Source organism: Dreissena polymorpha, chromosome 1 (assembly GCF_020536995.1).
Source record: "Dreissena polymorpha isolate Duluth1 chromosome 1, UMN_Dpol_1.0, whole genome shotgun sequence".
Classification (NCBI taxonomy): Eukaryota; Metazoa; Mollusca; class Bivalvia; order Myida; family Dreissenidae; genus Dreissena; species Dreissena polymorpha.
The window spans coordinates 200,680,780-200,946,172 of NC_068355.1; the positions used below are offsets into that span (position 1 = coordinate 200,680,780).

General features: G+C 36.3%; 5 protein-coding genes, 1 long non-coding RNA gene and 1 pseudogene across 8 annotated transcripts; 2 read left to right on the plus strand and 5 right to left on the minus strand.

Annotated features, from left to right (window-relative positions):
- Positions 1 to 536: 536 nt before the first annotated feature.
- On the minus strand, positions 537 to 25,476 carry LOC127864617 (uncharacterized). The gene is made up of 10 exons (XM_052404423.1): positions 25,316 to 25,476; positions 16,751 to 16,881; positions 15,030 to 15,154; positions 13,586 to 13,827; positions 12,376 to 12,591; positions 11,580 to 11,633; positions 7,174 to 7,312; positions 5,246 to 5,361; positions 4,436 to 4,508; positions 537 to 3,241 (listed from the first exon to the last, which is right to left on the minus strand). Exons 1-10 carry the CDS (start codon positions 25,343 to 25,345, stop codon positions 2,649 to 2,651), a joined length of 1,719 nt encoding a protein of 572 aa, XP_052260383.1. The 5' UTR covers positions 25,346 to 25,476; the 3' UTR covers positions 537 to 2,648.
- Positions 25,477 to 28,270: 2,794 nt separating this feature from the next.
- LOC127865798 (uncharacterized) lies at positions 28,271 to 29,158 on the plus strand (annotated as a pseudogene).
- An 8,288-nt stretch (positions 29,159 to 37,446) lies between these two features.
- On the minus strand, positions 37,447 to 52,096 carry LOC127864606 (toll-like receptor 6). The gene is made up of 3 exons (XM_052404370.1): positions 48,399 to 52,096; positions 46,560 to 47,647; positions 37,447 to 43,406 (listed from the first exon to the last, which is right to left on the minus strand). The coding sequence occupies exon 3, from the start codon at positions 43,361 to 43,363 to the stop codon at positions 40,745 to 40,747; it is 2,619 nt and encodes an 872-aa protein (XP_052260330.1). The 5' UTR covers positions 43,364 to 43,406; positions 46,560 to 47,647; positions 48,399 to 52,096; the 3' UTR covers positions 37,447 to 40,744.
- An 8,445-nt stretch (positions 52,097 to 60,541) lies between these two features.
- LOC127865801 (zinc finger protein 836-like) lies at positions 60,542 to 108,850 on the minus strand. Its single transcript, XM_052405818.1, has 14 exons — positions 108,817 to 108,850; positions 107,667 to 107,768; positions 99,963 to 100,091; positions 97,465 to 97,572; positions 96,260 to 96,382; positions 90,833 to 90,964; positions 86,567 to 86,686; positions 82,741 to 82,884; positions 81,218 to 81,316; positions 71,494 to 71,607; positions 69,746 to 69,900; positions 64,458 to 64,629; positions 62,319 to 62,396; positions 60,542 to 60,732 (listed from the first exon to the last, which is right to left on the minus strand). The coding sequence occupies exons 1-14, from the start codon at positions 108,848 to 108,850 to the stop codon at positions 60,542 to 60,544; spliced, it is 1,701 nt and encodes a 566-aa protein (XP_052261778.1).
- A 14,288-nt stretch (positions 108,851 to 123,138) lies between these two features.
- LOC127865810 (zinc finger protein 226-like) lies at positions 123,139 to 190,207 on the minus strand. The gene is made up of 12 exons (XM_052405830.1): positions 190,072 to 190,207; positions 161,391 to 161,591; positions 157,609 to 157,765; positions 156,629 to 157,294; positions 140,524 to 140,714; positions 137,562 to 137,694; positions 131,770 to 131,950; positions 130,902 to 130,920; positions 130,483 to 130,591; positions 127,440 to 127,627; positions 126,793 to 126,862; positions 123,139 to 124,009 (listed from the first exon to the last, which is right to left on the minus strand). The coding sequence occupies exons 2-12, from the start codon at positions 161,478 to 161,480 to the stop codon at positions 123,831 to 123,833; spliced, it is 1,983 nt and encodes a 660-aa protein (XP_052261790.1). The 5' UTR covers positions 161,481 to 161,591; positions 190,072 to 190,207; the 3' UTR covers positions 123,139 to 123,830.
- Positions 190,208 to 195,088: 4,881 nt separating this feature from the next.
- Positions 195,089 to 240,795, plus strand: LOC127865820 (uncharacterized). The gene is made up of 10 exons (XM_052405839.1): positions 195,089 to 195,178; positions 197,437 to 197,593; positions 197,859 to 198,527; positions 202,446 to 202,522; positions 204,104 to 204,172; positions 216,817 to 216,868; positions 217,558 to 217,730; positions 219,308 to 219,456; positions 220,521 to 220,783; positions 239,899 to 240,795. The coding sequence occupies exons 1-10, from the start codon at positions 195,089 to 195,091 to the stop codon at positions 240,048 to 240,050; spliced, it is 1,851 nt and encodes a 616-aa protein (XP_052261799.1). The 3' UTR covers positions 240,051 to 240,795.
- A 21,884-nt stretch (positions 240,796 to 262,679) lies between these two features.
- LOC127864648 (uncharacterized) lies at positions 262,680 to 264,117 on the minus strand. Of its 3 annotated transcripts, none has more exons than XR_008042175.1 (4): positions 264,019 to 264,117; positions 263,471 to 263,575; positions 263,100 to 263,282; positions 262,680 to 263,008 (listed from the first exon to the last, which is right to left on the minus strand). It is a non-coding gene; the product is annotated as an uncharacterized LOC127864648 (long non-coding RNA). The 3 variants fall into 3 exon arrangements; XR_008042176.1 differs by having other exon boundaries at positions 263,100 to 263,309; XR_008042177.1 differs by lacking the exon at positions 264,019 to 264,117 and adding an exon at positions 263,878 to 264,013 and having other exon boundaries at positions 263,100 to 263,309.
- Between the last annotated feature and the right edge of the window lie 1,276 nt (positions 264,118 to 265,393).

The following is a 265,393-nucleotide window of genomic DNA, read 5'->3' on the forward strand; positions in this document are numbered from 1 at the left end:
GTTAGAAGATGTCTCCATCGTACTGGCATATGCCTGCCTTTAAACCTAAAACGTTCTGTGAAATAGAAACTTTCTGCATGCGCCAACACAGCCTATGCCTGGAGAGAAATGTTCCGCTGATAGAGGAGTCGGCTGGAGACGTGATGGATCCGGATGTTGCAAACAGCAGTACAGGAAGCAGTACAGGGAGCAGCCAATACGAGGAATCCACTATTTGTACTGTTTCGTTACAAATGTTACAAAGTGATGTTTATTAGACGCGAATTAACACGCTTAGCAACGCATTATCGCGCCGAAAATATTACTATGCCTGACGCCGTGAAATATATGGCTAGTTGTGTTGCTTCGGAGTATTTAGAACAAAAGATAGAAGGACATGATTGAAATCACGAGAGTTTCAATTAAGCTAGACAATTATATTCGCAATCTCCAGCGCCTGGTATCATTGGTAACTACATGCGTTACGCTACCTTCCTTATCTGCAATACAGATTATGATGAAACTTGGAAATACTTGGACTTGATAGGAAACAAAACAGATAACAGAGCTTGGAAATACTTGGACTTGATAGGAAATAAAACAGATAACAGAAGATAACAATTTCAACCGTATTTACCAGGCTTGTGTGTCCACATTAAGGTCAATAGCATTGCAGATAGCAATACAATCATGTGAACAATCTTGCAAACAAAGACAGTCTGTCTGATTGGTTTTAAAGTCAGCATAGGCGGTGTGTGCTCCTGAATTTTCGTGGCACGAAATGTACCGTGGTCATTGTCATTGTCACTCTTTACTTTAATTATCAACATGTGTTCATGGTCAAATAGCTTAATATTTCTGTAGTAATTGTATTAATATAAGATACTGGACGTATATTCCATGGAATCGGACTTCCATAATAAGAAATGCTTCAAGCTTGGGCAGATTTGCGTCTTCTACCGAGACCCTTGCTGCGCGCACGACACGGAGTGCGGATCAAACGGACCTCTTTGCTGCATCAGGCTTTCCGGCGGCGGGAATTTCCTCCTGAGTGACCGTCACGGGTACTGCGTGCCGAGGTACGACTCCTACACGTGCGACGAGATGCAGAGTATGTACAACCTTTGGCAGCGTTAAGCGGCCGTTGCACCGGAAGTGACGAAATTTATACGTATAGGCGACTGCTAGCGCGAAATGTTGCGTTTATTTCGCAAAATCTCTTGACAACACTTGAAGCGTTGTTCTTCACATACGCTAGTTTGTGCGGGGGTATTTTAAGAAGAATACTGTATATGATTTGTGCTCACGTACAATTTAATGTTACACGCTCATTCTGATTTTTTTTTATTATTAGTAAAGGAGTGCCTAAGTAATTACCTAACTACACATACGCAGGGTACATTTTTTTACTTGTTTGCATAAATAGGTTCTGCACGATCGTGATTATTCGTGTGACATCGTGATTCCTCGTGTGACATCGTGATAACTCGTGTGACATCGTAATTATTCGAGTGACATCGTGATTATTCGTGTGGCATTATAATTATTCTTGTGACATCGTGATTATTCGTGCGACATCGTGATTATTTGTGTTACATCGTGATTATGTGTGCGACATCGTGACTATTCGTGTGGCATCGTAATTATTCGTATGACATCGTCATTACTCTGTGACATCATGATTATTCGTGTGACATCGAGATTATTCGTAAGACATCGTGATTATTCGTGTGGCATCGTGATATTCGTGTGATATTGTGATTATTCCTGTTACATTGTCATTATTCGTGTGACATCGTCATTATAATGTGACATGAATTTCGTGGGTTAAGCGGTTCACAAATTAAAATCGCAACGAACAATTAGTTGTTTTATTCTTTGTTTTGTTTTTGTTTTATTTGTTTGTTGTTGTTGTTTTTAACGGGGGGGGGGGATTCAACGAATTTGCGTTACCACGAACTTGTAATTTTTCATGCACAACATTTTATTCCAACGAATATTAATGATTTTACAGTATTTGCTCGTTGGTGAAAAGTACGAGCGTTTTGTGGATATTCCTAAAGTTTTACTTTACCATTGACGTTAACGTTTGACCAGTTTGAACGGCGACTAAAGCAGAGTTCAATGGGTGTCCACCAGACAACCGAAGGTAATTTGTATTTAATAGCAGGCCCCTGTCTAATAAAATATCTTACGACAAGAACAAGTTACGACTAAATTTTAAAGAATCAACAAATGCGCCGCGCTCTTGGAAAACAGGCCTGAATGCATGTGCATAAAGAGCCGGATCAGATTAGCCTGTGCAGTCCGCAAATGCTTATCATGAACGACAGTTTACGCTTAGACCGTATTAGACCGTATTTAGACCGTATTTTCTTAAAGAAGTGACTTTCTTTAAACGAAAAATTCCATAAAAGCGGAAAGTGTCGTACCTGATTAGCCTGTGCGAACGTGTCGTAAATAAAATGAGTTATTAAGTTTATGTGTCGTCAAGTGAATTTGTCGAACCATGTTTTATAATACGGGCTCCAAACCGAAACAAGCGTGTAATGTTTTAAATGAAACATAGACCAGTGTGATCCTAGAGTTGTCACGTTGTCAGCACAACTCGTGATAGCACGTGGTAACGTCACTGAGCACTGATTCGAATAATTCACCGATATAATCATTTACACATTGTCAAATTTTACCGGATGTGTGGGGTCAGGTACATTATTGTCATTTTGTGTTTCTACATTCTCGACCGCGTCGGTGTATTCCGAACACACGGATGTCTGATGAGTCAAGAGTGGTCGAATTTCCATGTGGTCAAACGACACGCGCTTTTGAGCAGCAAAACTTCCTTTCGGAAGGTTCAGAACTCCGTGACCCGGATCCGATTGGATGGATTGTCGTGGCGTCTTGTAGAAATTATTGCCGTTGACGCTCAAATTCAAGCCACTTCCGGTAACTGATTCCTGGAAATCTACCGAGTCTTCATCATCGGAGTTGACGCTTTCGTCAATAATATCAAGATTAATTACTGGCACAGAAGGGTTTTTATTGATCCTGATTGGCTTTAAGCCGGCGGTGGCCGAAACGAGAGCTTTAATCGTGGCGTTATTTGTCTTCGGTGCGTCATTCTTTGCATGCGCGTTCGCATTCTGTTCAAAAATGCGGTTGAACATTTTTTTGTCGGCCGGGCCCATGATGATTCCCGGAAGCATGCCACATAGTGCCAGGGACGCCATTGTGGTAATTGTCGACTGCTTCCTGCCCAGAGCTAAAAAGAACCAAAACCAACATTGCGTGTGGTAATGTTGTTATCTTTCAATAAGAAAGATATGTCATTATTTACCAGATATATATTTAATATATTTTCGTGTTTACAGATTTCGGATAACGTTACTACTACTACTACTACTACTACTACTACTACTACTATTACTACTACTACTACTACTACTACTACTACTACTACTACTACTACTACTACTACTACTACTACAACAACAACAACTACTACTACTACTACTACTTCTACTACTACTACTACTACTACTACTACTACTACTACTACTACAACTACTACTACTTCTACTACTACTGCTACTACTACTGCTACTGCTATTACTACTACTACTACTACTACTACTACAGCAACTACTACTAATCTACTGCTACTACTACTACTATTTCTGTACTACTTCTACTACTGCTACTACTAACTTCACCACCACCACTGCTACTACTACTACTACTACTACTACAACTACTACTACTACTACTACTACTACTACTACTACTATTACTACTACTACTACTACTACTACTACTACTACTACTACTACTACTACTACTACTTCTACTACAACTGTTCAAAAAGGAACACACCAGCGAAATACGTATACAATTAGTCAATAATGATACACTTTTGATAAGCCAATTGAATGTTGGTATTAACCGAACTTTTTTTAACTATTGGCACACAGAAAAATATTATTTCAATAAATTTCGTCATGGAAAAAATCCTTAATGCATATGCTTAAAGTGTCATCGCAGATTAGCATTGCAGTCCGCAAAGTCAAATTAGGGCCGACTTTTTCCATTGCAGTCCTCAAAGTCAAATTAGGGCCGACTCTTTCCATTGCAGTCCTCAAAGTCAAATTAGGGCCGACTCTTTCCATTGCAGTCCTCAAAGTCAAATTAGGGCCGACTCTTTCCATTGCAGTCCTCAAAGTCAAATTAGGGCCGACTCTTTCCATTGCAGTCCTCAAAGTCAAATTAGGGCCGACTTTTTCCGCCAAAACTGGATTTTTGCTAAGAAGATACTGCCTTACATAAGAGCGGAAATGTTCGTCCCTGAGTAACCTGCGCGGACTGCAGAGGCTAATCGTGTATACCACTTTACGCACATGCATTTATCCCCATTTTCCCAGAGCGTTTCTCCATTTAAACCCTATTTCCGTGCGCTCACCAGTATGTTGGCGGATCTTCCACTTCGGGATGCCCTCGCTCTCGCAAAACGATTCAATCTTCTGAAGGTGAAACTAAAAATAACAACAACCACAGTACGGTATTGTGTGTAGGTACGGTCATACTTCACTCGTTTATTGTTTACCCCATTTATGCCTAATGGATTCTCCCATTCTTCTAAATTGGATCAATTTATTTCCAAAATTAGGGATGTCTGGTATATTTATTTCTATATGTAGAATATTTCTTACAGAAAATCCTTTAAGCAAACAGCGCAGATCCTGATGAGACGCCGCATCATGCGGCGTCTCATCTGGGTCTATGCTGTTTGCCAAGGCCTTTTTTCTAGACGCTAGGCATAAATAGGTTAAATGCCAACATAAGGTTATGTCAGTAATCCAGCCAAAGTACTAGATGTATTTTCCCGATGTTGTCGCTCATTTTTATCTTTTATCTTTTCGCGAAAAAACTATTATATGCATTTAGAGTAAAGTTTCGACTTTAGACACAATGTATATGGTACAACAAACGTATGTGGCAAGATATCAAATCGTGCGAGTCGAGACTATCGAATAATTAAATACCTTAGTAAAATAATTAGTGGTAATTGGATGATTGTTTCAATCTTAAGTAAAAACAAACAAAGTGTATTAGAAAAATGGGGCTCTAGCAAGTTGTTTCACGGCTTCAATGGTTTATTTCGACATTCATGCTCCAAAAATACTTAAATCCTGCTTGCATTTTAAAGATAAAATATTATCCGAATTGCTACAGGGATTGTATGGAAACAACACCAATAACTTCTCCTTACGTCCCATCGCTTTTCTGTTTCCTCCAGCCTTTCAAGTTGCGCTGAAATCATCTTCTTCTCCTTGTACAGCATCTTCAGCCGGAAGTGCTCGTGATCCAGCACGGCCACTATCAGACCTACAAGCGTACGACAGGCGAATGTACGGTAGAATATCCGAGTTTGTGTCTTTTGATATTTACATTTTCGAAATCCAAAGGCTTATTGAAACGCTCGCGTGTCCTTTTCCTGGATAGAAGAAGTAAGTGGCGTCTTTGTGGGAGATCTAAAGAACGAACCCGCTATGAGAATCGAACCAGCTTTCTACATGCAAGCGGACATAGTTAGGTCGCCGTGGCGTTGTGGATATGGTGTCCGCCTTACGGCCAAGAGGTATGGGTTCAATCACTGTGTGGGCAATCTTAAGATCTCCCATCAAGACATAAGCCGTAGCCTCCCGATACACTCGAGATAACATAAATGTTTAACTAAGCGGACACTGGGCTAATATATGGGGAAAATGTTTGGGTGTTTGTCGTCCACGAAATTGTTGACCGCCGTATATACATGATTCTACAGTATTTGCTCGTTGGTGAAAAGTACGAGTGCTCTGTGGATATTTTTAAAGTTTTGCTTTACCATTGGAGTTAACATTTTGACCAGTTTGAACGGCGACTAAAGCATAGTTCAATGTGTGTCCACCAGAAAACCGGAGGCAATTTGTATTTAATGGCAGGTTCCTGTCTAATAAAATATCTAACGACAAGAACAAGTTACGACCAAAATTTAAAGAATCAACAAATGGGCCGCGCTCTGAGAAAACAAGGCTGAATGAATGAGCATTATTTATAGGTTCTTTCGCACCGAGGCTGCATTATGTCAGGGCCCCGGAGTGTTTCCCAGCACTCATAACTTATGATCATACTAGATTCACTGTTAGGTAAAAATGTTAATTATATGAGTCGCGTTCTGGGAAAACTGGGCATAATGCTTGTGCGTAAAGTGTCGTCCCTGATTAGCCTGTGCAGTCCGCACAAGATAGTCAGGGACGACGCTTGTCGCTTGTATGGTATTTTTCGTTTAAAAGAAGTCTTTTGAACTTTTTTCTACACGAAAATCAAGTTAAGGCGGAAAGTGTCGTCCCTGATTAGCCTGTGCGGACTGCACAGGCTAATCTGGGACGACACTTCACGCACATGCATTAAGTCCAGTTTTCTCAGAACGCTGCTCATATATATAATTTTGACATTTGGTGTTTTCATGAAAAGATAGAAAATTTTGGTTCGGTCTTTAGCGTGTACAAACTTCTGCGTTAACCGGATAGCCAGACAGACTGTCCGAGCATGCAACGCACGCACGCAAACCAACACACGCGCACATTATACCCACTTTCGCGCAACAAACAATAGAAATAACAGCAATATGTTATAGTTGCGCCTCAGATATGTATGTGCTTACGGAACGAATAACAAGTTAGTGAGCTTAAAAGGATATGTTCATAACAAAAATAAATGGTTCCCGTGAAGCTAATTTAAACAACTGAACAGTAATGTGTTTGTATGCAACTGAATGCAATTAAACAAATATGAGCCGTGTTTTGAAAAAATGTGGCGTAATGCATGTGCGTTAAATGTGACGTAATGCATGTGCGTTAAATGTCGTCCCAGATTTGCCTTTGCAGTCCAGACAGGCATATCAGGGACGATACATTCCGCTCTAATGTAATGTCTACGTCTCTCTTCTGAAGGACAAATATGTTTGCGTCAAAAGTGCCGTCCCCGATTAGCCAGTGCGGACTGCACAAGCTAATCAGGGACGACAATTTCCGCACATTTATACCCCCCCCCCATTGACCCAGAGCTAGGCTGAATATTTCTTAATATAGGTACACGATGCTGTATATTTTATGACCGGAAGGGGCGGCTGAACAAACTCTCAGGAAGTGTACGTACTGTTGACGACTCGGATGACTCTCCATGGCAACAGGAATGAAAGGATGAGGAGAGCGTCCTGCACCTTGTAGTGTGTGAGGCCCCTTAGAAGCACCACGTCTACCACGAACGAAACGATCACCACAATCGTATCGAATACCTGTAAAAATCACCTCAATTGCGTCGAATACCTTTTACAATCACCACATTCGTATCAAACACCTTTAACGATCACCACACTCGTATCAAATACCTGTAACAATCACCACACTCGTATCAAACACCTGTAACGATCACCACACTCGTATCAAACACCTGTAACAATCCCCGCAATCGTATCGAATACATGTAACAATCACCACACTCGTATCAAACACCTGTAACGATCACCTCAATCGTATCAAATACCTATATCAATCACCACACTCGTATCAAACACCTGTAACAATCACCACACTCGTATCAAACACCTGTAACGATCACCTCAATCGTATCAAATACCTGTAACAATCACCACACTCGTATCAAACACCTGTAACGATCACCTCACTCGTATCGGATACCAGTCAAAATCACCACTTTCGTATCGAATACCTGTAACAATCACGACACTCGTATCAAACACCTGTAACGATTACCACACTCGTATCGGATACCAGTAAAAATCCCCACATTCGTATCGAATACCTGTAACAATCACCGCAATCGTATCGAATACCTGCAACAATCACTTCATTCATATCAAATACCTGTTTCAATCACCTAAATCGTATAGAATACCTGCAACAATCACTCCTATTGTATCGAATACATGTAACAATCACCACAAAAGTATCGTATTGCCAATCAGCACACTTGTATCTAATACATGTAACAGTCATCATTATTTTATCAAATACCTGTAACAATCACCACAATCGTATCAAATGCTTGAAAAAATCACCACAATCGTATCGAATACTTGTTACAATCTCCACAATCGTATCGATTACCTGTTACAATATTTTCACAATCGTATCATATACCTGTAACAATCACATCAATTATTACAATCGTGTCGGAAACATGTAACACACGATTACGATTACCAAAGTCGTATCGAACACCATTGACAATCACCACAATTGTATAAAATACCTGTCATGATAACCACAATCGTATCAAACACATGTGACAATCACCGCAATCGTATCGAAAACCTGTAACACACGAATACAATAAGGCGAATTCGTCGCAGTGTTAACAATCGTTTGAGTGTAAATTGCATGCTACGATCCGAAGCAGTCATATCTCATCGAGGTGTCTGACTTTATTGACTTTCTTAGTATAACCTTCGGTGGCATAAATACCAGATTGTGCATGCGCCCAATAACGTTTGACTATGTGCGTTTATTATTGTTCCTCATCTGGATGCTGCGTAAGTGCATGACTAAGTTTTTCAAATGTATATTAAAATAACTTAGGTGAATAGTCTACTTTAATAGAATGTTTCGTCCCGTGAAGATCGGGCAATAGCAACTTTGACATAAACGCGAGGTAGCAGGAACCAGCATAGCGACAAAGTCAATGTACTTCATGCTGATCGTAAACACGTGTTTCTAACTGGACTGTGTGGTCAATGCACCCCGAACACGAGTTCGTTCACTGTGAAAAATAAATACGATGTCATATCAGCGAAGTAACATTAATAAACATGCTTACTCTGTTATCGCTGTTAACACCAAGTCTAAATTAATTATTTTGTTTTGTATAGCTGTTAAGATAAGCAGATAAGCATTATTCTCCAAATGAAGCTGATTGGTCGATGTACTTTAACGCTGTCCTACCGCCGGAATGCGTATGGCTATAGCAATAGTTGAAAAAATTCCGTCCTTGCGTTCGTGCAAGCGCACTTCCGGTGGTCGTGAAGGCGCCTGTGCGCAACTCCTCACACTCTTTGCATGCAATTTATGTCATATGTATGTACAAGATAAGTATTGATGCAAAGCATCAAAGGGCGTCGGGAATTTCAGTGTAAAAGGCACTCAATGAAGTTACATGGAACGATCAACTGTAAATATTAATATATTGACCGATTATTTTAAACAAAATAGAAACAGATACTGTTATAACCATTATCTATAATTTTGTGTTATAACCCCCAAATAACCATTATATTATGATGTTGTGTTATAACCCCCTGATAACCATTATCTATGATTTTGTGTTGTAACCCCCAAATATAACATAGTTCATTTTATTTACATTGGTTTCCTATTTTTACTGGCATCCGTGTGCAGTTTTCATTAATGGAACAGAACTGTATAACTTTAAAAATCTGCTTCATCTTGTAAGCGTAATTTCATATTTTTCTCAACTTCAAGGGGAGATGATTCTGAACTTATTCTTACGTTGCTCATTTATGATAGTGATTGAGTACTAATTGATATGAAAACACTGTAAAAGTTTGGAAAAAAAATTGAACGAAAACTGTAAATTGCATAAAGAAGCTGCATTTCGAAATTCAGTAAAAGATCATAATAGATTTATTGCTCCGATATTTATCATTTTCAATAGGGTTCGAGTAATACTGATATAAAAACACTTAACAAGTTTGGAAAGATTCAGACGAAAGTTGTGAAATCTTTTAAACAAGTGGAAATTGTTTATTTTGTCAAATTTAATAGAAAAAAATTCTGGACTTATTGTCCCGATGTTTCTCATTTTTAATGAGGTAAAAATGCTCATTGGTATGAAGACACTGTTAGTTTGGAAAGAATCTGATGAAAAATGTTGACATAATCACCTAACCAAGCCGTTTTTCACTTTTATTTTTAAATACAAAGAGAAATAATTCTGGATTTATGTTCCGATATTGCTCATATAGACAGTTTGGGTTGGGTCCTCATTGATAAAAAAAACCTGTGCAAGTTTGGGTACAATCGGGTGAAAATTTTGGACTTCGAACAACGATTTCAAAATTTCTCAAATTCTAAGGAAGATAACTATGTACATAATGGTCGGAAAATGCTATAGGGCCCATACCACCTGGATAGTAATACGTGTCGCGCTTCGCGCTCTTATTGTGGTTCTTAAAAAAAATCCGAGGAGTGCTTGACTCTAGGAAAACGGGTTGCTGGGACACAGCTCCTCTTTGATAAGCGGCTGCTTCCTTTATCGCAACTCATTGTTACAATCAATTATACGTGTCGCGCTTCGCGCTCTCTATGTGGTAGGGTTGTACTTAGGGCCTTTGATAGACAACAATAAAAATACATGGATAATAGATGTGTTGTTTGCATTTATTTGTTAATATAAAAACACGTGTATTTTTTATAAGATATTTAAGTGATGTAAGAAATGTTAATTAACGTTGTCACCACGCGGCATCCATTAATTTTAATAAAAATGTATAATTGTAGTAAAATGGAAATGTCTACATAAAATAAAGCTTTATTATATTTATTAACCTGAGTGAACAAAATTGTCAGCCGCCGAACTGTTCCGTTCGTGCCGGAACCCGGGATTGAACCGGGGGCCTTTAGATGATTGTTGTGTAAACAACTTCAGTCTAACGCTCTCCCAACTGAGCTGTTCCGGCTGACATCATTTATGTACTGCTATTTGGTGAAGTTGTGTATAGCGATCATTATTATATGTCTATTAATAAACTAATACATTGTACGTTTTCGTACCACTACGCCTTCCAATAAACTTGCTTGCGCGATAGGTCGTCAAATATCGTACTACATTGATTCTCCACTAAATAAGCAAATTAGAAAAACCACAAAATAAATATATTTTGATTATGCTTTGTTTTTATAAAAAACCAGAAATTTTCGCGCATTTGCCCAGTCCCTGTGATCTTTCCCCTGTGATCAGTTGTGGATTAGTTATTAATTAAAACAATTAGCTTTACATTATTGGCAATAAATGTTGTACTAAAAGTAATAGGCAAAAATGCAGTACTTATTTACTCTAATTTACACAAAAAATCACCACTATGCAAGATATTCTTAAAACAAAAAAATATATACATTGATCCGTAAAATAACCTCCTCCCATAAGCGAAAAAAAAATTGCTTACAGCGCTTACTGTCAAGCATTTACGATTGCTTTTTTGAGGATTTATAGCCCGTTGTTTAAATTTACATATGCAAGATTCCACGCGAAACTTATCATATATTTTCAAATCCATTTGTTTCAAATTTGTACGAAATAAATATCCCCAAGTGCTTCAACGAATATTATCAAGGTTTCGCATTTTTTTGCACTATTTTAAGGAATTATTACCTTAATTTAGAATAAAATATATAAGATTCTGGGAGCAATTGCACATTATAACGTACTAAACGCATTCGAAAACAATGCCCACGTGTACCAAACAGAAACACAGAATCAATGCTTGCTTTAAAAAAACACAAACATTGAAAAACGTAAAAACTTACCTCCAATTTCTTGGACAAGAATTCTTTCCCCATGCAAATAATCTTTAGGATGCTCTGCAATGATATATATTACTCATCCATCATAAGTCATTATGGCAGGTGCGTCATTGAAACTATGACCGCGTAAGTTGTTTTTTGGTGTTATTCTTGTTGTTTTTTGTTTAAGACTTGATAAATTTAATGTCATAACACGAGCAGCCGTGTGTCAAGCGTGAAACCCAAATATGAGACAACGTTGTACGTCGTCAAGCGAAGGCCACAATAAACAAACATGTTGTCTGACTTAAAAGCCCATACTTGAAATCATGACACATGTATAATGGACGAATGCATGTAAGAAACAGTTTCATACATATTGCTCCAAGGTTTTTCGCCCCACCGCGCCTGAGTCTGCATTTTGTAACGAGTTTATATTGAAGTTATCGCTCATTTGCTTCAAATAAAATACTGCCGGAGGTTAACAAGAACTAAACTCCTGCAAGTGTCTCTGGAGTGTTAATTTCTTATATTCAACATGTCCACCTATATAGCTTCAGTTATTCAAAGGGCTTATTGTATATGCGGAAAGTGTCGTCCCAGATAAGCCTGTGCAGTCCTCACAGTGTCGTCCCAGATAAGCCTGTGCAGTCCTTACAGGCTAATCAGAGACGGCAATTCCCGCCTGTATGATAGTTTTCGTTTAAAGGAAGTCCCTTCTTACCAAAAAAAGCGCTACTCTAGGACGGCACTTTACGCACATGGAATTAGCCCAATGTCCCGTGGTCGAGCCTCCAAAATTTAGATACACTATGCTTACCTCAAAGAACAGGATTCCGAGGATGGTGATGCTAGCCTTGTGAAGACCATGCGCCACGTCCTCCCACACCGAGTGACCCGCAGTACCGTGGGAACCGCCGTGAGTGCCGTGGGACTCGAGGCTGGGTTGCCGGGTTTCGTACACCGTTTCCGGTATAGTACGAAGGATGTTGCTGGCTGTAGGGTGTGGTGGGAGCGTCGGGTGATCAGCACTTTTCTGTGATTGAAGTTGTGATTGCATACATTACTAGTGTACTCGGATCCACTTGAAAAACACGATGGCGACGTCCATGCAGAGACAGGTATTTTCGCCGTTGTATACTCTTTATACCATGTATTAATTGTTTAAATTCCGCTAATTTTCCAGGCCGCATATCAGCAATAAATTGATAGGCGTGTATTTCGTATTAATATTCGTTCTTTATCTCGACACTTATCGCTGTTATTTTTCTTAGCGGGTGCTGTTATTTTGTGATTTGCTATACAATTTCGCAGCGAGTAGAGTCGATTTATAGAACGAATATTAATACGATATTAACGTTTGTCACCCTCTTGTCGATGTGCTTGAAAAGTGAGCGTTATTTAAACAACTAATAAAAGTAAAAAAGGGTATCCAATGGCGAAAAATACCTGTCTCGGCATGGACATCGCCATCTTGTTTGTCACGTGATTACCCCCTCTGCGTATTGTTACAGTCCGGGTATTACTACTAGTCCAACAATAGTATATATTTATAAAACAATAAATGCATTTGTGTCTTGTTGTGTACACGATGGTATACATGTTGTTTATATAAAATTATATCAGATAAACAAGGCAGCTTCAAATTATATTTGAACGTGAATACATTTGTATATACAAGTAAATCTGGCGTTTAAGAGTTTAAATACATGGCGTAAGCGATGCACCAATACAGGTTTGTACATATGAGCCGCACTCCGGAAAACGGGGCCTAATGCATGTGCGTAAGGTTTTTTCCAGATAAGTATGTGCAGTCTGCATAGGCTTGTAAGGGACGACACTTTCCAACTAGACTTGATTTTAATTCAGAATACACTTGTTTTTATCATAAAAGCGGAAAGTGTATTGCCTGATTATCCTGTGCGGACTGCAAAGACTAATCTGAGACGACACTTTACGCCCAAGCATTAAGTCCCATTTTCTTAGAGCAAGACTCATATATAATAACGAGTGCAAACATGTGTACTTGCCCTCAATCGCGACGCGTTACCAGCGCCAACGTCAGGCTGAAACGTGCCGTTAATTAACGTGATGTTATCCCCAGGCATATACATAACGTCAACGCGCGGAGTCCAACGGCAGTCGGCCGTGTACAGGTGCGCATAGAGATCGTCCAAGTTGTCCGTCGAGAAGTCGCTCAGATCATCCGGGTAACGTTTGACCATCGTGTCGACGAACTTTTGTGACCGCTCTTCTGTTTTGTCGCGAAGTCCTGCGAATTCAATTGTAATCAATTTTGTTACGTGAAGTAACATGTTAAATGTATTTTCCTTTATTGTGTAGGCAATCGGCCACTTGGCTTAAATACAATACGTGCAATTAAATTCAAGCATTTCTGTCCCGGGCCCACACTCACCAAACAGTTCTTAAACTTAGGTCTAAAAATTACGAATATTATTTAAACATTTTTTTTCAAGAATCGCTCTAATTTACAATTAAAATTTGGAATTAACCTCCTCTATGTACACCATTCTTCATTAAGCTTAATCTTTTGTAATGGCATAATAAACAGTTGCAGCGGATGGGGGGTCTAAGTCTTTTATTTATTAGATCAATAAGATTGTATTGGTGGATACGGGCCCTTATAACGTTTCTGGGGTTTCATAATTGCTTTATTTAAGGCAAAACATATTAAGCCAAATACAAAATAAAATCAAACTATTATACCTGTAATATCTTTAGACTCGAACGCTCGAAAACTTTTGGCAAATACATCATAGCCTCGCTTGGGAAAACCGGGCTTGATGCATGCGTGTAAAGTGTTTTCCAGATTAGTCTGTGCCGTCCACACAGGCTAATCAGGAACGACATTTTCAATGTAAACTGGATTTTCCGTAAGCAGAGGCTTCTTTTATATGGGACGACACTTTACGCACATGCATTAAACCCTATTTTCCCAAATCATTTCTCATCTATACATATACAGGTAGAAAGAGATACACGTATACGGACACACACGAGACAACATACACAACATGGCCTCGCACAATAAAATAGCAACACAATACTCATAACTAATCATTTAATCATTAAATGTATAGCGGTCGTTCATATAACGGTCGTGAGAGTTCCATGGCATATAATTAAACAGCTTTTTAAGAATGAATGCGGATGAGTACATCTTTGATTATTTTATATAGTAACACATTTAACACCCGAGTTTTATGGCGAATTAATACATGCCCGAACATTTCATATATTAAATAATCCACCATATCCTTTTTATGGCAGATGAATGCATTTAAAAATCTTGTTTGTGCCGGTATATAAAATGACAACAAAAAAGTTTGTGGTTGTTGAAGGTTGACTATAGTGAAAAATTAAACTCATATATTTAATGGAGAACCTTTTATGTATTTAAAAATACAACACGTACGTTTCAAGGCGGATTAATAGTTTAATACATTTCCGAACCTTTTATATAGTGGATATCGAGAATAAGCTCTCCGAGAACGAGGCAACAATCCACTAAATTTAACACCACGATCAGCATCAGCACTTGCTTACTGTGAAGGACTAGCTCCCCGTCATGGCGCAATCTGTGAAACAAAACACGAATACTGCTAAATCGTTTAGGCTGAGGTCTGTGCACAGGGGTTTAATGCAAGTGTCGTCCCAGATTAGTCAGTGCAAGTGTCGTCCCAGATTAATCAGTGCAGTCCGCAGTGTCGTCCCAGATTAGTCAGTACAGTCCGCAGTGTCGTCCCAGATTAGTCAGTGCAGTCCGCAGTGTCGTCCCAGATTAGTCAGTGCAGTCCGCAGAAGCTACTCAGGGATGACACTTTCCGCTTAAATGATATTTTTCGTTTAAATAAAGTCTGCAGTTTAGGCGGAAAGTGTCGTCCCTGATTAGCCTTTGCGGACAGCACAGACTTATTTGGGACGGCACTTTACGCACATGCATTAAACCCCATTTTCACAGAGCGCGGATCTTTTGCATTCGTCGGCATGAACATTTCGTGAGTTGTTTTTAATAAAAAGATACTTTTTCATGGACACGTAAATTCCTTGATATATGATTTTGGAAAAAATAATCTTCTTCAGTCATTTTCCGACGTGATTTTGTTAAATTCGCGAAACGGTCAACCCAAAACAATCAAAAATAAATGCCCCACAATTTCAATAATTGTACAGCAGTACCTCCTCTGTTATAAATGCCCCACAATTTCAATAATTGTACAGCAGTACCTCCTCTGTTATAAATGTCCCGCACATGTTAATAATTTTAAAGTAGTACCTCCTTTATTATAAATGTCCCAAAAATGTTAATTATTTTACAGCAGTACCGCGATTGTTATAAATGTTCCACAAATGTTAATAATTTTACAGTAGTACCTCCTCTACTATTTCTTTGTTGCGGTGAATTGAACTGCTGTGCGTTTAGTCTTTATTAACGAATGAGTGTTGCTCGATTAATTTTGAGTAAAGCGTGATTTCTGGAAAGCAATTAAAACAATAACCATTACTTATTTGGGAAGTTCCCAGTTACGTACCTCGCCATATTATTTTCTCCAGTGTACAGCCACGTACCCCACCCTATTATTCTCTCAAGTGCCCAGTTTCGTACCCGACCCTATTATTCTCTCAAGTGCCCAGTTACGTACCTCGCCATATTATTATCTAAAGTGCCCAGTCACTTGCCTCACCATATGATTCCCTCATGTACCCAGTCACGTACATCACCGTTTTATTATCTCAAGTGCCCAGTTACGTACCTCCCCATAATATTATTTTAGTGCCCAGTTACGTATCTCAAAATCTTAGCATCCCAAGTGGCCAGTAACGTACTATAAAATCGTCTTACCAAATGCGCAGTAACGCGTCTAAGAATTGTATTATCCCAAATGACTAGAACTGTAGCTCACAATTTTATTTTCCCAAGTGCCAAGTAATGCATCTCACAATGTTATTTTTCTAAAGTGCCCAGTTAAGTATATCGCCCTGTCGTAATGGTAATGGTGTCCGCCTAGAGACCGAGAGGTCACGGGTTCGATCCCCATTGTGCGAGCGTTCTTTCGATCTCCCCAAAAGACACCAAGTATTGGTTCTCTTTGCAAAAACATCTTATCAAAAAGCCTTAGGCCTTCGATGCAAATCGATCTAAAATAAATACTAGTAGGTTTCAACTTACGTACCTCGCAATCTTATTCTTCCGCGGTGGGACGAAGCTTTCCCTGCGTATTTCCTTCTCCAAGCCTTGCTCGGTGCGCTCGAGCAGAGAACCGGTATAGTTAAGAGTTAATCCTAACTGCCTAGACAGGAGACTCTGCAAGTATATGTCATATTTCATCATGTAGTCAGTCGACGCATGGGTTTCTTTGTAATTATGATTAACAATGTATCTGTAATTTAGCCTCGTTCAGTAAACATTTCTGAAGATCCATGTGCGGTAAGTGCTATGATCAGCCGATACGACATTCCGGTCCTTCATTAAATTAATGGTTATGCTGCACACAAGGTGAAAATTTGGCACCGATTTAAGACGTATTCAATGATTTATTCTAAAATCTCTAGATATCGATACAAAATGCACGAAAAATTGTATTTTCGTACACCAAAGATTTTCACAAAATGTTTTTTAAAAACTTGAGATCTTTGCAAAGATAAAGTTCTCAAAGGTGTGTTTACATTCAGTCCAGCCCGTGCGTAAACCCCTGTGATCCCCGTTGATTTTGCACCCTGGAATGGTGTCTATCGAAGTCACCTTGCGGTGTATATTGTTACAAAAATAAAACAGAACCTAAGTTTATTTACGACTTGTACAATATGTACATAATCATTACATAATTACAAACTAATATAAAGTCACAGTGGGGAAAAGAAGCACATTCAATTTAACAATTAAATAACTATACGAGGATGAAGTGATTTTTAATTATAAGTAATAGCAGTTCTGTGAGACAGTGCTAATTTAATATAAAGAGCTTGGTTTTTCAGAACATTCTTACAATTAGTATTTAACAATTCAATGAATTTAATAACACTTGGATTATCGTAATATTATCGTTCAATATATTGTTGTCTAATAGCATTATATCTAAGACATATAAGTATAAAATGATATTCGTCTTCCAAATCATGCATATCACAATATGTACAATAACGTTCATTTCTTTCAACTCTATTTACACCATATCTACCAGTATGAATACGCAATGGATGAGAACACATTCTTATTTTGCTTATAAAGAATCTTAGGTTACTAGGCAATATATCTAAATATGATTCATACTCAAAGTTTACTTTAAGATTTGCATACAAAGTTAACACACCATTATTATACTTTTCGACATGCTATAATTGTATGAAAGTATCAATCACTCTCTGTTTAAACACTGGTATAAATTATTTACTTTTGACACAAAATGGATCATTCCAAACATAATCAAAACCGTACTGAAATAACACATTTTTAACCTTAGTTAACCAATTGCTTTTACCATTATTACAATCATTTAGGCACATATTATACACTTCTTTGAGAATAATATTATTAGTTTGAAGTAAACGAAACCAATATTTATTTATCTTAACATATCTGACAATATACAATGGATAACGTGCCAATTCACCATATACAGCAGCATTTGAAGTTCTGATATTTACATTTAGTATCCTTTTACAAAATTTTAGGTGAACCCTTTCAATAACCTTCGATTCACTGTGGCCCCAAATCTCTACTGCATAACGTAAGGTAGATCCAAAAAAGGAGTCAAACAATTGACAAAGTAGTTTTGGCTTCAATTTATATCTGTTACAATTAGTCAATAAAACATTCAAAGCTTTAAGAGCTTTACCAACTAGTTGTTCTTTGTTCAATGCAAAAAAACAGTACAATTGAAAACTGTTCCTAAATAGTAAAAATCATTTACCACTTCCAGTGGGGAACCATTATATACAAAATTATCTGATTGCAACAGACCGCCTCTTTTTCTGAAAAACATAACTTTCGTTTTATCTTCATTAACATCTAGACTCCATTTAGTACAATAACTATGTAATAAAAGTAAACTTTTGTTAATCTCTTTTGGCGAATTACCATATCGCCAGCAAATAGCAACAATATCAAGATAATATCATTCAATTCTAAACCACAATTTATATCTTGTTGTAAAAATAACTCGAGGTCATCTATAAACAGGGAAAATAAAATCGGCGAGATTACCTCCCTATGACGTAAGCCTACAGCATATTTAAATCAAAGTACTGACAGTACTGGTGTGACGATGCTTTTGAGAGGATGGATATAAAAGCATCAAGTTAAGTTTATTTACATCACCACAATCACCACAATTGTGTATGTTGGTACGAAAAAAAAAATTGGTACAAAAATTTTGCGAAAAAAATTTGGGTATGAAAACAAATTTGGGTACAAAAAAGTATTTGGGAACAAAAAAATGGGACCAAAAAAAATTTGGGTACGAACAATAAATTGGGGATGAAAAAAAAATTTGGTACGAAAAAAAAATTGGGTACGAAAAAATATTGGGTACGAAAAATTTTAGGTGCGGAAAAAAAATTGGGGGAACGGGAAAGTAGTACCTGTGGGGAACTTGACCCACACTCGCACATTTTCGGCCCTTTCCGTCAAACATCAGATAAGTTCCTCGAAGGCAATAGTATGAATACACATTTCAGAAGCGGTAATGCGGTCCTACCTACGCGCGTCAAAATGTAAGCGAAATATGTACAAAAGTCTGTCAGGAATGATTGAATTAACGAAGAAAATCGTGTATTGATGTAAGTTTTTTGAAGAAATGTGCAGAAAATATATTAAACAAGAGCTGTGTTTGTGAAACACAATGCCGCCTGCTGCGCAGCTTTGAAGCCATATATTTTACCTTTGACCTTGAAGGATGACCTTGACCTTTCACCACTCAAAATGTGCAGCTCCATGACATACACATGCATGCCGAATATGGAGTTGCTATCTTCAATTTTGCAAAATTTGACCTTTGACCTTGACCTTGAAGGATGACCTTGACCTTTTACCAATCAATATGTGCAGCTCTATGAGATACGCATGCACACCAATATTGAAAAAGTTATGGCCAATGTTTTCGGACAGACAGACAGACGCTTTATATTTGACATTTGACCTTGAAGGATGACCTTCACATTCACCTTTCACAACTGAAAATGTGCAGCTCCATGAGATGCACATGTATGCCAAATATCAAGTTGCTATGTTTAATATTAAAAAAGTTATGACCATTAAAGTTTTCGGACGAACGGACAGACTAACACACTGACTGACTGACTGACTGACTGACTGACTGACTGACTGACTGACTGACTGACTGGCTGACTGACTGACTGACTGACTGACTGACTGACTGACTGACTGACTGACTGACTGACTGACTGACTGACTGACAGTTCGACTGATATAGGCCACCCTACCGGGGGCATAAAAAGCAATGGCGATATTTTTCTCAGCCACATAATTGTTAATAGTTTGATATCACAAAATGAAAGTGAAAGTAGAACTGTCAAAAATGACAACCTGTCAACGTGTTGTTTTTGCTGGCACGAGAGGGCGATTACACTCAATGTGTTCACATTTTGACCATAGTCTTTGTCAATGACCTTTATAGTATGGGTAGCTTTGATATTATTTATTGCTATCATGTAACTGCATGATTGTGTATATGTTTACAATACACAAAGCATAAATAATGATATAAATATACTGATTGAGCTTATAATAATCAAAGAACTATAGCCAGGTCAATTAAGGACTTAAAATACAATTTTGTGTCCTGATTTCATGAAGAAATGACCATGCATGTCCTAGATTTCAAATTCAAGGCCCTGGTGTGACACATTGGTAGCATTACCGTAAAACTGTTACCAGGCTTATGAAATTAGTTTTTATTGACCTATCTAAGGATATCTAAATCAGGCACTGATTTTTCTTGTTTTAATACAGTCATAGATCAGTTGTGGTCTCTGGGTAATGACCAATTTTTGCTTACTTGTCACACCCTTAAAACTTCCCACACGTCTATAATAGCAAATCTGGATTTAGGTGATCTTCAATGGTAAATTTAAACTTTAGCTCTGTTACAAGAGTGCTGGTAAAGTCCAGTCACATATTTAAATCTAGGCCATGTCAAAATCAAAGTGTCAAAGACAAATGAAAGATGCGTTCATTAATTATTGTCCAGTTGTTTACTACTGCTGTAAGTTTATATATAATATGACTGATGAACATCATGTGAGAGAAAATTCAAATTTTCATTGTATATCAGGTTCAGCAGCCTTTTAGATAACAAAGTATGCTAGTTTCGATGTCGTTTCTGGGGATCAAACCCGTAGGGCTTTTAGGAAGATTCTGAAATTTTCGATCCCTCGAGAGCAACCAAACCAAACATTAAGTCAAATATTGCCGACTCGGTTTTTGGAGTCGGTTGATGAGGGATAATGTAGCTTGATTGGTCATTGTCGGCTCTGGTACTACTTACATGTACCATGGGTACTCTTAAGTATACTTACATGTACCCTGGGTACTCTAAGTATACTTACATGTACCCCAGGTACGGTAAATAAACACAATTGTACTCGGTCCATATTAGACTGTACCCGAGTTGTATTCGCGCCCAAAATCCGATGTCGTAAAACGCGCAACCGATTATCTTAAACACACTTCTCTTCAAAAAACACTGCATCAACATGATTTTTTGAGTATGTGTTCCGATAATATAGAGGCCATTCTACAGAAAATTGACATAAATGTGTACATATAATTATTACAAAATAGTTGACAACGACTGATTTAGGGTTAAATTTCCCGGGTATATTTTAGTATATTTATCGTACCCGGGATACATGTAAGTATACTTAAGAGTACCCGGGGTACATGTACCCGAGCCGACAATGAACAATCGAGCGATACTGGAAGGTGCAACATCTCTCACGCCCCCTAGCATCGCCTTTAGCAGTATTCAATTCTCAACAGGAAAGTGCTGGAGTCATTGATCCCGAGGGACAAGAAAAATAATTGATTAATGTTCGAAATAAATAATTTGATTAATGACAATTCTATTATTTGAGGCAGGTCACAGGAAAAGCGCAGTCAAATCAGTATCCAATTAAATTATTTGTTATTGTCAGAAAAACGCTTTTAAGCAAACAGCTTTCAAGCGACTGCAGGCTGATCTAGATCCAAACTGGCCACAATCGCCTTAATGTCTCTTTTACTGTGACACAGTTCATTTAACTTTAAAATGATAAAAAGTACTAACACTAAGAAATAGTACAAACCAGTAAAGAGTTTGAAATCAATGTTGAATTTCAGGACAGCTTGGTGATCTGCAAATCCCCGATGAAATGTTGATATCGGGTATCATAGTCATTCAATAAGTCGCAAAATGCTCGAATACAATTTATAAAGCACAATGTGACTTATATTGATAACTAAAAATATCAGTATGCCAGTTTTGCCGTGTCAAGCTGTTACGATCCAGAAAGTCCTTCATTCACATCGAGTATATATCCTTCGAATTCCAACTATTGTTGTCATAAGCGGAGATTTAGTGAATAAATAATTCATATATCCTAAATGACAGCTTCTAAATAGTGAAACAAGCCAATTTATGCAGTAAGAAAGTTTTGAATCGAGACTCTCACGGGGGCGGCCATTGTTGAATGTTGAAACACGAACGTCAACTCTGCTATGAGACTGTTATCAATGACGAGCAATCTCCTACGCAGTGGCGAATGCAAAAGGGAAGTAACCTAAAAAATCGAGTTATCTCAATCGGACTGGCTCGGTCTTTTACATAGGTCGCCATTGTGATTTTTTTTAGATGGTTATCAAACCTTGGACGATGCTGTTCCAGCATCGTCAAAAAAGGAATAATTATTACATAGCTTAATGCATGATTTAACTTTATTATACATACCGGTATCTTTAACAATGCGCAATAGTTTACCTCTTATACACTTTTTATATAATTTAAGCCACAGGCAATTTCTGTAAACGCTATCAAAGGCTTTTTTAAAATCCACAAATACACAAACGTGTATTATCATCAATATATTTCTGTACTATAAACGATAAAACAAATAAAGCATCAATAGTAGATTTACCTTTTCTAAATCCAAATTGGGCATCAGATAAAATACAATTTTCCTCACAATAGGTCTTAATTCGTTTATTTAATATAGCTGTGAATATTTTTTATAAGCAACTAACTAAAGTTATACCACGATAGTTGTTAACATTATTTTTTATCTCCCTTTTTATGCAGAGGTATAATAACACCCTCATCCCAATTACTTGGGAAAAAAATCCGCTTTCTAATGTTTTATTAAATATGTCTCATAAGTGAGAGGACAAAGTATCCATCGATTCAATAGAATACTCATTTAGCAGAAAATCATTCCCATAGGCTTGCCCTCGCTTCAGTGATTTTACAGCTTCTAAAATTTCATTTACAGATATTGATTGATCCAAACTATCATCAGTATCATCACAACAATCAAATTGACGCAAAATCCTCAGACTCGGTATTACCATTTCGACATATCTCGTTTCCTAGTTCGGAAAAGTATTTAAAAAAGAGTCTAAAGACAATTTATGATTAACAACATTTTTGCTTTTAAAATATTTCCAAAACTCTTTTGGTTTAGACAATCTCAACTTTTCAATTTCCTTAATTTGTTGTAATTCATAGCAGTTTCGCTTTTTCTTAACTATAAGCTTATATCTTTTTAAAAAAAACAACATAATTGCTCTCTATGTGCAGATGATTTATAACGATTGAAATTACACAATGCATCAACATACAACTGCCTTGAGCATTTACAATCTAGGTAAAGTAATGGCTTATCATCTACTTTTTTTGTTTGGTTAAACGAGACATTTTTTGTAATTGTAACATCCTTACGAAATAAAGGATCTGTTACATCATGTATAATTGATGTTAACTCAGTCAACATATTATCTATTGCTGATCTGTTATTCAAATCTACGTTACTTGTAACATTATTCAAAGCAGGTATTTTTTTAATACGACAAGATCTGAAATTATTTTCAGTTCTGCCGACCATTTATGAATAACAAAGCTTTCGCCATCATCTGTACAATTTTCAATAACAGTGTTACAATGAAAACTAAAAGAAATAGGACAGTGATCACTCCACACATTAAACTCATGAACCATAAAGTCGCTAGTCGCTCAGCTTTATAAAATTACAAGGTTTAGTTAATAAATAATCTATTACGGACGACCCTAGCCTCGAGAAAAAGGTATTATTACCAATCATATGATCGCGATATTAACGACCGTTAGCTATACATAATGTGTTGACTCAAGTAAATATATAAATACGATGCAGTCGACAGCAATCTACGTTATTTAATGGAAATGTCAACATAATTAAGATTAATGATGATTTTTTTTATAATAAGTGACACGGATGTTGAAATATGTTTTTGATAATACTATTTTGTAAAGGAAATTTAAAAGGAAATATTTTTGGAATGTAAAAAAGGTTTTATACCATATCCGTATACATTAACCCATTTATGCCTAGCGTCTAGAAAAAAAGGCCTTTGTAAACGGCGAAGACCCAGATGAGACGCCGCATCATGCGGCGTCTCATCATGGTCTGCGCTGTTTGCTTAAAGTAATGTCTGTAAGAAATATTCTAAATATAGAAATACATATACTAGACATCCCTTATTTTGGAAATAAATTGATCTTATTTAAAAGGATGGGAGAGTCCACTAGGCGTAAATGGGTTAAGGGGATTAAAACAACAAGACATTTTACGTGACACGGTAACGCCTCGTGGATCACCATTGTTACACAGTCTTGTATTGGGACAAAAACTAAATCTTCTTGTATTACGTCTTGCTCGAGGCTAGTTTTATCAGTTGTCTATTTAATTTAAAACATGCCGATTAATATAACATTATTTTGTCGTAGACATTATAAATAATTGTTTATTGCATAAATTTTCGTTTGAAAGTAAGTATATTTTCTTAAAGTAATCTTATAAAATTACATTATTTGACAGGCGCTTTCTGGTACAAAACCGATATGCAGTGAAAATTTACCTGTTGCAAACGTGGCGCCATGGATACGGTGTCCGTCTAGCGACCGATACGTCGTGGGTTCGATCCCCACTGTGGGAGCGTTGTCTCCCCAAACGACACCAAGCGGTGGTTATACCCAGGAGGCGGACTCAAAAGCGTTTGGATAAGCCTCAGGCTTGTGTTGCAATCGAGCATTAATAAATACGTTTTTAACTTAACATGTTATTAAACCTCGCTTGAATGGCTTCATAAATCAAATCAAACACTTTTGATAAAAAGCTACGAAGGTGAACACAGAAGTGTTATATATAAGTCGCGCTCTGGGAATACCGGGCTTAATGCACGTACGCTAAATGTCGTCCCAGATTGGCTTGTGTAGTCCAACCATACTTAAAAGGGACGACACTTTCCTTATATGTATTTGTTTTGTTCATCGGAAGTCTTAAACAAAATCAAGTCAAGGCGAAAAGTGTCGACATCGATAAGCCTGTGCGGACTCCACAGGCTAATCTGATACGATACTTTACACACATGCATAAAGCCCGTATTTTTTCTATGTAACCGCATATAACATCCGACCTATAATTACAGGTGTCAGGTGATACAAAATGTATTTTATACATAAATAACTTTATCCAAAAAATATACTTACAGCGTTCGACATCCGTTTAAGGTGCGACATAGTTGTTCTAATCTATAAGTCACATTAACGTTAAATAAACCACGTACACTCAACACCCGTACAAGAACCTTAAAACCTCAATGCTTTAAAGTAAAGTATTTCGGCTGTTTTCCAAGGCACGAAAACATAAGTGTAAGCGCTTTGTTACTTAACTTAGTTAACATTAGATTTTTTTACATGAGTATTTTGACACCGTTTTAAACCACAGCGGCCTTTTAAAGGTAGTGCATCTAAAAGGATGAACAGACACAATGTGATTTTCAAATGTATATAATGAAGTTGTTTAGCTTTTGGAAAGGTGGCGTAGTCAATTATGTTAGGTTTATATGACAACAAACAAAGTTCGTTTTTTTTATGTGACGTAGTCTTTGAACCTCTTCTACTACTACTACTACTACTTTTACTACTACTAGTACTACAATAATTCTGTCCTACCTACGACTACGACACTACACTACGACTTCGAGACGAGACGACGACGACGACGAGACGACAACAACTACACGGACGATACGAAGACGAAGGAGACGACGACGCCGACGACGACGACTCTACGACGACGACGACGAGAAGAACGACGACACGATACCTACGAGACGACGACTACGACACGACGACTATCGACTACGACTATACACGACTACGACTAGACGACTAGACGACGAGGACGACGACGACGACACTACGACGAGACTACATCGATACTACGACTAACGGCACGACTACGACTATCTACTACTACTACTCTACTAGACGACGACGACGATACGACTAACGACGACACACTACGACGACGACGACGACTACGACTACTACCACGACGACACTACAACAATAAGACACGACAATACTACTACTACGACGACTACGACTACTACTACGACGACTACTACTACTACTACTACTACTACTACTACTACTACTACTACTACACACACAACAACAACAACTACTACTACTACTACTACTTCTACTATTACGACTACTACTACTGCAACTACTAAACTACTACTGCTCCTGCTACTACTACTACTACTACTACTACTACTACTACTACTACTACTTCTACTACGACGGCTATTACTACGGCTACGACTGCTCCTACGACGAGGACTACGACTACTACGACGACTACTACGACGACGACGACGACACGACGACTACGACGACGACGACTACGACGACGACTACTACGGCGACGGCTACTACGGCGACGACGCCTTCGACGCCGGCGGCGGCTTCGACTCTACGACGACTACGACGACTACGACGACTACTACTACGACGACTACGACGACTACTACTACTACTACGACGACGACGACTTCGACGACTACTACGACGACTACTACTACTACTACTACTACTACTACTACTTCTACTACCACTACTAACACTACTACCACTACTACCACTACTACTACTACTACTACTACTACTACTACTACTACTACTACTACTACTACTACTACTACTACTACTACTACTACTACTACTACTACTACTACTACTACTACAACTACTACTACTACTACTACTACTACTACTTCTACTTCTACTACTACTACTACTACTGCAACTACTTAACTACTACTGCTCCTGCTGCTACTACTACTACTACTACTACTTCTACTACTACTTCTATTACTACTTCTACTACTCCTACTACTACTACTACTACTACTATTACTACTACTACTACTTCTACTACTACTACTACTACAAATGTTGCCACTGCTGCTGCTGCTACTACTACTTCTACTACTACTACTACTACTACTACTACTACTACTACTACTACTACTACTACTGCTACTTCTACTACTACTACTACTACTACTACTACTACTACAACTACTACTATTCCTACTACTATTACTATTACTACTACTACTACTACTACTACTACTACTACTACTACTACTACTACTACTACTACTACTACTACTACTACTACTACTACTATAAAAACAACAACTACTACTACTACAAACAAGACGACGACGACCGACGATGACGACGACGAAGAAGAAGGAGATGATGATGATGATGATGATGATGATGATGATGATGATGATGATGATGATGATGATGATGATGATGATGATGATGATGATGATGTGTGCCGTGGGAAAAAAGGCTTAATGTGCGTTAAGTGTCGTCCAAGATTAGCCAGTGCAATCCGCATACTAGGTTGATCATTTTGGCTTTTGTTTACATGAAGTTTCTTCTTAAAGACAATCCTGCCAAGGCGGAAAGTGTCGTCCCTGATTAGCCTGTGTGCAGAGCCGCGTTTTACCAGAGCGAGGTTCGTATTATGTTAACAGGTTTTGCGATTCAAAGCCTGGGTAACATTCTTTAATCATTTAAGGCCTCGTTACCGCTTACGCTTGTTTAAATAGGTTACTGCAATCGTTCATGTTGATAAATTGTTTAACGGCGTTTATAAGACATCTTGATCACTCAGATTATTAATTTCTTGCTGTGTCCATGAGTATTCTTTTACATACTTTGACTTTATAAAATGATGTCTGTTGTGTCATGTTTTATTATTTGTGAAATTTAATGCATATTATTGTACTGTATTATATTGTATTATTGTACAACTAGATTGCATTCAAAACCATGAAGAAGAAACCGCATTTTAAGGGTATTTTTAAGGGAACTATTAATACTAGTTGTTAGCATAGAGGTTATATAGAGTTCAAATAAGGTAACACGAGTAGAGTTCACGTACGAAAACAACAGAGGGATGTAGGTAATATTGAATGATTTTAACATTGATGAGTATATTCGGGTTGAAACTAGATTGTAACTAGAGATGGATGTGAAAACTATATGTGACAAAATGTTCAAACATTTCAAGTATGACCAGCAAGGATAGCCGAAAACAAAGCTAGTGATATTTAGAACAAAGAGATTGATATGTACACCACAGAGATTGATATGTACACCACAGAGATTGATATGTACACCACAGAGATTGATATGTACACCACAGAGATTGATATGTAAACCACAGAGATTGATATGTACACCACAGAGATTGATATGTACACCACAGAGATTGATATGTACACCACAGAGATTGATATGTACACCACAGAGATTGATATGTACATCACAGAGATTGATATGTACACCACAGAGATTGATATGTACATCACAGAGATTGATATGTACACCACCGAGATTGATATGTACACCACAGAGATTGATATGTACACCACAGAGATTGATATGTACACCACAGAGATTGATATGTACACCACAGAGATTGATATGTACACCACAGAGATTGATATGTACACCACAGAGATTGATATATACATCACAGAGATTGATATGTACACCACAGAGATTGATATGTACACCACAGAAATTGATATGTACACCACAGAGATTGATATGTACATCACAGAGATTGATATGTACACCACAGAGATTGATATGTACATCACAGAGATTGATATGTACACCACAGAGATTGATATTTACACCACAGAGATTGATATGTACATCACAGAGATTGACATGTACATAACAGAGATTGATATGTACATAACAGAGATTGATATGTACACCACAGAGATTGATATGTACACCACAGAGATTGATATGTACATCACAGAGATTGATATGTACACCACAGTGATTGATATGTACACCACAGAGATTGATATGTACACCACAGAGATTGATATGTACACCACAGAGATTGATATGTACACCACAGAGATTGATATGTACACCACAGAGATTGATATGTACACCACAGAGATAATTTTGTTGGAAACAAATATTGATATGTGAAAATACAAAAATTAATACTTGGAACAAAGAGATTTATTTGTAGAACACATATATTTGTGGACGCTCTACAACGACGTCGTATTATATGCGTAATAGAGCTTGGTTGCCAACACACACGTGATAACTCCGCATTATAATTAAAACGTGCATTTTAAAAAGACATATTCACATATTTCTTGGGTTATTAGTTATGTATGACATAACATTGTTTAACGTGACAAATGGGTCGCCCTGGAAAAACGAAGCTTATCCATGTGCATAAAGTGTCGTCATAGATTAGCCGAGGCACCGCAAAGGCTAATCAGGGACAACACTTTCATCTTTTATGGATGTTAAGTTTGTTAAAAGGACGTCTTTTCTAAGCGAAAATTCAGATTAGGCGGAAAAAGCTGTTCCCGATAAGCCTTTGCGGACTGCACCGCCTAATCTGGGATGACACTTTACGCACATGTCCGTATTTTTCCAGATCGACACTCACTTGTGTAATTGAACTTGGTTGCCAACAAACTGGTTAAAAAAAATCCGTTTTAAAGTAAAAACTAGTTCGTTTTTAAATAGACATATTCACAAGTTGCTTATGTTATTATTTATGTATGCCATTAAATCTCTTTATTCCTCAGACAACCAGGTATCTTTGAAAATATCGAAGTGACAAAAAGTTAGAAAGTCTCAAATCGTCAGACCTTGAACCGTACCTTTACAAACTGAACTACCTTCATAATAAAATAGATTTATAGTTGACGGCCATAAACGCACGTATAAAATTACAATGAAGCCATGATATACGTGTACACACAACAAAATGTTTGCCACAGGCAGAGAATATTATAATTCATAAAACGGTCAAAAAATAAGCACAAGTTATACGAAAATAACGAATTGTTGTTACATGACAAGAATACGTAACATCAGAGTATACATTTGTAGTATACTTTATATGAAAGTGCACTTTGTTAAAATATTCGACACGCATTCCTTCAATAAAGCGGCCAGGCTTATTCAATTTAGGCTTTTTAGCGTCATTTAGAAATTGTCGTATTTTTAAATTACAGAGCACGTTTGTTGAAATAAGCGATACATACTGCTTAAAAACGCCAAGGCTTTCTCAATTTACGCCTTACAAAACATCACTGACAAATAGTTGTTATTCAAGCATGCTTTATGCATTCATCGAATCAAACACGTGTAGGAAGATTTCTAAATGTACTCTCGCACTATTTTTTGTCTCGGTCGCACTTTGTAAGACTGACGTTAACATGCTCTGTGTGTGACGCTGACGTTAATATTTATTGAGCGGAACATGCATTTTCTGTATCACTTCATATGTATAAAAGTGTTAAAATGCACACGCACTAAAATACTGGTTTGTCACCCGTTCAATTGGTCAAATAATAACATTTCAGTGATTTTTGCATACAATGCCTACACGAAAAAACTTTGAAGCGTAAACACCTCAACTACACATCAATAGGATTAAATGAGTCGCGTTCTGAGAAAACTGGGCTTAATGCATGTGCGTAAAGTGTTTCCCAGATTAGCCTGTGCAGTCCGCACAGGCTAATCAGGGACGACACTTTCCGCTTTATGGTATGTTTTAGTTTCAAGGAAGTCCCTCCTTACCGAAAATCAAGTTGAGGCGGAAAGTTTCGTCCCTGATTAGCCTGTGCGGACTGCATAGGCTAATCTTGGATGACACTTTACGCAAATGCATTAAACCCAGTTTTCTCAGAACAAGGCTCAAATCATCCCGATTTGAAGCCCTTGGGACCAACGAACACACTTTTTCTTGTTTTGTGTATGCGCGCGTGTGTTTGTATTTTGGAGTTTATAAGGTCCTTCCGCGCCTGGGTCTGCATTATGTGTGGACCCAGACTGTTAAATTGTCCGGTAACCAAAAAGTCCATAATACTAATTTTGATGCTCACACGACAAAGTGTTGTGCAGATATCCTTCGAAAACTCAATGGTTTATGAGGAAACCGGCTTTCTTGGTTCATGACACACTGACCTCAATGTTGACAGGCGCCTTCCTCTCCTATGGATAAACCGGTATTCATGTTTCAAGCCTCAGTGACCTTAACATTTGATCTGTTGAACTCAATGTTAACAGGCGTCTTCTTCTCATTCAAAATAATCACGACACCAATTTAGATCTACTAATTCAAAGCGGTCTCTATCTCTATATATCGTACTGCAGAAACTGTGTAAGTCATAAGCCCCTTTGACCTACACGATCGGATTGTTCACATCAAAGCTTTCAAGTAACCAGCATGCCGATTGGAATGATCTGTGGTCAAAGTATTCTCTAGATTATGTGCGGTTATAAATTTATAAATAACAAGACCCACCATTTTCAGCAATATTTCTAGTCTATGTGTTGCCATAGCAACCAGAATTATTGACGTAGGAACACACTGAAATGACGTGTATAATTTTCAAGTTTCATGAAAAAATATGAATAACGTTTAAAGTTATCGCAGGATCCACCATTTTCAGCAATATTTCTATTCTATTTGTTGCTGTTTATAGTTTATTTATTGTCATAGCAACCATAATTCTTGACGTAGGAACAAAATGAAATGACGTGCATAATCTCCATATTGCCATCTGACCATGTTTCAAGTTTCATGAAAAAAAGAAGAACTTTTAAAGTTTTTAAAGTTATCGCAGGATCCAGAAAAGTGTGACAGACTGACGCATAGAGCGCAAACCATAAGTCCCCTCCGGTTTCACCAGTAGGGGACTAATTAATATGTTTCAACTTTTAGGCTGGGTTATACATTATCTCCCTTATTCACAATGTATTCAGATTATGATTACGTCCATTGAATGTACGTTTTTTAAAAGGTTCACATCTACTAGTTAGTAATTATTTGCTATACCGTTTTCATCTAAATTTTAAAGAGATGTAAATGTGGTTTGACTATAAAAAGTGTTCCTAAGTATTGAAACACCTTTAAGAAACCTGGCGCCAGTGTTTAAGAAAGATATTTTAAAAGGGCCTTTTCACAGATTTTGGCATGGTTTGAAGTTTGTCATTAAATGCTTTATATTGATAAATGTAAACATTGGTTCTAAAAAGCTCCAGTAAAAAATCAATAATAAAATTTAAAAAAATAAAACACAGGTAACCCTCAACAGGACTCGAACCACTGACCCCTGGTGTTCTGGAGTAAAAAGTCTGCGCATTAGACCCCTCGGCCATCCTTCCGTATACCATTATAGGTGTATTTTATACTTCATATAACCGATCCTCGTAGTTTCACAAAATATAACGAAAACAACAGAACTCTCCAAATTATTAATTCGTTTCGCGTTGCAACGCTTTATAATTTTCAGGTTTTTAAATCGTCAAAAGATGCATATAAAGGCTATTTTAGAGCATGGTAAATGTTCAGTATTACGGTTTCCTCACATATCATAACTAAAAAAAAAAATTGGCGAATATGAAACAACTTTATTCAATTTTGTCAATTTACCAAAACGTGAAAAGGGCCCTTTAAAAAGCCTTGCCGTTTACTGATTATATGCAAATACATTTGTTTAATTCGAAAGAGCCTCATACAACAACTCTTTCATTTAAATAACAATTAAGTATGTAAAGGTATTGCAGTCTTACATATAATTTTAAACACTCATCCTCGTCTACATGAATGATTTATATGATTGAACCTCGCTCTTGGAAACCGGACTTAATGCATGCGCATTCAGTGCCGTCCCAGAGTAGACTGTGTTATTGGCACAGGCTAATCAATGATGACACTTTCCTCCTTTATAGGATTTACACTAAGAATATACTGTCTTTAAACTAAAATTCATAAAACCGAAAAGTGTCGTCTCTGATATACATGTGTGGACTGCACAGGGTCATATGGGACGACACTTTACGCACATGTATTAGACCTCATTTTCCCAGATCGAGGCTCAATTTTTGAAGTGACAAAACCAAGCACGATTCACCAACAGTCATAATATGGTAATTTGAGTTAAGATTTCCGTTTAATTGCCCTGTTCGATTTTAACTGTTTTCTTTAACCCATTCATGCCTAGTTGACTCTCCTATCCTTCTAAATTGGATCAATTTATTTCCAAAATCAGGGATTTCTAGTACATTTATTTCTATATTTAGAATATTTTTTACAGAATTTCCTTTAAGCAAACAGCGCAGACCCAGATGAGACGCCGCATCATGCTAAATCTAAAATGGGGCTTAATGCATGTGCGTAAAGTGTCGTCCCGCTTGAGCCTGTGTCTTGCGAGTGGATGAGACGTGTCGCCTTAACTGGATTTTCAGCTAGGAAAAGATGTCTTTGAAACAAAAAAGTTCCACTAAAACGGAAAGTGTCGTCCCTGATTAGTCTGTGCGAACTGCACATGTTAGTAATGAAAAGCACACGCCTTTAGTCCCGTTTTCCAAGAGCGATGCTAACTTATCTTTTATCAGATTGTATTACGTATAATGCGACAACGAGAAATAAGGTCATCAGTTTGGCGATGGAACCAACGGACGCCGACAAGTCGTTGTGTCGCCAATGAATTTTAGAATTTCTGTGGGCGAAAATGATAATGTATGTGCACATATTGTACGACAACATAGTATAATTAACAAAATATTTACACATAATTTGAGTTGTTATTAATGTAGTAGGGGACTCATGGTATGACATCACTATCGTGTTTAATTTTGTTCTAATTATAATCTACCATTAATAATTCATTGCTTTTGAACATTTTTGGAACATTTACCGTGTAATCAAATAGTTAATTATATTTTTATCATGCCACCCTCGGGGTAAAAACATGTTCGCCATCCGCCATGACTTCGTATGAGAAAGATGCACAAATCCTGTTAAATTTTTTTTATGACATATTTGGCACTTTTAGACAGTTTTGACAGCATCTATAAGCACAACAATTCTGCAATATTTATAAACACCGTGTAAAGACAATTAAGTACAATAAACAGAAGCTCATTTAAAATCAGGGACACATCTAACCAAGATTAATATGTCTGTCCAACTTTCAAAGTCAGAAATGGGCCTGTTGATAACAATTATAGTGTGTTGTAGCCTACCAAAATTATGAACATAAATATATGATAACAATACCAAACAAACATTAACTGTTACCGTCATATAACATACATGCGAAAGAATACAGGCTTGGATTTTAAAAAATCATTAAAATTGCCCGCCAAATATTATCATAAGTACATATACCAAAACATTACCTTACACTTGAGATATATGGATCGGTTATATATGTATAAATATACATAAATTATGTTTTAAGAGAAAAAATATGAATAAATATCCTAAATGCTGTAAGTATTAATAAGAATTAGAGTAGTTTGAAAACAGCTTTCGGAAAATCTATTGAGCAAAAATGGCAACATACAAGACCAGTGCCATCTAATAATAGGATAAATAAGCATACCATATTTAAACGTAGTTTTAAGCTAATTAACATGACATTATTATTAGGCGAATAATACAATTACTTAATAAAATCATTCCACAATAGTTGTTGACAATTAAAGGTGCCGTTCTCCTTAAATTGTTGAAGCTGCATTATTTGTTAATATAGAATACATTGACATTATGTTCAATTCAATTCAGTTCTATTATTGTTATATTCATACTTTGTAAACAATAACACATTACTGTATGCTTGCTATGTACTTACTATAATTATTATTTATATATTAAATTAACAACGTGATTATGTTTAGTACCATCATATGCAAACTTTTAGAGACATTTCTATATCGTTTTTTTTTCATCACTTAAAAATCGCAAAACAAGCCGGTCGTGCCAGTTAGCGGCATTGTTTGTACCAAACTGAAGCAACGATTGTTCATAGTTATGTACCGCCCCTTCATAGCCTCCTTCCATTTCATAGCAAGTTCAGTGAAGTCTCTGTGTGATACGCGTTTAGCTTATTTCTTTTATCACACATGTACGACTCCAAGATTCTCAATGCATGAAGCTGTTTGTCACGTTCACCGAGTCCTCCATACGTGAGATATCGCAGAGAATGTAGGAAAAGCCGAGTATCCACCTCAGGACTGTCCATCCATTGTTTCTCATAGTAAGGTATCTGTGCAACTTCCTTTTCAGTGATATTAAGTTTCATTAAACAAAAAATATGAAAGGAATACAATACGATTTTTGCTTAAAAAACCTGTCACAGAATGCGAATGGAGGTTCGTTGAATGGGCTTTCACTGTAACCCGATATCATATTAGCAAACGCCAAGAGATCACGCGCTCCTTCTATGTGTCTACATCCACACACAGCCTTCACCTTACTGTGATACCTTCTCTCTACATCCTCCAACACTCGAACTGCCGCTTGAAGATGACCACTACAGTACAATGTCGAAGCCAACTTTAAACGATTAGAAGCTACATCAGTGTTTAAGGAATACTGAGAACGACCCTATAACTTTACTGTTAACAACATTGTGTTGTCGCAAACAATAAGATGATTGTGTTGAATTTTGGAACGCATACAAGTGTTTCATAAATTCTAAAGTAGCAATTTTCAATATGAATTTCGTGAAGTATTCAAAAACATTGTGTGTTACATATTGTATGTATTGCTCCAACTTTGTATTAGTACTGAGTAAGTAATGTTTTACTGATCTTAACCCAAAAATTGCTTACAAACACTCAAACTTTAGCAGTATGCTAATGCTGTAACTTAAGTAAACACCTCTAATTTCTCGAGTATGATTCGCCGTATATTACACGCTTGTAACCGACATCCAATTTGATATATATCTACATATAAACTACATCTTGTAAGATGTTCCTTTTCATGGAGTCTATATACACTAAAAGGCGTCTCTGCTGCACCTTAGAGAGTTTCCCATTAAACAAGTTCACTCCGTCTATGATATAATGCGGGAACCTTCCCAATCGGAGCCATTTCCTTTATTCCATAGAAATAACACATCCTTCCCTGTGGATCGAACTTATGTTCCTACTTTGGCTATGTTTACACGACTGTTTAAGTTGACATATGTTGAGTTTATCGAATTTTAAGTTAATTTAAAACACCGCGATAAAAAAGGCTCAAACGAAGAGCGTCAAAATGTGTGTAAACAATTGAATGAAACAAGTACTTCAATCAAGATCATTTATTTAATGAATTAACAATCAAAATGGGAAGTATATATTACTGCTTATTCTGATAATCTCATCTTTTGTTGACAATATCATTACGTCGCAGAATGTTCAAAAGAGTGAAAGGTTGAAATCAGCTGCGGCGTTGCCTGGAACTATTAGAAATGGATACACGTTCAGCCTTGCTCTGGAATTTTGCGAGTCACGTGACTTCGCCCTCTTATCAATTTTGGCTAATTGTGAAAAGGGTCAAATGGAAGAAATATAATTGTTAACGAACGGAATTTGTTTTCTTTTCTAAACATGGTCTTAGAAAAATTCACTTACAAGGGTTTAGAGACATTCTCAGAAGGAAATTTTTACCTGTATCTTGCAAATAGTCTTTCAACGCCATCGGCGCTCTCGTTCTACATTAAGTTTAAGTGTTTACGTTCAGTTGTACGGACATGGTCATCATAATGTTCATTGATGTGCAGCATCACACTCGTATCTGAGGTTTAAAAACGCACTTATTGGAAAACTAAATTTCAAGAGGGACAAACATTATGGAGGATAACAACAATTAACGATCTACATCTAAATAAGCTTTTGCAACGTTTTCCTCCATGCACTGTGCTGAATAGCTGCCAATAGTCGCAAAAACGTGATTAACGGTCGGGGCCGCAAGGTTTGGGAGCAGGGTTGGATAAGGTAGTTTCGCATTCATGAATGAATGCATGCTATGCTTTAGACAAAGTAAGCCCACGCATAGACAAACATTAATGAATAAAACAAAATTACATTCTACATAAACTGCCAAAAGTATCAATTGTTCATTTGATTGCAATAAAAAGGGAATATATAGATATATATATATATAATATATATATAAGGGAATATATTTTAAAATGATTAATAAACTATCGTGGATTATCACAGTCGTTAACAGAAAACAGCGTCTACCAACCTAATAAGTCATGTGGACTAACTTAGTATAGAAATTTGAAAAGTTGAATCTATTCCATAAAATAACCAAATGTACCTCAAACGGCATATAAAACAACAACACATTATAGCACCATCTTCTGTTGTAAAGTATAAAAGAACTACATTAATAAATCAGCATTATTATTATTTCCAATTATTAATATCCATTGATATATTATTTTGCAGTATTCGTACTAAACGTAATATAATACTGTTAAACGAATGAACAAACCAACTTAAGGGGGTAAGAGAGCTTTATTACTAAATCAAAAACTAACTACAGCTCCGTAAAACTTATGCTGAAAAGCGCGCCTGGTATGAATATACAACCAAAAACAATAATAAGCGTAATTAAATATGTGCAAAAAAGCGCGCAATGCAAATTAACAACATGGGAAATTAAGGAAAAAACCCCATAAAATTGGCGCATTTGAATTACATAGGTACACAAAGCATTAATTTACATAAAAGATATATGCCAACCAATGTTATATATAACAGCGAATCTAAGAAACCATCACGATGAGGCGCCCAAAGCCAATAGATAATTTCAATACAAAAGAACCTTATCGTTGCACTTAAAAGAAATGTTTCATAGCCACCTCTGAAGCAATTAAAAAAATGCATGCCTCAAGGGCCCGGCTGGAAGGGAAGGTTGGTAAACAAATCTTGCGTTTAGCACAGACGCGCATTGATTAATGACCTGTGGGCAAAGGCGGGCTGATAAGCCGGAAACCACGTGACCCAGACAGGGGTCCAGAAGGGGCAGCGCGGTATTGCTCATTCGTCTTAATACAATTAAGAAGCTTAATTACACTTTAATTTCAATTAACGATGCTTTTAAAAGATCTACAAGCAAGTCATAATAACAAATATCTTTTCTGTAATCGTTTTTGTGTGTGTGCTAAAATGACTTTTATGTTGTCAGTTCTATACGTCGACGCAAACCTGCTATGCATTAATGCAATCATACGCATTTTAAAACTTGTGTATATAAAAATGCAAATATATTCTAATAAAGGACTCAATTATCTTTGAGCTAAAGCTATACTATTGACCTTTTACAGCCTTTCAAAACTGTGTTCCATGCTACGCTGATGACGAAAGGTCAAACTCAATATTGGGCAACAAAAACCAACGGAAAATATAACCTCACAATGCACATTATATAAATAAATGTTTTGCATGGATTATAACGTTTTTCTGTTAGCTTAAATAACTTTTTGGAAAAATCAAGCTACAACGGAATATACTCAAAGTGTTTTAAAGCTTTAAATGGTGTGTATATTTTTTTCAATAAGAACACTTATCATTTGTACTTTAAATAAATGATAATGTGAATATGCCTTAAAGAGATAACCACAAACAAGGAATCATAATCAGTTCGATAAAAAATACATTTTTTTACACAAATAAACCAATACAAATCACACATATTAGGTAAACATAACTGTTAGACTGTTTAATACAGGAGTGGTAAGTACTTTGGCTAAATCTTTTAAACACTGCTTATCAATTGAAGTAAAATGCCGCTGCATTAAAAAAAGAAAATGTCCCATAGCACCATGTGCTGCTTTTAATAGTTTTATTGGAACTAGTCAATAGGGAACTCTTAAAAATAAAATCCCGAACACATTCGACAACATTAACAAATTAACGAGGGGCCTAGATTATGTGTTTTAGTTTTATTTCAGCTATATTTTACAGTGTTGTCTTCATAAAAAACACTTGGTGTCAAGCGAACACTTGTATTTTGGTGGGAAAAGTAACCAATAAAGGCAGGCGGGTGCTTGTGTAGAAAACAGGAGCTCGGGAAATCAACATAACTTTTCAATTAAACAATTTTTTTTCCACAAATAACATCAATATAAAACCCAATATTAAGTTAACATATACCATTTAGACAATTTAAATCAGAAAGTATGTACAATTTAAACTACGCTGCCGCTGAATTGCTACTACATACAATCAAAGAAACTTAACATATTTGAAAGCACCAAACGCTGCATGAACATTTCAGTATTCGAAATACATTACAATATTATGCTGGTTACTGTTTGTTTGTGCATGACTTTCATTTCACAATAACTTCACAGTCAGCATACAGGACGTTGGTTTCGAAAGAACACGCATATTTTAATTTTACTGTAGCAATTTGTTAATATTTAAATACATTATTTGTATCATAGAGTTCACAATTATGACGAGAATCTTAAAACTAAATTATGAAAGTGCTTTACCCATTTATGCCTAGTGGACTCTCCCACCCTTCTAAATTGGAGAAATTTATTTGCAAAATTAGGGATGTCTAGTATATTTATTTCTATATTTAGAATATTTCTTATAGAAATTCATTAATGCAAAAAGCGTAGACCCGGATGAGACGCCGCATCATGTCAAGGCCTTTTTTCTAGACGCTAGGCATAAATGGGTTAATTTGCAACTATGTTGAATATATATCGCCTGTCTTAGTTACAAAATGCACGGGCGTAAGTACAAGAGTCTGGATAGAGGTAGGGAACACAATTAGTCACTACAATACTACACAACCTTTCTGATTATTTTTCAGCTTATACACTTAAATTAAAAGACAACAATAAATAATCTAGGATTTTTAAATGATTTTAGCACAAGGTAGCACCAGCAGCTTTCTCTTTAAACGTACACCAAATACTAATATAAACCAAAAATCTTATAGTGTGTGTCATACTTCCGGTTTGATATATTTAGATACGGTGTAATGTGCTAATTTTAGTAACTGTCAGTCTGGTAAAAAAGAAGAAGAAAGGAAACGACGACTTTCTTGTAACTCTGAAGTTTGTACTTATTAATAAAACAATATAATATCTTTCGATTAAAACTATATCAAATGTAGACAAAGATAAATTAAAAAGTTTTGCACCTACCGCTTTCTTTGTACACACTAAAGTTTCTATATTTTGGCAGCGCATTTGGGCGAGTGTGCATAAGGGCGAGGAAATTATTTTGTATTTTTCAAGAGATCTGTTTTAAATTGGACAAATGTTAATTGCTAAATTTAACATATGCATTAAGAATTGTTCAAACAAAACTATTTGCAAAAATAATGCTTCTGGAAGAAAACGCAAAACTCGCCTTAGTATTTTAAAATTAAGTACATCGCCCAAACGCCGTAGACGAATATAAAAAAATGAAAAATAAATAAATAAATAAATATATATATATATAAACATACTATTAATAATATATATATACATAATATTAATAATATATACATATAAACTAGCCTATGACTACGTACGCCTAACACTAATGCATACCTTTATTTGTGTAAAACCAAGCCGTTTTAGTGACGCGCACTATACATGTTAGTGTACATCCGTCTCGTCACACACTATGTAGTGCATCCTCCTACAAAGTTGTCCTCAGTTGATGCCGAGGTTGTTCGTCCTGGGGTCTACATTCGTCCTCAGTTGATGGCGAGGTTGTTCGTCCTGGAGTCAACATTCGTCTTCAATTGATAGTACTTTTGTTCGTCCTGGAGTCTACAGAAGACTGTTGTGAGGGCATATTCATTGGGCTTCCAAGTAAGGAGGTAATTTCTTCCACGAGCAACCTCTGTCTGATGCTGTTTTCACCGTCGCTCCATTTCGCAACAGTCTTTTTCGTCAAGAGAATGCACCAGGATTTCTTCGCACTGTCCATGTTCGTGTCGTTCAAAATGATAAAAAATAACTTCCTTTCACCTCCGGATTCTACCCTGTTGACCAGAGCGATGTCGACCTGAAATTCACACCACGGGTCCTTCATAAGACTGTTGGAGAAAACCACAATGACACATCTTGATGCATGAATCACATCAAAGTAGTTATCTGCTTTGGATCCTCCTATGGCGCCATCTTTATTCGACGTGTGAAGTTTGTAACCGAGTTTTTCTTGAACCAGCGGAACCAACTGATGATCAACAAAGTGACCGTTAGCGTCACTGTTGATGACGTATGCGTCGAAACTAATGTTTCGTTCTCGTCTGCTCACGAGTGGCTCACGCTCGGGATCGTTTTCTGTTGTTTTGGTCTTAAAACGTTTCTTAAAACGATAACAATAGTATTGGAGATACCACCTGTTCCAAAATGCGACAAACACAAGAACGATTATCACAAACGATGCACATCCCGTGGCTATATAACCTGGTAGTAACGGATTTGGGGGTCGGCATTCTATCTCCGTCACGTGGTAATCTTTCAGTAGCCGAAGATGCATGTTAGGGGGAGTAATGCAAAGGTACTTGCTAGGCCAGTTTTGAAGATGGGCATTTTTCAAGCTACCAGAAGCGTTTATCTGGTCTCTAAACCAACGTGATACATCGTTGCAACTACAGTCAATCAGGTTATCGGAAATATCTAATTTTATCAGCGATTTCATAATACTCGATGTCAATATGTGTGTGTCATTAATTGTTATTTTGTTTGAGGATGCTGATATGTGGCTTAGTCGTGTTGCGAAATTATAATCTAAAGGTATATGCAACGACCGTAATTGATTTTTGTCAATTTTCAAATGCGTCAGATTTGCAAGGTTTCTGACGACATCGATCGGGAATTCCCTCAGTCCGAACCTTTTCATGGAAAGAATTTCGAGACTGCTCAAAGGCTCCAATATTTTAGCAAGAACGCTTTCATTTATTGCACCAATATAGTTATCTAAAATGTTCAACAATTTCATATTTTTGCACCACTGAAATAGTTCCCGCAAATCGCTGCGATCGAAACTTAAGAAGTTAGCCTTGATGTCGAGCAACTCCAGTTGGGGAAGTTGAAGGGCGAACGGCTCAAACTTGTGTATACCCTGCAGCTGGGAATCTATGTGAAGACATTTCAAATTACCAAACACTTCAAAAACGCCATTAGAAAAGGTGCTGATAGAGTTTTTGCTAAATATTAGCTCACTAAGATTTGGAAAGCAAAACAAACTGTGGTTTTTTAAGGTTTGTATGTGATTGTAACTAAGATCAATCCGTCTGACCGATGTGAAATTCTCTTTACTAGTGTTGGAACACATTGACGGCGGGAAAGTAAGGAACTGATTTCGACTTAAATCAATTTCCTGAAGATTTCCGGGATATCGTTCAAATTGAATAAAATTTAATGAAGTCAACCAGTTGCCTTTCAATTTCAACACTTGTAGTGAACGTAATCGTCCAATGTATGAGACATTGAAAACGAGAATGTTATTAAAACTAAGGTCGAGACATTTTAACGTTTCCAAACAATTCAAGTTCGTGTCGTCTAAATATCTAATATTATTTTCACGAAGATTTAATGAAGCAAGATTGGGAAAGTAGTTCGTTCCATTTGGACATACACCTGGATTGTACAACCTATTGCGAGTTAGATCCATAAACATTATAGTTGGCAGAACTGCTAAATTCACAAACGATCGGATTAAATTGTCTGTAACTTTCAAAGTTTTCAAATTCGAAAATAATTGTAACCATGTCAAGTCTAGTTCATTTAGTTCGTTTCGACATAATTCCAGTTTCATTATTTTGTCCAGATTCCAACCGATCAATTCTGCGTCTTGGATTTTGCCTACTCGCATTCCTTGCAATGCCACTGTCATACCCTGTGTGCGCTGTGACAATGCTACGCCGATAGCATCAAACAGCTCAGTTGTGTTCTTTATCTCATTATCAGAGAAAGACACCTTTCCTAAATCTCTCCTGCTTTCAAACAAGTTGGGGTCAATATAGATAATTTCATTGTCTTTAAAATGCACCTTTGTGAAATTTAAATTGCTAGGAACGATCTCAGACGACAGATTATTGAATAAGAATTTCTCTAGGTGTAATTCTTCAATGCGCATAGGCAGGAGTTCATGAAAGATTGATTGCCGAATATTGTTTCCGTTACAAAACACACTGGGTGGGTTTGTGTTGTCATGTGAGCAGTAGCAGATCTCTGATCCTTTACAGAGGTTCAATGTGTGTTTCGCGTTTGAAAAACGACCGATGCTTAAGAGTACCAAAACAAAAAGCAAGCTGTGCTCGATGACATGCTTTGCCATGTTGGACGTCATGATCACGAAATGTGTTAACACAACAAATATTATTTTGACGTTAATACCAGTTTTCATTCAGTTGTATGGTAATGATATTCTTGAATGCTAGCCAATCGCTCTGGAAAAAAAAGAAATGGATTACTTATCTGTAATGTTATAATAAAAGCAAGCCAATAGGTTTAAGTACATGGAAGTGAATGTCTAGTAAAATGAGATTATATTATTCTTATCTTTAGTTGTCCGTTTGAAGAAGTCATACATGCGAAAGATTTCATATATCCAGAGCAGGATTGGTAGATGTTCATTGTAATGGATGATATAGTGGTAACTTTCGATACAAATAAACCTTTTGAAGGTTATGGATTCACATATCTATCTTTCTAACGTTCCGAAAATGTCAATAGACAAATATATTTAAGTTGTGTACACGAAAGCTCTCAACAAATATTTTTCTTTGTTTTCTCCTCATAACAAATTCCACGAATTAGTTTTCAGAGGCATGTTAATAGCAGTTGTTTTATTGCAAGACAAAATTGTTAATAATTCAACCACCGTTCCAAGTTCAAACCAAAAACGCTTTTTACTTATGGTCGATGCTTAAATTTATATCATTTTTTTTACAAAAGCTTTGATAAGTGTAATAATCATTTAACATTTTAAACTCCCCCAAAATTAATAAACGCTTTCATGTTTCGGTCTTACAGAAAATGTATGTGTCTGAACAACAAACATTTCGTCTTATTATTCCTAAAGCTTCTGCGTCACAGATGATAAAACATATACGAATGCGACCAGCAATCTAGTTTGTAATATTACGATATTATTCAGTTTCCTGATCATCCTTGAAATGACTTTCCAGTGTGTTTAGAACTTTAATTATGTTAATTTAATAATGTTAATTATGTGAATGTTTATGAAAATGTTAATTAAGGTACTTATATATATGTGTGTGTATATTGTTTTCATGAGTTTTAATATATATTTTTTCACTTTTTGTCATTCTCCCAATCTACGACGTAGCAGCTTAACCAGTTAGTTGCCTTTTCTTGGTCTATTTTCAATTTCCTTAATAAACGCATGATAAGCAGCTGAAGTGTTTTAGGAAAGTGTTTCTACTGAAACAATACTCATGTCTTACGTGATGTTGAAAGTCATTTACAACCAATCTATTTTGTAGGCTTATTCCATGCCATGTGTTAATAGTTGTGAAGAAAATCTGCGATTTCTATTCACACACATTCCATCCGTGTAGCTTGTATGCCTTTAATATCTGAGATGTCTGAAGGATTAATAATTTATATTGCTGCTGACATTGACATAAACGGTGTAGTTTTTGTTAACGCATTTTTATTTGGTATTTACTTTCAGGTCCAAGTAGACGATAGAATGCTTATATAGACAGGGTTTAGTGAAGCCAAAATACAGTATAATAGCAAACTCATCGGAACCCGAATGGCGACCGGTATAATATATTAAAGATTTTGATTAACGATGTTCACAAATAATCACTTTAAATTTCATAAATTTGTTTAAATTACACAGTACGTTTCCCAATTTTCCGTTAAGGTAAATGAAAGCAATATGGTCCATCTTTTAATTAATGACAGCATTAAGGTACATTAGTTAATTATACATTAAGTAAGTGTATTTATATTTATTTTCAGAAATGAAATTGCTTCAGAGTGCATTATTTGCTATATTGGAAGCATATCGTTTTCAGTCTTTTATGAAGATTGTATTTGTCGATTTCAGTGTATTATATTATCATTTAATGAGTAGTTATATATATTATATATATATATTATTTTTATATGACCAGGAATAAAAAAACGATCTTACACTGAATATAAACAAATTATATGTTTACGAAATTCTGCGACAGAAAATAAACACATATTAGAGATTCATTTTCGGAATTTTTGTCGCTATATTTAATATTGTATTGAATTGTGTTATCTTTTTTTGTTGAACAGGCCGATGTTTACTCGTGAAATGTTATCAGTTATAAAATAAAAAGAAGTACAATATAACCGTGTGTTAAATTATCGCACCTTTACTTGACACTTAATTTATTTGCGTGTTGTTGTCACCGGTTGTGCATAGTGTTATTTCTTAAAATTTGACCCAGCATTTGTAAAAATATTGCAAGATATGTACATTGTCAGAAAGTGAATTCATTTCTGCGTTGAATAAGACCGAGTTCGTGAAAATCGCTGAACAATTGTTTAAGTAATGGCTGTTCGAAGCGATGCACCCGGTTTTCGGGTCATTTCGAGTTGAATACCTTATTATATATATATATATATATATATATATATATATATATATATATATATATATATATATATATATATATATATATTAAGTAGTGATTTTTTTCCAGCGAAGTTGATTTTTCGTTATTATTTGATTATTGTTCATTAAAATTGATGGTTTCACATTTTAATATCAGAGCCACGCGCTAACCACCTGTGGTCGTCATTCGGTGGTATTCTCCGCCCATCATTCACATTGCGTGAAAGACATCTATTTCAGAAGCTTGTAGAGTTCACGTTCAACTAGTGCCTGTTTGACCTCAATAGCCGATTAAAAATAATTCAGTCTAACGTATTTTATCGGTTACATGCATTAAAAAAACTTACTTCATGGTTTCATTCAAACGAAAACCAGAGGGGGGTAATCACGTGACAAACAAGATGGCGACGTCCATGCCGAGGCAGGTATTTTTCGTTGTTTTATACCCTTTATTACTTTTATTATTTTTTTATTCCGCTTACTTTCCAGCCATATAAGAAGAAAGTTACTGGCTTTACTCGGTGCGAAATTTCTTAGCGGGATGACCTAATTAGGGCTCCACTAAGAAAATTTGCGGGGAGTAAAGTCGAGATATAAAGCGAATTTAAATACGAAATAAACGCTAATCACCTTTTTACTGATGTGGCTGGAAAGTAAGCGTCATTTAAAAAATACACAAGAGTAATAAAGGGTATAAAACGGCGAAAAATAACTGTCTCGGTATGGACGTCGCCATCTTGACTATAACGTGATTGCCCACTCTGATAACTATGAAATTGCTGAGCAGAAAAGACACTCGAATCATGTTTATAATGTAACAAAAAGTTTTCCAAGTTTAACATCATCTTATTTATTTATTAGAAATACTTTATCCTATAACGGCAAACTATTCGGCTTAACAAATATTTATTATACAGTAACTGTCGAAAACCCTTTTTTTGCAGTTAAATTCTGATACAATCTTTTAATGACGTACCTTAAAACTAATCCGAATAGAACTCATGTCATCCACATCCGGCTAGATGTGTTTTATCTGTTTAAATGAAAGTGGAATTTTAAAAGATAAGTTTACGTTTGTTTTAATCTTCCGCATTTTCAATAGCGCGCTTGTTTTAATCTTTCGCGTTAACAATAGTGCGCTATCAGCTAAAACGGAAGCCGCTATTAAAGGGACTTGTGCACGGCTTGGTCGTATGACAATTTTTGAGAAAAAATGTATTTTGTTATAATAAGAAAAAAACGCAACATTCCTAAATAAGAGAGGTGCAAAGAATATGGGTTCATTAAAGGATAATCGTCGATAATTAAACTAAGAAAGCGTTTTATAACGCTTTTTATCGCTCATTAAAAAATACATGTATTACTAACACGGTGTTTTCAAAAGCCTCAGTGGTGCAGTGGTTATTCGTTAGATGTTTTTGTTTTACATAGCCGGATTCGAATCCTTTTGTATTTATTTATTTTTTTCATTTGTAAAAATAATTTAAAACTATAACAATCAATAAAGTTGTGTTCGTTAATACATTCCATGGTAACAAACATATGCGACCAAGTCCCTTTAATTCACGTAATTACATGAAAAGTACCTTGTTTTTTTTTCAAGAGTTTTTTTTATGTATGCATGTAGTTTAAAGTCCAATATTTATAAGAGATCATTGAACACGTATTGTATATTCAGACCGCTTGTGTTGCTGTAACGATACGGTTGTTAAGAGTTACATATTGGGTAAACTGTCAACTATTATGATTTTTGTCAGTATTCACGGATTTATGTGAAGTCCTCACGTGTCGAGAAAGGTTTGTTTTGTGTTTGTACGTCTTGAAACACTCCTCACACCTGTAACACTTGTCCGGCAGGTGGGTCTTGACGTGCTCTTTGAGGTCACTCGCACTCCTCACTTCCAACCCACACTGGTCACATTTAACAAATCCCTGTTTTCTTTCGCTTTTCTCGTGAGCCGCGAGTAGGTATTTGGCCGCAAAGCTTCTTCCGCACTGTACACACACGTGACGTTTGGGCCCTTCATGCTTTGAAGCCCTATGCCTTCTAAGATGGTAGGCATCCTGAGCAAAAAAAGGAAACATATTAATGAGTCGTGTTCTGAGAAAACTGGGATTAATGCTTGTGCGTAAATTGTCATCCCAGATAAGCATATGCAGTCCGCAAAGGCTTATCAGGGACGACACTTTTCGCCTAAACTTGATTTTCGGTAAGGTCGGACTTCCTTGAAACTAAAAATACCATAAAAGCGGAAAGTGTCGTCCCTGATAAGCCTGTGCGGACTGCACAGGCTAATCTGGGACGACACTTTACGCACATGCATTAAGCCCAATTTTCTCAGAACAAGACACATTTTATTCACATGACGTTTCAATGCGTAAACACGCTATTTAAAACATAATAGTATCTGAGGACACGCGTTCGTTATTTTTTAATTACCAATGATTATTATTAACATATTGCAAAATATATGATAACCTGATAAATGAGATATATTGTATATGTGTGTTGTTTCAAGAAAATCCGTTCATCTCTTTGTCAGTATAACTGCATAAAACTATAACTATTTTTAAGGTATTTAATCCATTTATGCCTAGCGTCTAGTAAAAAGTCCTTGGCAAACAGCGTAGACCCAGATGAGACATCGCATGATGCGGCGTCTCATTAGGGTCTGCGCTGTTTGCTTAAAGGAATTTCTGTAAGAAATATTCTAAATATAGAAATTAATATACTAGACATACCTAATTTTGGAAATAAATTGATCCAATTTAGAAGGATGGGAGAGTCCACTCGGCATAAATGGGTTAATCTTACCTGAAACGCTTTCCCACAGCAGTAATAGTTTCCAGAGTTAGCGTGTTTCCGTGTGTGGCGCAATAACGCAGCTCGGGTCTTTAACATCTTGCCGCATTCGAAGCATAGAAACATAACTAAAAGCAAAAATAATATTGAAAATAATATACGATACATTTCTTCACGTGACAGTAGTGATTTGCGCCAAAATAACAATGAAATTTAATCCAATAACATAAAGTGTACACTTATTTTAGGTAAATATGAAATTGTCATCGATTTTAGATGCTCCAGCGTAAGACTTTAATATGATAATGGAGATTGTATAGCATGCATGTATATGTATTAGTTCAACAAGCGGTGCAAGCGTAGTGTATAGCCATGATGTGTAATACATGCTATCGCATTTAAAAATCCATTATCAAATACATTGTTGACTAGCATTTGTTTAAACAACTAAATAGAACTGAAAAACTGAAAAACAGTATACCACACAAATCTTTCTTAAACGTATACATCACAGATCATATTACTGTAAGAATATTTGTCTTGACCTGTTTTTCGTAAATATACAACAGAAATCTGAAAATGAATGCAAAATGATATATTGTAAGCTCCACCCATAAAGTTTCTTGCTTAATTTCACCAGAGGTGATGTTTCTGTGTCAAAATAAAATAATGTCCCCACACTGATCCTACATTTTTCTAACCGTTCAAACGCGCGGTTGCACTTTGCTGACAAAACACTTATTTGTTATATAAAATCATGATACCTCATACATGAGCGGGCTCTCCACTTTATCACATTAAATGGTGAAATATTTAAAAAGTAAAATCATTGAAAATGTTACCTGCGTCGCGCCTTTGTTGATCTTTTAACTCCCCACACAGATCTTAAAAAGTCACGTGATATAGGCACCTTGATTTGTCTACGATCAAATATTATTGTAACTGCTTAATTGCCGTATTAAGATTATTGTTCCGAACTAGTATAAAGTACACGTAAATGTAAATAGTTCTGAAAGGGACATATAGACGGCTAATACGGAATAATACTTACTCAAACTATACAAAATATATATAGAATGGCTGCCAAAAACATAGGCCTTTATACAAACAAAAAGTAATATAGTTTACCAAAAGCGCGGAAAACGATCATATAAATAGTTGTTGTATGATTGCTAATTTATGGTTAATGTATCCGGGCCAGGATGTGTGCGTTGTTGATGTTAAGAATTCGAATCCTTCGACAAAGTTAAATCGTTCAATTAAAAATCGCATCAATGTGCCGTTGCTTCTACACATTTATCTGAAAAAGGGTGCGCATTCTTTAAAATATGGATGTTGAAACGGGGAAATGTGGTCGATTTTCACTTGTGCACAATTAAATATTGTTTATATATTTGCTCAATTGAACGTGAGACTTACGTCGCTCCAGGCGTCGTTAACGGTACGAATGAGGAATAGGAGGTTGAGTGAAACAAGCTGACAGACATGATATGCCAGTGTAACTATATAAGAACTAAGTTGAGATAGACGTGACCGTGTAACTATATAGGAACTAAGTTGATATAGACCTGATCGTGTAACTATATAAGAACTAAGTTGATATAGACGTCACCGTGTAACTATATAGGAACTAAGCTGATATAGACCTGATCGTGTAAATATTGGAACAAAGTTGATAAAGACGTCACCATGTAACTATATAAGAACTAAGTTGATAAAGTCGTGGCTACGTAACCATATATAGGAACTAAGTTGATATAGACGTGACCGTGTAACTAAATAGGAACTAAGTTGATAAAGACGGGCCATGTATTTATATAGGACCTAAGTTGATATAGACATGACCGTACAACTATATAGCGGCTAAGTTGATATAGACGTGACCGTGTAACTATATAGGAACTAAGTTGATATAGACGTGGCCATGTGACTATATAGGAACTAAGTTGATGTAGACGTGACCGTGTAACTATATAGAAACTAAGTTGATATAAACGTGACCGTGTAACTATATCGGAACTAAGTTGATACGTGTATAGACGTGGCCATGTGACTATATAGGAACTAAGTTGACACAGACATTACGGTGTAACTATATAGAAACTAAGTTGATATAAACGTGACCTTGTAACTATATACGAACTAAGTTGATATACACTTGATCGTGTAACTATCGGAAGAAAGTTGATAAAGACGTCACCGTGTAACTATATAAGAACTAAGTTGATAAAGTCGTGGCTTTGTAACCATATATAGGAACTAAGTTGAAATATAGTTGATTAATATATAGAAACTAAATTGCCATAGACTTGACCGTGTAACTGTATAGAAACTACGTTAACAAAGACCTGACCGAATAACAATATAGGAGACATAGACGTGAACATGTAACTTTATAAAACCTGAGTTGACATAGACGTGGCAGTTTAACTATATAAAAACAAAGTTGATAAAGACGTGGCAATGCAACTATATAGGAACTAAGTTGACATACACGTGGCCGTGTACCTATATAAGCATTAAGCTGATAAAGACGTGGTCATGTAATTATATAAGAACTAAGTTGGTATAGACGTGGCCATGTAACTACATTTATATAAGAACTAAGTTGGTAAAGACGTGGCCTTGTTACTATATAAGAACTAAGTTGTTTAGACCTGACCGTGTAACTATAAGTTGATTTAGACGTGGTCATGTAACTATACAGGAACTAAGTTGATATAGACGTGGCTATGTAACTTTATAGGAACTAAGTTGATATAGACGAGACCGCGCAACTATAGAAGAACTAAGTGGATAACGAAATGGCGGTGTAACAATATAAGAACTAAGTTGATATATACCTGACCTTGCAACTACATATAAACTACCGGTAGGTTGACAAAGTCATGTCCGTATAACTATATAGGAACTAATGAGACATAGACGTGGCTGTATAACTATTTATGAACTCTGCAGACATAGACGTGGCCATGTATATACATGTTCATGTTGGAAATAATGTGACATAGACCTGTGTAACTGTATAGGAACTTAGTTATATAGACGTGACCGTCTTACTTTACAGGCGTTACATTTTTTCTCAAATTCACATCTAATACGAGTTTTAGGATAACAATCTTCCTCAACGTCACAAATTTTATGGTTTGAATAAGATCACAATGTTTCTCAATGTCATTTTTCCATATATGGTTTAGTTAAGATCATAATTTTATTGAATATAACATCTTTTATGGTTTGGATCAGATCACAATGTTATTCAATGAAACATCTTATATGGTTTGGTTAATAACACAACATTCCTCTTCGTCACAAATGATATGGTTTGGATAAGATCACAATGTTTATCAATGTCACATCTCCATATATGGATAGGTTTAAATCACATTCTTCCTCACCGTAACAGCTTATATGGTTTGGTTTAGATTACATTCTTCCTCAACGTCACATCTTATATGGTTTGGTTCAAATCACATTCTTCCTCAACGTCACAGCTTATATGGTTTGGTTTAGATCATTCTTCCTCAATGTCAAACCTCCATATATGGTTTGGTTTGGACCACATTCTTCCTCTACGCCGCATCTTATATGGTTTGGTTCAAATCACATTCTTCCTCAACGTGATATATTTTATTGTTTGTATAAGATCACACTGTTCTTCACTGTCACACCTTTTACGGTTTAGTTAAGATAAAAAAATATCCTGCTAACGTACACTACTCGGCCATGTGTGTCATATAGTGCGCCTTAAGGTTCCCTTTCCGGTTGAACCTCTTGTGGCACACGGAGCACTCATACGGCCTCTCGCCCGTGTGGACGATCTCGTGAATCTCAAGCCTCGACTTGAACATGAACGTCCTACTGCAGTAACGGCACGCAAACGAGCCTTCCTCTGAAAGAAAATACAGTGCACACATATTTACATATTGCAATTTTCGAATAACTGAAGGAGGATGTTGATACATTTTTACGCGTTAAATCGTCTACAAGTCTAATTGCATTTAACCTTAAATCGAAAGTGCAAAACCAGAAAAGTAGTCCACTTGTTATATGAAGTAGCAGTGAGTGCAAGACCTGAAAAGTAGTCCGCTTGTTCTATGAAGTAGCAGTGAGTGCAATACCAGAAAAGTAGCCCGCTTGTTCTATGAAGTAGCAGTGAGTGCAATACCAGAAAAGTAGTCCGCTTTTTATATGAAGTAGCAGTGAGTGCAAAACCAGAAAAGTAGTCCGCTTGTGATATGAAGTAGCAGTGTGAAGGCTGGTACGCATGTAAAGCACAAGTTTACACGACACCCAGAGTTTCCTTCTATAAAATCATTTATGAATTGTCCTTGGTGGTAATGGAAAGGTCATAGACTCATATGTCGTGAAGGAAAGAACAAACACAATTTTGTTGATTGAAAACGGAGCATTTATTATAAAATGCCATACAGTAGATAAGAATAGAACAGATTCTTTCCAGACTGGCATTATGGGCGGTAAAAACACGTCCCTAGATTCAAGAAACATAATTGTATATAATAAAACTGATTCACTAATATCAATATTTACAATCTGATCTGTACTAACAAGTTTAATTGATACTTATGGAATCACATTAATATTTCATGCAAAATGTCATGCTCTGACAAAATCTGCAGTTAATATACCGTAAATATATGAATGGTTCAATACTAAAAAAAAATGCTATTAATAAATGAACCACTTACGCTAAAAACAATAAACTTAAGATTGCTACAGATTTTAACATATATTCTTCACTACAACGGTTGCCGCCCACGAACAACTCCAATTACTTTTTTCTGGTGGGAATACCTGACCAAGGACGAGACATGTGACCAGCGTGAACAATGCACTTGTGTCTATTCTTCAAAATATATATATGACGGACTTTTTTCCGAGCATGCTCGGAACATCCTCCAGGAAATGCATAGAATTTTCATATACAGATGTATTCACATACAAAACATTAATTTGAATGTGATGTTACTAACCCGGATGACAAAATGGGTGGTAAAAACACAGCCACAAGAAGTATACAAAACAAAAGAAAAATCTTAGATGCGTTATAACAATTAAATAAGATAAAAAATGCGTTCTACTAACACATATAAACACGGAATGTACGGGAGTCAAACCCTTTTGCGGAGAAAGGGTGGGGTGTATGTTAATTTTGACCACACTGGGTGTCACAGTCTTTAAAGAACAAAGGGCAACAATGGTCCTGACCTAATTTGATTGGTCAAAAGGGGCCATGTGACCCTACACTTAGGTTTAATACAAGTAATAAAATATAATGTTTAAAACAAGTATAATAGTAACAGCAAATTACTAATAAAAAAGGCGTGCAATGACACACAAAAGAATGATTGCATGAAATATTATTTAGCTGTAGGATACCTAATATATTTGTTGCCTTTAATGAGTGATCAAAATGTACTAAACGAGTGGTTATAGAACAAAGTATACTATTTAGCCATGACCATGATTGGACTGAATATACGATTACTGTTCACCGTGAAAAACACATGTTAACATTATGCTAAAGGACAAAAGAATTGGCGTTTGCAAAACATGTATTGATGCCGAAATAAATGGCACATGGTTTACTTCGTCCAAGTAGACATCGGTTAGCATACAAAGTAATACAAGGATAATGAAATTGACTGGAGCTAAATTTTTGTAAATATCGTGTCAAAAAGTATGACATGTTTTATTTTACAGACATGTTTGCAAAAATTATACTTTTGAATTAAAAAATACATCCAACACTTTTTGACCGATGACTTCCCTTTCATTCTGCTTGATTTTTACATTTTGTTTACTAATATCGATTTGTTTAAAAAATAACACTTGCTTCCTTCTTTTGCTGGTTAATATTGAATTTGCATTGTTTTAATATTTTTTAGTACAAAATAAATATAGTTTAAAAACCTGCAGATACAAATACGGCTATATCTATAATTAGCTTTAAATAACATTTCAGTCTATAAAAGATAATTCGTAAATCTTTGATTATACCGACAATATGTTTGACTGTGAAAGTAAATAGCTATTAACAGAAATAATTGGGGTAGATATTTGTATAATAATATTGAATAGTGTTTCAAATGTAAAAGCTGTAAAATAATATATATATATTTGTTGACAAAAGTAATATAACTTTAGTAATACATTGTATCAGCGAAACCACAACATTTGTATGTGTATTATCCCTTCGGAATCGATTCGTCATGGCTCTTTTCATCACGCGTATATGACCAATGTACCAACCGGATTATCGCAAATAGCGGATACGTGGTCTTGTGGTTACACACTCTCGGCAGACCTCCAGCGTCGCAGGTTCTTCCTTTCAACAGTTCTTATTCGTCTTTTGCATGAGACGTTAAACCGATGTGCAATGTACTTAGCGCGTCCCACGGGCTACTTAAAAGCCCTAGGGTTGTCTCTGGAACAGGGATATCAAATGTATCTCGCACTCTCACCCACGGCCCATATGCGATGGTCATATGGGAAATTCCCGTTACACTCGATACAAATAAGCACGCTCATCACTTCTATCATGGATTAGAATTAAGATTTAAATACTTAAAATGTATGCTTTTTTATACAAACCCAATAAAATAAATCTTAGAAGAAATGTAGATAAATGAATACCGTCTGCATTTTCACGTACTTCCGCAATCAAAAGAACTTGAACCACAGTATTTACATTCACTTAGTTACTCAGAACACCAGTTAACTTAACGCACAATCTCGAATTAGGTGGGTATTCCCCTTCATGTTAGTTTGCTATTTATATCAGCCTCGCTCCTGTGAATACGAGGCTTCATGCATGTGTGTAAAGTGTTGACCCAGTTTAGCCTATGCAGTCCGCACACACTTATCATGGACGACACTTTTCGCTTTTATCGATTTTCTTCGTTTCTTCGGAAGTCCTTTCTAAACGAAAATCAAGTAAGAGCGCAAAGTGTCGTGCAAATCATTACTGTATAACTTCAGTTTAATTTAAAATTCGGATAAAAGCCCACGCAAACCATTTCAGAACAACTTAATTTTAAGATAAAAGCATCTGTAAATTGCTTTTTGACAGTTCTAATTTACACGCATTTAAGTTTCAGTATCTATTCAAGCACCAGCCAATAACTTAAGTTTACCTTGTTCTTACAGTTAAACTTTTGATTGTGGCATTTACATATTTTTTAATTGGACTTCTGCCAAAAGCTACTACAGGCTAGTTTTTAATTAAAAAACCCCAAAGCATTCTGTGAGATTTTTTAGTTAAGCCTCGATCTGTGGAAACTGGGCTTAATGCATACACGTAAAGTGACGTACCATATTCGCGTGTGCAGTCCCCACAGGCTAATCAGGGACGACACTTTCCGCTTTTAAGGTATTTTTTTGTTTAAAGGAAGCATCTTATTAGCAAAAATTCATGAAAAATTACCATTAACGTACTAACAATTTCTCGATATTTTCTACTTCAAGTGTACAAGCATATGTCGGTCCATGTTTCCTTTGGTCGAGAACCGCCTGTTGCATACAGCGCATGGGAAGGGTTTCTCTCCGGTATGCGCGCGCATATGCCTCTCAAGGTGAACTGGGGCATAGAAGGCCTTCTTGCAAAACACACAGGAGTAGTATTTTTCTGAAAAAAAGTAACTCGAGATTTAATGTGCCGCGTTTGGATAATTAGTTTAAAGAATTAGTTTAAAGAAAGTATAAATATATTGCAAAACAAAATCAAATCTATGCGGATATTGTCGTACCAGATAAGCCTGTGCTCAAATAATTTGCAATAACTAAACAATTAAATTGTCGCCAGAATATCGGTTTTCTATTAAAGTATGCACGAAACGCAAAAAAACAACAACTGATTACAAAACATGGGTTAATATACGATAACATAAAATGAGATTATTCTTAAAAAGACATAGCATTTGGTTGCAGGTTATCCAAAAAAAAGATCCTGCCCAATCTATTTCTCTTTATCCTCCCCCTTTCTCATCATCATCATCATCATCATCAGCAGCAGCAGCATCATCATCAACATCATCATCGTCCTCCTCCTCCTCATCATCGTCGTCGTCCTCATCATCGTCGTCGTCCTCCTCCTCCTCCTCATCGTCCTCATCATCGTCGTCCTCCTTCTCATCATCATCATAATCATCCTCATCATTAGCATCATGATAAACACAGTTTCACCATCACAGTATCGTCGTATTCATTATAGCCAGTACGACATGTCTGAACATATCCATCAAAACTTCTAGGATGGTCTGATGATGCGGGGAAGATAAATGGTCATGATTCTAGTGACGGTGACAATGATATAAAATGACGACGACAATGAATAACGATGACGATGAATGTGATGATGATGATTATGATAATTCAACAGCACATGCTCGATTGCGTTGAACACTAACGCTTTAACCAAATTACACGCTTCAACATGTGAACATCAAAACGGCCAAACCAAATGACTCTGATTGTGTAAATTGACGGCTTTCTTCGATTGCATGCATTCTATATATTCTATTATAATGCATACACACTTTAATCAACCGAATTCGCTGTAAAAGTGGAATAAAAAGAAGTTACTATAAGATTTAATTGTTATTACCTCTACTCGCTCTATGAGTCATTGCAAAATAACGTTTACATTTAATGCAAGTTATACGAATCAAAATAAGCTACCAATGTTACTCCTTGAATTTCAGTAAACACAAGCACAAACTGTACGGCGAAAAACAATGGCGATATTTTGAGAGGAGTGATCGAGATTTGTTAAAAATGTGGATAGCTAAAATATTTCTGCCATTTATACGCATTTTAAATGCCAGAAGTTTTCTTGCGGTTTATTTTCGTCTTGGTAGGTTTCATTTGTCTATATCAAGTTCTCCGAACATTTCATTAAAAAAAACGATACATAATATAATAAACAAGACTATTGCCAAGCAATATATGTCCCCTACCGGCTCCACCATTGTCAGAATTTGTTTTTATATTTGTTGCCATAGCAACCAGAATTCTTGACGTGGGAACAAAATGAAAAGACGTGCATAATCTCTCCATATTGCCATTTGACTATGTTTCAAGTTTCATAAAAAAATATGAAGAACTTTTAAAGTTATCGAGGGTCCAGAAAAGTGTGACAGACAGACAACACAGACAGACAGGCAGACAGAAAGACAGACAGACAGACAGACAGACAGACAAACAGACAGACAGAAAGACGCACAGAGCGCAAACCATAAGTCCCCTGCGGTGAAACCGGTAGCGGACAATAACGCTAATGAAAAAGTTACTTTAGTACGTAGATTAAACACCTTGATTCGTAGCAGGAACCACGGAGCGTATATTATAGAGTCCGTGCAGGAACCTATACAAACAAACATATAGGTCCCTGATCGCGACAGAAAACGCCTGCGGTCTTGAAAACACTGTTAAAACATAAGTTATTCGCAAGCGAACAACTAAAAAAAAATAACAACGATAAAATGCACACCGCATACATAGATCATCCATGCTTTCGCAAATCTGTTTCTGGTAAACATCCTTGTAAACGTGACGTGACCTAGGTGGATCCATTTCGTATAACAACAATTTTGTAAACACACGAATGGTTTATCCCTCTAATAGTTTTCTGAATCTAGTATATTACGCCCGTCTCGTGTCAATAGCAGGCAGAAAGAATGTGCCATTTCACCCAATACACATTTAACAACAAAACACAATAAGCAAGTGCCACCAGAATATTGTTCAGAAGTCGTATGCATCAGCCAAGATACTTGACAGCACATAAGTCTTGTTCTGGAAAAAACTGGGCTTATGCATAATTATGTGTAAAGTGTCGTCCCTGATAAGCCTGTGCGGCTTGCACAGGCTATTCAACAAGGATACACTTTCCGCATTAATGGTTGTTTTTGCTTACAGGAAGTATTTTTCTAGTAAACGCAAATTCACTTGCAGCGGCAAGTGTCGTCCCTGATTAGCCTGTGCAGACTACACAGGCTAATCTGGGTCGACAATTGACGCACATGCATTAAGCACAGTTTTCCAAGAACAAGGCTCATATAATGAAGTTCAAGAGGGGTATATTGGAGTAACTCGGTCGACCAATCGGTCAGTCTGAATACAACGTTTGTGAAGCGATTACTTCAACATTTCTTAAGCGAATACATTGAAAATTTAAATATGTCATCCGCATGAAATGAATACACTTTTTAATGCCAGATGATCCGCAGATCCATAAGTTATTTGCCCTTGACAATATCTGACTAAGGGATGCCGTATTATTCCCGTGTGTGATTAAGCTCTAGCCCCTAATTAACATTGAATGGAAACGACTGTATATACGCACAGGTGGTTAGCGTGTGGCTATGATATTAATTAGTGAAAACATCATTTTGAATGATAAATAATCATATTATAACGAAAATTAAATTTTATGAAAAAAAAAATCACTATCAAATATATATATAACAAGGTATGCAACTCAAAATCACCCCAAAACGGGGTGCATCGCCTTGAACAGCCATATCTTCATCAATTGTGCAGCGATTTTCACGGTCTCGGTCTTATTCAACGCAGAAATGAATTTCCTTTCTGGAAATGTATATGTCTTGCAATAATTTTACAAATGCTGGGTCAACTGTTAAGAAATAACACGATACACAACTCGCCCCGTTTTGGGGTGATTTTGAGTTGCACACCTTGTTACAATATATATATTTGATAGTGATTTTTTTTCCATAAAATTAAATTTTTCGTTATAATATGATTATTTATCATTCAAAATGATGTTTTTACTAATTAATATCATAGCAACACGCTAATCACCTGTGTATATACGTAGAAGTAGAATTAGCATTTCATTTCAAAGTGATATGGTTACAAGTACAATTTCAGTATTTATGTCACACATAAGCTGCATAACGATCTACACATAGAGAACGTTGCTATTATTAACAGACGAGTAATGTGCTTTTCCGACAAGCCGGGTATTCGTGCCGTGTAACCGTCGAATACATCGACTTCTTATGCAACGCTGTGTATCATATAGTGACAAATCTTACTGTTTCAATATACATGTATTCACATTAAAAATATAAGCCACGCTATGTGAAAATGGACTTAATGTATGTGCGTAAAGTGTGGTCACAGAATAGCCTGTGCAGTCCGCACATTCTTCCTAAACTGCAATTTTTAAAGAAGAGACTTCCTTTGAACCAATCACGCAGAGTTGACGTTCCTTACTCTCACATACATGAATACGTGAATGTAATGTAACCGTCGTGCAAGAGATTGCCTTTGAACAAGCATGTCCAAGCTTTACTGTGGCAACACTTTACACACATGCATTAGCCCGCTTTTTGCACTAGTAAGGCTCAGCCTCATATGCATTGAACACGAACTCATACAATTTTTCTCTACTCGATGCAAAAGCCAGTGTAAAAGTTATTATTGATTGTATCGCACAGCTAGTTATACAAATAAAAAATTCCACAACACTTAACACACACAAATAAGTAATTTCAACAATGAATTGGTGCACAGAAAAGTTTAGCGATTTATGAAACGTATTTTTATAACTAACATCCATGTACAATGCAGAATAAAACAAAGTACACGTACTGAAAATAATTACCCAAATCAGTCAAAAGCCCAAATCACTATGATTGGTGATGTATCAATGACCATACATATAATGCTGAATATGTCTTAATACGCATCGTTATCGGAAAAATGGGCTTAATGCAATAGCGTAGTGTCGTCCTAGATTAGCCTGTGCAGTGCGCACAGCTTAATAAGGAAAGACTCTTTTCCCATAACCTGGATTTTCGGTAAGAAGTGACGTCCTTTAAACAACAAATTCCATAAAAGCGGAAATTTTCGTCCCTAATTAACTTATGCGGACAGCACAGGCTAATCTGGGACGACGCTTTACGCGCATGCGTTAAGCCTAGTTTTCGAAGAACAAGGCTTAAATGAACTCTGAATGGGTTGAGTCGAATGCTCGATCATATGTGACCTCAAATTAACTTTCTTAGAATAAGTAATCAAATAAGTCCAATGCGCATTTCAAAATTACTATTATTGCAACCAAATAAATGTCCATAAAAATCGCGCTGATTCTGTCTTTATGTCGTCTACAAGGGGGGTGCCATGTGCGTGAGCATGTGTGCCCTCATGTTCCCCTTCTGGTTGAACTGCCGCCCACACACCGTGCACGCGAAAGGTTTCTCCCCCGTGTGTACGCGCAAGTGCAGCTCGAGGTTGGACTGGGCCTTGAACGCCTTCCCGCACAAGGGGCATCGGACTCCCCCTGCAATATGGGGAACTGATCAGTAAGGAGCTTACATGTATCTTATAATAAAATACGTTTATCGTATCAGTGTAACGTATATCGTATATTGAAATACGGCAAACTGATGTTAAGTTATGTGCATAAGTATCATGCCATTAAAAAACGGTCAACCTACAGTCAAGTGAATAATAAATCGTACATTGCAACGAGATCAACTAATCAGACAAGTGCATAATTATTCATACATTTAAAAAAGGTCAACTAATCGGTCAAGTACATATCTTAGTTTGAAATTCGATTATCTGATTAGTCAAGTTCATATATTACATTGAAATTCTGTAGACTGACCACTCATGTGCGTCTCTTGAATTGAAATACGGTAAAACCAGTAAGTCAATAACTTTTCAGTTACCAGCATGACGTTAGCTTATAATGATATTTGATAAACTTATCATTAACTGGCATATATTTTATTGGCATAGGGTAAACATCAGTCCAAAGCATGTAGCAAACGATAAACAATATATAAGGGTTTGCCATGCTTGGAAGTTGTAAGTCAGGTTTTGGTTTATTTACTAGTTAGGATTTCATTAAGGTTTATCCGACATATTCATTACGATTGGTTGTCCTCAACGTGTATCACTTATTTATATACGCTCCGTTTAACTTTATGCTGCGATGTCTTTCACGATTTAATCTATGGAAATCATGAAACGGGCCAAAACCGCAATAAAACTATAGCCTTTATACACAAATAACTCCATCTAGTATTGAGATCAAAATATATCGTAATATAACGTGTGCTTCTATTCTTTTATATCAATATTATATTATTGCATATAAGAACGAGTGCGACCACAACGGTGTTGTAGTAACAGTAAACAATAATATTAAGTAAGTTGATATATGCAAACTGTATGAACAACGACCAAGAGTTCTTCTCAGTGTAATACAAATCTTTACTCAGAGAAAAAAAGAGTATAAAAATTGGCATAACTCAATTAAAATAAGAGATGTGTTTGTCAGAAACACAATGCCCCCTATTGCGCCGCTTTGAAATAAAATTTCAATATATCATTTGGCAGATTTAGAAATTACTTCCCTTGGATTGTATTTTTTTACTTTTGACCTTGAAGGATGACCTTGACATTTCACCACTCAAAATGTGCAGCTCCGTGATACACATGCATGCCAAATATCAAGTTGATATCTTCAATATTGTAAAAGTTATGGCCAATGTTAAAGTTTTCGGACGGACTGACGGACGTAAGGACAGACAGTTCAAATGCTATATGCCACCCTACCGGGGGCATAAAAACACTAATTATCGTCTCATTTTCTAAACCACTATCAGTATCAACATGTATGCCAAATTCCTACGAGGGATCTCCGTCACAAAAATACCAAAGAAATCACCCAACCCCTTATGGCATCACACGATTCTTAACTGAATATAGCGCTCGTTTGAACAAAAAAAGCAAAATCATGTTTTAGCAGTCACTGGAATCATTTGAAGACGAGATTATTTGCGATCGGCACATGCACTAGCATGTGTCTCCTCACGTGCGCCTCCTGCGTAAAGCGCTTGTCACACACGGAACATGCGAACGGTTTTTCACCGGTGTGGACCCGGATATGCCTCTCCAGGTCCGTTCTGCTGGCAAACTGCTTACCGCACGTGTTACAACGTCTTTGATCTGGAGTGAGATAAAATAGTGCTGGATTAAGAAATGCCTTATTATTAAGCCGAAAACCAAATAGACTCACAAAAGACGCCATAACGTCAGATGGAAGAGACAATGGCGCAGATTGAATTGAGTGTGTACTTTTCGTACCTCGAAATGACTGCCTCGTAACCGCTGTACACATTTAAAAGATGGCTTATATTGGACGTTGGCCTTCAAAGCCAGGTGGCCGTTAAAATAAATATAGAATGTGTTTCGTCGGGATGATTCTAGAGTAATCGCTGCATGCTGATGGCCGCTGTTCTCAAGTGACCGCTTAGTCAGGTTGGGCTGTCTTAGTAATTTTAAATAGATTACAATTGAACTAAAGCTGCGTCTTTTAAACGATCGATTCATAAAAGTCCAAAGTCATTAGAATTCAAGTGGTTTACTCACTAGCCCAGAAAGAGAAACTGAAAGAGTGAAAATGACAAGGGCAATGTCATTCAAAGCAGTTTGTTTTCATTGTGCTAGCAAAGTAAAAGAATCCTAGTGACACAGAAAGTGTATACGCTGTTTATAAACTTTTGATTTTTTATTGGAAAATGCAGGTACAAAAAATAAAAATAAATCATAACTGTTTTTATAACGTTGCCGGACTTTGGCTTATTCTTTCACGATATTGTTAACAAGGAGAGTCTTATGAAACACGTCTAAATGACCATTGTCGAATGACATCGACGTGCATTGTGTTTCGCAGTATTGTGTTTAATAGACCGACCCCGAAGCACATGTACAAAGAGCGATGCGTTAATAGACCGGCCTCAATGCGCACGTCCCGAGAGCCATGTGACGGGTGAGATTGCTTTTCACGTTAAATCTCCGCTGACACACGGGGCACGGGAAGGCTTTCTCGCCCGTGTGAACTGGAAGGTGCCTCCTTAGAAGGCTTTGACTCGCGAACACCTTTGTGCAGTGCGGACATCTGGGGTATACTGAAAAAGAAAACATCATTTGGGCCGTGCTCTGTGAAAAGGGGGTTTAAGGCATGTGCGTAAAGTGTCGCCCCAGATTAGCCTGTGCAGTTCGCATAGTCTTATAAGAGACGACACTTTCCGCGTTAATGATATTTTTTCGTTTTAATCAAGTGTCTTCTTAGCAAAAATCCAGGTTAGGCGGAAAGTGTCGTCCCTAATCTTGGACGACACTTAACGAACATGCATTAAACCCCCTTCTCTCAGACCGAGGCTCATTTACTTTCGTATGAGGTTTATACGCCATTAGGTATTCATATTTCGAAGGTAAAGCGATTTTCAAGTATAGTGAATTAAATACCGAGTACTCAACACGGATTTTGTATCCGCAGTTTATTTTATTCTAATGTACATTTATTGTATTAGAAACGGATCAAATCAGTGGATAATTAATACAGGTTTTTAATTAACCGTTCGTATAAAAAGCTAAATAGGTAAACACATCCGTCAGGTACAATCTGCAATCAAAATAATTGCATCAAAATAAACTGTCAATCGATACACACAACTATTAATGTTTTGTATAACACATAACGGTTATAACAGTAAATGTGTATTTATGTTCAACGTTTTGTTGAACTGAGTTATGCTGCGCACAAAATGCGAAACAGACTGGCAGACGGAAGGAAGGACTAACGTTGCGGTTTCAATATGCCTCAAATCGTGGACATATTTAAGGACATCAACGTTTGTATAAAAAACAACACTCATCGGCGATTGTTGTCAAAATTAGAACATTGTCGTTATTTTCTGATAATGATGGATTGCGATGTGTCGTATTGACAAGCAACCTTCCGTATGCTCTTTCTGCATAAGACTCTTTCCACATAAGGGACATTTGCGACTTGTCTCTATTTCATTGGTACTGATGTATTGCCATGCAACGTTTGTAATGCTCCTTCTAAATAAGCCTCTTTCCACATAAGGGACATTTGAGACTTGTCTTTATTTCATTGGTACTGATGTTTAACAATGTGACGTTTTGTATCCTGCTGTTTAAAACCAACAACACTGGGCTAAAGTTGTCAATGTTCAAACATTGTCGCTATTTTATTGATACTGGTGTACTGCCATGTGCCGTTTGGTATGCTCCTTCTGACTAAACCTCTTTCCACACACGGGACATTGGAACGGCCTCTCCCCGGTATGACTGCGCATGTGCCGCGCCAACGCGGTGTTGCTGGGGCACACTTTCCCACACTGCTGACACACGTGCTTACTGTACAGAAAACCTGCAATGCAAAAGTCCAATATGTCACAAAATGTCACGGTTAAAAATGCAAAAGTCCAACATGTCACACAATATCACGGTTAAACATGCAAACGTCCAATGTGTAACAAAATATCACGGTTAAGAATGAACAAGTCCAACATGTCACACAATATCACGGTTAAACATGCAAACGTCCAATATGTAACAAAATATCACGGTTAAGAATGAAAAAGTCCAATATGTCACAAAATATCATGGTTAAAAAGCAAAAGTCCAATATGTCACAAAATATCCCGGTAAAAAATGCAACAGTAAATAATAACAAAAAGATTAATACGTATCAGAGAAAAACGAAAAAGTTGAAAAGTTGTGTGTTTATTTAAACATTTTGAATAAACACAAATACGTATATTATTGACTTATTAGAAAGCAGACGAGAGACGGTTTGCATGAAAGCACGCGAGCTTTATTGTAATGAAAAAGTCCAAATGAGCAAGAATTCTAAACAGTCGAAGTTTTGCATATCTCATGTTTATTAAAAAAAATACACACGAGGCTAACTGCATGTGATATTTTTCGGTTTTATATGTCCAAACAACACCAATACATTACATCGAAAAAAAAGGATATATTGCATTTGTTCGTTCGCTTTTGCAATCTGTCAAACTAACTAACGAGAATAACGCCTACGCCAAGGTGCTGACAGCTAAGTGTTCAAATAAACAAATAGTTCAAAACAATTATGAAACTTAGTTGTATAGCCCTACTTTATGAGGGGGGGGGGGGGGGGGGGCTTGGGCATAGAGATTTGTCCTTGGCCGTCCGTACGTCTGTCCCACTTTTTGGGCAATTTAAAACTGCAGCTGTTATGGGGGCTGACAATTTACAAACATATAAACCAGGATTTTAACTTGCGTACCTTAATATTTTGGTTCGACACAACTGGTAAGGCCTATTTTTATACAAAATTAAAAACAAATCACTTGTGTCACTCGTAACTCACACAGTATTGCTGCTAGAGGGCAGATACTTCACAAACATTTTAAACAACATGTACAGTTGCGCACCTCAATATTTTGGTTCGGATCTCTTTGTCACGACCAGAGTTGTCGCCCCTATTTAATTAAAAAAATCATTTTTAACATTTTTGACTTGTCCGTTGCTGAACTACACTTGTCCGTTAATGTTTATTTAAATTATAAACGAATGTATTGTTATACCTACACGTGTACCATTCTAATCAGACCCTATGGTGTACACCTCCACGATAAAATCGTGGCCAGTTACTTAGAAAACTGATGATGGCAACGGTGTAATCATCGTTGAAATTGTGCATTTCATGCGTAATATTGTCAAAACATTTTTTCATCACTTTAAGCGTCTAACAAAGACTCGTTGAATTAATAACACACAATTGAAAACGTTTTGTTTTATTCTCAAATGAGTTTAAGTAAATGTGTAATCCGAAAAACACTTCAAAATTTTAACGACAGCCATTGCCATATGCAACGTAACTATCTGGCCATGCTCGAACTTGTATGAAGTAAAACATGAGAAAAAAATGATGCTAGAATTTAGCGAACATTTGGAATTAATACATTTTTAAATTAAAGAAGAACGTTCAAAATTTAGATACGGAATGAATGCGTACACCAGCCTGTACACTGTCTAACAGTCTGGCCCAAGGCCCTCAATCCATTTTAGGGGAAGCGGGTCGCTACCCATATCAGGGGGAATTTTCGTGGCGTTTCCCTTATTGGGGGAATTTTTATTTACTCTCTAATTATTACATTTGTACATGTTTGCACTATATTCATTGCTTTTTACATAATTAAGTATGTTTGACAAGATTAAATTAAAATAGAATTGGGATATAATAATCATGAGACACATCTATTAACAAATATATATATATTTTTTTTGGGGGGGGGGGAATTTTTCCCCCCAAAGGGGGAAAAAGTATACTTTTCTGGTGGGGGAATGCGGCCGAATTTCGGCCGTGGATTTGACAGATTGAGGGCCCTGTGGCCGAATGTTGAAAATGCGGCATACTCCCGGTCTCTTATAAAATAAGATAGATCACTGCGCAGGAGAGTGCTCGTATTTTAGCTTGATTGCTCCGCAAATAGCACTGACAATGTAATCGCGTGTCAACATCCGGTTTTGCAAAACTTAATTACGGCTTTAATACATGTATTTTTTTATTCCTCGACCCGACTGGTTGTCCACGGACAACTTAATTGAAACAAATCAGTTGCCCAGACAAGCAAATGTATGACTCGGGCAACTCGGACATTTGATTTCGCCACCCCTGAAACGTATCACTGCTATAGAGTTGAAACTTAACAAATGTAGCACCTGATTAACAAAACATCTATCGTTTTTAACGTGTATCGCGTATTAATAAATAAATGAACCGTGTTCTGTAAAAAGGGGGTTAAATGCATGTGCGTAAAGTGTCGCCCAAGATGATCATGTGCAGTCCGCACAGGCTAATCAAGGACGACACTTTCCGCCTAAACTGGATTTTCGCTAAGAAGAGACTTTCTGTAAATGGAAAATACCATAACATCGGAGAGTGTCGTCCCTGATCAGCCTGTGCGGACAGCACAGGCTACTATAGGACGACACTTTACACACATGCATTTAACCCCTTTTCACAGAGCATGGTCCATTTGTATTGTTGCTAGTGGGCTAAACAATTACAAACATCTTAATCAGCGTTTGAACTTTCACTCCTCCATATTTTGGTTCGATTTTCAAACTTAATAAGAGTTTTCAGACAAAAGCCTAATATTAAAGGGTATCTTTTTCTGACAAAGTCATTTATTGTTTAAACTATGTTTGTCAATAAAGCCATGCTTTAAACGTAGAGAGTAATAATAATTTAATTTACTCACGCAAAACTTGTAAATATATATATATAAAGTGTTTCGGGAAATTTCAATTTATTTATCGGAAGCAACCACGTTTTGTATGATGAAAACACTGTTATTAGAAATTACATTCAGGCCATTATAGCAGTCATTGTGAAGTAAACTGGGTATAAGGACGGCGGCCTTCTAGCAAAACCAGACAAATATACTACAAGTTCAAATAAACCAGCATTTGCCAAAAAATACGCTACAAGTTCAAATGAACCAGAATTTGCCAGAAAAATACGCTACAAGCTCAAATGAATCAGCATTTGCCAGCAAAATACGCTACAATCTCAAATGAACCAGCATATGTCTGTGCATTTTATTTTTCCTGGTTGAACTGTTTGCCAGCAAAATACGCAGCAAGCTCAAATGGACCAGCATATGTATGTGCATCTTATTTTTCTAGTTAAACTGTTTACCAGCAACAAACGCTACAAGCTCAAATGAACAAGGATATGTCTTTGCATGTAATTTTTCTAGTTTAACTGTTTGCCAGAAAAATACGTTACAAAATCAAATGAACCAGCATATGTCTGTGCATGTTATCTTTTCTGGTGGAACTGATTGCCACAATGGCGGCGTTCGCTACAGGCTAAAATGCACCATCACATGTCGTTGCATGTTGTTTTTCTGGTTAAACTGTTTGCCGCAATGTGGGCGTTCGCTACAGGCTAAAATGCACCATCACATGTCGTTGCATGTTGTTTTTCTGGTTGAACTGTTTGCCGCAATGGGGGCGTTCGCTACAGGCTAAAATGCACCATCACATGTCGTTGCATGTAATTTTTCTGGTTGAACAGTTTGCCGCACTGTTCGCTACAGGCTAAAATGCGCTATCACATGTCGTTGCGTGTAATTTTTCTGCTTGAATTGTTTGCCGCACTGTTCGCTACAGGCTAAAATGCACCATCACATGTCGTTGCATGTTATTTTTCTGGTTGAACTGTTTGCCGCACTGGAAGCGGTCGCTACAAGCTAAAATGCACCATCACATGTCGTTGCATGTTATTTTTCTGGTTGAACTGTTTGCCGCACTGTTCACTACAGGCTAAAATGCACCATCACATGTCGTTGCATGTTATTTTTCTGGTTGAACTGTTTGCCGCACTGTTCGTTACAGGCTAAAATGCACCATCACATAACGCTGCATGTTATTTTTCTGGTTGAACTGTTTGCCGCACTGTTCGCTACATGCTAAAATGCACTATCACATGTCGTTGCATGTTGTATTTCTGGTTGAACAGTTTGCCGCACTGTTCGCTACAAGCTAAAATGCACCATCACATGTCGTTGCATGCTATTTTTCTGGTTGAACTGTTTGCCGTACTGTTCGCTACAGGCTAAAATGCACCATCACATGTCGTTGCATGTTGTATTTCTGGTTGAACTGTTTGCCGCACTGTTCGCTACAGGCTAAAATGCATCATCACATGTCGTTGCATATTGTTTTTCTGGTTGAACTATTTGCTGCATTGGGGGCGTTCGCTACAAGCTAAAATGGACCATCACATGTCGTTGCATGTTATTTTTCTGGTTGAACTGTTTGCCGCACTAGTGGCGTTCGCTACAGGCTAAAATGCACCATCACATGTCGTTGCATGTTATTTTTCTGGTTGAAATGTTTGCGCAATGGGGGCGTTCGCTACAGGCTAAAATGCACCATCACATGTCGTTGCATGTTGTTTTTTCTGGTTGAACTGTTTGCCGCACTGGTGGCGTTCGCTACAAGCTAAAATGGACCATCACATGTCGTTGCATGTTATTTTTCTGGTTGAACTGTTTGCCGCACTAGTGGCGTTCGCTACAGGCTAAAATGCACAATCACATGTCGTTGCATGTTATTTTTCTGGTTGAACTGTTTGTCGCACAGGGGCCGTTTGCTACAAGCTAAAATGCACCATCACATGTCGTTGCATGTTGTTTTTCTGGTTGAACTGTTTGCCGCACAGGGGGCGTTTGCTACAAGCTAAAATGCACCATCACATGTCGTTGCATTTTGTTTTTCTGGTTGAACTGTTTGCCGCACTAGTGGCATTTGCTACAAGATAAAATGCACCATCACATGTCGTTGCATGTTGTTTTTCTGGTTGAACTGTTTGCCGCACAGTGGGCGTTTGCTACAAGCTAAAATGCACCATCACATGTCGTTGCATGCTATTTTTCTGGTTGAACTGTTTGCCGCACTGGGGGAGTTCGCTACAGGCTAAAATGCACCATCACATGTCGTTGCATGTTATTTTTCTGGTTGAACTGTTTGCCGCACTGGGGACATTCGTACGGCTTCTCCCCTGTGTGTACTCGAGCATGTCGCCGCAAGGTGGCATTGTTCACGAACGACTTGCCGCACTTGTTACAGACGGCCCTTGGCACTGAAAGAAAAGGATGGTTATAGATAAGACGCGTTATATATAATACGCGTTATAGTTAAACGCGTTATAGATTACACACGCGTCATAGATCAGACGCGTTATAGATTAGACGATTTCCGATAAACTGCAATAACATTTGTTTAGCCAAAACAATCAAACTTTACAACGAACACAAGTACTTGCACAAACAGTAAAACAGTCAATGGAAAGAATACATTTTATTGCAAATTTTGTTTAAACAAATTCTTGGACGAGCAAACACATTTTAGTGTTTAACACTAACATAAAGGGCATGACATGAAGTATGTGACAAACAATTAACAAACACATACGATGAATATCTGCAAAAACCGAGATTGTAATAAGACATGTTCACATGGGGCACGGATGACCCAACATTCCCATTGTGTCTCATAACTCCACACCAAATTCGTATTTTGAAATCTCAGTATGCCCTTAACGTTTGATGTAGGGAAACGAGTGGCACATGTAACACTCCGAGTCCTCGTTATGGGCGTAAGGCCATTTATTTTATAATTGCATTATAAATTTAAAAAACAACACAATCCGGACTTTTTTTATGACAAATTTGCTCTTTGATTATGATCTTGACCTTGCAGGTAGGAAACACGTGGTGCTCGCAGACGTGGTCTTATGCTGGTCTACATTTGTGCAAGGTTACTTCAAAATCCATCAATCCATATCAGAGTAATGGCTGAGCCAGGAATATTCGGACGGATATTCGACACTCGTACAGACGGACCGTGCGAATGCTATGTGTCACCGACACTCGTATAGACGGACCGTGCGAATGCTATGTGTCACCGACACTCGTATAGACGGACCGTGCGAATGCTATACCACTCGTACAGATGGACTGTGTGACTGCTACGTGTCACCACTCGTACAGACGGACCGTACGACTGCTATGTGTCAACACTCGTACAGACGGACCGTGCGAATGCTTTGTGTCACCACTCGTTAAGACGGACCGTGCGAATGCTATACCACTCGTACAGACGGACCGTGTGACTGCTGTTATCCTCTTCAATGTAGAATGAAACTGAAGTCCTAAAGTACACAGTAACATCAAAATGGCTGGTTTGAAAGTTAATTGGTTTAATGATAAGACAGCCAGTAAATTCTTCGTGGCCAAGGTGTCGCTTCTTCATATCGTAGAGCTACTAGAGGTAAATGACCTTGTCAACCAACGGAGTAGACAGACATGATAATATTTTATAAGAAAATGACACACTGATATTATGCTTGTTTTAAGTATATATATATTTATTATAACTTTAATCAAATATATATACATTTAATAAAACATAGATGAAATAACATTCATTGCTGTTTTCTTTCTTTTTGCCTTCAGTACCGTTATGCGGAAAAGTCCGCGTCTGTTTTGGCTATTATTTTTTTCGAAAAAAATGTATGGCTATTATTTTCTGAAGGCCAGTTTGAGCACTGGTAGAGGTAAATGACTTTGTCAACCAACGGAGTAGACAGACAGAGAGACAACGCACTAGAACATGTTTCCCATATGAACGAGCATATGTCTCTTCATGTTGCTATTCTGGCTGAACTGCTTGCCACATTTCGGACACTCAAACGGTTTCTCGCCCGTATGGACCCGGATATGTCTTCGCAAGGTGGCGCTGTCAATGAACGATTTGCCGCAGACGTGGCACGTTTTAGTGCCAGATACTGAAAACACACAAACATACTCATTATTTAATATGAAAACACTCAGCTTAATTAACCCAGATACTGAAAACACACGCATACACAAAACATTATTTATGACAGTCTTCAAAAATAAAAAGCGGTAAATATTGCCATACAACACTCACTAAGGTATGGTCATTTAGACAACAGTTTTAGGGCAATGTGTGGGTTTTCCATCAATACTTTATAAGCTACGTGGTCTTAGGGTGGCCAGTTTTAGGGGAAAATTCGAAATCGAACTACAAATATGGCTCCTGGAGCTCACAAAGAAACTGAAACGAAAAGTTGTCAATGGAGTTTTTGTTATCAAAAACTACGTGATCATTTAATAAACAGGAGGATACAATCAACAGATACGTTATTCCAAAATTATGAACGATTTGATTGCTACTAATGTTTTCAAACACATTTCAACAGTTTCTTGTGTGATTTTATTTTAAATCAACACTACAATTAAATTTATAACTATTTTACAACTTCAACAAAATAAGCCCGAACATATGTTAATTTCAAAATGATTTATTTGTTTTTCTAAACATTTGAAATTCATCTATACAAGTTTGTTCATTTTTTTAATATTAAGATTATTTTCTAAAAATTCCAATAAAAATGTTGGGTTATCTTCTATCCAAAAAACAGGAAAACACGTAATAACTATGAACCATCAAAACGTTTGAGTAGGATGGCATCAGTTCAGTTTCCTCCATAGTTAAAAAGCAGATAACTTATACTACTATGCAAAACGCACCCTCGCATGTTTCTTCTAGCTACTACAAGTTGGAGACAACCTTGTGACTAATCCCTCTTCACGACCCTGTGCACTGCAATGGTATGAATTCGGTGTGATTAATCCTTCTTCAGGACCCTGTGTACAGGAATGGTATGAATTCGATGTGATTAATCCTTCTTCACGAACCTGTGCACTGGAATGGCATGAATTCGATGTAATTAATCTTTCTTCACGAACCTGTGCACTGGAATGGCATGAATTCGATGTGATAAATCCTTCTTCAGGACCCTGTGTACAGGAATGTTATAAATTCCGTGTAATTAATCTTTCTTCACGAACCTGTGCACTGGAATGGCATGAATTCGGTGTGATTAATCTTTCTTCACGACCCTGTGCACTGGAATGGTATGAATTCGGTGTGATTAATCTTTCTTCACGACTCTGTGCACTGAAATGGTATGAATTCGTTGTGATTTATCCTTCTTCACGACCCTGTGCACTGAAATGGTATGAATTCGTTGTGATTTATCTTTCTTCACGACCCTGTGCACTGGAATGGTATGAATTCGGTGTGATTAATCTTTCTTCACGACCCTGTGCACTGGAATGGTATGAATTCGATGTGATTTATCCTTCTTCACGACCCTGTGCACAGGAATGGTATGAATTCGTTGTGATTTATCCTTCTTCACGACCCTGTGCACTGGAATGGCATGTATTCGGATGTGATGCACAAGCTCTTCATCTGATGGAAACGCTTTACTGCAAAATGTACAGCCGTGCATCTTATCTGAAAGAATTAAAAACAAGGTTCTCCGGTAAAATACTAGTTATTGCTTCTTCTATCCAGAGTGGCGGTTATGAAAATATTATCACAGTCCTAAATTTATTAACAGTTCACTACATACTGCATGTCTAGGCAGTATGCTAAAATCAACAATATTTTCTCTCTTTTTTATAATTACGCAACACATGAATCATACAATATCATAGACTGTCATGCTGGTATGAACAACATTAGGATAACAACGACAGTATATTTTATTAAAATTATAGTTCTTATACATTTAATTAATAACACTACACTAAAATGTTTCTTGACACGAAGCAGTTTGTTTGAAAAGTAGGAGACGCTGTTTGGAATTTACCGATACACTATTGCATGGTCATGCGTTATATGTAGGCTTATAAGTTTGTACAATTTCATTGCAGGATGTCCGGTTAGCGAAGTGGTCGGTAAAAGCGCTTCTAATATCACCATACCGAACAGGTGGGGTTTCCTTCGCCTCCGGGAGTCGATTCCCCCACAACACAAGACCACACCGAAATTAAAATATCTTTCAGTAAAAAACAAACGGCTGGATATCGAAGATATAATTCAAAATTCGTCCCAACTTTCGTGAGTCAAATACTTAGGAGTAAAAGGACCCATTCCGGTTCCAAACATAATGCAGCCTCAGGCGCGGAAGGACCTACTACACTTACAACTAAACACACTGTTTCATTTCTTGTTTACATGGAAACCCTTGTGGTGATACAAGGAGTCGCTGCAAGGGAACCGCTTCTGGCACACGGTACACTGGTTCGACCTCTCCCCGGGTACGAGTCCGAATATGGTACACTGGTTCGACCTCTCCCCGGGTACGAGTCCGAATATGCCGTACCAGCATGTACTTATACGGGAACACTTAACTACAGAATGTGCACTCAAAAATCGTCACTGAACATGGATACAAATACAGCGTTAGTGTTCGTTTTCTTAATACGAGGAAAAAAGTGTCGGAAACAAGAACCATTTGACAGTAAACAACAAGTATCAAAACATAAATGTCATTTATTGATTATAACAGCGCCATTAATTATAATGGATACAGTGACGCATGTGGGGTTTTGAGAACGCAAACTTTGTATTTGAGCAATACAAAAAAGGGAATAATAAACGATGTAAAAGATCTATGGCCGGCGACAAACCTTCAATAAACAAGAGAGGATTGATGGCTCTTAAACGTTCATATGAGCTACTTGACACAAATTGTTGAATACTTGGATAATGATAGGCACGAACTTAGTAAGAGAACAATCTGATAGTCCTTAGGAAACAAGACATGTGTATATAAGGCATCGATGCCCCCACTTGCCACTTTTGTCACAAAACTCGTTTGATGTCAAACACATGTTCTTAATGGCTAAATTTAACTTTTGACCTCTAGCATTGACCTCTGAGTTAGCATGTCTATCAGTAGTATCGACCCTCCTAATGAATACATACGAATTTTGGAAGTGAACAAATACAAAAACACGCATGTGTTATATGCCAAGGCATAGTTAAATGTGTATTCATGGACATAACAACGAAACTTCATTTAAATCAACATTGTTTTGACAAAATACGGGCTGGCCTTAGCTCCCTTTATTACATGTAATCAATATCATATACAATGTTTCTCATAACATCGGCCCTTCTTATTGATTGCTAGGATTTGTTACTATGCGCATCGGCTTGTTCTACAAAAATTATCTTATTGGAAAAACGAAAATCTTTCTCATGTTGTTCTGAGTTTTTTACATTGTATTCACAAATTAGCGGGATTTAAAACCTTTGATAAAACTATTAGTAATCCATAAACAAACTTACATAATTGTGTTTTACGTAATTTCAAAATCATAGCATCAGCCTGGAATAAACATGATCTACTCTCCAATTAACACCGGGAATGTTGAGAATGATCGTCGTAATAGTCATGGATAACCATGAAATAAATTAAAACTTCTAAAACTTGAGAAAAAAACACACACTAATGTTCCATCACTTCTTGAGGGTTTTTCGTTAAAGTCACGATACTATATGGAGGGCCAATACTATGAGAATAAGGGATAATGAGAGGGGTGACACTAAGTCGCCTAATGGGAGCCATTTGAGGTATAAATCGTCTTCAAATTGAATAATGAATGAATCAATTACAGCCTGAACAATCTGTGTTATAGCTAGCGTTGACCTTTGAACTCTTAAGAGCGACCATGGCCTCTGATGTAGGGGGACACGACAGTTTTATACATGAAATGCCTCGTCCGTTTGGTTGTCGTAAGTTATCTTAAAACATGATACATGACAAAGTTACAGTCTAAACAAGCTGGAGGTTTGCCTAATTTGATCTTTAAATTGAGATCTTGACCTTTGATAGAAGAAGACCAGGGTAATTCACGATACATGCATGTAGTCTTGTGATTTGTTCCAAGTTATTTATAAATCCATCAATATATGGTTAAGCTATGATTGAGACATTAATTTCCAAGCTTTTGTATGACCTACTTTGATTCTTGACCTCTAAATGTTAACTTGATCTTTGAGGAAGTGAGACGCTTGTTACACACGGAATGCGTGTCCTCATGGTTATTATACGTGGTAAATTACCTTTAAATAACATTATGAATGAAAAAGTTTCAGTCTGAAAAAGCTGTTTAACCCATGTATACCTAGTGGACTCTCCCATCCTTCTAAATGGGATCAATTTATTTCCAACATTAGGGATGTCTAGTATATTTATTTCTATATTTAGAATATACAATGTATCTTACAGAAATTCCTTTAAGCAAACAGCGCAGACCCTGATGAGACGCCGCATCATGCGGCGTCTCATCTGGGTCTACGCTGTTTGTCAAGGCTTTTTTTCTAGACGCTAGGCGTAAATGGGTTAATGGCACGATTTGATCTTTGAACTCTTACGTATGAACATGACCTTTGAGGTAGGGAGACAAATTTAAATATTGTCTTGCATGGATTGCATTTGTTCCAAGTTGTTACAAAATCCAATTATATATGGCGGAGACAGGAATTTTCAAACTGTTGTAAGGCCAAATTGTCAATGACCTCTACGCGTGACTTTGACCTTTGATGTAGGGAAATGGTCTTGATAAGCGATACGTCGTCTTACGATTTCTTACTTATGTGAAGAGTTATTTCATAATCCCTCTATATATGACCATGTTATGGCCGAGACAGAAACTTGTTGTTTATGGTCAAATTTGACGTTTAGCAACCATGTGACCTTCGAGGTAGGCAACTGATCTTCACAACTTTTCTCATATTGGTGGACATTTGTGCAAAGTTATTTAATAAATAATTCATACATGGCTAGTTTCTGGCTGAGACAGGACATTTTTCACAGACTGCTATTTGCCCATTTTTTCGAATGAGGACACAACATTAGTTGAACCTTGAATACCAATAACACACACATTACACACACACACGTAAACTAAACTATAGTGAATAACATTGCTTCAAAAGGGCAGTAACTTGCACCAATATTAATAAGAGTTGTCAAACATGTAACATAAGCTTCATTCATAACTATAATGGTAGTTAAATAAGTTATTCTCGGATTTGACCTGGTGACCAAGTTTTCAAACGCACTTGATTTAGTTTCGAACTCGGCCTTGATACTGTAAAAATAAACATTCTCAATGGCATCTAGAAGGGTTAAATTGTTTTGATAAGATTTGACCTGGTGACCTAGTTTACGGACACGCGTTACCCACATTTGAACGCAGCCTTGAAATGTCAAGAAAACAATTTTAATCTCCATGCGACACATGCAAGTTAGCCTTGGTTATCCTCCGTGATGTTCATGGTCCAGTTGGTTTCCTTCTCATGGCAAACCATGTGACATTTCAAGTGGTCGCTCCGGCGGAACCGCTTCAGGCACACGTTGCATTCATACGGTCTCTCCCCGGTATGAGTGCGCATGTGACGAACCAAATCGCAGTGAAAACGAAACGATTTTCCACATAAACAGCACGTGGTCTCCTTACCTGAAAAAAATAAAATAAGCCGCGCTCTGAGAAAACGGGGCTAAATGCATGAGCATTCCACACAGGCTAATCAGGGGCTATACAATCCGTCTTTAAAAGAATTTTCCTTGACGGCACTGTAGGCACATGTATGCATTAAACCCCTTTTTATCAGAGCGAGGTTAAACGAGTTTCGCGGATGAAGTATACAATGGAAAGCCTGGTCAAACTAAGCTTTTATATGCTTTAATAATGATTCATCGACAAGTTTTTTTTTCTCAATTTAAAAATAGCCTTGGAAATCTTTTATGGTTAACGCATTCGCATACTGTCTATGTGTTTTTATCGGAGTATGCACACACAAGGCGAAATTTTATCAACTATATTTCGTATCGTGATCATGATTAATCTCACATCCAAACGAGTGTATCCCAATGTGACACATCAAAGTTATCTGCATGTGACACATCCACGTTATCTCCATGTGGCACATTCACGTTAGCTTCATCTGACACATGGTTTATCTACGTGATGTTCATGGTCCAGTTGGTTTCCTTTTCATGGCAAACCATGTGACATTTCAGGTGGTCGCTCCGGCGGAACCGCTTTAGGCACACGCTGCATTGATACGGCCTCTCCCCTGTATGCGTGCGCATGTGACGAACTAAATCGCAGTGAAAACGGAACACTTTACCACACAAACAGCACGTGGTCTCCTTACCTGAAAAAAAGAGATACGATCTTGGGAAAACGTGGCTAAATATATGAGCGTAAAGATAAGCATGCGCAGTCCACACAACCTTATCTGGCACGACATTTCCCACAAAAATACTGGATTATCGCTTAAAAGAGGATTCCTTAAAACGGAAACACGACTAAAGCGGAAAATGTATTACCTGATAAGCATATGCGGACCAATCTGACACTAGCATTAAACCCAGTTTTCCCAAAACGGGCCCCGAATAAAACCTACACATAATTTTATTCACCAAGTTGTTTATTGTAATTTCATACCACTATCCAGTCCATAAATTACAAACGTAGCGCCTCGTTTCTATTTAAATGTGTCTTGTTCTGAGAAAACTGGGCTTAATGCATGTGCGTTAAGTGTCGTACCAGATTAGCCTGTGCAGTCCGCACAGGCCAATCAGGGACGACACTTTCCGCCTAAATTGGATTTTTGCTAAGAAGAGACTTAATTTGAACAAAAAATGTCAAAAAAGCGGAAAGTGTCGTCCCTGATTAGCCTGTGCGGACTGCTAAGGCTAATCTGGGACGACACTTTACGCACATGCATTATGCCCAGTTTTCTCAGAACACGACTCAAATGTACATCTTTTTTGTATGGACGACCATGTGAGAGTTCAGATGGGCCTTTTGGGTAAACCGTTTAAGGCACACGGTGCATTGGTACGGCCTCTCTCCGGTATGCGTGCGCGTGTGACGAACCAACTCGTAGTGATAACGGAACACTTTACCACAAAAACAGCACCGGGCCTCCTTACCTGAAAAATAAAATGAGATCTAGTCTGGGAAAAATAATGCTCAATGTTTGTGCGTAAACAATTGCCCCAGATTAACCTGTGCATCGGATAATCAGGAACGGCAGTTTCCGCCTTAACTGGATTTTAACTATGAAAACACTTCCGTTAAACGAAAAAACAACAACATAAAAGCGGAAAGTGTCGTCTCTTTTAGCCTGTGCGGATTGCAAAGGATAATCTGGAACGACACTTTTCGAGCATGCATTAAACCCAGTGTTCACACAGCGAGGATCAAATAGTTTCGCAGATGATTTTCTACATAACACATACATCGTACTCATCTACCTAACATATAATTATGTACCGTAATAAAATGGAAAACCGAGTCAAATAAAGCTTTCACATTTTTCTTTTGCAACAAAACTGTTTTGTTATTCGTCGACATCGTTTTGAAGTCACTGTAAAATAGCCTATCGATTTAAAACTAATACGGAATTCCTAGAAAATATTACCAATTATACCTCATTCGGTGTAGAGCATATTCCAACGAAATTATATATTTAAATATACAAATTTGGTTATTATAATATCGGGTTTTAAGAAGGTAAACAAGAGCTGTTAGAGGACAGCGCGCTCGACTATTCGAGTGCTTGACAGTATAACATAAGCCATCATGGGGACATTGTTCATATTCAATAATTTATTAGACGATCTTTCAAAAATATAAAAGGATTTTTTTTTTGGGGGGGGGGGGATGAGAGGGGGGTATACCGTGGGGTGGGGTAATTTGTAAAAAAAAAAATTATTTTGGGGGGGGGGGGGGGGTAGGGGGTGGTAGGGGTGGGGGGTGGGGGTGAGCGGGGGTTATAATGTGGGGTGGGGTAATTTATTACATGATGTTTAAAAAAATGGGGGGGGGGGGGGGGGTTGGTGGGGGGGGGGGGGCGAGGGATTCTAGGTAGGGGCGTGGGGTATTGTTTGGGTGGAATCCATTGTGGTATTCAGGTAAGTGTTGTTTTGTCAAAGTAATACTAAAATGTGATCATAAATAAAGAAGTTATGGCAATTGAAACAAAATGTTCAATTATCTAAGTGTCAAAGGGGCCATAATTATGTCAAAATGCTTGATACAGTGGTCTGCTCTTGTTTATAGGTTGGGGTCATGTTGGTAAACAGGTATGCACCATATAAAAGCATTATGTCAAAGGATATAGGAAATATTTGGGGTAGTACGCAAACTTTAACATAGATTTATCAATATAAATATGCATATTCTAAGTATAAAAGGGGCAATAATTATGACAAAATGCTTGATAGAGTTGTCTGCTCCTGTTTATAGGTTGGGGTGATGTTGGTAAAAATGTATGCAAAATATGAAAGCAATATGTCATGGAACAATGAAAATAAATGGGGTAGTACGAAAACTTTAACATTTGCTTCATATTCTAAGTGGAAAAGGGGCCATAATTATTAAAAAATGCTTGATAGAGTTGTCTGCTATTGTTTATATGTTGGGGTCATGTTGGTAAACAAGTATGCAAAATATGAAAGCAATATGTCAAGGGACAAAGAAAATATTTGGGGTAGTACGAAAACTTTAACATTTGCACGCTAACGCAGACGCTAACGCAGACGCTCACGCCGGGGTGAGTAGGATAGCTCCACTATATATATTTCATATATTAAAGTCGAGCTAAAAAAGAAAGTCTGATATAATAGCCTCGTTTATTATCATACTTGTGTATTTTCAGTAAAATATGAATACAAAATGTCCCCTAACAATCAGACATTGTATAATGGACCCGCATGTGAAGTTTCACCTCACCCTTAAGGTTTAAGCGTTTTGGGCAACGTAGGGCATTTCTGCGGGAATGATCCAAATGAGCCGTCGCTTGGAAAACGAGACTTGATGCATGTGCGAAAAGTGTCGTCACAGATTAGCCTGTGTAGTCAGAACATTTTTATCAGATACGACATTTTCCGCATCAAATTGATTTTCGCTAAGAAGAGACTTTAAACGAAATATACATGTACCATAAAAGCGTTAAGTGTCGTCCTTGATTAGCCGGTGCGAAGTTCACAGGATAATCTGTGAAAGACTTTTCGCATTTGCATTTTGCACCGTTTACTCAGAGCGGGACGCATTTGTGTGAAGAAGTACACGCTGTTTGCATTACAAATAGAATAACGCAAATAATCACTACTTACATTATAAAACAACTATAATGCCTCGATTAAACTTCGAGTTATGAAAGGCGCTTTAATGTGTCAATTTACACGACTTAACTTGAAACACTGGTACGAAAATCGTAGTTTGTCTTTTTCGAAGCAACGCAATCCAAATGGTCGGCAGTATCATGTACGACGTCACTCTGGATCTGCAGACGATTTATTCATAAATCAGCCTCTCTTACGGAGGATTCCGGAGATAGTCGATGTATCACGATTTTTATGACGTAACTCCATGACATATTTCCATGAACATTTTTCAGACTAATAACAGAACTTTATTGCATTTTGAAATGGACGCGCATGTGACGAGTAACGTGGTTCTTCTGGTTAAACCATTTCTGACACACTGTACACTGATACGGTTTCTCCCCGGTGTGAACCCGGATGTGACGTGTCAACAGGTATTTGGTCGGGAACTGTTTGCCGCAAAACGTACAGTAGCAGGTCTTAACTGCAAAATAAATATTCATTTGATGAAGCAAGTTTATTATTTGTATAGCTGGGTTCACAAATCACTGTATATTGTTACCCACCTACAGAAAAGTAAGCGTGTGTAAAAAAAGGGATTGACAAAATATGGTTTATGCACAGTTCCGGTATTAATCAGGAAGCTATGTTCGGTTCGGCCCCATTTAAAAAATGCAAGCGTTCAATAAAACACATGTTATGGGACACTGCAAATATGGTGAAACGTTTTTAAAGTGAATGAGATACCATCAATGACTATACAATCGCACATTAATTAATAACACTGCCATTATCTGAGTGCAAAAAAGACGATTTTTTTTAATGCGGCATCATTCTTTACTTTATTCTACGAAACAATAGTCACAGTAAACTGTGCATGCTAGTCTAACACATGATTTAATTGAACAAAACGCCCTCGTTAATACATTCATTTGCATTCAAATACGCATACGCACGGTTGACCATGTTTAACTTAAAATACAGTTTCCTTGTTTCCCATCGTCGTACCGTTATCAAGCCTATATATTATTTCATTGTTTAATTGTGTATATGTCTACATACAATTTACCATTTTGCCGTGCATTGTCTTATCTTTCGGTTGAAGCGTTTATGGCACTGTATGTCTTTTCTGCGGTAAGGATCCGAATGAGCCGTTTGCTTGGAAAACGATACTCCATGCATGTGCGTAAAGTGTCGTCCCAGATAAGTCTGTGAAGTCCGCGCATTTTTATCAGGGACGAAACGTTTCGCCTCAAATTGATTTCGCTAAGACGAGACATTAAACTAAATATACCATAAAAGCGAAGCGTCGTCCTTGATTAGCCGGTGAGAACTTCACAGGCTAATATGGAAACACTTTTCGCATTTGCATTAAGCCCCGTTTACTCAGATCGAGTCGCATTTGTGTGAAGAAGTACACGCTGTTTGCATTACAAATAGAATAATGCAAATAAATCACTACTAACATTATCAAAGAATTGTAATGCTTTGAGTAAACTTTGAATTATGGAAGGCGCTTTAATATGTCAGTTTACACGAGTTAACTTTAAACACCGGTACGAAAATCGCAGTTTGTCTTTTACGAAGCAACTCAATCCAAATGGCAAGTCGGCAGTATCATGTACGACGTCACTCTGGATCAGCAGCCGATTTATTTCATACATCAATCTCTCTTACGGAGGATTCCGGAGATAGTCGATGTATCACGATTGTCATGACGTAATTCCAAGAAATATTCCCATGAACATTCTTCAGACTAATCACAGAAGGGTTAAACGCTCCATAATCGTGACATAGTGTGCTTTTTAGTATGCAGTCAATTATTTAATTTTAATTATTTTAAATTTAAATTTACAAACATCGAGTATCTATAGCTTTATTGCATTTTGAAATGGACGCGCATATGACGAGTCACGTTCTCCTTCTGGTTGAACCATTTCTGACACACTGAACACTGATACGGTTTCTCCCCGGTGTGAACCCGGGTGTGACGTGTCAACAGGTAGTTGGTCGGGAACAGTTTGCCGCAAAACGAACAGTAGCAGGTCTTAACTGCAAAATAAATATTCATTTGATGGAGCGAGTTTATTATTTTTAAAACGGGTTATCTAAAATCACTGTATGTTCTCCACCTACACAGAATGGCCCTAGAAGTAGCGTGTATGACAAGGGATTGAAAAGCAAAGATGGATTATGCACAGTTCCGGTATTTATCAGTAGGCCATGTTCGGACCCATTAAAAAAGCAAGCGTTCAACAAGATAGGTTTGTGAAGCACTATGTCCCCATATATTTGACCTTTGACCTTGAAGGATGACTTTGACCTTTCACCACTCAAAATGTGCAGCTCCATGAGATACACGCGCATACCAAATATCAAGTTGTAATCTTCAATATTGCAAACGTGTATATTAAATCAGCGATTTTGACCCATATATTTGACCTTTGACCTTGAAGGATGATCTTAACCTTTCACCACTCAAAATGTGCAGCTCCATGAGATACACATGCATGCCAAATATAAAGTTGCTATTTTCAATATGACAAATGTTAAACGTTGACCAAACAAACAAAGCAACAGACAGGTCAAAAACAATATGCCCCCCACTATAGTGGTGGAGGACATAATAAAACATGTAATGAAAAACGGCAAATATGATGACGTGATCAAAGTGGACGGGATATCTCAAATTACTATACAATCACACATTGATTAATGACACTGCAAAAATCTGAGTGCAAAAAAGACCATTTCATTTTTTAATGCGGCATCATGTCATTACATGATTCTACGACACAAAAGTCACAGAAAACTGTGCATGCCTGTCGAGCACAGGATTTAATTGAACATAACGTACTCGTCAATACATTCATTGGCGTTCAAATACGCATACACAACGTTGAACATGTTTAGCCCATTTATGCCGAGTGGACTCTCCCATTCTTCTAAATTGGATCAATTTATTTCCAAAATTAGGGATGTCTAGTATACTTATTTATATTTTTAGAATTTTTCTTACAGAAATTCCTTTAAACAAACAGCGCAGACCCTGATGAGACGCCGCATCATGCGGCGTCTCATCTGGGTCCACGCTGTTTGCCAATGCTTTTTTTCTAGACGCTAAGCACAGATGGGTTAACACAAAGTCTCCTCGTGTCCCATCGTCGTAACGTTGTCATGCCTACATGCTATTCCATTGTTTAATTGTGGTCATGTCTGCATACAACTTACCAGTTTGCCATTCATTGTCTTATCTCGTACACATACAGTTTCCATATGTCTTTATCGTGGACATCCCTACATAATGTTTTACGTTTTTTCACTGTTTTTCATAAACGTACCTACCGGTATACAATGTTCCCTAGTTTTCACTTTTTTTATTAACGAATCTATACAATGTTTAATAGTTGTTCACTGTTTTTCATGAACGAACCTATACAATGTTTCCTAGTTTTCCACTGACTTTTCATGGACGCGCATGTGGAGTTTCAGGTTCCCTTTCTGGTTGAATCGTCTCTGGCACACTGCGCACTCGAACGGTTTCTCCCCGGTGTGGATCCGCATGTGGCGATCCAGATTCCACGGCGCAGAGAACAGTTTACCACAAAATGTGCAATCGTACGTCTTAACTGCAAATTAAAGATTGCTGTGTTAGTTTACGGTATTCACTTCTACTTTTAGTGTACAAAATATGGCTGAAAACGTTACTTAACTTACAATTTATGTTTGACATCAATTATCTTGATTGAAGTTTGGTCTCATCAGCGAGTAAATATTAAGGCGTTAAATGACTTTTTTTGAAAGCGCATGTTGGAGGTTTTATTTAAAAAAATGAGATTTTAGTTATTTCGAATGACTAGAACGAGTGGACGTCAATTGAATTTTGTCAAGTACTCTTGTGTGATACTCGGCGTAGACACACTTCTGGTACGTGTTTTCCGATAACAATCCGCGCATTAAACACCGACAGATAGCTTTAAGGAGAGCTCCGGCTTGAGCTCAGAACGTGCAGTTGTACGTCTTTACTGAAAAAACAACATTTGTGTAAAGCACAATCCAAATGAAAATCGTTCTTAAAAAAGGGGGCTTAATGCATGTCCGTTCTGTGTCGTCCCACATAGCCTGTGCATTAAACACAGACAAATCAAGTATTTTACTTTTCGACTAGATTTTCGTATAGAAGTGAAGTCTTTTAAACGAAAAATTCCATAAAAGCGGAAAGTATCGTCCCAGATTAGCCTGTACGGCATGCACATGCTAATCTGGGACGACACTATATAACCATTCAGTAATCACAGTTTTGACAGAACGAGGCTCATTCTTTGCAACAACAACGGCTCTCGAAAAGATGATGACAGAGTTTAGTTAATTATTCAGTGGAGTTAATGAAGACCCCCATTTCATTTTCTTCACCGAATCGTTTAATGCAATTGTGTACACTTCACCATACACAACAAAAGTAGCGCCTAGTTTCTTTTTAAATGTACTTCTTTTTTGCGTGGACATCCATGTGATAGTTCAGATGGGCCTTTTGGGTAAACCGTCTACGACACACGGTACACTGGTACGGTTTCTCCCCAGTGTGGATCCGGATATGGCGCACCAGCTGATTGTTAAACGGGAACTCTTTACCGCAAAATGTACAGCCGTGCAGTTCTGAAAAATGCAGTCAGATAAGAACATTTAATAAGTATCAAATTAATAACCAGCTGAAATGTGAAATTTTGAACAACCATCGTCGAAGCTAAGTGCTTTTATTGCATACCAATACACTGGTTTGATTCTTAATGATACTAATTTTATTGGTCTCTTTAAATATATGTACATAAATAACTGCATTCAAGTTACACACGTAGGCGATATCTTTCACCATCTACAAAAGTCCAACGCTCGATGTTGATCGTTACGTGTCTGATGCTGTTTTTCGCACAATGTGTTGTGCTATTGTAAAATGAAGTAGCAAATATAAGATGAGTGTTTTTTCCTGTACAAGTACTGGCGTGTTATAGTACTTTTTAGCCATTTTACGCCAAATGACGACTTGGATTCGCGTTTCCACCAAAATTTTAGAATAGTGTTGGGCAAAATCAAGTGTGTATGAAGTATATATGTTATGACATATAACAATATTTTTTTCTCTTTTTTTCTTAATCTACATCCTATACACATCAGCTGGTCCACTTTATCGATCATTGCAACATTCACGTGGCCTATAAACAAAATCCTAGCAATTGAGAAAAAATATACACAGTCACGTGTTATTTGTTGTTACATTTAGTCCCGGCTGACCAGGGCATAATCTGTCACTTGAATGGCATTTCCTAATGCATAACGATTCGAACAATGTAGATCATATGTCAATAAGAAACTAATGAAAACGAGGTTCTTGTTATCGTTTAATTAAACATCTTGCCTATGTCGATTTGGGGAAACGGGTCTTAATTCATGTTCGTAAAGTATCGTCCAAGATTAGCACGTGCAGATGATTCTTTCTGCCTAAATTGGATTGTGGTTAGGAAGAGACGTTCTTTTAACGAAAAATAACATAAAAAGAGCAAAGTGTCGCCCCGTATTAACCTGTGCGGACTGCCCAATAAACAAGGAATTTAACCCCTATTAAAACAGTTCCATTATGGACGCAGATGCACCGCCATATACGTTTCAATCTCTATAAAACAGCTCCATTACGGACGGAGATGGACCGCCATATGCGCCTGTAGGTGCCCCTTCTGACTGCACCTCTTGCCGCACAGAGGACATCCGAATGGCCTCTCCCCCGTGTGAATCCGCAAGTGGCGCTGGAGCTCGGCGTTCACGCGAAATGCCTTCCCACAAAACGTGCACGCGTTCTTTTCTGAAAAACAAAGAACGGAAATAAGTTGCATAAAGCACGTGTATCAAAATGTGATGTCAAATATGTGTGCAAGCGTACACATATAACTCGCAACATTAAGCTTGCAGTGTATACAGAATTTAATCAAGATTGGGTCAGATATCTTTATTTTATTATACAGAAGCGTTCTATTTCTTCTCTGAATACGTCAATATGTTAAACGATCGCACAAAAGTGTGTTTGATATAAAGTTCAAACTGGTATGGCAGATAACAACCACACATTAATCAATCGAGATTATTGAATGTAGCAACGTTCCTCTCACAACCCACAATGCCAACATTGGGTGTGTTTAATCCTTACAAATAAAGCCTTGTGGACACCATGAGTAAGATTAACGAGTCTCCTACAGTCCTACTGAGCCTTCATTGTTTCTTTACTTGCCAAGACTTTCAGTCCGACGGGACACTTGAAAAGCCGTCCAATGAGGTCAATCGTCTGAGCGTTATGCCAGAACGAGACATACTGCCAAACAAATGTTAACATAGTTTTCTTTTATCAAAATAATACAATCAAAAATGGTTGTTCACATACTAGTATGATATTTAGGCAAAACATGCTAGGTGAAATAACGCCGGTTTCTAGATGCGGCATGTGTGATATGAATAACTAACAAAAGACAAAGGAAACACAATGCTGATGTAATGATTTGTAAATTAATTAGCAAAACATAAATTGATGTTTGTTCGGAATCTTTGTCGTATTCAGCAGTATTTCAGTCATATAACGGCAACTAAGCGAACGGTAATTGAGGATTTGTTTCATGCTAATAATCAGATTGTATAACATTTACTATAAATTCTTAGAAAAAGATCAGAACATAACGCAATACGTGTACTCGATCGTTTATGAAAAAGAACGAATGTGTATCCCGTTCAGAATTCAGGAATGATAAATGACCTTTGTTATGGAAAAGGGGGTTTAATGCAGTACGTTAAGTTTCGTCCCAGTTGACTGCACAGGCTAATCAGGGGCTACACTTTGCACTATGAATTTTGTTGTTAAAAGAAATTATGTCTACCGAAAACCCAGTTTAGGCGGAAGCGTCGTCCCTGAAACTGGGACGTCACGTTACGCACATGCACAAAGCCCAGTTTTCCCATAGCGCGGCTCAACTATAAGTATTGCTTTGTCGTGAAAGATTCATCTTAAGCTGTGTCTTAAGATGTGTCGCCATGTGAGATTTAACGCTGGCCTTCTGGTTGAAGCGTCTGTGACAGACGGTACATTCGAATGGCTTCTCTCCGGTATGGACCAGAACGTGCCGCGTCAAATGTGCGTTCGAATGGAACCCTTTACCGCAAAATGTACACTTGAAAGTCCTGCCTAAAATATAAAGAGAAAACAATAATGTTAGATTCAAAACGTATGCGAATCGGGAATGGGTTTTCCCGGGTAGGACCAACATGTTTTCAATCCATCTTATTGTTGCAAACGAAGCAGTTAGTCGTACTTTTTGGACACGCTAAAAAAGAATGGCTGCCATTAAAAATTCAAAAGAAGTTATAAAGAATGTGCGTATACCGAAAATTGCGTATGGTTTTTGCGCTCTGTCAAATGAAATGTCAATGTTTAACCTACTTCAACAGGCCCGCCCAATTCAGTTGCCAAAACGCTTGATTGCCAGGAGTTGGATTCCCAATAAGGCACCATAATTTCATGTGAATTCTTTATATAAAATCGTTTCTATGGTAATTGGAAGTTCTACATCTGAACAAAGTAGGGCAGATGTTAGCTATTGGCAAAGGCATGAGCAGTATTATATTACAGCACAGTTCGACCCAAGACCTTTCGTATTTCCCTAACTAATAGTAATTTCAGAACTTGAGAAGGCATTTTCAAAATCCATGATTAATTCGCCTTCATAATGCACGTCATATTAAACTCTTTCTTGAATGGAATTTGCGGGGGGTCCAATATAATATGGTTCCTGTCTCCAGTGTTCTGTCAAACCGAAAATTGCCGGTGCGAAAAAAACATAATTTCAAGAATATAACATGAAGTTAAATGGCATAGAACAAAATATCGATAGAAGTATTACGCCAAAATAATATCATTTTAAAATCGGATTTGTTGTAAGAAGTTTGCAACTATGACAAATGATCCCAGCATGGAAATACACACACAGTTCGAGGCGTACCGAATTATTTATTGATCACCAAGCAAAAAACATGAAGTCAAGATTGGTCAAGATAAATCTTCTTCCAACAATACAAACAGCTTAACATCTGACCGAAACTTAAGAAAGATATGAACCTTGCTCTGGGAAAACGGGTCTTAATGCATGACCGTAAAGTGTCGTCCCTGATTAGACGGCGCAGTCAACACATGCTATTAAGGGACGACTCTTTCCGCCTTAACTGAAATTTTCGCTGAAACGAGACATCCTTTAAACAAAGATACCATACAAACGGTCAGTGTCGTCCCTGATTAGCCTGTACGGACTGCACGAGCTACTCTGGAATGACACTTTGCACACATGAATTATGTCCTGTTATGCCAATATGCGGCTCAAATATTCAACGATGTCCTTGTTTGGGATTAAAATTACGGACAAATTTCAGACGAACATAATAGCATGGTTTGTTATTCAAAACTTGATATTGATATCGAGATGGACCGCCATGTGGGCTTTCAAGTTTTCCTTCTGGCTGAACCATTTCTGACACACTGTACACTGGTATGGTTTTTCCCCGGTGTGGACCCGGATGTGACGATTCAACAGGTAGTTGGTCGGGAACAGTTTGCCGCAAAAGGTACATTCGTTCCTCTTACCTGAAAAAAGATACTGTCATTTTAGTTTGCACCAACATAAGAAACGCGATCAGAGTTTGCCGTATTGGATACCCCTGGACATGTCCGTTCGATGAATTCTGTCTTATTCATTTGAGAACTTAAGCACACACACACACACATACACACCCAATATCGAAAGGCGCTGTTCTAAATGAGATTTGAGAGTGCCCAGAATGTCGCATAGGAGGCTGTCAAATAAAACGTCAGGGTGTTGATTCTGCTTAAACGTACATGCATAGCTCGGCTCGGTTAGCGCTGGGCTGTCGAACCAGATTTCTAGAGTTTGAACCCCTAGCCCGGCCATAAAACGTGTGTGGAATTTGGTTATCAGAAGGTTAATTCTGCCATTCTCACCTATATGCGTAATTCACGTAGGACATGACTGTGTCAGTTGTTAGCATATTAACATGTGCAGTATAAAACTGTACATTTAAATCCGCATTAAATCCATTTTTACATGATTTCATACCTATATGAGACTTTGCCAGAAAGCATTTAAACAGTTAACGTGTTTAGGTAAGAAGCTTCCGTTATTTCGATCCTATTCGGATAGATGGGACACTTGGGAATCGCTCCATGGTGCAATGTTCGACAGTCTCGAGCTTTCTGTCTGACCGAAACCATATGCCGCAGAACGGTAGCATATTTCCTTCAATTATGAAAAAAATCCCTATTACGCGATTTTAGTTAATACAACTGTTGACACTACACAATATGAGAAACAACCGCGGTTTATAAAACTTGTTGTTTGGAAATTGAAAACAAGGCAAATAACCTACATAAAATTAACAACATTTTGAGCCTTTACGTATTGATTTATTAATGTACAGGAAAAGCATTGAATCAAGAAAATACAACAGACATTTATTAAATATAGCCGTAAGATGAACATCCGCGAGTGCATTCACAACATAATTATTCGACGTTAACGATCCACTATCGTGCGCTAAATATTACGCGCACAGCTCATGAAGTTTTAGTGGTGGCTTGATTTGTATTCAAACGTGGCGTGTTCTGAGAAAACTGGGCATAATACATGTGCGCAAAGTGTCGTCCCAGATTAGCCTCTTCAGTCCGCACAGGCTAATCAGGGACGACAACTTTCCGCCTAAACTAGATTTTTGCTAAGAAGATACTTTTTTTAAACAGAAAATATCATAAAAGCGGAAAGTGTCGTCCCTGATTAGCCTGTACGGACTGCACAGGCTAATCTGGGACGACACTTAACGCACATGCATTAAGCCCCGTTTTCTCAGAACACGATTCAAACGTTGTCGTTCAGATGCGTGGTCATATGAAGTTTCACGTTGCCTTTCTGATTGAAGCGTCTGTGGCACACGGTGCACTCGTAAGGCTTCTCGCCTGTGTGGATCCGCACGTGACGCTTTAGAAGGTAGTTGGAAGGGAAATCTTTACCGCAAAATATACACTGGTAATTCCTTCCTGAAAATATATAGATTAACACGTTATTTTATTTCATGTTTCAGCGGTGTAATTTTGGAAACCCCTTGGGGTCTTCTTACATTATTTCTAAATCTTTTCAAAATTGGAACGCCAAATGGTTTTCCCCGAGTGCACAAGCATGAAATGCAGGTTTCTAACCATCGTTGCAAAAGAAGCCGGAAGTCTTATTTCATGCAATAAGCTCACCAAAAGGAGCTGAAAGAATGCCTTCAAATGACGTTATAAACCTTTGAGTGCATCGAAAATGGCTTACAGTATACGGCACTGGCAGGGTGTCAGCCGCCGGCTTGTTCTTTTGGCAGGATGTTACGGGTATGATGTCATAGAATGTAAAAATAAATAAAACGTATGATAATATATATCGCACATGTACAACTTCATATAACGAGAAAAACTGCTCGCAAGTTTGAATTTTGTACGTTGAAAAGTGTAACTGAACGTCATCAGAAAGACGCCCATGATGGTTCAGGTATACACCCAAACCTAAACTTCGTATCGAGGTTATAATAACTGTTACTTACTTTATCTCTGTATAGAAAATACAAGTAGATGTGATATATTAGTTTGTAGAATTTGTTGAATGTAGTTTGTCGCTAAAAAAAAATAACCAGGCAATTACTTACCGTTTTCGTTGTACTTTATCTATTTGTTAATTAACTAGCATAAAATGACATCATTAATTTTCAAGATAAAGCCTCTCCAGAAATAGCATATTTGTTACCATCTACACTATAATAGTTTATAACAAAATAATCATTAGAAAAAGAACATATACTAAATAGTAAACGAAGTCAATGTACCGGGTCCTTGCGTCGGCAGAATAGTGCGGTTTCAGATAAGACATAAATACAATCATGGCTTTGTATTCAAATGTTCATCTTGAAATGTGTCGCCATGTGTGCCTTCACGCTTGATTTCTGGTTGAAGCGTCTATGACACATCGTACACTCGTATGGTTTTTCGCCGGTGTGGATCAGAACGTGTCGCGTCAAATGATAATTAAATGGGAACTCTTTGCCGCAAAATGTGCACTTGTGAGGACCACTAGTCCTGCCTGAAACAAAGATAGACGATCATGTAAGTTATCATCAACACGTATCAGAAAGGAAATTCCACCCTGGACTTGCAAACGCTCCTCTGACTCCAGCAGGGAAGTTGTTAGTTATTGGCAACAGTAGGTGAAGGATAAGTAAAATCACTTTGTTCGACCAAGACCGGGTCGTTGTTTGCTTACGATATTCAGGAGCGTGATTGTGCAAACCCCGACCAAGGCCGGGTCGTCGTTTGCTTACTGATATTCAGTGGCGTCATTGTGTAAACCCCGACCGAAACCGGGTCGTTGTTTGCTTATTGATATTCAGTGGCGTTATTGTGTAAACCCCGACCAAGGCCGGGTCGTTGTTTGCTTACTGATATTCAGTGGCGTCATTGTGTAAACCCCGACCGAAACCGGGTCGTTGTTTGCTTATTGATATTCAGTGGCGTCATTGTGTAAACCCCGACCAAGACCGGGTCGTTGTTTGCTTATTGATATTCAGGGTCGTGATGTGTAAACCCCGGTTAATACCGGGTGGTTGTTTTCTTACTGATATTCAATGGCGTCATTGTGTTAACCCCGAACAAGACCGGGTCTTTGTTTGCATATTGATATTCAAGGGCGTGATTGTGTAAACCCCGGTCAATACCGGGTGGTTGTTTGCTTACTGATATTCAGGAGCGTGATTGTGTAAAACCCGCAGGGTACCAAACTACCCAACCGTGTTTCACCAAAACTGTCAAAAACTGTGTGTCTAGCAACGTTTGCATGCAAAAGCAAGAGGCGCACAAAGGAGAAGAAATCACAAGTCTGAAACTTTCAGCACTTGAAAATACTGTAATTAGATTAACGATACCCAAAATAAGTTTACATTATTTCAATATTGTCAACGGCTTTCTGACAGATAGGAAACTTGAAATGTTTCCAATGCGCTTTGTTTGTTTTTTAACTGTCCCCGGTTTTTTATATGCCGCCACGGATAGTGCAGATCGAAATGTCATAAAAAACAAAACGAAACACGAATTATAATATTGTGCCGGTTAACATAAGTACTATTAAAAGATAAATCATGGCATACAATTAGATAATGAATCGGCGGTTTATAGGATTTGTTGTTTGCAGTTTACAAAAAAAAAGATAAATGAGCTGACTGCGAACTGATTAATGAGTCAAATACAAAATCATAATTGCAAGAATATTCCAAATATTCCTTTTCAAACGATGCGGAATGGTTAGCATAAACACTGAAATAACGAATAGTATATTAAACACCAGGAAAAAAACATGACTGGATATCCAGAAATTCAATTGTATAGGGTGAATATAACGGTAACAATTCAGTAAAAAATAAATGCGCCTTCCTCTGGGATAACGAGGTTTAATGCATGTGCGTAAAATATCGTCCCCGAGTATTCCGTGGAATCCGCACAGGCTAATCAGAAACGAAACTTTCCGCTTTTATGGTATTTTTCGTTCACAGGAAGTCTTTTCTTATCGAACATTCAGTTTAGGCGTAATCTAAGACGACATGTTCATGAGGTCCATGTTGTCACAGAGCGAGGCCCGAAAGCGGATTAGAGTCAAACAAGGTGCTGATGGGCTTTATCAATCGCCTTTAATCGGGTGTCCATTGCCCAGGTTCACAAATAAATCGGTTGCCATTTGTCCTGGTCGACCAATTAATGGGTTGCCGATTGTCCGGGAATGCAAAAAAAAAAAACAAAACACAGAGTGCCGTTTGTCCGGATACCAACGGTAACACTGCAGTCAAAAATAAATAAACGTGCATGGCTTGGTATTCAAATGTTCATTTTCATATGGGTGACCATGTGCGACTTTACACTAGCCTTCTGGTTGAAGCGTCTATGGCACACGAAGCATTCATAAGGCTTTTCTCCAGTGTGGATCAGAACGTGGCGTACAAGTTGGTTGTTATACGGGAACACTTTACCGCAAAATGTACACTTGTTCGCTGTACCTGAAAATATGCAAATTAGCATTTTAGTTAGTTTAAACCTATTTAACTCGGTTGCATCTTCAGCCTTAGGGTTATTGAAACAGCTCTCGAGTTCGTCTCCTATGCAGAACCAGTATCTGTTGTATTTAGAGGAGTTCGAAGGAACGCTCTCACAGTTGGGATAAAACCCGTGGCCCCACAGTCGATTGGTGAAAACAATATCAACTACGCTACGGCAACCTCATATTTAAGTTGGCATGTGTAAGTATGCGAAACGCGCTTGTGGTTTCCCGGAGTCCATGTTCATGCCAGTGATTTTCAAACCATTCGTTGCAAAGCGAGCATGAATAAAGTCTCAGTCTAAAGTGTAAACCAAAGACGATTGGAGGAATGTTAATGTTTTATTGTACCGAAAATGTATTATATAATGTTAATGTGAAACATGTTTAAAACATACATGGCAAGCTCAGATGGCAGTTCACCGGACCGTGCACTACCGATTTCAAACCCCAGCCTGACCAAACGACTTGTATGGCGATTGATTATATGAAATTTGTTCTAAGAAAACTGGGCTAAATGCATGTGCGTAAAGTGTCATCCCAGATTAGCCTGTGCAGTGTGCACAGGCTAATCAGAGACGACACTTTCCGCCTAAACTTGATTTTCGGTAAGGAGAGACTTCCTTGAAACTAAAAATACCAATAAAGCGGAAAGTGTCGTCCCCTGATTAGCCTGTGCAGGCTAAAGTGGGACGACACTTTACGCACAACAATTATGCCCAGTTTTCTCAGAACGCGACTCATATAATTGTTTCTACGGCTATGCCCCCCTCCTTCCACCCCACCCCTACTTCTGATACAAGTAGAGCAGTTGTCAGAAACAGAAATTTTCATAAGGTTTGAGCAACATTCGCAAACAAATCAGTTCGGCTAACAATCGGTTAAAAGTTTTCTACTATTAGATAATTTGTTGATGTAACCGCAGAGGCAAATAGATGTGGGTCCAAATAAGCTTTAAGTAATTCTATTGGGGTGTTTTTGCAAGATAGGAAACTTGAAACTCCAGTACTTCGACTTTTCTTATAGATCGAAACAGGTTCCCTTAAAACGTAAAATTCACTTTTCTTTCATTACAAAATCAACAACACACTGATGAATAAAGAAAATAAGTATAGGCAAGGCTAGTGCATTCGTAGATGGAACTTAAAAAGTTGTTTAGATAATTATGAGTTTGCAGTTTGCTACTAAGAACAAATTATGAATCATATGACGAATGATCCAGGTCGTTTTACATGTACATGTACAATATTGATAAATTTATCAACAAGCAAAACGTGGAGTCAATATTACCAGACTTCCCTTCTATGAATACGTGTATCATCATCTGGAATCAAATATGAATACTACAGAGGACATCCGAATGCACATTTACTAAATATATGGCATTTTGATGTGTGTAATCATGTGAGTTTTCAAGTTTTCCTTTCGATTGAAGCATCTTTTACACACGCTACATTCGAATGGTTTTTCCCCAGTGTGGATCCGAGTGTGGCGAATCAAATTGGCGTTCGATGGGAACTCTTTACCACAATATGTACACTTGTAAGCTCTGTCTGAAAATAGAAAGAATGCGGTGTTAGATTCAACACGTGTCTTAACCCCGAAGGATTTTATCGGATTGGATATTCAAGCAAGTGTATTTCCAACCCTTCGTTGCTAACCGAACATGAAGTCTTAATTCATACCAAAGGTAAACAGGAAAGGTTGGATCCCTACGTATATATAGTTTAAAGTAAAGCAAATATGATAGACGAATATCGAGGAAGCAGAGTTATTCGACAGGCCTAAGATGCATGTCAGATCGAGACATATTCCCGTAAAACATGAATGACAAACGCACAACATAATACATGATTTTTATTCTTCATTCGTTAAAGGTCGAAATATATTTACACACGCAAAAATTACCTTTTCGTTTCAACAAACGAAATGTTTAAATGAATCATTTAACCATGCACATTCCAAGAAGCATATATTGAAATAAAATTAAAGCGAATAAAAACTAGTCACTCGTCGCCAATAAATGTATCGTGATCCTTCACTCATCGACAATAAATGTAGCGTGATACTTCACTCATCGCCAATAAATGTATCGTGATACTTCACTCATCGCCAATAAAAAGTATCGTGATACGTCACTCAACGCCAATAAAAGTATCGTGATACTTAAATGTTAAGTTTGACATGCGTCATCATGTGGGCCTTCAAGTTCCCCCTCTGACTGAAGCTTTTGTGGCACACCTGACATTCGTAGGGTTTCTCGCCCGTGTGAATGCGCGTATGACGCTCTAAGTCATGGTGGCGCTTGAACTCCCTGCCGCACACTTCGCACGCGTTCTTGGAATCTGAAAAAAAAACTTGTTAGTTAATGCAACGAGCTTGATTCAAACTTTTTTTATTAATAATTTACGTGTTCCCATTTAATACACAAAACGAAAAAAAACAAGGTACTAGAACCAACGATATTGTACAATATCCTCAATATCAATAGAAGTAACTGAGAGCGACCAGTGTTTAATGTTAAAGAACTAGAAACACACAATTAATGAAAAAAGGTTTAATACACTTTCTTGAAACCGGGTATTTAGCCGAGAATTATGTCTTAATACGCAAAATGGCATTATAGATAACGTTACTACGCCTGATACATTATCACATTTTTCAGGATGGTATTCGTACCTATACCGGTAAGCATTATGTATTCATATGTAAACCATATACATGTATGCATAGTTGTAATATGTCATATAAAAACACTTTATTGAATACATGCTTATTATAAATTTTATCACACGAAACGCAATAGTTTAATACACTGCTTTTCACAGTATCGTGTAAAATGTTTCTGAACTATCTTCACTAATCATTTTGTGAAAGTCATAGGAGAACTAATTCAACCATTTTCGGATTTACACATTGAAGCGTGGGTCATATATCATCATGTGAGACTTTAGCAGATTTATTTCACCGTTTTCGTAATCATGTGTTCAAGCATGTACATATGTTGGTATGTGTTGCATGTGTCAGCATGTGAGATTCCAGGTTAACCTTCCGGTTGAATCGTTACTCTACACGGATTTATATGTTGAAACGTGCGGCATGTGTCAGCATGTGAGATTTCAAATGTTAAAATATGTGACTGAGTCAGCATGTGAGGCTCCAGGTTTCCCTTCTGCCTTTCTGGTTGAAGCATTTCTCACACACGGATTTAATTGAAATTTAAATGAGACATTTCACTTGAAGCTTGTGGGATGAATCATCATCTGAGACTTTAAATATTAAAGCGCGCGGCTAATGTCAGCATGTGAGACTTTTAACGTTGAAGCTTGTGGCATGAATCATCACCAGAGACTTTAAATGTTGAAGTGCGCGGCATGGGTCAGCATGTGAGACTTAAGGTTTCCCTTTTGGTTAAAGCGTTTCTCACACACGGAACAGGCGAAGGGTTTCTCCCCGGAGTGCACACGCATGTGTCGCTCCACCTCGGCCCTGTAGCGGAACATCTTGCCGCAAACTGGGCACACATTCTTCGGTCCTAGAATCAGAGAAGGAATGGATATTCAAATGAAATATACCTTATAAAAAGTTGCTATTGATTATTTCAATTTATTTCTAAACATGTTTCGGCCATAGCCATCATCATTATTATCACTTTTAACATAAACTAGTGAAGTGACGTAAATGTCATATTATATAAAAACGTCATTTGGCAGAAAATATATACATGTACAATGCATATACATAAGAGTTGATACAAATGCCTATTTTTAGAAAGAACCAGTTGACATATGTGCGATTGATCCGCCCACTTAACATTTTAACACGAAACGTGTGTTCCTTTAACCCACCCTCTTTGTTAGTTTGATAATGTTGTGGCGATATATGGGATCTGATTAGGTGACCCGTACGTTTGATTGACACCTGAGGAGCGAGTCAATTACCACTGGAGCCGTTTAACAGTTATATCTCCTATAAATGAACTAATCATTTAATTAAGTTTGGGCCATTTCGGTAGGTGCTTAATTTTAAAAAGGAAAGACAAGGGCTTTAAAAACGATTTTGTAGATATTTTATTGAACAAATATTAAACTTGATTGCGTAAACTACATTATCAACCATATACCTGATGAAATGTGTGTACACCTCGATTTTGTAAACTACATAATCAACCAATCATTGAATATCGGATGAAAACTAGTCTAATGTTGCAAAATTTTATTTTAATAAAATACCACAACAACGCCAATATTGAAGCAATTTCACGTATTATTAAACTCCACATAGTTTAGTATGTCCACAAAGATATTAATAAACATGGGACAAAATTGTCACAAAACCAGGTTTTCAATTTGAAAAAAAAAGTCTGATAAAGGAAGACAAGTCAAACTGAACTGATTGTTTAAAATTAACCCCCTTTGTTTCAAAATAAATCAATTTTTAGTCGTGGCGACCTTGACCTTGAAGATATTGACGTAATTCTTTTGTGCGACACACCGTCCAATGATGGTGAACAAATGTGCCAAATGATTTTAAAATATCACAATGAACGACAAAGTTATGGCCCGGACAAGCTTGTTCCGCCCGCCCGCCAGCCCACCCGCCGACATTTGACAATCTAATAACCAGTTTTTTTCCTTCGGAAAACCTGGTTAAATATTGAAAATAAAACTGCTAGGCTTGACAGAGAATGGTATGCTACTTTCATTGAGCGGTGAGGGGTGTCCAATAATTTTTATTAATTTTGACCAATAGTAATGTCGTTTTGTGTCGCAATGCCAGAGTTAATGCTGGACTAATATATTGGCTTCCTCATTAGTGGTGTTTTACTGCCAACAAATGTCTATTACATGAAACTAGAAACTGGCATGTTCAGTTAAACACAAGAAATTAACAACAAATATTATGAGCAAGAGCAAAGCACATTTCAAATAATCATAAAAATGTAACTAGTCGTAGAACAACAAATACGACTAAACAGTGTAAACACATGTTATCAAGTGGAAAACATTTATTTCGATACCTAGCCAGGAGCACTGTCCACGAATACCGTAAACAAAATGCAGCGTTATTTTTGGAACATTTTTGTTACCAAAGTTTAAAGGAAATGTCCAAAAGTTTTTGCCTTTGGAGCAGATATATGAACTATGAAATACATTAATATTACGTAATACTAGGGGTTTGATGAATGCGTGTATGAATGACTGGCGCAGGTAAATTAACTGAGTCACATTTTGAAAACACTGGGCTTAATGCATGTGTGTTAAGTGTCGTCCAAGATTAGCCTGTGCAGTCTGCGCAGGCTAATCAGGGACGATACTTTCCGCTTAAATTGGATTTTTGCTAAGAAGATACTTCATTTAAATGAAAAATGTCATAAAAGCGGAAAGTGTCGTCCCAGATTAGCCTGTGCAGTCTGCACATGCCTTAAGCCCAGTTTTTTCAGAACAAGGCTCATATTATGTAGCTATTATCTACGCTATTCTAGGAGTACCACTGTATATTAATGTTGTATTGTTGGAATCAAACAATAAAGTAATTACAGAATCCGCCATAAGGCATGCTGAATGACAATCTTGTTGGTATTGATTATTGTATATAACCATTGAGGAATTCAAACGGATCTTAATTTTTTATTTTACAGCGCTTGTTCCAAATGCAAATCGGGCACCATATTTACTTCGGAAAATGCGTCATCATATGATGCGATAGAAGAAGGCATACCAAGTGCATTTTTCACATAAACGTATGCAAGATTCAGTTCCTCCAATGTACTAAGAGCATTTGTCACAATGTGGCACCAAATGCAAGTTCAGATTGCTCTAATGTGCCCACCTACGTCAGTATACAGTTGATCACATGCAGATAACACATTCTTGTGTGCCCATTAAGTCAGTATGTGGGTGACCATATGCGAATTCAGGTTGCTTTTCTGAGAGAAGCGCTTGTTGCAGACGGTACAAGCGAAGGGTTTCTCGCCCGTGTGTATCCGAATGTGCCGTATGAGCTCGGCATTCACTCGAAACGTCTTCCCACAAAACACGCAGACGTTCTTGCCTGAAAGATGAAAAGAGCAGGTGATGAATATTGAACTTATTTGTTTGTTAAATAACAAGATTAAACAACATATCAATAAAATTCAAGCAAAATGTGTTTGTGAAGGGAATCATTTATTTGACATAATGAAATATTATTATTATATTGCACTTCAAAAATAAAAGAAAGATAACTAAATGTTTTTGCACTATCATTTATTTACAAATTTAATACAATGATTATATGTTTGAACACTGGGTTCATCGCTGGACAGACAAATAATACATATACATAAAAAGTCGTTTCTCTGGTCTGAAAACATACGATGGTTTGCCATAATATTGCAAAAATAATTGCAATATACATGTATAACCATTGATCGTTTGCACAATAATTTGTCAAAAATTAAACAATCGTGTACTTTCATAGACGATGTCATCTTTATTGGATTGATATAAAGTATAAGCCACCAATCACATAATAATCATGAATTACAAGAGGGCCTGAAAGGCCCAAAGTCGCTCACTTGAGATAAAAAGAAATGACCTGTTCTTTGCAGCCCAAGATATCAATGGAACAAATGTTCTAACCAAGTATCATGAAGAATGAACAACAAATGGCCCCTTGGTGGCCATGTTTTTTTAACAGACCTGAACCATTTTTTAACTCTTCCAAAATATGTCCAAATGTCATGAAGATTGGGAAAAAAAATGTGTCTTCTAGACTGTTCACATGTTGTCACTATATACATATAAAGAAAACTGCCCCACTCCCTGGCGGCCATGTTTTTTCACTGATCACGACCATTTTCAAACTCGTCCGAGACATCCACATAACTAATGTTTTGACAAAATTTCATGATGATAAGGCAAAACATGTGACTTCTAGAGTGTTCACAAGCTTTTTTACTATATAAATATAAGGAAAAAGACCCCCCCTGGCGGCCATGCTTTTTACCGATCCAAACTATTTTCGAACTCAACTGTCCTATAAAGGTGTGGTTGTGCGGTCTCCTTCGCTTACGCAAATGAACCGGTCACAGGACGGTTACAAGTTATGTAACTTTGTAAGCATTTATGTAATGCGGAAATATTTATTTGACAAGCTCTTATTTCCAGCAGGATGAATATACTGACTGGTTGTTATTGAATTAACTAAAGGCGTTCAGTCAGGGACGCCTAAATACACTCAAAGAATTTATTTATAAGTGAAAACCAAGGCAGCTTTAACAAAAATAACTAATTTTATTCCAAGAACTCGGAAAATGAAGAACAATGACAGAAAATTAAGAACAGGTACAAGCCAAGTCTAAAGAATCTAAGTATCGTTACAAAAATGAACAACATACAGCAAATACATGTACCTTGGCAGCCATGTTTTTCAAGCAAACGTAACCATTTTCGAACTCATCCAAGATATCATTGAAACCAATCTTCTGACCAAATTTCATGAAGATTGGACAATTAATGTGGCCTCTAGAGAGTGAACAAGGCAAATGTTGACGTCGCACAACGCACGACGGACAAAAGGCGATCACAAAATCTCACCATGAGCACGTTGTGCTCAGGTGAGCTAAAAATGTATCTAACAAAACAAAGTGCACCAGATCATAGAATACTAAAACACTAGAACGAGATATATAAAACGTCTCCATACCATCAAATATTCACATTAAAACGCCTTATATTGTTCACATTTTATTAACAGCGCTACATGTACATAACATATTCACAGTGTTGTTACGTTGGTAGTAGCCCTTTGCAGCTTACTTATAAAAGTATACGGAAAAATTTGGATACTGGATACGGTTATCCGGATACCTATTTTGATTACGATTCCAATCCCTACATTTTCAAAATAGCCCTAGCAAGACTATCCATGGACAATCATGTGGGACTTAAAATTTCTTCACGTGGAAGTGATTCTTACAGATATTGCACTGGAAAACGTTTTGTATTGAATGTGTGTAAAGTGTCATTCCAGATCAGCCAGTGCAGTCTGCCAAAATAATCAGGGATTCACACTTTCCTCTTTTATGGAAATTTTTGTGTAAAGGAGTCTCTTCTAAACGAAAAAAAGGTTAAACCGAAATTGTCATCCCTGATTAGCCTGTGCAAACTACACAGGCTTCTATAGAACTACACTTTACGCTCATGCATCAAGCCCAGTTTTCCAACAACAGGGCTCATATTATACGACTGCAAATTATCACATTTGACAAAAAAGCCATAGTGACGTCGCTATGGACACCAATATCTGACTTCATATTGCTCTTCCTGTCAAAGCGTTTCTTACAGATATGAGCCGAGCTCGGAGTAAACAGGACTAACTGTATAAGCGTAAAGTGTCATCTCAGATTAGCCTATGCAGTCCACACAGCTAATCAGGGACAACACTTAGTTTGGAATTTTTCGTTTAAAAGAAGTCTTTAAAAAAAATCCAAATCAGTCGAAAATAGTCGTCTTTGATTAGACTGTGCTGATTGGGCAGGCTAGTTTGGGACGACACTTCACGCACATACACTAAGTTCACAATTATGGAATGTTAACATTTTACAAAAAAAATCCATAGTGGCACAGCTATGGAAAACCATGTGGGACTTCAAATTGCTCTTCCTATTAAAATGTTTCTCGCATAGAGCACACTGGAACATTTCAGAAGATAGCCATAGCGAGGTCACTAAAGACAACCATTTGAGACTTCAAATTGCTCTTCCGATTAAACCATTCCTTGTGTTAAAGCGCACTGGAACAATTCAGAAGATAGCCATAGTGAGGTCACTATGGACTACCATATGGGACTTCAGGTTGCTCTTCCTGTTAAACCGTTTCTTGCAGATATCGCACTGGAACGGTTTCTCACCGGTGTGGATAAGGACGTGTCGGGAAAGCTCCGCGTTGGAACGAAACAGTCGCCCGCACACTTGACACATTTTGTTCACTGCAAGAAGGAAAGTCATTTCACTTAGTAAAATGTGCGGCAAATAAGAATAAGAGCGTATCAAGTTACAGAATTGGGATGGTTGAGATAATGTGGGGCAACATGTCATTGGGAAGATCCTTCAAACTCAGTAAATGTGTGTTAACCATTTATTCACAAAGTTATTGCAGATACAAAGCAATAGCGAGTTCATAAGATTACCACCTAGTCAGTGTAAAGCCATGAGTTTCTTGTTTTAACATGGTCCATAACTTAATTTATCTTAAAGATTAAAGTATATTATAAGAATAAAAAGTGCTATAAATACAAGTTTACATGTGAGACACAACGAATGTTTCACTTTGTTAAAAAAAAAAATCAGTAAGTATACTTACATTAACACATCAATACAGTTATTCCACAACAAAAAAAACGACTGTATTTGTTTTTCAATAGTTAGGCAAGTAAGCTATACTAGTATTTGAAATAATCATAGCAGAACTTTTAAGCTGAAAATACATCAGTCTCTAATTGGTGGGTTTAATGAGAGAATACATCAAACGCGATATAATTTTAACACAATTAGCGTTTCAAAATGGTTCAGTTGTTCAGTTCTCATATGATTTGAGCCTCAATATCATGTAGAAGCCTGTGTCTCTTCATGTGTCCTTTCTGCTTGAACCTTTTGCCGCACACCCCACACTCGTATGGTTTCTCCCCCGTGTGAACTCGCATGTGAATCATCAGATGAGCTCTGGATTGGAACATCTTGCTGCACAGTTCACACGTGGTCCAGCCTGGAATAGTGGGAAAAAAACATGCTAAATGCATGTGCGTAAAAAGCATGTGCGTAAAGTGCATATGTGTAAAGTGCATATGCGTAAAGTGCATGTGCGTAAAGTGCATGTGCGTAAAGTGCATGTGCGTAAAGTGCATATGCGTAAAGTGCATGTGCATAAAGTGCATGTGCGTGAAGTGCATGTGTGTAAAGTGCATGTGCGTGAAGTGCATGTGCATAAAGTGCATGTGCATAAAGTGCATGTGCGTAAAGTGCATGTGCGTAAAGTGCATGTGTGTAAAGTGCATGTGTGTAAAGTGCATGTGCGTAAAGTGCATGTGCGTGAAGTGCATATGCGTAAAGTGCATGTGCGTAAAGTGTCGTCCCAGATGAGCCTGTGCAGTCTGCACAGGCTCATCTGGGACGACACTTTCCGCTTGCATGAAATTTTTGTTTTAAAGAAAGTCCCTTCTAAACGAAAATCCAGTCTTAGTGGAAAGTGTTGATTGATTAGCCTGTGCTGACTGCACATACTTGAAATAGTGGGCAATAACTGTAAAGCAATATTTGCAGCAAAATAGTTGAACCAACGTCAAAAATAAATAGAGACAATTTATATTTTGGCAAATAACATAAACATGTTTATACATTATTGAAAAGGACAAAACACAAATATTGTTGATTAATGGTTACAATAAAGGCAGATCAAACAACAACTATGTACATGTTATGTATAAATGCTTAAACAGGGACAAACAACCTAAGAAACAGGATATATAGTTTCTGGCATATGTATCAATTTAGTGCTTAAGCTTTTCTCAAAGCTCAGTTAAACAATGTTTACTTAAACATATTTTACAAATATTTAAATCAAACAACACAATGAACATTAAAAATATGAACCGTGCCATACATGAGAAAATGTTTTACACATAGTTCTACCTATTACAATGTAGGTGTTCATTGTCCAATATTTCCAGTTTGAACCTAATTACAAACAAATACACAAGCAATGAAAAGTAGTAATATAAAATGAACAACTGAAACGTGTATTTACATAATAATTTTACAATGAAGTATCCTGTGCATGTTTAACTAAAAAACAAGAGATGTGAATGTCAGAAACACAATGCCCCCTATTGCACCGCTTTGAAATAAAATTTCAATATTTCATTTGGCAGGTTTACAAATTATCTCCCTTTTGAACTTATTACTTCCCTTGGATTGTATTTTTTTACTTTTGACCTTTAAGGATGACTTTGACCTTTCACCACTCAAAATGTGCAGCTCCACGAGATACGCATGCATGCCAAATATGAAGTTGCTGTGTTCAATATTAAACAAGAGCTGTCACCATAGGATGACTTATGCCCCCTATAAACGCTTGATAGAAGTTATGAGCTTTTTTCGAAACCTAAACGCAGATTTCGAAACCTAAATGCGGACCCTTAGTTTAAGGTCAAGGTCACAGGGGTCAAAATTTGTGTGCGTATGAAAAGGCCTTGTCTGTATATACATGCATACCAAATATGAAGGTTATATCTCAAGGGACATAGAAGTTATGAGCATTTTTCGAAACCTAAATGCAGATTTCAAAACCTTAACGCGGACCCTAACTTCAAGGTCAAGGTCACAGGGGTAAAATTGTTTGTGCATATGGAAAGGCTTTGTCCGTATACACATGCATACCAAATATGAAGGTTATATCTCAAGGGACATAGAAGTTATGAGCATTTTTCGAAACATAAGCGCAGATTTCGAAACCTAAACGAGGACCCTAAGTTCAAGGTCATGGTAACAGGGGTAAACAATTTTGTTCGTATGTAAAGGCCTTGTCCATATACACATGCATACCAAACATGAAGGTTATATCTCAAGGGACATAGAAGTTATGAGCAATTTTCGAAACCTAAACGCAGATTTCGAAACCTACACGAGGACCCCAAGTTCAAGGTCAAGGTCAAAGGGGTAAAAAAAAATTGTGCGTATGGAAAGGCCTTGTCCATATACACATGCATACCAAATATGAAGGCTATATCTCAAGGGACATAGAATTTATGAGCACTTTTCGAAACCTAATCGCAAAGTGTGACGGAAAGACGGACAGACAGAAGGACAGACAGACAGATGGACAGACAGTCTGATCACTATATGCCCCCTTTTCTTCGAAAGGGGGCATAAAAAGTTATGATAAAAAACTTTAAGGAAGGTTAAAGTTTTAGGAAAGAAAAATACAATGATATTTGACCTTTGACCTTGAAGGATTACATTGACCTTGACTTTTCACCACTCAAAATGTGCAGCTCCATGAGACACATGTGCATGGTAAATATTAAGATGCTATCCTCAATATTGCAAAAGTTTTCAAACTTTAACCAAAGTTAAGTTCTGGGACAGAATGACAGACAGACAGGACAAAAACAATATACCCCCGATCTTTCGATCCGGGGTCATAAAAAAATGCACTGCTCAATGCTACAACACAGTATAACCACATTTTACAGTTATGTAACAGTGACTTAAAATCATCATTTATTTTTACGGGTGACAATGGAGTGCCGTTTAATCTGTTTACCTAGATTCACATCTACAGTGTTGTATCTTCAGTAAACTCACTTTTAATAAGGCAAAAATGTGTGAATATCAAAACCACTACTTCAGTTGTGATAGACCTTTAAGTGCCCTCTCATATTATTATATGTTAACAAAGCATAAATTTGTTTATAGTAGACAATTGCGTACTCCACTGTAATTTCACATTATGTGCCCTGTTCTTTAACTATCTGGACTCGGTTGTTTCACTGTCAGGGCCCAGTTGTTTCACTTTCTGGGCCCGGTTGTTTCACTTTCTGGGCCCGGTTGTTTCGCTTTCTGGGCCAAGTTGTTTCACTTGATGTGCCCAGTTGTTTCACTATCTGTGCCTGCTTGCTTCACTTTCTAGACCCTCTAGTTTCGCATTTTGTGCCCACTAGTTACACTTTCTGTGCCTGGTAGTTTCACTTTATGTGCCCAGTTTTTTTCACATTCCAATCCCTGTTATTTCAATTTGTCCGCCCGGTTGCTTAAAACTTAAACAGCATTTTAAGCCGTCATTAAATTATGGATAAACCTTTTTTTAAGTAAAAATGAGACCCTATAATATTCAGAGTTTATTTAGTTATAATTCACATTGTTAATCTAAAGATACTTGAGAATGTTTAATAAATATGTCACAAGTGGTATTACATTTATTAACAGCTGAACTTAGCCTTATTGACACTTAATTTTGAGCACCCTATTTATTCATCTTGGTGAAGTGCACTATACCATCTGTTTTAATAGAATTTAGCTACAACATGTATACTTGTACAGTTTCACAGGAAGAAAAAACAGTCACAGTGAAGCTTCTTCCGTTTCTAATGGATCATGAAGTGCACTTCACCAGAATTTTTGCTTTTCATACTGCATTATAACTTCGAGTAGTTGACAATGGCGAACATGTGACAACAAGTTGACTCTCTGGTAGGAGAGAATGCTGTTTTTCGCCTTGGTGTAGACACTTCAGTTAAGCCCTACAATGGACTATAGCAAATAGGCGACTATAGCCTATAGTGGACTGTAGCCTATAATGCACTGTATCCTGTAGTGGAATGTATCCTATAGTGGACTGTAGCCTACAATTGACTGTAGTGGGCATATTGTTAGATGTAGCCTATAATGGACTGAAGCCTTTAATGGACTGTAGCCAATAATGAACTGTAGTCTATAGTAAAATGTGGCCTATATTGGACTGTAACCTGTAGTGGACTGCAGCCTAAGGTGGACTGTAGCCTATTGTGGACTGTAGCCTAGAGTTGACTGCGACCTAAAGTGGACTGTGGAGTGTGATCTGAGATGGCCCTTCTGGCGGAAGCTCTTGCCACACACAGGACACTGGAAGGGTTTCTCTCCGGTGTGAGTGCGCATGTGAACCTCTAGCTTAGCAGGGGACGGGAATATCTTGGCACAGAGACCACACTTTCCTGTGAAAGGATAGAAAAGAGTTCTGTCAAACATGGATCTAAATTGGCTTGTTTTTATTTTTATTTTGTTATATCGGAAAAAAATGAAATTTAAAAGTAAAAAATACCCTACACATTCTACAGAGAACAATACTTCACAACACCATTAAACTATAGTGTAAACAAGGCAAATGTTGACGCTGCAAAATGCGCGACTGATAAAAGGCGATCATAAAAGCTCACCATGAGCACATTGTGCTCAGGTGAGCTAAAAAGGCAATATAATACTTGTCATAATACAGATAAATACAATTTATTCAACACAAATAAATGACGATAGTTTTATCAAATTGCAATAAAGATACATGCTTCAAATCAACAAAAATGCACCAAAATTATAGTTATTATTTCTTATTAGTAAGTTTACATGCACCTAAAAGCATTAACATTCTATGAATATATTACAAAAAGACATTGTGCAGTTTGGTTTCATTCTTAAATTGCACAAACATCCGTATTTGTTAATTAATCAAAAGACATGCCAGTGTCATATGCATTTGTAAATCTTCCGTTCACACTGTTCACACTGTATGAACTTCTACAAAGTTCAAATGAGTCGCGTTCTGGGAATACTGGGCTTATTGCATGTGCATAAAGTGTCATCCCACAATAGCCAGTGCAGTCTGCACAGGCTTATCAGGGACAACACTTTCCACTTTTGTATAATTTTAGTTTACAAGTTTTTTCTAATAGAAAAAATCCAAATAAGGCGGAAAGTGTCATCCCTGATTAGCTTGTACAATCTTCACAGGCTAATCTGGGACGACACTTCACACGAATGCACTAAGCTCCATTTTCCCAAAACAAGGCTCAACAGCCATAACTGTCCCATTTTTCAAGTTTTACATTATGTAAAGTACCAAGGGTGAGGTTTACTTTTTATCACATTCCTGAACCAACCTCACATGTATGCATTTATGTCCAAGTGCTTGATCAAACATTAAACTGCATCACTGTGACTAGGCATGGTTACAGTGGGTGTTCCTGTTCAGTATTTAAAACAATGTACCTTCCACGACCCAGTTGTTAAAAAATATCACCATGGTTTAAAGATACCATTATTAATTTGAAAGCATGAATTGGTTTAAGAATTCTCTGTCAATTTGCCAGTAATCAGCACAAATCATTATCAATCTGCTCTGATTTATGGTAACAAAAGAGATATCTTTCCGATCGCGATAGTTTAATGTAAATGATTCTTTGAAGTTTTACTGACTGGGTCATGGGGTATCAAAATCAATGCCGTTGTCATAACATTCAGATTACACCTATTTGTTTTATCTTGATTGCACAAAAAGCTTAAGGTTTATTGTAATGCTCTCGAGTCCGTTTTTTGAGTAGAATCAGCACTTAGTGTCTTTGTGGAAGATCTAAAAAATTCTCCCACAGTGGAACAGTTGAACCACTATTCAAACTGTAACAGTTCAGGTTTGTGCAGCAGGGCATGCGCCTTCATGTGTCCTTTCTGAGTGAACCTGCGCCCGCAAACCGGGCACTGGTACGGGCGCTCGCCTGTGTGCGTCCTCAGATGTCGGTTCAGGTGCCAAGCGCTGGCTCGCGGGAACAACTTGCCACAGAAGGGGCACGCGCCTGGAAGATTAGGACATAGTATTGTTAATAAAGAGCCTACCGCTGAAACTAAGTTAGTGATGGAAATTAGTTGCAAAAAAACATGTAATTTAGAAATAGTGTGAAAATTTCAAATTTTCTTTTTAAAACGTTTTCAGAAAATGTAGCTGCTTACAGATTTAAGTAGCTGCTTACTTATTTAAGTAGCCACGTAGATTTAAGTAGCTAGTATGAGATTTAAGAAGACAATTTGAGATTTAAGTTGAGAATTTCAGATTAAAGAAGCCACAATAGGGATTTTAGTAGCCATGATTGAGTCATTAATGAGGCCTCTACTATAGAGTCGTAACTAGGGTTTCTAAGATTTGATCAGGTGACTTATTGTTTGGATGCATGCGACGCAGATTCAAACTGTGCGTACATTTTGTCCAAATGAAAATTCTGACCAAGTCTACAAAAATTGGATTAAAAATATGGCCTCTAGATTGATAACGGTCTAAAAGTTGATGACATAAACTGCAAACTGGACAAATCGCAACGCCGTACATAGGGTAATCACCATAGCTCACCTTGAACCGATGGTGCTCAGGTGTACTTAAATAACATATGCTGTTGGTGTTCATATTATCATAATTTCAATTAAGATGAACAACAAACTCCAATTCGTTCTAAAAAGAGAGTGGAATTTCACTAGAAGATATATTTAATGAAATAAATGATTACACAATATATGACAAAACATACAAATATTCCGATACTGAGTGCAATTAGGTATTAAAAAAGCTTTATTTGGATGCTAATACAGTCAGGTTCCTCCCATTTTAAACTATTTAAATAAGAATATACTAATACAAATGATTACATTTTGAATACTCAAAAGAATAATACCGTTGTGATGATACAATCAAATATTCTTTTAACGCATGCATTTACAATGTTAACAACCTCAAAATGTCCTTAATGACCCATCAAAACCAAGGGAAGGTAACCAAAGCATAAAACTTCATCTTTTACAGTCGAACATTTGTCACAGAAAACAAACAGAATTTGTTATTCACCATGCAAGTCAAGAAAACAAATATCTGAAAACATTTGAGATGCGTTCTAGGAAAATTGGGCTTAATGCATGTGCATAAAGGTGTCATTCCAGACTTGTTCTTTAAAGGAATTCTCTTATAAACGAACATCCAGTTTAGACGTAAAGTGTGGTCCCAGATTAGCCTTTGCAGACTTCACGCTTTCAACATATGCATTAAGCCCAGTTTTCCCAGGGTCATTTAAACAAACCTGTTCATGTCTATGAATGAACACAGCAACTAAAGATTAACTGAACTGCCATATTTGTTTTAACAAAAACTAAAGTATAACCCACTATAACTTCAGTAAGATTGTCTGTTTTCATTCTATCACTAACAATAACGTCCATGAATCCCTGCAATTTGAACCCTAACTAAAAGTCCACTTTCATATTCTAACATGCCATAACTCTAGTTAAATCCATACAGTTTCAGTAAATATCAATATTCTTATGTACCATAACTTAAATGATGACTACTTGTGTTGACAATCGGCATTCATACTATATTGTAGAATTCATTTTATGAAAACCCTTTAACAATTTTCAGTTAACAACTCTGGCTTCAAACCATGTCAGCATTCTTGTTCACAATCACCAGATGTGACCTCACAAACCTGGGCCCGTACTCCTCAACATATTCTTAGACTTCAGTCTAAGAATAAAGAATATTCTTTAACTTGGATATTCAAGAGCTGCTTTATTTCTGAGTCAAACTTGGCATTAATCACCTCTATCAACATCATTCTTCATGAAGAATGCTTTGTTTATGGCAAAATCACCAGTGGTAGACTGTAAACACTCAAACACTGAGCATATTTTTCTCGTTCTAAGTCTATTCTAATGTCTAAGAATCAGTTGGTGAATACAGGCCCGAACTATCATTTTCTCATCAACTGCAGAGATCACGACATCTAATTCAATCCACATTGACATTCTTGTGTACCACCACCATGTGTGACCTCATGCTGCCTTTCTGGTTGAACCTCTTCTGACACACGGCACACTTGTACGGTTTCTCTCCTGTGTGGACCCGTAGGTGCATCTCGAGTGCTGACCGTGACTGCAGACATTTCCCGCAGAAGGAACACACGTGTTTTCCTGTAAACAACATCATACAGACAGATGTTTCATAAACTTCTTCAACAGTTGGCCTAGTATAAAAAACATACATCAATATTCTGACTCGACTTTAAATTTTGTTTGATGAGTTTGAACATGATTCTCAATTTGGTGTTCACAAAAGCCTTTTTGAGTGTTGAGCCCCATTCAACTGTAAGTTTGAGGAGGAATATTTGCAGATTGTTAAAACTGATATTTGAGATCGTGTGTAAGCTTGCAAACTTTTAAAAATTCTCTGCTGATTGGAAACTCACATCTCATCGTCTGAGATAGGCACAAAAATAGAGCATTTTCATGATACTCTGCAATTGACTTTCACACATTAAACAATTGGGCCAAAAAACAGGACCAGACAATCTGTCCCATATTCAAAGGTGTAAATATTTTGTTTACAAGAAGTAAGGCACTTGGTGAAGGGAGTTGAAAAGGGACTGTAAGTCAATTATGAACAATCATTTTAGAATCCTCCTGAAAGTGAATTGTTCACCTATATTTTAGCCATTATGAGTTGCAAGATCTGGTCAGAGGAGACCACGATGCAATGGAAGCTCTACATCAGTCTGGGGGACCAGCAGCACACGGCTACCGTGCGCAGGGAGCCTGCGTTTCCATGCGCAGGGGGCGGTGTGTAAATCAAGAGAACAAGCGATTAACAATAAGAAGTTCAACAAATGTACTTAAGTAAAATAGCTTGATCCAAAATTCCAAAATGTTCAGTTGTTAGCATACTATGCCATTAAATGTTTAGAGCACGGGACAGAATAATGGACCTATTCTGTAGCATCATCACAGTACTTACTTGCCTTGCCTAATGACTGGGTCACATTTCAGTGTTTATAGAAGAACAATAGATAGAACTTCTTGTTAACGATAAACAGTACAAAACAACAACAACAACAAACTGAACAATATATTATCTTAGCTTAATAACTCTAACTGGTTACCCAATTATTCCATGGATATACATGTACCATTTCTGCTTATAAATGCTTTTTTTCTAATAAGAAGTGTATTATAATTTGTGATCCTATATCTTTATAGATAGTACTGGATCATACTGGGAACAGATCATACAATACAACATGGCTTTTCAAACTGGATTTCAGAAAATATTGTTTACAAAAGTCAACAAAACACAGAAAATAAAAATAAAGATACTTTTCAGGCAACATATGCATGCCATATGACAGGATCATTTAGATAACTTAGGATGGAGTGATGACTCATTCAGCATGACAAATGTTAAATTTCCTTAAACTTTATAACTAAGGCTTTTTTTTTAAAGTTTAATTCCAATTAAACTGCTGCATAATCTGGTTCATAAAAAACAACAAATTGTTCTATATTTTCTCATATTTGTGATAAGAATAAAAAAAACTTTTACATATGGCCCATGCTCTGTGAAAAGGGGTTTTAATTCATGTAAGTAAAGTGTCGTCCCAGATTAGTCTGTGCAGTCTGCACAGGCTTATCAGGGATGACACTTTCCGCTTTAATATTTTCTGTTTAAAGAAAGCCTGTTCTTAGTAAAAATCCAGTTTAGAAGGAAAGTGTCGTCCCTTAATTACCCTGTGCTGAAAGTGTCGTCCCTAATTACCCTGTGCTGACTGCATAGGAAAGTGTCGTCCCTAATTACCCTGTGCTGACTGCATAGGAAAGTGTCGTCCCTAATTACACTGTGCTGAAAGTGTCGTCCCTAATTACCCTGTGCTGACTGCATAGGAAAGTGTCGTCCCTAATTACCCTGTGCTGAAAGTGTCGTCCCTAATTACCCTGTGCTGAAAGTGTCGTCCCTAATTACCCTGTGCTGAAAGTGTCGTCCCTAATTACCCTGTGCTGAAAGTGTCGTCCCTAATTACCCTGTGCTGACTGCATAGGAAAGTGTCGTCCCTAATTACCCTGTGCTGACTGCATAGGAAAGTGTCGTCCCTAATTACACTGTGCTGAAAGTGTCGTCCCTAATTACCCTGTGCTGACTGCATAGGAAAGTGTCGTCCCTAATTACACTGTGCTGAAAGTGTCGTCCCTAATTACCCTGTGCTGAAAGTGTCGTCCCTAATTACCCTGTGCTGAAAGTGTCGTCCCTAATTACCCTGTGCTGAAAGTGTCGTCCCTAATTACCCTGTGCTGAAAGTGTCGTCCCTAATTACCCTGTGCTGAAAGTGTCGTCCCTAATTACCCTGTGCTGAAAGTGTCGTCCCTAATTACCCTGTGCTGACTGCATAGGAAAGTGTCGTCCCTAATTACCCTGTGCTGAAAGTGTCGTCCCTAATTACCCTGTGCTGAAAGTGTCGTCCCTAATTACCCTGTGCTGAAAGTGTCGTCCCTAATTACCCTGTGCTGAAAGTGTCGTCCCTAATTACCCTGTGCTGAAAGTGTCGTCCCTAATTACCCTGTGCTGAAAGTGTCGTCCCTAATTACCCTGTGTAAGGAAAGTGTCGTCCCTAATTACCCTGTGCTGACTGCATAGGCTAATCTTGGGATGACACTTTACACAGATGTTTTAAACCCCCTTTTCACAGAGAACGGCTCATAATATATTCAAGACATAAGTGTATACATTTTAGATTTACAGGAAGTAAAGTACTGTATGAAGAGAGTCAACTTCACATCAGTAATGAACAATTGTTTCAGCATCTTATTGTAATGTGAATTGTTTCAACTATTTGTAATCATTTGTGCAAAACTCTGGGAAAAATGGTCACATTGCACTTGCATAATGTTAAGATTAGCCTGCATAGTTACATGTAAATCAGGGACAACACTTCATTTTAAGGAAACCTCTTCTAAACAAGAATCCAGCATAGACAGAAAGTGTTGTCCCTGATTAGCCTGTTCAGACTGCACAAGCTCATCTGGGTTGACACTTTACGCACATGCATTCAACCCAGTTTTCCTAGATAATGGGTAAAATAAACTTTGAACGCAACACACAAACACGCTCAGTCATATCAGTGCCAAACATTGTAATACTATAGGTCCACTTCACTTGTCCTTGAAAAAAGGTACAAAGCATGACATCGCAGTAGAGCAGGACCATCGCAATAACACAGGTCCACATCAATAGTCCTGGAAGGACCTACAAAGCGTCACATCTCTATAAAGCAGGACCATTACAATAAAGCAGGTCAACATCACTTGTCCTGAAATGACGTTCAAAGCGTCACATCTCTGTAGTGAAGGACCATGTGACTCTTGAGGCTGGTGGTCTGATTGAAGCTCCGCCCACAGACCTCACACGTAAAGGGACGTGCGCCCGTGTGTATGCGCAAGTGTCGGCGCAGGTTGGAGCTGTTGTGGAAGCGCTTGTCACACAGCTGGCACTGTAGCCTGTCACCTGCGAGCAGCCTGTCACCTGAAAACACAGGCCAGATGGCATTAGGACTCGCAGACAGACATTCAATATGCCTTGCACAAATTACATGGTCTCCAACATGTAGAATTTCAATAGAACATGACAACTTGCATGTATTGACATATGAGCCTTGCTCGGGAAAATCAAAGCTTGATGCATGTGCATAAAGCAGTGTTTTTTTTTAGTTTTGGGGGAAAGGGGTCGGATCCCCTGATGGGGGGAAAATTCGCACGTAAAATGAGAAAAAGGGGAAATGTCAATGCTTAGCAAGTAGTACAAAATCAAGTTTTAACACTATAATTCATCATACATAAAGAGAAAACATTATTCCAACTCTTTTTTCATCAACATGTTACTTCATGTTCAAAGATCAACATTTCTTGGCTTTACTGTGTATTATTTAAATAAGGTATTTATGAAAATTGAATTACACTTCCAAGAGGAGAATTTTTAAAATATTTGGGGGAAAAATATATACTCTAAAGATGGGGGAATGGGGCCGAATAACGCCGAATAACGCCGAATATTTCATTAAAAAAAAACACTGTAAAGTGTCGTCCCAGATTTGCATTTGAAGTGTACAGAGGCTAATCCCATTTGTTGTCCCTTAGAGAGTTCAATATAATCAAAGATCTTTCTTACTAGATTCAAATTTTAAAGGTTTCATTTCCACCCCTTAGATACTGATGAGCAGCAAACAGCATAAAACCTGAACAGACTGTGAGTTACTCGCAGGCTATTATGGTTTTATGCTGTTTGCACATAACCATTTTCACTTTGCTTCTGAGTGGGAAAGGTTTAAGTGACATTTGCCGTGCTGATGATTGGAACAAATGATGTCAATTTTTTCAAAGTTCATATGGAAGTACTCAAAGACAGTATAGAAGTTTTATTTAATACAATTGAAACATGACAAAATTGCAACAAATCCAGGATGGTTTACTTTCTTCAACCTGCACTGCTTAAAATGTACAGGAATGTTTGAAAGGAATTTAGAATCCACAAAACAAAAATGATTTACAATGTCAGATTTGGTAAGGATAATACTTTCAAGAGACAATATAAAATAGTCTTTAACCAGCAACGTTAAAAAAATATCACACATTTCTTCTGAAGTTTTATAACATTGAACTCTGAAACTGGTGAACTTAATTACAAATAGCTTTATCCAAACAAACTTAAATAATAACAAATAACCTTATCCAAACAAACTTAATAACAAATAGTCTTATCCAATCCAACAAACTATTACTGAGCTTAATAATAAATAGCATATTATTAACAAACAAACAAGTATTTATAATCTGATTACACAATATACATGTAGTAAACAAACTGATCTGTGAGGTCTTCAAAAGAGCAGGAGCTCTGTGTGCTGAAGTTTATGCACTTTAAGTGTTCCCTGCTGGTTGAAACGTTTGTGGCACACTGGACATTCATAAGGTTTCTCTCCCGTGTGGACTCTCAAATGTCTTACTAGGTTGTACTTGTTGTAAAAAGCCTTGCCGCATATGTTGCAAACACTCTCGAGACCTGAAACATTCAGATAAATGGAGAAATTGAAAACTAAGCTTTCTCACTGTTCAGCTTTAGCACGAGACAAATGTAGTTTTGGTTAAAATATACCATATGGGTTTTGGATGTCTGTAATTCCTTAAGCATTTAGATAGCTGAAATTATCCATTCAACAACTTGAAGCTGAAAAATGAAGGGGTCACTCAGAGCTATGTATTCATCTACATGACAGTTTTGAACAAAACATGTCAATACATGAACTTGACATGAAAAAGAGAACAATTAGAACAAGAATGTATAGAAAACAAAAGGACTTAAGAGTATCAAGAAAGACAGCATTTGGCTATTTGCATTAGTGGCAGTAAATAAAAAATGAAGGTTATCAACTGTAGTCATTATTTACAATTTAATATTATTTATTTCAAAATTCTTAAAAAAAAACACACAAGATAGGTGTCCCCTACTGGGCCGCTTTGAAGCTATATATTTGACCTTTGACCTTGAAGGATGACCTTGACCTTTCACCACTCACTATGTGCAGCTCCATGAGATACACATGCATGCCATTTATGAAATTGCTATCTTCAATAAAGTTATGGCAAAATGTTAAAGTTGGAGCAAACAAACAAACAAACAAACAAACAAACAAACAAACAAACAACCAACCAACCAACCAACCAACCAACAGACAGAACAAAAACAATAAGTCCCCCACTATAGTGGTGGGGGACAGGTTTTATTTTGTATATATTGTTTTTTTGTGTAATATCATGTGAATTATACATATAATGCAATAATATTAAACATATTATTCATATATTAATGCAATTATAAAGGTTATCATATTTGATTTTATAACATGACCTACGCTCCAGGAGTGAAATAACGCAATACTCAATTTTGTTTATTACACGGGTGTTATTACACTAGTTATATAACTATGAAATAAAGTCTTTCTTTTTTTTTAACGAAATGATGTCATTATTCCAGCTAATTTCTTCAGTTAAACTCTTTTACAATGCAAATAAACGGTGAATAAAGAGCATAAAATAAAAAGAAAATTTGTTGGTCATGTTATAAATACAATTTTAGATTTGTGGTCATTTTGTATTTAATTTATTAAACTCGTCATCTAAATGAAGATAAAAACTCGGCAAGCCTCGTTTTTATCTTTATTTAGATGACTTAATAAATAAATTAAATACAAAACGACCACTCATGCAAGATCTTATATGTACAAGCTTATGGTAGAAAGGTATAATTAATATCTCATAATTCATTGTTGATGAGCATTACCAATAATGTATGCTTTGTATTTATATTTTCATACATTTTTATTAACAATAACATAGATTTAATTAAATGCAAAAACTTGACCATCAAGGTCAAGGTAACACATAAAATATTATAAGAGATATTTTACTTAATATGTTTGGCATGAGTGTTGTACCCAAGAGTTAAATTTATAAAACTTTAACAAAAATGTCAAAATTAAAAAGGGCATAACTTTACTAAACAAAATGTGAGCAGCCTAATAATACAGGCATCTTGTAAAAAGTGTTCAAAGTCTCAAAAATTCCAAGTCTGAGTTAAATATCTTTGATAGTCTTAAAAATATAGAAATTTAACTAAATATTTTAAGTTAAAAAGGGACAAAATTATAAACAAACTGTTGACAGAGTTATTAAGCTTGATCTACACATAAGTCTTGTCACCATAAGGAAGTAGTCCAAGTCTGAATTGATTATCTTTGAAAGTATTCAAATTATTGAACGTAACTGAAGATTTAACCCAAATTTCTGAGTTAAATAGGGGCATAACTCTAATAATAATGCTGATAGAGTTATGCAGCTTGACCTACACATGTGCAATGTTGCCGGTAAAAAAATATTTCAAGTTTGAGTTTAATATCTTTGATTGTGTTAAAGTTTTAGAAATTAAACAACATATTCTAAGTTAAAAAGGGGCATAACTTTAAAAATATTGTTGACAGAATTATCCAGCTACACCTAAACAAGTGTCTTGTCCCCATAAGGAAGTAGTCCAAGTCTGAATTGATTATCTTTGTTAGTATTCAAATTACTAACTTAATAAAAAATTTAACCGAAAACTATAAGTTAAAAAGTGGCATAACTCTAAAAATAATGCTGACAGAGTTATGCACCTTGACCTACACAATTGTCTTGTTGCCCTAAAGAAGTATTCCAAGTTTGAGTTAAATATCTTTGATAGTGTTAAAATTTTAGAAATTTAACAACATATTCCAAGTTAAAAATGGGCATAACTTTAAAAATATTGTTGACAGAGTTAGACCTAAACAAGTGTCATGTCCCCATATGGAAGTAGTCTAAGAGACTACACATGCCTAAAAATACGTATCTAAGGGGTAAAGGGTTAATTCATAGGACAGGTCTTGCAGGCATTAACATGCCATGGTGATCATTTGTAGTTTCTTATTTAAAATTTTTACCACTTAGATACCAGTACATATTTTCACGCATTTGTAGTCCCTTTGAAAGTTATATTTAATTTAAGACCTTTCTTACCAGATTTAGGTTTTAAAGGCTTCATCTCCAAACCTAAGATACTGACGAGCAGCAAACAGCATAAAACCTGAACAGTCTGCAAGTTACTCGCAGGCTGTTCTGGTTTTATGCTGGTTGCACATAGCCACTTTGCTTCTGAGTGGGAAAGGTTTAAAGGCCTGATTGCCGTTAAACCTTCAGCAAACATTTCAAAAGTGCTGCATAAATTATGATATTACAGTCGAGACCAGTTATATATTGTCCATATTTAACATTTAAACTCTATGACCTTGACATTTCATTTTGGGACACAGCTGTAACTGTGGCATGCTGTTCCCACATGGTGATAATTTCTGCAAAGTTATTTATCAATTGTTTGATAAACTATTGAGTAACAGTCCGGACAAGCTATGTGATGTATATAATTGACCTCTTAATGTGACCTTGACCTTAAGATTATGGATACATGTAATGCACACATGGTGATTATTTGAGATAAATTATTTTAAAATAGGCACTAAATGATTAAGTTACAATCTGAACAAGATCAGGCAGACAGACATATGCAGTGACGTGAGCATGAACAAACAACAAACTGCCTGTGTAACAACATTATCGAGCTGCCTGCAAGTTGAGTTAGCAAGCATTTCATATCACTATAAAAAATCTTGAGAGCAAAATGATGCCACACGCCTTCAGAAGTTTATCAGCTCTCTATGCTGAAACATATGAAATTGGAGTGTTTCCTTCCGAGTAAATCGTTTGTGACACACTGGACACTCAAAAGGTCTATCTCCCTGGTGAACTCGCAGGTGCCGAGCTATGTTTGACTTGTTAAATGCCTTGCCACATATCTTGCAAAAACTCTTGAGACCTGAAACATAAAGATAAATGGAGAAACTGAAAACTATGCTTTTTCACTTTTGCGCTTGAGCTTGAAATCAATGGAGTTTTGGTGACAATATAAACCAATGAACTTTATACTACTATTTCGCAAGAGTTTTGCATGTATGTAATGCCTTCAGCATTTAGATAACTGATTTTATCCATTCAACAACTTAAAGCTGAAAAATAAAGGGGTCAATCAGAGCTATATGTATATCTTGACGTTTTTCAACAAAACATGTCAATACATAAACATGCCATGAAAAAAGGGAACAATGAGAACAATAATGTGTAGCAAACACTTAGAAAGAATCACATTCTTTCAAATAATAAAGGAAGACACAATTATGTCTAAGTAATTGATGTATTCTGCAGGCCATTAAGCAAAGTTTCTAAGCCAAATTGGCTTGTATTTAATGCAAACATTTTCGGTTAGCTTGATCGTTCATACAGTCAAGCAGGGTGGTTTTTCTACAAAAATATATTTTGTTCATAACAGGTATGAATATTTTGTATCAGTTTAATCATAACTGTGTATATTCTTCATTAATGCCATTAAAATCAAGTCTAAATGTATGCTTCAATGGAAAGTACAATAGCATCCCACGGGATATGAATTAAACAAGATGATTTTTTTTATATTCTTTATTTTGAAACATGCTAGTTATATTGTGAAACCATAACTTTAATCCATCAACACAATTTTGTTCTTGCCTTGCACCATTACTTCTAACAAGAGCACCGCATAACAGGTGCCACGCTCAGCTGCGAAAGATTGTCAGAATAATATTTTTATTATTTTTTTTGGTCACAGTGACCTTGACCTTTGGCCTTGTGACCCAAAATGGGTGTGGCGTGTATAACTCATCAAGGTGCATCTAGTGACCCAAAATGGGTGTGGCGTGTAGAACTCATCAAGGTGCATCTACATATAAAGTTTCAAAGTTGTAGGTGGAAGCACTTTGATTTTAGAGCCAATGTAAAGGTTTTAGCACGACGCCTACGGCGGACTGCGTACGACAAGACTATGACAATAACTTGGGTTTTCTCCGAAAACAGCTTCGCTAAAAATTAAGATCAAAAGTATCACATATCCACATGCAAATGAAATTGCATAGAAAACTCACAGGTTTTTCAAAAGTTAAACATATTTGTGTGGTGATTCTGGTCAAATTCCAACCAAACAAAAACTAGATGCCAGTTGGCAAGTCAAGATGATCATCAAGAATACTGAACTATTAAACCCGTTCCCTCTCAGAAGCAAAGTGAAAATGGTTATATGCAAACAGCATAAAACCAGAACAACCTGCGAGTAACTCTCCCTTTACCACTTAGATACTTATTTTCACGCATTTGCAGTCCCTTTGAAAGATATATTTAATCTAAGACCTTACTAGATTCAAGTATTTCGCAGGCTGTTCTGGTTTTATGCTGGTTGCAAAAGCCATTTTCACTTTGCTTCTTATGGGGGAAAGGGTTAAAGGCTTGATTGCCGTTAGACTGGCAACAGGTCAAAAGCATTTCAAAAAAGCTGCATAAATGACGATGTTACATGAGAGACCAGTTCTATATTGTCCATATTTAACCTTTAAACTCTATGACCTTGACATTTCATTTCCAGACACAGCTGTACCTATGGCATGCCGTTCCCACATGGGGATAATTTCTGCCAAGTTATTTATCAATTGTTTGATAAACGATTGAGTAACAGTCCGGACAAGCTATGTGATGTATATAATTGACCTCTTAATTCGACCTTGACCTTAAGATTATGGATACATGTAATGCACACATGGTGATCATTTGAGATAAGTAATTTTAAAATTGACACTTAATAATAAAGTTACAGTCTGGACAAGATCGGACAGACAGACACATGCGGTGATGTGAGCATGAATATGAAACAAACTGCCCGTGTTACAACATTATCGAGCTGCCTGCAAGTGGAGTTGGCAAGCATTTCATATCACCATAAAATTCTTGAGTGCAAAATGATGTCACACGCGTTCAGAAGTTCAACAGTTCTCTGTGCTGAAGCATATGCGCTTTGAGTGTTTCCTTCCGAGTAAATCGTTTGTGACACACTGGACACTCAAAAGGCTTATCTCCCTGGTGAACTCGAAGGTGCCTTGCTATGTTGGACTTGGTAAACGCCTTGCCACATATCTTGCAAAAACTCTTGTGACCTGAAACATAAAGATCACATACACTAGATATATCACTGACAGTGCTTAAAACCCCCGCAAATCCATCATTGCACGTAATAAAAAAAAAACCTACATAAATCTTTGACAAAGATGAGCCATGAAATCAATAAAGCATTTTGAATTTTGATCTGAAAGTATGACCTTCAAAATCCTCTTAACATCTAACATCCTCCTCATCTTTCATAATTTGCAAAATATGAACACATAAAAATTAAGCTCAAGAATTAGAAAAGACAAAAAACTCAAGTGAAGCAAGAGTTATGGCTCTTGTGCTGCATGCTTCCTCTAAAAAAGTATCTACCATTGAAGTTTCTAATAAATTACTCTTATACATGTAGTCGTCATTCATATGTGCCCTGAATAAATGAGAGCTGCCATAAGACAGCACGCTCTTCCAATTTAATAAATGGGGCATAACTCTGCTTAATTAGAGGTCAAATTTATGGGCCTTGGTCTATGAGCTTGTTTTATGATCCCCAGAAACATGTTTTAAGTTTCAATTGAATATCTATAATACCAACAGAAATATGTACTAATTTCATGCAAACCTTAACCTAAATTCATCTTGCATGCAAATTGTGAATGTACATAAAGACCCTAAACATACCTTTTAAGTGTTATTAAAATTACAGGAACAGACATAGAGATATTTGGTAGGGCATGAAAAGGGTAAACCGATTTTTTTTAAACATCAAAGGGGTATTATTTTGTTAAATTGCAGGTAAAAGTCCCGGATTTTTAATAAATGACATCACACAATGACCCCAAATAAACTTGTTAAGTTTTAACTAAATACCTGTAGAAGTATCAGTAATATGGAGATGCTGCATGTTAAACTTCACCTAAACATTTCGCAGACGCAAACGCAGATATTTGTGTAATTAGCCTTGAATATTTTGTGACTAGTCAAGCTAAAAACCCAATCCCCTGACGGCTGGCTGGGCAAACAGTCTGATCCATGTATATCACACTTAACGGCTGGCTGGGCAAACAGTCTGATCCATATATATCACACTTAACAACTTAACTACATGGGGGACATGCAATAAATCATTTTGATGGTAAACAAAAGGAAATGCAAATTCTTTCGCTTTTATTTTGTTCTCGAAACAATATAAAACAATAATAAACGATACCGAATACATACAAATCTTTACCTAAAACACTTGTTTTCATATACACACACAATATACACGCATAAGGAAACATTTATATACACATAGCTTTGTGACAATTAGAGGTTTTCTAGGTCGGTGATGTTAATTTGCTATGTGTGATCCATTATTTTCCTTAAATAGAACCAACTAGTCAAATGGAAAGCCAATAATTTTTTACAGGGTCTCCTTCTACGATCTTGGCTCAATTTGATGCCATCTTTTCCTTTTCTAGAACCTAAGATGGACAGTCTCCTATAACCACATTTCAAGAATGTAACATTGGAGCTGTCCTTTCCTTCCACTAAAATATAAGATTGATAACCATGGGACAGCCTTTCCTTCACTTGAACCTTCCATGGAAGCCTTCCCTTCACTTGAACCTAGTGTTATCCCATATAAGGCTGTGCTGTCAGCACAGGCTTCTCAAAGACAACACTTTTAGCTTTTATGGAATTTCTCGTTTAAAGAAGGTCTCTTCTAAATGAAAATCAAGTTTAGGTGGAAAGTTTCGTCCTTGATTAGCCCGTGCACACTGCATAATGAACACGCATTAAGCCCAGTTTTTCCAAAACAAGGCTCACTATATTTCAGCCAGTTTTGTGTTTTTCCTTCTCTATAACCTGCCACTCATATGGACAACCATGTGAGATTTCAGGGTTGCTTTTTGTGTGAATCGCTTGTGACACAGCTGACATTCAAATGGTTTGTCTCCCGTGTGGATGGTCATGTGACGTGACAGGTTGAACTTGCTGTGGAATGAACGGAGGCAGACTGGACATGTGGTCTCCCACTCTGAAACAGTGGAATGAAATAACATCTGTTAATATACAGGTATCAAACAGCGGAATGAAATAACATCTGTTAATATACAGGTATCAAACAGCGGAATGAAAAAACATCTGTTAATATACAGGTATCAAACAGTGCAATGAAATAACATCTGTTAATATACAGGTATCAAACAGTGGAATGAAATAACATCTGTTAATATACAGGTATCAAACAGCGGAATGAAATAACATCTGTTAATATACAGGTATCAAACAGCGGAATGAAATAACATCTGTTAATATACAGGTATCAAACAGTGGAATGAAATAACATCTGTTAATATACAGGTATCAAACAGCGGAATGATATAACATCTGTTAATATACAGGTATCAAACAGCGGAATGAAATAACATCTGTTAATATACAGGTATCAAACAGTGGAATGAAATAACATCTGTTAATATACAGGTATCAAACAGCGGAATGAAATAACATCTGTTAATATACAGGTATCAAACAGCGGAATGAAATAACATCTGTTAATATACAGGTATCAAACAGCGGAATGAAATAACAACTGCTAAGTTCAGGTATAAAACAGTGGAATGAAATAACAACTGCTAGGCCCAGATATAAAACAGTGGAATGAAAAAACAACTCTTAAGATACAGGTATCAGAAAATAGCATGATATCAGGTAAAACTAAATACAAGTAGCATATCAGGTACAAGGAAATTGCATGATATAAGAAACCAATAAATAGCATATCAGGTATCAGAAAATAGCCTGATATCATACATCATTAAATAGCATATCAGGTACAAGGAAAAAGCATGATGAAATATACCAAGAGATAGCATGATATCAGGTATGAGGAAATAGCTTGATTCAGACTAAGTTATTTGCATTATTTATATTAAACATACAATACTCATTTTTGCTTTATCAAAATATGCAGCTCAAAACAAATACAACATAATCACATAGATAATATAATAAAACCGGTATTGATTTATGTCTGTAAGATTTGTTCAATGTTGTGTCATATTTAAAGACAGCAAATTGTTTAAACAAACGATGAATACAGTAAATAATATTCAAAATGTCCATGGTAAACAACATGAACATGATTTTCTTTTACTGTTGTTATTAACTTTTGCAGAGTAAGTGACAAGGTAATGCTAGCTGACTTGTTCATGTTTACTGTACATTTATATGATCCATATTCAGTGATGTAACTTTTATTAAATAACTGTAAAGATGCCATCTAGAATAACTCAACACAAGGTCATAATTGAAACAATGAAGAAAGTTTCAAGAAAAAGTATAACAGATAACTGTTTATTCGTGCATAGAATATCATTATAAAACTGACCAAAGTATCATAATTTATAAGTCACTACCTTTTTTCTTCCCTCAATATATATCTTCTTTAAAATTACAATAAAACAAGCAAATTCGTTGAGTTGATATCCCCCGACTACATGCTTCTGGACACAAGAGTATTATATTTGACACTCAAACAAGCATTTATTCAAGATACAAAGGGCCATAACTCCGTTATTAACAGATGGTGTACAATGCCATTTGGCATGCATTATCCTCTTATCCATATATATACTCATACGAAGTTTCAATGAAATACGCCAAAGCACTTCCAAGATATGGCTCCGGACACAAAAGTGACAGACGGACGGACAGCCGGACGGACAGCGCCAAAACAATATCCCTCCGCCTCTGGCGCGGGATATATACTCATACCAAGTTTCAATGAAATCCGCCAAAGCACTTCCAAGATATGGCTCCGGACACAAAAGTGCCTATAGTAAAAAGCAGTTTTTCAAGATACAAAGGGCCATAAATCTGTTGTTAACAGATTGTTTACAATGCCATTTGGCGTGCATCATCCTCTTATGCATAAATATATACTCATACCAAGTTTCAATGAAATCTGCCAAAGCACTTCCAAGATATGGCTCCGGACACAAAAGTGCCTATAGTAAAAAGTATTTTTTCAAGATACAAAGGGCCATAACTCTGTTTTTAACAGATGGTGTACAATGCCATTTGGCGTGCATCATCCTCTTATGCATATATATACTTGTACCAAGTTTCAATGAAATCCGCCAAAGCACTTCCAAGATATGGCTCCGGACACAAAAGTGCCTATAGTAAAAAGCATTTTTTCAAGATACAAAGGGCCATAACTCTGTTTTTAACAGATGGTGTACAATGCCATTTGGCGTGCATCATCCTCTTATGCATATATATACTCATACGAAGTTTCAATGAAATCTGCCAAAGCACTTCCAAGATATGGCTCCGGACACAAAAGTGCCGTATGGACGGATAGACGGACGGCCGGACCGACGGACAACGCCGAAACAATATCCCTCCGCCTCTGGCGGGGGATAATAACATCTCATTACAGATCCATTGCAGTTTATGCATTGCGATCAAGCAAGTACATTCATACAAACAAAAGATGGCCTTTCCAATACAAAACTGAGAGAAGCCATCCCAGCAGAAAATTATCATGCAAACTGAAATACTATCTTAGAATTGGCCACTGAAAGTGTGGGCAATGACAACAATGAATTTCCAAGGTTAGAAATCAATAAATGTCTAGGGTGTGAAATCAATAAATGTCTGGGGTGAAAAATACAATAATTTCTGTGGGTGAGAAATCAATAAATGTATAGGGCATAAAACAAAGTTCTAGAGTGTTTAGTTTTAGCCGTTTACTTAAGCTCAATTGTATGGAAAGCCTTAAGCTTATTGAGACACTCTTGAGCCAGATACCAGGGAAGAACCAGTACCTGGTGTCGCTAGAGGAAATCTTGAGAACACTCTCCCCTGACCTGATCTCTGGCTGACACCAGTTCCACTAAACTACTGCAACCTCCATGGTATGAAAACAAATTAAGTTTCAGGTTATGAAATCCATTCAATTTCGGGAATATGAAGTGTAAAATTGGTGTCTGGCTTATAAAAACATTGACTGTCCAAGGTGTGGAAACAATCAAACAACTGATAGATTTATCAGATGAACCTGTCATAAACCAGTCACAAAAGCACAGATTTCGACAGAACACTACTTTATGAGCATCCATCTGGGAAACAACTGGTCTTAATGCCTGTGCATAGTGTTGTCCCAGATCAGCATGTGTAGTGAGCAGGGGCCAATCAGGGACACTTTCGGCAGTTATATGGTATTTTTTGTTTTTATTCAAAGTAGTCTTTTCTTACTAAAAATCAATTTAGGTTGGAAAGTGTTGTCCCAGCTTAGCCTGTGCAGACAGCACAGTCTAATCTGGGAAGACGCTTCATGCACTTGCATCTAACATTGTTTTACCAGAGCAAGGCTCAAAGGAATGTTTCAGACGTAACAGCAAATTTAAAAAAATAAATAAGCGGAATCATTGCCCAAATCTATTTGTAACACCTCAGACCGGTAGATCTTTCATGTGGACTAGCCTGTGCACCTGCAGGTTGCCCTTCTGCGCAAATCCGTGGCCACAGATCTCACACTTGTACGGTTTCTCTCCCGTGTGTGTGCGCCGGTGCCGCGCGAGCCAAGCCGGGGCGTTGAACACCTTTGGGCAGAACTCACACGTGTAGAGGTGCAGCTGACGCCCTAAAATGAGAAAGGGTGCAAACAATCATGAGTGTAACAGTTTTCATAAGCGAAATAATGGCCTAGTATTACAAACATACTTGAGTCAATATTCCCAACTCAAATTTGAGTTGTTCTCAATTTTTGAGCTGAGTAAGATCATCAAGCTTAATTTGGTGTTCACACAAGTTATTTTGTGTTCACACAAGTTATTTTGTGTTCACACAAGTTATTTGATGTTCACACAAGTTATTTGGTGTTCACACAAGTTATTTGGTGTTCACACAAGTTATTTGGTGTTCGCACAAGTTATTTGGTGTTCACACAAGTTATTGGGTGTTCACACAAGTTATTGGGTGTTCACACAAGTTATATTTGAGTTTTGAGTCAAACTCAACCCTGAGTTTTAGGAGGAAAATGTGCATAGTCTTATAGGTGAGATTTTAGATTGCTGGTGTACTGACAGACATAGTCTTATAGGTGAGATTTAAGATTGCTGGTGCACTGACAGACATAGTCTTATAGGTGAGATTTAAGATTGCTGGTGCACTGACAGACATGCACAGTCTTATAGGTGAGATTTAAGATTGCTGGTGCACTGACAGGCATGCACAGTCTTATAGGTGAGATTTAAGATTGCTGGTGCACTGACAGACATGCACAGTCTTATAGGTGAGATTTAAGATTGCTGGTGCACTGACAGACACAGTCTTATAGGTGAGATTTAAGATTGCTGGTGCACTGACAGCATAGTCTTATAGCTGAGATTTAAGATTGCTAGTGCACTGACAGACATGCTTGATACTCTGAGTGGAAACTCAAATCTCATCTACTAAGATGAGCTCAAAAATTGAAAATGTTCATGATACTGGTTAAAGTTGTAAATACCCATAGATGGCAAGTAATAACAAACTCATGAATTAGAAACATTCTTCCCCTTCTCTGTGGGAAACGTTTGAACAATAAATGAGTGATATTATTTCTAAAAAACACATTAGTGAAGTCAGCAACAAATATTCAAATAAGCAATAAAGTGAAATTGTCTATAAGACTATGAGTGGGAAATGTTCTAACAAGCAATGATTTTTGAACATTCAAACAACCCATGAAAAAAAACAACAAAAATACATGAATAATATTAATTATTAGCATCAACAAATACACAATTCCCAGCTGCCAGTCTGGCTACAGTTTGCAATATGAAATGTACCTGTAAAGAAATATTCAATAGAAAAATACAATTGACAACTTCAATCTTAGTTCACTATAAGAATATACATGACATTGTATCTTTGATATCCATCATGAGCAAACATGTTTATTGGCCTTGATCATAGAGTTATGACATATAAACTAGGCCTTGATCATAGAGTTATGACATATAAACTAGACCTTGATCATAGAGTTATGACATATAAACTAGACCTTGATCATAGAGTTATGACATATAAACTAGACCTTGATCATAGAGTTATGACCTATAAACTAGGCCTTGATCATAGAGTTATGACATATAAACTAGACCTTGATCATAGAGTTATGACATATAAACTAGACCTTGATCATAGACTTATGACATATAAACTAGACCTTGATCATAGAGTTATGACATATAAACTAGGCACCAGCATAATGCAACTGAGTAATTCCATGATTTTTCTTTGTAAGTTTTAACTAAGTGCCATTCAATTTAACTGCTTTTGTTCAAAAAATGTATTCAGTCTTTAAGTACTTATAAGTTATAGCTTGGTGGTTTTCATATTATATCATACATCAAAACTTCACCACTCTCTTATTTTTGCAACATTTGCTTTAACAATATAACAAAATAGTTTTTCAAATGCACTGACACAAAGCCTTATATCTAAATGTTTGACTTAGCTGCTTTTGCTACCATGTTTCTTTACAACTGTTACATCCATTAAATGAATCACAATCAGCCTATCTCTGGGAAAACAGGGGCCGTATTCCAGTAGCTTCTTAAGTTAAAAAATAACTTAAATGAAATATTGCGCAATCATTTTTCTTATCTCCGCCATTTTTTCTTAAAACATTAGATTTCACTTAAGTTAAATTCTGGTAGATTCATAAACTTAATAAATTTCTTTACTCTGTGTATTTTTTCTCATATATTTAAAATTAAGTTAACTTCCTTTAACTCTTAAAGGAATTTCTTAAAGAGATATACTAAGCGTCTCTTGTTTTGTTTTTTACATTTCAAATTTAACTTATGAAATTTATTTAAGAAATTTCTTAACTTAAGTGAAAACTTAAGAAGCTACTGGAATACGGCCCCAGGGCTCATGGCATGTCCTTAATTGAAAGTGTTGACCAAGATTAGGCTGAGCAGTCAGCATCACTTATCAGGGACAACACTATCCACCTAGACAAGATTTTCAATTAGAGAAGACTTCATTTAAACTAAAAAAAATCCATAAATTCCCAAAGTGTCAATATGTCTGATTAGCCTGTGCAGACTGAACTATCTGGGACGACACTTTACGCACATGCATTAAGCCACGTTTCCCAAGAACAATGCTCAATCATAATAATCCAAATATTTGCTTCAAGCGTCATTGAAATCCACAGATTCCTTCATGTGGACTGCTTTGGATACCATGTTTCTTCACAAACGTATCCTTTAAATAAATTATAATAATCAAACTGTTCCTTCAAGTGACATTCAAATCCACAGATTCCTTCATGTGGACTGCTTTTGATACAATGTTTCTTCAAAACGTATCCTTAAATAAATCCTAATCCTCGACGTTTTCCTTCAAGCGACATTCAAATCCACAGATTCCTTCATGTGAACTATGAGCACATGTCTGGTCATGCTTCCCTTCAGTGAGAAGGTTCTCCCACAGATTTCACACTTGAATGGCCTCTCTCCTGTGTGGGTTCTCCGGTGTCGCTCCAACCAGACAGGGACCCGGAAATGCTTCCCGCAAAACTCACAGCCGTATGTCCTTCCCTTGCCTTCACCTTAAATGTACAAACACACGTACGTCTTAGGAGTGGCTTCAAGATTATTCATTTGTCCTGCCCACCTAGACGAGTAACTGTAATACTGAATAGTGATGAAAAAGAACATGGTTTGTATTTACAAGCCAAGCATATTAATGCTTTTATTGCCCTCTAAACATCCAGACAATTTAAACAATTAATGTTCTGAATGTGAACGCAATAAAAGTATGGCGGGTAAAAACAATTCAAGTTCTGTGGTGTTTTGTTTTATCCTTGCTATTTTTGCTGAATGGTATGAATTTCCTTGACCTCTAAGTGTGATCCTGACCTTTGAGGTAGAGAGATAGCTATTACAAGTGGCATGAGGTAGAGAGATAGCTATTACAAGTGGCATGAGGTAGAGAGATAGCTATTACAAGTGACATGTGGTAGCGAGATAGCTATTACAAGTGACACCGCATATTGTGCATGCACAAACACAAACATTTCACAATTGTGGCATTCTTTAGTATAACTGTTATAATGCATAAAACAGTAGTGAAGGGCAGCTGAAGAATAAACATTAAAACATAAAATTAATTGATTCCAGTAAAAAGGGCCAATTTTCTATAGCCTCAACAACTTACAAACAAAAGATTAAACCGGCATTATTCTAGACTAGAAATACTGACTAGTACAAAGGTACAACAAGCAAGGTTGACAGATTTTATGTGCAAATGGTTTATTCAATGAAATTATACCTGTTGATGTGGTATGCCTTATAGAGCTTACTACAGTCGGGATCACCCAATACTATCCTCAATTCTGCGCAATCCAAATCTTGCAATCAACCAAGTCTAAACTGTAACACTCGATATTCAGGCATCCCTTATCAGCAATTGCAATTGAAGCACAATCCTTCATTTTCATGCAACCATTTTGAAACTTTGTCACTTTTAACTCCTGCAAATTTTCCGCCTTACATCATGTTGATGCAAATGAAAGCAGAAATTCTAATCAGTAATATTTTTTATACAATACAAATAAACTATGCAACATTTAATGAGAGTTTTTCTAGTATGGACAAACAAACAACCTAGTATGCTTCTGATTTTGTAATCCCGAAAATTTCCTCTCGAGTCTCACTCATGAAATTGTCAAGCACAAGGGTCAGGTAACAACTGGTTTCCCTGCCTTTTAGATAGCAAGAAGCTTACAGGAGTTTGTCCCGCTTCATATGAACAATACTGTGGCTCTTCAACGATCCTTTCTCTGCGAAGCCACGCCCACAAATGTCACACCTGAACGGTTTCTCTCCAGTGTGGGTCCTACGATGCCTGATCAGCAAGGATGGAGTACGAAAACGTTTCCCACAGAATTCACAAGCATGAATAAGGTCTGCAAGAAACAAAATAAAACATGTGTTAAAAATGTGACACATACATAAAAGGTGCCATCTGTGGAAACCAGGATTAACATGTGCGTAAAGTGTCATCCCACAGGCTAATCAGGGACAACACTTTCAGGATAAACTTGATTTTTTTAAATGACAGACTTCCTGTAAACGAAAAATACTATAAAAGCGGAAAGTGTGGTCCCTGATTAGCCTGTGCAGACTTCACACAGATGCATTAAGCCCTGTTTTCCCAGAGTGAGGCTCACATATATTCTTGCTATCGACATCTTCCTTAGAAAAACAATCCATGCACTGAATGTGCTTCATCAGCATTTTTTATTCTGTAATGAAAATACTCTCATCATTTTAAAGTCAACGCTGCATCAACAATACATTTACCCAAGAATGAAAAAAGAGATTTTGCAAAATGCATAAAGTGAACACTGCAAGAATATAAATGTTGAAACCATTTATTTTGTCAAATTATTTAACATTTGCTGTTGTGATTAAAGTCATGTATTCATGCAAGCATATATTTACATAATAATTATGTAACTTGTTACTGAATGTTAAAAGCAAAATTAACCAAATTAACATGATCCAATACAAAAAATAGCAGTTCCCTAGAGTTAATTTGGACTCAGTAGGAACATGATCTCTATAAGATTAATCAACCCATCGTAAGTACTTTTTTGTAAAGGCAAGACACAGGTTTAAGTTTCAAATTATTTCTGTAACAATGGCAAACACAATTTTGAAAAGGACTGCAATACTACACATATAAACCATATAGCCCTACATCCACATACAAAGTTCCATCAATCCAGCTTAAGCAATGTCTGCGTTGTCACAGGATACACATCATGGTTTTCTCTTATTTCTGTGACCATAAGAATAACAAATTTCTTCTAATAAAAACAACAGAAACTAGAGCTTTGTCACAGACGTGACGTATACCCCAACATGCCGCATTGACACAGACTATTTTGCATGCTGTCTTCACAAAACAAGAGAAGCTAAGTTATGGCGATTTTAAAGAATTATTATGCCATTATCATTTATGGCCATTTTTAACCTTTGAACTCAAAGTGTGACCTTGACCTTGGAGATATCGACATAATTCATCCGTGCAACACACCGTTCAATGATGGTGATTAAATGATTTTAATATCTAACAATGAACGACATAGTTATGGCCCAGAAAAGCTCATTTATGGCCTTCTTTGACCTTTGATTTCAAAGTGTGACCTTGACCTTGGAGATATCAACTTAATTATTTCGCGCGACACACCGTCCAATGATTGTGATCAAATGTGCCAAATGATTTTAAAATCTCACAATGAACAGCATAGTTATTGCCCGGACAAGCTCATTTATGGCCATTTTTTTACCTTTGAACTCAAAGTGTGACCTTTACCTTGGAGATATCAACTTAATTCTTTCGCGTGACACACCGTCTAATGATGGTAAACAAATGTGCCAAATGATTTTAAAATCTCACAATGAATGACATAGTTATGGCCCAGACAAGCTCAATTATGGCCATTTTTGACCTTTGAACTCAAGGTGTGACCTTGACCTTGGAGATATCAACGTAATTCTTTCGCGCGACACACAGTCCAATGATGGTGATCAAATGTGCCAAATGATTTTAAAATCTCACAATGAAGAGCATAGTTATTGCCAGGACAAGCTCATTTATGACCATTTTTTGACCTTTGAACTTAAAGTGTGACCTTTACCTTGGAGATATCAATGTAATTCTGTCGCGCGACACACCGTCCAATGATGGTGAACAAATGTGCCAAATGATTTTAAAATCTCACAATAAATGACAAAGTTATGGCCTGGACAAGCTCATTTATGGCCATTTTTTACCTTTGAACTCAAAGTGTGACCTTGACCTTTGAGATATCAACGTAATTCTTTAGCGTGACACACCGTCCAATGATGGTGAACAAATTTGCCAAATGATTTTAAAATCTCACGATGAACAACATAGTTATGGCCCGGACAAGCTTTCAGGACAGACCGACATACAGACTTTGACTCCTATATAGCCCCCAGTACCATTGGTAATGGTGGTATAATAATGTTGATAACCCCAATATGGCCCCCTATAGACGTAGTGTGTTTTAACAACCTAGCTTCAGTACTTTCACTGTTATCATGGATTTTTTGGATGGACAGAAGAAAGATACAAATTATGTGCATATTCCCTATATCCACATACCAAGTTTTCAGTAACCTAGCTTAAGTAAGTTTTAAACAACTGTTGATATCAAATAAGGATAAAAGTGACATGGAACGGATACACATATTGAGGCTCAAACTTTTGACCTTGAAGTATGACCTGGACCCTTTGCAGATGTCACGTACTAACTTGTGCCTTATTCACATCATCTCCACGATCTTAAAATGAGGCCAAGATTTCTGTAAATTCTTTGACAAATAAAGAAGATACTGAGTAGACACCATAACTGAGTCTTAAATCTTTGACCTTGTAGTAAAACCTTGACCTTCAGCTGACATGACTGACTAATGCCATCTGCATGTCGTTTCAGAGTCCATCACATAAGAGATAAGTTTCATGAAAATACTTCATCAGTTATAGAAGATGTGGAGCACAGACAAACATGGAGGCTCAAACCTTTGACCTTGATTGTATGACCTTGACAACACGCTGGCGTGAGTGACTGATGGCTTCTGCACATCATCTGAATTACCTTAGCATTTAAGCCAAGTTTAATGAAAATTCTCACAAGGATATAGGAAATAAAGAGAGGAGACACAAATGAAGGCTCAAACCTTTAACCCTTTGCATGCTGGAAAATTTGTCGTCTGCTAAAATGTTGTCTGCTGAATTTCTAAAATTAGCATTTTCTTCGATTTTTTAAAAGAATACTATCACAATAGCAAACAGTTTGGATCCAGATGAGACACCACGTTTTGTGGCGTCTCATCTGGATCCAAACTGTTTGCAAAGGCCTTCAAAATTCGGTTCCAGCACTGAAAGAGTTAAAATTGAAGCATGCCCATGACCTTGACCCAGCATGACTGACATACTCATACACACCGTCTCTATGGCCTTCACATTTTAAAGCAAATTTTCTGTTCAAGGGTATAGGAAATAAGGAGCAAACACTAAAGTGTTCTGTACAGACTGACTGATGGACTGAATGTTGTGTTCTGTACAGACTGACTGATGGACTGAATGTTGTGTCCTGGACAGACTGACTGATGGACTGAATGTTGTGTCCTGGACAGACTGACTGATGGACTGAATGTTGTGTTCTGGACAGACTGACTGATGGACTGAATGTTGTGTTCTGGACAGACTGACTGATGGACTGAATGTTGTGTTCTGGACAGACTTACTGATGGACTGAATGTTGTGTTCTGGACAGACTGACTGATGGACTGAATGTTGTGTTCTGGACAGACTGACTGATGGACTGAATGTCGTGTTCTGGACCTGACTGATGGACTGAATGTCTAAGGGCATTCCTATAATCCTCCCTCCAGTTTTAAGACAGGGAATTACAAATAAGCAGATATTGACACTAAAATAGGTAAACTATAATAAAAATACCTAAAAAAAACTAAAATAAAAATCAACTTAATTAACTAAAACAAGAGCTGTCAGAGGACAGCGCACTCGACTATTCGAGTGCTTGACATTATACATTTATTTAAAAAATAAAAAAGGCAAAAAAAATATAAAAAATTGAAGGGGGGGGGGGGGTTGAGAGGGGGTATAATGTGGGGTGTGGTCCTTTATTAGGAGATCTTTCAAAAATATAAAAAAAGGAAAAAATAAAAATATTTGGGGGGGGGGGGGGGGGTTGGGTAGGGGGGTGAGAGGGGGGGTATATTGTGGGGTGGGGTAATTTATTAGATGTTGTTTAAAAAAAAAATTGGGTGGGGGGGGGTGGGGGGGTAGGGGGGGGGGGTAGGGGGAGGGTGGGGGTGAGAGGGGGTATAATAAGGGGTGGGGTAATTTATTAGATGATGTTTAAAAAAAAAAATGGAGGGGAAGGTTGGGGGGGAGGGATTCTGGGTAGGGGCGTGGGGTATTGTTTGGGTGGAATCCATTGTGGTATTCAGGTAAGTGTTGTTTTGTCAAAGTAATAATAAAATGTGATCATAAATAAAGAAGTTATGGCAATTTGAGCAAAATGTTCAATTATCTAAGTGTAAAAGGGGCCATAATTATGTAAAAATGCTTGATTCAGTGGTCTGCTCTTGTGTATAGGTTGGGGTCATGTTGGTAAACAATAAATGCAAAATATAAAAGCAATATGTCAAAGGTTATAGGAAATATTTGGGATAGTACGCAAACTTTAACATAGATTTATCAATAATATGCATATTCTAAGTATAAAAGGGGCAATAATTATGACAAAATGCTTGATAGAGTTGTCTGCTCTTGTTTATATGTTGGGGTGATGTTGGTTAACAAGTATGCAAAATATGAAAGCAATATGTCAAGGGACAATGAAAATAAATGGGGTAGTTCGAAAACTTTAACATTTGTTGCAAATTCTAAGTGGAAAAGGGGCCATAATTATGACAAAATGCTTGATAGAGTTGTCTGCTCTTGTTTATAGGTTGGGGTCATGTTGGTTAACAAGTATGCAAAATATGAAAGCAATATGTCAAGGGACAAAGAAAATATTTGGGGTAGTATGAAAACTTTAACATTTGCATGCTAACGCAGACGCAGACGCTCATCACATAAGCGCCTTCTGTTTCATGTGTCCAACACATCTCCTCTCATCACATAAGCGCATTCTGTTTCAAGTGTCCAACACATCCCCTCTCATCACATAAGTGCATTCTGTTTCATGTGTCCAACACATCGCCTCTCATCACATAAGTGCATTCTGTTTCATGTGTCCAACACATCCCCTCTCATCACATAAGCGTCTTCTGTTTCATGTGTCCAACACATCCCCTCTCATCACATAAGCGCATTCTGTTTCATGTGTCCAACACATCCCCTCTCATCACATAAGTGCATTCTGTTTCATGTGTCCAACACATCCCCTATCATCACATAAGTGCATTCTGTTTCATGTGTCCAACACATCCCCTCTCATCACATAAGCGCCTTCTGTTTCATGTGTCCAACACATCCCCTCTCATCACATAAGCACATTCTGTTTCATGTGTCCAACACATCCCCTCTCATCACATAAGTGCATTCTGTTTCATGTGTCCAACACATCCCCTCTCATCACATAAGTGCATTCTGTTTCATGTGTCCAACACATCCCCTCTCATCACATAAGCACATTCTGTTTCATGTGTCTAACACATCCCCTCTCATCACATAAGCGCATTCTGTTTCATGTGTCCAACACATCGCCTCTCATCACATAAGCGCATTCTGTTTCATGTGTCCAACACATCGCCTCTCATCACATAAGTGCATTCTGTTTCATGTGTCCAACACATCCCCTCTCATCACATAAGCGCATTCTGTTTCATGTGTCCAACACATCGCCTCTCATCACATAAGTGCATTCTGTTTCATGTGTCCAACACATCCCCTCTCATCACATAAGCGCCTTCTTTTTCATGTGTACCATGCTGTGACTTTTCAGCGACCCTTTCTGTGCAAAGCCCCGTCCACAGATGTCACATTTGTATGGTTTCTCTCCAGTGTGCGTCCTACGATGGCGTGCAAGTAGCGCTGGAGTGAGAAACCGCATCGCACAGAATTCACAGGCATGCCTTCGGGCTGAAAGATAAAATTGGTACAGGTCGACAAAACTTGCAATTTCACTGTAAAATTAGATACCTTATGTGTTACAAAATACATATGAAAGAATGGGAGATGAACTTAATGTTATGATTAAAAAAAAATTGTAAGTTTTTGGAAACCTTCAATGGGGACATTTGGGAAAAACATAAACTTTTTCATTTGGAAATGGGGCAGTATTTAAATGAAAACAACACTGACTGGTGTCAAAACTTAGGCCCAGCTGAAAATTGGTTTTTAAGAAGCAGTCAAACTTGAAAATCCCTGTCATCAGTATTTGAGATGACTTATAAACAGTTTAAAAAGAAGATTCATTTTTTAATAGTAAAATAATTAATATATATATTCATTAAAAAACACGATGCAAGAGATTTCAACCAAACTTCATTTTGACCATACATGTACATGATCACAATATACACAATTTTTAATTCAGTATAAAACTGATAAAAGTTATAACCCTAAACCTGCTACATGTATGTAAGCATTAGTCTAATACTGCTGAATTAATTTCTACAAGTATAATAGAGGCTGCAAAGGGTTTAAAACTTAAGTGTTTAAAAACTTTTTTTATATTATTTTTCATAGATTTGTAGATTATGATGGTACTTTTAAAATTATGATTTCGGTTGTTTTGTTTTTTTACGTGTACAAGTATATTTAATAAAATTGTAAAGAAAACCAGTAATGTTCAGTATCTTTTTACTTCCTTTACAATTTGAGGATATTTACCATGGAATCAAATTTATATTTTGTTACAAATATTTATTTTAAATAAAACATTAATTTAACTTCTAATTGGAACGTATATTTCAATACAAAACAAATTACAAGCAAAAGTGATAATTACAGGTATTAACAATCCCATATTGAACAAGAGCACCGCATAACGGGTGCCACGCTCGACTGCGGGTGTAGTTTTGAATAAATGAAAGCTTGTCAGAATTTTTTTAATTATTTATTTAGAGGTCACAGTTACCTTGACCTAGTGACCCCAAAACGGGTGTGGTGTGTAGAACTCATCAAGGTGCATCTACATATGAAGTTTCAAATTTGTAGGTGGAAGCACTTTGATTTCAGAGCCAATGTTAAGGTTTTAGCACGATGACGGCGGACGGCGAGCTTGCTATGACAATATCTCGGGTTTTCTTCGAAAACAGATGAGCTAAAATAAATGATTTTTCACATCATGTGTCCTGCTCAAGGTTATGATCACTGTTCTTACATGTATGTGTTCACACTATCACATGATCACTGTTCTTACATGTATGTGTTCACACTATCACAAAAGTCCTTTTTGCCCATATTGTAATGCTATAATTGCCTAGTGTTGTTACAATGAATGTACAAGGATGTCCACCAACGTTTTTCTATTTCAATGATTTTATTCATTTCCTAAATGACAATACATGCATATACACACAATTATCAAAGACATGTTCATTCATACATTCATAGACTAATTTCACCATATGTCCTGTGTTTAACTGTGTTATACATGTACATGTAATTATCAATAACACAAAGTGATTCTTAATAAAAATGGCTTTAGATTTACAAATTGACTTTAATAATGATTACAAACAACAACAGATACAATAATGTAACATTTGCTAGTTGTATGAATAATGGACTATATTTTGAATCAAATATGCAAACAACCAAAAAACTTCATCAAGTAAACAAATCTAGCAAGTTTCATATATAATGAGAATTACTTTATTAACAACCGTTATTTGAGTTTTTCATGCATTTGCATATTACATATTAGTCTTATAACTTGACTGAACACTTTATTTCAAAGTAATCACTGTAGAACAGTATAATACATGCACTGCACTTTCCAACTCTGAGAAATAAAATAAAAAGTCTTGGTTCCTAATCATACCAAATACAATGACGAAAACACAACATCACTGTTACGAACTGAAACATTATTGACACGTGTTGTTCTCCAACACATACACATACATGTATACCAGACCAATATACCTAAAAGTTTGAAACAAATTCACCATTACAACATAATTAGAAAGACAATTTTATACAATGATAAAAAATCAACTTTATGAACTGCTTACTCATAGCTGTTTATCCAAGTAACTTTCAGCTTTTGATGAGGTCTCCTGATACAATTTTCATTTTTACAAAGCTTTTTCTTTCCAAACACAAGCCACAACTCAGTTGACCCAGGTGCACTATGCCATCTAACCAAGTCCAATACGATGTATAATCAATGGGCTTCCTCAACACAACAACCTGTCTACTCAATGGGCTCTCTCTAACAACACACTGTCTCCTTAATGGGTTCTCTACTAAATCACCTATTGACCCTATTGGTAGATAATGGGCAACACAATGAGCTCTCTTTACCCAATATGGGTTCTCTTTGCACAATATGGGTTCTCTCTAGACCAATATGGGTTCTCTTTGCATAATATGCGTTCTCTCTAGACCCAATACGCGTTCTCTTTGCACAATATGGGTTCTCTCTAGACCCAATATGGGTTCTCTTTGCATAATATGGGTTCTCTCTACCCAATATGGGTTCTTTCTACCCAATATGGGTTCTCTCTACCCTATATGGGTTCTTTCTACCCAATATGGGTTCTCTCTACCCTATATGGGTTCTCTCTACCCAATATATTACAGAATGGGCTCTCTACACAATGGGCTCTCTCTATCAAATGGGCTCTCTCTACTCAATCGGCACTCTGTATACAATGCACAGTCTACCCAATGAGCTCCCTTTACACTATAGTCACTCTCTACAAAATGCCCAGTCTACCCGTAGGGCTCTCTCTACACTATTGGCTCCCCAAGATGCACCAACTGGTGACTCTTCAGGGAACCCTTCTGATTGAAGCCCCGTCCACATACGGTACAGGTGTAGGGTTTGTCGCCCGTGTGGATTCTCCGATGGCGCTCCAGCCAGGCCCGCGCCTTGAACCCCTTACTGCAGAACTCACACCGAAATTTACCTTCAAACAGAGTGTCTGCTGAAATAAAGATGAATATAAAAACTATAGTCAAAACTCTCAGATTTAATTCTGAATTTTCTATGAAATTGTACAAAATTCCTTAAGAAGCTGGATTTACATACTTAATAGCGCTTTTGTTAGTGGATACACAAGGTTTTTCTATTATTTGACCTAGTTTTTTTACCTAGTGACCTAGTTTTAGACCCAGATGACCCAAATACAATCCCAACCCAGATTTTATCAAGATAAACATTCTGACCAAATTTCATTAAGATTGGATGAAAACTGTGACCTCTACTGTCTACACAAGGTTTTTCTACTATTTGACCTAGTTGTTGACCTAGTGACCTAGTTTTTGACCCCAGATGACCCAAATACAATCCCAACCCAGATTTCATCAAGGTAAACATTCTGACTAAATTTCATCAAGATTGGATGAAAACTGCGACCTCTATTGTCTACACAAGGTTTTTCTATTATTTGACCTATTATGTGACCTAGTTTTTTACCTAGTGACCTAGTTTTTGACCCCAGATGACCCAAATACAATCCCAACCCAGATTTCATTAAGATAAACATTCTGATCAAATTACATAAAGATTGGATGAAAACTGTGACCTCTACTGTCTACACAAACAAATTGTTGACAGACGCATGCACACACGCACGCACATACGGATGCAGGACATCACACGGTCACATAAGCTCACCATGTCACTTTGTGACAGGTGAGCTAAAAAACAATGATGTAACATTTTCTACTTGCATTAGTTATGGACTTTATTTTGAATCCAATATGCAAACAACCAAAAACCTTTATCAAGTAAACAATTTTTGCAAGTTTCATATATATTAAATGAGAATTGCTTGGTTAACAACAGTTATTTCAGTTTTTCATGCATTCACAAATAACGTATAAGTCTGTCTATAACTGTTAAAAAAGTTCATTTGTTTGATTCACTTGTTACATTTGCATAAATAATTACAATACCAGCAAGTATTTTAGTAGTTCATTATGCATGTGAATTTGTTAAGCAGCCCTGCACACAGACAGCAACATTGCAGTTCTGTCTTTCTTGGCCAAATTTCAGGCCGCACAGTCAAAACAATCAATTGTTTTTACAGCTTCATGTTGAAAAGGACCACACTGTTGCCAAGCAATATCACTTAGTTTGTAGAAACATTGGATCATTGGATGAGAATGTGATACCAATAGATATAACATGATGATACCAATAGATATAACATGATGACACCAATAGATATAACATGATGATACCAATAGATATAATATGATGATACCAATAAATATAACATGAAATAAATTCTTCCAATGTCTTAATAAAAATAAGTTATTAAAGTCTTGAAGAACTTTGCTCACAAGACTGACATTTTTTAACATTAAGCAAAATCTTGTAAACAATAAATACAACAAAACTATATATTTTTCAAACTGTGTAAAGCAGCCAGTCAAGGGAAATGGTCAATAGTGGTCACTATGAGAAAAACTCCCAAATCCGTTTCCTGGGTAGAGAACCAGTGCTTGGAATCTTTGTGGAGATCTAACAAACGCTCACACATTGGAGATCAAACCTGTGACCTCCCGATCACTAGGCAGATACCATAACCACTATGCCATGGCAATCTTGAACACAGTGGTTACTTGCTCAATATGTAAGGCAGATACCATAAACACTATGCCATGGCAATCTTGAACACAGTGGTTACTTGCTCAATATGTAAGGCAGATACCATAACCACTATGCCATGGCAATCTTGAACACAGTGGTTACTTGCTCAATATGTAAGGCAGATACCATACCCACTATGGCATGTCAATCTTGAACACAGTGGTTACTTGCTCAATATGTAAGGCAGATACCATACCCACTATGCCATGGCAATCTTGAACACAGTGGTTACTTGCTCAATATGTAAGGCAGATACCATACCCACTATGCCATGGCAATCTTGAACCCAGTGGTTACTTGCTCAATATATAAGGCAGATACCATACCCACTATGCCATGGCAATCTTGAACACAGTGGTTACTTGCTCAATATGTAAGGCTAATATACCCACTATGCCATGGCAATCTTGAACAAAGAGGTTACTTGCTAAATATGTAAGGCAGATACCATACCCACTATGCCATGGCAATCTTGAACACAGTGGTTACTTGCTCAATATGTAAGGCAGATATACCCACTATGCCATGGCAATCTTGAGCACAGTGGTTACTTGCTCAATATGTAAGGCAGATACCATACCCACCCTTTGTCATGGCAATCTTGAACACAGTGGTTACTTGCTCAATATGTAAGGCAGATACCATACTCACTTTGCCATGGCAATCTTGAACACAGTGGTAACTTGCTCAATATGTAAGGCAGATACCATACCCACTTTGCCATGGCAATCTTGAACACAGTGGTTACTTGCTCAATATGTAAGGCAGATACCATACCCACTTTGCCATGGCAATCTTGAACACAGTGGTTACTTGCTCAATATGTAAGGCAGATACCATACTCACTTTGCCATGGCAATCTTGAACACAGTGGTTACTTGCTCAATATGTAAGGCAGATACCATACCCACTTTGCCATGGTAATCTTGAACACAGTGGTAACTTGCCTAATATGTAATGATGTCTTGTCTTTGCTTTTTGTGACTCGAAGTTTAAGGCAGAGAAATTAAGCAAATGAAACAATAAATGGATAAATTATTCGGTCTTGAGACAATATCCGCAAAAATATTTTTCAATTGAGATTTAAATTTTACTACCAATTGAAGACTTATTTGAATGAAGCGTTTTCCCAATAGTTTTTTTTTTAGTTTTACTTCTTAACCTGCAAATTGATCATACAAAAAAACATACTGATTTTTTTTCAACTTGATTGAACACTTTATTTCAAAGAAACCAATATAGAACAGTATAATACATGCACTGCCTTTCCAACATAGAGAAATAAAATTAAAATTCTTGGTTCATAGGCATACCAAATACTATGACATCACAATATCACTATTAGAAACTGAAAACATTATTGAAATGTGTTGTTCTCCAACACATACATGTACATGTACACATATGCCAGACCTATACCTAACAGTTTTAACAATTTCACCATTACAACATACATGTATAAAGACAATTTTATATTATGAAGAAATCAACTTTATGAACTGCTTGCTAATATAGGTGTTTAACTAAGTGACTTTCATCTCATTTGATGAGGTCTCCTTTTTACAGAGCTTTTCTTTCCAAACGCAAGCCTCCATTCAGTTGACCCAGGCGCACTATGCCATCTACCTAACAGGATAATCAATGGGCTTCCTCAACACAACAACCTGTTTACTCAATGGGCTCTCTCTAACAACACACTTTCTACTTGATGGGCTCTCTACTAAATCACCTTTTTACCCATGTATAATAGGCAACACAGTGGGCAATCTCTACCCAATATGTGTTCTCTCTAACTAATATGGGTTCTCTCTACCCGATATGGGTTCTCTCTACCCAATATGGGTTATCTCTTCCCAATATGCTACAAAAAAGGGCTCTCCATACAATGGCTCCCTCTACCTAATGGGCTCTCTCTACACAATGACTCCCTCTACACTATAGGCTCTCTCTACACAATGGCTCCCTCTACACTATAGGCTCTCTCTACACAATGGTTCCCTCTACACTATAGGCTCCCTCTACACAATGACTCCCTCTACACTATAGGCTCTCTCTACACAATGACTCCCTCTACACTATAGGCTCTCTCTACACAATGACTCCCTCTACACTATAGGCTCTCTCTACACAATGACTCCCTCTACACTATAGGCTCTCTCTACACAATGACTCCCTCTACACTATAGGCTCTCTCTACACAATGACTCCCTCTACACTATAGGCTCCCTCTACACAATGACTCCCTCTACACTATAGGCTCCCTCTACACAATGACTCCCTCTACACTATAGGCTCTCTCTACACAATGACTCCCTCTACACTATAGGCTCTCTCTACACAATGACTCCCTCTACACTATAAGCTCTCTCTACACAATGACTCCCTCTACACTATAGGCTCTCTCTACACAATGGCTCCCTCTACACTATAGGCTCTCTCTACACAATGGTTCCCTCTACACTATAGGCTCTCTCTACACAATGGCACCCTCTACACTATAGGCTCTCTCTACACAATGGCTCCCTCTACACTATAGGCTCTCTCTACACAATGGCACCCTCTACACTATAGGCTCTCTCTACACAATGGCACCCTCTACACTATAGGCTCTCTCTACACAATGGCTCCCTCTACACTAAAGGCTCTCTCTACACAATGGTTCCCTCTACACTATAGGCTCTCTCTACACTATAGGTTCTCTCTACACTATAGGCTCTCTCTACACAATGACTCCCTCTACACTATAGGCTTTCTCTACACTATAGGCTCTCTCTACACAATGGTTCCCTCTACACTATAGGCTCTCTCTACACTATAGGTTCTCTCTACACTATAGGCTCTCTCTACACAATGACTCCCTCTACACTATAGGCTCTCTCTACACTATAGGTTCTCTCTACACTATAGGTTCTCTCTACACTATAGGCTCTCTCTACACTATAGGTTCTCTCTACACTATAGGCTCCCTCTACACTATAGGCTCCCCAAGATGCACCAAGTTGTGACGCTTCAATGAGCCCTTATGATTGAAGCCCCGTCCACACACAGTACAGGTGTAGGGTTTGTCGCCTGTGTGGATTCTCCGATGGCGCTCCAACCAGGCCCGCGCCTTGAACCCTTTATCGCAGAACTCACACCGGAATTTACCTCCCAAAAAAGTGTCTGCTGAAATAAAGATGAAAATAAAACACAGTCAAAACTACCAGATTTATTTCTGATTTTTCTATGAAAGAGGATAGTGGATGTCTGGGTGTGAATTACGCCCAAAGAGGGCAGTCGTAAGTAAATTTAACAAATGGTGGAAGTCACCTGGACCTCAATAATCCTCATATGTTGTTTTCAAATACATGGCACTTACAATACTAACAAGCAAATTCGTTGAATTGATATCCCCAGCCAATATGCTTCTGGACACAGAAGTGTTTTATTTGACACTAAAAAAAGCATTTTTTCAAGATACAAAGGGCCATAACTCCGTTATTAACAGATGGTGCACAATTCCATTTGACGTGCATCATTCTGTTATTCATATATATACTCATACCAAGTTTGAATGAAATCTGCAAAAGCACTTCCAAGATATGGCTCCGGACGGACGGACGGAAAGACGGACGGTCAACGCCAAAAGAAATCTCGCCTATGGCGGGGGATAAATAGTGTCTGGTCATCCACTTCCTTAACTCTGCAAAAGAGCTACTGTATGCCATACATTTCCTGGCGATTGGAAATCATTGATTTGTCCACCTGTCAATCAAATTATTCTTGGTAATCACATTATCCAATCTCTCAGACGTCCGAATACACAATGACCCCACGTGAAAGTGTATACAATAACTGTACATGTCACAGATCAATACTGACCTATCTCAACAAATTGAAGCGCTATAGATACAGCGTAAATAACTCATTTTTAGTTAGAGAAAAAGTTTCTTCCTTCTTTTTAAAATGTATACTGCTATTATTTTTAACCAAACATAGGGATCTTTGCGCTCTTTGTACTTTAAAGTTTTTATTCAGCCATCAAATATTTAATGTCAATATCTTGCCTAAGGAAGAATGATGTGATGTTGTACATGAAATATAATATCCGCATGCTCTTAATAAGTACAACGGATTTATGGGGAATAAATAAGAAATGTTTATTTATGGTAACAATTTTAACTAGAGCTTTGTCACAGACGTGAATTATACTCTCACATGCTGCATTGACACAGACTATTTTGCATTCTGTCTTCACAAAACAGGAGAAGCTAATTTATGGCGATTTTTAAGAATTATTATGCCATTATCATTTACCATTTTGACCTTCGAACTCTTGAATGCTTTCGCATGACACGCAATCCAATGACTGTGAACAAAATTAATGTACAGAGTCATTTTAAAATCTCACAATGAATGACAAAGTTATGGCCCGGACAAGCTCATTTATGGCCATTGTTGACCTTTAAACTCAGTGTGACCTTGACCTTGGAGATATCGACGTAATTCTTTCGCCCGACACACCCTCCAATGATGGTTAACAAATGTGCCAAATGATTTTAAAATCTCACAATGAACAACATAGTTATGGCCTGGACAAGCTCACTTATGGCCTTTTTTATCTTTGAACTTAAATTGTGACCTTCACCTTGGAGATATCCACGCAACTTTTTCGGGCGACACACCGTCCAATGATCGTGAACAAATGTGCCAACTGATTTTAAAATCTCACGATGAACGACATAGTTATGGCCCGGACAAGCTCATTTATGGCCATTTTGACCTTTGAACTCAAAGTGTGACCTTGACCTTGGAGATATAGATGTAACCAGGGTTCATACAGATTTTCTCTAATGAAATTCAAGCACTTTTTAAGCACTTTTCAAGGGAAAAAATCTAAATTCAAGCACTTTTTTAGTCCGGCGTACTGAAAACTGTATATTATTCTGTGTCCAAAACTGACAACATTTTCGCTTAATTCGTCTCCTATTGCTTAACATTCTATGTGACTTACAACAGTCTGCACTACCCTGCTACAGTAACAACTGTTTAATCAAAAGTAAGATATTTCATTATGATATAGTAATTGACCAAAGGCATTACACATACCAAAACAAAACCTGTTATTTGTATTGAATATGTTAATGTTCTAAATGCACTCTTCTGGTGGCTTTGCAATGCGGATTTCCCCATACTAGCAATCTCTATATCTGTTCTGCATACTTTACAAGATGCGTTGACTTTACAATGGCGTTGTCAACAACCCAAGGGTACTTCAAAAGCCACCCTTTCTGAAAAATGCACTTATTCATTGGCATAATTCAACTTGTCATCACCGTAATGGCATAATGCGTAAAAAAACTGAAGTAGACCAATTGGCAGAAGATCAGTTGTAGTTGCCTCTCTTACGTGCTAAAACCCGTACCGACCCAAACTGAGCCAGTACCTGCCAGTATGAACAGATCGGAACCGTCATAAAACTACGACTTCGGACTCATGGAAAAAATATGAAAATATATACTTTTACCCTTAGTGAGTTTTTCAAGCACTTTAGAAGCCCAAAATAAGCACTTTTTAAGCATTTTAAAGTTTTTATATGCAAATAAGCACTTTTTAAGCACTCAATAGCCTTTATAAGCATTTTTCAAGAACATTGAAATTCAAGCACTTTTCAAGGTCTGTATGAACCCTGACGACACACCATCCAATAATGGTGAACAAATGTGCCAAATGATTTTAAAATGTCACAATGAACGACATAGTTATCACCCGGACAAGCTCATTTATGGCCATTTTTGACCTTTGAACTCAGAAGTGTGACCTTGACCTTTGAGATATAGACGTAATTCTTTCGCGCAACACACAGTCCAATGATGGTGAACAAATGTGCCAAATGAATTTAAAATCTCACAATGAACGACATAGTTATCGCCCGGACAAGCATTTTATCTTTGAACTCCAAGTATGACCTTGACCTTAGAGATATCGACGTAATTCTTTTGCACGTCACACCGTCCCATGATGGCGAACAAATGTACCAAGTCATTTTAATCTAACGATAAATGACATAGTTATGGTCTGGACAAACTTTCCGTTTAAAACGCAATAAGTGACCCCAAGACCTATATAGTTTTTGACCCGGCATGACCATATTCAAACTTAACCTAGACAACATATAGATACAACTTTTGACCAAGTTTGGTTAAGATCAGATGAAATTTTCGAGACAGACTGACCGACAAAGTGACTCCGAAATAGCCCCCATTACCAGTAATGGGGGTATAATAACGGGAATAATGCAATCATTTTTTGATAAACAAATTTGATAATATGCATTTCAAGATACAATAAAAAAATATTTTGTTACACCAAAGAAAAACATATAATGCAATAAGGTGATTAACATGTTTTGATATTGCCAAACTATGCTACATGTAATGCATACACATACATTTACATGCAGGAATTACCTGGCAAGTTACATGTATATCGTGATTCAGAACTGCTGAGTTCTCATTAAAATTTACAGAAAGACGCTTGTTTCGTTATCATTAATTCCCTGTCATTTTCGCTTTTTTTTTACAGAAGGTATAATATGCAACATTGAATTCAGTTGTAGATAGCACATTGCTTTAGGTGATTCACCCATGTTAAATGGAAATTTCCCTATCTCACAATTCACTTTATATTTGCAATTATTTAAAATGGCAGCCGTTTGTGTAATTGTCAATATTTGCCATATTTTTGTTTTGAAAATAAAAATTGTAATTATTCTGCATTTTTGTGTAATGGATAGAGTTTGACTATGTAGTACATATATGTGTCAAGTGACTAACCAAATCCATTAGGAGTACATGTAACTTAATAAACAGCTGCGCCATGAGCGCATGATACGCCCGTCGTTCGCCAATGAAGTAGTAAGGTAATAAATAACCCTTTGAATCATTTTTTTACTTCAGTTTATTTGTATTTGAATACATGGTTTATTTTATAAGTACATGAGCATGGAGCGCCGTCTCCTTGACATTCATACCATATCTTTTTTTGAGTATATGTATGCATTTCTTTAGAGGATATGGAGTTGAAGTAAACCTGTTATAGATATTTTGACCAATAATAAAAGAGAAATGTAGATGGGTAAGTGGTAGTGTACAATCGGAATAGAAAAAAGCTCACCTAGTTCAATTTTTCAGGGATACAAAAAAAAAAAAAAAAAAAAATCCATCGAAGGATATTTGAGGTACAGTAGGACATTCAATGAAATCACGAAATTTTGACGAACAAAGTCCCATAACTCTGGAACGACAATTCAGAATTCCGTCAAAAACGAAAGGGGATCAGGGTTTATCAATATTAAGATTGTGTTGAAATTTGAAAAAAATCCATCGAAGGATATTTGAGCTACAGTAGGACATTCAATGAAATCACGAAATTTTGACGAACAAAGTCCCATAACTCTGGAACGACAATTCAGAATTCCGTCAAAAACGAAAGGGGATCAGGGTTTATCAATATTAAGATTGTGTTGAAATTTGAAAAAAATCCATCGAAGGATATTTGAGCTACAGTAGGACATTCAATGAAATCACGAAATTTTGACGAACAAAGTCCCATAACTCTGGAACGACAATTCAGAATTCCGTCAAAAACGAAAGGGGATCAGGGTTTATCAATATTAAGATTGTGTTAAAATTTGAAGAAAATCTGTCAAAGGATATTTGACGTAGCGTACGACATTAACAGACGGACGGACGGACGGACAGACGGACGCGGGGTATACCATAATACGTCCCGTCATAGACGGGCGTATAAAAATGAAATAAAAGTTGGTCTTCCAACTTTATGTCTCCGTCTTCACAAATTGTAGGGTTTGAAGTCAGGACTTCAAACTTTTGAAAGCTACCACAAGGGCTGCATAATGATGGTCTGCTCCAAAATTAACGAATCATGATTACCGGTATTAAAAGAATGTTATAAAACCAAGTTTGCAATATTTAAAGCGGGTATATACGATTTTTATATGCGCTGAATTGTAAAATATTGATACAAATATGTTATAATAACACACAATATGCAAGAAAAATGATACATTTAAGACGAATTTCATAAAATGCAGCAAATACAAATTAGCGCCCCGAGCCGATTGTGACGAAGATAATTCGTAATTATTTTCCTACAATAACCGATGCATTCGTCTTTTTAGTAAGTGTTCGTGTGTCGTATGAATCGATATCACTGCAGGAATTTCAAATGAACCTTTAAACTAAATTTAGATTCACATCGTACATGCATGATATACATGCTGGCAAATTCGGCTGTACAGCCTTTTTCGATTTCAGAATTAAATATCTGGCTTTTTTAGCATTTTTCGACGCATGTTCTTAACTTTTATTTTAGTTTATATTGAAATATATGTATAATAAGTTTTTTACACCTTTTATATTAATTAATAAATATTTGACAAGATCGTATATACCCGCTTTAACATATGATCTGCGTTCTGAGAAAACTGGGCTTAATGCATGTGCGTAAAGTGTCATCCCAGATTAGCCTGTGCAGTCCGCACAGGCTAATCAGGGACAACAGTCTCCGCCTAAACTTGATTTTTGGTAAGGAGGGACTTCCTTGAAACTTAAAATACCATAAAAGCGGAAATGATTATAATCATTATAATGGACTTAGTAGTATATTGAGGCAAACCTTGTTCTGTCTGAGGCTGGGACATTATTCAAATTAACCTGTACAATTGGTGCGGCATAATGCTAGTTAATATATAGACTAGACAAGATGTTTAACAATATCTTTATTTGGGGGGTTAATAAAATGCTATTTATTTTTTGTACAATATATGCTTGATGAAGTTTTCAGCATAAAGTAACAAAAACAACGCGATTTTTCCCAACTCTACCAGCATCGGTTCCAGTCTCAAAGTGGTGAAGAAAAACGCTGCATTGGAGCAAAGAAATGCACATTTTAAGAACCAAACTATCAACCCATGCCCGCCCTAAAAGAGCACGGAAAAACACAGAATGTTGTTCTTACACCTCTGGCACAATAACTGCGCACCAGTGGGTCAAGCCAGATTTTTTTTAAGTGATCATGGCAAACACTTGTCATGTACATGTACATTGTAGACTGTATATGCTGTTACACTGCTATAATGAGAAGGTTCCTCTTCAAAAGAGATGACACAGTCCAGCATTCTTCAAATATTCTTCCATTCTTCTAAGAATCTACAAAAGTGTGCATGTACATGTACATGTAACATATCATTGTTGTGTCCATTTTCCCATGGCAGCGGGTGAAACATTTACGTATGTCCACTTCGGATTGAAGCCTGTCAACATTGTTGTCTCTTCCGATCTACAGTCTGCATCGTATGTGGTTATAAACAATGTACATGCGTATCTGACTAAAATTACATTTTCGTGCCTTAATGTAATTTTGGATAACATTGGCACAAGAAATAAATAAGGCAATTTGGAAATGTAAATACATAATAAAACTAGAAACATGTCAAAGACACTGATGCCCCCACACCACATGATTGGACAAGGAGTCAAGGACAAATCCACAATATTTTCTAGTGGGCAAAAACAGGATGCAGGATCAGATGACTTTATGGGGTTCACAAATGGATGTTAATAAATATAAACACACCGGTAAGCGTAGCTTTTGTTCAAATAACTTTTCATAACAATTTTCTGAAAAATTTCAACTTGTGCATTAAAGACCATTTTTTATGCCGCTTATGGCAATGTGAAAAACGTCAAAATTACTTAATTTAAAAAGCTGTATTCTTGGCCAAAATTCAATGTTTACATGTACAACATTCATTTACACGGTTGTGCTGCATGCCAATGTGAAATTTTGGCACGGATTTCAGACTTCTTCAATAATGTATTGTTAAATCTTAAGATATCAACACAAACTGCAAGAAAAACTGTTTTTTATGCACTAAAGATTTTTGCAAACATATTTCAATAACTTAGTTTAAACCTATTTATTTTAGCTCGATTGCATCGAAAGCCTAAGGCTTATATAAACGCTCTCAAGTCCGTTTCCTGGGCCTAGAACCAGTACTTGGTGTCTTTGGGGAAGATCTAAAGAACGCTCCCAGGGTGGGGATCGAACCCGTGACCTCCCGGTCGCTAGGCGGACACCATATCCATTACACCACAGCGACCTGCAAATAATAATAACTTGAGATATAAGCAAAAATAAAGTTCTTAACGGTGTGTTTTTTAACTCTGTCTAACCCATGTGTAATCATCTGTGAAACCCATTGATCCTGCACCCTTCAAAGATCAGGGCTCAACATTAACCGAAAAACCAACTTGCCCTTCCGGGTAAGTACATGTACTTAGAAAATCTACTTGCCTTAACGTAAAGCCACTTGCCCAAACATGAAATATCACATCAACTGTAAACCTCATATTTTTAATAAACCAAAATGATACACCACAAAACCTTTTTTCTTTCTGATCACAAAACCTTTTTTCTTTCTGATCATTTATCACAATGATTACAGCAATTAAAGTCTAATTAAAGTCTAAATTAAATGCTCTTTGTTTTTTGCAATTTCCCGCGCGGACAACTAGATTATAAAATAACTTGCCCGTACCCAACTTTTACTTGCCAGGGACAATAGGACAACCGTTAATGTTGAGCCCTGAAGATGAAGGTCAAAACTGGTTTCAGTCAAAATTATTTCAATAATGATCATCTTCAAATTTTAGCAAAATCTGTTTAACACAGACATATCCACTATTATTTAACCAAAATCTACGCATCCAATCAAGCTGTCGGCAGAATTTAAGAAAAATACAACAGCTATGTTTTTGTCACAGAGATCATCTGTATATTCTACATAAAAGCCAGCGCATTCACAGGTCCAATAATTATGTGTACATGTATAACAAAAAATTTCAGTTTAATACTTAAAGATCTATTGAATTGTTAAATTACTTGTACACTGTACAGTACACAATTTGCGAAAGTTTCTTTTTTGGTTACATGTATACATGTATATAAACACAAAAAAGGAATGAAGCATCACTGGTTTGGATTGCTGTAAAATTGGATGAAAGCTTGCAGCTTATTTTCATTTAAGAATTGTATTTGATGGATAAGTTTAGAGATAACATTAATCCAGGTTATTCCTTCAAAGACAAAATAGTTGTAGCAAAATGTTAATTTAATTTACCAAGGTCTACTATAAAATCATTGACAGCCTTATTAAGCCCTGCAAAAATATGATAAGGGGAGTTTCTCACTAACAAGAATAATACATACATGTACCATAATGGCTTTTTTAACAGGGGCATGAGATGACAACCACTGTCTGTACAATGTACCAGACCGTTTTATTTTAACAATCCGTAAATACATGTACATGTATATAGAAATTCTAGAATCTTGGAATATGCTTTTCAACGAATACATGGATTGTATTAATACATGTTTTAACACGCAGATGGTACATATACCGTAATTTCTTTTATACAAGAAGCACTTTTTACTTCCAAATTGGTTTCATTTTTTCACTACATGTGTTTTTTGTCATAACAAGTAAACAAGTCGTTTTTTCGATCAAATATATGCATCACACATGTCTCTATTAAATATCAACAACACTTAATGCTAGTTGATGCAGTGAAGCCACACTCCATAGTGCTGTTTTCACAACAAAAATATTTTTTGCATCAGTTAATAATTAACGTTTTTCTGTCTCTTATATTTAAGACATTACGGAATATTATAAGAAGTATTTAAACAGCATTTGCTATTGAAGAACTATACACACATATTTTGATTCTGACATATGTTCCCATTCAGTTAAGAATCTTTATAACATGACCTACACGCCAGGAGTGAAATAACGTAATGCTCATTTTTGTTTATTACACAGGTGTTATTACACTAGTTATATAACTGTGAAATGACATCATTTTTTGACGAAATGACGTCATTATTCCAGTGAATTTCTTCAGTTAAACTCTTTTAAAATGTCAATAAACAGTGAAAAGAACATAAAATAAAAAGAAAATTTGTTGGTCATGTTATAAATAGAATCTTAGATTCATGGTCATTTTGTATTGAATTTATTAAACTCGTCATCTAAATAAAGATAAAAACTCGGCAAGCCTCGTTTTTATCTTTATTTAGTTGACTCGTTCAATAAATTCAATACAAAACGACCACTCATGCAAGATCCTATATGTATAAATGCAGGCACTGGTACAGAGGTGGTAAGGGATATCTACCATACTAAACTAGGCTACACATGTATTGTAGGGAAAGATCTAGAGCCAAGTAAGGGTGCTGTTTTCTGTTTGTTTTGTATGCATCCCCACACACCCTGCTTCCCCACTGGAAAGGATTATTTTTATAACATTTAATAAGCAGGGCTTTATTTCTTGATTTGGGGCAAGGGCCTAGCCTTCCATTTTGGGGGAAAAAATCGAAAAAGCAGAGAATGGGGAAAAAAAATCCCATAGTAAGCTTGCAATTTGAAAAAAATTGCATCATTATAAAGAAATTATTGAAAGTGAAGGGGCCTTTCTCTTGGAGAAAGGAGCCTTTATAAGGCCCTTGCTAAAGAAGGACAATTAGCTCTGATATGTCTTGCAAACATTTACATTCAAAGACAACACAATATATAAGAGTTCAGCGGTTTTTTTCCCCAAAGGGGAAAGGTACCTGTACCCCTACAATTGGGAATTTTTCGAGTCGTGAAATCTTCAAATTGGGAAAAAACGAGTCGCGAAATTGATGAATTGGGAACCTTTAAAATGCATGTAATCTATCATTAGGGGCTATATTCTGCATCACAAAGCATTTTAAACTCTAGGTTTTGACAGAAAAACTACAGTACGGTTATGATATTTTGACTATCGTATCATGTCATGTGAAAATTGTGTTATTGCCACTTCAGTTAGAATGTGCCCGTCAATTGGAAAAAAATATCTTCCAGTGATAGGCATAAGCACTGAGGTTGCATAAAAAATCATATTAATAATTTTGTTTTAGCCCTTAAAAGTCTTACAAGCCCTGCAATGTTTCATGTGAGTTAAATTAAAAACTTAAAAACTAAACAAAAACAACAACAATGGATCTTGTACTGGTTTGACATCTTTTAACAATAGACAGTGAGAATAGTCACACGTAACCAAAATGAGTTTTTAGAGTGGAATGCTTTAACAATAATTTTCAAAGGTAAGTCTTATATTTTGTTTTGATTTTTTTTCAAATCATCAAATAAGATATTAAGATCATCTGCCATTAAATGCTTATGTATATGTTGTAAATAACTATAGGATTTTACACCAATGTCTCATTATTTTTAATTTTATGTTAAACTTTTATTTGTTTATATCTGTATCCGAATAGTTACTGTCCGGATTTGACACTTAAAAAACTATACATAGAAGTAATATGCGCATTTAACTCAAAACGGTTATGTTTTTTTTTAATGTCAACGAAAAATTAGTGTTGAGAAAGTTTATTGATGTAAGGAAGACTGGTCTTAGCGATGGAATTCTTTCACGGGAAATATCGAGCACTCGTTGCGGTTATGTAATCCATTCGTATTTTACACAGCGGTAAGAGTTGCGCCCCATTTGAAAAGTTTTGTTTACTTTCTACGCAACAATGTCCGGCGAAAATAAATGGCCGAAAATGAAAGGCTTGACAATATCAAAAGATATTTCCAGCGAAAATAAAAGGCACTGGCTATTGGGAACGGCACCTAAAATCGTTCGGAACGGTAGATATCGAGATTGGGAAAGGTCCGGTGCTAAAATTGGGAAGCCTCCGGTAGGCTTTGGGAAAGGTACCGTTCCCCGGTACTAGTTAAAGAAGGAAAAAAAACGCTGGAGTTCCGCAGTCGGTTCTTCGAAGGAGGGGGGGGGGGGGGCATAAAAAGTAAAAATTTGAAATGTTAGACAGTGAAATAAAGAAACAACTTTGATTGAGAAATGTTTCCCTGTTGGTCCAGCTTTCCAGTCTGCCTACTAAGAAGCATCTCATTTCTTTGGTGATCTCAGATCTTTCCCTATACAAGTTTTTATCAGTGTTGCATTAACATTTTTCAAGCTATGGGTCCTATTTCCCCTACATCAATAAATTGACAAGTCCCAAAGTGTGAAAATGAAATATTTGAAAAATTGGGAGTCCCCAGCAAATTGTTTGAGTTTAGTTTCCTGGATGCGCTTCAAAATGAAACACTGATTTATAACAGAAAATATAAGCTCCACTTACTGTATCCCTGCTGCCCCGTCATATCTGCCTGGGAACCAGTAGCACCAGTTGGGTCAAAGTTTGCTCCCATGGAAACATTAGCACCCCAGTCCTGGGGTAGCATGGGCTGACCAGCCTCGACACCCGTGATTTCTAAATCATTATCCGCTGCTTCAAGCTTCACTCTTGCATTTGAATCACTTTTCTCGGACATGAAGTTGGTGAAATCTGCCCCTAATTCCAGCCCTTCTTGATTGATATCACACTGACTATTAGCCGCATTTGATGTGTCTGATCCCGATAAATTGTCCTCATTCACTAGCTCAGTTTTCACATTCATATTTTCTCTCATTAGCTGATTACCCGTATTCTCTGCACTTCGATTTGAAATGTCATCCAGTTCATTTTTGACACTCGTCAGACTGGTGCTAGGAGGTCCGTTGTTGCCGTAGTTACCAGGTCTCTTATAAGGGTCAAACCTGACCCCTGAATTGACCCCAGGGCTGCCCCGCCCCACTGGACCCTGATGCTGTGGTACCATGTTCCTAGGGCCCCGTGGACTGTACCCTCCCCTGGGGACAAGAGGTAGATATAGGGGCGTGCTCTGTTGCTGTAGTCGCATTAGGGCCTCCTCTCGTTCTTTGCGTTCCTTAGCCTCTTTTTCCTCCTGCTTTTTTCTATGATGAGCTGTAAAAGCAACAGCAAATGAAGAGCATACACAATGTCATTTTGGGATTGGGAATTTTTTAGCACGAAAACTCCACTGATTTGGGAAATAATATTTACATATAACTCTTTATTTCACTTTAAATTATAAGAAAAAAATCATATAAATAATAGTTATATACTTTGATGTAAATGAAACAAGAGCACCACATAATGGGTGCCACGCGCGAACCTGTAACCTCCTGGTAGCTAGGCGGACACCATATCCACAACCCACGGCCTAGAAAATTTAGAAGTTCAATTTCAACACAAACACCTTAAATGTCCCAGGTTACCTTTGAGGCAAAAGCCCAGGAACTGGGACTTAACGTCTTCATGATCTTCCAGGAAGCCTTTGGCGGAGTCTGAGCCGAGATGACTCAGGGTTCCATCTGCCACGCTGGCTGTAAGGATGATTGACTCCTCATTGGTGGCACTTGCAAGTTGTTCAATCTGAAAAATAGCAATGTCAACTTTGTTTCTGCACCAATTATAAGCATAATTTATTAAGATCAATTATCACCAGATTTCTTCTTAAACTAGTGCAATCTTTACATATTTTTGTTCCATGCATACATGTATATTACCCTTTCTTTATTGTGAGCTATTCAAATCAAACTGTATCTACAAGTAAATTGTACCTGATATGCAACAAGACTCCACCAAACCTCAGAAGGATCAGTCAGACACAATGTCTGATTAGATAATAATCTTGTCCAACATTCACGCGTTTTAAATGTAAATGTACAAAAGAAAATCATATACTACATGTAGATATTACATGTATGAGCACATGTATGCGTAATTAAATTTTGACAGCACGTAAAGTCCGAAACATAAATAAAGCGTATAGATGACCAATTCAATGCTATTAACTCTTGTGGTGTTAATCAATTAATGGAATTGCGCTTTTTAACAACAAATACCGAGTTTCAAAGAAATCAAGAGAGTATTAAATCATTTATATACTTGTGTCCGACTTTCAATACTGTCCGAATTTACGTATTGCATCCGTATGTTACGACACTTGTGTGCAGTCAGTATACATGTGTACAAAATAATAATTGTTTCAATAATAAAGGAACTGATAAAGCGTAACGGTAACGATACAGCGTGTTTAAATTATATTTTATTAAGAGGAAATGTCAATGCTAAATTATTCACGAAATACCCCGGTACTTTAGTTGAAATTCACAACGAAACTTTTAATGGGAATTTGATGATCTCAATGTTGTACCCGCTACAAAACTTTTATTTACAAATAAATACACCCATGCCAATTTTTGCGCACTTTTTTACAGAACAAATTATTTATTTTATGTAGAATGTGTAACCTGAAATAGCTGTACACGACGCGTGCAAACCGTGTAAGGTTAAATTTACGCATGTTGCAATACAACTGTCCTGATTGGGCGCTTATTTCATCAAATCTTTAAATAGAATCATATGCCGAAATTCATTTGATACTTTCAAAAGTTTCAAACGTTTGAATTTATGACTCTTATCGTCTATATTACTCACCCATGATTTGATTTTAAAAATGGAAATCGGGCATATATTGGATTATCGATAAATGGATAAAGATGGGAGAAGTTGCATGTATGCGATTGAGACAGTTGACACATATGTATCGGGGAATCCAGAGACTTGGGTTAATACGATTACTACATGTACAATCATTTATGAGTTCTCCATGGCTTCAAACTGTTAATTGAATAATCAAACACTCAATTAACACTCCTTCAGGTGCGGTATCCTACCGCGAGGTGCGAACACGGTTTTCTTTAATACTCTGCGTTTCAAAAGACAGAAAACACTGTCATGGGCATGGGTGTGAAATACATAATTCATTATCACTTTTATAAGAATGGGATCAATGCAATACAATTATGTTCAATTTTTTTATTTTAAGCTAACACGATGAACACCGCGGTAGATATTATGGGTCTGCGGTGATTCGTGGTGTTCGTCTTATGGCAAACGGCCACCGCGACATTTGATCTGAACACCCATCGCTTGGTTCATATTGGTAAGCGAACACAGAGAGATGAACATCGCGGCGAGTGGCGTTTGTTTAAGTACACGGTGCCTGTACTGTGCATAAAAACTGTTCAAATTTCTTGTCGGACATTGCGTCCGACAGCACAAAAACGTTTCCCACACATAGCAATTTTTTGTCACATTTGTCTGATAAGGGCTTTTTTGTTGAATTGTGGAAAGGGACTGGCCTTTCATTTTGGGGAAAAAATTATCGACACATTTCAAAAAGGGGAAAGAAATTTCCCAAAGTAAGCTTTAAATTTGAGGAAAATTGCATGATTTTATAGAATATAATGAGAGGGATTCCTAATGTACATTTTGTACTTGGGTTTTTAATACTGAAACCAATTATTATATAATGTATTATTTTTTTATTCATTCTTAATGTGCATGGATTTTTTTGCTGAAAACTTGAAGACATGTGCAATATTCAATGGGACTCCTATTTTTTTTTCTTTTGGATTCCCAGTTTTTCCAAGTTAAGAATCCAAGGACTCCTGTTTTAAAAATAAAAATCCTAGTGAGACACTGGTAGACATACCTAGTGTTTTTCCCAGGAGGGAAAAGGGGCAAGGCGCATTACTTTGAAAAAGGGCATTTTAACCCACAGTTAAGGTAAAAAAAGATCCACTAACATATAAATGAAACCATGTTTGTCTGATCCCATTGTCTAACGATAATCTTATCAGAAGTTTAAACTTTGCCACTAAAATTAGTAAACTGAACGCTAACAATTTGCAAACACTCATTTCAGTGACATACAGTACATCAACTGAGTAGATTACTAATAAATATGTTGTTGTTATCTAAAAAGTTCTATGCATTGTTTGTTATCACATGCATTTCATTAATCCCTTCTAAATGTGTGATCTCCATCGTTAATTCGATCGTTATTTGCCATTTTGGGCGAGAGTCACAATGTATTTGCTCAGAGGTGTCAAAGTTCAGGATTATTCCTGAATTAAGGATTTAGGCCCTCAAGTAACACTTTTTATGTTGATATATAATAAATCAGAGGATTTCGTCTTGTTATTTTTTAATTCGTGTCACAAAATTTAATCTTAAACACAAATTATTTGACTTTGACATATTGTTTACAAAGTTGACATGATTGAATGAGTTATTAACCCACTTTTAGCTCTGGCCCCCAAAATGCTAGGCTTATTTTATGGATTTTAGATTTGGCCGACTGACACCCCTGTTGCTGTATTGTCTGCCATCTTGTTAAAATTATATAAGCGACAGGTGCTCATAGCAACGTAAAATAGTATAAAATGTCCGCCTTATACACAATTCGCATTTTTTTAAATTAGAATACGTTAAGTAATTCTTTCAATAATTAGTTATCTAAATCTGAAATAAATGTTATGATATTACTGTATAATGCATGAAATGCACATTTTCCACGAGGAAAATCTAGGTTTTCAATAGAATTCTTCAAAGTAACTGTCAACGATTTTATCGTGGACGAGTACACGTTACTGACCAATAAGTGTGCTTGGTATAAGCCTTGCGTATATGCGTGGATTACGCTGGATTTAAATGCCTCATGCCTACCGTAATTCAGTCTTATTTGTTTCAAATATGGGACATGATTGTTCGTTAGGATCTTGAATTCGTCCATCGGTCGAAGGACGAAAAAGACTAAAATTAATGTCGGACGAATAATAATGGTTTCACAGTAATATAAAAACAAATAATAATATTTCTAGATTAAACATGCCATTTACTTTGTCAGTTTTCTATAGAAATGGAAAATACCCCTTAATACCCTTTATGGCTGAAATAAAGGAGTAAAATACGCTTTAACAATAATATCAGGGGGTGAAATACCCTTTAGACTAAATCCTTATCTAGAGCTCTGAAGATGTTATAAATAAGGGCGCGAAAAACAGCGGGTGCTCATGTCATGAAAGGGCAGGGCGGCGGCCTTTGGAAAGGGCAGCGTGGCGCTAAATGGCTTTGAATGGGGGCAGCGTGGCGCTACAAAAAAGGGCATGGCGCCGCGCTTGAACAGCTGGGGAAAAACACTACATACCAGTTGTTGAATCTGAGATTTGAGGACGGCTTTCAAGATCACACGATAACCAGGCACCTCTTTGATGATGTCAATGTCCGGCGTGGCCATCTTGCAATACACAGTCCACCACAGATATCCAACCACAACTCACAACCAAGATTGGCCTGGAGATGATCTTACAATGTCTTGTGTCTGAATGTTGCTTCAGTTGGTTTTGAACTGAAATCAAACAGAAACATGTTCAATTATTATGTCATCTTGACAAGTCAAAAGAAGGGTTTTCATTGTTGTTGTTGTAATGCGTTAAGGGAGATAATTAAGCGACGTCATTGCTTAATAGCAAATAGGAGCAAAATTACGGAAAAGACACGCAAATTTCGAAAAGTCGATTGCTGATTTTCCAAATCTGAGCGATTTTCAACCCGCCAAAATCTGATTTCAAACGGCCAATTTAGCCGGCAGCCGGCTCTTAATGAGAACCCTGCAAACGTAAACTATTGCACATATTGTATACATAGTCTATTATAACAGATCTAATACAGCGCTTTCTCTCACAATTTTGGGAACGTTACCTACATGCCTACCAGTAAAATTGTGAAGCCAGGGCCCTCAATCCATTTTAGGGGAAGCGGGTCACTACCCATAGCAGGGGGAATTTTTGCGGCGTTTCCCTTTTGGGGGGATTTTTTACTTACTCTCTAATCATAACATTTGTACATGTTTGCACTATATTCATTGCTTTTTTCATAATTTAGTATGTTTGGCAAGATTAAATTAAAATAGAATTGAGATATACATGTTATAATCATGAGACACATCTATCTAAAAAAAAAAAAAAAAAAAAAATTTTTTTTTTTTTTTTAGGGGGAATTTTTCCCCCAAAAAGGGGAAAAAAGTATACTTTTCAGGGGGGGGGGGGAAGTGCGGCCGAATTTCAGCCGTGGATTTGACAGATTGAGGACCCTGGAAGCTGAACATCAATTTACTCTAAATTTGGAGACAGAATAAAAAGCTGCATTTGCAAGTTTTGAATAATTGATTAAACCAACATCAAACAGAAAATCTTAATAGATATCGTGTCTGCCTAGCAATTAGGATGTCATCTTTTCAATCCCCACCGTGGTTGCGTTCTTAAGATTTCCGCCCAAGACATTATAACTATTGGTTTTGTCCCAGGGCCTAAGACTCCTTGTTTTGTGAAATTGCGTCATTTATGCCTAGTGGACTCTCCCGTCCTTCTAAATTGGATCAATTTATTAAAAAAATTAGGGATGTCTAGCATACTTATTTCTATATTTAGAATATTTCTTACAGAAATTCCTCTAAGCAAACAGCGCAGACGCGGATGAGACGCCGGATCATGTGGCGTCTCATCTGGGTCTGCTCTGTTTGCCAAGGCCTTTTATCTAGACGCTAGGCATAAATGGGTTAATAGGAAAGAAGAAAAACATAATGGTAAATGAATACAACATTGAATTGACAATTATGGAGATGTGCAAAATAGCCAGTGTTTTTTTTTCAACCTTTTGGCAATGAACATGGATTGGGAAAAATCGCACATTTTAACTAAAATTGGGAAATCAGTGTTGTTGTTTTTTGCTAACAAATGCTTCAAAATAAAGAGTACATGTAATATACGTGTTTTCAATACAGCGTTTTTCCTCACCACTTTGGGAAAGGTACTGGTCAAATTGGAAAAAATAGTGGTGTTTTCATCTAAATTGGGTCCTATTTCCCTTACATGTACATTAAATAATGATTTAATCTTTATAAAACATGTACAAATAATTAGTTGTACACCAACATCAAAGTGGTGAATGAACATGTGAAATCCTGTTTCTACCCCGTTACCTAGTTTTTGACCCGGAATGACCCATATTCAAACTTGACCTAGACATCATCTAGATACAGCTTCTGACCATGTTTGGTGAAGATCGGATGAAAACTACTTCAATTAGAGAGTGGACACCATGCGCAATGTTTAAAACGCACTAAGTGACCCAGTGACCTAGTTTTTGACCTGCCATGCCCCATGTTCGAACTCGGCCTAGACATCATCTAGATACAACTTCTGACCAAGTTTGGTGAAGCTCGGATAGAAAATGCTTGAATTAGAGAGCGGACACAATGCTCAATGTTTACAACGCACTAAGTGACCCTGTGACCTAGCTTTTGACCCGGCATGACCCATATTCGAACTTGACCTATACATCATCATTCTAGATACAACATCTGACCAAGTTTGGTGAAGATCGGATGAAAACAACTTGAATTAGAGAGCGGACACTTAATACGGACCGACCGACAGACAGACAAGCTCACTTCTATATACCCCCCTAATCTTCGTTTGTGGGGGTACAATGTATACTAAACTTCGTTTGTGGGGTATAATTAATAATGAGTATATTAAACCAAACACTCTTTTAACTGAAGCCGTGCTTGTCTATCAACTGTCAAAAACAAGCCTCATGTTTCATAGGATAACCTACCACTGAACAAACCAGGCTTGCGCCAGTAGACTTGACCATCAACGAAACTTTGCTATAATCAACATCTGACAACTATGCACTGGACTTAATATTTGATACATAATACCCAATTTTAAAAGGCAGAATTGCATTAATGCGTGAGCGATACTCATAACCGGTAATTTGTTTGGCTGTTTTTATTTTTATTACTGAAATTGGTTACATAGTACTTAACAAGTAGTACAAGAGTATAACTCCATTGTACTAAAGATGCGAACGATTGTGAATCAGTTATGTGTGAATAACCCAGTGCAGGGCTTTTTTTCCTGTTTTTGTAAAGTGGCCTTGGCCATCCCATTTTGTGAAAAAATGAGTAGCAAACTTTCTAAAATTGTGAAATTTGAGTTGTGAACTTCTTGAAATTGTAAAAAAAATGAGTTGCAAATTTCTTGAAATTGTAAAAATTTGAGTCGCGAAATTCCAAAAATTGTGAAAAAAAGCCATTCACACAGAAGGACAAAAAGCACTGCAGTGTCACTACTGGTACACGTATCAATGGATAATTTCAGTGGTTTTGTGACAGCGTGTTGGCGTTGCTATACCTACATGTACAACACTGATCAGTACTTACGGTGTACTCCTCAGGGAAAAAAATCATAGCTAGTTACTTAGGAGACTGACAATAGTAAACTGGTGTAATCCCCATGGAAATTGTGCAGTGCATGCTTAATATTGTAAAGACATTTATTTTGAAAAGTAACATTAATTATTTATTTCATTACCTAAAACTATATAAAAATTTGTTCCATGCAATATTTTCTGAAAATCAGGAAAAAGTAAAAGAATTTTATATAACATAAATAAAATACATGAAAGTGTTGTGTTCACACTTGCACATTCATCTACTTCACTATGCAATTTATGTGGAAATTAAATGAAGAGGACCGAAAAAATGGAATGGAATAGGGATACATTTTGATTATTTCAGTAACTTCAACTGTTGAAGTAAGATTTTGAAATTCAATTATATGGTAGTTTCTTGTTGAGTCATGCATGGGTTCTTTTAAGGTTGTGGTGAAAAACATGGACTAGGTCCATGTTGAAATTCATCAGAGCTCTTATCAAGTATTTCCTCCTTTATAAATTGTTCATAGTGTTTCTACGTAACCCAAAATCGTTTATTTATGAGTATTTTCCATACTACCAGGGCTTTTTACCTATTTTGTGAAGCAGCCTTGGCCCCACCTATTAAGTGAAAAAATGAGTCGAGAACTGTTCAAAATTTTGAAAAAAATATTCGCGAACTTTCTAAAATTGTGAACATTTGAGTCACGAATTTCTTTAAATTGTGAAAATTTGAGTCGCAAATTTCTCGCAGAAGGAAAAAAGAACCTAACTATATTGTTTGTTAACATTTTTTCACAAGAAAATAACCTCCCCTGCTATGTCAGTTTTAAGGCTATTAATAGTTACAGGGGTGTAAAATGACCAAAGTCTAAAATCCTGAAAATAAACCTACATGTAGCATTTGGAGGCCAGAGCAAAAAAGGGTTAATAATTCATGCAACTTTATTAACTATTGACTGTAAATTGGTTCATCATGATAATGACAACAAGAGCTGTCTCCATCGGAAGACATATGCCCCCAAAAAACGCTTGTTCGAAAGCTAAACGCAGATTTCGAAACCTAAACACGGACCCTAAGTTCAAGGTCAAGGTCAAAGGGGTCAAAATTTGTGTGAGTCTGGAAAGGCCTTGTCCATATACACATGCATACCAAATATGCAGGTTACATCTGAAGCAACATAGAAGTTTTGAGCATTTTTCGAGCGGAAACGCAATTTTTTTTATGATTCAAGGGCCGTAACTCAAGAGTGCCTGGGTAAATTTGGCTGATTATCAAACTTAACCCAGATTTTATTATCTTACATTTTTATTAAGTTTAGGGGAAACGGGAAAAAACCTCAATTTTTCGATGATTCAAGGGCTGTAACTCAGGAGTGTCTTGGTCAATTTGGCCGATTATCGAAAATGACCTAGATAATATTGCCTTACACATTTTCATGAATGTGGCGAAGATCCTATGACATTTACTCGAGTTATTGAGCAGAAAAAAAAAAATATGATGATCCAAGGGCTGTAACTCAGGAGTGTCTGGGTCAATTTGGCCGATTATCAAACTTGACCTAGATATTATTGCCTTACACATTTTCATGAAGTTTGGTAAAGATCCTTTGAAATTTGCTCGAGTTATTGAGCGGAAACGAGAAAAAAAAACAATTTTACGATGATTCAAGGGCCGTAACTCAGCAGTGTCTGGGTCAATTTGGCTGATTATCGAACTTAACCTAGATGTTATTGCCTTGCACATTTTAATGAGGTTTGGTGAAGATCTGATAACAATTGCTCAAGTTATTGTGCGGAAACGAGAAAAAAATTTTTTTTACAATGATTCAAGGGCCGTAACTTAAGAGTGTCTGGGTCAATTTGGCCGATTATCAAACTTGACCTAGATGTTATTGCCTTACACATTTTCATGAAGTTTGGTGAAGATCGGATGACAATTGATTGACTTATTGAGCAGAAACTAATCCGGACAGACTAACTGACTGACTGACGGACGCCCCCAGAACAGCATAAAAACTATTATTATATACTGCTGCTTCTTTGTAAAGCAATACAGACAATAAAGCATTAGGAATACATAAATCAAGCATAATGAATACAGACATCAATGTTACCAATAAGTTTATAAATGGCAACAATTAATTATAAATACATGTACATGTATCTATCTTAAAGTCAGACCAACAGCTTGTAAAAAAGGTCTAAATCTTCTTTAGAAGTCCACATGTCATAACTTACATACAAAATGATTCATATAAAGGAAAACAAGATGCATTTTGACTCTTAAATTAATAATATATGTTCTGTAATATATTAGTTGTCAGTGATTTTTTTTGCTCAAATTTACAGCCGATTCCCAATCGCAAAAATACACGTTATTCCCAAAAATCTGACCAAAATTTCCCAAAAAAAGCCCAACTTAAAAAAAAAAAAAAAATTTTTTTTTTTTGTTTTTTTTTCTTAGAAAGAAGTCTCATATAACTTAATCATGATTTCATAAATCTAGGTCTCAACTTTATTTTTTAAACATCTGACAAAATATATAACTTGAATTAAGTCATTTTTGTCCATAAATCATTCCCAAACTTGCCACTTTTATTGATTAAAAAAAATCCCAATTTGACCAGACTCCTTTTCTAGAAAACTCCCTGAACATGCACTTAAAAACAATATCACTTCTGTTACTTATAATCCTATTTATAATGCTTAATTTTTCCCAATTGCATGGCTTATCGTGCTATTTTTCCCAATTTCACGGTTTATCGCGCTAATTTTCCCAATTCAAAATGCACAGGCTGTAACAAATTAAAGCCAAAAAAATCACTGGTTGTAAATTGTTGACGTATTTTTTCTGTAGTCAATGGGTCAAAACTTTCTCATTGTGTGCATTATTTCTGATGTAAGTATGCACTGAGTTTCAAGTCTATATTTAGTTACAGCACATAATCTTTTCGAACACGAACACTTTCCATGTAAGGAACTTGACAGCATCAATTTCGCTGTCTTATTAAAACACGGGTTTTACAAGGCAACATGTATAGTGATTGGTGTATGCAGTAGAAAAACTCTGTACTTCATTTATATAAACGGACATGTACTGAAATTAAAGTATTAGCGCATAACATTGTTAACAGGTGTTATTTTCACAACTTATTCGCCATATGTATTTAATCGCTCATCATTTGCATTTAACGTTTTCGTTTGTAATATTTGTTTACAGTTAAAAGGTGTGATAATGATTCTCGGCACCGTCTTTAAAAAACTTTTTAATTACCGGAGTACACCTTTGACAAACAATAAATTCGATCTGATTTAATACAGTTCACAAATGTTACTGATTGTGTACACTTAGGCAATTAACTTTCCAAGCCAATGACATCACACGAGATAAATAGAGGCCTCAACAATAATTATTACTCGCTAGACGCTAATCCGCTCCACTTCAAAGGAATGCTTTGAACTTTCATGACCACATGTTGTGTTGTGTAAACTTAATTTCGCAAAAGAAACAATTAATACGCATTAATATGTCTGTCCGATTTTGTTGGTGTTCTCGCAGTTTGGAATAAAGTGTTGACAATTGATTATAAAGTCGAAAAAAAAACTTGTTTTTTATGTAAATAAATAGGGGACCGTTGTGTTTAAAAAACAATTAATCATGTGATTTTGAAGTTTTGATTTGATTTTTAATTATGAACTATAATTCTAAGGTACTGTTCTAAATGCATATGCATGTGCCCAGTAAGTGCGGTGACATGTTTATCGAAAGAGATAAGATAATCAACGCAAGGGGGGGGGGGGGGGGGGTAGCCCCTCGATGTATAGACTGAGTTTCTAATACTTGGGCATTAATCTCAATTAGGAGTAAACCGGGATTTATGGAACTCGAGATGTCAACTGACTGACGCGCTGGTCAAATTTCGATGCGTCAAATTGACGCATGGCAGAAAAAATGGTCAGGTCAAAATCAAGTCAAATTGCTCGGGTCAAAACTCAGGATTCTGCGTCTATTGAAATCCCTGGTAAACAATATGTCAAAGTAAAATAATTTGTGCTTAAGATGACATTCTGTGACAATAATCTTAAAATACCAGAAAAAATCCTCTGATTTATATCAATATCAAAAGTGGTCCTTGAGGGAATAATCCTGAACTTAGACACCTATGTTATAGTATGCAAAGCTTGAAATTGGAATAGCCAATCCGAATGCACATCTCAACAAGAAACTTATTTTCAAGATGGCTGTTTGACACCATCAACACAATATCGATTATTTATTATTATTACAGACAATTAAAATTTGAAACTAGAAATGGCGCAGCAGAGGCCAACGCGTATCCCCACGTTGCATATTTGACCCAGGGGCGCCCCAGGGTTGGTAATAGGGCCATGCATAGTTGAGATTGACCGTATTGTCATAAGAGTTCAGTATCAATTTGAAGTGAATCGGTGTAGAAATGAAGAAATAATAGTAAAGTGCAATATTGGGTGGGTGTGGTCTATATGGGTGTGGTCTATGTGGGCTGGGCGCCCCAGGGTTGGTAATGGGGCCATGCATAGTTGAGATTGACCGTATTGTCATAAGAGAGGTTCAGTATCAATTTGAAGTGAATCGGTGTAGAAATGAAGAAATTATAGTAAAAGGCAATTTTGGGTGGGTGTGGTCTATGTGGGCGGAGCGTCCGAGGGTTGGTAATTGAGATTGACCGTATTGTCATAAGAGAGGTTCAGTATCAATTTGAAGTAAATCCATGTTTAAATGAAGAAGTTAATGTAAAACAAGCAAATTCGTTGAATTGATATCCCCCGCCAATATGCTTCTGGACACAAAAGTGTTATATTTGACACTCAAAAAAGCATTTATTCAAGATACAAAGGGCCATAACGCCATTATTAACAGATGGTGTACAATGCCATTTGGCGTGCATCATCCTCTTTTTGATATACATACCCATACCAAGTTTCAATGAAATCCGCCAAAGCACTTCCAAGAGATGGCTCCGGACACACAAAAAAGCATTTTTTCAAGATACAAAGGGCCATAACTCCGCTATTAACAGATGGTGTACAATGCCATTTGGCGTGCCTCATTCTCTTATCCATATATATACTCATGCCAAGTTTCAATGCAGCGCCCTCACACTACTTTGGGGGAAGGGGTCCGCAGCCCTTAGGAGGGGGAATTTTCGCGGCGTTTCCCTTTTTGGGGGATTTTTTTTACTTACTCTCTCATTATTACATTTGTACATGTTTGCACTACAGTGCTCCAGCTAGGATTTGAAAAGGGCAGGGGGGCTTTTTTGTCAAAAGGGCACTTTCGACGCGCAGTATTTTGTGAAAAGGGCACTTTGGACGCGCAGTTTTTTTGTAAAAAGGGCACGTTCGAGCGCGCAGGTGTTTCTGGAATGCTTTTTATTGCATGTTCATTTATATGTTATAAATAATTGTATTAATCCCATTATTATTAAACCATTCAAATATAATGTCTACAATGAGGATTAAACTAATTACAATGTAATAAGAGATTTTTGAATTATCATATGTAAAAAAAAAAAAAAAAAAATTTTTTTTTTTTTTTTTTTTTGAGGGGGGGGGGGGCGGGCAGGGCGGAGGTTCGGGGGGGCAGGGCGGAGGTTCGGGAGGGCAGGGCGCGGCGCCCTTCGATTTAGGCCTAGCTGGAGCACTGCACTATATTCATTGCATTTTTCATAATTTAATATGTTTGCAAAGATTAAATTGAAATAGAATTGAGATATAATAATCATGAGACACATCGTTCTATTAAAAAAAAAAAAATATTTTTTTTAGGGGGAATTTTTCCCCAAAAAAGGGGAAAAAAGTATACTTTTCAGGTGGGGGACTGCCGCCGAATTTTGGCGGCAGATTTAACAGGGCTTGACACTAATTTTTATACCTACTGACCCAAAGGACCACCAGCTTTTAGAAATTACTGGTCCTCCAAGATTTTAAGTGGTCCGACAATGTCTATGTTATTTTACCTAAATTTCAATTAACTTTCCGGACTATCCACAATGTATAGATAGATAGATAGATACCGGTAGATTTATTTCGGCATAGGAAGCATATACACAGTTCACAACATAACATACAATAAAATAATAAGCAATTATTAAAAACTATATCATGTACAACAAGGGACAAAATTGTCACAAAACCAGGTTTTCATTGTGAAAAAAAAATCCGATTAAGGGAGACAACTCAAACTGAACTTTTGAAATGAACAAACAAAATTAACCCCCTTTGTAAGTTTGTTTCAAAATAAATCTATTTTAAGTTGTGGTGACCTTGACATTGGAGATATTGACGTGATTCTTTCGTGCGACACACCGTCCCATGATGGTGAACAAATGTGCCAAATAATTGTAAAATCTCACAATGAATGACATAGTTATGGCCCAGACAAGCTCATTTATTGCCAATTTTGACCTTTGAACTCAAAGTGTGACCTTGACCTTGGAGATATCGACGTAATTATCTCGCGCGACACACCGTCCAATGATGGTGAACAAATGTGCCAAATGATTTTAAAATATGACAATGAACGACATAGTTATGGCCCGGACAAGCTTGTTCCGCCCGCCCGCCAGCCAGCCCGCCCGCATTCGCCAATCTAATAACCAGTTTTTTCCTTCGGAAAACCTGGTTAATAAACTATGGCATGCTCACCAAACCAAGGATAACACAAAAAAGAGCAAGCCCTTATTTCCATTGTGGTCCTTATTATTGGTGGCATGACAAAAAGAGGCAGACCTTAAACATAACTATGTTGACCTTAAACATAACTATGCTCATAGTAAAATAATTATTTAATGAAATAAAAAATATATATCACCGTTCAAAAGAGATCAAACTAATTATCACAGTAGTGCTCAGAAAATATGACAGGAGCTGGAAACTAAGATCAATTGATAATGTTATCAATTATTGCAACACATAGATATTTTGACAGTTGTAATTTGATGATATGAGGTATCATAAATTATCTAAATTAAATATATTGCTAAAATTTATGTTATGAAGTATGAACTAATAATTATTAAAAATAAAAACCTAAGCCGAAGCTAATATCTGCTTATTAAAAGTGAAAAGATACACATATATAAAAAATTAAATATTATTCATTAAATGACTTTTAATGGCAACCTTAAAGCCTTCTAACCTGTTGACCTCTGTGAGTGACTCAGGTAAAGAGTTCCAGAGTTTTATGCTGTTAAAAGAAAAGGATTTGGAACCATGACATTTGACCTTGGGTAAACAATACCCACCCTTTTTACTAAGCCTAGTGCTGTAATTATGCATAGAATCTTGGGAAACAAAGTGTTCACTCAAGTAATCTGGAAAAAGGCCATTTCTTATTTTGAAGACATGACATAACATTATTTGATTTACTCTCATGTGAACTGGTAACCAGTTGAGGGACTTCAGGGCCCTCAATCTATCAAATCTGCCGCCGAATTTCGGCGGCAGTCCCCCACCTGAAAAGTATACTTTTTTCCCCTTTTGGGGGGAAAATTCCCCCTTAAAAAAATTTTTTTTTTTTTTTTTTTTTTAATATAAAGATGTGTCTCATGATGATTATATCTCAATTCTATTTCAATTTAATCTTTGTAAACATACTAAATTGTGAAAAATGCAATGAATATAGTGCAAACATGTACAAATGAAATAATGAGAGAGTAAGTAAAAAAATCCCCAAAAAGGGAAACGCCGCGAAAATTCCCCCGCCTAAGGGCTGCGGACCCCTTCCCCCAAAGTAGTGTGAGGGCCCTGGACTTAATAGTGTAGCAAATGAGACCCTAAATATGGGACCAGAGTAGTCTATGAAAGCCAACAGCAAGTTTTATATATCAACATGTAGGTCTAAGTCTGAATTTTATTGTAATGGTTATTATTTTTTCCGTAAGTGTTGGAGTTTCCATGGAAACAAAATGGCGTCAAAGATGGCCGCCAAAAACAAAAACACACCTTAAGTTGAAAAGTTGTCCATATTAAGCATTCTTTCATGACGATTTCTATATTTTATTCTATAATACATAACATTATACATTCAAATAGACGTTTTCAGTGAAAATAGCAGTAAAATTCTTGTAATACATATTTGTAAACCATTTATTTGAAATAAAATGAATAATAAACACTCATGCGGATGCTGTTTTTAATAATATCTTAATATATAATAAAATATATTGAGAAAAACACAGTTTAAATTATGATTGGTTCAATTATTTAACTTTATTTTCAAATAATCCTTTAAAAATGTAAAGTATGCATTTACATCAGGATCTTGTTCAACCCCATGTTCCGCCCCTAATTTGTCAAATAATTGAATAAGGTCACGCAAGCGAGAAAATGGAATACATTACTTTGATATATAATTACGGTATTGAGAAAATAATGTTATAATATTAAAATTGTAAATATAATTAGATTTCAGTTTCTAAAATTTACTTTTAAATAGTAGCTTTTACCAGGAAGCTCTGTTAGTCAAAAGATTAACATGTAGATTCTATTGAATAAGTCTACAAGACTAGTTAACACAGGCATGTTTTTTGCTTTGCTTTGTTTAAATTTTATGTCATTAATGGTTAAATCTTATTAAATGATGAGAAGTCTTTAAATTAAAAAAAACACAATTGAAAACTATTTTGTTTTCGTGGACTAAGTTCAAACATAGCTGGTTTTCACCTCAGACAGTAAGTGTGTGATTGCTTCCCTTTGTTATTATTAAGACAAGACCTTGATATTCTGTCTGCAGAAGATGAAATAAAAACAAATTTTGGCAAACATGTCATACAAAAGGTATGTATATATTTGTTTATTTGTATAGTGCTAAGCCTAATACATATACAGTATATGCAACACTTTTAAAGAAAGAAATTTAGAGTCTACTTGGAATTAAGAATAAAAACCTAGGCTTAATGTTTGAGGGTCAGAGCCCCCAATCTATTTCAAGGCATAAACAGGCTATTAATGTTATCTTTTTGTTTATAAAAGTAATTAAATATGAAAGTAATTGTGTTTTTCAATGTGTATGAATGGAAATTATCAAATAATTAGCTTATAGTACACCCTATCTCTGTTTTTTTTTAAACTTGAGTAGTATCCGAATTGATACAAATAAGCGGATATTAGTAAATAAAACGTTATTAAAGTTTAATTTTGATATATTATATTTTTTCTGTTTTTCAGTTAACATTTAGAGAAACACATCTAAAGATGGATCTATAGCTTTTTAGATGTTGACAAAAGGTATGTTTGGGCTATTTAAAAGTATAGTTATTGGCTCTAAGATATCATTCCACATAATGTAAATGTTTGACATTAGTTAATAACAAATTATTGTTTACAATGCATGCACATTTACTCAAAATTGACTTTTATAATAATACACTTTTTACAAGCATAAGATGCGTAAAAGATGAAATTAACATAATTTGTTAAAATTTAACCTTATGATTTAACATTTTGTTTGCTGCATGTTTAAAGTGTGAAAATTTGTTTAAGGATCACCTCAACACAAAGCGTTTAATCATACTTCGAAGTGATGCAAATAGAGAACTGTATGCAGGCAGTGGAACTTGTGTAGGGGTATACCAGTTAAGGGCAATTTTACCAACTTAACAAGATTAAGACTTAAATAATTACATCTTATATTTGTGTGCATGCATAAGTTGTATTTGATTACTGCTTACCATGGGAAGAAGGACCAATCCCTGCAGTAATAAAATAATACTGATTAAGCTCAACATAGTTCACTGTTAAGTACAATGTATAACAATATCTTTTGGTGATCACACTACACAAACTATTGATGATAATGGAAAGAGATGGAGGAGGATGGATGGTGATAATGGAGGAAGTTGATGGATGATGATGATGCATATGATGGTGATACAATTTGATGATGATGATGATGATGATGGTGATGATTATGATGGTGGTGGTGGTGATGATGATGATGATGGTGGTGGTGATGATAATGATGATGATTATGATGATCATGAACCAAACCAATGCAAGACACTTTCCTAGAGAAAACATTCTTAACCCATTTATGCCTAGCGTCTAGAAAAAAGGCCTTGACAAACAGCGTAGACCCTGATGAGACGCCGCATAATGCAAATATTCTAAATATAGAAATAAATATACTAGACATCCCTAATTTTTGAAATAAATTGATCCAATTTAGAAGGATGGGAGAGTCCACTAGGCATAAATGGATTAAACCTTAATCTTCCAGCTGTGACGGGTGCAACAGCAGACCAGTCCGGGTAAATCACTGATGGCAGAATGGAGGATCCCAACAATCAAACAACTCCTTTAAGAACAAGGTCTTCTTTAGAAAATTTCAACTGGGAACTGCAATGTTTCATTTGTGGAGAAAAATGTGATCCAAAAAGGGACAGTAATTCAAAAGGTTATTCTAGAAGTTGGTCATTTGTTGAACAATCTAATTCAATAGATCCTAAAACAATATACTCAAAGGTCTTAGATTTTGCATATAAACGTCATGATGAGCGTGTTATTAATCGTCTTCCAAATGGTGATCTTGTTGCTGTTAAGGCTAAATACCACCGAAAAAAGGGTTGACTTGCAAGCTATTACAATACTGCTGATTTAAACATTGAAAAGGGTGACATATACAATATCACTTACAAGAAAGTTGCCAAAACTTTGAAAGTAGAATTTGAACACACAGTCATTGTTTAAAAAAAAAGTTGTTAAATTAACCACATTACGACAAAGATTTATACAGCTCTGTATTGATCAGGGTTGCTATGAAGCTGAAAATTACAAAACATCTTACCTTAAAAAAATTTTGAGTGAAATTTGGCCCGAAATATCGTTTATTCATAAGAGGGGAAAAACAGATCTTGTGTGTGATTCGACAAAAACACTCCAGGATGCAATTAGGGAAGCAAACCACTTTGAAGAACTAGCCCAGGCTGACAATGAGGTATCATATGATATCGAAGATAAAACCGACAGCTTAATTGTACATAGAGCTATAGGAATATTGAGAAAACATATCTTCATCTGTTAAGAAGCTTGAACATCAATATTATTCTCCTGATGAAATGACACTAAATGCTCAGAAAGACTTTCTTGACCCACTTCTTCTTCAAGCTGTGTATTGGTTGACAAATGAAAATGCATTTCAAGAAGCTGGTGATACAGAGCACATACTAAATGCAAAATGTCTTGCTATTGCAAGTGACATTTCAACCCTTGTTACATCAGTTCCTTCACCAAAACACCTCGGACTTGCCGTTCATCTTTATAATGATTTCGGAAGTAGACATCTCATTGAAGACATGTTTAACTTAGGATATTCCATCTCCTATCCAGAGCTATGTAAGTTCCTAACATCTGCTGCTGAGCATGGGATGAATAGCCATGAAAAAATGATTTGCTTACTGTCTAAAATGTTTGAAGGGACCTTGTTAGATCCTTTCGACACAAAACAACGCCTGACTGTCTCATAAATTTTGCTACAGGAGCACATGCAGAGGATGATGTGGAAACATCTTTTACAGATTGTATTGAAACCGGCAAGAAAATGTTCACAAAATTTGTTAAAGATAGGCTTATATTGATAAATGATACCACAGAAAAAGACTTGTATACACCTATGGCAAGAAGTTGTGTTAAAACTATGTCACAAAGCGCATTAAAGAAGCAGAAGACACAGAAATCACAAGTGTGTGGAGAAAACATGTTTCAAAGACGTTTAGCCATAAATGCAAACAAGAAAGTTCTGGCAGAGAGATTATTTTCCTATGAAAATGCAACTGTACCAGTCAGCATGTTTTCCGAGGAAGGAAAAATGATAATAGCCAAAAAATCAGCATTCATGCATAAGATTGAAGGTCTTTTGACTGATGTCCTGCATGATATAGAAAAACCAGACACCATTATTTTTGACGGAACGGCAATTATACAGTCAATTGTTATACAGTCTGAACAAAGCACATTCAAAGATATGACAACATTGTTTGAAAACTACATTGTGTCAACATCCCGCAAATACAAATCTGTACAACAAATCCATATCATTTTTGACACATATAGTGAAAATAGCCTGAAAGAAGAAACAAGACGACGTAGAGGAGACTATGAGTCATCTAGCAAGGTGCATGTTCACAGCAATTTGAAAATTCCCACAACCTGGAAGAAATTTTTAAGTTCATTAGCAAACAAAGTAAGTTTAACACAATATTACACCGGCTTTCTAAAGGAAAACTCAAATCTGAAAACTCATGAAACGATCTTCATTAATGGCGGAGCAGACACAGTGCCTTGAAATTACAACAGATGGTTGCCGAAAAATAAAGGTTCTTCAATCAAATCAAGAAGAAGCTGACACGCTTATGATGCTACATGCCAGATATGCAGAAGATATAGGAGGAACCTGCATTGTTGTACATTCACCTGACACAGATGTTCTTGGACTGGCTCGGTCTTTTACATAGGTTGCCATTGTGAAGAATTTTTTTTTATAATATGATAACTTAGACGATGCTTCGCAGCATCGTCAAAAACGTTTCATTCCAATCCATGATGTTGTTCACAGGCTGACTGAAGATCATATGAAAATCCTGCTGACAGTTTATTGTATCACAAGATGTGATACAACCAGTGGGTTTAATGGGAAAGGGAAGAAAAAAGTATTCAATTTGTTCATGAAATATGCCAAGACTTTCCAGAATTTGCATGATATAGGTGAACAATTGAACCTTCAGAAGTTACAAAAGGATGCCTGTGAAAAGTTTGTTGCTCTCCTATATCGAAATGAAAACCTTACATTGAATGAAATCAGACGCATTCGAGCTGCATCATCAGCACATCCCAAAGCCTTGCCTCCAACCAGAGACAGTTTTTATCTACACTGTCTCAGATGTCTTCTACAGCTCTGGATATGGCACCATTCCCTGGTTGCAAAACATGACTTGCCATCACCAACATTGTTTGGTTATCATTTTGATAGCAGCAACAATTAAGTTCCAACAATGATGAATCAACCAATTGCTGCTCCAGACCTTCTCAATGATCTGACGTGAGACTGTGAAATATGTGAGGACTTTACATGTCGCTGTTTTATAGACAAACAGCCATGCACAGCAGCCTGCAAGCGTACTGCAAATATGCACACACAAGATATGCTTTGTGCCAATTTGCATACCTTGACATTAGTGTTTGATCAAGATAGTGACATTTCTGATACTAAAGCTTGATGTGTGTTCAAACAGCAGTAAATAGACGGTTTGACAGTTGCATTAGGATTTAAAATAAATTATAAAATAGAATAATTGATAAGAATAACTTATTTCACATAAATCAGAAAACATATTTTCCATGTATTACCTTGATATAACCCAAACAATTAATAAAATAATAACATATGGTCAAGTGTTTTCCAAATTTTTTGTCATTTTATAGGTCAAACACAGTTCACTAAATCTTGTTATTATTGTCAACACGTTAGAAAAGTCGGTATTGTAAGTACTATGTACACTTCTCAATGCCATTTGTTCATTGTCTGTATTGCTGTGACATGATATTGTTTTTTCCATAGAAAGACTGAACTTAAAGTTTACCGATGTACTGCTCTAGTATATGTTACTTGTTGACTTCACACTACTCGATTATGAAATATAATGTATTATCTTCAGAGATGCAATATTGAGTATCTATTGAGATTTGCTTGTATTTCTGTATTACATACTAAACAATAGTATTTATGTTAATATTGATTTATTCGAGTTTTAAAAATGAAGAAAAAAAATCGAATGACACAAGTGGTTTGTAACCTTAAACATTTTAGTAGAATGCAATCTTTCGGTTTTTTATTTTCAGCCAGTTGGTAAAACATTGTTAAGAAGTATGTTCAAAGATTGTTATATTGTTCATAACTGTGATTGTATGTCATTGCACAATAATTTGACATGTTCATCTTATTTGAAAATGATGTAGAAAACAGTATGATTTATATACATGTATGTGTCACAAAACACATGTTAGGTGGTTCGAAAAGGCATTTCTGAAATAAATAAATGAATGTTTTGTGATGTTACATCCCTTTATTATAGTCAGTGAATGGATTTGTCAATCTAAGTGACAGTTTTTTTGTATTAATCATTATTTTCTTAAGTACTTATCTACAAATTGATAGAATAATAATGACCTAAGAACATGTACAAGATATAAGTGGTGTGTAACCTTTAACATTGTAATAGTGTGTCACCTGTTTTAAATTAAACATCTAGTTGATAAAAAGTTTATTATTGGTTTAAATGATTGTTTATATTATTTGAAGCAATTGATTGTGTGTGTCATTTCACCATAACCATAACCATGACATGTGCATCTTAAATATAATATTGTATCTAACAGTATGTTTTATATATGTGTCACAAAACACATGTTAGCTTGTTCTAAACTGCATAACTGATATATTTCATGATTGTTATGTAATGTAAAATCTATGATAATACTCAGTAAATGATTATGGTAATATAAATGACACTCTTTTTGTATTATTTATTATTTTCTTGCATTTAAGTGTAAAACAAGTGTTATAATAGACACTATTTTGACCTTTGACCTTCGTTTTGACCTTGACATTTTTTTATTTATGAACTGAGTTGTTGTTAATAATGTATTGTATAAATATACAATATTAAATATGTATTTTTAATACATTATGGTGTTGTTATTCAAAATAAATTTTATTTAAACTAATATGGTTGATTTAATTTCGCCTTTACATATTAGTGTCGGCCATGTTGTACGCCATCTTGTTTTTTTACAATCTCCGACCTATTTGGAGAAAACGAAAGTCGTTTTCAAAAACTACAAACCTATACGAATATTTTGACATATAACACTTGCTGTTGAAAATCGTAGACCAGTTACCCCCTAAAATAAGCTAGTAATCTGGGCCTGTTTGCTACACTATAAAGTGAGATTGGTCAATATGAACTCTAGAATCAAGGTCAAGAACAAACCTAATAAACTTATTTTGACAGGTTTGTAACTTATTTCTTAAAGACTGAGTTATACTATTATACCAAACAGAACAAGCATAATCATAATGACACTGAATCAGTGACATTACAAGAAGTTTCTTCGTATGCAAAGTAAGGAAATCTTTCTTACGATAAAGGAATTTTAACCTAGAATTGGTTTTTTTCAAAAGAGACTCAGCCATTGAGCAGAAAGAAAGGTTTTGGTCAAGGGTAATTCCAAGATACTTAACGGATGATGTAGAAGCAATGGGTGTACCATTACAAGAAATATCAATGCTAGTATGGCGCATTTATAAAAAGAAAACTATACTATCTACTGAACTATCTCTCATCCTTTCCATATTTGCTGTACTTCAAGCTTCTTTTCATTAGTTTTAGGGTTTTGAGGCGGAGGTAACAGGTTCAATCAACCCCGGAATGAAATTCCACATCGTGAAAACCTGTTATCTTGAAATACGCACGATTATTCTCCGGCAATATCAAAACATTATTCGGCGCTCTCCAGTGTAAATTCGCACGGTAAACAAAGTATATTCTGATGGCACTAAGATCGATAAAATGCTGATTATTGCTGCTTTTTCAAAATAATAAATACCATTTTGTTCATTTCTCAATCCAAACGCTTCGAATTTTATGTTAATTTGTGTATCGATCATGGCCAAGTCCAGAGACATTTGCGGAATTCAAATCGATTTTTTGATCCGACAACAGGTTTTTGTCATCCGGGCATCTAGAAAAATTGGAATTTCCAATATGTTGCTATTTTTCATCCCGGTCTCGAGTCGGCCCATAAAATAATGATGAAATTATCGGTTTATTTTGAACATATAAAGTTGTTTTATTGATGAAAACGGCTTTCCACCAGTATTTCACAATAAGCCGACCAGGATTTTAACTGGTCCGACAATCAACCAAATTTCTAGTTTCACTGGTCCTCCCTATTTTTTACTGACCCCGGGTCAACGGACCACCGTTAGTGTCGAGCCCTGGTTAATAGATTGAGGGCCCTGCAATGAAATCCGCCAAAGCACTTCCACGATATGGCTCCAAGCGGACGAAAAGACGGAAGGACGGACAGACAAAGCCAAAACAATATCCCTCCGCCTATGGCAAGGGATAATAACATAAAAATGAGTGAAAATCTCTGACCTGGCCCCACCCCAACCCCATAACTTTTGACCCAGGGGTCAGATCAAAATTCCAAATAGTGCAGGGTCGCACATATGCTCATAGCTACAATGTGTGTAAGTTTCAAGGTTCTAGTACTAATAGTGTAGGAGGAGATAGAGGCCAGGACAGACGGAGATCAATACAATATCCCCACTTTTTCTCTCCGAAAAAGGTGGGGATAATAAATCAACAAATATGAAGACCAAAGGTTAATAATTATGTTTATAATGATTCAAAGTCATATTTTTATAAAACATATCTGATGTATCAACTTTATGAAAATTACCCATGACTCAACAAGCATACTTTTTTCCCCTAATTTTAATTGTGTCTGTATTTATTGTCAAGTGTAATAATGTTATTTAAATAAAATACTCGGAGCACATGCATGTGACATCAACATGAGTGCCGCATTCTTAATGTAAACAAAGTGATAGAAATTAGGCTACCCTCGAAATAAGGGATTCGTTTGATAATGATTTTTTGACAAAGCCATTGTTTTTCAATATTAATATCATGTAAATACCATGGCTAGACACAAACGGTGGTCTGTTGACCCGGTGTAGCGGTCCATTTTTTTCCCCGGCCAGTTTTTCCCCGGGGAAAATTTGGCCTAGGCCATTTTTTCCCCGGGGAAAGATTGGCCTAGGCCGTTTTTTCCCCCGGGGAAAAAATGGCCCAGGCCAATCTTTCCCCCCCTTGGCCAAATTTTCCCCCCCTACTTAAAGCATTAATTGCAACATGACTCTCTGCCATTTTTTTTCCTCTCGGCAAATCTTTCCCCCCCTCCCTTATTAAGAATTTATTGCAAAATGACTTCAATTTTTTCAATGCGTCTGTTATATTTGACACTCAAAAAAGCATTATTTCAAGATACAAAGGGACATTAACCTCCGTTATTAACAGATGATGTACAATGCCATTTGGCTAGCATCATCCCCTTATCCATATATAAATATACTCATACCAAGTTTCAATGAAATCCGCCAAAGCACTTCCAAGATATGGCTCCGGACGGACAGAAAGATGGACAGACAACGCCAAAACAATATCCCTCCGCCTATCGCGTGAGATAATAAAAGATAAGGGGGTGGAGGCAGTTTTAGCAACTCTCAATCAAATTCTGTTGTTAAAACTACTTTTACATGGTAGGGGGGAAAAAATGGCCAGGGTGGAAATACTGGCCGAAAAGTGAAGAATAAATGTAAAAGATAAGTAAAATAAAAGATAAGAGTGGGAATGCAGTTTTTGCAACTCTCAATCAAATTCTATTGTTAAAACTTTTACAAGGTAGGGGGGGGGGGGAAACTGGCCAGGGGGGAAAAACTGGCCAAAATGTGTAGACAGAAAGATATATTAAATGAAAATTAAGGGGGGAAGATTTTGACTAGGGGGGGAAGAATTGGCCTAGGCAACTTTTTCCCCGGAGAAAAAATGGGCTAGTCCATTTTTTCCCCGGGGAAAAATTGGCCAGGGGGGAAGAAATGGCCTGTTACACCGGGGTCAGTAAAAAATAGGGAGGACCAGTGAAACAAGATATTGGGTTGATCGGTTGGACCAGTTAAAAATCCTGGCCAGCTTATTGAGAAATACTGGTGGAAAGCCGTTTTCATCAATAAAACAACTTTATATGTTCATAATAAACCAATAATTTCATAATTATTTTATGGGCCGACTCGAGACCGGGATAAAAATAGCAACATCCTGGAAATTTCAATTTTTCTAGATGCCCGGATGACAAAAACCTGTTGTCGCATCAAAAAATCAATTTGCGATCCGCTAATGTCTCCCGAAAATGTCTCCGGACTTCACTGTGATCGATACACAAATTAACATAAAATTTTAATCGTTCGGATCGAGAAATGATCAAAATGGTATTTATTATTTTGAAAAAGCAGCAATAATAAGCATTTTATTGATCTTAATACACTATGCGACCCGTGATTTTTGCCAAATTAGCGGAGTCAAGGCGGGCATTTTGCTTTTTGGGTGTAAAATCACCGCGATTTCATGTGACTCGTCACTCCGACGTCGCGCGATAGCAAGATAATCTTCGCGCTAAATCCCCTCAATGTTGTGGTGATTCGCTGCAATTCGCCGTGATCGCAGTGGATATCGGTGACATCGATGATTCGCCAATTTATGCATACAAACCGAATCGTATCGATAACTGTATACATAACGCTTTTCTAATGTTCACAATTATCAAATAATCCAACATAATTGCAACATCACTTACGAAAAATAATCTTAAACATTTATGTCGGTAAATATGTTTGAGAATTTCATTAACACAACTATATGACTACGCCATTTTTCAGAAGTGTCAAGAGTACAGTGCATAATGTGTAACACAGCTTTCATTGGACAAGCGTATTTAAATTTAGATCCAATGCAATACGATCTTAAAAAAAAACGCTTTATTGCGTCATACGCCTTCATGTAAAAAACGTTTTCCTCCTGGAAATTGTGCTATTAATGCATACAGGCTGTCAAGTGACCTTTTTTCAAAAAGTAGGAAAAAATAGGAACTACTTTTGCAAGAAAAGTAGGAAAAAAATAGGAAAAAGTAGGAACTTTTCCCTCAAAAGTAGGAATACATAATACTTTATTTTTTAGACACAGGTCCAGGAAACATAGTTTGAAACAGAGCAGGAGTGCCATCACATGTTCTGTATGGATACCCACTTGAAGCTACCTTAAGGGCCCAGAAGATTTCAGCCTTTTGTACCTGTTCCTTGTGTGATGGATGTACTTGCATACAGATAGATTTATCCCCACAACCCTGAGAGCTGCTTGGCTTTTGGGCACTTCCAAACAAACGCTTTTGTGAATTATCATGCATGTATTTCATGTTTTCCTTGTGTTTTTATCCATCTGCATGACTTTATAAGTTGATTAGCACCAGAATTACTACAAGATGGACTTCATTCAGACAGTACAATATCTTGCAAACTCATTGCCGGTATCTCTCTTGCACCATGATCCCAGTGTTTTTCCACTGTTGTCCAACTTCTCCATCCATGAAGGGTTAAACTTTGTTTTCCCACTAGGAATTTTAGCACTTATAGTGTATCTATGATAATTAAGTTTCAAGCAAAGCTACCCTGATAAAGAAGTATACATGTAATTAGATGCTGTTCATTTTGGTGTATCATCAAATAAGTGGTTAGAGGTCTTCTGTGTATCGATATAAAAATGGTAATTATATTGTGCATGTTATATCCTTAAGCAGAAGACCAAATTTATTTAGTGATACACCAACTTGTTGTACAAGATTAATACTAGTATATAAAGCAGTGTAAATGCTCTGCTACAGCTACATTGTTAAACCTTTAAATTGACAATAGGGTGCAGTTATAATGACTTAAGTTACATTCAAAATGACTGGTCATTGCAGAGCAGATTATGCAACTGGAGATAGGACCTTATCACCTGACATCTTTTATGACAGCATTGATTGGGCAATGAAACAGTTGCACTACATTGTTTATTCCAGTTTCAAATAATGGCTTTTACATTATTGATGACTTTGCGGGAGTGTAATAATGCCGTTTAATAATTTTAATACTTCGCTTTAACACCTTGAAGTTACCTCACTAGCAATGGCATCATTAGACAAGAATTGTGTTTGTCCGAAACACAATGCCCACTATTGCGCAGCTTTGAAATAAAATTTCAATATATCATTTGGCAGGTTTAGAAATTATCTCCCTTTTAAAGCTTATTACTTCCCTTGGATTGTATTTTTTAACTTTTGACCTTGAAGGATGACCTTCACCTTTCACCACTCAAAATGTGCAGCTTCATGAGATACACATGCATGCCAAATATCAAGTTGCTATCTTCAATATTGCAAAAGTTATGGCCCATATTAAAGTTTTCGGACGGACACACACACACAGACAGACAGACAAACGGACTGACAGTACAACTGCAATATGCCACCCTACCGGGAGCATAAAAATGTATCAGGGCATTTAGGCTCTGTGCATTTATCTTTAATTACTAAACATGATGTACCTATGATATCAATAGAACATCATATCCGTTGTCATGTAATACAGAATTTATTACATTATATTTGTAAATGATGAAAACTCGGCAAAGCATCAGTTTTATCTTTTTTCCAATAACTTGTGTAATAAATTCCATATTACATAACCACTCATACAATACATGTATCTCTATATCTCTACATTCCAAACAGCAATATCATGTAAACATACATAAGGTTTGGTCAAATTGTTGTCAATGGAAACAAAATAAAACTGGAATAAACAATGGGTTCCCTCAGCTCTTGCATCACTGGGAACTGTGTAAGGTAGTAAAGTCTGCAGTGTACAAATGCTAAGGAAGTAAACAAGGCACTATTGTTACTTCAACAAAAAACTTGTCAATAATTTTAAAAGTTACATAAGAAATAAATATTTATGCTCCTGAAGAGGTGCTAGCAGACAGTCAGCATGGGTTGTCAGGTCTCATCTAGATGAATGCACATTAACAGGGATACAGTCATGCCATAGATTCATTCATCCTGCAAGTTTACTAAATTAACTCTTAAAAAAAAAAATTCTCCATTGAAAATGAAAAAGTAGGAATAGTAGGAAGATTTGGTAAAAAAATAGGAAAAAGTAGGATCCTGATGCAAAAGTAGGAAAAAGTAGGAAAAAGTATGACCGCTTGACAGCCTGTGCATATTATTATCAAAACATTTGTTCGACAAGTAAAGCGTTGTAACAAATTAATATACAATTCAGAACAATTATACCATTATATAAATGTTCCGTTAAATTCCCAAAATGAGAATAATGATTTATAATCCGAAACACACTTCCGATGTTTTAATGTTAACACGACGTTTACAAATGCTTCCAAAATAGCCATCATGTATATTTCCCGACAAAAGAGCGCGAAAATTATGCAGCAATGTACAAGGTCAAGGTATAGAGTGTGCACAGTCTTCGAAATTAGCACACGCCCGATCGCCCGTGGCGAGTAAAATTACTGCCGGGCACATACAAAAATTCACGTTTGTGGCCCGCCGGGCATGTAAATTATTGAAGCCAATTGACAGTTTAAAAAAAAAAATCGTAAGCGGTTCTTGATATTTGCAGATCAATTTTTCAATTTTGCAAACAAACACCTTGCCGTAAGTTGTAAAACAATGAAATTCGATTGGTTTAACAACACGCACCTGCTTGCACACGTCATCGTTATTGTTTTTAACCGATGCAGTTAGGTCACAATCGGTTCTTATCGACGGTTTCTCTAGACATTAATCGAGAAGATGCTTTTTGAATCGATCATTTCAATCTAGTAATACGCTTCCGTTTTTGTCAATGTAAACAAATGTTATTGTCGACATAGAGGCTATGCAGTATCTTAGGTATGTTGATGGGGCTAAGCCCGATAAAACACTTCCAAAATACAAAATTGACAATGATTGAGAGAAAAAGGAAGCCAAGAAATGGTACGAGGACACCAGAGAACGCTCAAGAGCACTGGTGTAACGATCGACCGTCTTAATTCTAGTGACTGATTAGATGTAATTGTATTCACTACTATTGAAACAAATGTTCTGCTTTACTATGTGTAGCATGTAAGAGTTCAAATGTTGTGATTTGTTATAATTTTGGTTTAAAAAGTTTGGGCATGTAAAAAATATGTTGGGCATGTAAAAATTCTTAAGTAACTGGCCCGACTGGCATGTAACTTTTCAAAGCTTATTTCGAAGACTGTGTGCAAGTATTGATTTTTTTATACAAACTGCGTAGCGCAGAGAACATTGAATTCTGTTAATTTCGGTGAATATTTCTTTGGTATTTTTAAAATAGTTATATCGCCAACAATTTGATATTTCTTTTAAAGTCATATCAAATCAAACACGCCGTAACCGTATCGTTACTGATACACTACGCGACCTGTGATTTTTGCCTAATTTGCGAAGTCAAGGCGGGCATTTTGCTTTTTGGGTGGAAAATCGCCGCGATTTCACGTGACTCGTCACTCCGACGTCGCGCGAGAGCAAGATAATCTTCGCGCTAAATCCCCTCAATGTTGTGGTGAATTGCTGCGATTCGCCGCAATTCGCCGTGATAGCAGTGGATATCGTTGACATCGATGATTCGCCAATTCATGCATATAAACCGAATCGTATCGATGACTGTATACATAACGCTTTTCTAATATTCACAATTATCAAATAAGCCAACATAATTGCAACATCACTTCCAAAAAATAATCTTAAACATTTATGTCTGTAAATATGTTTGAGAATTTCATTAACACAACTATATTACTACGCCATTTTTCAGAAGTGTAAAGAGTATAGTGCATAATGTGGAACACAGCTTTCATTGTACGAGCGTATTTAAATTTAGATCGAATGCAATACGATCTTACAAAAACGTTTTATTGCGTCATACGCCTTCATGTAAAAAACGTTTTCCTCGTGGAAATTGTGCTATCAATGCATAATATAATCAAAACATTTTTTCGACACGTAACAAATTAATATACAATTCAAAACAATTATACCATAAGAATTAATGTTCCGTTAAATTCCCAAATGAGAATAATAATTTATAATCCGAAACACACTTCCGATGTTTTAATGTTAGCACGACGTTCACAAATGCTTCCAATATAGCCATCATGTATATTTCCCGACAAAAGAGCGCGAAAATTATGCGGCAATGCACAAGGTCAAGGTAAATAGTGTGCAAGTATTGATTTTTTTATACAAACTGCGTAACGCAGAGAACATTGAATTCTGTTGATTTCGGTTAAATGTTTCTTTGGTATTTTTAAAACAGTTATATCGCCCAAAATTTGATATTACTTTTAAAGTCATATCAAATCAAACATGACGTATCCGTATCGTTACTGATAGAAGTAAAACATAATACCTTGAGGTGTATAGTTTTTTGTTGTGAAAGACCATCCGAGTAAACGCCGAAAAATATACAAACTGTTATTTTTTGTTAATGCCCTTTGATCCATTATCGCACTTAATTGGCAGCGCCATCTTGTTGTTTCTGTGATTGTCACATCTTTTCACAATTTGAACACGTACAAAGAGTGCCAATTAGACACTAGAATAAACACAATCACCCGCTGGACAGTACACAATAAATTATCAAATGTTGAGGTTTTTTATTTGTTTTGGACGTGAAAACCCAGAGAAATGCATGTACATTATACATCATCATATTTATTTAACTTTGCGAATGCTTAGTGCTACGTTGATATACTCGTTTTTTTCAGCAAAACAAACACAATGTTTAATGGCTTTAATATATAGGCAATGATGTAATAACAACATAATATATAACACGATATCATAATAACATGTACTTAAAAATAGAACAGTAATGTATTTCCGATTTCCGGCTTATCAAGCATTGTGAATGTATGTACAACGCTCGGAAAGTAACGCGAGTAACAAGAGTTATCCGCATTGGAGCCTGAAACAGAATATAAATAAGTATAGCATAATCTAGTCTAATAATTAGACGTAATCTACTGATTACATTTAAACTTTTACTGAAAGTGTTACTTAAACAATTTTCCGTGCCTTAAGGCGCGAATATTTTGCTAAACACTGTTAACAAAAGTTATAACGTTATAATTCTTAATGAAATTCAAAAATAAGTATTAACATAATAAATAACGTCAATAAACACACACGGTAGGATCAAAGTTTAAAAGGAAAACTTATAACATATTTCTCGTAAATTACCAAATTATTAGTTTCGTCTAAATCAAATCCCATGTATAGAGAAACAAGGTATTTATAACCGACCAATGACGAAACACTATGCAACTTTCAATTTACACAGTGCTACGCTACATGTATATGGCAACAATATGGAATTTGAACAGTGGTAGTGTATTCGGGCCTGGAATATAATTGATTGTAAGTGTTAATAAACATTCTGCTAATGCAATTAGTTAAATAATGTTTACATGTTATGTTCAATAATAAATGCATGATCTCTGCGCTGTTATATTAATTTGGAGCCGTTAAAGCTTCCGACATTACTTCATCAAGTTCATGTCGGAACAGGAGTATTTAAGCTTATACGCCCATTGTATACAACAACAACAAAAGCTTTATTATTGCAATGTATAATGTAAGTGTATACATATATATTACATGTAAAGTAGTGTAACCCTCAACGTAAATCGCTTAAAAAGGGGAATCACGGCGGTACGCGATGATTTGCGCTGATTCGCGCTGATTGCGCAACAGCGAGATACATCGCGCGACGGTCGCCGAGACATCACCCAAATTTTCTTGTCGCTCGGAAACACCGCGATTTGTCGCGTTGCATCGATTGCGGTGATGCGAGAATCGCGGCAAAAATCACGGGTCGCGTAGTGTATAAGTAAAACATAATACCTTGACTTGTATAGTTATTTTGTTGTGAGAGACCATCTGAGTAAACGCCGAAAAATATATACAAACTGTTATTTTTTGTCAATGCCCATTGATCCATTATCGTAGTGTAACCCTCAACGTAAATTGCTTAAAAAGAGGAATCACGGCGGTTCGCGGTGATTTGCGCAACAGCGAGATACATCGCGCTACGGTCGCCGAGACATCACCCAAATTTTCTTGTAGCTTGGAAACACCGCAATTTGTCACGTTGCATTGATTGCGGTGATGCGAGAATTATGGCAAAAATTACGGGTCGAGTAGTGTACCATCAGAATATACTTACCATAAGAATTTATACTGGAGGGCGCTTATTAATGTTTTCATATTGCCGGAGAGTAAACGTGCGTATTTTCAAAATTACAAGTTTTCGCAATGTGGAATTTCATTCCGGGGGTGGTTGAACCTACGCCTAAAAAACCTAAAACTAATAAAGAGAAGCTTGAAGTACAGCGAAAATATGAAAGGGATATTAAAATAGTTTAGTAGTTAGTTTAGTTTTCTTTTTATAAATGCACAATACATTATGGATATTCCAGAAAGTAAGTTGAAATTTAGGTAAAATAACAGAGAAATTGTCGGACCAGTTGAAATCTTGGAGGACCAGTAATTTCTGAAAGCTGGTGGTCCTTTGGGTCAGTAGGTAAAAAAAGTTAGTGTCAAGCCCTGAATTATACTGGTTACACAATTATACACTCGTTTTATTATATTTTTTTTTGTTAAAGTTTTTACAGAGTTTCAGATTTTATCTGAAATCGAATCTTTTTATCAAGATGTTATATGGCCGTAAAATTAAGGATTTTGTGCTCCTCCTCGGCTTCTCTCTTCCCGACTTCCTACATAAAAAGTTAGTGTCTTCCTAGTTTCTTAGATCACATTCTTATCTCAAAGAAAACAATGATGCAAACACATGAACACAGAAATCTGTCTGCTTGATTTACCTGTTATTTGGAACAAAGATTTCGATTTTCAAATTCAAGTGTCACAAATAATTATTAGCCGCCATTTTGAAACGGTTACAAACCACTTGAAAAACGAAGCGCGTTTAAATGGGTCGCACTAAAACGCGGACCAATCTTTGGGCGGTACAATCTGAACGCTTCGGACAGTGGGCTACACCACACCGTCTCCGTTATGGCGGAATTGTTCGAGGATTCCCGATTGCGGGCGATATAGATTATATAGTGATCTGCGGACCATATAGACAAAGAAGGGTTATCGGAATCTGCGGACGAAATGAACAAAGAAGGAAATGGGAGACGATATAGATTTTTATTTAACAATTGTTTTGTAATTGTTCACGCGTTATGTTTTTGTACTGGAATATTTGAATGTAAATATAAAGTTATTTTGCTATTATTTTAGAAAATTCAAAATTTTCATAAACACAAACACAAGTATTTTTAATGGTTTAGTATCTATCTATATATACTGTCTAACGCCCCTTTCGGGTATTATCGACAGATAGTAACAATACATTTAAGATTAAAAATCATATACATCATTAAAGAATTATAATGTACACAATGACATGCAGGCATATATTACTATAGAATATTAAAGCATACATAATAGAAAGTTTGAAAATGATAAATAATGTGTAATAGATACGGAAAAGTACGTTAACACATTCACAAGTTATTGCATGTTACAATTTGTGCAAACAATACAGTACAGAACTACAATCATGTACATCATCAAAGAATTATTATGTACACAATGACAAGCACGCACAAATTACTATCGATTATTAATGCATATATTATAGAAATTTTGAACAAAATTAATATTGTGTAACAGATACGAAAATGTAATTCAGCACATTCACAAGTTATTGCATGTTGCAATTTTGGCAAACAAATTGCACATCAAAGTGCTTGAGAAACCAGTTTGAGCATTTGTCGCATTGAACTTGATCTCCTAAACAGAATCGTAAATTACAAATACAATATAAATCAATTGTTATTGACTTTTCACGTCGAACACTGATAGTTTTACTGGTTGTTGGAAAATTCACTTATATGTTCGGAATCTAAACAAGACAAAAGATGTTCTGTTAATTTTAAGGAATTAAATATCAAATCAAAACAAGGTTTTTTCCTAATACACAAAGACGTGGCGTGCGCAATTGTATAAAGACCACAATCGACGGAATTATCTTGTTTGTGCACTTATGGAACTATGATATTAATGTTGTCTTCGCCTTCACCATAAATTTGCGCCAATTGTATTTCAAACCATCAGGAAAGATCTTATCATCGGATCTTGTATTGCCTAAACTGTCAATTAAATTAATTTTATTGTATTAAGATGTTATCCAATGATCGTTGTGGAGGTGATGGATCTGACACGACAGTTTTTTATTAGTTGGTTTTAAGGGAATATGCGTTTGCCATTTATTTGTTGTCTAGTCAAATTGTGGGACCTTCTCTGTTCTCGGGTAGTTGAAGGCCGCCATTGTTATTCCCGATTTCTATATACAAAGATGGATCTGCGGACGATATGAATAAAAAACGAATCTGCGGACGATGTATACAAGAAGTGATCTGCAGACCATATGAAAAAATAATAAATCTGCGGACGTTATAAGGATCTCATGAAAATAAAGAAGGGAGCTGCGGACAATGTGTACAAAAATATCACTATAGAAATACACTTACCGATTTCTGGCACAATTGCTTGTAAAATTCCAGGTGACCGCGCATAAAATCTTTCACTTTAAATCCAGGGTATGGGAGCACCGGGCACAAAATGCTCGACCCAATATACCGGTACTAAGTCTCTGAATGTCCAACTATCATGGCCATAATGATATTATTTCTGCACACGCACGCACACACGCACGCACACACCACACACACAAAACACGCTTTAATAATAAAAAAATATTACGAAGAAACACTGTGCAATGCTCAAGTGGGTAATGTACTACAGATTTATTATGTTCTACAGGTTTAAAAAAACTGGATGATTTTGAAATATATATATGCAGTCGACATTTACTTTATAATTACAGCTTATTAAAGGTGTGACATCTGGCTTTGATCATATACTTGTTAATGAAAATTAAAGGTAAAACTGTCAAACATTATCGCAAATCACACAAACTCCAAGTTTCAATCTGTGATGCCAATTTGAGAAAGCAGATGCTTACGTTACCAGTGACTTTATGCAACCACACACCATTTAGCATAAAGTTTACTATAGAGAGTTTTTATAATACTAGTTCTTTCAAGGTTTTGTGATGAATGGATTTATAGTTAACCAACCTCTTTCCATACTTTTTTCTGCAAAATTAGGATTCCTTGTCTTGAGGTTGGAATGTTATATACTTGGTTCCTGCGTTATGTATATTAAATCCACCATAGATTGCCTTTCAGATAAAACAAGAGCTTTTGTATTTCGAAAGGATTCCAACGTTACCTTAGTCACAAAGCAAATAACACAGAAAGTTATAACAATAAAAATAATATAACTTTTCAAATTTTGATTGTTAAATGCTTACCAAATTATACCATTAAATCTCGAACTAGAAATTAAATGTTTATGATAAGAATGTTTTGTTAAGACTGTTATGTCCTTTATAGTGCCACATCATGATCTTAGCGCAGGCTCCTTGATTTTGGCGCCATTTTTTGGAAATCTTCCCAAAAAGCTGAAAAAAACCCTGCCATATAGCAGTTGAACTGTCCGTCAGTCTGTCCGTCCGAAAACTTTAACATTGGTCATAACTTTTGCAATATTGAAGATAGCAACTTGATATTTGGCATGCATGTGTATCTCATGGAGCTGCACATTTGGAGTGGTGAAAAGTCAAGGTCAAGGTCATCCTTCAAGGTCAAAGGTCAAAAAACAAATACAAGGGAAGTAACAAGCTTTAAAGGGAGATAATTTCTATTTATCATTCAGCGATTTTTTTGTCCTATTGGGAAAAGTACCCGTACCGGTCCAATTGGGAAAAATTGAGTCGTGAAATCCTTAAAATTGGGAAATATTGAGTCATGAAAACCTTGAAATTGGGAAAAATGCGTCGTGAAATCTTCCAATTGGGAAATTAGTGTATTTGATTTTTTGCTAAAGAATACCTTAAAATTGAGAATAACTGATGTCAAGTTGTTAATATTATATTGACTAAGGTTCTAGCCATAGAGCTGCATAAGTAAATTAATTAAAGTTCATTTAAAAAAATAAATAAACCTTCATTTGGGAAATATGTAATTTTTCCCAGATTGGGAAAGTGCCGTTTTCCGGTACTTTAGAAAGAAGGAAAAAAATCGCTGTCATTTGGCAGGTACAGATCATTTTTACAAGGGAAGTTATATTTTTTAAACGTATACAATGAAAAAAAAAAACAAAAAAACTCCTATTTGTTTTTTGTACTAAAGCAGATTATATTCGGTAACTGGGGTATTTCGATACTTTTACTCTTGTAAAAATCGGCACTAAACGTTTGGTCAGACAAGAGCCGATCAAGCATTTCTACGAGTTCGAGTAGTGTTTTCTTGTAGTTTATGTTGGCAAGTAGCCGTTCGTGGTCATTTTTCGTTAGAGGCAACCTTTCCCATCAAAATCGTACATAGTTTATGTAAATGGACCGCCATTTATGCACTTTATGGCTTAAAAATGTTGATGTAGGTGATTTATATGTGTCAAGAGATACCTACCTTGTATATATATATATATATATATATATATATATATATATATATATATATATATATATATATATATATATATATATATATATATATATATATATATATATATATATATATATATATATATATATATATATATATATATATATATATATATATATATATATATATATATATTTATCAGATTATGTTTGGTCAAAATGATGAAATATGTTGTTTTATGACATATTATTAGCAGTGATAATTTTAGAAATCAAAAGTATGAGTCCCAGGGACTCATTGGTTTTAAATCTTTGGGTCCCAGATAAAACGTATTGGTCCTATCTATGAGATAAAGAGAAACATAGTGGATCAGGGTATTTCAACATTTTAATGAAATCACATGGCTATCTTGTCGCAATTAAACAGGAAACTTTAAAAGGCAACACCACAGTTTTGTGACTAGATTATTTTCACGACTTAAACAGACCATTGTACATCACATTCACGCGTGTGTATTGCGACAAACAATAACCCCACTTGACCATTATAATACATGTAGATGAGCAGTTTTACGTCAATACAGACATAAAAAGTTTCCACATTAAAACAAAGCACTTCGAGGTTTTATTCAACACTCAAATTAAAAGCTCAGGCTTTCCCAGAGAAAGAATTACATGATTTCTTATTTTCACATGTAAGAATGAAATGAAATGCACAATCGAGGACTGTTAATTTGTGAAATTTGAAAAATATAGTGCTATGCAACCCATGCTCCGTATCATAATGATGCTTCCTTATGTTGAATACAAAATTAAGCTTTCCAATGACCAGGATTATTGATTGCGCAAAAGTAAAATGGCGGCAATGTTTGGTCGATTTGCAAGTCTTTTTATTATTTTTTCTACGTTCGCAAAATATTTTTCAGTATCATAATTTATACACTTTTAGGATTGTGCGTCCCCGGGACGCATACCTATATAGCAAATGTTTGCGTCCCCTGCGATTTCTATGCGTGCATGACGCAGACCTAAAATTATCCCTGTATTAGTGTTAAAGTGACTTGGCCACACGCCCACACCTGAGGTTAAAGTGGTCAAATTGAGAAGATATTTTCCAGTTTGGCAACAGTAGTCATTTTAATTGGGAGGTGAAAATCAATATTCAATTAGTAAAATTGTATGCTATATTATATATATTTTTTTATTTTCAGATTACCAACTTAAAATTTGAAGAAACACGCACCTTAACACCATCCGGCTCATTACATAACATCATATAATATTTAACTCAAACATCTGAGCACAACCAACATTCCAAGATGGCAACACCTGACATGAATGTTATCAAAGAGGTGCCGGGCTATCGCGTTATACTGAAGGCTGTCCTGAAGTCTCAGATTCAACAACTGGTATGTTTGCAAAATCTTTTGTCTATGGGTAAAGAAACATCACATTTTTATTAGCTCATCTATTTTTTGATTTTTTTTAGCCTATTAGCTATTGTCATCACCTTGGCGTCGGCGTCCGGTTAAGTTTTGTGTTTAGGTCCACTTTTCTCATAAAGTACATTGTATCAAAGCTATTGCATTCAAACTTGGTACACTTACTTACTATCATGAGGGGACTGGGCAGGCAAAGTTAGATAACTCTGGCGTGCATTTTGACAGAATTATGTGCCCTTTTTATACTTAGAAAATTGAAAATTTGGTCAAGTTTTGTGTTAAGGTCCACTTTATTCCTAAAGTATCAAAGCTGTTTGCTTTCATACTTGCGACACTTACTAACTATCATAAGGGGACTGTGCAGGCAAAGTTATGTATCTCTGACTGGCATTTTGACAGAATTATGGTCCCTTTATACTTAGAAAATTGAAAATTTCGTTAAGTTTTGTGTTTTGGGCCGCTTTACTCCTAAAGTATCACAGCTATTGCTTTCAGACTTGGAACACTCACAAACTATCATAAGGGGACAGTACGAAACAAGTTGCATAAATCTGGTTGTCATATTGACGGAATTATTGCCCTTTTTTACTTAGTAACTTTGAATATATGGTTAAATTTTGTGTTTACATCCACTTTACTTCTAAAGTATCAAGGCTATTGCTTTCAAACTTCAAATACTTTTATACTATCATGAGGGTACTGTACCTGGCAAGTTGAATTTTACCTTGACCTTTGAATGACCTTGACTCTCAAGGTCAAATAATTAAATTTTGCAAAAATTGCCATGGCTTCGTTATTTATGATCAGATTTGATTGATACTTTGACAAAACAACTCTTACATGTACATGACATACTACAAACCATCCCCCATGCCCCCCCCCGACCCCACCCAATCCCCTCCATTTTTTTGGAAACATGGTTAAAAAACAAAAATATTTATTTTTAGTATTTTATTTTTGAAAGACCGTCCAACTATCCCACCCAAGAATCCCCCCCCCCATTTTTTTTTATTATGTCCCCCACTATAGTAGTGGGGGACATATTGTTTTTGCCCTGTCTGTTGGTCTGTTGGTTTGTTTGCGCCAACTTTAACATTTTGCAATAACTTTTGCTATATTGAAGATAGCAACTTGATATTTGGCATGCATGTGTATCTCATGGAGCTGCACATTTTGAGTGGTGAAAGGTCAAGGTCAGGGTCATCGTTCAAGGTCAGAGGCAAATATATGTGGCCAAAATCGCTAATTTTATGAATACTTTTGCAATATTGAAGATAGCAACTTGATATTTGACATGCATGTGTATCTCATAGAGCTGCACATTTTTAGTGGTGAAAGGTCATGGTCAAGGTCATCCTTCAAGGTCAGAGGTCAAATATATGTGGCCCAAATCGCTTATTTTATAAATACTTTTGCAATATTGAAGATAGCAACTTGATATTTGGCATGCATGTGTAAATTATGGAGCTGCACATTTTGAGTGGTGAAAGGTCAAGGTCATCCATCAAGGTCAGAGGTCAAATATATGTTGCCAAAATCGCTTATTTTATGAATACTTTTGCAATATTGAAGATAGCAAATTGATATTTGGCATGCATATGTATCTCATGGAGCTGCACATTTTGAGTGGTGAAAGGTCAAGGTCAAGGTCATCCTTCTAGGTCAAATATATGGGTCAAAATTGCTCATGTAATGTAACTTCTGCAATATTGAAGCTAGCAATTTTATATTTGACATGCATGTGTATCTAATGGAGCTGCACATTTTGAGTGGTGAAGGGTCAAGGTCAAGGTCATCCTTCAAGGTCAAACGTCATATAGGGGGACATTGTGTTTCACAAACACATCTTGTTTTATTTTGTTTTTGCATTTTTATTTCTTATTTTTGGAAGATAATGTAATAAATGACCAAACCCCACTCTATACACCCCTCTCCACCCCACCCATCGATCTTTTTTTATTGAAGTATTGAGATAGTTCCCTTCACCTTTAAACAGAGAAATAGATAAGCGGTCTGCACCCACAAGGCGGTGCTCTTGTTAATATTAATGATTACATGTATGTCTTAAATGTATGTCAAATTCTTAATTTTTTTTTAAATAGGAGCAGTTTGTTAGCATTGCAGTGGCTGAAAATGCTTTCATATGATCTACTAAGAAATTTGTGTGAAACAATTATCTTTATTAGCTTGCAATCAGTGTAACCATTAAAAGTTCTTGTTTTTAGATTGAACAACTTGCAAGTGCCACCAACGAGGAGTCGATCATCCTTACAGCCAGCGTGGCTGATGGAACCCTGAGTCATCTTTGCTCAGACTCAGCCAAAGGCTTCCTGGAAGATCATGAAGACGTAAAGTCCCAGTTCCTCGGCTACTGCTTAAAAAGTAAGTATTGGCTGAGTTTTGATTATCCTTTTTAAAATAATTATATTTGTGTGTCCAAGACTGATCAGTATTTCCGTCAAAACAACTTACCCAATATATAACCTGCACAAAAGTGTAATCAATATGTTTATTGGTCTGAACTTTTTTTGTGTGCAATAAATTGGCTTTTAATCCAGAATGACATTAGCTTCTTTTTGGTGATTCAATTTTATTTTGACTTACAATTAGTATATATGAACCTTATAAAATTTGTATTTCTCATCAGGCCACCACAAGAGGAAGCAAGAGCAGGAACAAAGGGATACGGAGGAGGAAATGAGGAAGGCACAAGAGGCTGCAGACGCTTCCTTAGCATTGCAGCAACAGCAAGCCATGGGACCAATGCCTCGTTTCCAGGCCACAACCCGGTCACCGCGGCAGCAGTTTCGGCCTCCAGGGGAAGGGTTGCAACATCAGCCATATCCAGTGATCCGCCCCATCCGAGCAGCAGCCTCCCCAGTCAGATCTCCAATGAAGTCACCAGCCAAGCTTGATGGCCAAACAATCAAGCTAGAGCCGGACGACGAAACCTCAAACCAAAGTGCAACTAGTCAGCCATCTTCACCATCATCTCTTCAGAACATGAAATCTGAACCGGGATCGGACGACGCAAACTCAGAATCATCCTCATCAAACAACGAGCAGAATCAAGAAGGACTTAACTTAGGAGCAGACTTGTCTAGTTTAGTGTCAGGTGATAACAGTGAACATGATTTGGACGTCAGTGTTAAACTCGAAGCAATATCTGATGCAGAAATGGACTTAGAAATCACTGGTGTAGAGCCTGGGAGACCTATGCAACCCCAGGATTGGGGCGCTTATGCAATGGGAATAAACTTTGACCCAACTGGTGCTACTGGTTCCAAGGCAGACATGACGGTGCAGCAGGGATACAGTAAGTGCTATGTTTTCTTTTTACTTAACACCATTGTCCATGCTGTTGTATGATTTGGTTTATTATCCCCCGTCATAGGTGGAGGGATATTGTTTTGGTGTTGTCTGTCCTTCCGTCCGTCCGTCCTTCCTTCCGTCCGTCTTTCCGTCCGTCTTTCTGTCCGTCCGGCACTTTTGTGTCAGGAGATTTCATTGAAACTTTGTATGAGTATAGAAATGGATAAGAGGATGATGCACGCCAAATGGCATTGTACACCATCTGTTAATAACAGAGTTATGGCCCTTTGCATCTTGAAAAAATGCTCACTTTTGTGTCTGGAGCCATATCTTGGAAGTGCTTTGGGGGATTTCATTGAAACTTGGTATGAGTATATATATGGATGAGAAAATGATGCACGCCAAATGGCATTGTACACCATCTGTTAATAACGGAGTTGTGGTCCTTTGTATCTTTAAAAAATGCTTTTTAATGTAACTTTAGTGCTTTATCTCCATTAACACATGAGCCAGAGCCATGTAACTTGCCATGGTTATTCTCAATCATCTGGGGGGGGATGCTTCACATTCAACATTCATAATCATAGGGGCTAAGGTCAAGTTCACACATTGAGGTCAAAGGTCACAACTTTTGTGTCCAGAAGCATATTGGCGTGGGATATCAATTCAACTAATTTGCTTGTTTATCTCTTGAATTCTTAATGGGTAGTTATTAAACTTTCATATTAAAATGGTGTGTAAATTGTCCGATGAACAAATCTGTATGCATTTGAAAGTTTCAGTCAGCTTGGCAATCAATCATAGACCCATGACATAGCATTCCTTAGTCCGTCGTTAGTTTTAACATATTTATTTTTGCTTGATTGCATTAAAAGCCCCAGTCTTAATTTAATGTTATTGAGTCTGTGTCCCTGTCGAACCAGTACTTGGCATTATTGGGATAGATTAAAAGAACGATCCCTCAGTGCCCGTCATTAGTATCCTATTAGTAAGCCAGCTGCAAAATAATCTGTCCGCACGTTGATCAAAATAATAGCTGTCCAGAGTATATGCTGAAGTGTGACTGTCCATGCAATGTTCGAGTAACATTTATGCAAATGACTGTGTACCAGCAGCCCCATTTTATAGAAAACTTGTCTTAGTTATTTCGGGAGATCATTTTTCATCTATCAGAAACAGTCTGGAAAATAGTGAACAGTGCTCAAGTCCTTTGCTTCTATGGCAGCCATGTTTAAAATGTGATGGGCAATATTCATTAAAATGTTTTGTTTTTTTTAAATAAATGAAATTTCTTATCAAATGTTGACAGGATTGTACAATAAACCTGAATGCACTGGTGTTAGCAGCAAACAGTATACAGAATATCAATGAATGTGTCATTGAACGGCATCGAGTCTAGTCAGGTTTCCTATCATCAATATTGGTCCGATATCGCCAGTTGGAGCAAAGATATAAAGCCTGCATAACTTCTGAAATTTCCATTTAACCGAGTCTCGTCTATGGTTTCCAATAATAAATACATGTATGGGTCCTCCTGTTTTGCCATGGTTCACCCCATTGTGGACATAATTTATTAATTATCAGGCCTTCTTATACAATTTTCCAATAATGCCAGCCCTAGATTGCCATGGTTACAATGTGAATTGAGCACTGTTGGTTCTAAGTTATAGCTGCAGCATTTATGGTTTCTTACACATTTTAAGAGTAGTTTTTTGTTCAACATTTTAAGGCAAACAATATTGAAAAAAAATTCCTTCAAGAAAATTATTTGTCAAAATACCAAATAATTGCTCTTTTATAAATGTTTTCAGTAACTTAAGATCAAAGCGAGGCTGTTCTTAATTTCAAGAACCAATACTGTTGTTTTTCTTGTTTTAAATTTGAGGATATACTTTATTTACATGTATGTTACATAATAATGTACCGTATGTAAGAAGCATTTTCCTTATATACATGTATAACTTAAAAAAAAATCTGGGTATTAAAATCATGGCCACCAGGGTGGGTGGGGTAATTTTTTATATAGGCCTATTGTGAATACTTTTGAACACCTTATTTTTAAAGTCAGTCTTGTCATACCAATAATTTGAAATATTTGCTAAAGAGTTTTAATCATTGTTTTTTTCTATCTTAGTCTCTCAGGTGAGCGACCCAGGGCCCGTTGGGGCCTCTTGTTTTGAATCTTGGTCACAGATTTCTAAACCAGAACGCGGACCCGAAGTTAAAAATGTTCATGCGCATGGAAAGGTGTTGTCCAGGTACACACAGGGGGGTTCTCAATAACTTTTGAGCCAACGGGCCAAAACGCGAAACCAACAGGCTATCTAGGGGGGTTGGGGGTTCGGCATGCTTAACCTGAAAATTTTTAATTGAGCACTTGATTTCCTGCATTTTTGGCCATTTTATGGCTATTTAAATGGTCAACCAGGCACTTAAATTTGAGCATTTTTTGGTGCATTTTATGATTTTTAGCTTTTCTAACTAACAAAAGATAAATAAAGAAAAAGAGGTCAATTAAGGGTTAAATTTACGAATTTGACGTTTTTTTGCGCAAGGTTCCAATTGGGGCATTTTATTCTGATGAGGAAAAAAAAGATTTTGGATTGGGAATAGGGCCGAAATTCGGCCCTACAGGAATGGGTGGAAAAGGCCTGATCGTCGGACGTCCATCTATCATGCACATTGTGCGTGACATTTCTAGTTTGAAACGTAACTGAATTAAAACAAACTTTCACAACAAAAAAAAACTTTGCATCAACACAAACAACGCAAGCAATTAGGAACAAAAACTCCCCATGTGATGAAAAGAACGTCAAAATATTTGACTGGTTTTTGACCGATTCCAATTTGCACCTTTTTATTTTTGTTGTTGTTGTAATGCGTTAAGGGAGATAATCAAGAGACGTCTTTGCTTATTAGCAAAAAGGAGCAAAATTACAGAAAAGACAAGCAAATTTCGAAAAGTCAATTGCCGATTTTCGGAATCTGAGTGATTTTCAACCGGCCAAAGTCTAATTTAAACGGCCGATTTGGCCGGCGGCCGGCTCTTATTGAGAACCCTGTACACATGTATTTCAAATATGACAGCAATATCTGAAGGGACACAGTAGTTATGAGCCTTTTTCGAAACGCGGTCGCAGATTTGGAAACCTGAACGCTGACCTCAAGTTCAAGGTCAAGGTCACAGGGGTAAATAATTGAATGCGCATGGAAAGGTGTTGTCTAGATACACATGCATATCAAATATGAAAGCAATATCTGAAGGGACACAGTAGTTAAGAGCCTTTCTTGAATTCTAAAATTCCAAATAGTGCACCGTCGCACATATGCTCATAGCCACCGTGTGTATAAGTTTCAAGGTTCTAGTGTTAATAGTGTAGGAGGAGATAGTGGCCAAGACAGACAGACGGGGGAGATAACCACATAATCCCAACTTTTTCTCTGAAAAGCGTGGGGATAACAAGTTTCTGCCTAAATGGCAAACAACTTAAAGCTGGTTGAAATATGACAGTGAATGCGACTGTATGTACTGTTGCGTATGCACTGACACTGGTATGAGAAACGGCATGCACCAAAGCTGCCAAAATCCTAATTTAAAGCTGCTTTATCAGACCATATTGCTGCTATCAAAGCATCCCAGCTAAAATCCATTTTTCTTAATAATTGTAAAAGCTCATTGGTTTTGGGAAAAGCTAATTGTTTCAGCACATGTGCACTTCAAAAACTCATTCGTTAAAAATGATCACTGCATATGAGAAGAGAAAAATAACATATTGACTTATATTACATGTAATGTAAACTCTGGTGTTTTTTGTTCTTCAGTAATATAAAAACATTCAACTTTGTCTTTACACAATGTTAAAAAAGGTACAAAATATTTGTGAGGGTGCTTTCAAATACATACATTTTACATTCACTGTAGGAAATCTTCCACGACCGACAACACCGGAGGAGGTTGGTGCTCGAATCCTGGCACAAGCGAGGCACGGGAAACGCAAGGTCAGTGGTGCTGCCATGAACGGGAGCCTTACTCTTGGAAGACGGGGTTAAATACATGTGCGTAAAGTGTTGTCCCAGATCAGCCGGTGCATACAGGACAAGACTATACTGGATTTTTGCTGAGTCACATGCATTTAGTCTAGTTTTCCCAGAGCAAGGGTTCAATGTTTCCTTACTTTTACTCAGATACATGTATATGTAATTGTTTTTTACCAAAATAATTTATTAAGCATCAATAAGTGTTTTCTGATTAACCATTTCTTTAGTCCACAAACTAACACTCTTTCATTGGGCTGTCTGATGATATGAGGGTCACACATTTATACTAGTAAATTTGGTATCTTATTAACTTATTTTGTGTACTGTCTTATATTGCAGTGACTCTCACTATTTTGGTTCTCTAATCGTAATGCTTGCTTTTATAATACCTCAGATAATGGCCTGATGCAATGTAATTGGATGTTATTGTTTATTTCAGGTTATTGGGTCTTTATATATGTCAATGTTTTGAGGAACAACTTATAACTTGGAATCAGCTATAAAAATGTTCATTTTCGATTTAAATGAATCCAATTCAACAAGACAAACAAGTTGATATCAAGATATAGTGCAATTTATACACAAAAAGGGAAAACAGGCTTAATACTTATTTTACAAATTTAAAGCGGACATGGTCATGAAGTCATGAATAACATGTCAGACGTAATAAAACATATTTATTTCCGCACAAAAATGCAGAGCTGTTACAATTTATTATTTTTTGAAAGATAGGGACATATAATTATAAAGTGGCGAGGCTAGCCTGTTCCTATTATTCTACATAATATGCAATAGACAACAACGAAAATGGTCATTGTAAAACTGCTCATTAACAGTGCAAAATGAAGTCACAAATTCTTGATCAGCGATGCAAAATTACTTTTCAATTCAATTACAAAATAATTGTTCCTGCCATGGTGGAAATTATATTAGCCTTATCTTTGTTTATTTGTGTAAATTAGTTTGTGTCCTTATTCTGTGTTACACTTAGTGGAAACACTCCTTCGAATGCCATTGTTGTACTTTGCTCAAGAATTGTTTATCATTGACAAACATTAATCAAAACTTATTTTTGCAATAGTCAGTGGCTACTCTGTACAACATTGATGTTGCTTATTTGGCCAGCTAGCTCAGGTACACAAAGCAAAAAAGATTGCCATTGCTGCAGAGTAAGTGCATACCCTTGCGATAAATTTGACAAAAACTTACAATCTCTGACAATTATTTGGGCACTGTCATACAAAGTGTCTGCAAAGAAATATGAAAATATGCATGTAGCAAGTGTGTTTGTCTTACATGGATCAAATTTCTTACAAAATCCTAATTTGATCAGACAGCATGTCTAATAGGTCAATTTTAGGTTTCACTGAGTCTCTGTACATGTTGATATGTTGCCTGTGGTTACTGCATGGTTTTCCATGGTTAACACAGAGTCACTTGCAATACATGTTGATATGGTTTCTATGGTTACTGTATGGTTCACACAGAGTCACTTGCTGCACATGTTGATATGGCTTTTATGGTTACCTCATAGTTTCCTAGGGAGATGATGAGATGGAGGTGGAATCCGGAGAGTCCGAGATTGAGGATGAATCTGATGAAGAGGAGGAGGTACAGAGGATCGTGCCCAGGCCACCCCGCCACCACAGGTAGAAAAACTGTTTCTGTAAAATTTGCTTGCATACCATAGTTTATTTATATGAGTAATGGGGCTTAATGCATGTGTCTAAAGTGTTATCCCAGATTAGCCTGTGCAATTTGCACAAGTTTTTTTAGGGACGTCACTTTCTGCTTATATGTTTTTTTGGTTCAAAGGAAGTCTCTTAGGGAGAATCCAGTTTAACGAAAATCCAGTTTAGGAGGAAATACTTAACGCATATGCATTAAGCCCCGTTATGGAAGAAATATGGAACTGTTTAATCTTTCCTTTTCAGATACTGTTGAGATGCATTTGTAGTCCCTAAGAAAATCGAATTAAATTAAATACTTTCCTACTAGATTCAAGTTTAAAGGGCTTCATTTCCAACTCTTAGATAATGATCAGTAATTTGCTGGCTGTTCTGGGTTTATGCTGTTCGCACATAGCCATTTTTAGGTTGCTTAAAAATAAAACAAATAAAAACAATTCTGAAAATGATGGAGTTTCACCGGTAGGGGACCATATTGCTTGGCAATCTCTTGTTCTTTATTGTTTTTGTAAGTAAAAGATTTTGAAAAATAGTAAAAAAATCGGTGCTTCGAGGAATGTTTGTGCCATCCGGAATTTCAAGCCAAGCAATTACATGTAGGAGCCATAGTACGATTGATTGCATTTTATTCTGCACACTACGACCAACTTTAGTGATAGCAAAGCGAAATTAAGTGCGTGTTTATTGATTATGAGAAGGAATTTGATACTGTTATACACGATGCTTTATGGATTAAATAAGTGAATGCACGAATACGTTGTAAAATGTTAAAGCTGATCAAGTCAATTTATCAGAATATTAAATCATGTGTTAAAAATTATAAAAATATGTTATATTCATAGCTTTTTGATTTCACGTTAGGAATGACACAGGGTGAGCCATTATTACCTTTATTATTTATTTTATTTCATATGACATACATGCCTATATATATATTAATAGTCTAGCTGAAAAGATTAACGTCATTATCAATATTTATGTTGCTATTTGCAGATGACATTGCATTATTATGTCTATAGATAATTCTATAATTCTATCTGTCAATACCCATGTAAATGGGGATTCAAAATAATTATACACAAATCTAAAATGTGTATATTCGAAACAAGAAAAGCTATTGTACATTTAAATGGAATATTAACCAACAGGGTATTGAAATTGATGATGAATTTTGCTACTTAGGCCTAAAGTTACACTACTAAATAATGAACATGCATTTAAAGCTTACAACCATTTATTGTCATTTTTTAGCAAAGTGAAGCTAAATTCTAAAACAAAACGTTCTCTGTTTGACTCCCTAGTGGTACCAATTAGTTTATATGCATCTGAAATATGGGGGAAAAACTATATTTATGAAGTTGACAAACTTCATTTTAAATTTTGTAAAACTATTCTTGGTGTGACGCTATCTAAGACGAATTAGGCAGATTTCCACTTTCTACTATATGTAAAACGGGCACTGAGCTATTGGGTTAAAATCAAACCAAATCTTAATATCATATGGACACTGTTTATAACGAACAATTTGATCTCAACAACGGTTGTATTAGGAATAATACTATCAATTACTCATCTCTGTAGTATGCATTTGTTAAAAACAAAAAACAATAAGAACAACTAGGACACGACATTTTATTCAATAATTTTAATTAGTCTAATGAAATAAACCAAAGAGTAAAAGACAAACGTATTTAAATGTGGCTGGATACAATGAACAACCTACCGACAATCGAATACCATAGAATGTTAAAGACTTAATTCGCGTATGAAAAATATTTAGATAAATACGAAAAATCACACACAGCATTAATCAAGAGTTAGACTTAGAGCCCATAAATTGGAATAGAGACCGGTACATAACATAATGTGATATCAAGAGATCAACGCATATGTAGTCTATGTAATGCAAACGCTGTTGAATCCGATTAACATTTCTTTCTTATTCGCTCAATCTATAAAGATCTCCGAAAATATTGTATTCGCTCAAACTGGCCAAATTTACATGTAGTGCAATTTAAAAACAAACTCTTTTCAAAGTACTTTAGTCATTAACAATTTTGCCAGATTAATAACCGATGCCATGAAACTCCGTGAGGAAAAATTACAAGCATTTGCTGCTTCTTTAATACGTTTTATATAACAACGTTAACACAGGTCTGCAATATGTTGTTGTTTACTTGCCGCGACTTGTAACAATAGCAAGGAAAACAGCGAAACTGCAAAGTGTTGCAAGACCAAACAACCAGAAAGCAACCCCGTCGACCATGTAGCTTATTTTCTTCCACGTGATCTGTTCTTCATCCATTAATTGAAATTCTGACAGGCGTCTCTTAATATCATTCTCATTTTCAGCTTCAGAGATAGTTTTCACCGTCTGTATTCTGGTCGCTTTTGATGTTTTTCTAAATAACTTTCTCATCAATATGGGTTTTGTTTTTTGCTTTCGGCAAACGGCGCATGCCCAAAACCGATAAATACCAAAAAGCCATTTCGGAACGGGAATTTCCGGATCCTTGCTGTAGATACGAAGGTTAAGAATGGCAACAACGGTAATCGCCGCACTTATAACCATATCTACGATAAGTTTGTATGAAACGATCGGAACGGGTTTCGAGGTCCTGGGTAACATGGCGCTGACTATGGTCATGAAGACCACGATAGAAAGGAGAACGGTAATACAGTATGAAACCCGCTCTCCGGACTCCGGCACCAAAAGGAACACCAACAGATTCAGGACGCTCAGGAACAAAATAGGTAATACCACATTCACTAAGACATATGCCGGTCTTCTCTTGAGTTTGAAACTAAAACTCACTTGCCAACTATACCCAAACGATTCGGACTTTGCTGCGGTGTCGACCAGGTCCCACATAGGGTGCTCTGAAAATAACGTAATGTCAACTTCTTCCGTAGCTGGTAGTATGAATACTTCACCAAGCTCGTACCCCATTGCATTATATGAGAGCGTGCACGTCTGTGTATCAAAAGGGTAGATTTCGACGTCGACAGTGCACGTGGACCTTACTAATGCTACCGGGATCCAACTAGCGGTTCCATCGGCATAATACCTTATGCGATTCCATGCCGCCCCAAGGATCTCGACTTCGTCTGAAGGCGACGTTAGGATAAGTTCTGGCACCCACACGTCACCATATGAAGTCATCATTTGAGTCGCACCTCCGTAATTCGCTGGGTTCCATGTCATACTTTGATCCTTCCAGCTTATTGAAAAAGCAGCCACAACGGAGAACACTTCGCTGACTTCATTGAACTCCTGAATTGACTTCACGTATAGCTTAACAGTGACGTTGACAATTTCACTCTGATTGTGTACAGGTCGCACGTTTTTGTTGTAATTGATAAGCAAGTCCCGTAACAAAGTCTTTGTGTCATTTAAACTAGCCCCATTAACACAGCACAGAAATGTTACATATAAAAACGCAGCAATACCTATTTTTCTCATCATTCTGATGTTTTATGATATATGTTCAGTACATTAATATTCTGATAAAGTCCTTTCTCACGTAAGAAAATGTGAATTGTAATATTTTTTTGATAATTACTTATTACTATCAATCTAGTTACTAATTACTTCTCATTTGTGAGTTTATTTGACATTATCTTTTTAAAACCAGCCGACCAGTTTATCCTCGATGCACATAATAAACCACAGGCATAAGTATTTTAAAAACATTACTCCGATACAACTCTCAAATGTTAAATAAAGTTTCTGGGAGTCAAGTGAGTATGTTAATGTATTGCATTTGTGATTTTGAAATAATCACCACCCGCGTATTTAAGGATATCGCGGATAACAATTGTTATTGATTACTTGAATGGTTTGTTATTTCAAACTCAATCAAGAAATCAATGTGCTTAATGGTTCGTAAATACTCAGAGGAATGACGTCGCACTGAGGACAAATTCCAGTTCAAATTAATGAATGGTTATGGACGATCGGACATAAAAAGCTTCGTAAATAAAGCTAATGCTACGGTAATAAGTGCTTTGTTTCATTTTAAAAGGTCTCAGATAAAATATTTTGACGGTATTCATTTACATGGACTTAATCAATAATTCATGAAACAACAAATTAATTAATAGAAGGCCTATCCTTAATGAACTGTGTTAAAAGCTTTCACACGAGGGAATGAATACGAAACCTAGTTTTAATGGTTTATTATTATACAAAGAAAACTAAAGCGCGGTTTTACGACTTTAGAGAACACCTGAGATATTAATTTTACATTGACTTGGACTGAATTATTGTCTCTTATTCAATACTTGGAACACAAAACTGGCTTTACGAAATAATTAACGCAATTTCTGTGTATGGTTACTTAATAAACAAATGCCACGGCAAAATCAATTACAATAGGTTGGCTTTAAGTTTACGAAATATCTTACTCAATTACATGGTTTGTTTAATGCTGAGAAGAATGGGTTAAAAGCAATTTTGAATTAAAGCACAGGGTAATGTGTATGCACTGCTTATCCACATATTTATGTTATAGAGCAACTTAGACAAAATAACAACAATATGTCTCTTTTTTTTCACAATTGGTTGCTGCACTGGCAACCATCTTTAAAATGTAGGTTGCCTTGCTAAAGAATAACAAGCCTAGAATCATGCGCATGTTGTGTAATTTGTATCTAATACTTCATTAATTTTCTTTAAATTATTGAGCAACAATTTTGCCGACATGACATACCGTACTTTTAATGTATCATGTCTTGTTGTGAGCCGGAGTTGAATCATTTCCTATGCCTCATTGATCCACAGTCGCCAATTTGTAGTCTATGTTTAATTGGATTGAGTTGTTTCAAGCTTTGAAAAAGCTAGGTGCCCTGCTTTTTAGCCCAACTGTAACCAACTTTTGAAATTGAGTTTCCTGGGTTTAAATCTACTGGCCCCAGGCTAACAGGCAACCACTAAGCCTGTAAGTTATTCACAATGTAAGATCTTGCAGTGTATTGAACTCATTCAATTTGCAAGTCTGATGACATTAAAGGGACCTTTTCACTTTTTGGTTAATTGACAAAATTAAACGATTTAATAATTTGGAGAGTTCTGTTGGTGTCGTTATATCTTTTCATACTACGAGGATTGCTTATATAGAGTATAAAATACACCTCTCATTGTATGAGCACGGATGGTCGAGTGGTCTAAACGATTAACTTTTGTTCCAGGGGTCAGTGGTTCGAGCTCAGTTGAGGGTAACTTTTTTTTGTTTCTTTATTTTTTTTTTCTTGTTTTTAATGGACCTTTGAAGATCCAATTTTTACATTTATCTATCTTAAGCATGTAATGACAAACTGTGAAAAGGTCCCTTTTAGATGTTTACTAAGAATTCCACAAGGTAAACATTTAGAAATCATTGGTTGTTTATTTGATTTAAAAGTGATTTTGTTTATTTGCCTTGTCAACAAGGTTATTTTGAAGTTATTATCACTTTTATCTTTTTTTTCAAATCATTTATAGAAAAGATAATTTAAGCTTCATTTCGGGATAACAGGGCTTGATGCATATGTATTAATTGTCATCTCAGTACCAGAGTCAATCTTTAAACGAAAAACACTATACAGTCAGAAAGTGTCATCCTTGATTAGCTTGTGCGCACTACCAGTGGTGAAGTTTAAACAGGCAGATACGGTGGTTATCGTTCTTAGCGTAGTTAAGAGCAGACCAACTTGCAACACATACCACTAACCTTAGTTCTTCAAATGCGAACAACTAAAAACGATCCATCAATTGTGAACTGCACCAGATTGTAAAAACGCTGGTTAAAGTTGCCGCTCCGTAACTTGTAAACCTTGGTAAGTTTGCAGTTATTCAGGTTAAGTAAACGTCAAGGTAAGTTGATTGTATAAACACGATATACTGCAAAGTTACCAAACCGAGAATAGTGGAATTAAACGGCCAGCAACTTAAACCAAAAAAATCCCATAATGCACTTTATAATGACGTATATTTCGCGCCAACTGTCAAACTACGATTTCGCAAAACAACAACATGGGTTAGTTCAGGTAAAAGCGAACCAATATGGTAAAGAACATTTCAATTCAATTGACATGACGCCAACTGTCAATCAAATCCTTATCTAAGAATTGATCTACCAATCAGCGATAGATAAATCGGGCGCGCGAGTTAGCAACGAACTGTCCGCCATTTTCTAGACAAGCTATGTCTAGGTTCACTTTTATTGTAACAAGTTTTTTTTATTTCCTCTTTTAAAACGTAGATTAAAAATGGTTTAACGGTGTCAATGGGGATTATGTAACTCGTACAATCGATATCCTGAAAGATTTGTTGGTGACATTGAATTTATATCGTTTCCAAAGCCGAAAAGAGATCTTGAGAAGTGTAAGTGATGGATAAATGCATGCGGTCGTCCTTACGAACGTCAACACTGTAAAAGACAATTGCAATATCTTTTAATCGAATATACTAGCAGATTTAAATAGTTTATGTTATCGATCTGATCATCGCATAATAGTTCACGTTTTTTAATAGTTTTACCAGTTACTAGGGGATTAAAAACAGCAATATTCATCTGCATTACTTAACAAGAAATAAAACCCAGCATGAAGCCTAAGTGTTTTATTACTCTGATAGTAATGGACTGTGACACATGATATCGTATCTTATTAACGGTATCTACACATGTGCAGACATGTGGTGTCACCAATTAACGCCTCAGGTCGGACCTCAAAGACCTCGTGAAGAGGCCGGTAGGACCTGTAAATAAACTCTGATATACAAACACATCTACACATGTGCAGACATGTGGTGTCACCAATAAACGCCTTTAATCCACACTTGGAGCTCGAATGCCTAGTTCTCATTTTTAAAACGAGTTTCGTTTAATTTGTTCGGATAAAAACGGAAATGAAATATGGCAAAAACGGTGTAAATAGGGTTTATGCAAATCTGACATTTGGTATCCAGAAAGATAAGTTAGATGAATAAAATTTATACCGTTTCCAACGCGGAAATGCGGTCTTGACAAGAGCGAGTGGAAGCTTCAAGAATTAACGAGATCCCCCTTATAGAACATTAATTTATAACAAAAAAAATTTGAAATGTCATAAAAGCAATAACTAAGCATTTTTAAGTATGAATTATGTCACGTGTGCATGTAAAATAATAGAGAATTTTGGTACCCACCTCGTGTAACTTAACTAAATCCCCGTTAAAAATCGAGTTTTGTGTGTGTCAAAAACAAGTGAAAACTACCTTGTTACTATTTTAATAAAGACGCATCGATAAATGCTATTGTAAAAGAGTTATTTATTACTGATATACGTTAACCAATAAATGCGGTAACTTGATGGAAGTCGGAACCTGCGCGAGCGTCTGATATTGGTAGCTTTATTAATTAGCATGACCTAATTTCCCTTCGCACAACGCTAATTTATATCAGACAATGACCAAACTTATTGTGTTGTTTTGCGCTTTCAATTAAAGTGATTGATAAATGTCCCACAAGTACTCGGCATCGAAAAGCGCGTAAAACTTCACCGAATTACCAGGAATGGAGCGCTATTTCGTGTCAAATACACGGGGAGGGGGAAATGTTTCGGTAATATTTTTGTAAATAACATGGGTAAATACCGGTGAAGTGTTAATTTATTGCTAATACCACCATGACACGTAATAACGGATTCGATTTTGGTAAACGCGCAAGCGTTTGAGAGCGTGTTTAATATACCGATGTACTTGTTATAAATAGCTGATGTTCTCTATAATCGTATATTTTTTTGCATTTGCAGAACAACTTAATGATATCAATCCCTATACAATAGTAAAGGGTGTTAACAAAGTCCATAAAAATCGTCAGGAATATAGCGTAAATCTATATGCAGTCTATAGGCAAAGAAGCCATTTTGGTGTTAGCTTGTCTAGGTTTGATCACCGCTAAGCCACGTGTTTTTAAGTGAGCGGAGCGATCATCGATAAGGCGTCATGTCAATTAATGGCGCTATTGTCCCTAATTTTAAAAAGGAGATAACCATGCTGTATCAAACTATCGAGGTATTACATTAATAACTGTTATAGCTAAAATATTTTCTATCACATTGCGCAATCGAATTACTCTTGGTGCGAGAATGGTAATATATTTAATACATCGCCATTCTGATATAGAGATAATCGTAGGGTTGCACACAAAAATGTAGTTACTTGAATAGGTGTTAAATTATTATGCAAAAACAATTGGCACCCTTTTGTATAAGTAAACTTAAACACTGTTACCAGACCTTGTTAAATAAAGAAAAAAAGGGGCTTATCAGCTAAAACAGTATAAATATGCGGTGATATTATAGACCGTTAAGAAACTTAGAACGTGAAACTTTATACTTCAAATTACAATGGACCTAAGCCTAAGCAGTGTTATGTTCATAAGTGTCACTGGATGTAAGGGATTTTTTATGCCCCTGGTAGGGTGTCATATAGCAGTTGAACTGTCCGTCAGTCAGTATGTCAGTCTATCCTTCCGTCCAGAAAAAAAACTTTAACGTTGGCCATAACTTTTGCAATATTGAAGATAGCAACTTGATATTTGGCATGCATGTGTATCTCATGAAGCTGCACATTTTTAGTGGTGGAAGTTCAAGGTCAAGTCATCCTTCAAGGTCAAAGGTCCCAAACAAATTAATTATTTCAAAGCGGCGCAGTAGGGGGCATTGTGTTTCTGACGAACACATCTCTTGTTTTAGGGAGCTTTGCTTTATATTGAATTTCTTGTACTAACGATTGTGTCTTATATGCTGTCATGGCAATAAGTGTAAAAGAAGAAAGATAAAAACAATGTGTAAGTTGCAAAAAAATATGACAGTAAATTTTTTGTAGTTAAAGGGGTATTCCACTACGACCCGATTACCCACGATTTGTCCCGATTTCCAATATGTTGAGGTCGGGGACATTCGTAGCTCAATCGGCGAAGGTCCTAACTCAGTCGTAGCTAGTTGTGGGCCGCGCGTAAGTGATTCCTGCAACTGGTGTGCTCCCAAAAAATTGTGGCCAGATTGTAAACGTGTTTAAAATTTAGCCAGGACCCCCAAGACTGAATTTAATCGCAGTTGACTCGTTACAGCGTCGTAGTGTGTTCTTGGGCGTCGTAATGGAATAGTAGGTAATTCGTGACTCATTCGGGAAATCGGTGATCACGTGATCTGTCAACGAATCAGCTACAACTTTGTCAAGACTGTCACGAGTTCACCCCGAGTGAGTTGCGAGCCCGCTAAGATTCTCGCGATTTAGATCCAGACTCTCACGAGTTCACCCTGAGTGAGATGCAACCCCGCTAAAATTATCACATTTTAGATCAATATCAATAGATATTGGCGCCTAATTCATGGGTGCGTTCGGTGAGGTCCTAGCTTAGACATGACCGATCTGCATCGTTTGTAGTACAGTCGCTTTAGATTCTTTCACGTAGTTGTGAAGTCGCGACCCTATTCGCAAGACTTCAACTGAGCCCCACGATTCATCGTAACTCAATCATACCAGTGTCGTAACTGAATCGTAGACTGTCACGAGTGTTCCCGATTCAATAAATGTGATAAATTGTAGCGAATCGTGGGCTTGTTTTCGTAGTGGAATAGGGCCATAAAAAAGAGCTGGAAATCAGCTAGCAATTGACCCCCTTTAAGTTCAAGACCAGCTCCTATACGTTTTACTCAATTGTTCTTTTGAGAAGAAGTATTGAAACATGGATTAATTTTGTTTCTAACCCCTTATGATTAGTCAAAAGTTTTGCTTGAGTTTGGGGCTTTTTTGTATTTCAAGTTAAGTTTGCTGTAAGCAATTCGTAAATTACCAGAGACTGTTGATTATTACAAGATAATAGCCTCGCTGCTGGGAAACTGGGCTTTATGCATGCGCTGAAAGTGTCCTCCTACAGGCTAATCAGTGACGACACTGTCTGCTTTTGCGTCATTTATCTTTGACTGTTATAGGAAGAGGATGAGGAGGATCAGGACAAGGATCATTTCATTTCACATGTGAACTTTGTGTTGTGAATTTGTCTCTTAGTTTTCAGCTTGTTGAAATGAAACTGTACAGCTTTGTTTATTATACTACAAAGAAGTCAAGATGTTATTTTCGTGTATGGTGCAGAGTTGTGCCTTTTAACCATTTCCCCCATAAGAAGCAAAGTGAAAATGGCTTTTGTGTCCGTGAGTCTGTCAGTCAGTCTGTCACACTTTTCTGGATCCAACGATAACTTTAAAAGTTCTTCATATTTTTTCATGAAACATGGACAGATGGCACTATGGACATTATGCACGTCATTATATTTTGTTTCTACATCAAGAATTCTGGTTGCGATGGCAATAAAAATAAAACAAATAAAAACATTTCTGAAAATGGTGGAGTTTCACCGGTAGGAGACCATATTGCTTGGCAATCTCTTGTTCTTTATTGTTTTGTAAGTAAAAGATTTTGAAAAAGAGTAAAAAGTCGGTGCTTCGAGGAGAGTTTGTGCCATCCGGTAATTCAATCCCAAGCAATTAGGTCCCATAGGGTTTTGACTGTTTAGTAAGCTAGCAGATCGTGTAAATTCACGAATAATGCTCTTTTAAGTCATTAGTTAAGTAAGGTCAAACTCACTCTTAAGGGAACCAGTGAATTTAGATGAATAAATCTTTTAATGATCCTTTCATAAACATGTCAAATAGTGCACACAAAAATGTAGTTATTTGACTATGTGTTAAATTATTGAGCAAAAACAATTGGCACCCTTTTGTATAAGTAAACTTAAACACTGTTACCAGACCTTGTTAAATAAAGAAAAAAGGGGCTTATCCGAGATTGCATTAATGCACTATGTGGAAACGACATGTACCACGCAACAGTGCTTTCCATAGGATTTTTTTTCAGACGCCCGGGGCCGTTGGAGGGTATGGAAGGGCTGCACCCTACATACGATTTTTTTTTTAATTTGTAGAGTGAAATGACGTTATGACGGTGCGGTTTTGACTCTTCAAGAAAAAACAGCAATAAGGTCATTGATAACAAGATTAACAAAATGTTTTAACCCTTTCTTGCATAGATACGCATAATCCCATCTCGATCGATTTCTTAAAGTGATATTATGCGCATTTTCACCATTGAATTGAGCTGAAAAGATTAACAGTTCAAACGAGTTGGTTAAAATGTGGTAACTGACCGATATTCTACAACTCATCTTGCTACCAGTTTATAAAACATATATATTATATGCGATATTTTACATGACTGTGTCTGTCCCAGTCCTCTAAGCCAAAATGATCCGTAAAACAAAAGTGTGTCTTTGTGCTGTATGAACAAATTTGCACTAAAACTAAATTTAGATTCACATCGTACATCGAATCATTTCTGTCATCAGTTGTCAAAACGAAAGTACAGTTGATATTCAAAGCCATTATTTTTCTCTTTCCTGGATATTGTTTTAGTATGTTGATGCTGCATTCACAAATGTAAGTGTTTATGAAGTGATAACACCAAAAATAAACACCGATTGCGATAGACACCTATAAACATAGCATATACTGTTCGATGCGCATAATATCACTTTAATACATCCGTATCAAACATACTTTCTATCTATTACTGCATACTTACTACTTTTACCATCGCTACTCATTACCCGATAATCCCATATATTCCATTTTTCAAAGCAAATTCTGGTAAATATTTACGATAAAAGTGCTCACGAATGAAAAGAAACACAAAAATTCACCATTTTTTGTTAAGTATCAAAAACATTTTAGCGTATCTTACTAGTTAAAAATGTGATGAAATAACATCGTATCGGGGCTTTTTTTCCCACTGAACACGCGTAAATCGCCTTTGTGACAATGTACATGGTGTTGATAAACAGAGGCAGTGTCGAACGACAGACCAAACTGGTGACATTTCGATATCATTTGCTTTATCCAAATAACTTCTTATACACGAATAATAGTGGAACGTATTACGCACAGTCTACAGCTTAAATAGTTTTACTATGTGGAACGTTAAGAGTCAACGCCGATTGTTCTCGAGTATAGATAACAGGTGCAGAAACAGCACTGTACGTGACAAACATTTCCTGAGAAGTCCGGAAAATAAACTATTAATCGGCAACATCTGTCGAAATCCATACATTACCAATTTGTAATTATGCTAATTAGTAGATATTTGTAAGCCAATCACATTGTTATTTACTTAATAAATTTTCCAATCAGGTCTGTTTGTTTGTTTTCAATTGACGTGTTTTATTTTTTTCTGCTCATTATGTATCATAATCGAGTCAGATTTCCTTAAGCGTGCATGCAGAAATTAAAATGTCAAAACGAAAAGTGTTAACGTTGAACGAGAAAATTCGTAAAATCGCAGATGAGTTTGGAGTCGGTAAAACTCAAATTCAGAACATTCTTAAGCGTAAAGCCGAGGTGCTTAAAGACTTGGAAAAAAATGTGTCAGGTGAAAAAAAACGCGCGAGGTGCACGAGGAACGAGGACATTAATGATCTTGTGTTAACGTGGTTTAAGGATGCAACAACGAGGAGAATGCCTGTGTCAGGCCCTCTCATTTGTGCTCAGGCCCTTAGATTTGCGTCCGACTTAGGAATTGAGACGTTCAAGGCTTCCACTGGCTGGTTAGCTTCGTTTCTCAGCAGAAACAACATTTGAATTTGATGAACCAATTCATCAACCTAATATAAAGAACAGGGAAGCGACTATGGAGGGAAGCAAAAATGCTTATATCATAATAAATAATGCTGAAGAAAGCATGCAGGAAATTATTGAACCATAATAAGTACAAAGCACCAAATATGCATTGGTCTTTGGAAGGCACTCCATTTCTCACAAAGTTTCATTCATTAACAAATAAAAATACATTTGTACTTGTAATTTATATTGTTTATGTATTGTGTTTATATTCATTTTATTATAAAAGTTAAAATCATTGTGGAAAAAGAGATTATCCTTCATATAGATTAAAATTGAGGGTAAGCATTCTCCCAGAATGGCCTTTTTTATTTAAAGACCATTTTATTAAGAGACCACTTTTGATTACTCCCTTGAGTGGTCTCTTAATACAAGATTGACTGTACTACCACTTGCATTTTAAGTAGTTAATCATACTGTAGTCTATTGATTTGCCATTTAACTTTTTGGCCAATTTTGTTTTCAAAACTGTCAAGTGATTGTCACAATTCTTATGTTGGTCAATAGGAATCAGAAGGAGAAACCAAAAACAAGCAGGCGGCATTATCATATATTTAGCTCTATAAATTTCCTTAAACAATGTCATGTATACATTCTTCATTCCTTGCGCAGGCTTGCTTGGTCCGCAGTGGATCGAGGAGCGTAACCGGCAGATCCAGGAGCGCGCAGAGCAGGAGGAGGTGTATGCTGCTGGCTCTTTCATCGAGAGCAGTCTGAAGCACCTTTCCGAGCGTCGTACCGACATCTTCGGAGCCGGCACAGAGGAGGCGGGCATTGGTAAAAAGGTCAGTCTCATAAAAATGTGTTTTTAGGCCCCAGGGGAGTGTTTAATGATGAATTTAGAGGTGAGTAATTTTGTTTCTTTACTAATTTCCTCCAAGTATTTTTTTTTCATTTTGTTGTGAACCCTGTTATGGGGGTTATTTGTTTCCAAACCTGAACTATTTTCAAAGACTTAGGAGTTTTTCCCCTTTTATTGTAGATCGAGGAGGAGTTATCCCTCTTGATGTAGTTTGTAATGAGTAAGTGTGCCCCTAGTTTATGTAGATTGGTGAGGAGTTATGCCCCTTTTTGTTGAAGATTGGTTATGAGTTATGTCCGTTGTTGTTGAAGATTATTGAGGATTTATGTCCCTGGCTGTTGAAGATTAATTAGAAGTTGTGAAACTTGTTGTTGAAGACTATTGAGGAGTTATGTTCCATGAAGAATTATGTTTCCTGTTGCTGGAAGATTATTAAGGAGTTATGTTCATTGTTGTTGAAATTTTTAAAGAGTTATGTTCCTTGCTGTTGAAGATTATTGAGGGGTTATGTCCCTTGTTAATGAATATTATTGAGGGGTATGTTCCTTGTTGTTGAAGAGTATTGAGGAGTTATGTTCCCTGTTCCTGAAAGATTTTTTATGCCCCCGGTAGGGTGGCATATAGCAGTTGAACTGTCCGTCTGTCGGTCAGTCCATCCGTCTGTCTGTCCGAAAACTTTAACATTGGCCAATACTTTTGCAATATGTAAGATAGCAACTTGAAATTTGCATGCATGTGTATCTCATGAAGCTGCACATTTTGAGTGGTGATAGGTCATGGTCATCCGTCTAGGTCAAAAGTCACAAAATACAATCCAAAGGAAGTAATAAGCTTTAAAAGGGAGATTATTTCTAAAACTGCCAAATGATATATTGAAATTTTATTTCAAAGCGGCGCATTGTGTTTCTGACAAACACATGTCCTGTTAGGAGTTATATTCCCTGTGTTGCTGAAAGATTTTTTAGGGAGGTATGTTCCCTGTTGCTGAAAGATTTTTGAGGAGTTATGTCTTTTGTTGTTAAAGATTATTGAGGAGTTATGTTCCTTGTTGTTGAAGATTATGAAGGAGTTATGTCCCTTGTTTTTGTAGATTGATGAGGATTTGTATCCCTTGTTGTTGAAGAGTATTGAGGAATTATGTTCCCTGTTGCTGAAAGATTTTTTAGGAGTTATATTCCCTGTTGCTGAAAGATTTTTTAGGAGGTTTGTTCTCTGTTGCTGAAATATTTTTGAAGAGGTATATCTTTTATTGTTGAAGATTATTGAGGAGTATGTTCCTTGTTGTTGAAGATTTTTAAGGAGTTATGTCCCTTGTTTTTCTAGATTGATGAGGATTTGTATCCCTTGTTGTTGTGCTTTGGTTCGGAGTTATGCCCCTTGTTGTTAGTAGATAAGCGGGAATTTTTAAGTTACAACCCTTATGTTAATTGAAGACAATGAAGAAGTTATGCACCTTGTAGAGTTATGCCCCTTGTTGTTACTAGAGTATCTAGAACTATTTAGAGTTATGCCCTTTGTTATTAATTTGAGACAATTCAGGAGTTATTCCCCTTTTTGTAGATTGGAGAGGAGGAAGACGATGGAAAGAAGGACAAGAAGGTGGTGTGGGACAGACACTCTGCCTCCATGGAGAAGGTGGCTCAGAAGGCCAGAGAGAACTTCTCTATCGATGAGCAGATAGCCAAGATTCACAAGGTTAAGGGTGTTGTGTAAGTGCCTCAAGTTTTTTTTTTATCCTATTTTTATATTTTGTTCAATTCCAACAAAAGCATAACGCTTATTGAACGATATTGAGTCCGTTCCTGAGTAGAACCAGTGCCAACGTATTTGGAGGAAGATCTAAAGAATGCCCCTACAGTGGGGATCAAATCAGTGACCACCCAGTTGCTATGCGGGCACCATATCCACAATGCATTAGCGACCTTAAAGGGACCGTCAACCACGAATGACGATAAAAAGAAAATTTCTAAAATACTGTATTTTTTACAATTGTTAGTTTGTATTTATTAAAATATCACAACTGGTATATTACATTACTTGAAAAAAGTTCTTATTTTCAATATATTCGGTAATAAAATTTCGCGATGTGAAATCGAAAGTACATCGCGAAAATAGGTGACATAACGATATACATGTACACACTATAAATAACGCATGTAGATTGATCATTGTATATATAAAATATATACAATTCAATACGCATGCACAATTTGCATTCCTGGATTTACCATGTGTCGATGATGATCAATCTACTGGCGTTATTTATAGTTAACTGGTAGTTACCTGGTAGACATACCCAGTAAAATTTATTACCAAATATACTGAAAATATGAAAACTTAACAACTTTTTCAAGTAATGCAATATACCAGTCGTGATATTTTAATCAATATAAAGTAATAATTGTACAAAAATACGGTATTTTACAACTTTTCTTCGTCGTCGTGGTTGACAGTCCCTTTAAGTTTTAAACCTTTTTATTACAGTTTGATTGTGTCAGCAGTCTTGGGTTCAGGTTCATAGGGCCGTTCTGAAATTGATTTCCTGTGCAGAACCAGATGATGGGGAATATGGAAATGTCTTGAGATTGCACTCTCTCTTCACTCGGATTAAACCAAATGTTGCTATAAATGGGATAAATCTGCATATGTCTTTAGAAAACAGTTACTTCAGCTATTAATCATAGCTTGGGAATGAAAACATTTTTGCAAATTTTGAGAGTGTGCAATTTAATGGAGCTTCACATGTTAAGGTCATTTTATGTTTTATTTCCAGTCCTGATGCTGACAAGAAGAAGTTTGGCCCATCAATCACGCCACATACCCCCATGGCTGCAGCACCTTCCCCTCCCCCGATGATGAACAAGGCGGCCAATTCCAAACAACCCCCATCCCTCGCGGGCGCCCCACCCCCTGTGCCTACCATGCCCCAGGCCCTCAAGCGACCTGTGGTTGCCATGAGCAACCCAGCACCACCACCGCCCATGCCCCAGCAAGTAATGATGATGCATCTCAGGCCACCGCCCATGCAGGTGCTTGGTGAGTGTTTGGTGGTAGTCAATAGTAATAGACTTACTAGTATTGTTTTTTTTCACCATTTTGGGCATTGGGCATGGCCCTCTTGGATTTGAAAAAAATATATGTTGTTTATGTATGCTTTATCTATATTAACAAATTTCAGAATGTTTATCTTCAAATTATCTAGGACAAGTTTGACTCTGGTTGGAGTGTGTCCAAAAACAAGGTAACAAGTCATATCTTAGAAAAAAACTAATGGCAACTCTAGGAGCCATTTTAATGTCATAAATACATTACCTGCTATCAATTAGCTTACTCCTTTCCAAGGGGATTAACTCATCCGGAAAATTTACAGGGAACCGGCCACCTCCATACTGTGATATAGTCCAGGTTAAACATAGTGCAATGCAATCCAAAAACCAGAAACCAACCATCCATATTCTTTCTGGATCGACCAGGTGTAGACATACCTTTTTAACGGTTTTAAATTGAAAATTGTTTTTCGATTTATTTCACTTGGTTGAATGGGATTTTGAATAGATAAATTGTGTTTTATCTTTCTACTATCATTTGGAATATTTATTAGGTATTAATGGACTTTTGTTTGATTTTTAAAGGTAAGTCAAGCTTGGTTTTATTGAAAAATGGTTTATTTCCACTAAGCTGGGTGTTTTTGGCGCGAACGAGCAGGTGCAAAACGTTTTCTTCTATTACTTTGCGAGAACGTGCAAAACGTGTTCTTATACATTGACAGAGTGTTTATTAATGTGCGCAATTATGATGTTTACGCTCCATATGTCAATCTAGTTGATGGTCATTTTATTGTTGAATTAAACTTTTGTTTAATTTATGATCTACGGCAATGATATTATACGTACACTTGATTTTCTCGTGTACAATAATAACTGAGAAATTGTTAATTATTTCATTATGCTCAAATATTGTTTTAATGTGCCATATGATAATCTGGTCTGTGACCAGGTTATTGTTGAATATGTTTTACTCTTGTTTTTCATATAATCGACTACATGATGATCGCAGATACAATAGTTGATAAATACCTGGTGACTTCGCAGACCATTGATGACAATTTGCAGCGTCAGTCACCGGATATCGGGAAAGATGGCGACCGTACTGCGCTTATTAGGTTAAACAGTCCGTCAACATCAGACCATATGGCGAAACCCATACGCCGGTCTTCGCCCGATGGCAGTGGGCAGGGACATTAACCAATGTCTGGCCATATGGCAGCCGCCATACTTCTGTCATTACACTGGTCATGATATGACCGGTACGTCACTGGGTACCGGACCGGGCTGGTCCGGGCATTACTGTCACCGGTCCATGTCATCGGGGTCATCTACCATCGGGGACCGGTCCGGTCACCGGTCAAAAACCGGTCACTGGGGACCGGCCCGGTCACCAGTCAATTGCACCGGTAACCGGGGACCCGTCCATGGCGCTGGTCAACATGGACCGCTCCGGTCACCGGACACCATGGACCGGTCCGGTCACCTGGTATCAGGCACTGGTCACTGGTCAGAAGAAGAAGTCCATTATCATCGGACTATTCTCCTTCTCTTTCGTCAAAAGACTCATCATCATCAACGACCTGCCACCATAGATACAATAGGATAGACATCGGACAAACCTCTCCTTCATTGAGCACAACAGGATAGACATCGAAAATACTTCTCTTTCATTGAGTTGTTCTCGACGTCGATACGCTCGTAAACGATCACGTCAACGTTCATGGAGACACTATTTTGGGAGACCTTATTTCCAGCGTAGCCTAACAACATATTGGTATCAGAGGTATATGGGACATCGCCACTCCTCATGTAGGCGTTAACGTACCTACTGGTAATATCGACGGTCCCCATTTTATTATACCCCCAATACCATTGGTAATGGGGGCTTTATAGGAGTAATTTTGTCGGTCTGTCTGTCGGTCTGTCCCGAAATTTCATCCGATCTTCTTCAAACGTGGTCACAAGTTGTATCAAGATGATGTCTATGTCAAGTGTGAATATGGGTCATGCCGGGTCAAAACCTAGGTCACGTGGTCACTTAGTGTGTTTTAAACCAAAAGATTGTCTAGTCCATAACTATGTCATTTTATCGATAGATTTTAAAATGACTTTGTTCACCATCATGGGACGGTTTGTCGTGTGAAAAAAGTAACTCGATATCTCCAATGTCAATGTCACACTTGGAGTTCTAAGGTCAAATGCTTGTCGGGGCCATAACTTTGTCTATAATTGTGAGATTTTAAAATCATTTGGCAAATTTTTTCACCATCATGGGACGGTGTTTCGGGCGAAACGTCGATATCTTAAAGGTCAATGTCACATTTTGAGTTCAAAGATAAAAAATTGCCATAAATGAGCTTGTCCGGGCCATAACTATGTCATTCATTGTAAGATTTTAAAATCATTTGGCACATTTGTTCACCATCATTGGACGGTGTGTCGTGCAAAAGAATTATGTAGATATCTCCAATTTCAAGGTCACACTTTAAGTTCAAAGGTAAAAAATGGCCATACATGAGCTTGTCCGGCCATAACTATGTCGTTCATTGTGAGATTTAAAAATCATTTAGCACATTTGTTCATCATCATTGGACGGTGTGTCGCGCAAAAGAATTACATAGATATCTCCAAGGTCAAGGTCACACTTTGAGTTTAAAGATCAAAAATGGCCATAAATGAGCTTGTCCGGGCCATAACTATGTTGTTTATTGTGAGATTTTAATATCATTTGGCACATTTGTTCACCATCATTGGACGGTGTGTTGCGCGAAAGAATAATGTCAATATCTCCAAAGTCAAGGTCACACTTTGAGTTCAAAGGTCAAAAATGGCCATAAATGAGCTTGTCCGGGCCATAACTATGGTGTTTATTGTGAGATTTTAAAATCATTTGGCTCTTTTGTTCACCATCATTGGACGGTGTGTTGCACGAAAAAATTACGTCGATATCTCCAAGATCAAGGTCACACTTTTAGTTCAAAGGTAAAAAATGGCAATAAATGATCTTGTCCGGGCCATAACTATGTCATTCATTATGAGATTTAAAATGACTCATGTACATTAATTTTGTTCACATTCACTGGACGGCGTGTCATGTGAAAGAATTCAAGAGTTCAAATGTAATAATGGCTATATATGATAATGGCATAATTATCCTTAAAAAATCGCCATAAATTAGATTCTCTTGTTTTGAGAAGTCAGCATGCAATATAGTCTGTGTCAATACGGCACATGGGGGTATACGTCACGTCTGTGACAAAGCTCTAGTTCCTTTACGGAATATATTGTCTTCATAACACGTGTGTTGGTTTCCGTATGGCATCCACAAATATTGAAGTCACCTTATCTTATTTGTATACGAATACTAGTTCGTTTAACTTTCAGGCTTCGAGATTAGGTGTTCATTCCTCCACTACGACTACTAGCTGACTTCGTGGATGATCATTTTTCTGCACCAGATAATTTCATTCTTACGCAGTCATATTATGACCGGTCCGGTCCGATCACCGGACATCGGTCACCAGTCACCGGTCATATCAACGGTCACTGGTCGCCGGTCAGAATAAGTAGTCGTTCATCATCAACGGATTATGTTTCCTCCTCTTCTTCGTTATCATCATCAGACTATTCTTCCTCCTGTTCTTCGTCATCGAATGACTCTTTATCGTCTTTTTTAATGATGTCTTATCGCCATCGGAATCGACTTTTGGCACGCTCTTCTTTTCTGAGCAGTTCTCGGTATTGATGTCAGACTATATGGATTCCACCATATTTCGCTCTTTAACTGGTAACATCACTGGTCATATTATGACTGGTCCGTTCACCTGGCTACAGTCACCGGTCATTGATCGATCCGGTTCGGTCATCAGTTAACAATCACCGGTATTACCCTGTGTTTTCATCGGTCATATTATGTAGCCCCACGGGTATCTTCTACATTACCTAGCGTATACCCCTGGCTATGATTCCATTGAATCCAAAATTTTATGGATTCAACAATCTTCATGACATTTTGTGCTTTTCAATACTGTTGTTCTACTGGCGACCGTTGGTTTCCAAATCATCTCCGATGACACGGTCTATGGTTGATTTTTCTTTCCATTTAATCCATTCTGGTGCTGGATATGAACTACTAATATTAGAAGATTATGAAATACATCTATCTGTTATTTCTACTTCTATCTCATCCAGCTACATGCAGACTATTGATCTTGCAGATGGTTTGGCTGAAGCGGGATAGGAATCTGACATTGAGGTTGAACATAACTATTTGACCTCTATTAATCAGATCTATAATTTATTTTCGAGACCCAAAGGATGAATTTTTAAACCGCTTTTACCTGTTGGCGGCAGACTTTGCAGTTACTGTTACGGAACACTTGGGACACAAACGTGACTAGCAGGATTAGCAAGACGACATTTCGCGTCGACTTCTGTTTTTCTATTGCTTGTACGACAGTGCATGTTTTCAAGTTACTCGAATCAACAATATTTCTGCTCCATCGTCATTAAAGTCCCTAAGGACATGACTTAGCCTAATCCGCTTGATGGGGTTTAAAGCTACTAGTCCCCTATACCTGACCCGACTAACAATTTTGTTTTGTTTCCAAACTGCTGGATCAGATTTCTGACATTATCATACTTTCGCTTCCTATGCCAGTTGATTCTACTACTATTCTCAGTTATTTACTCCATGTTGGAGAATTGACAACTGAGAGAGGGCTGATACATTGACAGCTGGACCGCAAGGCGACCACAGCCTTGTATATGACTTGGGAGCTATTGAACTCAGATCTTAGATGCTAAGGATATGGAGGGACCTCATCTTCTATTTTCGTCTCTAAGATTCGCTTGTTGGTGACAAATTTATTAGAAAGAACAACTTTTCCTCCCTTAAAGTTCTTTTTCTATTACAATTCTGGGCCTAACAGGTCGTCTTCCTATAACTGGTCGTTTTCCTATCGGAATTCGTCTGGTTAGGATTCTTGAAATAATGGGCTTCACCAAGCCAGATCCTAAGACTTCCAAGCCTTCTACCGGCTAGGGTGGACCACCCTGAGGTTACTCCTATGGTTTGCACCTTTTCTGCCACCACACCTCCGATGCTGGAGGTACCACTTTCAGTCATATTTCCGTACTACGCAAAATGATGACTTCACAACTTTTATTCTCCAGGATTTTAAAGCGCCTTTTATTGTTTCAAGAAAGAGGCTACTGTAGAAAGGTCATAGTCTTTAAAGTGTTCAACACTTTCCTATTCTACCAACTTTCAAGTCTCTTGGGAGTGGGAAAGTTCGGCTTGCCGTGATTTCTTTCTCCACCCATCCTTGACTAATTGTTCCGGCCACCGGTCGGTATTTACTGGTCGGGTCACCGGTCTTTCTGCTGAGACGTCTGTTCTTACGTCTGTTTCATCTTTATTTTTAAGTTAATTGGAATTGATCTCGTGATTATTCAATGACACAGATTTCTATATTTTTGTCATTACTTCCCACTATTCAGTGGTGTTTAGATTAGAATATTATCTTCGTAGGAGTATAGCTTCTTCTACCACAACCATTCGTACATCTTATAGAATGTGACCAGGGAAGGTTGAGGACGATCACCTGGAACCACTTATCCTGATATTCTCAAGTACGTGGTATCCTAATGAATATCACCTTCACATCATCATCTTGAAAAGCGAGCAATCATTTTAGCTGTTTTTCACTTATAACGCATTTTCACGAATACTTTGTGATGGTTTCAACTAACACACATCGGTCGTGGTCTACATCCAGACACAGAGGTGAACATATTATCACTCCTTGTATCTGGAAACCAGGAACTAATTCGTTATTTGCAAGAACATCAATTTTTATATATCGTCCTACACATTGCAGGTCGTCTCAACGCCCTGTTGGACGTTTTGTCTTGCAGTTGTTTTCTAGTGCATTAAACACTTCATCAGGAAAATGGTTAACTTAAATTCTTTTTTGTTTACTTTTTCCGCTGGGGTTAAATGAATGTGATTTGCGCATGCGCGACAGTGTTTTAGAAATGGCAGACATGATCGTAGATCGCAGTGTAAATGCTGAACAACGTGAACACAGGTCACATAAATCGATCCAGCAGCGTGGCGATTGTTATACATTCGTGCGCTTGACATCAACTTGATACTTACGTTTATATCTCATCTATTATATTCTTTTGGAATATTTTGGTAAGCTTTTGCCATATTTATGAGTCAAATATCATATCTAAGAGAGACATATTTGATACTGATCATAACCACTTATCCTGATATTCTCAAGTACGTGGTATCCTAATGAATATCACCTGATAATTCCATCAGAACTGTCTATGAGGTTCTCTGGAAATTCTTTCTTGACTTGGTATCCGAGAGCATATATATTACCTTAATCACTCTGCTGTACGCATAGAGGTTTTTCTCATCTTTTTCTTTGATGATAGAGAATTTGTTTTTGTCTCCATCAAAGGATACAGATTATGCTTTTGTATACCTTGGCTTTTGTAAGTCATCACAACTCTGTGCTGTCTTACCTATTTCGGAACTGATACAAGTTGTGGAACTTCAACACTATGTTTTTCGTTCCCTTACCTTCTTAAGAGGATTTAGTTTGTGTTGTTGGGTTGCTTAATAAGCGTCCTATGAACCTCTTCATCAGGATTATTAACAGTTCCAATATAATTTTCAGACGGTTTTCCTTCTTATTATGGTTTCTACCATACGGAGAAGTGAAATTCATGCTTTTTCTGTTGAATACGACCAATTTCAGTTTGATCTGATGGCGTCTTCAATTTGGTGTATCAGCCAGGATTCCTTGCTTACTATCAACTCCTCTACATGGCTTCTAAAAATCTTCAAATTTCCAAGTTTTTCTTAAACTGGTAGACATAAAGATAAAGATCGTTGTGATTTCACAAACGTTAGTGTCTGTTACGACATTGACATATTTACTCTGTTGGAGAAGTCAAGATTAGCTGATAACCTTTGTTTTTGGTTTTGCTATCATTAGGTGATAACCCGGTTATATGGGTTCTACTGTGATGGGAAAATATTAGGGACCTTCCCTCCGCAGCTACAAAATCAGCTAAAAGATAGCAGGTAAAGTATTTATGACATTAAAACAAATTGTTGATGTAAAATTCATTTTATTGATTAAATACTAACCTGCTATCGGTAAATTCCACCTCCCACCCGCTATTCAATTAATATTATTGTAGATATATTGAAAGAATATTGAGGGTTAGTGACTGGTTTTTGCCTGTGTTGCATTGCACTATGTTTAACCTGGACTATATTACAGTATGGAGGTGGCCGGTTACCAGTTAATTTTCCGGATGAGTTAATCCCCTTGAAAAGGAGTAAGCTAATAGAAAGCAGGTAAGTATTTAATAATTAAAATGAATTTTACTTAAAATATTTGTATTTATGACACAATTTTGATAACACTTGGTCAGAATGTTTATCTTCAAATAACCAAGTTCGTATCTGGACCTTTTGTGTCCAAATGCAAGGTCACCATGTAAACTTTTAGAAAATCAATGTCATCACTCTGGTAGTCATTTATGACCCAAACATGATGAAAACTTGGTCAGAATGTTAAATGGCACAATTCGCAATTTCAACGACACTTGGTCTGAATTATTTTTTACAAAATCTGGGCAATTTTTAGCTCATCTATTTTTTGAAAAAAAAAGAGCTATTGTCATCATCTTGGCGTCGGCGTCGGCGTTGGCTTCGGCGTCCGGTTTAGTTTTGCGTTTAGGTCCACTTTTCTCAGAAAGTATCAATGCTATAGCATTCAAACTTAATACACTTACTTACTATCATGGGGGGACTGGGCAGGCAAAGTTAGATAACTCTGGCGTGCATTTTGACAGAATTATGTGCCTTTTTTATACTTAAAAAATTGAAAATTTTGGTTAAGTTTTGTGTTTAGGTCCATTTTATTCCTACAGTATCAAAGCTGTTGCTTTAATACTTGCAACACTTATTAACTATCATAAGGGGACTGTGCAGGCAAAGTTATGTAACTCTGACTGGCATTTGGACGGAATTATGGGCCCTTTATACTTAGAAAATTGAAAATTTGGTTAAGTTTTGTGTTTTGGTCCACTTTACCCCTAAAGCATCATAGATACTGCTTTCATACTTGGAACACTCGCAGACTATCATAAGGGTACAGTAAAAGGACAAGTTGCATAACTATCGTTGTCATTTTTACGGAATTATGGCCCTTTTTTGACTTAGTAACTTTGAATATATGGTTAAATTTTGTGTTTCGATCCACTTTACTTCTTAAGTATCAAGGCTATTGCTTTCAAACTTCAAATACTTTCATGCTATCATGAGGTAACTGTACCTGGCAAGTTGATTTTTACCTTGACCTTTGAATGACCTTGACTCTCAAGGTCAAATTATTAAATTTTGCTAAAATTGCCATAACCTTTATTTATGATTAGATTTCATTGATACTTTGACAAAACTACTCTTACCTGACATACCACAATAGACTCCACCCAAACCATCCCCTGTGCCCTCCCCCCTGCCCCCCCCGAATCCCCCCCTAATTATTTTGTTTTTTTGTTTGTTTTAGGTCATGTCACAAATGACCACCACACCCTCACACTATACCCCCACCCCATCCCCTAACCCCCCCCCCCCAATTTTTTTTTGAAACGGTTAAAAACACAAATATTTATTTTTATTATTTTATTTTTGAAATACCGTCCAACCATCGCACCCAAGAATCCACTCCCCCCCCCCCCAAAAAAAAAAATAAATAAATTGTTTTGCTTTTTTTTGCATTTTTTTCCGCATTTTTGGAATATAATGTAATAAATGTCCACACACCCACACTATACACCCCTCTTCACTCCACCCCTCTCTCCTTTGTGATTGAAATTGAGAATCCCTTCACCTTTAAAAAGAAAAGTTTTGTGTTTAGGTCCACTTTTCTCATAAAGTATCAAAGCTATTTCATTCAAACTTGGTACATTTACTTACTATCATGAGGGGACTGGACAGGCAAAGTTAGATAACTCTGGCGTGCATTTTGACAGAATTATGTGCCCTTTTTATACAGTTCGGTTAAGTTTTGTGTTTTGATCCACTTTACTCATAAAATATCATAGCTATTGCTTTCAGAATTGGAACACTCGCAAACTATCATAAGAGGACTGTACAGGACTGTACAGGACAAGTTGCATAACTCTGGTTGTCATTTTGACGTAATTATGGCCCTTTTTTACTTAGTAATTTTGAATATATGGTACAATTTTGTGTTTACATTTTTACTTCTAAAGTATCACGGCTATTGCTCTCAAACTTCGAATACTTTTATACTATCATGAGGGTACTGTACCTGGCAAGTTGAATTTAACCTTGACCTTTGAATGACTAAGACTCTCAAGGTCAAATAATGAAATTGTGCTAAAATGACCATGACTTCGTTATTTATGATCAGATTTGATTGATACTTTGACAAAACAACTTACCTGACATACTACAATAGACTCCACCAAAACCATCCCCTATTCCCCCCCCCCTCGAATCCCCCCCCCAAAAAAAAGTATGAACATGGTTAAAAACAAAAAATTTTTTAGAAAGACCGTCCAACTATCCCACCCAAGAATCTCCCCCCACATTTTTTTTTTCATTTTGTTTCTTTTTTTTGGAAACTAAAGTGGGTTCAAAGACTAGGTCACTGGGTCAAAACTATGTTAGCATTTCAGACACCACATTAATGACTAAACTTTAAAACACGTGTTCAGAATGTTTGTCTTGACAGTAAATTAAAAGAGCACAAAAGTGAAAAATCAATTTTATATGATTTCATTATACTGTATGACAATTGACTGGTATATAAAGGCGTCCATACGAAATCCAACAAAATAAAATATACGGCAAATATATTTATGCACTATTAGCTAAAATTTGGTGCAAGTTTTAAGATTCATTATATATTTTTGTTGCGTTCTTAAATTTAATTTGTTCAATTCATTATACAAGTGTATAGCTTTATTTTAATTAATTATAAACAATTGCAATTACCATTAAATTTTCAACAATGACAATTTCTGTTTAGACAAAGACTGTTAAAACAATGACAATTTAAACAATGACAATAACCTTTTTAACCATAGCACTGACCATTTAAGCCGTGACAATAACCATTTAAGCCATGACAATAACCATTAAAAACCATGACAATAACCATTTAAACCATGACAATGACCATTTAGCCTTGAAACTGACCATTTAAGCAATGACAATAACCATTTTAACCATGAAAAATGACCATTTCAGCCATGGCAATAACCATTTAAGTCATGACAATAACCATTTTAGCTATAACTATGATCATTTAAACCATGACAATAACCATTTTAGCCATGACACTGACCATTTAAGCCCTTACAATAACCATTTAAGCCATGATAATAACCATTTAAGCCACGACACTAACCATTAAAGCAATGACAATAACCTTTAAAGCCATGACAATAACTATTTAAGCCATGACACTGAACATTTTAGCCATGACAATAACCATTTTAACAATGACACTGACCATTTAAGCCATGACAAAAACCATTTAAGCCATGACAATAACCATTTTAACCATGACAATAACCATTTTATCCACGACACTGGCCATTTAAGCCATGGCAATAACCATTTTAGCCATGACACTGACCATTTAAGCCCTTACAATAACCATTTAAGCCATGATAATAACCATTTAAGCCACGACACTAACCATTAAAGCAATGACAATAACCTTTAAAGCCATGACAATAACTATTTAAGCCATGGCACTAAACATTTTAGCCATGACAATAACCATTTTAACAATGACACTGACCATAAAAGCCATGACAAAAACCATTTAAGCCATGACAATAACCATTTTAACCATGACAATAACCATTTTATCCACGACACTGGCCATTTAAGCCATGGCAATAACCATTTTAGCCATGACACTGACCATTTAAGCCATGACATTAAACATTTAAGCCATGACAATAATCATTTTTACCATGTCACTGACCATTTAAGCAATGACAATAATCATTATAACCACGACACTTACCATTTAAGCCATGACAATAACCATTTTAGCCATGACACTGACCATTTAAGCCATGACAATAACCATTTTAGCCATGACACTGACCATTGAAGCAATGACAATAACCATTTAAGCCATGACAATAACCATTTAAGCCATGACAATAATCATTTTAACCATGACACTGATCATTCAAATCCTGGCAATTATTATTGTGACGATGACAATGACTATTTAGACAATGAACATTTAGACAATGACAATGACCATTTTGACAATGAAAATAACCCTTGAGGCAATGACAATTACTATTGTGCTATTTAGACGCTAGCAATCACAGTTTTGATAATTAAAAGGTCTATAAGAACAATGACAATAATCATTTAAACAATGATATAGAGGATAATTGTTGGATTTGGTGGATTATCGATTTTAATTCACGAGTGATCATAGAAATAATATTTTCACGAGTGAATTAAAAACGATATTCCACCGAATCAAACAAATTTTCTTTTTATATTATGATTTTTTTACCGTTTATTTACATTGTTAAAAGTTTAACTAAAGTATGTCGCTGGGATAATGACGTCATTTCGTCGAAAAATGACGTCATTTCACAGTTAACAGTGAAATTATCAGTTTTAACTCACTGATATTTCTCTATAAACCACCGGAAAGCATAAAATGGCCATTTTGACATTACAATGATTATGTAGCAAATTGTGATGACAATTTTGACAATTGTAATGACCATTTTGACATTAACAATGACCACACAAGTGCCATAAGTGACCATTACCCAGTAGTTTTTACATTAAGCGTCAAAGGTAAAATTGTTAAAACAGATGATAATAAAATTATTATGTACAGATGTTTTAACAAATTTAATAAAATCAATTTTCAAAATGACTTAGCAAATGCTAATTTTGATATGGTTGAAACAATAGAGGGTACTAATGAGGCATTTGAAGTATTTTGTAACATATTAAATTCAGTCCTTAATAAGAATGCCCCTATCAAATATAATAAAGTGAAGAGATTACGACAAACTGGTTGGTACAACGAAAACGTAAAACAAGCCAGGTCTTTAAGGGATAAATATAAACGTGAATCTAATTGGCCACAATATAAGTTGTGGCGTAATAAATGGAATAGTGCAATCAAAATGGCTAAAAAAGAATATTTTTCGAATGCGGTACAAAACAAAACAAGTGCGAAATCGCTCTGTAAAACTATTAAATTAGCATCAAATGGACGCACAGAATCCTCTATTTTGCCAAATGTAATAAGGAAGGATGATCAGATAATATCTGGTAAAACAAATGTAGCTAATGCACTTAATGACCACTTTGTTGACATCTCGAAACTTAATTAAAAAAGACTGAATTTTCTAAACACGATTTCCACTCACTGAAAACATATCTAGATGCTAAGCTAGAATCTAAGCATTTTTCTGTTCAGTTTATTACTACATCAGAAGTTAGTACTTTAATTAATCAACTTCATTCAAACAAATCTGCTGGGGCTGATGGTATAGGGCCCAGCATTATTAAACTTTGCAAAGAATTTATTATACAACCAATCACTGCTCTTATAAATAACTGAATATTACATGGAACCTTTCCCGACATGCTTAAAATTGCAAACGTAATACCTTTATACAAGGGTGGATCGGTAGAAGATCCCAATAATTATAGACCAATATCACTTTTACCTACTATATCTAAACTATTTGAAAAGCATAAAGCTAAACAAGTGCATATATATCTAGAATCTACAGGTCTATTAAACAAAACTCAGTCGGGTTTTCGCAAATATCATTCTTGTCAAACAGCATTGATAAATATAGTTGATTCATGGCTTAAACAAATTGAAAATGAAAATCTGGTAGGTACAATTTTCTTGGATTTAAAAAAAGCTTTTGATCTTGTGGACCATAGGGTTCTTTTATACAAATTAAAACTTTATCATTTTAATGATAGGTCATGCGACCTATTTTCTTCATATCTCCGCAATCAATTTCAGTATATCAAAGCAGAAAACACTACCTCTACTTGTAAAAGCATCATTGCGGGTGTTCCCCAATGATCTATTTTAGGACCTCTTCTATTTCTTATTTACGTTAATGATCTTTCGCTAGATCTTACATGTGATTCTGCAATGTATGCTGATGATACAACATTGTACACTGTGGGAACACACATTCAAACACTTCAAAATAAGCTACAAACAAATTTTTCAATTGTAAATGATTGGTGCCAAACTAATAACATGATTATTAATCCACTAAAAACTACTTGTATGGTATTAGGGTCGAAACGGAAAGCTCAAAACTTAACAAATCTAAAACTTAAAATTTCAGATACGGTAATCAAAACAGTAAATTGTCAAAAACCTCTTGGCCTTTATATTGACAATACTCTATCTTGGAAACTACGCATTAACAGCGTTTGTTAAACAATGTCATCACGAATGTTTCTTTTGCAAAAAATAAAACCATATTTAACCCTTTAAATGCGTAAGCTCTTCTATAATGGTTATATCTCACCTATATCCGACAACGCATGCGTTACCTGGAGTTCAGCGGCCAAAACGGAAATTAATAGAATAGTCAAAATACAAAAGCGTTGTGGTGCACATATTTTAAATAAAAAGTACAACACTAATTCAAAAACACTATTCAAAGATCTAAAATGGTTGACTTTCGAACAGCGTAATCACTATTTCACGTCAGATATTGTATTTAAAGCATTTCACAATCAAACCCCAACAAACATACGTGACCTTTTGACACCTTCACAAAATAATCACTATAACTTGCGATCTTGCGAAAAGGGGGATTTAAAGCTAAACTCAAAACAAACTATTTCAAACAATCGTTTGAATTTTCTAGCAAAAAAAAATTGGAATTCGTTACCCCAATCTATACGTCAAACAAACAATTTAATTACTATGAAGAAAAAATTAAAAGGTTATCTTTCTTCCACACTTTATGAAATAAACTGAACATGCTTCATGTTGTTTTAGTAAATAACATTAGTTTAATGTTTGAATACTGTTCTTGCATGAATGGTTATTGTAGTTTTATGTCTGTCATTTGTTTTTAATTATTATATATATCATTATTAGTGTGCATGCATATATGATTCTTTATGTTTTGTTCTTATTGCTCAAGATGAACTATGATGTATTTGTTGTAAATTGTATATTGTTATATTGTTGAAAATAAGAAATGTATTATATAAATTGCATATAATATAATTTTATCTGATGTATTTCTTAAAAAGTCTATCTTCTTTAAATAAAGATTTTATTATTATTATTATTATTATTATTATTATTATTATTATTATTATTATTATTATTATTATTATTATTGTTACCATTTTGACAATTACAATGGCCATTTTGAAAATTACAATGACCACTTAGCCCATTCCAATGACCATTGCATTGACCATTTTGACAATGACTATTTAAACAAAGACTATCTAGACAATGACTATAGCCATGACAATGACAATTGTGACGATAACAATTAACATAATCAAAATGAAAATTAGAAATAAAACAATCACAGCTATCCTGTGTAGAATTACTACGACTGTTCAGACAAGTGCAGTTACCATTTACACAATTGTCACCTTGTAAGGTCAAAGTTCTAAACATAGTCTTGTCCTTAAAAGGATTATCAAATTACAACTGTTACAGGTATACTGAGATAACGTTCCAAATGCAAGAAGCAAGTCCTTGGTTGAATGTCAAGGTCACATTAAATAGTCCAAGATTGTAGGAGAGAAATCAGTTAAGCCTATTTGCAATATGTTACTGAAAAAACAACAACAACACATATAAGATGGTTTAATAATTGTGACTATGGCTTACTTGATATACTTCATTTTTATTTTTTCAGAGAGGGTTTGTGATCATTGCCAGAAGGCATTTAACCGCAATTCGCTTTTGTCTCGCCATCTTTGAACACACACTGGCGAAAGGCAGTTTGAGTGCAATGTTTGTTACAAACGATTTTATCGGAAATGTCATCTTAAGGTTCACATTTTGGTCCACACAGGGGAAATGCCATTGGAATGCAGTGTTTGTGATGAACGATTTAATCGAAAAGCTGATCTTAAGCGTCACATGTTGGTTCACACAGGGGAAAAGCCATTCAAATGCAGTGTTTGTGATAAACAATTTAATCAGAAACGTAATCTTAAGCGTCACATACTGGTTCACACAGGGGATAAGCCGTTCGAATGAAGTGTTTGTCAAAAACAATTTAATCATAAAAGTTTTTTTAGGCGTCACACAGAGTTGGTCCACAAAAAAGGCATGACATAAAATGCTTCTTTGTGATCATTTTTTGACTGTTTTTGTATATTTTTTTTTAAACATTATATGTTCAAAATAGCCTTTCCTATTGGATTTTTTTATTTCCGATGGGATTTTTTAAAAACGTTTCTTGTTTGTTTTTTCACGTATTTATTTATTTAAACGTCATTTAAGGACTGTTTAATCGTTCTTTTAGTTTTAGGAACATTTTTCAATTGGGAAAACAAATCCTACAGGTTGTTTATGCTCCCGGATCGAATGATCGGGGGCATATTGTTTTTGGTCTGTCTGCCTGCCTGCCTGCCTGCCTGCCTGCCTGCCTGCCTGCCTGCCTGCCTGCCTGCCTGCCTGTCTGTCTGTCTGTCTGTCTGTCTGTCTGTCTGTCTGTCTGTCTGTCTGTCTGTCTGTCTGTCTGTCTGTCTGTCTGTCTGTCTGTCTGTCTGTCTGTCTGTCTGTCTGTCTGTCTGTCTGTCTGTCTGTCTGTCTGTCTGTCTGTCTGTCTGTCTGTCTGTCTGTCTGTCTGTCTGTCTGTCTGTCTGTCTGTCTGTCTGTCTGTCTGTCTGTCTGTCTGTCTGTCTGTCTGTCTGTCTGTCTGTCTGTCTGTCTGTCTGTCTGTCCTGTCTGTCTGTCTGTCTGTCTGTCTGTCTGTCTGTCTGTCTGTCTGTCTGTCTGTCTGTCTGTCTGTCTGTCTGTCTGTCTGTCTGTCTGTCTGTCTGTCTGTCTGTCTGTCTGTCTGTCTGTCTGTCTGTCTGTCTGTCTGTCTGTCTGTCTGTCTGTCCCAAAACTTTAATCTTACAGTAAAGTTTTGCAATAACTTTGGCAATATTGAAGATAGCAACTTGATATTTGGCATGCATGTGTCTCTCATAAAGCTGCACATTTTGAGTGGTGAAAGGTCAAGGTCATCCTTCAAGGTCAAAAGTCAAAAAATACAATCCAAGGGAAGAAAGAAGCTTAAAAAGGGAGATAGTTTCTAAACCTGCCAAATGATATATTAAAATTTTATTTCAAAGCGGCGCAAAAGGGGGCATTGTGGTTCTGACAAACACATATCTCTTGTTTTTCTTTTTTGAGAAAATTATTCATATTACTTGCAGAAACAATATATTTTATCAAATGATGAAAACTCTTTGCGATTCTATTGTGTTTTATTGTGTTTGAAAAACAATCCCATGGTATTTTTTACCACTTTGGATTTTATTCCATGAATTCCTGTCACAATTTCTAAAGTTGAATAAAAGTTTCTGAATCAGAATGCAAATCAAAAAATATATATGGATCTAATGAAGGTCCTCTGCCATTTAAATATTAAAAAAGTACAACTGTTTTACCATAAATCCATTTCAAATACTTTGTGTATATACCATTCAAAGTCACATACACGTTATTAGAATCAAATGAACTGCGTAATGCGAAAATGTGTCTTATGTCATATATGGCCAGCATAGCTCCTTCTTTACTGGCGCGTGGTTATTTTGCCCCCAGTAGGATGGCATATAGCAGTTGAACTCCCCGTCAGTCCGTCCGTCAGTCTGTCAGTCTGTGCGTCCGTCTGAAAACTTTAACATGGGCCATTATATTTGCAATATTGAAGATAACAACTTGATAATTGGCATGCATGTGTATCTCATGAAGCTGCACATTTTGAGCGGTGAAAGGTCAAGGTCATCCTTCAAGGTCAAAAGTCAAAAAATACAATCCAATGAAAGTAATAAGGTTTAAAAGGTATATAATTTATAAACCTGCCAAATTATATATTGAAATTTTATATCAAAGCGGCGCTATAGGGGGCATTGTGTTTCTGACAAACACATATCTCTTGTTTTTTCAAACACGATTAAACACATTAAAATCGGTTAGATATTGTTCATAATTTGATAAAATATAGTATTTTTGGAAAGTACATGACTTTTTAAATAAGATTTGTTTGCCATATAAAAATTTGTCTCTATCAAAGAAATTTATACGAAAATCAGCAGTTATACTTTTAAAATGCTTAACAAACTTAGCAAAAACAAACGCATGCATTTGTTTAAATCCAATGGGATTTATTTTTCCATGCAGAAAGTGGGGAAAAATATAATGGTGAAAAAAGAAAAATTCCATGGGAGAACGAAAAGTCACATGCAAAAACCAACTTTGCTTATACATTTTATTGTCAAAATAAAAACGCATTTTTTTAGCAAAAATAAACAAAGATTAATAAAAAATAAGACTTTAATAGCATACTTTATATCAAAGAGGCAAATCTAAAAGATAAAGCGTACTTCAGTTTGGGAAATTTCGGTTTCACAAACTTTTTGGGTGGCGGCTGTATATTTGCGCATGGTTAAAATCGTGTTGGTTATTTAAGAAGATTTGTTGTATCAGTTTAAATGTATATTGTCATGTTTGTCTAAGAAGAATTAGAAAGAAAAGAATTCTTTAAGAATGTAAATGTATGATCTGTATGATCTGTTCTATATGATAATATCAAACAACAGGTTTTATTTGAAGACTTTGTTTAGATTTTTTTTGGTCATAATTTTAAAATTTTAGTTTTAACAGTTACATGTACATGTACAAATGTCATCAAACCAGATGTTGGGTTTAAGACATTTTCTCTTGAATTTTTTTTGTTTTTCATCTGAATATATCAAACAAAAAAGTTTGTTGTAGAAGTGACCAATCAAAATGCCATCAAAGTAAATGTTCGGTTTTTGGATAAATTCTCTTGATATTTTTTGTTTTCTATATGTTTATCAAAAATTGTTTTGAGAATTTATATCCTTACTAAGTGCAATGTGATCTGTTAAATGTGAACTGTACAAATCAATATAAAAATATGTGAAAAATTGTGATTTTGTGTTAGGTAACTTGATTTATTTGCTGTGTATTTAATAAATAGTGTTTGTTTCAAAGTTTTGCTTGATTCTTGTGTTTATTAAATATTCAGATGTGAATTATAACCCATATGTGGTCTTACACTTTGTTCCCTGTTACTTTTTACACCAATTGCACACATTTGATAGGATTTAAAAAAATGAATTGCACCTTAGTTTTTGAGGAGCTGTCATAACAGTTTGTTGATGATTTTTTTATTATTAAGGGAAAAAATAGGATTCCACTTACATCCACTAAAAAACTGTGCAGTTTTCTGTACTTTTTTATGTAATTATTATTTCATATAACTTAATCTTCTAGCAATCGCAAAAACAACACTTACGTATGGTACCAACAAAAAAACTGGGCAATTTTCTGTTTTTCTTTGATATCTCATTTCTTTTATCTAAGACATGTATGTGCTTTATTTCAGAGCGGTTTGTCTGTGAGTATTACCAGAAGTTGTCCAGCGGTATGTCTGACCACGGCACGTTCATACGCAATGGCACATACCATAAAGACAATATTCACAATTTAGACAAAAGTCACAATATATGGTCTAAGTTCAAAACATCGATTTGGGTCTAAAAAGGATTCTCAAGTAACAAAACTTGCTGAGTCTACTGGGATAAAGTGGCAAAGGCAAGAATCAAATTAGTCCTTGGTTGAATGTCAAGGTCACATTTAATTGTCAGAGGTTGCAGTTGAGAAATCAGTTAAGCCTTTTTACTCCAATCTTTTTCTAAAAAAAAACATCAACAGCTAAAGATGGGTGAATCATGATGAAAATGGCACACTTGTTATCTTTTCTGATTTCTATTTTCAGATAGGCCTGTCTGCCATAATATCCAGAAGACATTCAACGCGAATTCTGATCTGGATCGCCATATTTTAACACACACAGGGGAAAGGCCGTTCGAATGCAGTTTTTGTCAAAAACAATTTAATCGGAAAGGTGCTGTTAATGTTCACATGTAGGTTCACAGGGGGGAAAAGCCTTTTGAATGCAGTGTTTGTCATAAAAGATTCAATCAGAAAAGTACTCTTATGCGTCACATGTTGGTCCACACAGCGGGAAGTCTATTTGAATGCAATATTTGTCACAAACGATTTACTCGTAAAAGTATTCTTAAGGACCATATGTTGGTCCACACAGGGCAAATGCCGTTTGAATGCAGTGTTTGTGATAAACGATTTAATCTGAAAAGTCATCTTAAGGATCACATGTTGGTCCACACAGGGGAAATGCCGTTTGAGTGCAGTGTTTGTGATAAACGATTTACTCGAAAAGGTCATCTTAAGGATCACATGTTGGTTCACACAGGGGATAAGCCGTTTGAATGCAGTGTTTGTCATAAACGATTTACTCGTAAAGGTACTCTTAAGCATCACACAGAGTTGGTCCACAAAAAAGGCAAAGTTGATCATCAATGAAGAGCATCCTTAAGGCTCAAAGCTTAGTCCACTGGAGTGTCTATTGTTTGTGGAACACGTGTGGGGACAGATACACAATATGACACCTGTAGTTATGTATTCAATTAATCTTTTCATTGTTTTACCAATGTTTTGGTATAAGGCCACCGAAGTTTCGCAAACTTAAGAACCTTTTTCCTTTAACATTTACGAATTCTAGATTAAACTGCTTGTGATCATTTAATGACTGTTTCTATTCAATAATTCATTTTCTTTTATTAAACATTATCTGTTCAAAATAACCTTTCCTATTGACTTTTTCATTTCCAATGGGATTTTTTCACTTTTCTTTTTTCTTCGCATATTTATGTATTTAAACATCATTTAAGGGCTGTATAATCGTTTTTTTTCACGTATAGGATAATCACATGTTTAAAGGGGAAAAAATCCTGCAGAATGTTTTCTTATTTTGAGAAAATTATTCATATTACTTGCAGAAACAATATATTTTATCGAATGATGAACACTCTTCGCGATTCTATTGCATTAAAAAAATCCAATGGAACTTTTTTCACATTGATTTTTTATTCCCTGATTTGTGTTCACAATTTCTAAAGTTGAATGAAAGTTTCTGAATTCGAATAAAAAAAACATATTGATCTAACAAAGGTCCTCTGCCATTTAAATATTGAAAAAGTACAACTGTTTTACCATGTCAAATACTTTTTAGCTCACCTGATTGCTCAGGTGAGCTTATGTGACCGGTCTTTGTCCGTCGTCTGTCCGTCCGTCCGTCGTCCACATTTGGTTTGTAAACACTCTAGAGGCAACATTTATTGTCCGATCTTCATGAAACTTGGTCAGAAGCTTGGTCCTAATCAAATCGCGGTCAAGTTCGAAACTGGGTCATGTCGTGTCAAAAACTATGTCACTAGGTCAAAAAAAACGAAAAAAAACTTGTAAACACTGTAGAAGTCACATTTCATGACCAATCTTGTTGTAACTTTGTCAGCATGTTTGTCTTAATGCAGGGTTCCAGCCAACCTGGAAATCAGGGAAAACCTGGAAAAACACTTTCACATTTTTCCAGTCAGGGAAAAGTCAGGGAATTTGGGAAACGTTTTTGAAATCAGGGAAAAATCAGTGAATTTTGTTTGGTCAGACTTTCCTGACTTGTGCCAAAGTCCACAGTAAATCGATTCCACTGCATGGCTATGGTGGCTTTGTAGTATACATGTAGCTTAGTGTACTATTAGTAAATACCTACTTTTTTCTCTCTTTCTCTCTGTTTATATAACAGCTGTAATGCACCTATATATAAGGATGGCTGTGAGGGGAGATGGGAGGCCATTGCTTTAAAATTACATAAATATAATACATGTTATTGTCTGCAACTGCAATTGATTGAGGGTGTCTAAAACAAGAAATATGTCTAAATTATGATCCTGGAATTTTTATTTTCCATTAGGGAAAATCAGGGAATTTTGTTCATACAAAAAGCTGAGAACCCTGTAATGATATATTGGTTGAGTTAAAAAGTGGTTCTCGTCCGTTGAAAAACATGGCCGCCAGTGGGCGGGGCAGTTTTCCGTATTTGGCCATAGAGAAACCTTGTAAAGACTCTAGGAGTCACAATTTTTGCCCAATCATCATGAAAGTTGGTAAAAACATTGGTATAATTGATATCTCGGACAAGTTCGAAAATGGTTCAGATCAGTGAAAAAACATGGCCGCCAGTGATCGGGGCGTTTTTCTCTATATGTATATCGTGAAAACATGTGAACACTCTAGAAGTCACAAATTCTGCCCAATTTTCATGAAATTTGGTCAGAACATTTGTTTCCATGATATGAGAGTTGAGTTCGAAAATGGTTCTGGTCAGTTGACTAACATGGTTGCCGAGGGGTGGGAAGTTTTCTTATATTTATATAGTAAAAAAAAGCTGGTGAACACTCTATAAGTCACATTTTTTGCCCAATCATCATGACACTTGGTGAAAAGATTGGTTTTATATATATCTCAGATGAGTTTGCAAATGGTCCCGATGGGTAAAAACATGGCTGCCAGGGGATGGGGCAGTTTTCCTTATGTGACTAGAGAGAAATCTTGTGATCGAACACTATATAAGTCACATGTTTTGCCTAATCATTCTGAAACGTAGTCAATACATTGGTTTTATTGATTTCTCGGACAAGTTGAAAAGTGGCTCAGATCGGTGAAACACACTTTTTAGCTAACCTGATTGCTCAGGTGAGGTTTTAGGATTGGCCTTTGTCTGCCGTCCGCCCGTGGTTTGTAAACACTTAGGCATTCACATTTCTCAAGCATTTTTTATCAAAGTTGCTGAAAGATCTCATTCAAGTTTGATAATGAGCAAAATCACATAATTTATGCCATAATTATTGCCCTTAGATTGTCCAAATTTTCATTATATTATATAAAATCCTTGTAAACACTCAAGAGGTCACAATTTTGCTTTAGATTTTATGAATCTTGGTCATTTTTATTTTTGTAAACAGAGTTTGATGTTTGATATGGGGGGTCAACTCAAAATATAGGTCACCAGGTCAAATCTTACAAAAACAAAACTTCTCCATACGCCAGAGTTTTGATTCAATATTGATGAAACTTGACCAGGATGTTTGTCTGGGCAATATCTAGGTCAAGTTTGACGTTTGGTAAAGATTAAATGAACCGACTCATCTCAAGTGAGCGAACTAGGGCCACATTGGCCCTCTTGTTTGTATATATCATTGAAAGTCACATACATGTTATTAAGATCAAATGACCCGCGTCATGCGAAAATGTATCTTATGTTATATACGACCAATATAGCTGCATCTTAGCTGGCGCATTCGCGAGGTTATTTTTTCAAACACGATTTAAGACGTTTAAATTGGGTAGGTTCGGCCCGAAAAAAATAAGGCTCGCTAAAGCTCGCTCTATTTTCTTTTTCTAAGCCTCACTGGAAAAACTTTCACCACCTCGGCAGCAATCATGTATTCTCTATATTCCTAATGCGCCATTGGCTTTGAAGGGTGAACACGTGGTTTCAATATAACAAATTTGAGAAGGGAATTAACTTTTATTTTCCATATTCCCATTCCGATTAGTTCGATATATCCGACTTCGGCATAATGAGAGTCAACTGTACTCTACATGATGTGGAGACATAATGCGTGTAAATGACTTGTCTCAATATTGTCAAAGTATGAATTATTTAAAAAGAAATCCACTCCCACATCCAATTTTATTTCAAAATACGGATACAAATCTTAAGACTGATTTTGTGATCAAAATATCTGATAGTTCTATCGAATATGATCAAGGAGTAACGTCCATATCTTATCATGCCATTTTCCATTGTCTGATTCGAATGCATAAGCAAAATTTTGTTTTCGTAGCCGTCAGCATGACCATCTAATAATTAGTCACGGCCGTCATCATTAAGCGTGTTTTAAAACCTACTCGAATTTAATCGTTGATAAAATTGTTGTTTGGTCTCGTGGGATGCAGTTATATGGATTAACCGAAGAAAAATTATTAAAGAATTCAATCAAATGTTTTTCATATTTATCTTTGGTATAAATCCTGTGTTATAAGAGTTTGACAGAGAGTGGTGAAGTTTGTTTGAATTTTGACCACGTTCTTACGGATTTCTTGGAAAGTAAGCAGCCATGAAGGAAGGGATTACGTTCTTAAAGTCCTTCTTACTAAGGCTCTCAAACAACACACTCAAACCTGCCTTATCCAATACGTAACATAAAAAATAAGGAAATACTTACGCTACGATTTCCACTGACATGTATACAATATCTCAGTGGTCGCATGATCCACAGTCGTCGCTTGAGGCGCTTGAAGGGTGTGAATGCCATCTTAAGACTTTATCTTAAATTACCCATACTACACATTATGCTTTCTTTACAACCAATAAAAATAAATAAATAGGCCGTACATTTATGTGAAATCCTATCGATTATATTTATTAAGATTTGCACTTGTTTTATTGACTGTAGCATAGTGTATCCCCCGTGAAAATGGACTTAAAACGGGGATGTTTCCCTTATCCCTACACAAAATGTTTAAACGAGAAAGTGTAGGTCTTGCTACGGTAAACGTTTGGTCTTTAGATACCGCGGTGGTAGTCGATATGGCGCCTGCATATCAATTGAGAGGTTATAAATGCCATCTTAAGACTTTATTTTTAATTCCCCACACTACACAGAAAACGGACAAACTCGTTTCTTTAAAAACATTATGCTTTCTTTACAACAAGTAAAAATATATAAATAGGCGGTACATTTATGTTTAATCCTATTGAAAATATTTCTTAAGGTGTGCAATTGTTTTATAGACTTAACATAGTGTATCCCTCGTGAAAATGGACTTTAAACGGGTTAAGTTCGCGCGGACGAGTTATCTGAAATCACCTGACAAATAGAACGTGGATAAAATCACTCTGGTCTATCAAAGACCTATATATAACACAGATTGGAAACTCTCGTCTTCGCGACATATTTTAACAGATATCTGTGAGATTACTATTAAAACACAAACAAAAGCTGTGAGATGACTATAATTCGCCGGCCGCGGCCACTGATTACACAGTTAAAATCAATCAACAACGCAAACTGATAATTGAAGTTAGGATCCCTTCTTTTAATTAATTCTCAGTAATAAAGAAAAAAAACACACAAAGCATCTTCAGTTCGCTAATTGATCCGACGATTAACACGCGCGTGAAATGTTTGGGTTTTTTTTCTTTTCGCGAAATTCTAGCCCACGATACTGAAAGCTTAATTTAATTACCAAAAGAAAAAAAAACTGGATTACAAACAAAACTTTAATAACCTATAACTCATGAAGAAGATCTAAATAAAAAGAGAATTAAACAATTGAAAAATCTGCACAATCAATATTGAAATAAGTTTAACTGAAACCGTTTTTGGATCGAACGATCATAGCATTTATTATACTGTAATGTTGTTTTAATCAGAGACATAGATCTATGTGTCCACATATATCTATCCGTTTTGAAATAATAATATTTTATAAGGTTTTAACTGTTTGAAATACCAAATTATACAAGAATATTTTATCAGCAAAAGCCTTTCAAATAAACTATTCAACAGCATTCTCGCCGCGATTTGGAAGTTCTTAGCGCTATTTCTTCAACGATCGCGGCATTACAAATTCTTATAGTAGGTAAATAAAATCGAGATTTTATAAAAACATAATTACTTATGTTTCTATGAAACTTTATTTTATAAAAATCGGATCATTATTGACCAAGTTACAGCCGCCTTTCTATAGCGCCGTAACTTTTTCGCATAACTTTGCTCGATAATCGTAGCCGTTGCTACTGACGCGTCGCTATCTTATCGCAATCGTGATACACCGGCTATCTCCGGACTACTCCGATTGATTCATGGAATAAATCGTCTGCTGATCCTAAGTGTTCTTATCGGTTTCTCGACCACGTGACCCCGCCGCGAGATAGCCCGATAAGGCGCGAAGTTTCCAATCTGTGTTATCTATAGGTCTTTGGGTCTATCGTCCGATTTGATGAGGTGACGGACTGAGTGGGATGATTATTCAATGTTTTAATTATTGCGTACGCATGAAGTGTAAAATCAATTGTATATGTCAATGAATGGTAGTGATTTGAATCGACGTTTGCTCGGGACCAGATGAATATCTTAATGGATGCTGAAAAGGTTTAGTATTTAGAATAGGTATAGAACAAACATTTTAAAACGTCATATTGTTCTTATATTTCATTATATATTTACCAGTATGTTAACAATATTCAGACTTTATTTCATTGTTTTAGCATACGTAACACGGTTTGCTTAGTAGCCTGATAGTTACCTGTTAAATAAGATCATTTTGTTGAAAACTCGATGTTTAATTGCTAATAACGCGTAAAATAGTCTCAGACTATTGATTAAATTACAATTATTATCACACTACTATTAATAATTGTCGCTTTTAAGTCATTTACTTTCCACGTAATAAGTATACATTTAATCCCAATAGATGATTAAAGTATGTGCGTATTATTATTGGTTAAAAGAAGAAGTAAAATTTAACAGTTAAAAAATAATTGCAAACTCAATTTTAAATATTTATATTAGTATAATGACTACCATGTGTGATTGAAAATATTAATTGTATAATACCACACGTTGTGAAATAGCAATATAAATATAATCATAACATTCTTTTCAATGAGTATTTCAATAATTTATCATAATTATAATGTTCACATCGATCGCCACTTGTTTTAGTGAGGTCAGATTTATATCGTTATTCTATCAATGTACATTGTTAAAGATGAAACAAATGAGGCCTACGTAGTGTTGACTGGTTAAAAAATTATAATGTTATGCCAACGCCTAACTCGTTTCCAATACGCAATACGCAAAACACTTAAATGATAGAAAATTGCTGTGTTAAATTATCTACATAAAAACATTAACAGACATGGGTACTCACGCGCGTATTATACAATGATTTAAATTTAAAGTTTGAACATTTAAAGAATGATATGTTCCCTTTTTAAATGTTATTATATATCCATATTGATCGATATACTTAACCGGATTTATTAGTTTTATATGAACTAACAATACTTATTTAAGGTCATAATATTATCAAAGCCGACAGCATGGAAGGGGAGGTTCAAACAACGTCACCGCCGAAAGTGGCACGACTGAGCAAGAAATACTGATTTTATGTACAAATAGGGGAAGCAATCAAAGGGTACGAGTGTAAATTATTAAGTACATGGACAGAATAAATACATTGTGAACATTTCAATATCATGCCAAAGAATAACATTGTATAATGATAAAATAAAAATACTACGTTCTTCACAGCTGAACTGGGTTTCTTCATATCATGTTAATGTTCCTTACAATACCATTAACGTAGTATATGAAAGTACGATCAGTTCAGAAAGTAAAATATAATTGTTGCTGACGGAACAAATTGTGCATAAGAAAAAGATGTACGTCGTATTTCTAGTACCTCGTATTAAGAAATATGTACTATAAAAGAGACATGTATAATATAACACGCATTTGTCTTTTCTCTTTTAGAAGGTAATCCAAATACACATACATGATTATTAACATTAACGCTCTTTTAATAATTGAAAACATGCGTTCTTACAAGGCTTTTATGAAAATAATGATAACGCCACAAATCATTCGTATATGTTCGCCGCTTTAACTTTTCTTTAAACTTATAAGAAATTTGATACATATCTTTTCGTGAACAAAATATGATCGGTGATGTGGAAAAACACTTTTCTGAGTGCATCACTGTGCCAAACTTTTGCTTCGTGTTTTATAAACGAAGTTCAATAAAATTCTTGATTTCGAATAATCATTCTGCGCTTACCAACGGTACCGTGAATGATAGTACGAATTTAAACATTACAAAATTATTATTTTTCAACTGTCACAACAACAAATACGACACATGTTAAAATAATAATAATAATAAATATTATACCTCACATAAATTTGTTTCTTCTTTGTGTATATAAACTTCACAGGTCCGTTATTTTGAATAGTGCCCTGTAAAGATGCGCGCGCATAGTCAGCGGGCGCTATTTTGAATAGTGCCCTGTAAAGATGCGCCCGCATGTAATAGTGCCCACTAGAATGTTAGTTATTTGTAACATTTGTGAAAGTTTTACAACGTGTGTATCAGAGTTTATTTGCGGTCATACCGGCCTCTTCACGAGGTCTTTGAGGTCCGACTTGTAAAGTTTTACAACGCAGAGATTTTCGCTTGATATACTTAGGGTAAACGCACGAGTTATTTGGCAGGTTACAAGTGTGTGTTTTTTATTATTAATCACATCTTAAAAATGAGTTTTGTATAAAAAAGCGAATTTTTCCGTGTCCAAATTTCGTAGGGAGACAACTCGAGTACAACAATAATAATGTACTTATTACTTTTAGTCACGATTCGTATCTCAATATATGAAATGCTTAACAATAAAAATGAATTTTGTATAAAGAAGCGAATTTTTTCCGTGTCCAACTTATGAAGGGAGACAACTCGCGCACAACAATAATACGGTACATATAATAATTAGTAACTGAAAAATATTGATGGAATTTATATTGTGTTATTTATTTTTATTTCGATTGACATTTATCTGCACAAAAATGTTCGGTATAATATAAGAATTAGAAAACCTCACTTCAGGTCCAATAGCTTCGGTCCTATTTGGCTTCGGTATACTATTTGGGGCTGCCTGGCTGGTCACTTTTCTGCCATAGGGCCCTCAGTGAGGTTTTCTATTTCTTAATTATATTATTATTATTATGCATTTTGCTAGGTTCCCGAATACTTTGCTTTCTTATATATCCGGATATATAGGATCTTGCATGAGTGGTCGTTTTGTATAGAATTTATTAAACTAGTCAGCTAAATAAAGATAATAAACGAGGCTTGCCGAGTTTCTATCTTTATTTAGATGAAAAGTTTAATAAATTCAATACAAAATGACCACGAATCTAAAATTCTATTTATAACATGACCAACAAATTTTCTTTTTATTTTATGTTCTTTTCACCGTTTATTCACAATTGTAAAAGAGTTTAACTGAAGAAATTCGCTGGAATAATTACGTCATTTCGCCATAATATGATGTCATTTCACAGTTATATAACTAGGTTAATAACACCCGTGTAATAAACAAAATTGAGCATTACGTTATTTCACTCCTGGGCCGATATTCACCAACCACCTAAGGAAGAAAAATAACCTAAGGTTGTCATTTTGCCTAATTTTTTCTGTTTTACCCTTAAATTTGAGGAAATGCCTTAAGTCATATTCACAAAACTCCTAACCTTAGAAATACGCCTTAGGTTGGCCGTTTTTTTCCCTCAAAGTTAAGGGACACATACAACTCCCTTAAGTCCAACGAAATCACCTTAAAAATGGCGTCGTAGCAGACGAGTTTCCGTGGTTTTCGTCATTTTTCGACCAAAATCCATCCCAAAGGTATGTTTTTTCTTTGAAATGTATCACCGTTCTTAACAGAGACCGATATGTTTTCCGTTGACTTTCAAAGTCCGGTTTTTAAACACTACCGGAAGTAAAATTGTTGTCATCTAACGCGAATTTCATGAATACAACAATAGATTTTTGTATCATTTAACGTCGTTTCTCAGTATGCATCATATATTTGAAGAAATGAAAATAATAGGACACAATCAGGCTTTATGTACTTGTGCCTGGGATATGTTTACATATCTGACAATGTGGTTATACTGTATCGCATGTCAGATTGTGTTTATCTTTCCCTTTTGCAATGTCTACGAATGTGTGTATTACTATTATTAAGTATTAACACGGAATTATGAAGTAAGTGCAAACTATTTTTCTGTTAATTTGCTTAAATAATTGATTTGCTTTTACAGAATGGCCAGACGTTTTATTCACAGGGTAGATTATTTAGCGTATTTATTTATTTACATTCTAGGTCAAACACATATAACAATATCACAATACATGCACGCATAAAAACATAGTGACACCAATGTTATTCTGACAGCTGTAATTATCAAATAATATATAAATATTTAAATATATTCAAATCTTTATATATTATAACAGTTATAAAGATTAGTTATCAATTGACATGTTATATTTGACCTATGGATACCCCATTAAGCTAAAAGCTTATTTCCAATGGGGTCCATTTAAAGCGGTGTGACCCCTTACGTACCATTCCCTTTATGTACCAGTCCCTTTATGTACCACTTTGAGACTTTATGTACCACCTATATATTATGAAGGGGTTGTCCATTTATTCATAGCAGTGTGAATGGGCATTAATAAGTGTTGATCGAGTCAAATTTGAGTTAATCAAATATTGTCTTCTATAACATTGCAATTCATTGTAGATCTACTGAATCCTTTATTTCTTGCTATCAGAAAAGTTTTGACAATTTGGAAAAAAAAGTTCAATAAAACTGATTAACTAAGTAACTCAGTTCTTACTAAGTAAAATATTGCTGAATTATATGTTATATCTATTTTGTTATTGCAATTCATAATGTCAAGTTAAGAACAAAAAAAAGTTAAATAAAACTCAGTAACTTACTAAGTAACTCAGTTCTCACTAAGTAAAATATTGCTAAATTATATGTTAAATATAAAAATGTAGCAATCTAAATTACATGTTCAAAATTTACATAAAATCTCAATTAGAATTATAATTGAAATTTTGTTCACATTCATAAATTGCTTTATTTCCAATAGCAAAAATAAAATGATAAAGCTAAAATGAAATGAACCTTATTCAATGGTTACAGTATCTCTAATGAAGACTAATGACACTGTCTGGTGCTCAACAGCTCTAAATTCCTCACCTATGCCAGGTGTGAAATGTCATGTTTTTTTAGTAAACATCCCAAACCAAATGGGTCCTTCTTCACAAGTGACACATTCCTCAAATAATTAGACCAATTAACAACAACATTTATACTTTTATACTTTTATTTAATTTTGCATAACAATAACATAGTCCAGCACATAATCTCATAATACATTTTCTAAATCAAATCATAAATGTTTATTGTTATTCTGTTATATTGCAATTTTAATACATATATAAATACTTATACATAAAAGTAGCACATGAAAAGCCAAACATATTTATCGTTAACAAAATTGCTAATGGAATACTTTTATTTGATTATTGGCAAACAGTACAAATGAAAATATACATAAAAGTAGCACATGAAAAGCAAAGAGCATTTATCATTCAAATCATTTTTTCATTTATTGGCAAACAGTACAAATACAAGCATACATAAATAACAAATGAAAAGTTCATTAAATAAGGGACTTTATTTTATTTTTTCTTTAAACAACAGTACTAATACAAACATACATCATAGCACATGGGAAGCAAAGAACATTTTATTTATTTATTCACGAACAGTACAAACACTCCAATATACATAGTACATGTCACACTTCTTTACTCTTCATCTTTACTCTTCATCCTCGCCGTGGTCTTATATTGAATATCACCAGCATTAACAAATGAGCAACAACAGTTACCTTAATTACTTTATAACCTGTGAAAACTTTCTCTTTATCTTCCCTTTGATTTTTTATTTGAAAATGAATGTGATAATTTTAAAGTTACATAGGTACCTAATAATTTTATTTATACCACAAATAGACATCCTTTGATGACACCACCAGTTATTTTTTTGTAAACATGATTAAAGAAGGAATTTTTTTGATGTTTCACAGTTTGAAAATTAAGGTCATTCTCTAAACATGATTAAAAAAGGAAATAATTTTATTTTTTACAGTTTGAAAATGAAGGTCATTCTCTCTTCTCTTCAAAGTATCACATTTCAACTATACAATAGGAAATACAAACATTTTAGTTAGACTTAGTCAGGATAAGATAGTGACAAATGGATTTTTATAATATACTTTAATTTCATCGTAATTAAACACATTCCTGACATATGCATTAATGCTATCATTTCGCATGGAATTGTCATCGCTAACCTGTCATTGTGAGATTGCACAAAGATTTGCAACATAAATTTGATACTTTCTAATACAACCTTGCTCAGTTCACAGTCTGTTAAATGTAAAACAATAATTTTAAGTACATAAAATGAAAGTAGAATACGTCTAATGGAATATATGACCGTAAATTGTTCAACGAAATGTGAATATTGTCATTATAGAAAAGTTCAACAACAAATGATAAATTGAGAAGTGTTTAAGATTTTGACAACTACCTAGGCAAACAGACACATAAACAGCGTCTAAAATCGTCGTTATGACCGCCAAAACGGCTCATACAAACATCGTGATTGTTGTAATAGATTCATTAAACATAAAATTCCATCTTTTAAGACCAACTTTGATTTTTTTAATGAGAAAAACAAATGAAAAACTTATTTTATTTTACCTTTGACAAACACCAGGAAGTTTATCCGAAAATTGTCACTGTCGACTGTGCCCTACTGTATTCATTGTTATTAAAGCTGAGGTTAATTTAAACCATGTAAAAATCAAGAGAAAATACGGAAAATTAAAGTTCCACTGACTTATTTTTATTGGTTCAGATTATAATTCAAAGTTAATGGCAAACAAGTGGTTATTGTTTTGACGAAGTCCGTGAAACGGTAGTTAGAGACCGTCAAGTGAGCCACTTATTCTCGCATGAATATGTAAACAATAAAAACTATGCCGTAGCCAATGCTTAAAAATTTTGATTCAATAATATTTTTTTACATGTATTAAAGTTCAAAGTAAAACTATTATTAATGGCAAACAAGTTGCTCTTGTTTTGACAAACTCCGCGAAACGGTAGTTAGAGACCGTACAGTGAGGAACTTATTCTCGCATGAATATGTAAACAATAAAAACTATGTCGTAGCCAATGCTTATCAATTTTGATTCAATAATATTTTTTTACACTTTGTATGACACTGTCATGTTATATAGTGATGTTCTGTATTTACAAGCCGGGTTATTGAGATCTGCAAAGAACTAATTTTATTGCGCACGCACTTATTATAAATGGTAAATCGGAGTTATACACATTTGGTTTTGGCAGCAAGCCAAGTCAGCTCAGCTCGTCTCAGAAATCGGTATGAGTACTATGGCCTAGGGGCTTCGCCCCAGGCCAAAAACGACGCACACCATCTATGACTAGTGAGCACTATCTTCCAAATCGAATATGTGATGACGGTAGTTGTTAAGTTCTGTTTATATGCGAGACGTTATATAATTCAAACAATAAGCTCTTAAATGGGTATTGACATGGTTGTTTGATAAGTATACTAAGCAATTCATGACCATCATCATCATCATCATCATCATCATCACCATCATCATCATCATCGTTTCCTTGACCGGTTTGGCCGTGGTGGGGAAATGAGGGACAACGCTACAGAAATCCTCCTCCAGTCAGGAATGTTGTGTGCTGCTGAGAGTAATTCATCCATGGGAAGCGATGTCCACTCTTGAATCGTCCATCCAGCTTTTCTTCTGACGGCCCCGACGCTGACCTTTCGCTAGTGTTCCCAGGAGAACAGTCATGCCCGATGTTTTGCTTAACAGCGAATTAGTATGTTTGTTGTTGTCCTACCTATATATTATACATGGCTGTGTATATGTTTTTCTAAACAATAGCATCCTTCGATTTTCACGCTTTGGAAACATATGCATATAATATAACCGAAACCTAGATATTTGCTGATTTTAACATCTTGCTGTATGTGACAACTTGTGTGGGGTATAGTGTTTCGTCGACCGGCGAATATGGATGCAATGCTATTAATTCAAGAATTGAATAACTCTTTTTCTGCATTTTGTCAGGATATGACTTGTTGGGAAAATTAGAATTTTCAAGAAATGCAGAAACATTCTATACTATATTCTGTTCTATATTATACTATTGAGAGAAACATACACATACAGTGGGTTTTCGTTTAAAAAAAAGTTTCCAATCCTAATTTTCACGTCAAAATTGATTGATAAAGAGGTCGATTTGGCTGACTTTCAAGACTGCCGTAGAGAACAAGATAATGGTGTTGAACTGTTTGCATATATTTACCTCAAGAAAATAAAAGTATATTCATCTTATTCAAATGACGAACAGTCACGTAACTCAAGTAAGTTTCATTATTCATGTGTATGTCACTTTGAGACACATGTTTTGCTATTTGGCATTAGTAAAATAATGCACAATTTTAAAGGCCAAAATTGTGAAAAAAGTAAGTGTGACGGGGCCTGAATTCCCCATCCCGCTTAAAAAAAACTGCTTTGTCATGTTATCTTTGTTTCAAAATCAACTTCTATTAAGTTAAAATGTTTATACTCAGTCCATTTTATATACTTTGAATAGGTGTGGTTGTGAAAATGTTTAGGGTTTAGTGTCTCATCGATCGGTGAATATGGGTGCAATGCCATTAATAGATACAGACGATAAACATTTGAAAAATAAGCAACAAATATAAAAACCAAAGGTTGATAATTATGTGTATAATGATTCATAGTCATATATCTATAAAACATTTTAGATGCAACAACTTAATAAAAATAACCCACAAATATGGATATTAATTGATGAATACACTATGAATAGCTAATTTTACATAACATGTTCTATTATTTATTTAGTTTTGTTCAGCTGTCAAGCCGCAGCGAATGTTTTAACAGTGTTGAAATGTCTTTAAAAGTTTCTTAATGTTTCTAAGATGTGTTCTTTTGTTTACGCTGAAACTGATTCTCAGTCCAAAGGAACCAATCAAATCGCTTTTTGAACACTGTGATCTAAATGGATTTGAAAATGAAACTTTGACTTATGAGCCTAATTTAAAGTTTTCCTGATTGAAATGTAATTATAACCAGCGTTTAATGTCAGTACAGTGGATGTGCGCCTAACACAGTGGTTTGAGTTTATCAAGGCTACACGTGCGGACTTAAACATTGCGCTTAAAATCGTCATGGCTTAGAGGATATGGTGTCCGCCCAGCAATCGAGAAGTCTTGGTTTTCATTCACAATGTGGGAGCGTTTTTAAGATCTATCCTAAGACGTCAAGAATTGGTTCTACCCAGGAAACACTCTCGAGGGCGTTTAAAAATACAACTGAGAATTAATATTTATTGCGCATGTGCAGTATGCCGCATAGATTCCCATCGCGTCATGTTTTACGTTTAGAGGGTCAGTTAGCCCCAAAATGAGTAAATATTGCAATACCCGCATGATCAATGCGAACAAATTGCAAGCGTTGTTATTGAACTACAAATAAATACAGTTTTTTATAATTATTATTTGCATTGGGTGGTAATTTATGGACAGTGACGGAATTTTGCACCGCATCAGTAGGAGACCATGTAACAATGCTCTAGACTGGTACGTAGATGATTTAGTTATATTAAATGCATGTAACATATTCGAACATAAAAACATATACGCTTATTTTATTTTCAGTTCACTTACTGTGTTCTCTAAGTACGTATACAATTTATATATTTGGAAAAAAAGTTCAACACTTATTTGCATGTCATGATAGATGTCCACCCGTCCGTCTGGTATTTCGTTTCTTTTTTTTCAAATCTTTGAAACTAAAGATGTGTCTTTGTTGAAATTGTATGTGCAGTATCCCTACCGGGCTGGATACTTGCATTTAGGATGTTAAGCTGTGTTGATTTTTCAATGAGCTTTTGTTCTTATATAATAAAATATAACATTTGTTTTGCTATTCGAGATTACAGAGTCCAGTGTGAAGATTAAGATGCCATTTTAAATTTCAGTATCCTTAAGGTGAAAATGCGCATATTATAAGTTCGTTCCGCCCCATTGATGCTTCAAGAGTTTTATTGCAGTTTGAATTTCTAAGGAATGTATGGGTTTGTTTTACGCGGGATCTTATCATATTTGATAAAACTCTATATGAAGAGTACAGGGTGAGCATGGGCATATTGTCAGGTCGTTTCACTCCGATGAAAATTGTTCATGTAATTTTTTATCTTGCTTTAAAGTTTATTTCTGAGCAAGATGTTGACATTTTCGGCAGGTTTGCTGTCAAATGGTCGTATTCAAAGTGTGGCCCGTTCTGATATTTTAAGACTGAATGTCTAATTTCTTCACATGCTTACAAACAGCCAGTTTATAGACAAAACGCATAATCAAGGAAAATCCATCCTTTCACTTGTTTTTATTAATTAACATAAATCGGGAAAATGACATTTAAAAAATACCCCCACAGAATTCTGTTTAAAAAAATCGAAATGATATTATGATCAGACAGGCAATATATAATGAAATATCCTAATACGATTAACCTGCGCAGATTGTACAGGATAATTTGGGACGACACTTTACTCATATGCATTTAGCTCCGTTTTCCCACAGCGCGGCTGATACATGTATGCACCCGAGCACACGTTTCAAAACCACCGTTAAAATGCATTGTTGGCTATCTATCTGGAGAGTCTACACACTCAAATGTGAACAATACCGTTATGATCCATGTACATTCGGAGAAATGAAAGGCGCCAGTCAAATATTGGGTTGAACAGTAATCAGTATCAAAAGAATGTATAATTCAGTCATGTACTGTGTGCATTGTTATTTGTACTCAGTAACGTCACTCTACCTAGTCACCAGAAAAAGGCTAAATATATAACAGATTTTTTTCATTCCATTGTTGTTGTTTTTTTTGCAAAGAATCTCTATTTTATCAAAATAAGAATTTGGACAGACGGAAACGGCGGCGAATATACGCTCCCCCCACACACTCGTATTGGGAGCATATGTATGATGTAATCAACATAACATTGAATTTTAACTTCCGAATAAGTGCACAGGCATATCCAACCAGCGCATTTTACGACCCATGCTGATTCATGCGAAAATTGCATAGGACGATATTGATTGTTATGATGACAATTTTTAACTAATATGATACAAAACGACGAGGAGGAGGAGGACGACGACAACGTATATGATGATGACAATGATGATGATGATGATGATGATGATGATGATGATGATGATGATGATGATGATGATGATGATGATGATGATGATGATGATGATGATGGGTACAAAAAATATGCTACAAAGTACCACAGAGCCGTTTTCCTTTAAGCGTTGTTTACGCACTCGATCGAGGAGTGCATTATAGTATACTTAAGTATGTGTGTGTAAAACAGAAGTTTATTTACAGGTCGTCTCTGCGTCCTCACGACAACTTTGAAAGTACGGATCTGCGCATGCCTAAGAGCATCCGGAGTACTTTTAAGTAGTTCCTGAGCCGGCAACAACTGGGCATAACGACAACCAATACACCGATAAACACTAAGCGTCTGCACATGCGTAGACGAAAAGTCAGCTAGAGTTACCCGACTTGAAATTTCGAGTAAAAATAGGGTGTCATTGTATTCTCTGATGTAATTGTCGGCGTCAATAAAAGAGGGAAATTTTAACACCGCCATTTTTTACAACAGACTAAGTTATCTCCCTTCGTGGGCGGAGTTAACACCGCACTACTTTTGAGAATACTCTTTGGCTGATTAATTTATTTGGAAAACAGCGTTACCGGTAAAAATATTGAAAATGGCACTGACTTGCTCAGTGAAAGGTTGCTCAAACGGCGGTTATTGGCTTAAGAAGTGGAAAGATCAGATGCGGATTTTTGCACAAAGAGAAGACGTGTGCATGTGAACCACCTTTCAGGTATGTTTTTTTTTTATAAATATTGAAAGAACGATGGTTTAATGCGTCCATTTAGCGGGTAGTAAATGCGATGAAATTTGCTAAACGAGTATTTACACCCGTATTTACGAGAGCCTCTTTATTCTCAAATCTTACAGTTTGAAATGGGCTAAATCTTCATGACTTATGGAAGCTGTAGGTTGCATGAAGGAATATTGATTCATATACATTTTTATGACAAATTAACATTCTTAGAATAGAACCTTTCACAAATCCCCGCTTTGTCGATAGTGGTAAACAACTGCGTACCGGTAAAGTTCAATCTTCGGGTGCATAAAAACATATTGCCATTGCCAACCTTTGATTTATAAACAACTGCCATAAAATTATACACATTCCTGAAATACTGAATATTGTAGATCGAGGCACTAACGGGCATATTTACAAAATATTTTAAACGAGCAAATACCAGCTAGAATTAGATCCTATTAAGTAGACTGGTTGGCAATTACCTTCTGTATTAAAGTTAAAATATATGTACAGATAAGAAACATTATATTATTCACAGTGATAAAATATATGAGTCGCATTCTGAGAAAACTGGGCATAATGTATGTGCGTAAAGTGTCGTCACAGATTAGCCTGTGCAGTCTGCACAGGCTAATCAGGAATGACACTTTCCACATAAATTGCATTTTTGCTAAGAAGAGACTTCATTTAAACAAAAAATGTCATAAAAGCGGAAAGAGTCGTCCCTGATTAGCCTGTGCGGACTTCACAGGCTAATGTGGGACAACACTTTACGCACTTGCATTATGCCCAGTTTTATTATTATTAAAATTACTAACATTGTTTTGGCATATAGGGAATTATGCTTCAATATCCCTGTATCGCTGAAAGTAGCTCAGGCACCTAGTCCCCCGAGTTAAAACTCATATTAGCTGCTCTGTTGCAGGGGTACCATCGGGCGCCACCCGACTCATTGTAGCTAGGTTCGGCTTATATCTGCTTCTCCCATTTAAAGTTTAAAAATCCGAGTGTCACTTCTGTTCGGAGGCACAGCGCTTTAAATGAACACACATTTTTAAGACTTGTTTTGTCTTTATCAGGTGTAAATGAACACACATTTTTAAGACTTGTTTTGTCTTTATCAGATGTAAATGTACACACATTTTATAGACTTGTTTTGTCTTTGTCAGATGTAAATGGACACACATTTTTAAGACTTGTTCTTCGATGTTGTTATATTTTCAGCCTTCAGAGGCTGGTAGCGGTATTGTGTTTTTATTATTTTTTAAGAAACCTTGTACTGTTTGGGCAATCGGTCACTTGCCTTAAATAAAGGACCAACTAATTGTTTTTAATGAAAATTCAATACTGCTCCAGCAGCTGGAGTTTCACTTCTTTATATTGCATTGCACAACAGTTTGATGTGTGCTGCGTGGATGCAGTAGCGTGTATCCCCGTACATATCTTCGATGTTGTTATATTTTCAGCCTTCAGAGGCTGGTAGCGGTATTGTGTTTTTATTATTTTTTAAGAAACCTTGTACTGTTTGGGCAATCGGTCACTTGCCTTAAATAAAGGACCAACTAATTGTTTTTAATGAAAATTCAATACTGCTCCAGCAGCTGGAGTTTCACTTCTTTATATTGCATTGCACAACAGTTTGATGTGTGCTGCGTGGATGCAGTAGCGTGTATCCCCGTACATATCTTCGATGTTGTTATATTTTCAGCCTTCAGAGGCTGGTAGCGGTATTGTGTTTTTATTATTTTTTAAGAAACCTTGTACTGTTTGGGCAATCGGTCACTTGCCTTAAATAAAGGACCAACTTATTGTTTTTAATGAAAATTCAATACTGCTCCAGCAGCTGGAGTTTCACTTCTTTATATTGCATTGCACAACAGTTTGATGTGTGCTGCGTGGATGCAGTAGCGTGTATCCCCGTACATATCTTCGATGTTGTTATATTTTCAGCCTTCAGAGGCTGGTAGCGGTATTGTGTTTTTATTATTTTTTAAGAAACCTTGTACTGTTTGGGCAATCGGTCACTTGCCTTAAATAAAGAACCAACTAATTGTTTTTAATGAAAATTCAATACTGTTCCAGCAGCTGGAGTTTCACTTCTTTATATTGCATTGCACAACAGTTTGATGTGTGCTGCGTGGATGCAGTAGCGTGTATCCCCGTACATATCTTCGATGTTGTTATATTTTCAGCCTTCAGAGGCTGGTAGCGGTATTGTGTTTTTATTATTTTTTAAGAAACCTTGTACTGTTTGGGCAATCGGTCACTTGCCTTAAATAAAGGACCAACTAATTGTTTTTAATGAAAATTCAATACTGCTCCAGCAGCTGGAGTTTCACTTCTTTATATTGAATTGCACAACAGTTTGATGTGTGCTGCGTGGATGCAGTAGAGTGTATCCCCGTACATATCTTCGATGTTGTTATATTTTCAGCCTTCAGAGGCTGGTAGCGGTATTGTGTTTTTATTATTTTTTAAGAAACCTTGTACTGTTTGGGCAATCGGTCACTTGCCTTAAATAAAGGACCAACTAATTGTTTTTAATGAAAATTCAATACTGCTCCAGCAGCTGGAGTTTCACTTCTTTATATTGTTTTGTCTTTATCCATCAACGGTGGGGAGAATGTTCGAATGTTAACTTCACCTGTTTAGTAAAATTTATATTCGGGACAACATTACTATTTAAGGCATTTAGCACAAATCCATACATCAATGGATTCCACTATTTTCCGAACCCGGGGTACATGTAAGTATACTTAAGAGTACCCGGGGTACATAAAAGTATTACCCAAGCCGACAGTGACCAATCGAGCAAAACTAACTGTTAGCTAATGCGTGTCACTTTGGGTGAAACAAACCGCTCAATAACAGACTGCTGGCTGTTATTTGTACAAACTAATGGCTTTTATTTTTTTGGTTTTAAGATAAAACTATATATGTTTAAAATTGTAAACATAAATCGTGTCCTTACATTCATTGAAGAAAAACTAGTATAAATGAAAAAGTAAAACAATGATCCCCCCAACCCACCCACCCCCTCCCAAATCAGGAAGTAAAACAAAAGTGACGGATTTTATAGTTTAAAAAAAACAATACAGCTTTTAAGTAAATTAAATATCCTTCGTGTATTGCCAAACAAATGGCCTACAATGACCATTGGGTATAAATCAAATTTTATGAGAAATGATCGAATTTTACTCACCTCGCACAGAGTTCATCAAACGAGCCATCTACGTCAGCTTTCCTTTTTGACAGAAACTCTTTAAGCGCATGAATCGACCATAATTTAAATTTTTCAAGGTTCATATCACATAGATCGTCCATCTTGACACAAACATTAACACATAAACCGAAACAATTACAGCATTTCTATAGGATTTTGATAGTGACAGTAAACATTACATATGGCGGTTTACGCTGCCTACGGATTTTACTCGAACATCTGGGTACTCCAAAACCGAAAATAAAACTTCCACTTAGTGTTTATAGGTGTATTGACCATAACGATTCTTATCTTAGTGTAGACACGATGCTGTGGAAATACGTTTGCTCTTTGGCTGAATTGATAATAATAGGTGTCAGGGTGCAGGATCACGTGACTTTGAGGGGTTCACAATTGAAAGTTAATGGATTAAAAAACACCAGTATGTGGATCTTTTCTCCAAATAACTTATTAAAACGATTTTTCTTAAGACTTTCAACTAGTATATTAAAGACAGTTTTATGCTGCTTTTGGCAATGTTAAATACATCAGAATCATTTTATTTAATAAGCCTGTGTTCTTGGCCAAATACGTGAATAAATAAATGTGTAACGTGAAATTGTGGCACCGATTTCATACGTATTCAACTATTTATTCTTAAATCTTGAGATATCGGCACACACTGCAAGAAAAACTGTCTTTTATGCACTAAAGATTTTTGCAAATGCATTTCAATAACTTGTCATATTTTAAAAAAGAAAGAAAGTTCTTAACGGCAATCTTACATTCTGTCCGGCCCGTGTGTAAACTCTGTATTGTTGAAGTTAATACGGTACTTATGCACCTGAAGGCTGATGCAGCATGATGTCAGCGCATATAGTGTGTCCCAGAATTCTTCTCCAATCAACTTAACGGAGGCATGAATGTTTGGACGATTTTTGGACGAGTTTTGAAATTTAGCTTCGCTAACCAACTATTAACGTTTTACTAAATTACATTTATTTTTAAGCGGTATTACTTTCGTCAAAGATCTATCAAGAAACATTTGTATTTATAGATCTTTGCTTGAGTTTGTTTGTGTGTTGATGGGGTGGTGGTGGTGGGGGCTTATTACCATTATCCGGAAACCACACCTTATTTGTATGGTGACCACTAACCGAACTCGTTACATCGATTTGTTTTTGGTACTTTATTTAACTTTTCCTCGTACGATGTCCATTTTAATGAATTTGATATGTATACACAGATCTTCCAATAATAATTGATAGATCTTTGATGCATGTTAATGACTATATAGTATTTTAATTGATGTTTTCTTAGCAAAAAAAATGAATCAAAATCATGTGGACTGTTTTCGCGCACATAAGTTGGTAGTCTGGGTCCCCTCCCCTTTCACTTCGTAAAGTAAAAGGGAGCAAGTCAAAACGGCCCCAAGTCAAAACGCGCCTTGTGAAAATTAGTCAAAACGGTCCCACTTTGGTCAAAACGTCCCCTAAGTCAGTTTTAAAGATGATCAAAACTAGTCAAAATTAGTCAAAACGGCCCCTAAGTCAGTTTGAAAGATGGTCAAAACGGCCCCATGTGAAACAAAGAGCTCTGTTCAATATTGCATTTATTTGACGATATACATGTAACATAATCAAACATAATAATTAACAAGAAAGATAAATGACTAAGAATATGAGTATAAGTCATTTTTCTTTTAATCAATCAGTTTTCCAATAGTTGACAATTGTTAAAAATGTATGAAAAATGCGCATGACGATATACATGTTACATAATCATACTTAATAATTAACAAGAGATAAATGACTAAGATTATGAGTAAGAGTCATTTCTCCTTTTATCAATCAGTTTTTAAATAGTTGACAATTGCTAAAATGTATTAAAAACGCAAATCGAAATCGATATCTGAATTGATATCTAAATAACATACCATAACACATGTATTGTATCGACCAAGACCGGCAATGTTCATTATCCTAATTCACTGGATTCACTGGATTTTCTTCTGTTCTCTTGGCTACCACCGTCTTGTAGAAGGTACTGCATCTCTTGAGAAGCCCATAGTGATAATTATAATAATAATAATTGTAATATGTTAATAATAACTATAATAAGTAAAAAAAATAAAATAATAATTACCTTCCACGTCATTGATGGTTCGCACGGTGTGTCCATATACAGACCAGGACTCGACAGGCCTCACCGTTGAGTTTATCCATGTGTTGTACATGTACTCCAACAAAGGGGTGATGTGCGACGCCGTGTTCAGTCCGCTAATCATGTCGAATGTCGGACGGATGTGTTCCGCTGGTAGTAGAGTAACTGTCGAATGAACGAGTAGGTGCCGGTCTATATATATAACACACACAATTGCAACATTTCGGGAAATAATCGCATCATGCAGTAGATATAAATGTAAACTACTGTATTACAATAACGTTTTCAATTTCACATAATCCCGATACAATTGGGAGGAAAATGATTTCCAAGAATTTAATGAATTAAAATACCATCTTGTAATGCTGTCGACTGGAGTACAGGTGTGAAACTTTCTATGCGTATGAAGTGCAACGGCTCTCCCTTTCACGCTCTGTTGTAGTCGGCAAGGGAAACACCTGTTTAGGAAATATATGACATGTCACTATAACAACATAAACAGTTCATATTTTATAGTTTTGTTTTAAGTGTTTGTAAATCTTGGGGAAAAAAAATTACCCTTTTCATAAAACATCCAAAAACTCACTACGGAGTCCCTTAATTCCGTCGAAATAAAACAATAAGATAGTTTAATCTATATGACGTTGTCTCGCTGATTCCGAATCCGGTGCTACCTTTCCGATCCTTAAAAAGGTACCATATATTTCAATTATATTTATCATTACAAACAAAAAAATTGCATCACATAGATACTACATACACTAATTGATTGTCACACAAAGCATCGTACATATCGACGATTTTTATATTGAGTTTGAACATAAACAATACAAATATGTACAGCTATATTTAAAATTATTAGAAATCTAAATATCAAATGATATAATGGATGTTCGCTTACCTGAATTGCATGTTCGGTGTTGCCACCTGTCACATAGGTCGCAAGAAATTCCTTTTTGTCGCGGTCGAACTGATAAAGCACACTCAATACACTTATCTTCCAATGCACAATTATACACTCAAATACACTCAAATATATTAAATAAATCCGTATAGAAACAAATACCTCATACTTATAAACTAGATGCTGTATGGCCGATATTTATATGCTCGAGCAATAATTGATTTAATTGATTTAACACATATTATTAACAGTTATGCAGATTATGCTCAACAGTTTGCTTTAAACAATACATCTAAAGCTCCTTTAATTCCTTTAAAGTTAACTTCATTAACGACTTCAAATGTGATAAAAAGTAATCAAATGCCTATTGATTGTGATAAAACTGTGATATAATTATAATATAATTACAATTAATCTAATTTCTAAAAGATACATAATTATCATAATTAACTTGCGCTCATTTATCCAATGCAAACAAATTATTTTCAATTACCGGTAAGTACCGACGCAATCAGTTATTTCTTACATAGTTAAAAAATTAAGAAATAGTATAGACGCAATCAATGTTTGAATGTAATGTTGGTATGTGTGTGTGTAAAATAAACTTAATCCTGTAAATGTGTAATTACAGATTTAACTAACGAAATAACGAATTTATTTTACAAAAATACCACCAATATCATTCTAAGCTAGAGAAAATAACAGAAGTACATTTAATATATTCTTTTTTTTCTTCTCCTCCCATTCTGAATTTCGAATATGGCCGTTTAGACCAACTGAAAAACTGACTTAGGTGACGTTTTGACCAAAGTTGGGCCGTTTTGACCATTTATGGAGACTTTTGGACCAACTTTTGGGTCGTTTTGACTATGGGACGTTTTGACTTGGGGCCGTTTTGACTGTAAACCAAGTAAAAGAGGCAGGGTACCAGACAAAAAAGTTGGTATATAACAGTTTTTTTTCTGTTAATAATCTCCTCGTAGCGGGTCCGTGGTCTAGTGGTAACACACTGGCTTCACAATCCAGAGATCGCTGGTTCGATCCCCCCGCTGCACCTAACCTACTAACTCGTCTTTCGCATGAGACGTAAAATCGAGGTGCAGTGTACTAGGTGCTATACACCGGGCACTAAAAGACCCAGGGTCACCTCTGGAACGGGGTGTCTCCTGTATCTTGCACTATCCCCCGTAACCAACTAACACGTCTTTCTGGGGGCGATGGCCATATGGGAGACAATCCCGGTGCACTCGTTAAAAAATAATGAAGAAGAAGAAGAAAAATAATCTCCTCTCGGTCCGCAGCTGGAGCATGCGCGTCGCGACCGAGGCGAAAGTCACCCGCAGAGGATCTTCCTAGAGGGAACTTCTGCGAG

What these genes read in the sequence shown, in the direction of transcription:
- LOC127864606 (XM_052404370.1), bottom strand. Translation starts at nt 43,363, where the DNA reads ATGAAAACTGGTATTAACGTCAAAATAATATTTGTTGTGTTAACACAT.
- LOC127865820 (XM_052405839.1), top strand. Translation starts at nt 195,089, where the DNA reads ATGGCAACACCTGACATGAATGTTATCAAAGAGGTGCCGGGCTATCGC. An exon ending in AGTCTCAGATTCAACAACTG is followed by an intron (nt 195,179 to 197,436) that starts GTATGTTTGCAA and finishes TCTTGTTTTTAG; the next exon opens with ATTGAACAACTTGCAAGTGC. An exon ending in CGAGGCACGGGAAACGCAAG is followed by an intron (nt 202,523 to 204,103) that starts GTCAGTGGTGCT and finishes ATAGTTTCCTAG; the next exon opens with GGAGATGATGAGATGGAGGT.
- LOC127865810 (XM_052405830.1), bottom strand. Translation starts at nt 161,480, where the DNA reads ATGGCCACGCCGGACATTGACATCATCAAAGAGGTGCCTGGTTATCGT. An exon ending in AATCTCAGATTCAACAACTG is followed by an intron (nt 157,766 to 161,390) that starts GTATGTAGTGTT and finishes GCTATTTTTCAG; the next exon opens with ATTGAACAACTTGCAAGTGC. An exon ending in GACGGGGCAGCAGGGATACA is followed by an intron (nt 140,715 to 156,628) that starts GTAAGTGGAGCT and finishes TCTTTATTTCAG; the next exon opens with CAGACACTCTGTTTGAAGGT.
- LOC127865801 (XM_052405818.1), bottom strand. Translation starts at nt 108,850, where the DNA reads ATGGTGATATTTTTTAACAACTGGGTCGTGGAAG. An exon ending in ACCCTTCGCCTGTTCCGTGT is followed by an intron (nt 96,383 to 97,464) that starts GTGAGAAACGCT and finishes TTTTTTTTTCAG; the next exon opens with ATTCCAAGAACGCGTGCGAA. An exon ending in CCAGAAGGAGAACGTGACTC is followed by an intron (nt 81,317 to 82,740) that starts GTCATATGCGCG and finishes TTTATTTTGCAG; the next exon opens with TTAAGACCTGCTACTGTACG.
- LOC127864617 (XM_052404423.1), bottom strand. Translation starts at nt 25,345, where the DNA reads ATGTCGCACCTTAAACGGATGTCGAACGCT. An exon ending in TCGGAATCCTGTTCTTTGAG is followed by an intron (nt 11,634 to 12,375) that starts GTAAGCATAGTG and finishes ATATCATTGCAG; the next exon opens with AGCATCCTAAAGATTATTTG. An exon ending in TCTTGTCCAAGAAATTGGAG is followed by an intron (nt 7,313 to 11,579) that starts GTAAGTTTTTAC and finishes TGATTTTTACAG; the next exon opens with GTATTCGATACGATTGTGGT.